The 208,323-nt window shown below is 44.3% G+C and overlaps 4 protein-coding genes and 1 long non-coding RNA gene across 20 annotated transcripts; 3 read left to right on the top strand and 2 right to left on the bottom strand.

The window, feature by feature from the left end:
* Window positions 1-9,017: 9,017 nt before the first annotated feature.
* On the bottom strand, window positions 9,018-34,308 carry CATIP (ciliogenesis associated TTC17 interacting protein). 13 transcript variants are annotated; one of them, XM_053269672.1, is made up of 11 exons: window positions 34,119-34,308; window positions 31,194-31,330; window positions 27,483-27,656; window positions 25,954-26,154; window positions 21,000-21,055; window positions 18,173-18,259; window positions 16,935-17,105; window positions 15,991-16,115; window positions 13,716-13,792; window positions 13,292-13,380; window positions 9,018-12,286 (listed from the first exon to the last, which is right to left on the bottom strand). In XM_053269672.1, the coding sequence occupies exons 3-11, from the start codon at window positions 27,601-27,603 to the stop codon at window positions 12,062-12,064; spliced, it is 1,152 nt and encodes a 383-aa protein (XP_053125647.1). In that variant the 5' UTR covers window positions 27,604-27,656; window positions 31,194-31,330; window positions 34,119-34,308; the 3' UTR covers window positions 9,018-12,061. The 13 variants fall into 13 exon arrangements, with proteins under 13 accessions (XP_053125647.1, XP_053125666.1, XP_053125685.1 ...); XM_053269691.1 differs by lacking the exon at window positions 34,119-34,308 and adding an exon at window positions 34,021-34,045; XM_053269710.1 differs by lacking the exon at window positions 31,194-31,330.
* Window positions 34,309-34,331: 23 nt separating this feature from the next.
* Window positions 34,332-88,097, top strand: LOC128333795 (probable hydrolase PNKD). Of its 2 annotated transcripts, none has more exons than XM_053269793.1 (9): window positions 34,332-34,492; window positions 66,797-66,912; window positions 69,261-69,373; window positions 80,156-80,214; window positions 80,559-80,651; window positions 81,023-81,186; window positions 82,457-82,543; window positions 83,563-83,678; window positions 85,180-88,097. In XM_053269793.1, exons 1-9 carry the CDS (start codon window positions 34,332-34,334, stop codon window positions 85,351-85,353), a joined length of 1,083 nt encoding a protein of 360 aa, XP_053125768.1. In that variant the 3' UTR covers window positions 85,354-88,097. The 2 variants fall into 2 exon arrangements, with proteins under 2 accessions (XP_053125768.1, XP_053125779.1); XM_053269804.1 differs by lacking the exon at window positions 85,180-88,097 and adding an exon at window positions 83,953-85,171.
* Window positions 88,098-88,615: 518 nt separating this feature from the next.
* LOC128333801 (uncharacterized) lies at window positions 88,616-96,100 on the bottom strand. Its single transcript, XR_008311078.1, has 2 exons — window positions 95,870-96,100; window positions 88,616-92,140 (listed from the first exon to the last, which is right to left on the bottom strand). It is a non-coding gene; the product is annotated as an uncharacterized LOC128333801 (long non-coding RNA).
* A 6,808-nt stretch (window positions 96,101-102,908) lies between these two features.
* On the top strand, window positions 102,909-153,884 carry LOC128340392 (protein lifeguard 3-like). 3 transcript variants are annotated; one of them, XM_053285409.1, is made up of 12 exons: window positions 102,909-103,157; window positions 132,859-133,078; window positions 136,018-136,112; window positions 138,723-138,787; window positions 140,317-140,370; window positions 141,794-141,844; window positions 142,470-142,509; window positions 145,099-145,136; window positions 146,907-146,994; window positions 149,881-149,976; window positions 150,893-150,946; window positions 153,299-153,884. In XM_053285409.1, exons 2-12 carry the CDS (start codon window positions 132,883-132,885, stop codon window positions 153,443-153,445), a joined length of 924 nt encoding a protein of 307 aa, XP_053141384.1. In that variant the 5' UTR covers window positions 102,909-103,157; window positions 132,859-132,882; the 3' UTR covers window positions 153,446-153,884. The 3 variants fall into 3 exon arrangements, with proteins under 3 accessions (XP_053141384.1, XP_053141386.1, XP_053141385.1); XM_053285411.1 differs by lacking the exon at window positions 102,909-103,157 and adding an exon at window positions 119,591-119,717; XM_053285410.1 differs by lacking the exon at window positions 102,909-103,157 and adding an exon at window positions 119,752-119,973.
* A 10,393-nt stretch (window positions 153,885-164,277) lies between these two features.
* On the top strand, window positions 164,278-198,280 carry LOC128330647 (protein lifeguard 3-like). Its single transcript, XM_053263813.1, has 12 exons — window positions 164,278-164,919; window positions 175,994-176,075; window positions 177,996-178,081; window positions 178,977-179,041; window positions 180,506-180,559; window positions 180,986-181,036; window positions 183,483-183,522; window positions 185,227-185,264; window positions 188,319-188,406; window positions 190,434-190,529; window positions 190,817-190,870; window positions 195,616-198,280. The coding sequence occupies exons 2-12, from the start codon at window positions 176,018-176,020 to the stop codon at window positions 195,757-195,759; spliced, it is 774 nt and encodes a 257-aa protein (XP_053119788.1). The 5' UTR covers window positions 164,278-164,919; window positions 175,994-176,017; the 3' UTR covers window positions 195,760-198,280.
* Window positions 198,281-208,323: the final 10,043 nt, after the last annotated feature.

Below are 208,323 nucleotides of genomic sequence, written 5' to 3' on the forward strand. Positions count from 1 at the left end.
AGCCCCCATGCCATTGGAAATTGGCTCACGCGCCCTGCCCACGCCCCCTTCATCAACATCAGGTGCAGGGTGTGTGGTCTGTATTGGGAACAGGGCCTCTTAGCTTCACTCTCAATTCTCCTCAGTCAGTGGTTTCAGCCTGTCTGGCAGCAACTTCCTCTGCCTCAGGAATGCTTGCCTAAGGTCACCTAGTGAGTTCATCACAGAGGTGAGATTTGGACCAAGGAGTCCCGATTCATAGCTCAGTCTCTGAGACACTAGCTCCCAATGCTCCAAGCACTGAATTGGTGTGCCTGGGGTCGGTTTCTAACAGCTGCAGAATTACAGGCCTTATACAACCAGAAGGGAGACATCTCATCTGTTGTCCTCTATTGCTCCCATATGACTGCAGTGTTGGTTTTAGTATGGCAGATTAGTATGGTTTTAGTGTATCACCTGACATTGACGCAGGGGACATGGTCACTGCCCGGGAGAGGGACTGCTTGACTCTTCTCCTGATGTTCTCCAGTCAAAGCTGACTGGCTGGGGCTTTCTTTCTCTCCCTCACTGGGAGTGAAGCAGGGAAAGAAGCCCCCACCAGTGAGCACCAGAATGAAGCACTAGCAGAGCAGGAAAGGGGCACACCTCACGCTCCCAGGATCAAGTGCTTTTTTTCACCAGGTGGGTGCAGGAGGGGGCAAGGGGGTGCTCTGGAGGAGGAGGAAGGGGTGGCCTGGCAGCCCGGAGATGCTTCCCCCCCCCACCGCTCCATTATCCCTATGCCCCTACTAACAATCAACTCTCATACTAAGGATTACTGCCCAACTCCCCGACCCACTATTACACATTGCTGAAGACTGGATTCCACGCCGTATATGTTACACACTGCATAGTACCTTATGGCTGTGCATACAGTTACATTCAGATATGTGTTGCATTCATTTGGAGATGTAATTTCTAGAGCCTGGAGAGGGAGCTGAATCCTGAAGAAAGACAACTCTAGCAACTCACATGAGGGTGGGGGGAGGGCATCCTCAAGAGGCAAAAATAAGGACAAAATTGGGACTGATTCCAGAAAATAGGGACAGCTGGAGCCTATGCAGTAACGCTCTTCGGATGACATAAACTTGTGCAGCGAACATCTGTAGATAGAAATGCAGGATCATGGTGGCAGCAGGCCCACAATTCCATTCCCTTTCCTATGCATCTTCCTTGTCCATGGTGACTGATTTCCTTTTTGCGACCTCATGACTTTATATTCCCTGTATTCCTGCAAGGATTTCCCAGCATGTTTCAGGTCTTGAGTGACTCCTGCAATATGTTGATGCTGCTGTTACTGACATCTGATGGTGGGATAGCCTCAGGCAGGGACAACAGAGGAAGGGTAGTAGTGACAGACTGCCCCCATATTTATCAGATTCACAGGCAATACAACATGTGACTCTTATAGGCCAAATATTCAAGGGAGTTTAGGGTGTCATTTGACATGGATTTCTGGGCAATCATAGAGTAGCCTGTCCCTGCAGCCTTTGAAGATTGTCCTTTTTTGTTTCTTTCCTGAAAGACTTCAGAATGAGGAGAGGAGAGCTGGTCTTGTGGTAGCAAGCATGACTTGTCCCCATAGCTAAGCAGGGTCTGCCCTGGTTGCATATGAATGGGAGACTTGAGGTGTGAGCACTGCAAGATATTCCCCTCAGGGGATGGAGCTACCGCTCTGGGAAGAGCAGAAGGTTCCAAGTTCCCTCCCTGGCTTCTCCAAGATAGAGCTGAGAGAGATTCCTGCCTGCTACCTTGGAGAAGCCGCTGCTAGTCTGTGAAGACAATATTGAGCTAGATAGACAAATGGTCTGACTCAGTATTTGGCAGCTTCCTATGTTCCTATGACAGCTGTGTGTAGAGCTAAGACACTGCAACCTTACAGGTAAGCTTGTATACAGTATGTTGGAAACAAATAAATGGGAGTGCTATTCTCCTTTCGAGAGTGCTATTCATTCTGAAACAAAATCTCATTCAGCTATTTCCCAACAATGCAATATATTAACTGAGGAAGTCCATATCTCAGAAACACTTGAGGAAGTATACAGTATATTTTGCATTTCTTTACCTGGGACATGAAGGAAACCACCCTCTGTTTTGTTCTACTTGTTTTCACTTTTCTCTGGACTGGGCTTGAATTGTGCTTTAATGCCTTACAGTTTCTTTCATTCTTTCCCATACTCAGTATTATTCCCCTCCACTTCCCCGCCCCGCCAATGTACTTAATGAAAGAACCTTCATTTTACAAACAAAAATTTAAAAAGCAAGAGCAATCAAAACTAACAATAATTAAGAATCTCTGCATCTTGACAGTGGTAACTGGTTGTCTATCTGAACAGAGCCTGCCACATTGCAGGTTTCGTAGTGAAGTGAAATAGATACTAGTCCATATCAAACAAATGTTATTGCCAGGTCATCACAAACGGGGTCAAACAGGAGTGTGCCAGTTAGCCATGCCCCTCATGCTGATGTCTTCTTTGGCCATGCCCCTCAGACATCCCAGATTCTGTGAATGTGGGAAGGATGCCTCCCCATGATTTAGCACACTGGCCCAGAAACAGGAACCCCCCTGCCGCCCCAAGTTCAGTGCTGCCCTTGGCAGACAAACACTGAATCTGGGAGGCAAGGATGTCCAGGGGGCGTGATCAGGAATCACATCACTACAGAGTGCAGGGCTGGATGTGCTCCTGCTTGCCTGCCTCACGCAATGCCTCTTCTCCCAACAACTCAGTCTGAAGAGGGCTGCTTTATGCATGAACATAGATTACTCCAGCATGTTCTAGAGAATGTATGCCCCAGAATTTGCACTATGTTTGGCAGATTCCATTGTCAGAGGGGCATTTCAAAAGTGACACTAAAAACTAGGGGTGTTAACAGATTAAAAGAAGGCACGGTTTATTTTAGCTGTCATGTGCTCCTCTTTTGTTTGCCGCTGTGGATGAGTGGGGCCTCTTGTGATGGGGCTCCCTCCTATGCTAAAGGGGGCCAAGTGTTGTGTGCCAAAGTCACTTCTGCACTCTGCGTATGCTGGTTCCAATCCATCCCTTAATTGCAGTAGGCTGGTCTTGGTGTTGAGCAAACTGCAAGTGCCTGTGGGGAGAAAGTAAAGGCAGGGCCAGAATCCAGGGGATTCTAAGGCAATGCTCTGTACTGGGCCCACCATACTGCCCTGGCCCCCCACCCTGTGTATCCTGCCCCCCAGTGGTGCCCAGCCACCAGGGGGAAAACCTTTTCAGTATGAAAGCAGTGCCACCACTGTGTCAGGAACTACCTGGTTGAAACTGAGAACCATGGGTTCCATAAACTGTTGCCCCCATGGCAGAGTGCAGAACTGCAACAGCTTTTGAGGAATAAAAGACTCAGGCTCGGGACTGGTTCTGCCCAGCCAGATTGGCAGGGGAGGCTCCCCCATGAGGCAAGGTGAGGCAATGTTCTCAGGCAGTAACTGCACCAAGGGGCAAAAAGCGAGGGCAACCTCACAAAGGTCACCCTACCTGCATACCACTGCTGCCATCCCAGCCTTCTGGCTGCTCCCACTGCCCTCCCTGTGCAGTTTCCCCCTTGTCTGCCGGCCCACTCCTGATGCCGATTCTGCCCCACCTCCCTCACCAGTGCCACCCCTCTTCCCCTTTGCTAGACTGGCCTCATCTTCCCGGTGCACCACAACTGCTGCTTGACGTAGGGTGGTGCAAAGACAGAACTTGAAAGCAGCAATTTTATAATAAAATTAACATTCTAGCCAAATAAGGTTTATTTTGACAAAAATGGAAACACAAATCAAAACCCAAAATATAGTGCCACTTGTGAAACTGGTCTCAGGAAGAAGGATCTCCTTCTTGGTTGGTGATTAAATTCTTGTTGCTTTGTTTGCAAAAGGGAGATTATTCTGTCTCCCAAGAATAAACAATGATGGGCCATATTAATCTGTACCAGATGCTTGTCCAGTTTTGTACTGGATCCTGCTTCTGTGTCTTAAGCAGGAGCTTGACCTGCAAATATTAGCAAGTGATAATGATTATCTCAGTGTCATCAAAAGCTTCACCTGCTGGTTTCTGCAGATCAAGCTGCTGTTGAAGGGAAGAGCTGATCAGGCCAGACCGTGGTCTTTCTCCGCTTCCCCTGCCGCACCACCACACCCCAGTCAGTTGACACTTCATCTCTTTCTCTAGAGAGAAAGAAACACTGTTTCTAGGAGGAAGTGCCGAGGAATTTTATTAGGCGAAAGTCTCCTGATTTCACCACACTTAAGAGATATGATCACTACATTACTCACTGCTGAACAAAGTCCTAGACCAGCAGAGTTACTGGCAATCATGTGTGCTTAATGGGAACTGTGACCTAGTACAACAAATGTTTGTATTTTTCCACAGGGCATTAAGCCAAATTAGAATAAACTGAACCTTAAATAATAACCTTAATAATATTTTTATTATGAATAATAAATAATAAATAATCAAATTAATCAAATAATTTTATTATTATTAGTTTAATATATGATTAATTAATCTTTATTTATATAAATTAATTAAATTGTTGGTTTAACAATCAGTTTTATTAATAATTAAATAATAAACAATAAAATAAAATTAAAATTATTAATTTAATAATTAAATAATAATCTTCAGTAATGTTATTTATGATAAATAAATAAAAGGCTTTTAATGAATTTTAATTGGTTTTATATCTTAATTGTTTTAATCATTTTATCCTGTTTTTTAGATTTGTTGTATTCTGACTTATGTACACTGCCTAGGAATGTACAAGTCAGGTGGTTTATGGATAGATACATAGATAGATAGATAGATAGATAGTTTCTGTCCCTTTGTCAACATGTGTACTTTCTTACACACATATCTTCATTCCTGTGTCTTTCATAGCTATGTGAGATACAGAAATTTTCCCTGTGCAGAGGTAAAAATCAGAGAGGCACCTGTTGAATTTCTACCTGGGCATTTAAGAACATAAGAACAGCCCTGCTGGATCAGGCACAAGGCCCATCTAGTCCAGCATCCTATTTCAAACAGTGGCCCACCAGATGCCTGTGCAGAGGTAAAAATCAGAGAGGCACCTGTTGAATTTCTACCTGGGCATTTAAGAACGTAAGAACAGCCCTGCTATTTCAAACAGTGGCCCACCAGATGCCTCTGGGGAGCCCACAGGCAAGAGGTATGTGCATGCCCCCTCTCCTGCTGTTGCTCCCCTGCAACTGGTACTGAGAGGCATCATGCCTCTGAGGCTGGAGATGGCCCACAGCCATCAGACTAGTAGCCATTGACAGACCTGCCCTCCATGAATCTGTCTAAGCCCATTTTAAAGCCATCCAAGCTGGTGGCCATCACCACATCCCATGGCAAAGAATTCCATAGATTAATAATGTGCTATATGAAAAAGTGCTTCTGCTTGTTGGTCCTAAATTCCCCAACCTTTAGTTTCATGGGGTGACCTCTGGTTCTAGTATTGTGAGAGAGGGAGAAAAATTTCTGTCTACCCTCTCCACTCCATGCATAATTTTATACACTTTGATCATTTCTCCCCTTAGTTGCCTCTTTTCCAAGGTAAAGAGCCCCAGATGCTGTAGCCTAGCTTCATAAGGAGGGTGCTCCAGACCCCTGATTTCCTACACAAGGTGGCATCTTGGAGAAACACTGTGCTGCTTAGAGAAACATCAGGCAGAAATTTATCAGGTATATCTCTAGCAACTGATTGGGGAAACTGCACCTGTTGGATTTCTGCCTCGACATATCCCTCCCAAACCCAAGATTGAGCTGAAAGACTAAGACAATATGTGGACACATGGAGCCTAATTTTAATAGTTGGTATAATATATGAGGCAGTACAAGGTTTTTATTGCTTACATAGTATGGAGGTTAAGGTAACTAACTTAATGTGCAGTTTCCACACACAAGTGAAAATAGCTAGCACCATAGCTCTCATCTTAATCCAAAGGCTACAAAACACACAAACACACGAAAACCACTCTATGTGAAAAGTATCTTTCCTTCAAGGTACCACAAGGGTCCAGTAACATTGGGGCAGCATGACCTGCTTGTCCAGGAAGATGCTTGCCTCATCTCTGGTTCTATCTATGGACTCAGGCTGACTAAAGGAGGCAGAATCAAGCAGGCATTGGGCTGGAAACTGAGAAAATGAAGAATGGTGAAGTCATGAGCTGAACAAAAGATGGGCCAAGGAAAAAGTGGGGCTGGGACAAAACCTTACACACATCTCTGTAAGCGGATGGGGGAGTGAACGGCTGGCTGTGTGCAAGCCTATGGGCAGGAAAGCAGTAGACAAGGAAGGGCTTGGAAGCCGTAGACATAGACAAGTTGGGGACTGTGTGCCCACAAAACCAAAAGAGGTTGCAGGAATAGGTCCTAAGAGGGGTCCTGGGCCTTTAGGAGCAGCATAGGAGAATTCAGCCAAGTGTGTCTTCTACCAGTTAACAAAGACATTCAGTGTAGCAATGAGGACCAAGAGGCAGAGGGTGGGGCTGAATTTCATGTTCCTTGGGGCAGGGATCTGTTTGTGTGCTTGTGTTCCTCCAAAAATTGCCATATACATTTTTGGTATTATGTAACATGAATAATGTTTTACTATTCCTTTTACAGAATCCAGTTAACCAGCCAGTTATTTGGGTTTAGGCAGTCTTCTAATTTTATTTCAGATACATTTGCATATACATAAACACAAAGGCCTACTTTTATAGTTTAATATTAAACTATAATTAATATTAAATTGAAAAGACATGTTAGCTACTGGCAGGCCTAGGAACTAATCTGCCCAGCTTACAAAAGTTCTTCACCACATTCTTCTTATTTGTGCAGAACTGATGTCATCTGATGCTGAACCATCATCTGGTTTTGCTGAATTGCCAACCAGGAAGTTGTTGAGGTCAAAGTCAAACAACACTCAAGCATGCACAAGGTTAAATATTTCTCTGACAAGCCCAAATGCTTGGTGGCGATCAATCCAAGTTGCATGCCTAATGAACTATATGTACAAAACAAGGTTAGAACAGGAGAAATCCCGATTCCCACATCACAAATCTTTATATGCCTTGAATATTTGTTTGTTTGATTTCTATACTGCCCTTCCAAAAATGGCTCAGGGAGGTAAACTGAGGACCCCAATAAAGGGCTAGTTCTATGCATTCTCAAACTTGGGTACAAAGATGTTACTGGACTACAACTCCCAACATCCTCATCCACAGAGGCTGGGAAAGAAGGGAGTTGAAGTCCAACAACATCTGGGATGCAAGTTTGAGAACCAATGGCTAGACTTTTGTAAGAAAAATATCCTGTTCATTACCCACCACTGGGCAAGTAGATTTGTCTAACCCTTTTCAAAGCCATATAAAGAAGTGGACATTACCACCTTCTGTGGCAGTGAATTCCTTATGTTCACTACATGCTGTGTGAAATAGTGCTTCCTCTTGTCTATTCAAAATCTCCTACTGATGAGTTTCATTGGGTAATTTCCATGTTCTAGAATTATAAGAGGAGAAAAAAATGAATTTTATATACTCTCTTCCCACAGTTATCTTTTTTCTAACCCCAACACCCAGACACCCAATGCCTTTCCTTCCCTTTGATTACTTTGGTCGCTCTTTTCTGTGCCTTTTCCAGTTCTGTGACTTTCTTTGAGAATCAGAATTTTTGTTCATTTGTTTTATGAGAATTATGTGTAGCCCAGCTTTTAACTCAACCAAGTTATAAGGTGGCTTCCAGAAATATAAAGAACAACAGTCAGACAATAAAAACACAGGATGCCAGAATAAAATAAAAAGCAGTAAAAGAACAAACCGTTTTAGTAGCTGCTGCTGGTTTTAATGTTCTTGGTAACTAAAAGCCTGGGTGAAAAATGTTGGGAATTCTCTCTGGTAAGAGATACCCTTCTATTACAGCAGAGTACACAGAGGCAAAACACAGCGGAGTCTGCCTAGGTATGCGTGTATGCTGAGAATAAAAGAAACTTTGAGCCAGTTCATACTTTCAAATCAATATAAGGAGTCTTTATTAGTGTACTCCATTCTAGATAGTAAAGTGGAGAGATAAGATCTCTAATCTAGCTAGCTAGCTGGATGCAGAGGGATGGTTTCTGCATCTCTGCACACATGGTGCAGGGAGAGGAGCGTGGATGCTGCAAGGGAGAAGGAAGGGAAAGAGAAGGAAGAGGAAGTGGCAGGAAGGAAGGAAGTCCCTGTAGCAGTCTACATATCAAAGGGATAGTGTCAGAGCAGTAGAGAAGGGATGACCAATGTCTTGACCCCTCTAGCCCTCTGACTCACTAGTCTGTCCCCCTCTGTCATTGAGACATGAAACAGCGCAGAGTCCTTCACTTCCAACAAAAAAACCTGCTTTAACCTGGTGCCTAAAACTCAACAGGATAGGCACCAGGCAAATCTCACTGGTAGGGAATTCCAGTGCCAAGTTGCCACCACAGAGAAGGTCCTGTTTCCTTATCTTCTAAAGTTAGGGGCACCTGGCAAAGGGCCTCAGTAATGGCCCCAAAGAGCAGGCAAGTTCCTAAGGAAGCAGGCATTCATTTAAAACTGTATTCCAAATGCAGCCACACCATAGATTTATATAAAGAATTATGATAAAGGCAATTGTATTTTAATCCCCCTTCTGAATCTAATTCTTCTAAATATTGAGTTTCCCCTTTTTGAAGTTAAGGCTGCATACTGAATGGATGTTTTCAGTGAGCTGTCTACCAGAGCCTGAAGATCTTTCCTGTGTAGTCATGGCCGGATGAGACCAGGCATGGGCCGTGAACACGCCTCCGGGTGGACGGTGGGCAGCTTCTTTAGGTGTAAACGGAGCCGGTGCTCCGTGCCACCCAGCAGCCCCTGTGGCGGGGAATCACCTCCACCACTCACCTGGCTCCCACTGAGGCGAGCCCCACCAGCGGCTAGGTTAGTGGCGGAGGCAGTTCCCCACTGTGGGGGCTGCTGAGCGGCACGGAGCACCGGCTCTGTTTACACTTAAAGAAGCCACCCGCTCCCCACCCACCCCTGGAGGCACGTTCATGGCCTGCGCCTGGTTCAGACCCAATCAGCACATTTATGGAGTTGGAGTTTGCGGGGCAGGCAGTATTAATCATATTTTACTTAATCAGAGATGCAAGTAGGTAATTTTGGAATCTGGACCTAAAGGCCTTTGGAGGCCCCCCTCTGCAAGTTAAGTTTCATTTTTTAACATGTAGGTTATTGAGAGCACAAACCACATCACCCAGGTGTGTAAAGATGATTTGGGGCCCCCCAGGGGGTATGGAGGCCCCAAAGGCCAGGGGTAAGCATGCCTCTGCTTAATCTTATTTTCCATTTTGTCACTCATTGGCCCAGAATGGAGAGATTATCTATTGCTCCATAGTCTGCTTTGGATTTCATCATCCTGTATAACGTGGCGTCATCATTCTTGCAGACTTGGGGAGATATGGGATGGGTGTTTATTGTGTGTGGATGTGTGTAGGTGTTATGGAGCTTTGTTTGTAAGTATGAGTGTTTGTAAATTGGATGTTTGTAACTTGGGGAGTGACCGTCTTGATATAATGTCATCAATGTACATGGTGCTTTAAGGTGTAATAACAGGAAAATGACAGGTCTCCACTTTATGGAGTTTTGCACAGAGTCTATACATGGTGAGAGCTAGATGCTTGTCAAATTTCAAAAAGATTGGCTAAGAGAGAGCTAGAACACAGAACCAAAAAGATTTTCATTTGTTCATTACCACATTGTGCACACTTATAACCTCCAGTTTTTCTGCTTGCTAATATAGTTTTTCTGCTTGCTAATTTTCTGCTAATTACAGGCAGGGATGTTGCCATTTCTGGTCTGATGAAAATCCTTTGCATTTTAATAAAATTATGAGGTGTTTAAGTCCCCACTCTTTAATAAATTATATATAATGTGTTATCATTGGCTGATGTCCTGCCTAAGCATGCACCTGTGTGCCAGGAAGAAGCATCTCCACTTAGGAGAGCTTGCTGAGCTCTGCAGAGGTGACTGCACAAGGGACGGTTTTTGCTGATCTCTTCTTCCCTCTGAAGTGCCTTGTACCACCCAAAAGAATATCCCTAGGGGCTGCACAACCCCCAAGGACATATTCTCAGGTGGAACTGGCAAAAATCACCCCTTGAGCAATCAGAGCTGCAGAGCTGAGGAAGCTCTCCGCAATGAGGGTGCTTCTTCCCAATGTGTGGGCATATGGTTAGGCAGGATGTTGGCCATTTTCAGAAAGTCCATTTTGCATCTAATTACATTCTTCAACTTTTTATATGTTATGAAATAACTTTTCTGAATAAAATGGTACCAGAATAATTGTTTACAATTTGTTCTGAGTCACTCTCTAAGGTTACCATTCTACTGAAAAGTATATGAAGTAACCCATTAAAAAGTTCCAAATGAGCAGTTTTGCAGGTTTAATTAATGTTTTACACTGACAAAAACCATTTCTGTGAACCCAAATGCTCCTGTTTAAATACAAGGAACACCTTCCTCAGATGAAAAAAAAAATTTTTTAATTACCTTTTGATGGTGGCCATCTTTTCATTTAGCTGCTTTTCCTCAAACATCTAGGAGGGTTGCCTGGACTCTTTTTTCTTCACCCTTCAAAAGAGCTGTCTGACATTTGCCCCAGACAATAGTAATGGAATCTTATTTTGCCTCCCCTATTGGGAGGCAAAACAAACAATAAGATGGGTTTCTACACATGTATCTGGGGAGGGAAGATGGTTCAACGTGTTTTTATGATCATGTGGCGCAAGCTTGACTGGTCCCTGCCTTTGTAATATTTTTGATAGCTGTACTATCAGCAATTCAAATGTTGATTGAGCCAACCTTATTGTACCTCCACTTCTGCTTCAGGTTTGTTGTCTGACTTAACTTTAAAAAAAGTAAGCGGCCACTTGCAAGTTTACCCTATTTAATGTTTGCTCATTACACTTTTTAAATGGAAAAGTACTCTGTTTTAAAGAGTTGAAAAAACGTGTTTGTAGAAGTAGGCTTGTGACATCACAGGCTCCCAGTCAGTCAGCACAGTGCGCAACCAGCTTCTGCCTCAAATGTGCAGAACTGTTTCCTCCCAAGCTCACTCCTGGGGAGGAGACTGTATGTATGAATAATATACCGTGGCTGACATCCAAACAAACAAAGCACTGGTGCTACAGGAGAAGCACTGGTCTAGCACCAGTGCTTCTGAGGATTTCCATATTAACACATAGTGCTTGCACAGGGGTGTGTGTGTGTGTGTGTGTGTGTGTGTGTGTGTGTGTGTGTGTGTGTGAGAGAGAGAGAGAGAGAGAGAGAGAGAGAGAGAGAGAAATTTCAGTGACCTTCTCTTTCTCCAGAAGCACTCTATCTCAACCAAAAATATGTGCCTGAGGGTTGCACAACCCTCAGGAACATATTTTTGAGTGGTCCAAAGTGCTTCTGGTGGAAGGGGAAGTTGTCAAAATTTACACACACACACACACACACACACACACACACACACACACCCTGCTTCATAAGTGGTAGAGCTGAGTTCAGCTCTTCAGAAGCACTCGTGCTTTGTTAGTCTGGATATCAGCTAGGAAGTGTTCTTCCACAACAGTTCCCACAATACTCATATTAAGAGGCACCTGTTAACCATTTTCAAAAGTTGAAAAAAGTTTGCATTTGGCTAATCTTTTGTTTTTTTAACTTTCCAGCAACCAATTCTCCTTTTTCTGACCTTTAATTGCTTAAAATCAAAATTAAAAATCAGAAATTAGAATTTTTACAACTTGATTTTTTTTTCTTAAGAAAATGACATTTTTATTTAAAATGTCACATTCCAGAGGGATTTCTACTGCTTCCTCACTTGCTATCTCCATGTTCAGCTATGTCCTGCATGGCAAATACTACCAGTTTCTGCTCACAACAACACTCCAAAGTTTCTGGAGGGACAGTAGGGCAAGAACTGAGCCTCTGCCATCCACAGTACAAGAGTAGTCATACACACTTTTTGACAAGGAGCCTCAAAGTAGCTTGTGGAAACAGTTCCCAGAGTCATTCCATGGCTTGTTGTTATTTCTGCTGGCTGCTTAGGCTGCGAAAGGGACTGGGCTTATCAGATGACTGAAAGGACCTGCATGGTGGGCGCTGGGCTGAAAAGGGGGCAAAGAACTCGGCAGCAAAGGTGACCACATCATCTGGCTTGCGAAGAAGTAACAGTTGTAGGAAGTCTGCCAGCAAGGCACTGAGCTCTGGATGGCGGCGCACATAGGTGGCATGGCTTGCTTGCAGCTCCTCCTAAGGAAGTAGGAAACCAATCCTGATTACAAAAAGTGGCCCCCAACTGGAGCAACATACTGGGGCAAAAATGATGTGATAGTCCAGGGGTTCTCAGCCTTGGGTCTCCAGATGTTGTTGGACTGCGACTCCTATCATCCTCAGCCCCAGTGGCCTAACCCATGTGATAGCCTACTCTCTTAGCATAAGCTCATCAAGCATTCTCCAAATACTTATGGCCCATGGCGATGCACAGCCTCACGGTTCCAATGTCCTAGGATGCCCAGCACATACAGAACATGGTACCAAACTCCTTGGTACCCCACCCCCTTTCCCCTATTGCATCTCATTGCCATTCTTGGCATAGCCATGCCCTGTGGTTATTACTATGCCTTCCCTCCAAATCCATAGTATGTGCCAAACTGCAGTCTCATGTAGTTCTCTCTGCAACACTAAAGTAGCAGTCTGAAACAAGCTTACTAGGGAGCAAATCCAAGAATACTTGGGCTTATTTCACAAATAAGATTTCCCAGTGATATCGATATTTATTCCATCGCAAGGAAAAGAGCAGCTTGGGGAGGAGTTAGCAGTCGTGGTTCAAGGCTCTGTGTGCCTGAGGCAGGGTGCCAAATGCCACTTCTCCCCCCACCCCGCCCCTTCTTTTTGCTTTCCTCTCTTTCTTTTCCTTCTCTCCCTAAAGCAAGGGGCAGGAGAGCATCTTGCTGCCTTACTAATCTGCTGCCAGAGGCAACCATTTCACCTTGCCTCATGGAAAGGCTGCCCCTGGGATTTGGATTCAGAAAACAGCAATGGCTGCAAACCTTTCCCCTCTTCCAGCACTGCTGTTCTGATTCAGTTTGGAGCCCTTTGTGACTGCTTTTCAGTAGAACTAAAAACACTGGGAGATTTGGCCTCAGATCTCCTGCATTTATTGTAGTTTGGCCTTTTGACATGCACAATCGTCTGCATACACAGGAGAAGGAATCTTCTAGTTGTCAGCTTGTCTGTAACCCTCACACAGCTCACCTTTCTGTCTAAGAACTGGGAATACAGCTCTGGGTCCTCTTCCCAGTCCAGGAGTATTTTGTCAAAGACTGGACGAGGATCTGGTTCATCTGGGAAAGGGTGAAAATTGAACAAGAGAGTTAGGAATATGGGATTTAGGGACAGAAGACGGCCTCTGTTAGAAAAATGTGTGTGTGTGTGTGTGTGTGTGTGTGTGTGTGTGTGTGTGTGTGTGTGACACAAACACCCACACCCCAAATGAAAGAGAAAAGTGTTTCTGCCATATTGCTTGATTCAGTCAATTTGCTCCCAGCTGCTGCCCAATGCCCAACAGAGATGGCCTCAGCCACCATCTCACTCCATACGGATGACAATTCCCAGCCATCTCAGGAGGGAAATGCAATGTGATGACATGAGTAAGGTAGCCCACAGACTCATCTTTTACCTGTGTCAATCAGAATGGGCATCTTCAGGATCACCATGATGGCTGGAGATCCAACCTGGACACGACGAGATAAATGCCTGGGTGTGGAAGAGACAATAAAGAGAACTAACAAGCTGGGCATCTGTTTGGAAAACCGTAAAAGTCAGACAGATCTGCAGCTGCAGGGGATTCTGGTTTCTCCAGGTGCTAATCATCCATCCACAGGACACCCTGGAGTCCAGGGTGTACCATAGATGGATTATTATGGTGCAAACTAGAGTATGACTGGCAACATCTTCTGCCATGACACTCCCTCTGCCATACAGTTTCTGTCAGTTACTCAGCTGAGAAACTGTTTTTATGGGTGTCAAAGATGCAATGTATCATTGTTTCCTCTCCTGCACCTTTAAAACCATACTAGCACTATGCTGAGAAGCACTAAGGTCATTCACATGAACGTTTGTCCTGGGGCCGGGAGGAAGGCAGATTATACCTACCTTCCCCCACATGACCACTGCTGTCTCCCTGCTTGCCACAGCACACTTGCACATGCTGTTGTGGTGAGCAGCAAGGCAAGCAAAAGGCTGGAGAAAAGTCACACTGCCTCCAGGAATTTTGCTTGTGTGGTGCACTGCAGAAATCCCTGCACACTTCCCCTGGCCTCTATGGATGAAATGGCTGCCAGCAGCCTGGGAAGAGCTGCCAGCAGCCCAGTCGTCCACATGATCGGTGAGTGGGATAGGAGGGCATGTATGGGGCCTCCTGCCTCACTTGTAACCCAGGTAGAAAACTTGGGCTACCCAGTCAAGGAGTGCCAGGATCGGGACCGATCTCAGCAGTTCTCATGATTGGCTCTACCCAGGATCAGGCAGCTCTACCTAGGTAGAGCTGGTCGTGATAATGACCTTATTGAATTGTCCATTGTGTTTTCCATTTTATTCTCTCTCACTTTCGGACAGGGTTGCCAACGCCTCACACACTGTCTATATCTTTAAATATCCTGAGGCACTGAAATAGGATGCATCGGATGTGCCTCTTGCCCCATCCCTCCAGCTGTATCTTCATCCTGTTGAAATTAGAGCCCTGTTTAGCACAGCAGCTGAAGTAGGATGGTGGGCAAAGGAGGAACAGAAGGAATCTACATACTTTCTCAGAGCCCAGGAACATTTAACTCTTCTGTGGCAACAGTCATGAAAAGAATTAACAGAGTCCGGCCATTCAGAAGATATATGCTGTCAGAAGTTAGGCTTGGAGTTGAAACACCAGAAACTATTCAAAGAGAAAGATTACCTGGGAGCATATAGACAACATAAGGGTCGTTCACACGACTCACAAGCGAGGGCTGGGGGAAAGGCAGGAGCCTGTCTGCCTTCCCCCACATGATCGGATCTGCTCCCGGGCTCTGAAGCGTTGTGTGTCCACACAAGCACTCTGTGAGCGCTCCAGGAGCAGTGAGCATGAGAGGGGAAGCAGGCTGGGTCTTCCTGCATCCCACAATGCACTGAATGAGGAGTGCAGTGCATTGGGGGATTTCCCCACTGCTGGGCGCTCCTTCCACCTGGCTCTATGGAAGCTTGGACTGCAGAGTTTTTAGTTCAGGTTTAAAACCCGAGCTACCTGGCTGAGGAACGGCAGGATCAGGACTAATCCCAGCGCTTCTCACGACCAGCTCTACCTGGGTAGGGCTGCACTAGCCTGGGCACAGCTGGTCATGAGAATGACTTCACTGAGTGTTGGACTGGGATGAGGGAGACTTGAGTTCAGCCATGAAACTCCGTGGGTGACTCTGGGCCAGTCATGTCTCTCTCAACCTAACCTACGTCACAGGGTTGTTGTGAGGATAAACATAACTATGTACACTGCTGGACTATCTGTCGAAGACTAGGATGAGAGATAGCTCTAAAGAACACTACATCTGCACTCCTTCCCCCTACCTCTCTGTCTCACACACACAGGTTTTTTTAATGGGTTTGAATATATGTGGATTTGAATATCTTAGGCTAGTATAGGAATATAAAGAGTGAGAATTCAAACATACAACCTGTGCAGAGTGGAAGCAGGAATAAATTAACAGGCTAACTCAGGATATAAACTCAAGATATTTTTCTAATCGACAATTTTTTTTAATGCTTTGATGTTCAAAGAAAACTAGGCTAGAGCACCAAGTGCCAAGAAATAGACTAGTAGAAAAGCTCTAGAATGGAGCATTAGTGGATATACTAGGGCAGAGGGCGTTAATCACATTGCACGCATGGAAAGGCTGGGTATAAGAGATTACCCAGGAGCTTGCTCTTACCCATCTGACAGGAAGTAGTACTGCCAGATCAGAGGGATGTCATCCACAGAGTGCACGGCTCTCTCGATCACAAACACATCCACCTCTTCTTTGCCCACCTGCTGCTTCTGGAAACCCAGGGCATTCTGGGAACAAAGTGAAGAAAGGGAATGGAAGTAAAATGTGATGCAGAAGCAGCAAGGGCCTGATTTCTACAGCAAGCACATTGTTAACGTAAATATAATTTAAGTTGCCTATTTCTGTTGAGTTTGGAAGAGAACATCCACCTTTGCTTGAATATTCTGTCCACTAAGTGCTAGGCCTACCTAAATGAATGAGCACCCTGGACAGGGTCTGCACTCCAGTTCTGCTGACACCTGGTCTTGCATCTCACTTCGCTGACCTACCCTGTAGCACAACACATCCTTTCTGTTCACTTAAATTTTTTACAGGTGGAATTAGCGTGCTGGCACAGCAAGGTAAGTGGTGCGTCAAGAGACAAACGCCCCTGCACATTCACATAGCCCAGAGGCCTGAAGTGTCCCACATGTCCCATGGTAATAGCTCTGTTCAGGCATTATGAAAGTGAGGACACTGTTACAACATCCCTGAGAGGACACCAGCAAGCCCCACTGCTGCTGTGACTTGCACTAAAACTCTGCCCTCCCTCTCCAAATTACAGCGTTTGTCTGAAAAGACAAGCTCTGTGCTCGTGGTGAGATGTGGCCCATGATATGGAATGCTGGGGTGCCCAGTATTCTAATGGTGGGAAGAATCTCTCCACAGGTACAGTGCTCGTCTCTTCAGACAAATGCTGTAATTTGGAGAATTGGGGAGGGTTTTTTGTTTTTTTTAAAGTCATGTCAGCATGGGGGTTGGGTTTACAGACATGCTGTTGAGGATGCTCACGTAGAGAATCCATAAACAGGGCATATGCGGTCCTTGCATCTACCAGCCACACTTACGTAGGTGGAGGTCCAGATGTGATGGTTATTGTCAAATGACAGAAAAATGGCATCCTGTGGTACAGTCTGCTTCCTGGCCATCATCCGCAGCAGCAAAAAGTTGGCACACTCTGAGACTAGACCGTGGAGGTTTGCACATTTATAAGAGAAGGTGTCGATGTGGATCTCCTCCTGCGAGACAGAAGAAGGGGAAAACAAACATGCTTTATCAAATCCCAGCCAATAACTGACTCCACGTTATGATGTCCCAGAGAAAAAACACTGGAGCTTGCAAAGGCACTCCGAGAGCTCCAGACAGATCTAGCTATTCCTTGACCACAGGACCAAGGGGAGGGGGAGGTCATGATCTTGATGCTCCCTGAGTGTTCTGAGTGCAGCAAAGTGGCTAAGAGGGTAAACTGAGAGGCCCTCAGGTCAAACCACATATCAGCCAAAAGCTCACCAGATGGTGTTATGTCAGCACAACTCCTTCAGCCTCAGCCCCTGCCCATCTCTGCAATATGGGGATAAAAATACTGACAACAGTCTTGTATGCTAGGATAGTAATACAGCTCTAATGTACAAGGCTGTTGTGAGGATTACTGAGAAGTGCTCTGAAATGTGCTATATAAATGCAAAGTCCCAGAGCATGGTCTGAAGGCGTATGATTTAGCAAGCTCATCAGGGGTGATTTGGACAGCGCCTGCATAGGAGACTGCCCGAGGATGCTATGTGTGAAGCTTTGAGCTCCATCATGGAGAAAAGGTAGAATATAAACATAAAAAATAGATACAATCAGTACTATTCAGTCTTGGGTAACTTCTTGTTTTTGGATTACAACTCCCATCATCGCTGGTCACAATAGCTGAAGTCCAAAAACAAGAAGTTACCCAACTTCTGGTTTGGGCAACTTGTTATTGTTATTTATTGGTATTGTTATTTATCATGTTAAAATCCTTTCCAGGGTCCAAGTGCTCTGTAATCTATAGCCCCACAACAACCCTGCGAGGTAGGTTTGTGGCTTGCCCCATTGACATTTCCTGTTCTGCCACCTTCAGCAGCCCTGATTACAACCAGTTGAGCAAATGATTGTAGATGCCCTTACCCTGCTTGTTAGGGGAGGCTAGCTCTTGAACCCAGTACAGTATGTTATATCAAGTTAAGCGCTGAGAATCATAAGTGGGATCCGACTCAACCTGAAGAGGGAGGGGATTGGGGCTGGCTTTTCAGGCGCTTTAGGAACAGCTCATTTTACTCACATTTCTTTCCACAATGGTTTTTCGCACAAAAAGCTGCCCTTGGCGTTTCACCACATGGGTCCTGGTTTCCACGGGATGCTCCCTAAACTGTAGAAAGCGTACCAGTAAGCACAGTGAGGTGAAACATCCATGTTACACTCGTGCCTGGGATAAGATTCTATGCAGGAATTCTGTCCCTCTGGAAAGAAAGATGCTTATGGAGAAAAAAAAGGCTTGAGAGAGACCATTTCTCCATCTTGAACCAGTTGTATTAGTGGTAGTAGTAGTCCTGTACCTTGAGATCCCTTGAAGCCCTGTTTATGTTCATTGTCTCAATCTTAAATAGATTTTACATGTGCCTCTTAGTGTGCCTTTGAGCTCAGCTCTTCTGCTGCTATTGTTTCCAAATGAAATACAAAGTGCTGGTTATTACCTATAAAGCCCTTAACAGCTTAGGTCCAGGGTCCTTAAGAGAGCGCCTTCTCTGTTGTGAACCCTGTCACCTATTAATATCATCTGGTGAAATCCGGTTACGGTTGCCGCCAACTCGTTTGGTGGCAACTCGGGACTGGGCCTTGTCTGTGGCTGCCCCAGGGCTTTGGAACTCACTCCCTGCTAAAATAAGAGCATCTCCTTCTCTGTTTGTTTTTAGGAGGACCCTGAAGACGTGCCTGTTTTCCCAGGCTTTTAACTGAAATCTAATTTTTAAATTTTAATGTGTTTTTATCTATTATGATTTTTATTTTTTAATGAATTTTAAATGTTTTATATTTTATATTATGTTTTAATTCTGTACACCGCCTAGAGATTTCGATGTTAGGTGGTATATAAATAAATAAATAAATAAATAAAGTGTATGTGAAAATGCTATTTTAAATATGTTTGCAGCAGATTTTAAAGCTAATTGATAGCCATACTGGAAGGTGGATTTACAATCACATTTCAACCCTCCTGTTTTTTTCTGTGACCAGAAGTAGTCTAATATGCTGTTCTAGTCCTCTACCCACTATTTTTTCTTATAGAATTGTACACATTTTAACTGCTCCTCCCTGTATGGAAGTGTGAAAGGGAAACCTTGTTAGTTTCACAAGTGCAGATATCCTTCACTGCCCGCCACCCAGCTGTTTGGTGAAACTGGCAATGCTTTTCCTCAGTTTTACTGGAAAGCATAGGGGGAGATGGTGAAGAAAGGATACCTGAGGAGATAGGAGACCTGAGAGATGGTATCTGAACCTAGTTGCAAGGCAAGGTGAGCCAACATCTAGGGTAGGGAGGTGGAGGAATGTCTTCTCAATATGGTGACAATCTAAATGGGAAAAGCATAACTTGTGAATGGTGGTAATATGTATTAATGATATTGGGAAGATTTCCAAACATAAGCACACATATGATTTTGTGACCCCCGGGCTTCAGGTTGCACCTTCTCATCTCATCTCATAGCTACTAGTGCATAGGTGACTGCCTTTTTGTTTGGTTTAAGCCTGTTGCTCCTATTTTCATCAATTGTCCCTGTCTTATGAGAGAAGCTAAAGTATCTCCAGATTTACACTCCTGATCAGTGAAACAATCCGAATGCCAGAACCTCCCACTTTGGACCATATGTCCCATTTTGCTCTCTCTCTTTCTTTTCCTGTCCTTGCCTTGTCCCCAACTTCTTACTCCCATGTGAATGATCTTGAGCTCCATTCACTTGCCCTCTCCACACAAATAGAAAACATGTAGAGGGAGAAGCAGACTGAACCTGGTGGTCCTGTTCCCAACATCTGCCAATTCAGTGGGAGATCTGGAAGGGAAGTCTGCAGGCATTCAATCCCACCAGTGTGGGAACCCTGTGTGGTCGGCTGTTCAAGCTGTATGTGGTTAGGCTCCCCTTTCATACATTCTACAGAACACATGGACACAGGGGCCAGCGGCATGGTCCCGCCTCCCCTCCACAAACTCACTATAGGTATGGAGGGGGAGCTGAACTGCCTTTACATCTCCATGTCATGATTCCAAATCAGTGAGAAAGCCAAAGCAGTCCTTATTCAGCAACAGCTGCAGATAGTCTACAGAACCATGAGTGAAATGGGAATGTCTTCCCCTTCCTCCCTGCCCCAATGTTTTGTGGCAGTGTTGCTTGAGAAAGGATGGGTTGGGTCTGCGGTCAGGGTGGCGGGCAGAGCTTTCATGCAGGGGCATACATACAGTATTAGAAATCAGGCTCTGCATGAGTGGGTACAAAACAGGAAAACAGGTCAGTATCATCTGGTAGAGGGGACATGCTTCAGGCTGAAAGGTTTACAAATGTCAGATGCACTGAGTCAGTATTCCCAGTACCTGCAATCTGGATGGGCAATATGCTGGTCCAGAATGGAAGTAGCAGTATGATCTAACAATGGTATTGCCAAACTTCTGTGCTGAACACTTTTTTTTTAAGGGCTTCTTGCTCTGCTTTGTATATTGGCACTAAAGTAAAGTGTGCTGTCAAGTCGATTTCGACTCCTAGTGCCCACAGGGCCCTGTGGTTGTCTTTGGTAGAATACAGGAGGGGTTTACCATTGCCTTCTCCAGTGCAGTATGATATGATGTCTTTCAGCATCTTCCTATATCCTTGCTTCCCGATATAGGTGTTTCCCATAGTCTGGGACACATATCAGCGGGAATTCGAACTGGCAACCTTCTGCTTGTTAGTCAAGCATTTCCCCGCTGTGCCACTTAAGGTGGATATATTGGCACTACCACTGGAAATACATTTATATGTGGCATTCTATTTCTTGGAGAACAGAAATCATGTCAGGATTGCAGATGTTCAGGTGCCATTTGGCTTCCTGCTGGCTAGAGGAAAGAGGGAACTCAAGATACCTACCCTCACACTTTCCTTGGTGTGCTGCTCCACAGTCTCCAGTGTCTTTGTTATACATCCTGACATAAAAAGGGGTAAAAGATTAAAATAAACAGTATTTTAAAGATTAAAATAAACAGTATTTAAAGATTAATTTTAAAGATTAAAATAAACAGTATAAAATAAAATTACACATTAAAGCTAATGTGTAAATTTACCAAGAAGGAAAACCTAAATTGCTTCTACTTTAGCCCTTTTATCTGGCAAAACTCACAGTTTTTACAGAGTATCAAGACAGTGACACTGCCAAACAGGTGCATTCCAGTATTTTCTATGTTCTCCTCTCAACTGTTTTTTCAGACTTGATTGCGGTGATTTTTTAAAAACTTAAATGCAATTCGGTGTGGATTGGCAACTGATGCATCTGGCAGGAAAAGGGGTCTGTTTTGTTGTTCTACTGTCAGTCAGAAAGGTAACAAGACTGAGCAAGGCATTTGGAGGGAAAGGCTCAAGGTGCCAGCCTTGCATCCTTATCAGAATACTAATGTAAGCCCAATGAGAGCTACAATAATGCACAGGCTAGTTAAATCAGGTCATTTCAATGGAATTTAAGTGTTTTCTCCAAGGGTGCTTCCAGAAGATGGTTTATTTCATCATGAACACTAATTGCTATGGGAGATTTTACAGGGTGTCCAGATGATGTTGTAAGCATCCTGTGTACAATTTTCACTACTCCTGTGAAACACCTGTTTCACCGCTCAGATATTCTTTTAATTGCTCAGATATTCTGACTTGAAAGCACAAGTGGAAGAACTTGTGCAATGAGCAAAGGTTTAGACTGACCACAGCATAATTCATCTTGGTCTGAGAAGTGGTTTTCTGCAACAGTAGGTGATACAGTATATCAGAAGGTTAGCTCCCAAGGACACCCCCCACTTCCATACCTGAACACATCGTTGCCACCAGTCATGGCCCTCTGCAGTTTCTTTGTTTTTTTACTGAGGCCAGTATTATTGCTATTATGACCTTCTGTTCCCCCCCTCTCTATTTTTTTTTTAAAGAAATACCTGCACACATTCAGGTTTAATCAGACATAAGCATCACTGCTGTTAATAGGACTTCAACTGAAGAAGGTGGGAGAGGGGCAGAGGAGACTGGCAATCCAGGTACTTTCCAGACTGTGGGAGGAAATGGTGTAAAATTCCACATCTTTTATTCTAATGTTTTGAAGCTGCCATCGGATTTAACACCACTTCCTTGGGCAGGGTGGTGGTGGTGACCAATGGCTTTCCCTGGCCTCCTTTCCTTCGGTGAATTTCTGCATGGCCAACTTTCTTGCCACTCTTCCCTTGACTAAGGGACTCTCTGTCCACCAGCCTCCCCAATGCATTTGGGCATGGGTGGGGAGGCATCCACTCAACTTGGCAGTTGCTTCCCGCAGCTGCATCGCTGGGTGGACCCCACCAAAACCTGCCCCCCATTTGTGCATGATGTAGCACTGCAATTTGAATAAGAGCACTGGGTTAGGTTAAAAAATTTTTTTGCGAAAAATTGTCTGTCTGTGCAAGCCACACTTCTACAGCTGCAATCCTATGTACTCTTACTTGGGAGGAAGCCCACTGAACTGAATAATTTGTTTCTGAGTAAATCCAGCAAGTCTACAAACTGTTCTCAAAACTAAGAAAATCAGCTACTTTTTTGTAACACACATAAACGCTTTAGACCTGAAATGTTAAGATAAGATCCCAAAACAGGTTGTGGCTGTGCGAACGGCACCTTGCTGTTCCCATATGCAAGATGGTGTCAAAACCCAGATCGTATGAACACACACCAAGCTGATACATTGCGAAGCAATTTTAAGACGCCATCTGGAAAGCACCCAGGTAGGGTTTTTTACACGATTTCTGCCCCAATTGCTCCAAATGCAGTGATTTAAATTGCAAAACACACAAAAATCAATACCTCAAAACATTAAAGTGTGCGTGCACAGAAACTCCTGCATCTATCTGCCTGAAATATGGCTGGTATCTATCATATTCGGCCAAGAAATGAAAAAGTGGGATGACTCCAAACTTTTAAAAGTTGTTGGTGTTCATGACTTCTCCATTGACAAGCAATGCAGCCTTCACTGTTTTTGACATTGTCAAAGTCAAGTCTCAAAAATTTAAAGTGTGCCTGTACAGAACTCACTGGAGCCATGGCTCTGAAATTTGGGAGGCAATAGCCTCAGAATGGTCTAACATGTATACAAATTTCATCCCATTCTGACAAGAAACCAAAACATTTAAAGCATTTTAGTGATTTCCATTATAGCTTATGGCTGAAACAAAAATATTAGTGATACAGGTCGAATATCCCTTATCTGGACACCCGAAATCCAGAATGCTCCGAAATCCAGACACCACACCGTAACCAAAAAAAACCCCAAATGCCTCAGCTCACTTAAAAAATGTAGTCAAGCTGCCTTCCCCAGGGCCAGGGCCGTCCTGCTGCCTCTCTCAGGGCCGGGCCGTCCCACTGCCCGCCCACCCACCACCACTGCTGCCAGCGCCTCCTGCCTCCTCCGCTTGCCTCTTCAGCCATCCACGTCCTTGCCACCGCCATTATTGCTTGCCGCTGGAACTTTCGCACACTCTGGCAAGAGTTCCGCCTGTACCCTGTACAGTACTGTAAATAGAAGACTCCAAAATCTGGAACACTGTTGGTCCCAAGCAGTCCGGATAAGGGGTACTCGACCTGTATCTACATTTTATTACTTATTCTACTGCACCCCCAATAATTGAAAGAGCACAAAAATGCCAGTTAAACATCAAATTTTTAAAAGGAAGAAATAGTCTCAACAGCACAACTGATGCATTTTTGCTTAGACACAAGTCCCACTATGTTCAATGGGGCTTATTCATAAGAAAGTGTGCACAGCATTACAGCTTAGTCATTAATGGGGAAGCTTCCGGCAGGAGGAAACTGTTACAGGAAGTGACAATGGTCAGGATCAGCAATAATGTCCAGAGAAGCATGAGACACTTAACAGTACATCAAACATTTTTTTTGTTAGTTTCTTTTTAAAAAAATGAAAGTATCTCTAATCAGCGAGTTCTCCTTAAACAATACCACTGCTCCAATCTAAAATCCATGAGAGACAGAGAAGACTGAGCAGAGTGATGAATGCTGTAAAAATTTGGTATACCAGATGTGCATGAACACAGAACTTTAAATTTTGTTTTAAAATCAGACTCAATGGGGAGGTGGGGATAATGGGAGGAGAAGGGACTGGACAAAGGCAGTTGCAAGCAATCAACTGGCAGCATTCTGTCCCCTTGTATGGACAGAAAATAGCAACAAGAGGGAAGGAAGGAAGGACAAAAAGCTTACAAGAAACTTGGGAGGAGAGCTGGTCTTGTGGAAGCAAGTGTGAATTGTCCCCTTTGCTAAGCAGGGTCCACTCTGGCTTGCATTTGAATGAGAGACTACATGTGAGCTCTGTAAAATACTCCCCTTAGGGGATGGGGCCGCTCTGGGAAGAACATCTGCATGCAGAAAGTTCCAAATTCCACTGGCATCTCCAGATAGGCCTGGGAGAGACTCCTACTTGCAATCGAGAAGCCGCTGCCAGTCTATGTAGACAGTACTGAGCTAGATGGACCAATAGTCTGACTTGGTATATGGCAGCTTCCTATGTTCTTAAGCCCTATGTCTTGACAGGTGCTTGAGACAAGGTGCTTAGGGGAACAGGTATAAGCATGATAAAAAACAAACAATTGTTTTCATCTTTTTAAAATGAGCTCCACTGTGGTAGTAAATTAAAAATAAAATTACAAGGTTAAAGGGTAAATTACAGTTAGGAGACAATGGAAAGGAAAGGTTGTGCCATTGATTCAGTGTCGACTCCTGGTGACCACAGAGCCATGTGGTTTTCTTGGTAGAATACAGGAGTGGTTTACCATTGCCTTCTTCTCTGCAGTATGAGATTATGCTAAAGTTGGTGATGAGGGAACAGGAAATGGCACATTAAATGGCTAGCAGCCAGGAGTAGCTTGCTTTAAACAACACCAAGTTGGGAGCCCTTTGCTGACTGAAGACTGCAATCCTCAAAACACTTTCTAAGTCCAGAATAAGTCCCAAAGAACCAAATGGGACTTACTTCTGAGTACACATATTTATTTCTTTAAGGAATGTTTATCTTACTCTTCAGGTAGAACATTCCAATTCTACAACAATTTAAAACATATCTTTAACATTTTACTATGATTTTGCCCATGGGAATAGACCGTGGGATTGTAATAGGGATATAGCACTATATTAAAGTGCCAAGTGAAACCATAGCTATAATTCCATTTCCAATAGATTATGGAAGAGCAAGATCTCAGCAGCACTGAAAGGCCCTAATGTGAAGGCAAACTTGCTCAAAATTTTCCTCACTTAGATGCAACACAGGGTACAAATAAGAATGAATGGCACCCGAAATAATAATTTTTGGAAGAAACAAATGTATTAGCTAGCTTCCTGTACCGTAAACATATCTTTAACATTTTACTATGATTTTGCCCATGGGAATAGACCGTGGGATTGTAATAGGGATATAGCACTATATTAAAGTGCCAAGTGAAACCATAGCTATAATTCCACTTCCAACAGATTATGGAAGAGCAAGATCTCAGCAGCACTGAAAGGCCCTAATGTGAAGGCAAACTTGCTCAAAATTTTCCTCACTTAGATGCAACACAGGGTACAAATAAGAAGGAATGGCACCTGAAATAATAATTTTTGGAAGAAACAAATGTATTAGCTAGCTTCCTGTACCGTTTCGGTCCTTGAATCTCATTTCTCAATACTACAGTTCCATCACTGTATCTGTAATTTCAAGTTCCCATGTCACGGCTTTTAAAATCTAAGGTCTGAAACATATATTTGGGCACATGGGTTTGTTCAGTCTTTCACTTCTCTCTACAATTTTGCAAAATTACCACCGCGAAGTTACCTGTAATGGACGTCGTGCAAGGAACACCATCAATGGTCCCCTTGCTTTTTGCACAGACTATGTAGCAATCTTCTTCCTCCCAGCCCTCTGGTGAATAGCTGGACATCTGCACTGAAATTGAGAATGTTCCTATGGTCTGTCCAGTCTCTGAGATGGCAACCAATGATTCTTCAAATACACAAGGTTTCAGCTCTTTGGCTTCTGAGATATGAAAGCACAAAACTTTGTCACTCAGGGTTCTACTTGCTCCCATGCAGAATGGAAAATTGTCCAGACTAGCGATATTTTGGTAGCTGGAGTAAATTTAACTCTAAAATTTATGAACAGAGGAACTGAGATTCACACCAGGATATATCTGGAGGTCTTGTTAAACCATCTATAATCCAATGGCAAAAAGAAGAAAGCTCTGAAATTTGGAGCCATCCAAGCTGCACTTACCATCAACACCCAACCAGATTCTCCTCAAGGCCTGCTAGATGAGAAGGCCTATATGTGCCTTGTGCTTGCCCAGGAATCTTTGAACACCCTTGGGAAGGGTGAGAGGACCTGCCCAGTTCCCTAGCTATGTTAATTTTCTGATACTGAGGAGAGGGGAGAATACCAGTTTGAAACTGTCTGGCAGCCTAAACCCCAAGTCTTTCTAGGAATCACTAACAAAGAGACTGTTCCCTATATCAGATAAATGGATGGACATGAATAAGCCTGCTCTGGAAAGACCTCCACACAGCCATTAGCAATAGCAATAGCAATAGCACTTACATTTATATACCGCTCTATAGCCGAAGCTCTCTAAGCAGTTTACAATGATTTAGCATATTGCCCCCAACATTCTGGGTACTCATTTTACCGACCTCGGAAGGATGGAAGGCTGAGTCAACCTTGAGCCCCTGGTCAGGATCGAACTTGTAACCTTCTGGTTACAGGGCTGCAGTTTTATCACTGCGCCACCAGGGGCTCTTAGAATCATTAGAATCAGCCGCTGTTTGTTTTTTATGATTTGTTTATTTAATTGGCATTTCTCCTGCTTTTAGGCCTGTACCAAACTCACAATGCGGCTCACAAAATAGCTGAAATTATCCCAATACAATACTTTTACAACCACGGCCTTTTCTTTCTAAAGCAGAGTGGGATTTAGGGGCTTATGGGGGAAATATGCCAAAATGCATATTGTCAAAATTCAACCATGAAAGATTAGGACTCAGGTTTAATTATAATCAGAAGGGGCAATTTTGGGATGGGGAAGGAGACTATGCACCAGTCTGGGTTCTGACTGGTTGCAATAAGGAGCTTGGTTTTGTTGTAGGATTGTGCAGGAAACCTGATGATTTTTCTCAAAGCGGATAGATTTCTGCCCATCCTGACCTACTCTGGAACTGAGAAAATGTTGAACAGGGGACTGCATATCCAAGACTCTGACATTTGCAAAATGCAGTACAAAAGTGCACCCAGCTGTCAACCATCCCACTTACATATGAGACAACTTTGAGATGAAGAGCAGACAAGCCCCCAAGAGCTAAAGGAGCACCCACCAATATGTGAGAGGAAGTCTACTGCCACTCTGTTGGCTGCTGGGATTTTCTGTATTGGGGCCTCTGGTGTCACCTCTGAGGTCTTTTTTTGCGTTATGGAGACATGCGAACTTAAAGCCATTGAACAAGTCTATGTGAAAGTGAATACTTTCCAAAGGTCTGCAGTGAAGAATTCTGAAAAGAGGATATGGATTATTCAAGCAAAATGGCAGACATAAGATACACTTAACTGCATATGCATGGATTTAACATGCAGCACCATTTAGTCAATCAGTTCACAAACCAATAAATACACACATACCCAAACACAGTTAACAATACCTAGGCTAGGACTTCTAAAAGTGAATTTTCAACTAGCTAAAATCTCCAAGATTTTTTTTTCGGGGGGGGGGGGCAGGGGGGAGCCATGACTGTTAAACTGATGTAACATTATGAGTTGGAGCAACCAGACTCCCTCTCCCAATGCGTGTCTCAAATGCTACCCACCCTAGTCATTTATACCCCACCCATGAGGATCCCCAATGAGGGCAAGAGCCGAAAAGACGAAAGAAAGAAAGCAACCCCCAACCCTACATTAGTCCCAAGGCCTGCTCTCTAGACTCACTGCGGTTTCCTTCCTTCCAGCGTGAGGCTGTAATGTATCCACCAGTTCCCATAGCAACAGCCTCATGCCCTGCTTCTTAAAGGGACAGACGTGTAGTAGAAATGAAAGAGAAGACTTAGGTGGGAAGAAGGCAAAAGGAGACTGCTGAGAATATGGGATAGAAATCTTGTCAGAATACTAAAGCTACACCTGTATATTTTAAAATCTTTCTGCACAACCAAACAAGACATGTCTCTCAGTGTAATCCTTTGTATGATATTCTCTCAAGTCCTGCTCTAGAGATTATACTAGGACAGCTAATGGGATGCCAAGAAGATGCATATAATAGATAGGAAGAAGCAATACCTTGGCAATAGATTATCTACCTAATCCATTAATTTTCTATTTCTAGAACTACCTACCTACTTAATTATCAATCTATCTATTTAAAATATTTCTACCCGCCCCGCCAGTACACTACTGCTCAGGGTGGCCCCCAACATTAATAAAATAGATACAATGTAAAATAAAAAATTAATAAAGTTAAACAAGCTAAAACACCAGGCTAAAACCACATTTAAAATTTTAATTTTAAAATTATTTTATTTATTTATTTATTTATTTAAAATATTTCTATACTTTTAGATTAAAAGTAAAACTTTTAAATTAAATGTTAATAAAAGACTAAAAACTGAGAACTATACAAACTAAACATTGTCTCATAAATTCCTGTCCATCCATCCATCCCAGTACCACCATCCCATGTACCTCCCCCCCGCCCAATAAATTTGTTATTTATGCTTTGTCCATCAACAGCTGGGGCTTTCACATTTAGGGGGAAAGTAACTAAGAGGAGACATTATAGATAGTGAATAGAAAGAAGTTTTAATTCCTCTCTCACAACACTAGAACCAGAGGTCATCCCATGAAATAGATTGCCAGGAAATTTAGGACTGACAAAAGGAAGTACTTTTTCACACAGCACATTCACATTCCATAAATAATCTATGGAATTCTCTGCCATGGGAAGTGGTGATGTCCACCAGCTCGGATGGCTTAAAGGGACTTAGACAAATTCATGAAGGTCTGTCAATGGATACTAGTCTTGATGGCTATCTTACTTCCAGGCTCAGAGGCAGGATGCCTCTTAATACTAGTTGCAGGGGAGCAACAGCAGGAGAGAGGGCATACCCTCAGCTCTTGCTTCATCTGGGTACTTTCCAGTCCAGATTAGACCCTGCCACGGGTCACGTCGTATCTCAGAAGTGTGCTTCCGCACTTCCTGCGTTGTGACACCACAGTCCCTCCGCAGACAGCAGGGTGCCGTTCACATTTCCAAAGCCTTGTTTTGAATTTAATTGCTGCAATATATAGCCAGGACGTTGTATATCCGGCCTAAAGAAGTTGCTGTTTTTTCAGGTTGTTCGTTTCTGCGAGACTGCTCCCCCTGGCGTTTATGTTTCGAATGAGATTTGCCTGAAAGGGAGCATTTTCCTGCTGTTAGGCAGCTAATCTGGAAAGCGGCCTGGTGGGACTCTGTGGGAAACAGGATGCTGGACTAGATAGGCCTTGGACCTGATCCAGCAGGACTTTTGTTATGTTCATCATGTCCCAAAACAAATGTCTAACTGCAACCATGTCTTCTTTACCCTTGCTGTGTCTACCCTCTGGCTAGACAGGATTACCAATACTGCAAGTGAAGCATACACTAGTAGGGAAACTTGGTTAAATTTTTAAAAGTCCTAAGGATTACCTACCACACCCCACAAAAGATGCACATTACAGCTATCCATACCAGGATTAAGGGGGAGATGAAGCAACGCTCACAAGAGAAGAGCTATTCAATCAATTCCTAAGAACAGAAAGATGAGAGAGCTTGAGGAAGTAACCAGAGAGGACAGGAACAAGAGAGGGCTCAGCTGCTATGGCAGAGTTCAGGGACCAGAGGCAAGGATGAATATGGATCACTGCAGGATAGAAGAATTGGTTTGGAATGCATGAGACTGAAAGATCATTACTGGTTGTCAAAAATCACTGTAATGTTGTAACATACTATAGCCAGCTTTAGGCTCAGAATATTAAGTGGCAATCCTCCCAGAAATCCATAACTGTCCTATGCCTTATGGATGCCATCTAAACTCTAAAACCATCTTTATGACATCAGAGTTGCCATAGTAACAGATGGGCTTCCCACAGGGGGAGAGTACAGAATAGATTATGACAAAAACAATTATTTTTAAAAAGAAAGAAAGAAAAATGGAACTAAAATGTGGGCTCTGAGCCAGGAATGAAGGTCATGCTGGGTAAGCATCTTCTGAAAAGAAGCATAAAATCTTACAAGTGTCCATCTATTTAATGATCACTTTAAAGGTTATTTTAAGTGGTTCTGATCCTGTGCTTTGAATGTTGGCTGCTGCTTTTACTATGTACATTGCCTTGGAATTATGTGAAAAGCAATTAATACATTCTAAAAATAAGTAAACAAAAAGATGCTTTCTAGGGAGTGGGGGGGGGATATTAATGGAGCCTACCCATTCTTATCAGTATGCCCGGTTTGTTTATGTTCTGTACTTCACTGCTGAGATATCAGTGAAAAGCAGGACAGGCAAACACCACCCTTGCAGGAAGCTCAGACCCAGTATCAGTATTTGGCTTCTAGGAAGCTACTCGGTTCCCAGAGTTTACTGAAAGCAAACCTGCTCACAGTTTGGTAGAAAAGAGCCTGCATTACAAAACCAACACACATATACAACAGTCTTAGTGGGAGTGTGTGTGTGTGTGTGTGTGCACGCGCACACACACACGCGCGCGCATGCATGCTTGCTTGCTTGCATGGTGCACTATCCTGGCTCATGGTTCAAAAGGAACTTTAATGGCATTGTCTTGCCACACCATCTGGTGGCCCTGGCTAGAACAACAATTAAGGAATACAGTACAGTCCCTGCAGTGAGAGGATTTCCCCCATTTGTCTAGAAGAAATTCTCTAATGATGTTTCTTTGGCTCTGACATTTTCTTCATCAAGTTGGCAAAAAGCAGGTAAATGCAATGAAATAAGTATTAAAACAAATGGGAGGAACAATGTTTCTACAGAGCATGAAACAAACGTATTTGCTCAAGACTGCCTTACCATGAAGCAGGTGAGACAGCTCCTTCTAGGTTTTAATTGCCCCCCATTTCATCCCACTCCACTTTTTAAGAATTTGAAAGAATCCACATTGCAAAATCATTGGTCTTCCAGCCTCATGTCTGGTTAGCCCACGAGCCCTGAGGAAACAGTGAAAAGCCAAGATGAGAGATTAGCAAGAGGAGAAGAAGACAGATCAGAAACAGAAAGAACAACTGTGTATAATTAACACAGATATGAGTATTACCAAAAAGATTGGGGGTAGGGGGGATCTAAAGGATAAGAAGCAGAGCAAAGGAACTAACCTTGGGGAACCCAGCCCATTCAGGAAAAGAAGAAAAAAGACCATTAACAGAAATATATGAGAAGCAGGGTTGTGAGGTCAGATGCATCTAAAAAACAGAGATTTCTGAATGGGGCCGGGAAGCTTTTCATATGGGACTTCTGAAGCCCTTTAACTCACATCTCCTCTGGAATGGAGATTTACCCCAAAGTCCCTGCGAGTTATCAGGGAGCAGTCCACACACAATTTGGGTTTTTCCACTGTGCATTAGGGTTTAACATGATTTATATCTGGGGTAAAAAAAAAATCCACTATTTGTGTCGGTTTCTTGGGACAACTTTGAGTTTGCAGAAAATCCTTCCTGTATACCCATGGTAAAACCTGCTGTGGGTAAAAGTCCTTGGTGATGTCATAAGACTGATAACCCTTGGAACAGGGTTGGGTAGAGGGAGAAGACTGGTGATGATGGGGTGGAGCTCAGCAGCAAAGGGGTGGAGAACAACAGTAGCCCCCAAATGGCCTGAGGTTAACTTTTGCTATTGTCTCCCTGAGGAAAAAAAGCCAAAAGTTGGGGAAACAGGGTAATTTTGGGCAACCCAGCAGCAACCCCAATGAGAAGTACTACTGGAAAGATTAAAAAACAAAAACAGAAGGGTTCCATGAAAACCAACAATGTATAAAGATCAAGATAGCACTCAAATGAAGAAGGAGGGGAATGTAGGAGCGCCCTTAATGAAATCTACGAGTCCTCCACCAAAACTCCCCCTGCTTTGTATTTTGGTCAGATCAGGTCCCTTCTGTAGCTCTCTAGAAAAAGTGCCAGCACAAAACTATTTCTACAGCTACTACTAGTACTATTTATATATGACTTTTCGGTGAAAATTCTCAAAGCAGTTTACACAAAACAGTAATAATAAGAGGGTTCCCTCCTTGTCCCAATTAGACTTAAAAACCAAAAATATATATAAAATAGACACCAGCAACAACCACTGGAGGGTTGTTGTGCTGGGGCTGGATAGGGCCAATGGCTCTCCCCATATAAGAGAATCACCACTTTGAAAGGTGCCTCTACCTAGTTACAGGGGTGTGTTTTCGCCCTTCTCCCCTTGGCATCTAGTAGGGAGGAAGATAATGAAGAAAAAAGGAAGAGTTGGAGCTGGGGGCCCCTCAGGAACTGAGGGGGTTGGGTTCTTTGAACCATCTGCTCAATTATAGCTACACCCCTGCCTAGTTAGCAGGTGAAGCTAAGCCCTCTGGCCTACTGTGATTTAAGCTCTGAATCAGGACCATTTGTAACAGGAAGCATAACTCACGTCCACCTACTCATGTCATTTTGTGAATCTTTAAGAAGAGTCTGAGTGTGCTGTGTGCAAGGGCATATCTAGGGTCAGGCAGGCAGGGCACGTGCCCTGGGAGCCTCTTGAAGGGGGGGGGGAGTCATTTTTTAAAATCATTTTTTTTAAAATGGCCACTGAAAACAAAATGGCGACCGTGCATGCTCAAATAACCTCTGTAAGGCCCTAGGCCATGCCAGGCTTTGCAGAGGCCATTTGAGCATGCGCTGTGGCCATTTTGTTTTCAGCGGCCATTTAAAAAACAGCAACAATTGTTTTTAAAAATGGCCAACGCACATGCTCAAATGGTCCTGTGAGGACCTAGAGGCCATCAGGGTGAAGGGGAATCTTTGCCAAAAAAAAAAACCCAATGGCCTTTAGGAAGCCCCCAAAGGGGCTAAAAAATAATATAATATAAGTCACTGTACAGATATTCAGTTTGGCACTATGTAGAGAATCGGGGCTTGTGAATACTGAGCTAAAGCTTATGAGCTAGGATTGTATTCATTTGCTCTTACTTTGCTTCTTGTGAGAAGTGAGTTAAATGTGATGTCTTAATAATATGGCTATTAATGGTGAGTTTGTCTTTGAATCAGTGTGAAATCCTTAGTATTAAGGCCACTGGGAGTTTCTTGCTCTCTTTCTCTCATTTTAACTGTCTTTCTGAAAGACTAGAACATATTCCAAGCAGTGACACAGTTTACTCTGCATATCCTTTCATTATTTTCGGAGTATCTGGGGAAAATCAAATTCTCCATGTATTTTTAAAACTTATGTAATAGTGATGCTACAATGCATAGTAGAGAATTAGACTGGCACTTCTGTTTAGGTTTCCAAGTACACCTCCACATAGTATTTGGGTTTTTCATGAGCCCCATCATACTGAAATTTGTAGTTTTCCAGCATTTTTTGGTCTGGCTATGTTCACTGCTAAATAGTTTTTGAAATATTAAAAGATTAACGAGCTTGACTTGTATTTTTCAGCAGATATTATGGTAATGTTATCTGAAAGATGGGTGTCAGCTGTTTGGACAGGGGGCGCAATTTCAGTGCTTGCCCTAGGCGCTATTTTTCCAAAATACGCCTCTGGCTGTGTGACCCCACCCCCCACCCCCCCGGTTATACCCTATGCAGGTATATTCAGGCAGCCATTAAAATTTTTTAAAATATGCATCGTGTGGGTTTCTTTTTAAATTAACACCTCATCTTTTACCATTTATGATACTGAAATATACCAGTTGTTTTCAAAATGGTGATAATGCAGCGAGCGAGCAATACGTTTGTTTTAGTAATGTCGTTCGTTGTGCATACCGACAGACTGCAGGCATTTACGGTGTCACCCCTAAGGGGGGCAGTGCGTCCCAAGTCACTTATATCGCGCCGTGTAGGGGAAGATCACAGCAAGGCTACAGAATAAAGCGCCTTTGTAGCAGGCGGGTTTAGGACCCGTCGTGCCGCAGGTGGGAGGAGTGTTTTCAAGCCAGGGGGCCGGGCTGGTTGTGTTCCGCGCTCCCTTTGCAGAGCATGGCTTGGCTGGGCTGGCTACTGCGGATCCGGGCAGCGGTTGCAGCTCTTGCCGGTTCGTGTGGCTGGGGCCTGGGCATCGTCTTTAACGGGTGCCGAGTTGGCCGCCGCTTTCATCAAATGCTCATGGCCTTGGCCGGCCCCCTACTGTTCCGCATCGGGTGAGTTGGGGGCGGGATGATGGCTCTTCCTCGCGGTGGATGCAAGAGAATATGAGGCTGCCGGATCGGGGGATGGACGATTAAGGATTGCTTTGATCTTGGAAAGTGGGGAACCCTCGTCGAGATCCAGTGTGCAAAAAAAGTCCGCGTTTTTTTAGGGGGCAAGGAAGTGATTCTTAGATCAAGCGACTGCACTGTCGTTTGCCGGAGAAGAAGATGTGTGGAGTAAAAGTTCACGGTGCTGGGTGTTTTGTGAGACGTGCATAGATCGGGCTGCTTAAATCTGGATTTTTTTTTTAAATTGGAAAGGGGGTCTAATTGTGGAGAAGGGGCGCCTCTGTGCGTGTACTGCAAAAGACAGACTTTGCAAGGGAGCTATGAATAGTGACTCGGTGGAAATCTGAATGTAAGGTGGGAATTCTCTGTAGATCTTGGATAAGGTTGCGCGTGCTTTGGTGCGAGGGGAAGCTGAGCTCCTCTGAGTCGAGTGCCTGTAGTCTTTGGGATTATGCGTTTTATAAGAGGGGAATCTGTGGGACCTGCATATATTGACAGATGATCATACACAAAGCTTTTGATCTCTTGCATTTTATTAATGTGAGCCTCTTTGGAGACTCCAGTTAAAAAGTGGGATACAAATATAACAAATAATATTGCATAATATAAAATCTTAACGCAGGTGGATATAGTTCACTGGAAGGCTGGTGGTGCTGGTGTGTGATTTTTAGGCACAGACGCGTCTGAAGTTATTTTTGTGTAAAGTAATCCCATTTGTGCATGTATGAACCCAAAAGAGAGCCCCTGTTCTGCAGTTGTGATCAGCTAGCTTTAGCTTCTTTGGTCACAGAGCTTATGGAACCAGTTCTTGAATTATAGGGGAAGAGATAGGAGGCTCTTAATGAAATCCACAAGTTCTATCCCCTGGCTTTCCAGTTTTAGCCTCTTGTAGCCTTAAACACAGTCGCATAGGGGGCTGTCACAAAAGGCAGCCCTCCTGTCATTGGGCATGGAGATCTTCTTACACTGTGGTGGATATATCAAGTGCATTTTTCCTGTCCTGCTGCCACAGTGGCATTTCATCTGCCTTTCCTTGAAATGGTCAGCTCCTGGCCACATACCGTATTATACATGCCCGCATGCCCTCTGGAAAGCTCCCTGTTATTCAGAGGAAGTGTGGGGAGGGGGAGAGGGAAATGGCTTTCTAGTCCTACACAAAGCTTGGCATACATGCATTTTCTCCTAGCTTCTGGGATTTCCATTCGGTGCTGGAATTACTCTGGCCTGAGCTCCCATGGCCCTGTTCATTCTGTGTGCTGTTAATAAAGCATCTTTTCATGCTCAGTTCAAGGCAGCATGGCATGTGGAATTGCAGAGGGGCAATGGGCCAGAATTGTAGCATGACAAAAGTACAATCCAGAAAGAATAAACAAGGGGCAGATACTGAAAAAGCAGCACTTTGGTCAAGGGCATGGGTCATGTAGGATGGGAAGGGGCAGAGGTAGAGGAGAAGGCTTGGGCAAGGAAGAGAAGTCTCTGTGCTGTGAGCAGCCACAAGAGGAAAAAGCTTTGGAAATGCACCATGTGGAAGGAGACTGTGATGTAGGGAAAAGAGAGGGATGCTTGAATAAGCCCCCCCATAATATGTCTTCACCCCCACCCCCATTTCCTTTTCTTTATGTACTGGGCTGTTGTTTTGAGAAGATAATGGCAAGTGGACAGCTGAGTATTAGAACCACATGCCTTCCTTTAAGAGATCTGACACATTTTTTTTAAAATGGATAAGCAAGCATGGACCACCTTGAAGAGGGGTGGCCCTTCTATGTGGCAGAGTGTGGCTGTTGCTTAAGGGTGAGTGCACATAGGGGCTCAGGGGGCAGAAATTGCTGGGCCCCTGCCACCATGAGTGCCACCCTGCTGTCCACTGCTGCCCCCCACTTTTGGAGGTACACTATTTATCTTCCCCCTATTCTTCTGGGGTCAGGGATCTACAAATTTAGGCTTAACTCACTAGCCAGCCACTATTTTTGGTTGCCACTAATCCCCTCTCTTCCCTCAGATCCTTTTCTGGCACACAGGCAGAGGGTTTAGGAGAGAAGCGAGTCTTCTGTCATTTGCACTGGGATATGGAGGTGGTAAACAGTGGAAGCCCTTGCCTACTGCTCAGAAAGGATTCCTGCCATTTCTTACCTTCCCAAAAATGGCAGTGGAAATGAGATCTCTGGGGAGGAGAAGATCTGTGAGGTGTGCTGGGTTTCTTCTCACCAGAGTGTGAGGGGCACTTGCCACTGGTGAACTGGCAGGTGGATTTGTAGATGCGTGACTGGGGTGCACCTTTTCTCCCCCCCCCCAGCAGCAACTTGAACTAGGAACGCCCTTGCCACCACTGCCTGATGTGGTGACACAGACGGAGTGTGTGTGTGTGTGTGTCACTGCCGCTGCCTTGACAGCGTGTCCTGAGAATGTTGAGCACCCACCCACAGGTGGAGGGAGACCTCATGTTGTCCTTTGCCTCAAACAGCAAAACATTTTGGACAGCCCTGACTTTCAGGCCCAAGTAGAGTCCTCATTCTTTGTGGGTCCCATAGCCAAATTAGGCACCGTTAGAAAGCAGTGCTTTTACTGAAGGAAGTGTAGGTGAGGGCGTGGAGGTGTGTGACCCAGTAATAACTGGGAGCAGAGCTCAGTGTTGGAACATGTAATAATGGTGCTATGAGCAGATTAAGAATGGTGGAGTTCTTGGTAAAACAGTTTAATCTCAAGTAAAACATGAATCTGCTCTCTGTTGCCAGCAAATTCTGTACATACTAGTCTCTCTATAACAGCTTTTGAGACTCAGAAAAGTGCAATAATTAAAGAGTGCCTTAATTGTGCTGCGGTACATGCGGACGTGGGGAGTTTTGCATCACAGCTGTTGCATAATAGCTCAGATTGGCTTGGAGGACATTTGTTTAGTGAAGGCTCTGGTGTAATCTTGGAGTTTATGGATAAAATCAAATCATGATTAGTCAGGCACTCTTTGGTCCCTATTTTAAACAATAAGCAGAAGCTGAAAAATCAGAGGTGCCTGGAAATTTTATTTCCAGGAATTGAGAGCCCAGGAATTGGACTGTCAGTTATAAAAATTAGTTTTGCTTTTCCTTTGTGCTCAGAGTGCCCCACAGTAGTTTAGTAATCTTTACAACAGTCCTGTAAAGTGGGAAATATTTTTATATTGCCAGTTGTAGGGTGGTGGCCCAAGGCTGAGAATGATTTGCCATAAGACCACTCAGAACATTCATTGTCTGAATTGAGATTTGAGAACATCACAACATGGAGTTGTTGCCCCTAATGTTTTGATACTGTGACCCCTTAAAATAATATATAAAGTTACATGACCTCTCCCCCATGATTAAAGCTCCTGATTTGGTTAGATAGAGATATATAAAGCACATTTACCTCTTCAGTTATAATGATTAACTTGCTTGCTCCTGCTTAGTTTTTCAAACCTGGACTTTATTTTTGAGACAGCCTATCAAGCTCTAAGTTTATTTTTTATTGGCATTTACTCTTTATAACAAAAATTTCTAGAAGCTCTGATTTATACTAGTCAGATGTTGCAAAGTGAATCAGTATTTTCATAGCTTTCTCATTTTGTACTCAGTTTGCACATAATCCAAAATTCAAGAAGAGACAATGTCCAGATGTCTCCAAGGCATGTGGAGGTGAACAGGGAGATAGGCGCCCATAACCACTCACCTCCTCTGCCGCTCTTTAGCAGCACTTATTTTGCCAAAGGGCCAGAAGAGAAGATGAGCTGTTCCCTCTCAGAAGATGAGCTCTTGTGAGTGTCTCTCAAGTGGGAATTCCTAGCCCATCAGCCAAAACAGGCACAGGCACACACATCCCTCACCAGTGTTCCCTGCTGGCTGCCATGCCCCCAGGACTCCGATGGCCTGGGGGTGGAGGCTGAGGCAGCTGGCAGGAAATGCCAGGGGGGGGGGGCCTGGGGTGAGGTGCATGCCTGAATGGGTAAGGGGCACGCATTGGAATGGAGTGGTGGGTGGGAGCGTTCCCTGCTGTCTGCCCCACCCCTCGGGCTCAGATGGTATCTGTGCATGTGCAGAATCCAAGGCCATCTGAGCCCTGAGGGCAAAGACCAGGGCAGCTACAGGGAACTCCAGGGTCAGGGGCCAGGGCCAGGTGCCCTTCTGAATGGGGTAGGGGTAGGGTTGCCATATTCTGGCTTTCCAAATCCAGGTGCCTAATTAGCATATTATGTAAATTTGCTTGAAAATAATTTTTAAGCAGAATACTGACTGCATATTTTGCACCATGACTCTGCTTCTACAAGGCCTAGAGCTTAGCTTTTTTTCCCCTTTTCATTTTTTAAAAATAAAAATAAAAGCTGGAATATGGGCGGGCTAAGCAATTTGGGTGAGATGCTTAAAATCCGGGTGAAACCCGGAATTTCAGGGGGCATGACAATTCTAGTGAAGGGTATGTGCCATAACAAGTGGCAGGCGGGAGCAAAGAGCAGGAGCGGCAGCAGGGTCAGCTGGAGGGGCAGACTGGTGAGCCATCATGTTTTTTGTGGGCAGCGCTTTTGGGCACTGTGACCTCAAACTTGTTACTGCACAGACACTCTTAGCACTAAAAATGCATGCTTATGCCTCTTAAAACCCAACTTTGAGGATCAATTGTAAAATAACAATAAATTGAGTCCCAGGAGGATAGACAAAAGGCACTTTTCTGGCATGCAGTCTACAGGCTGAAACTGTTCAAATAGACGACAGAATCATTTAAATAGCACTTCCTCAGTCTGAAAAAATATCGCCAACCCTTTAAACCCCAGCTCAAAAGATAGTGTTAAACTGCTTTAAGCCATTTTTCAAAGAATCATCACCAAATTTGCAGGGGAGGTGTCTCTTGTCACCTAGTGAGTGTGTGCTGAAGGCCAAGCAGATTGGACAAATGGCTTTGATTTTTTTTTTTTTTAAGCAATAGAATGTTCAGGGCTTATAATGGTGGAATGTTGAAAACACTCTCTAGCTTAACTGTACTGGCACTATTGTACCAGTAATATAAAAACCACCTGAAAGAAGCTGTTGCATTATGGCACGTGATCAGCTGTCCTGAGCAAAAGCTGCTTCCAGGTGACTAGGCAGGGAAACTCTTTAAAATCCCATCTGGTTGGGATTGCAGGACAGAAGAAAGGTTTAGCACCCTTTCTTGTCATTTCCCCCTTTGCATTCCCGTTATGCAGTATATGTTGGATTGGGAACCGGTGTCTGCTGATGTAATGCCCTTAGGCCAGGGCTGCTCAACCTCCTGCAGATGTTGGCCTACAACTCCCATAATCCCTGGCTATTGGCCACTGTGTCTGGGGATTATGGTAGTTAAAAAACAGCTGGGGGCCTAAGTTAAGCAGGCCTGCCTTAGACTTTGCATTTGCCCAGATCAGTCAGAACTTGGTAAATATTATCAGATTATTATTGTCTTCTGTGGGCTGGCTGGCTTGTTCTGCATGTCATCGGGGAGACTGAAACACACACAGGTAGGCTCACCAGTGATACCTTGCAAAAGGGTGCCAGCTACCACCATGGCCTTATTAAAGATATTTGGGGCAGGACAATGCATGCATTTGTATGATTTACAGCATGCATATTTTTTGTTTGTTTGTTTGTTTTACATTTATATCCCGCTCTTCCTCCAAGGAGCCCAGAGGGGGTGTACATGGCTTCGTTTATCCTCACAACAACCCTGTGAGGTAGGTTAGGCTGAGAGATACGTGACTGGCCCAGAGTCACCCAGTGAGTTTCATAGCTGAATGGGTCTCCCCAGTCCTAGTTCAGGTCTCCCCAGTCCTGGTTCAGCACTCTAACCACCACACCACACTGGCTCTCACATGACATTCACATGACATTCCAAATGCAGCCACCACCACCCTCCATGTTCGGTTTGGGGTATCTGGCAATCCTAGACCTGTACCACTGTGATGACTGCACATAGATATCTGTCCTGTTCAGACATGCCAACAATTAATTAAATGGGTAGCAGGAGATTAGGTTGTGTAGCTTAACTGAGGGTGGGAAGGGAGTGGAAGCTCTGTGGTAAGAGTTACAGAGCAGAGGTGCCCACTCCTAAATGAAGGGTGAGTGCCCTTTGATGCTGACGCCTGTAGGATTGGGAAGCAAGAGCTCCTGCTGTTGCTACCAGATGATCTCATGAACCACTAAAAAAAGGAACACAGCTAATTACACAAGAACCTTCTTGATTTTGTGCAGTCACGGTCACATAATAGGCAGTCAGTTGACTGCCAGCTTAGTCCTACGTAATTTAAATGTAAATACTGAGCCTCTTCTCACAGTCTGTGAGAAGGACCAGAGGGTGGTCTGTGGGGAAGGCGGGTTAAATTTACCTTCCCCGCAGATGAGCAGTTCTGCCTCCTTGGGCAGGCGGATCGCCCACCCAGACAAGCACCAGCCCCTGCCAGTAGCTGCGGGGGTCAGGGTGCCGGGACGTGCCGCCCTGTGTTGCCCCACTTCCTGGAGCTTCAGTAATACACCACGCAAGTGAGCCGTGCATGATTGGGATCTCCCCCACCCCACCCCACCCCGACCCCGTGCGCGGTGGACACACAATTGCCAAAACTGGGTTAGGAGAGTACTTGGTGGTGCCGCTGGGATCGGGCGTGATCCTGGCAGTTCACACCCATGTGCAAAACCAGGCTGGGCTTCCTTAGCCCATGTGAAGAGCCACACTGTATGCCAATTGATGTGAAAACATGGATGTAGCATAGGCACCTGCTGTTAGTTGAGCAGGCTCACGAAGAAGATGCTGTTATGTGCATCCCAGTTCCAAGTTTTGCACAGTGAGAAATCCCAGAGTAGTGCTGCTGCATTTTTTATTTATTTTTTGTCTATGGATAAGCACCAGCAGAGCAAAGTGTGGGCAAACAGGCAATGGGTCAGGAGACAGAAGATCTCAAGACAGCACTCTGTGTTCCTTTCTCCCCAAGGCCGAGTCCCCAGTTCTAATTCCAGCTAGAAATGTAAGCTCTGTGCCTCTGTCTGACTCTCCATTCAAAACTGTAGAGCCCTTGTAACATGCACACATCCCCTGTATAGCACTGGTCTGAGACTCCATGCCAAGATGGGAATTGCCCATTCAGAAAGCATCCACAGGCATTCAAGGAACCTTAACAAAATCCCTGACATCCATTAGGTGACAGTTTTCTACTTTGTCTACAGATGGACCCATTCATGCACTTTTCTACAGATGGACCCATTCACAGACAGACACATTCACAACATTTAGCAAAATACTAGAATTAGATGTGCAATGAAATTGGCTACTATACAGGACCTAAGGGGTATACTCATGAGTCAAATGGGCCGTAACCCAAAATTTGGCTTTAAAAAAGCCAAATCTGGCAACAGAGGTGTGTAGTAACGTGGATGAAAGGCTTTTTCTTCCATACAGTGCCCCCATTGAGGTCCTTGAAGACACAACCAAAATCTATTGTTATGATAAACTATAATTGGTTTCTTGGGAGGTAAAAATAGTAGTAGGTATTAACTAAGATTGGGGGTGTTACTTACTCCATACCAAAATGACAATATAGTCTTTTGGTGCAGACTTGAAAATATGGTCACCCATGGCCATATGCCATGGGTGTTCACATGGTCACCCATGGTAAGGAAATGCTGACTCTTGGCGACCAGACAAGGAAACACCATAAATAGTTTTTTTATTTTTTATTTATTTTTTCTAGTATGTGTGCATGGGTTGTCTGATCATTTTATGGATGTTTGCAAAGCTGTTCTGGTCTTGGTGTTATCTTTTTTTGGGGGGGGGGTAGCGGCTCAAGCCTTTTTTAGGAAGCAGCTGTGTAACTGTGTTTTAGAAAAACAACAACAAAAGAATGTTGTAGCACCTTAAAAACAAACAGATTTGTTGCAGCCGAGGCATTTTAGATCTAGAGTCCTTCAGATGTATGAAGTGTATCCCCAGCTGGAAAATATAATTGAATATAGAGGAGAGGGGGAAGATGAGCAGTGGGGACAAAAAGTTGTGAAATATAAGAGAATAGGTAGGGCAAACAGGTGAATTGTTTTTGTGGTCAAAAGTTTGATTTTAGTTGGCAGGGGGTATCTCACTGAGGCTCAAAACATACAAGACGTAGGAGATCCTTGATCAGATCTGATGTCTTAAATGTAACTTAAAAGCAGCCTCTTCTCCACCTCTGGAATTTGATCTGGGCCGTAGTACAGTGCCCCAGTATAGAGGTGGGGTTTCCCTGGTCTAAAGGGGGAGAGGTGTGTGGGATGTGTGTGTCAGGGATGAGAATTGAAATCAGGGGAACTGCACAAGGGGGAAAGGTTCCCCCTCACCTCTATTGCCCTGATACAGCTCCTGACCCTGTGACGGCTTTAAAGTTACAATTAAACAAAAAGTTATAACTAAAACAGTGGGACATCCAATCCTAAAACTCTCATGTTTAATCTGTTTGGCTCTGACTTGCCTGGGCAAGCTCCTGTAGTGAATAAGAGACTTGCTTTAGAAGTCTGTGTTTCAAAAATACATATGGTTCATAGCCCAAACTTTTAATGCTCTGGCTTGCAAAGATCTTGTGGTCTGCAGCTATTATAACGGTAAAGTTGTGCCGTCAAGTCTGTGTCGACTCCTGGTGACCACAGAGCCCTGTGGTTGTCTTTGGTAGGATACAGGAGGGGTTTACTCATCTCCCACACAGTATGAGATGATGCCTTTCAGCATCTTCCTGTATCGCTGCTGCCCAATATAAGTGTTTCCCATAGTCTGGGAAACATATCAGCGGGGATTTGAACCAGAAACCTCTTGCTTCCTAGGCAAGTTACTTCCCTGCTGTACCATTAGGTGGCTTGCAGCTAATATACTGAACTCCAAACTACATGTTGCAAATACTTTTAATGAAGTACTGATGCTGCATTAATGAAAAGCAACCTCAGGAGTTTGAAGTTTTGAGAAGAGGAGTGACAATGGAGATTCCTGTGTAGTTGGAAGAATTTGCCTTCCAAGTTGGTTGTCCTCCCCAGTAGGCTTCCAGATGTTTCTTTACAAGGCTTTATAATATGCCTGAGCTTCCACCAACAATAGAAGGACGTTGTTAAGTATTTTATATTTGTGCATCTCAGGATGTACAGCATTTACAGACTAATCCCGTATCTGTTTCCTAGCAAGCAAGTCCTATTGAGTTTTATGGGGCTTTCTTCTTGGTAAACTTTTAGGACTGTTAGCATTCCAGCTTTCTTTTCTTTTCTTTTTTTAAAGTAAACTTTTCACTCTCCACTTCTGATGGAAAATTTGAAAATATATTTATAGTGCTTATTAAAACCAAAAAGGGCCTGAAGCTGCTCCTCTAGCTTCAGAAGGTCAGTGTTTCTATGTCCTGCAGTGATGTCCTTGACTTTCTGTGGCTCTAAGTGCCAGTACTTATTCAAATATACAGTATTCAGATGTGCCCTGAATCCACATTTTGTTTTTCAAGTTTGTTCAACAACACTACTTGCAATTTAAGGTGCTATATTGCTTTTTAAAAATCAAAAATTAAAGGGGATTTGAGATATTAGAGATCCAGTAGAGAGCCAGCATGGTGTAGTGGCTGGAGTACTCGTCTAGGACTGGGGAGACCCGAGTTCAAATCCCCATTCAGCCATGATACTAGCTGGGTGACTCTGGGCCAGTCACTTCTCTCTCAGCCTAATCTACTTCACAGGGTTGTTGTGAGGAGAAACCTAAGTATGTAGTACACCGTTCTGGGCTCTTTGGAGGAAGAGTGGGATATAAAATGTAATAAATAATAGGGATGGGGTTGCAAACCCCTGAGAAAGCTATTTCCTCCTTCCTCAAGAGCTGGGAATCTGAACCTTGTGGCTTAGGAAGAAAGGGAGCTAGCAAAGATGCGAGTAAATAGTAGCACTCTAGTCCTTGCAGTTCTTCTCACTTTCCATTACATACACCTTGGGAAAAGCAGGAGGGAAAGGACTGAGCAGGGCTGAGTTTTCCTTCCACTCCGTGGAATGTATTATCTGCTCTAAGCTGCCATCCGTTGTAGGTAGCTGAAGTGTTTCATTTGTGGAAGTGTTTCTTTGGTCACATGCAGCTAGAAGTATTTCTTCTATTCATAGTACTGTCCTTTTATTGTACTGCAGGGTGTGTGGTACAGTAATGTGTGAAGTGCTATGAAAATGGGAAACAAGTAATAAAGCCACAATGGAAAGTACTGGACAGCTGAGGTAGGAAACTGCTACAGTGAGCAGATAAGCATGTTGTGTTTGAGGAATTCTGCTACTTCCGTAGCTGGAAACTTGGATTATCTGGACAAGCCTCGGTGTGCCTCTCTCACTTGCCTTCCTCATATCTCCCAGTTCAGCCCCTCTGCTGTCACCAGCACAGCATCCCTCCAGTGGATGTTGCTGGTGTCTATCTTAGGTTTCTTTTTTAGATTGTGAGCCCTTTGGGGACAGGGAGCCATATATATATATATATATATATATATATATATATATATATATATATATATCCCAAATATTCTTTACAGTGTTGAGCTGGTAGTGGATGAGTTAGGCTCAGTAAGTCAATGTAACTTAATGGATTAGTGGAAATTCTGTAACTCACTCTGAGCCAGTTCAGACAAGACCTTACTGGCCCATAGAACTCAAGAGGACATACCAAGACTGTGCCCAGCAAGACATCCTTTGCAGAGCAGATGTCCACTCTTGGCATGGTCCCCTTCCTGACCATGTGAGGAAGGCATGTATCTATGGAACTGGTCCTCTGAATCCTGGGTCTCTATTACATGTGATTCCTGGAGGGGTGTAAATGTGTGGCACAGGGCTTAGCCCTGGGGCACATGAAGTATGAACCTTCTGAACATGTGTGCAGTGCTTTCCCTTCACTGCCAAGTAACTGAAGCCAGTGTGGTATAGTAGCTTCTATACCATCTGTGCTATAGATGGAGCATGTTGGATTTGAAGCAGGAGAAACCTGGATTCCAATCTCTGCTCAGCCATGAAGCTCACTGGGTGACTTTTTGCTAGTCACTACTCCCTCTTAGCCTGTACCACTTCACAGAGTTATTGTGGAAATGGTGCAGGATGGGGGAGGCCATTTACAGTGACTATAACCACCGTCCTCTTGGAGGAAGGGCTGGGCAGGATAATATACAAAAAGTATAGCAATAAAAAGCAATAAGAAATAACCCTCACCTGAGCCTCAGCTCCCTTCACCATAGAAAGTATGAACTGGTGAGGCCTCAGGTCCAAGTTATCTGCATGGGTTTTGCTTTTTTTAAACCAGCAAACTCTTATTTCTGTGTGTCTCATCTTGTCTCCAAGGTACCCAACTCGTTTCCTGTGAGTTGCCTGCCAGACCATTGTGTGGATTCTTAAAGCTGTTTGGGATTTTTAGTGAGCTGACTGAGCACAGAGGAACTTTGTCCCTTCTGACTCATCTTGCTCTCAAGGCAATAAGAAGGGTCAGCTTTTGATCATAATCTAAGAGTTTTGAAGGTTTTGATCATAATCTAAGAATTTTGAAGGTGCAGTGCAAATAGTGAAGCCAGTGGAAGAAATACGCTGTAGAAAGACACAATTCCAGCCAATTGAGCCTTGTGTGTTTGACTCTGGGCTGCTTCAGCTCTGGACAGCTACAGGCCGGTTATCTCCTCTGCTCTTGAAGGCCTGCCTTGGAATGATAGTGAAGAATCCACAGCTGCAGTAAGGGGTCCAGTGGGGAAGTGGGGTCCCCCAATACTGCATCCTCCATGGTTGTGGCATCTTCAAGAATGGAGGCTTCAGACTGTCCCACATGGACAGTTGCATCCTCTTGGTCCCTGTCTGCCATGGCATGAACCACGACATTGTGCCCATCTTCTGATGAGAAGGTCTCTCTCTTTCAGCATCTGGGCACAGGTGAGTTTTGACAAAAATTCTGCAAAGTGCTTTGCTGTAGATTTTGCCTCGTCCACTTGTTTAACCTGCATGAGGGGCCTCCACACGGCACTCAGTACCATTAAACTTCACCACTTCTGTCACACTTGGACAGGCTTTTCTGAGAGAAAGCAGGCTCTTTCTCAGAAAACTAAACACTTTTTATTGAAATCCTATGCACTCTTACTTCTTGGGAGTAAGCCTTACTGAATTCAGTGAGATTTGTTTTTGAATAAATATGCATAGAATTGCACTAAGACTCAAAAAGATCAGTTCAGTTGTGAGTTCCTGTCTAATACCATCTACTATAGTGAATATCTAATTATTGCAGTATGAAGGTTGCTAACTCCATGGACTGGGTTGCCCAACAAGCTGTATGAGCACCAGCTGGCATAAATTCATCAGTCGAATGAGTTCTCTGGGAATTTTGTCATGGGCATTATAGCTACACCTTTCTACAGTAGGTAGGCAGGTCAGTAGGTTGGTTCATTTGCATTAGTCATTGGACCATAGCAAAACAATATAATACAATAAAATCTAGTAAGATCAAAACACACAAACATAACATACAGTTTTTTAACAGTATTACTTGATACTCTTTCATGGTGGGGTTAGAGTAAGATCAGGGCAGATGCCAATGGTCAACCTGGAATGGACTTCTGGGCCACAGATCAGTACATAGAGGAGCTGGGTGACGGTCTATTTGTTTTTCTCACCTACTCCATTCTGCTTTGGGCTCTAGTCTGTGCTCGTCTTTGATAGTTATCTGTTGGCAAATTTTGTTGATGTGTTCAGATCCAGTTTGGTGATAGAGCACTGTGTAATGCCATCATTACTTGTCTGGGCTGTCATGCGGGGGGATGGGAGATTCCTGGATGTAGTTTCTGTGTGGTTTTTGGCATCTTTGCCTTAGGGAAGGAAATGAAAGGAATTGAAAATGAAGGCTCATTTCTTGCCCAACAACTGGAATCTTACCAAGAAAAAGAAAACTTAAATGATGGATTTAAGTTTTAATTGTTTCAGAAGTTTATTTATTTATATTTATTTAATTAATTTATATACCACCCTTCATAAAAGGCTCAGGGTGGTTTACAATAATTATAACCATTATTGTTGTAACAGGGGAACTTTGTATCCCGTAACACCACCATGTTCTTATTATGGCACAATTTTGTCTCCCGCTCACATGTCCAAGCAGAAAACAGTGATCCTATTATTAAATGAACACCCCCCACCACCACCCCCCACACACTGTTGATTAAACATTAACATTTCAGGTTGAAAGAGTATGATTCATATTCATCCTTGAAACAGAAAAATCCCCAGAAGACTATTGCTGACATAAATTGCTAATCCAGAAAGGATTGTTTGCCATCTGTTAGTTTCTAAGTTCACCAGAAAAGGGGTAAATGAACTTTTCCTGAGGGAAGTGGTAAGGCAGGGGTGAAATGGCTTTACACTCTGCAACATTATCATTTTACAGAAATTTTATAAAAGCTGAATGTAGATGGCCAGTTTGTTTCCAAGCATACCAGAAATGATGTGAACAAACTTGGAATGCACTCTGACCCATAGACCATCTCAACAAAATAGGTCAAACATGACCAGGCAAAGCAAGTCCTATAAACAAAAATTGCATTGAATTTTAGAATTTTAATTGAGGGTTAAAATGAAGTTTCTTGCTCTTTAATCCATTTATTTCCTGAATAAGCATGCATATTAATTGGTTGCTTTGGCAATTAAAGCATACTGATTTGCAACTAACTAGAGCCTTTATGCTGTCCAGAAGTGTCATAGCTCCTACCAGAGCCAGATAGGGAGGGGGTGGGTGGGAATTCACTGGGGTGAATCCTTGACTGGAAGGGTTTCATAGTAGGCTGCCACCATCCACTTTATTTTAATGCAGGACAAACCACTCTCTCTCTCTAAGATTCCTGGGGGGTAAAGTGGCAAAAAGCTCATGAGAAGGGGCTGAGGCCTCCAGAGGCGTGTGACTAAGTCAGACCCATAATGAATTGCAGCACACTTCACCAAGAGGGGTTTATTACTAGATTAACAGAAAAACAAGACAATGCAATAAGAACAATTGTCTCTTCATAAAGCAGATTGTAAGAAAGAGAGGTTTTCATTAACCAGGCAACTCACAATAAAGGAAAATAACTTCACTCATGCATCTGACTGAACTGGTCCCTATCTTATTACTCTGGGGCAGGGGCCTTCCTGCTATCTCCAGCCTCCAGGTGGTGGCCTTCCCGTTTTCCCAGCAGCTTCTCAGCCAGCTGCTTCCTCAGGGCACTCTTGGGATAGAACAAGGCTTTCTCTTCTCCTGCTGGTGGCTGTGAGTGTAGTTCCCGCCCATTGATCCTTCTGATTTGATATTCCTGGGCTTTTCCCGTTATTAGGAAAGGCCCACCCTCCCAGCAGTTGCTCTAAGTGAGGCCTAGTCCTCCCTCAAGTCCTTTCCATCACTACAAGAAGCATGACCCAAATTCTGACATGCAGCCCACAGATGATTTGACAAATGTTTAGGGTCAAATTATGTGTTATGCTAGGAGATCCATCATTCATCTCCTGATGTTTCCAGATATAAATCCCATCCCTTTCTGCAATTTTCTCCAGGGAGGAAAAAGTACACTAAAATAGTGCCACTACCCCCCCCCCCAGTAGAGTAAACAGCAGTTTGGAAGGAAGGCATAATTTCGATCAGGAAAATGGGGTAGGGAAGGGTTCACCATCCTGATTTAACTTTCCCAATCAAATTATCAGGCTTAATTTAGTGGAGAAAAAAGAATACATTTGGAAGTCAGTCCTGGATTTTCTGGTGTAATATGTAGTTTGGTGATCTACATATACATAAAGCAGTTGTGAAATTAAGGTTTAATGTCTAGTTTTCTCCTCACACATACAAGAATACATAGGGATGCATTGTTCTCACTGGATCACCATGTCAGTGCTTTGTTTCATATCCTTGATGACAACCAGACGTGTGCACTTAAGCACTGCCTCCTAAACTCTGCCTGGTGGCGGCAATTAAGATTATGTACCCGGAATGCAGTCACTGAGTAACAAAAAACAGACCCCATGTATGCTGCAAATCAAGGGCAATTATAAGAGACAAATTCATCCTTGGGCCAAGCATGGCCAAATAGCTCAAATCCATGAAGCCTACCAGAACGGAAATCTGTTTTCACAAGAGAAAAGAGGAGGGCGTGATTGGAGAGCAGCCTTTACCAGGCTAGCAAGAGCCAGTATTTTAACAACTAGCTGGTCTCTGAGAGCCTGTGTCAGCTTCAGTGAAACTTCTGTGTAAGAATATAAGGACAGTCTTACTGAATCAGACCCAAAGCCCACCTAGTCCAACATTCTGTTTCCCACAGTGTCCTACCAGATGGGAAGCCCTCAGGTAAGAGGTGAAGGCAAGCCCTTTCCCCTGCTGTTGCTGCAATGCAGCTGGTATTTAGAGGCATCCTACCTTAGCCTGGAGGTAGCCTATAGTCATCAAGACTAGTAGCCATTGATAGACCTGTCCTCCATGAATTCGTCTAAGCCCCTTTTAAAGCCATCCAAGCTGGTGGGCATCATCACATCCTGTGCTTATCAATTTAATTATATGCTGTGTGAAAAAGTACTTCCTTTCATCAGTCCTTCTGATCCTGGTTCCATAGAATTATGCTTTTTCCAAATCTGGATCTATCTACTCTCTTCCATAAGTACGTAAGAAGAGTCCTGCCGAATCAGACCCATCTAGGGCTGGTTCTCATGATTAGATGTAAGGAGGAGGAGACTCCAGCCACGATTTGGGATCCATGCATGCTCCTGATGATTGAACATGTGGGTTTTGGTAATGGGCAGTGGACCAGGAAATGATAGCCTGCTGCAAGGAGCCCCAGTTGGGTGTTGCAGGCAGGCAGCAGACCTTCTTCACCCCACATCAAATCCCAGATCACTGATACCGGCTTCCCTACCAGGATTGCCTGTAGCAGACAGTCACTTCCCGGTACTCTGCTCAACATTATCCCCACCCACACAGTTATCAGGAACATGCACAGCTCCCAAATCTCAGCTGGAACTTCCTCCGCCTTAAATCTAATCATGGGAACTGGTCCCTAGTCTTGCATCCTGTTTCCCAGAACAAGAGGAAAGCCCACAAGTGATACATGAAGGCATACTTCTCTTCCACTGTTACTTCCCTGCAACTAGAATTCATACGACCTCTGCTTGGCAGTAGCACATAATGACTAGGAGCCATGTGAATTGTGCCACTCAAATGTGCTGCTATCTGAATGCATGTTTTTGAGACCTGTAAAATTATAAATTTGCCTTTGTTTTTAAAATGTCCATATAACTACGATGAATATTAATATACTACTTTTCAACAGATGTTCTCAAAGCAGTTTACATAGAAAGCATTTTTTAAAATAACCTGGATTAAAATATCTGAAAGACCAATCAACATGCAAAAGTCTAGGTATGAAAACTGAATCCTGCATCAAAACAAACTGCATTAAAGCCTCTTTTTATGAAAATAATCAGATCATGGAGGAAAGAATCTGACTCTTGTCAAGCATTATACATAAAATATAATGCATATATAGTTTTGATTATTGCAAACATTACAAATATTTAGACACTGTCAACCAAACTGCACCCATCTGATGGAAGAATATTCTTCTGCCTAATACTAGCGGCCCTTGCTTCTGTAACATTCTAAACACTTTGCCTTCAAGTGAGGGATCTTGCATGAATGTACTTGGTGTTTTCTTGCTGGCCTTTACACCAATCTGCCCTTAATTTCTACCATCTGCTCATGCCCTCAAGGGCCTTCATTGCAGAGAGTTCTCATTGTACAAATAAGCCTACGCTCTAATCTTGATGCTAAATCCAATTTGTCTAGTAAACCCTCTGCTTGAATTCTTGTCATTCCCAAGCCCCTCCCTCTCACTCCATTCTGCCTTCTCTCACTGTGTCCTATATAATGGAAAACGTCTAAGGCAACAATGTAAAGAAGGACCTTGCTGGATCAAGGGTCATAGGAACATAGGAAGTTGCCTTACACCAAGTCAAACAATTGGTCCATCTAGCTCAGTCTTGAGCTCTGCCTGTACACTGACTGGCAGCAGCTCTCCCAACCCTACATGGAGATGCCAGGAAGTGAACCTGGGACCCTCCATATGTAAGCATGCAGATGCTCTTCTGCTGAACCATGGCCTCATCCGCTCAAGAGAATAACTTCCAGCACTCACACATAGTCTCCCATACAAATGCAAACCAAGGCAGACCCTGCTTAGCAAAGGGGACAATCCATGCTTGCTACCACAAGACCAGTTGTTCTCCCAACTAGTTCAGTATCCTGTTTCCAAAGGTGGGGCAGCCAGATGCTTTTGGGAAGCTCACAAGCAGGGCATGAAGGCTATAGCCCTCCTCCATTGTTTGTACTCCACCACTGCTACTCAGAGGCATATAGTTATGGAGGAAGGTAACTCAGGGTAACCTGCAGATATACTGGTTTCACAAAAATCTGTGGGTGGGGGGGATCCCTGAGGGGGCCAAGCCCCAGTGTGACTCAGTGGAGCAGAATATTCACAGACATAGAGGGCACTTGGTGGACAACCAGGTGGGCATTGTTAATGGAACTCAGTGGTGAAGACAGGATGTAGGAAGGAGGGCTTGAACAAAGAGTGGGAAATTTCTTAACTTGAAGAATACTCCCTCAAGACAGTCACAACCCTTTCTGTTTCTGAGAAGAGAAAGGTTTCAGACTTTCACCATCTTCAGGCACAGGCTCATGGAACACAGATACACCAGGGACATAACATTTTGTTGCTTGTTTTTGTTGTTATTAAGTTTTATTGCACAGCATGTTGGCCAATAATTATATTATTATTGGCCAGCAAAATGCAGCATTGGTGTTTTCTACCCGCCAGGCCTTCTGTGCATGCGAAAGCCAGCCTTGGTGGTGTTGCGCAAGAATGCACCTGTGCAATTACTTAAAACAGCACACAAGCACTTGCATACTTCCACTGAGTTAGAAATCTCAATGTTGTGTTGTGCAGCATGATGGCCAATATTATTACTAATATACCACTTTTCAACAGAAATGTTATTGAAGCAGCTTAAAAATAAAAAAGAATAACAGGAAGAGAATGGTTCCCTGTCTCCAAAGGGCTCACAGTCTAAAAAGAAACACAAGGAAGATACCAACAACAGCCATTGGAGGAATGTTGTGCCGGAGCTGAATTGGGACAGTTGTTCTCGTCTCTTTCCCCTGCTAAATATACAAGAGCCACCACTTTAAAATCTGCCTTTTTGCCCAGTTCTCAGGGGTTGGCAGAGATGTTGGGCCAGTGGATGGAGTATCATCTGAACCTATGCTATGGCCATTGATAGGCCTGTTGTCTATGAACTCAGAGGAGAACATTCAGAACATGAGTTCACGGGTTATTGTTTCATGCTCTCTAGCAGTGTTCCCTCTAATCTTACATAAGAACAGCCCTGCTGGATCAGGCCCAGGGCCTATCTAGTACTGCATCCTGTTTCACACAGTGGCCCACCGGATGCTTCTGGGGAACCCACAGGCAAGAGGTGAGGGCATGCCCCGTTTCCTGCCTTTGCTCCCCTGCAACTGGTATTGAGAGGCATAGTGCCTCTGAGGCTGGAAGTGGCCCACAACCACCAGAGTAGTAGCCATTGACCTGTCCTCTATCAATTTGTCTAAGCTCCCTTTAAAGCCATCCAAGCTGCTGGTCATCACCACATTCCATGGCAAGGAATTTCGAAGATTAATTATGCGCTGTGTGAAAAAGTACTTCCTCTTGTCGACCTATATTTCTCAACCTTTAGTTTCATGGGGTGACCCCTGGTTCTAGTGTTGTGAGAGAGGGAGAAAATTTTTTCTCTGTCCACTCTCTCCACTCCATGCATAATTTTATACACCTTGATCATGTCTCCCCTTAGTCTCCTCTTTTCCAAAGTAAAGAGCTCAAGATGCTGTAGCCTAGCCTAATAAGGAAGGTGCTCCAGTCCCCTGATCATCTTGGTTGGCCTCTGCTGCACCTTTTCCAGTTCTACAATATCATTTTTTAATGCAATACTCCAGATGTGGCCACACCATAGATTTATATAGGGGCATTATAATATTAGCATTTTTATTTTCAATCCCCTTCCTAATGATCCCTAGCATGGAATTAGCCTTTTTCACAGCTGCCGCACACTGAATCAACATGTTCAACGAGCTATGCACCATGACCCCAAGATCTCTCTCATGGTCAGTCACCAACAGCTCAGATCCCATCAGCATATATGTGAAGCTGGGGTTTTTTTGCCCCAATATGCATCACTTTACACTTGCTTACATCGAACTTCATTTGTGATTTTGTCGTCCACTCCCCCAGTTTGGTGATATCTTTTTGGAGCTCCTTGCAATCTCTTGTAGATTTCACTACCCTAAATAGTTCAGTGTCATCTGTAAATTTGGCCACTTGGCTGCTTACCCCAACTTCTAGATCATTTATGAACAATTTAAATAGCATTGGTCCCAGTACCAATCTCGGGGGGCCCTACTTCCTTCTTCTCTCCATTGTGAAAACATTCTATTCCTACCCTCTGTTTCCTGTCCTTCAGCCAATTACCAATCCACACTTCTTGTCACTTTATCCTATAACTGCTAAGTTTACTCAAGAGCCTTTGGTGGGGAACTTTGTCAGGTGTTTTTTTTGGAAATCCAAGTACCTATGTCAACCAGATCACCTTTATCCACATGCCTGTTGACACTCTCAAAGAACCCCAGAAGGTTAGTGAGGCAAGACCTGCCCTTGCAGAAGCCATGCTGGTTCTCCTTCAGCAAGGCCTTTTCTTCCATATGTTTGACATTTTGTCCTTAAGTATGCTTTCCATCAATTTACCCAGCACCAAAGCTAAGCTGACCAGCCTGTAATTTTCCAGACCCCTCCTGGATCCCTTTTTGAAAATTGGTGTTACGTTGGCTACTTTCCAGTCTTCTGGTACACAGCCTGATTGTAGGGACAAGTTACATATTTTTGCTAGAAGATCGGCAATTTCCCATTTGAGTTCCTTCAGAACTCTTGGGTGGATGCCTTCTGGCACTGGACATTTGTTAACGTTTAGCTTTTCAAGACAGTTTAGAACATCTTCCCTTGTCCCCTCAAATTGGCCCAGTTCTTCAGCCTCCTAGCCTGGGATGCTCAATTCTGGAGAGGGTATATGGTCAGTATCCTCCGCCATGAAGACAGATGCAAAGAACTCATTCAGCTTCTCTGCAATCTCCTTATCCTCCTTAATAATCGCTTTCATACCCTCATCATCAAGGGCCCAACCACCTCCTTGGCGGGTTTTCTACTTCTGATATATTTAAAGAAGGTTTTATTATTCCTCTTGACACTTCTAGCTATATGCTCCTCAAACTCTCTTTTTGCATCCCTTATTGTCTCCTTGCATTTCTTTTGACAGAGTTTGTTCCTTCCTGTTCTCTTCATTTGGGCAGGACTTCCACTTTCTGAAGAAAGTCTTCTTCTCCTTTATAGCTTCCCTGATTCTACTTGTTAACCATGCTGGTGTCCTGAACTTGGTGGTACCTTTCCTCCTTCTTGGTATACATTCCAACTGAGCTTCTAGTATTGTGGTTTTAAATCAGTTCATGCTTTCTGGAGTGATTTTACCCTCCCAACTTCCCCTTTCAACTCCCTTCATACCAGTCCCTTCATTTTTGAGAAGTTTCCTCTTCTGAAGTCCAACGCATCTGTGCTGGATTTCCTTGACAATTCTTTACTTGCAGATATGCTAAATTGGATCATACTATGGTCACTGCTTCCCAATGGTTCTGCAGCTCTGACATCTCACAGCAGGTCCTGGGCACCACTCAGGTCTAAGTCCAAGGTCACCATCTCACCCAGTGTATGTGTGGGTAGTTGAAGTCACCCATTATTACTGTCCTGTCTCTCTTTGATGCCTCTCTTATTTGCTTCTCCAGGTCACTCTCAGCATTTTGTTCTGGAGGGCGTTAGCATGTCCTTAATAACACTTTTGGTCCTCATATTGTACCCATAATAATTCTGTCTCCCCCTCCCTGTCCCTTCTGTAGAGTTTATATCGAGGAATAACAGTGTCCTACTAGTTCTCACTGTTCCACCAGGTTTTTGTTACACCCACTATATCGATGTTTTCATTAGTAACCAAGCACTCCAGTTCACCCATCTTCACTTGGAGGCTTCTGGCATTGTTATATAGACACCTATATGCCAAGTCCCTCAACTAGTGTTGTCGTGTGCTGTCTCGTTTACCATCACTTGACCTTTTTGGCCAGCTGGCATGTGTTTCCTTCTGGTCAACTCCTGGATCTACTCTGCCCCCTTCTGGTTTATTCGAAACATGTGCACCCTTGCACCTTAGGGGATTTTGCTTGCCGAACCAAATACCACCCAGTTCCTGTTGGCAATTCCGCAGGCGTCATTTTAAAAGCTGCTCTGTGACCTTTTTTATTTTAAGTGCCAGCAGTCTGGTTTCATCTTGGTTCAAGTGGAGCACATCCCTTTTGTACAGGCTTCGCTTGCCCTAAAATGTATCCCAGTGCCTAACAAATCTAAACTACTCCTCCTGGCACCACCACCTCATCCACACATTTAGACCCCTCAGTTCCATGTGTCTCGCTGACCCTGCACATGGAACAGGTAGCACCTCAGAGAACACTGCCCTGGGGCCTAAATTTGGCTTCCAGCACCTCCTGACTGCATTTCCCAACATTGTTGGTGCCGATGTGCACCACGACAGGTGACATCTCCCCAGCTCTGCCTAATAGCCGAGCAGCGTGACGTCTGCAACCTTCACAGCAGGCAGGCAAGTCACCATGTGGTCTACACGCAGGCCCATTTCTCTATGCCCTAATGATCAAATCACCCACTACTTTGAGTCCCCCACCTTAGTTGGTTGCTAACACAGAAATAGATATAGTGGGCATAACAGAAACATGGTGGAACAGGGACACTGTTATCCCTGGGTATAAACTCTATAGAAAGGACAGGGAGGGGTGCCTTGGAGGAGGGGTAGCACTGTATGTTAGAAGGGATAGAATCTAACAAGCTAGAAAACCTAGGTGGACTGGAGTGCTCCACAGAAACCTTGTGGGTGACTATACAAGGCCGGAAAGGGAACATGCTACTGGGGACGTGCTATCGCCCTCCGGATCATAATGCTGACAGTGACTGGGAGTTGCAGGAGGAAATCGGGGAGGCGTCAAGGAGAGGCAGGGCTGTAATTATGGGTGACTTCAATTACCCACACATAGACTGGGTAAATTCACATTCAAGTCAGGACAAAGAGGTCACATTTCTAGATACACTAAATGACTGTGCCCTAGAACAGTTGGTCATGTTCTGGTCATGTACCCATGGCTAACGGGTACCGTCAAGGAAGCCATAAAAGGGAAGAAGACTTCATTCCGAAATTGGAAGGCCTGTTCAAACAAAGAGAACAGAAAGGAACACAAACTCTGGCAAAAGAAATGCAAGGTGACAATAAGGGAGGCAAAAAGAGAGTTTGAGGAACATTTAGCCAAAAGTATCAAGGGGAATAACAAAAACTACTTTAAGTACATCAGAAGCAGGAAACCTGCCAGGGAGACAATTGGACCATTAGACAATGAGGGAGTGAAAGGGATTATTAAGGAGGATATGGAGTGCAGAGAAGCTGAATGAGTTCTTTGCATCTTTCTTCACGGCAGAGGATACTGAGCATATACCTGTCCCTGAACCAGGCTTTTTAGGGATGGAGAGAGGATACTGAGCATATACCTGTCCCTGAACCAGGCTTTTTAGGGATGGAGGATAGAGAGCTGAGTCAGATAGAAGTGACAAGGGATGATGTTCTAAACTGTCTGGAAAAACTGAAAGCTAACAAATCACCAGGGCCGGATGGCATCCATCCAAGAGTCCTCAAAGAACTCAAATGTGAAATTGCCGACCTCCTTGCTAAAATATTTAACTTATCCCTGAAATCGGGCTCTGTACCAGAGGACTGGAGAGTAGCAAATGTAACACCGATTTTCAAAAAGGGATCCAGGGGCGATCCAGGAAATTACAGGCCAGTTAGCCTAACATCCGTTCCAGGCAAATTGATGGAAAGCATCCTCAAGGATAAAATTGTAAAGCACCTAGAAGAACAGGCCCTGCTGGGAGTGAGCCAGCACGGCTTCCGCAAAGGTAAATCTTGCCTCACCAACCTTTTGGAGTTTTTGAGAGTGTCAACAAGTGTGTGGATCAAGGTGATCCAGTTGACATAGTCTACCTGGACTTCCAAAAAGCTTTTGACAAAGTTCCTCATCAAAGACTCCTGAGGAAACTTAGCGGTCATGGGATAAGGGGACAAGTACATGTGTGGATTGCTAACTGGTTGAAAGACAGGAAACAGAGGGTAGGTATAAATGGAGTGTTTTCACAATGGAGGGAAGTAAGAAGTGGGGTTCCCCAGGGATCTGTACTGGGACCTGTGCTTTTTAATTTATTCATAAATGATCTAGAAGCAGGGGTAAGCAGCGATGAGGCCAAATTTGCAGATGATACCAAACTCTTCCGGGTAGTGAAATCCAAAACGGATTGTGAGCAGCTCCAAAGAGATCTCTCCAAACTGGGGGAGTGGGCAACAAAATGGCAAATGCGGTTCAATGTTAGCAAGTGTAAAGTGATGCACATTGGGACAAAAAACCCCAACTTCAAGTATATGCTGATGGGATCCGAGCTGTCGGTGATGGACCAGGAGAGGGATCTTGGGGTTGTGGTGGACAGCTCGTTGAAAGTGTCAACTCAATGTGCGGCAGATGTAAAAAAGGCCAATTCCATGCTAGGGATCATTAGGAAGGGGATTGAAAATAAAATGGCTAACATTATAATGCCCTTATACAAAACTATGGTGCGACCACACTTGGAGTACTGCATACAATTCTGGTCACGACATCTTAAAAAGGACATTGTTGAACTGGAGAAGGTACAGAAGAGGGCAACCAAGATGATCAGGGGCCTAGAGCACCATTCTTATGAGGCAAGACTACAACACCTGGGGCTTTTAGTTTAGAAAAAAGACGACTGTGGGGAGACATGATAGAGATCTATAAAATCATGCATGGTGTGGAGAAAGTGGAGAGAGAGAAATTATTTTCCCTCTCACACAACGCTAGAACCAGGGGTCACTCCATGAAATGGATTGCCAGGAGGTCTAGGACCAACAAACGGAAGTACTTTTTCTCACAAGGTGTGATCCACTTGTGGAACTCTCTGCCACAGGATGTGGTGACAGTCAACAACCTGGATGGCTTTAAGAGGGGTTTGGATAACTTCATGGAGGAGAAGTCTATCAATGGCTACCAGTTGGAGGGCTGTGGGTCACCTCCAGCCTCAAAGGCAGGATGCCTCGGAGTACCAGTTGCAGGGGAGTAATGGCAGGAGAGCGGGCACGCCCTCAACTCCTGTCTGTGGCTTCCAGCAGCATCTGGTGGGCCACTGTGCAAGACAGGATGCTGGACTAGATGAGCCTTGGGCCTGATCCAGCAGGGCTGTTCTTATGTTCTTCTTATGTTCACCCCCTTGGAAGAGTACCCTCTGTGCGGAAGGATATGGGCACACCATCCAAGGACGGGGACTGCTAAGGGAATGTTTCCCTCTTCCTCAGTCCGATGTTCTCCATCAAATAAATAAATAATAGAAATCGAATAAATAAATAAATAAAATAAATCCCTGACCTTCACCCTCCATGACAGCAGAAGCACTGTCATCCTGGGAGTGGGATGCCTCTATCACATCCCCGAGGATGTCATCCAAATACCTCTCTACCTCTCTGAGCTTCTCCAGTGCAGCCACCTTGGCTTCAAGGGAACAAACTTGTTCCCTGAGAGCCAGGAGCTCTTTGCACTGAGCACACACCAGGACTTCTGCCCCTCAGGCAGACAGTCATACATGTGACACTCTGTGCAATACACTGGGAAGCACCTCCTCCCCTGCTGGCATTCCACCTGCATAACTGGTTTGATTGACTATGGGCAAGAGCATCTGTGCCTCTAGTTCTCCCTCGTTCTCAGCCCTCCCCCCTCCTCTTCCCTCTTCCCCCCTCCAATGTTTTTTCTCTCTGGCTGACTGCCTGGCCAGCTGCTTTCTCCCCACCACCACTGATACTGCTTTCTCTTTCTCCCCCCCCCGACCACCGCCGCTGCTTTCTCTCCTCACCCACACACTGGCCTGTCCAGTGGCCTTATGTTCCCCACCACCATCCTTCTCCTCTGCACCTCCCCTAGCTCATGAACTCTTGCGAGAGCTGCCACACATGGGTATGTCTAAGATAATTCTATATAGAGGCGCCAGGGGTGGGGGGCTTGCTCACCTGAAGATATGTATTGGGTGCAGTTCTGAGCTAATTAAAAGGTTTTAACCTTAGTCCTTTGGGGAAATTATAAAAGTTGGGTAGTACTCATCTTATTCTCATACTGTGCGTCTCTTTTGTGCTGAAGACTCCCCACAGAGCTCCCCGCAAATCTCTTGCAAAATTCCTTCGACATGTGTTTTCAAACTCCAGTTAGCAAAGCTCCTGGGAACAAAACTCCTCTGTTCTGAGTCTTGTCCAAGATCTGCTGGCAAACTGAATTTCCTCAGAAATGTGGCCCCTCCCACAAACTTAGTCACTCACCTGGAATTTATCCCCCTGTCAGGCTAACTGCCCTTGATCTTTCAAAAAACACAAACGTCTAGGCAGCCAGAAATCAAGCCCTAGAAATTCCCCATCCCTAACAACTTAGCTTGTGCTTTCCCCTTTGTTTTCTTGTGGATTTGTTGGTTTGTTTATTTATTTCCTTGCTGTGTTTCCTTGCTTGATATCTTCTTTAGGAGAGAAATTTCAAACTTGCTGCCTCCTCTGTCTTCAGGATCAAGTCTTTTTTCATCTGTGTGTGCAGTGAGTTTTGTTTTGAGCGGAAGTATCAAGGCAGTGTGTTCACATGTGCATTCAGAATGGTGCCTTCCTGATTCAACCTGAGCGGGATCTACAATTAACTGAGTGGACATTAAAAAACCCGTGAGCGTGCACACATGTGCATGCCTTAGATCTGCTCTCCACTCCCCTGCTCTGCTTACGCCTTTGTAATACTTGTTTGGTTTTTTGGTTTGTTTTGCAGCTATACAAGCAGATCATGGGGCATTCCTACAAGGCAGCAGATCCAGTGTTTCAGTTCTGCACAAAAAATAAAAAGCCCCTGCTCTCCAGGATGCTTAAAGTTTGGCCAACTCACAACCCTTTCTCCATCTCTTTCATTCTGTCGCCAGATTCAAAATAACTGTTTCTTACTTTCAATCTTATGCTGGTCAAAGACCAAAGTAAAGACTTAGACTTAAGACTGCTTTCAATCTGCCCAGCACTCTTTTCAGGCTCCTCCTGGTTCAGGATAGTATCCACAAATTCCACATTCACTCAAAGAACCTTAACCTTGTCATGTCAAATCCCAAGCTCTAATCAGGAAATACTGTACTTTCAGGCAAAACTATAAAAGGGTGGCCAGTCCTCCAGGAATTTCAGACCACTGAGAACAGCCTTGGAGATTGTGATGGCTTTGTGGGGTTGGAATATCCAGGAATAGAAATATTCACCTTAGGAACATAGGAAATTGCCATATACTGAGTCAGACCATTGGTCTATCTAGCTCAGTATTGTCTTCACAGACTGGCAGCAGCTTCTCCAAGGTTGCAGGCAGGAATCTCTTGTGTGTAAATCTTTGTAGATATATCATGTACAAATAACCACTTTGTATATAATTGTGCTTTGGCAACGTACTGTATGCTTTTTTGGTAGTTTGTTGGTTCAATAAAAAAAAATCTTGTCCTATAAAAATAAATAAATCTTGTCCTATCTTGGAGAAGCCAGGGAGGGAACTTGAAACCTTCTGCTCTTCCCAGAGCGGCTTCATCCCCTGAGGGGAATATCTTGCTGTGCTCACACATCAAGTCTCCCATTCAGATGCAACCAGGGCAGACCCTGCTTAGCTATGGGGACAAGTCATGCTTGCTACCACAAGACCAGCTCTCCTCTCCTTAGAGAAGGCCAGAGTAATCAAGAAAGGTCTGGCAAATGCATAACAATGTCAATCTCTTATGGGGGGGGCGGGGAGAGACCCAAACTGGTTCTAAATGACCTATGGCACTGCCTGGAAAGACTAAGAAAGATTAAGAAAAAGGATCAGAACAATAGCTAGCTAGCATTGCACTGGTTTCCCTCATAACTGGCTAAGTCTCTTCCCTCCCTCCCCTCCAACTCCTAATCCTTCCTGTAAACCATCCACTGTTACCTTTAAACAGAAATGCCCTTAGGGGAGGAAACTCCCTAGAATGACAGGGCCTTCCGGAAAAAGAAACCATGTTGCAGCTGTTTTAACCCAGCCCCTGCTGTTCCCAGAGATGAAGAGTTTGTAGGTCACTTCATATCCATTTGATTGTCTGGAAGGTTGGTACTCACTCACAGAGCCTGTTTTCTCTGTAAAGGTTTTCTGCTGACCTGATTAAATATAAGCACAGCACAGCTACTTTGAATCCTGATGTGCTCATATTGCCTGTGCGTTTGCAATAGAAGGGTTCAGTAGAACAGTGACTAAGAGGCTGGCTTGTGGAAGCCCCTGATTCATATTGCTGTGCCACCACAACCTTACTAGGGTGACTTTAGCTATTAACTCTTGGCCTTAATCAGTCAGCCGCATTGCAGAGATGAATGTGCGGGTTTATTATTTATTTATATAAAATATTTGTATCCCACCTCTCCGGTCTAATCCTGGAGAGTTGGGATACAAATCTCACAAGCAAGCTCACAAGCAATAAAACTAATAAAACAATATAAAATTAATAAAATGCAGTTAAAAAACAAGACCCCGTTAAAAACATACTTACAAATAAAAAACTGATTAGAAACAGAAAAGGAAAGATTGTGCCGTCGAGTCAGTGTCAACTCCTGGCGACCACAGAGCCATGTAGTTTTTGTGGTAGAATTCAGGAGTGGTTTACCATGGCCATCTCCCACGCAGATGCCTTTCAGCACTTTCCTATATTGCTGCTGCCCGATATAGGTGTTTCCCATATTCCCACATTCCCATATTCTGGGAAACACACCAGCTGGGATTTGAACCAACAACCTCCTGCTCTCTAGGCGGGTTGCTTCCCTGCTGTGCCATTAGGTGGCTGATTAGAAACAGACCAATGATAAAAACTAAAATTCCTCTCTAAAAAGGTGGATCTTTAAATGTTTCTTAAAATCCCTGAGAGAGCCATGGTAAAATTCATTCAGGAGGGCATTCTAAAGCCGAGGGGCAACAACCGAAAAGGCCCTGTCTCTGGTCCCTGTCAACTGGATCTCAGTCAATGGCGGGGCCATGAGCAGGGCCTAAGATAAAGAACGGCATGTTCATATGAAGGAGGATGCAGTCCGAAAGATACCCCTGCTCTAAGCTGTGTAGGACTGTGTAGTCAAAACCAGCATTTTGAATTTAGCCCAGAAGCAACCTGGTGACCAGTGAAGGTGCTGTAGGATAGCTACAATAATTGTGAGATGATTAGCACCCATGAGCAACCTTGCAGCAGCATTCTGAACTAGCTGATCTACCGTACAGGATTGTTGTAAAGATTGCTTAGATCATATATGAAGTGCTTTGAACACTCAAAATGTTCATTATGGTTTATTATCATTATAATCATATTATTTATTTATCAATGCTTTTTAACAGAAAAGTTCTCAAAGTGGTTTCAAAGGTGATGATGGTTCCTTATCCCCAAAGGGTTCACATTTTAAAAAGAAACATAACATAGGCACCAGCAACAGCCACTGGAAAGATGCTGTACTGTGGCACAGTTGCTTTCCCCCTGCTAAATATAAGAACGTCACTACTTTAAAAGGTGTCTCTCTACCCAGTTAGATGGCTTTCAAAAAAAACTCATGGAATCTATGCATGGCCTGTTCATGGCCTTTAGCCAAGTATGCCCTCTATATATGGATGGCATATAACTCTGGCCGCTAGAGACTAGGGATGTGCATGAATTGTGATTCAAAGATCGATTCACAGCACATCCCCAGCACCTTTTAAAGGGAGGAGAGCAGGTCCATACCTGCTCCTCCGCCAATTGCCGCAGCTTCCTGTTTGGGCAGTGCGTCCCCCTGCTGCCATAGATTGGGAGAAGCCTGCTGGCTGCCATATAAACAAGCCAAGGTTTGAAAAACGGAAACATCCCATTATCAACCACAATATAAAGCAGCAAAGTGAATGGCCCAGATTTATCTCCTCCTAACTTAAGCCATTTCCTCCTGCAGTAAAGCTTGCAGTCTAGGAAAGCTCCAACGAATCTGCCTTCTGCTGCAGTGTCCCCACCATTTTATGTACTTTTTCTTTCTTTTTCTGAATTGATTTTATAAGACTGTACACTCCCTTCACCAGTGTCTCAGTGCATTTCTGCCCTTGCTGCAGAGTTTTGCTGAATACATTTGGTTATCAAAAGCAGGGAACTGAAATAGAGATAGCATGTTAATTTCACTCCCCTGCTTTTGATAGCAAACCAAATCGTAAAAACTCCGCATCAGTGCAGCATTCCCTTCCCATCCCCATATCTTCTTCTGTGATGACTAGATATGGTGCTGTGAAGGCTGGTGAGAGAACAAGACAAGTGTCAAACGCTTTTATGGTCTCCTTCTCTTTGCATAATGACTTTCCCCATCATAGGATAGTGGGAAGTCTCCTTGCGACCATATTAAAATGACTTTCAGACACCAGCTGTGTAATTTGTTTAGTTTGATGCTTCAAACAGCTGGAATCTGCCTTCTTTGAAGACTCTTGGCCTTCAGCTTGGCTGGAGCTGACCTGAAAAGCTGCTTATCTGGACTGCTATGGGTTCCTTCTTGCTGCAGCTGGATGCCGCATATACTTCTGCTTCCCCTTTGGGGGCCATTTTATGGCAAATGTAATTCCCACTGACTGCTTGCCCTTCCAAATCCTCGTTATGAGAGAGGCATGGAATCAGCATGGTAAGGGGTTAGTCCACAATTCCTCTTGGCCCAGGCTTGGCTTCTAATCAGAGGAGCTACAAAGCTTTATAGTACCCGTAGTTGCATCTGTGCCATGAAGTCTTTCTATTGTAGAATCTAAAGGATTCAGCAGAATGACTGAAGGGCATCTCCATCTCTGAAAATTCATAGTAAATACATGATTGGAAGCAGTAACTTAAACAAAGTTCCCAGGAGCATGGTTCTGTGTGCTTTCAAACATGGTGGCACCCCATTTGGGGAACTCGTCTTGTTTTATGAACAAGGTTCATAAATGGTTCATCCTGATGGTTACAGAGCAAAGCTTGAAAAAAATGTGTCTCGAAGGCTCAGAAATAAGTTCAGCCTGTGTGGGGATCAATTATATTAATTGGCATGAATGTTCTTGTGACACTTCCCTGGTTCAGGGAACAGGTAGAGTGCTGCTTGGCCCACCGGGCCCTCCAGGGCTATGAGGAGCACATGCGAGCTGCAGGAGTCGGCAGAGGAGCATGGTTGGCTGCCCAGCTGACACTCCTGAGAGGAAGAGCTGGAGAGGGCAGCAGGGGACGGGGGCTTCCTTTCTCACCAGGCTGATACATAGCCATAAGAGGGTGAGGGGGGAACCTCCAGCCTGAAGGATGAGAAGAAGGAAAAAGAAGGTTACTGCCAACTCCAAGGAGCCCTTAGCCAGAGTCTGAGGTCGACCTGGAGAACCAGCCCATGTGGGAGAGGAGCGGGATGATGTCCTGGTGAGAGGATCGTTCATGCGTGCAGGGGATAGACCATAGAGAGAAGGGTGAAGTACTGTAATCACTGCTCCATGCTACCCTGTGCCCCCATAGGAAGTTATACCCAAGACTGGAAGGACTGTGAGGAAACATTCCGTTATCCTGGAGAAGGGATCCCCCATATGAAGGAGGTGGACTTTCCGGTCAACAAAGACTTGGGAAGCAGTAGTGGGGACTGTCCAGTTGTTGGCATCTTATATTAAGGATCAATATACCATTCTGTTTGGAGCATCTATTTTATTTATTTATTTATTTAAATATATTTATTTATATTTATCATCTAGTATTGAGCTTATCTTCTATGCTGTACCATAATCTCTGCCAACGATCCCAATCCCTTTGACATGGAGTTGCCGCCCCCTTGGGGGCCTGATGTGGCAATTCCCTTTACAATAGCCTGTACCTCTTGATGGCCTTCCACTTTCTGCCTCTGGACCTTTCTTGAATTCTGTGTACCCATGCACATACACACACAACATACTACCTCTTTCTTTTTTAAACCAAATTAGAAATATGTCAGGAAAGGAAAATGTGCAGCCTGTAGCTTGGCTTAGTTTAATCTTTTGGCACCTTTCAGTGAACCTATTTATTCCTGTGTGTGATTAGATCATGGATAGGATTGGAGATGTGTGTGCATGGATTCTTCTGCTTTAAAACATGGGTTGAGATTAGATTCCTTTTGGCCTCTTTCAGTTCCATATAACTGCTTAATTTGTATTACTTATTCAGGCTGCCATACAGTGTAGTTCCTCAGAACTCTCTACTCCTTGATGGCCTCCCACCAGCCCTGTGAGAAGAGATGTGTTGAACTGTAACAGCCAAACAGAATCCTCAAAGACAGTGGTCCTTGGGAACCGCAGAGTTCCTGCCACCAAACCCCTTCAGTTCTTTAAAAAAAAGAAGTGTTGGGACTGGGGAGTCGAGGCTTTGCCAAAGCTATGCCCTCTGATGCTTACTTCTCTTAGATGTGTGGAGGCCAGGTTCCTCAATAGATAGGAAAGGGTTCTTTGCACATGCTCAGATGCACTCTTCCCTGGTACTCAACCTTCTGCAAAGCCAAGACTTGGCACTGAAAACATCTGACTGAAATTCCACTGGTAGCATCCAGGACTCACTGGCTGGTCAGGCAAACTTTTAAAAAAGCCTTTTGGGAAAAGCAATTATAGATTAACCACTTGATATTTGAAGGTTTGTTCAGCATGTGAAAACTGCCTAATAAAGCACAGGGGGTGGGAGGGCTAATCGTTTAATAGTAAGAACTATTAAACTGAAGCAACATTGCTGGTGTGACTGGATAGCTAAGGACTAGGTTTGTGCGAGTGCTATAGTGAATTCTCAGATTTTGTAGTTTTTGCTGCAGCCTTCTTTAAATGTATCTTAGCTTCTTGAATAACATTGGCAGCTGCAATTAATGTCTCTCTGCTTGGTTAGGTGTCATCTTGAAAGCAAAAGTGTAAACGATTGTTCACAAGTCTTTGTACATAAATGTGTTCTGACTCACCTCATGAGTCTCTCATGTCCCTCAGGTATAATCTCTATGCCCGAACCCGGCTGGGCTACCTGTTCTACAAGCGTCAGGTAAAGAAAGCACGGGAGCGTTATCCCCAGGGGCACTCCGTCCCCCAGCCTCTGGTGTTCAGTGGTAAGTGCCTGGTCTTTTCTCTGTCACAGATACTCCCAAACTTGGGCCTCCAGATGTTGTTGAACTACAATTCCCATCATCCCCAGTGGCTGGGGATGATGGGAGTTGTGCTCCAACAACATCCCAAAGTTGAGAGCCCCTACTCTATCACATCGCTGATAAACATACTCACTGCACTGTCTGGGGGTGAACTGTATGGACATTTCCTTTGTCTAAACTTCAAGGCAGTGAAAACCTGCTAGGTTGGTGACATACAAACTGCTTTCCAGAAATACTTGGAAAAAATCCAAATATTTGAGACTAAAATGAATTGCACACACCATCTGAAGCTAACAGAATTATACCTTTTCTGTTCTTTTTGAAACATGTACAGCTCTGTGTGGTTGAGTCTTTGCAAGGGGCATTAACAAGTTTCAGTCTTTACAAATTTGATCTTTGAGATCAGCTGAACTTGCAGCTATCAGCTGTATGTGTGAGTGGGTGGTTTTAGGTTTTTTAAGCTGTTTTTCTTTCTTTCTTTTTGAGAAGAAATGTCTTTAAATAAACTTGTTTATCAACCCCTATTCCAAAATATCAACAATGCTTGCTGTTTTGAATTTTATTATTGATTCAAATCAAGTCAATTCCTTTATTGACTTGACTTGACCATAGACTGGTCTGTGGCCAGTATTTTTTTCTTGATTCACTCACTGCCTTAACTTTTATTTTGTTTTTATAGCACTTATTTTGCATGGTAGTTTCTTCATAAAAGAAGAACCTCTTTTATTTGGCTCTCCCTTTGTTCTCTGCCTATTTTCTCTCCCACCCACTTGGTTTAAGACTTCTCTTCATTCTCTGCTTTGGACCCCTTTTTTTTTCTTTGCTTACTTTCCTCTCCTTCCCACCTGTTTTAAAATGAAACAGCCCTTCATAAGCCTCCCACACAGTGCAATCAGCATGTGGTTTAAGCGTAGATCTCCCTGAGGTGGTAAACCTCTTCTGGGCTGTACCATACAGACTCCAGGTGGGGGTTCACATAACTGAATACTCCTCCGAGAGTGGGTGGAATCTATGGTATCTCTCTTTCTGCTTAGAAAATGAGCACGTCAAAGAAAAGGTTAGGTCAGAATCCTTCTCTATGAGAGGCCAGTTTTCTGTTTGTTTTTGGTGGAGGGTTCATAGGAACCCTCTCCATCTCAGGCAGTTCAAAATAGTACAGCACAGACAGAGGTTTATCACCTTAGTCAGAACTTAGCAGCAGTAGGAGTTTCAAAGTAAAGCTATTGGGTTGCCTTCTCAGAATGCCAAGAAGAGTGATGTGTAATTTTTCAAAAGAGAGATGCCAGGGGGACTTAGACCTGTGTGGGATCCTGTTCTGGAAGGAAGCCCTGCTCCTTAATTCTAAATGTGTGGGGGAAAGCTGTAGTTTATCAGAGGTGAGGGACAAACACTCTGCACATGCTCAGGGTTATCTTTCTTATCCATTATTACTTCATGAACCAAGTCTCACGATCAGTGAGACCCGGTTCTTGAGAGTGCGCAGGGAGGGAGCCCTGGGCGGCTGGATTGGCCACTCACACGATTGTCGGCTCTGTGACCGAGCCGGCGGGGGCTGGGGAGCTCAGGGACCACGCGACCCCCGGAAGCTCCAGTATGCCCTGCGTGAGTGTGCAGGGCATACTGGGGAGACCCCCGGAGCTGGGGGGCAGCTTTACGCCTCCCCTCCAGGGGTCTACTTGTGAGTAGCCCGGGTTTGCGAAGCTCTCGCTCCGCAAACCTGGGCTTTGGGGAGGACTACAAAAGCGGGCTAGCCGCTTGTAAGCCACCGGGCTCACCTGCAAGCCCGGTGGTTTACATGATCAGCAAAAATCAGGCTAGGCTCTCCTAGCCCAATTTTTGCTGATCGTGAGAATAGCCCCCATGTCTTTTTCCATGAACAAAGGGCAGGGCTGCAGATGGGGAGGAAGTGGTGCTGAATTGGTGTAATGCTAGGAGAGGAGAGGCTACAAGGCCTGCCTGGACTTAGAAAAGACCTTTTTCTACTTATACTACTGTCCCCATACTCATGATAATTCCTGTCTTTCTAAAGCAGCTCTTGAAAAAGCCTGAGGCATTTATGGGCATTTGTGGGCATTTATGTCCTGCCTGTGCTGCAGGACTGAGATACGAATTTTGTCACTTGTAGCACTCAATAAGTTTAATTTAAAAATTGCTGCATGTCACCTTTCTGCTGTAGTTGGCATTCAAAGTGGTTGTACAAAATATCATAACAACATCAGTCTAGCCTCAATTTAAGTGCTGCAACTTCTGAGGGTATTTGTGTGTGTTGACTTTCCTGCTTGTTTCCTTCTTTGCTCGGTGTCTACTAGGAGTGAAGATTCTGCCTATTCCTGTCCTGTCCAATAACTATAGCTACCTTATTATTGACACTGGCTCAAACTGTGCTGCGGCTGTGGACCCTTCTGACCCTTTGGCTGTACAGGTGAGAGACAAACATGTGACATCCCCACCTACCAAGCAGATGGGGGCATCTTCCCTTCCCTAGCATTTCCTGTCTCACTGGATTCTCCAAATACGCCTGGAAATAAGAAACATCTGTTTGAAAAAAATGAAAAGGCAATTGCCTCTCCCACCCAGTTTTTCCGAGCCAGAGAAATAAAGATGCGGAGCAGTGGGGTCATCATCTGGTCCAGCCTCTTGCACAGAGGCAAGCATCCGAGCACCTTTATGAGACATGAGAGAAAAATAGATTATGCTTATGCAGACTTGCAGAGAAATGGTAGTATGGCATGAGCAGAGAGCAGGCATTACCAAGGTGCAAGAATGCCTCAGGTGAAGTGGATTGGGATGCACTAGAGGGCAAGAACTGGGGCAGAAAATCGTGCCTCATGATACAGGGAGGGACTAGTATTGCTTCAGACCTGGCCATTGGTCTGGGACATGGGTTCCCAACCTTGGGTGCCCAGATGTTTCCATTAACCCCTGCCACAATGAGGCCATTGTGGTGGCTGCTGATGGGAGTTGTAGTCCCAACAATATCTGGGTAGTGGCGCTCTTTGGACTGGTGAAAGTCCAGTCCCCTGCAGGTCTGGGGAGCCTTCAAATGCTGGACCGGCAGGGTGGGGAAGAGTTTCCAGCTTTCCATGAGTATGTTCTGGTGTAAAAAAGAGTGGAATGCCACTTATCTAGCAGTGGTGGCAGGAGCCCCCCCCCCCCAGGCTTTTAGGCCAGGCTCCAAAGTTACCTAAGTGCATCTCTGTATCTGGGGACCAAGGTTAGGGACCTCTGGTCTGGGGAGCAGGGAGGGAGGTTCCCCAGACCTTTGCCCCTGCATACAGCCAGCATTCAGAATGTGGCTGTGAAAGCTTATTCTGGAGAAAGATTTTGGTGGGCCAGCTATGCTCCCTGAACCTTACATGGCCTTTGCAGACTGTAGGAAGAGTCATTCTTGGATGACTCATCTCTGGGCATAGGGGCGGCTATACCATTAGCCAGAAGATACCATTGCATCACTAATTATTTAGTTCGTTGTTCTATTTTTTATTTTATTTATATATTTTACAATATTTGTATAGTGCTTATCAATCATGTTTCTCAAAGCAGTTCACAATAATAAAATCAGATTTATACATGGATAATAATTGCCCTTTTGGTATTTTTACTGCTATGAGAGGTGCTATTTGTTTTTTCTGGCACAGCCATCCAAACTTCTCCTTATCTACACAAAAGCACTGCAGGAGAACAGATTGCACAGTTCCCTTTATACATGTACATGGTTTGGTATGTGGAATACAATGTGCATTCATTTTGACCCGCCATCCCACCCAAGGAAATATTTGCTTGATTCCCCCCACCCCCACCCATTTAACTTCCTGATTAACTTGCAAGGCAATTTTCACGGTGTTGATTTACTGGTAGCCCTTATTCACGGGGTTTTGTTCCTGCCAATTAGCATGAATATGGGAGCTGCGAATAACGAAACCTGGATTGCGGTGTTAGGTTCTGGGGGGCGGGTGGAGCCTAAAAATGTCTTAAAAGTGGGAGAGGGGATAAATAAGAGTAGAACTGTACAGAACCTTGCTCTGCAGGGCTCCAGAAATGCTCCTGAAAACCCTCAAATCAGCTGGGTTTTCAGTGTGGGGTGTGGGGGAGAGTTTGCTTTTTCGAGGCACTTTTAAGAAAGAGCTGCAAAATGGCTCCAGTCTCTAAAATGGTGGCTGGAAGTGACACCGGCCGCTCCGCAACTGCTAATAGGCGAATTTTGTCTATTTTCACACTGTGGACAAAGAAACCGAGTCTCTAGGACCCGTCCGCGGATGCATGAAACTGCTGTTGTTGGAACCACGGGTGAGACGGCCATCTATACTGCTTCCCTCTCTGCCCCCACCCCCACCCCTCCCTGCACACTTTCCCTTCTACTCTCTTTCCCTTCCACTCTAAAAAAGTTTCTTTTTTAGGAAACTTCCTCCTCTCCAGCGTCTGTTCCTCATTGCCCCTTCTCCTGAGGCCTTAGGCTCTGTCTCCCTACAGATGGGTCAAGAAAACAATCAGCTAAGTAGAAGCTGTCCACAACCACAGCCAAGGCCATCCCAAGATTTGAGCAGTGTCATGTGAGGAGCACCATCTCTCCTGCTTAGGGTGTGTTTCTTTTTCCTCTTCAAAGGCTCCCGTCTGGCTGGCTTTTCCTGTTACACTCAAGGAGCAGCTGTGTGCTTTGTTCATCTGCAGCCAGCAGAGATTTGAGCATGGGGTGAACCGGATGAAGCAGCCAGACCAATGGCCTAAAGGGGAAAGGGCTGGGTATCCATAGACTCAGAAGGAAGGGCGATTCTTGTGCCCTCCTTGGTCCAGTAGCTTCCCGCCAGAAGCATTGTCTAGGCTAGGCACTCTTCAGATTCAGAGTGGTGGCCATGTGAATCCCAGTGAAATACTCGCTTTGTGCCATAGCAGAAGCTAAAATATGTCCGTATCTGCAAGACAATTGCCCTATTCAGACATCTGTGTTCAGATGTCTGTACATACTTGTTTTTGTGTGAATGACTGTTCCTAAGTTCATTTTAAAAGTTATTCTGGGTACAGGTCCCTCAAATGCGGGGTACAGATAGGAAGTGCAATGCTGTATCTGCTTTCATCATAATATGTGAATAACTGTACCTGCATACAGAGCTGTACTTGTGTACACTGTAGGAGTATTGAACATAACATATGAATAGGGCTGATGCCATAGAAGCAAAGCAGGGCTTAAGTGACACCCTTACCAAGTTGCAGGTTTTCCTTTTGTACTGTACTGTACTACTACTACTACTACTACTACTACTACTACTACTACTACTATTTATATACTGCTTCTCAACAAAAGTTTCCAAAGCGGTTTACATAGAAAAATAAATAAGATGGTTCCCTATCCCCAAAGGGCTCACAGTCTAAAAACGGTAAGAGTCAATCATAATGGACAAATGGGCTAGAGAGAGCTCCTTGTTCCATTTACAATTGCAGCTGCATTATAGATGTCCCAGTAATATGTAGTTTTGATGGGAAAGATGGCACTGCCTGGTAGCTGAGACCTTGGCATCCTCCTGGGCACTAAGCCTTGTGTCTGGAGGAGTGGCAAAGGGAACTGGAGCAGTCCAGAACAATGGCATGGTGGAAATGCACATACAGCTTAGAGACCATCATGCAGTTGATTATGCAGCTGGGTGGGCACAATAAAGCAATCCCTAGTTTAATTAAAGTATTGCCAGTACTACCAAACTCCCATCAATAAACTCTGCTCTGGCCTTCTATTTTGCCCCCCCCCCCTTCCCAGCTGCCTTATGTTCACATGCATGGCAAGAGGAGACCTGTGATCAATCTCCTGGAGCTTTCAAGACAGCAGACTTTACCATGGGTTTAGTAAGAGACTTTACTTGGAATTCAGAGTTGCCCAAAAAAACTGATGCAAAAAGTGGCTTTTTTTTTTACCCTGGATATAAATCAGGCTACACTCTAATGTGCAATTAAAAAACCTAACATGTGTGAAGTGCTCCTCGATAGCTCGCAGAAACTTTGGGGCAAATTTGGCCAATATGTGAACGCACCCCCTCCATTCCAGAGGAGATGCGAAATAAAAGTCGGTTGTGAAAAACTTCCTGGCATTTTTATTTCATTTTGGTTTAGGTACACCGAAACCCGTTCCACACAAATCCCTTCATTATTGAAGGGATTTGTGTGGAACGGGTTTCGGTGTTCAGATTTCTGGGAATGGAGTTGAGAGATAATCTGACATGGGGAGCAAACACCAAAGATCTGGTGAAGAGAGCACAGCAGAGACTATACTTCTTGAGAATTCTCAGGAGGAATACTCTTTCAAATAATCTACTGTTGATGTTCTACCGCTGTACCATAGAGAGTGTGTTAACCTATGGAATCTGTGTGTGGTTTGGGAGTTGCACAGTTAGGGAAAGGGCATTGCTGTCCAAGGTTGTTAAGACCGCGGAGAGAATAATTGGGTGTACTCTTCCCACTTTAGATCAAATTTATGCCACCAGGAGTTTTAACAAAGCACTAGAGATAGTGCAGGATCCCACGCACCCTGGAAATGATCTCTTTCAGCTTCTGCCTTCGAGAAGGAGGTATGGGGTCATAAAGGCCAGGACCAGCCGCTTGAGAAATAGCTTCTATCCAAAAGCGGTTTTAGCTTTGAATGCAGCAAAATACAGTTTCTGATGGGGTTTTTGTTTTTCAGTTCTTAGAGTTCTTTAGTGTTTCTTTTAGAGTTTTTAGAGTAATGGGTATATGGGGGGGGGGGGTTGGTAATATTGGGATATAGTCAGCTATTCTTTGTTAGGTCCTGTAGAGGTTGTTGTAGATTCTTTCAATCTCGTTGTTCTGTACAGGACAATGACAATAAAGATTTATCGTATTGTATCGTATTATCGTATTGTAAATGTGGGATTGGGGGCTGCAAATTTGATCACAACAGCAATGCTGGGGGAGGGGGTGCTTAATGCTTCTCTGTGGGCCAGTTTTGTAATCAAAACTATCATTCTCCAAGCTGAATTCCTTCCTGTGGGGGAGGTATCTGTGGTTCCTTTTTTTCACCCCTGCAGTGGGAAGCAGCTGGGGGAAGGGGAATTTTACTTGCATAATTGGCTCTCAGCGAAAAGGGCTGAGCACTCTCCCCTCCCATGATCAAATGCACAGCACCCTCCCCCCAAGCCTGCATTTACCTAATAAAACAAATTATGGGAGATCAGTCACAGATCTCTCGGTATCACAAGTATTTTGGCTCTGATGATGTTGTCTTGATTTCTGGGGTCAGGCTTACTGTTATCTTATCACATGAGTTTGCAGTGACATGTCATGTGTTGTCCCTCACAGTATGAAGGCACCTTCCTCATAGCTGAGATGCTGATATAGAAAGTAGGTTTGTTTCCCTCTGTCCTGGGTTTTCTCCTCTGTGCCTATGCGATGTTTCCCCCCACATCCCCCACTCCTGACCTCAATCCCTGCTCCCACCTCCAGTGGCGACTACTTCAATATGATAGGGATTCTCGGACTTTATCCTAAAGCCATGTCTGTATTCATGGATTTGTGCAGATCCACCAGCCTCTCTCTCCTCAAGCAGCATATATTATTATTATGATTATTATTTTACACAGTCAGACAGGTGTTATTGACTGGTTTGTTTTATCCAGACATCGAGTCCTTCCCAAGCCCCTGGGATGCCAGAATTTTATTGTCAATGTTGTTGCTGTTGTTATAAATATCGTCGCAGAATATAGGCTGTTCCCAGTAAAGCTGCTTTTTGTAATTGGCTGATGGTGATTTCTGTGGCCCCTATGGTGTTGAGGTGCTCTTCAAGGTCTTTTGGGACTGCACCCAGGGCGCCAATGACCACTGGGATTATTTTGGTCTTTTTCTGCCACAGCCTTTCCATTTCAGTTTGTAGATCTTTGTATTTGGTGATTTTTTCTATTTCTTTTGCTTCTATTCTGCTATCCCCTGGTATAGCTAAGTCGATTATTTTAACTTGTTTTTCTTTCTTCTCGACTACAGTTATATCTGGTGTATTGTGTGGCAGATGTTTGTCTGTTTGTAGTCGGAAGTCCCATAATATTTTTACATCATCATTTTCTTCAACTTTTTTCAATTTCATGGTCCCACCAATTTTTGGCTACAGGTAGCTTGTATTTTTTGCAGATGTTCCAGTGCATCATCCCTGCCTCCTTGTCATGCCTTTGTTTGTAGTCAGTTTGTGCGATCTTTTTACAACAGCTGATTAGGTGGTCCACTCTTTCATCTGCTTCCTTACAAAGGCGGCACTTGCTGTTTGTTGTTGACTTTTCTACTTTTGCTCTTATTGCATTTGTTCTTAGTGCCTGTTCTTGCGCAGCCAGTATTAAACCCTCTGTTTCTTTCTTCAAGTTGCCATTCCTAAGCCACTGCCAGGTCTTGGTGATGTCTGATTTTCCACTTATATTGTGCAAATATTGACCATGCAGTGGCTTATTTTTCCATTTTTCTGCTCAGTTCTTGACTTGTTCTTTCTTGTAGACCTGCTTTGTTTCATTGGTGTTGAATAGTTTCGCATTATTGACCATTTGAAGTGCATCTTCTTCACTGTCCTTGATATATTCTTCAAGGCCTCTTTTCTCCTCCTCTACTGTTTGATGGACTTGCAGCATTCCTCTTCCACCTGAGCAGCGAGGGAGGTATAGCCTATCTACATCACTGCGGGGGTGCAGAGCATGATTGATGGTCATGATTTTCCTGGTCTTACGATCTAGCGTCTCTAGCTCTGCCTGGGTCCAGTCTATTATTCCTGCAGTGTATCTGATAACAGGTATAGCCCAGGTGTTTATGGCTTGTATGGTGTTCCCGCCATTGAGTTTGGACTTGAGGATTTTTCTAACTCTCCTGATGTATTCACTTCCAATTTTTCTTTTAACTTCAGTGTGTGCGATGTTATCAGCCTGGAGAAAGCCCAGGTATTTGTAATGTTCTTTCTCTTCCAGGTTCTTGATATTGCTTCCATTGGGCAGTTCTATTCCTTCTGTTTTTCTTATTTTCCCTCTGTTCATTATTAATGCAGCACACTTGTCTAGTCCAAACTCCATTGCTATATCGCTACTGAATATACGGACAGTGTTTAGCAGTGATTCGATTTCTGACTGGGACTTTCCATACAACTTCAGATCGTCCATGTACAGCAGATGGTTGATTTTACTGGATGTTTTAGATGTTTGGTATCCGAGGCCTTTTTTGTTTAGTATTTGTGAAAGTGGGGTCACGGTGATTACAAACAACAGAGGGGATAGTGAGTCCCCTTGGAAAATGCCTCTTCTAATGCTAACCTGTCAAAGTGTCTTGCCATTGATTGTTAACTGTGTACTCCACATGCTCATTGCTTTTTAAATAAATATCTGAATGTTTTTGCTGACACCAGTTGTTTCTAAACATTTTAGTATCCATGTCTGAGGCAATGAATCGAAGGCTTTCTTGTAGTCAATCCATGCAACACTTAGATTGGTTTTTCTTCTCTTACAGTTTTCTAAAATCATTTTGTCAATCAGCAGCTGGTCTTTTGTGCCTCTGGTGGCACAATTTCCTTTCTGTTCAACTGGAAGCTGTTTGTTAGTTAATAAGTGTTGCATAACTTCATCTGCTATTATTCCAGTTAATAATTTGAACATGGTTGGCAGACAGGTTATCGGTCTATAATTACTTGGAACTGTACCTTTTGCTGGGTCTTTCATGATGAGATGAGTTTTCCCAGTTGTTAGCCATTGTTCAATATCACCTCCTTGCAAAATGTGATTGAACTGTTTTGATAGTTGTTTATGAAGGCTTGTTAGGTGCCAAAAGCCATGCAGTTCATCATTGCCTGGAGCAGTCAAATTTTTAATTTTCTTTGCTCTTTCACTTATTAATTCTGGTGTTATTATTAGATCTTGCATTTGTTGGTTACATTTTTTGACCTCTTTCACCCAGCCTGCTTTTTTATTATAATCTATTGGATTGTCCCATAATTTCCCCCAGAATTGCACTGTTTCTTCTTTATTTGGTGTTTCTAGGTTTCTTGCAGTTTCTCCTTCTATGCTTTGGTAGAAACGTCTCTGATTTGACTGGAATTGGAGATTCTGCCTGTGTTGTGTAGTTCTGGCTTCATACCTGCTAATCTTCTTTGACACTGCTGTTGTTTGCTGCTTTATTATTTCCAGGACTTCTCTAATTTTCCTTGAATCTAGGTGGTATTTTTGGATCAGATACTGTTTGGTGTTTTCATTCTTCAGCTTCTTGTCTTTCATATCTTTCAGTTTACTAGCATCTGATCTAAGCCTGGAGATTATATTTTCTAATCTAATCTTCCATTTAGGTGATGTACTACTTTCTTTTTTGACAGGTCCACTGATCTTATATCCGAGCTCTTGTGTTGTTATTGTTGCTGCACTGTACATTAGTTGGTTTGTTTCTTGCAAATTCTTGGTTGTTATTTCTGCAAGTGCAGCATTGACATCTTTTAATACCTGAGCAAGTTGTTTTTTGGCAACTGGAAGAGCTGGAAGTCGAACCCTGGTGGTTGTTTGGTTCATGTGCTCAGTTATTTTTTTGCTTTAGTTCTTGTTGCTTTTCTGTTAAACGGCATTCGGGTTTTTGAGGTGAAGGCAAAGGGGAGTAGAGATGTGCGAACCGGTTCGAATCTCAACTGGGGTGGTTCGGAGGTTCAGATTCGAACTGAACCAGCCATCAGGTTCGAGCTGCAGATTCGAATTCGAACCGAACCAGGGGGTGGTTTGGTTTGAACCTGTTCGGACACCCAAAAATTGGTACGATGGTAGCTGGCACCCAGGGGTACCTGTCACCCAAACCCCAAAGCAATCGGACACTCGTACGATTTTTTATGAATTTTTGAAAATTATTTTTATTTTTTTCTCATAGGATATAATGGGACTCGAACCAGGCCATTATACCTTATTGTGGAGCACCCATGGGTGCCAACAACCACCCAAACCCTGAAGCAATAGGACAGTCCTACGATTTTTAATGAATATTTCAAATATTTTTAATTATTTTTCTCATAGAGTATAATGGGACCCGAACCAGTACATATCCCCTATTGTGGAGCACCTAGGGGCACAAAAGTGGGGTGGGTGGTAGACAGACAGGGGTGCCTACCACCCAAAAAACCCCAAGGCAATTGGATACTCCTCTGATTATTGGTGAATTGTTAAAGTATTTTTGAATTCCTCATAGAGAATAATTAGGATTGCAGCAAATGTATAGCTTCACGTCGGGGGGAAAGGGGTGTCGTAGAGTGGAGTGTGGTGGGTGGTAGTTCCTAGGGTGGGCAAGGGAGCTATCAGAATTATTTGAAAGGAATTGGGCAAAGGGCTGATTTTTAAGTGATTTTTGAAGTTTACGTGTCTTTAAGGTTTTTCTCCATAAAGAAGCATGGAGGTGTCAGCAAATGTATAGCTTCATGTCAGGGGCAAAGGGGTGGCCTAGAGCAGTGTGGGGTTGGTGGTAGTGCCAGGTAGGGGCAAGGAAGCTACCTGAATTTTTTCAAAGGATTTGGGCAGAGGGCTGATTTTGGGTGAATTGTTGAAGTTTACGCGTCTTTAAGGTTTTTCCTCATAAGCTATAATGGAGCTTTCAGCAGCCCCATAAGTGCACTTGGGGGGTGCTGGGGTGGCCCAGAGCGAGTGGTGGTGTATGGCACATTGGGTGCCAACCACCCCCATGGGTTGCTAACCCATGGCGTACAGGGTTCTGTTGTTTCTGAGGTGTTCTGAGTGTGGATTCTATGATAGCAAATGAGAGTGAGTGGATTCATGGTGTCTCATTGAAAATCTCCCGGGCGATGACCAATCCAGTATAGATTTATTAAAGTTACGTCTCACCATATTGTTGATGGGAGAGGCACTCTTTGTCTGGCTCCTCTGGTGAGACCTGTCCAGTATGGTTGGACCTCTGGCATAGCTCTCATCTTCCTCAGAGCACGCAAGCCCCACAACCACGCCAAGGTAGTGCCTCACTGGGGGATTATTATTATTATTTCAATTTCTATACCGCCCTTCAAAAAATGGCTCAGGGCGATTTACACAGAGAAATAACAAATAAATAAGATGGCTCCCTGTCCCTAAAGGGCTCACATTCTAAAACGAAACATAAGATAGACACCAGCAACAGTCACTGGAAGTACTGTGCTGTAGGTGGATAGGGCCAGTTACTCTCCCCCTGCTAAATAAAGAGAATCACCACGGTAAAAGGTGCCTCTTTGCCCAGTTAGCAGGGGCAAATGTGGTGTGGGTTAGTTTGGTATTGACATTTTTCTAAAAGGTGCTCTTTCCTAGTTTGATACCACTCCTGGTCGGGAAAATTAGTGTGTACACAGAGCACTGAAAATCCTCTGGGTTTTGCACAAAATACACACATTGGAACTGGGGAAACCCTCAAGGATATGTGCAGCCTAGTTTAGGAAAAATATACTGAAACGGTCCTCAGTGTTTGCTTCAGAGTTTAGAGCAATCTATGCATGTTCAACAAGCAGGTTTCTGCCATTTCTTTCCCAGGAACAATGTTAGTTCTTTGGATAAGAAAGCATCATTCGCTCCTGGGGGTGGGATAGGCGAGCGATAGAAACCCTTCCTAGCTACCTGGCCACCACAGGTCAGAACTAGGGATGGTCAGTGACTACCTAGCAGGAATGCCACTTCCTTGGAGCAGCCCAGCCTGAATTGTAACCATCCCAGAATGATAAAGTCAGAGCTAGGCAGAAAAGGGCCTCTTTGGTCTGTTTTTTGCTCCAAAATTGGCTTCTTAGCCAGGCAGTTGGATATGTTGTTCCTTAACTTTGTGTGCAGCAGGGATAATAAAGTCCAGGCAGGGGAGACCCTTTGAGGTACACAAGCCTCTCTGCCTGTTAAGCCTGCTAGTGATGCCATCTGTGTTTGTCCCTCCCAAAGCCTGTCCCTCATGCTTCATTGCTTGGCATATCACATCTGAGTGACTTTTGGTGAGACTGGTTTTGCCCTGAAATAGGATAACTTGCCTTGTGCCTTTCTCAGTCGGGCTAGCTGCTCTGTTACCCAAGTTACACTGAACTACCTCTGAATCCCTCTGTTTTTACCATGAAGCACCTGTCCCTGCACTGCAGAAGAGAGGAACTGGAAGATGCTGGCCTGGGGTCTCTCATGTTTCTGGCCAGCCCTATTCACTGCTTTTATTGGGATGCAGGGCAGCGGCTGCTTCTACATAGGCATTTCTCTCTCTTGCTCCACAGTCAGTCATTGAGGAAGAGGGAGTGACGCTGGAGGCCATCCTGTGCACTCACAAACATTGGTAAGAGAGCCCCCTGCTTTGCTTTCCCTTAGTGAGCTGCAGACCAAGAGGTTTAAAAGGGTGCCAGAATATGGTTTGCTGAGCAACCCCTTTGCAGCCCTCTTATGTGCTCTCAATGCAACAGGAATTGGCAGAAGCTTGAGATTCTAAGCGTTGGGATCCTCTGATCTCCCATCTCCTGTGACCCAATATTGCAACTGGGTGGGAACGACCTAATCATGTCTTATGGGGGAATAAGCTTCTGGGTCTGGGCAATGAAATCAGAACAGCAAGACAAGGATGGGTGGGAAAGCTGACTGCTCCAGCTTTCTCTGACGCTGTCGTGAATGTGCCTCGCCCTGCAGGGATCACAGTGGGGGGAATGCAGCACTGCGGCGGCGGCATGGCTCCTGCAGGGTCTATGGCAGCAGCTCCGATGACATCCCTGAACTGACAGAGTGAGTGACCTTTGACTTCGCGCCCCACCCCCCACCCCGGGGGTGAGGAGTATGGATACAATGTTCCCCTTTTGAGTCCAGAATGGAAAGGCAAGAACCACCCCCACCCACCCCCAGCCTGTCTGGGGATTGTCACAATCACACCGCAATTCCCAGTCTCTGCTAAAAGGTGGAGGAGGAGGAGGAAGCACACAGCAGTTGCTACAGTTCCTGGCTTTCTGAGGCAAGCTGCTGTGTCACTTGACCACAGGAAGACTCACAGGGGAGACAATATCTTGAATGCTGCTCTGAGTCCCCACATGCTTCCCAGGCTGGCTGTATGCTGCTGCCCCTTTCCTCCTCGTGACCACAAACCCAATATTGTGTTCCAGCCCGCTCTCGGACAAGGAGACAATCATGGTAGGCCGCTTGAACTTCAAGGCCCTCTTCACTCCAGGACACACTGTGGGGCACATGGTCTACATGCTGGATGGGAAACCTTTTGAAGGGCCAGCCTCTCTCTTCTCGGGAGACCTCCTGTTTCTCTCCGGCTGTGGTAAGTCAGCAGCTGAGGGCAGGGCCGACCGTGAGGGGAGCCGGTACAAATTGGAAGGGGGCCTGGGGCCCGGCTACGTTGCACATGGTTTTGTCTTGCCTCCTGCTGCCACCCCAGCCCGCGCCTGCCCCACCGCTGCTGCGAGGCTGAACCGCTGATCTTTAAAATAAGACCAGCTCACCACTTCCACCCCAGCTGCGCACATGGCAGATAGAATTATTTTAAAGATTGGTGGTTCAGCCTTGTGGCAGCGGTGGGGTGGGGCACTTCCCCCCCCCCCACCAGGGCTCGAATCTGCTCTCAGTGGCCCTGATGGAGGGAAAACTGGAGAGAAAGGGAAAGCCCCTTCCACCACACTTTCCTTTTCCCCAAGAAAGTCCTGTTTTCCACCATCTTATATCGATTTATTTCTCCTAGCCGTACCTGTCGCTAATCCCATGCATGGCAGCTCTCGCAAAAGTTCGCGAGCAGCTGTCAATTAGTGACAGGCACAGGGAGAAAGTAGGGATGCCAGCCGGCAGCGGCTGGCTGGCGGGAGCAGGCAGTGGAGCAGCGGGCCAGCCCAGCCGGCAGGAGCAGCAGGTGGCGGCCTGGCCTGGCTGCCAAGAATTGGCGGGCAGGTGGGCAGAGGTGGCGGGCCAGCTTTCTGGCCGGAAACCGCAGGCGGTGTTAGGAGAAGCAAGCTGGGCGGGGGGGTGGGGCGGGAAGTGGGGCAGAGTGGGGAGAAGCGGGCCAGCGGAGGCGCAGATACTCTGTGCCCGGCCCAGCTACTTGGAAAATAAAATCTGAACTTGGCTCCTTTAGCTGGAGGTGGCAGCTATAGCTTAGGTCTTGCGCTTTCATGTTTAGCGAGTGTGGAAATGTCTGGAACAGCCTCCAAGATGGGTGGTGGGGAGAGGTATTTGACCCATCACTGAATATGATGGGAAATATACAGTGGCCATGTTTACAGATGAGGGAAAAACTTAAGGGGATGTTGGAGGAAGATAGTTATTTTTGCTCCAGACATTGCTAGTGGGAAAGAAATGGCAGACAGTTGCTGTTTCAATATGCACAGATTGCTCTATTTTTATTTAACATATTTTTTATTTAACATATTTTTATACCACCCAAAACTTAGGTCTCTGGGCGATTTACAAGAAGTTTTACAACGGTTTACAACTCTAAACTCAGCAAATACTGAGGAGTTCTTTTTTTACTGAGACAGGGGCAGCAGGTCTTCATTCACTTCTTCCTTGTTGAATTAACTTCCTGTTCTTTGTTTATGTAGGTCGGATATTTGAAGGGACGCCAGAAACAATGCTGGCATCACTCGACACAGCAGCTGACCTTGCTGAAGATACGCTGCTTTGGCCAGGTGGATACTGGAATAGCTCTTGTTGTTCTTCCTCTCTTTCTGTTCCACCCCACATGCCAGGAGTTAGAGTTGGTACATTTCTAGGGCTCCCAATGGAGTAGGGGAGGGTTGTTGTACGTGAAGCAGCCAGTGGAGAATGCAGTGGATTGGGGTGTGGGGTGGGAGCTCATGGATGACTGGTGGGACTGCCTATGTGACACATGTTCTCCTTCTTCGTTCATGCTAGAGCTCTATGATAGGGCATGCCAGTGTATGGTCAGGTGTGTGGCCTGGGTCCTGTTTGTTGCCTAGGCAACAATGTATAGGCAGCCTAGAATTCTCTGTGTAGGAGTTGAGGGAGGCTCCTGGGCATGTGAGCCTGGCTGAGATCCAGCAGGCATGGTTGCGTCGACAATGCTGCTGTGGCCCCAGTGGTGTTACTAGCCCTATCCAGACGTTATTAAAAAAAACAATACTGTACATGAATACAAGCATACGAAAGAGCTTCAGAAGTCCCACCCCGGTGCATCATTCCCCCCTCCCCATGTACTTTTCATGGTTACGGCGGCGTTCATCTGAAGCATAGTAACCATTATGGCATGCTGGGGCCCAGCCTGCTGATCACAGAAACGCCCGCCATCACAGTGTTGGCATTTGCTGCTTCAGACAAACACTGCTTTACCTGTGAGGACAACAGTTGATAGGTGTGGGGGTGAATGTTATGCCAGGGCAACTCCTTGGTACCCTTGTATTCGTGTGCAGCATCTTTTTAAAGTAACATTTGAATAGGGCTACTGTCCCCAGAAGTTATAGGAGAATATTTCTGGCCAGTGTTAGCATCCTTGAGATTGCACAGAGGAGCAGAGCATGTGTCGTGGTCTTCTTCACAGAATCCATAGTGGAACAATTGTTTGGGAATCTGAGGAGGTGCCGTTTAAAGTTCAAGGGCACTGATCAGTGGGGCTGAGTGAGAGGATCTGTAGGCACAAACCCCTCCCTCACTGCCCCTGTTGACCATCCATGTCCTTTTTCCCTCACAGGTCATGAGTATGCCTTGGAATGTCTAATGTTTGCTAGTCTTCTGCAGCAGGAAAACCCTTTCCTGGAGCAGAAATTACAGTGGGTGAATCAACAGCGGGTGGAAAAGAGAAGCACGGTGAGAAATGGGAGTTTGGAGTCTGTCTGTGTATATGTTTGGTGTTTCCTACAGACCAGAAACATCTGACCGTCCATCTGACAGTCAGAAGAGAACTGGAAGAGGATGGGGGAAGTTGATGTGGTTTAGACACTTCTTTTAATGAATGGAAGCTTCAGCTAACTGTGAATATGTTCATCTCCCCTACTCCGTCACTTGCTGTGCAGCATGCCTGTGTCCAGTTCTCTTTGCTCCTTAGAGATTCCCTTTGTCCATTTCCTTCCATCCGCTGCAGGTGCCATGGCATTCACCCAAGAGCAGCTTCCTGGCTCTTCCTCCCAACTGGAAACACCTGGCCAAGGAGTTTCCTGTCTGTGTCTTATTCCAGCTGTGAGGGTTTGATAGTTGCATGCCGTCCTTCTGGAAGCTGAAGGGCTATAAGGCACAGGGGATATTGGAACTGGTTCTTGGAGTGAGGGAAGTGTTGCAGTTAGTGCTTGATTAGCTGGAATCTGCTTGACTCTTGGATCTCCTTCATTAAAGCACATGCTGAGATGTCATGCCCTTGTCTCAGTTGATTGCTGTGCAGTTTCTCTTCCGTTCTCTGGCATTTTAATAGCTTGTGCTACAATTATTGCCTCCAGCATGTAGCATTATACCGGAAAGCCAATGCTAAGCTGATGCAAGAACTCCTACAAATGTGTGCAGAGAGATCCCCTCCACCTGCATGACTTTTGGACACCTCCCCCCACCTTTGTCACTTGTTCCCACTTTTGCTCTGGTTTCATTCCCTAGGTCCATAACGGTCTTCCTGTTCTTCTCTTTTCATCAGTTTGCTTCTTCCCTCCCCCTAAAAGTCCTTCCTTGACCCATTCCTGCCGCCCAGTTCCCCCAGCTAGTATAGCCCCCTGCAACTGTTTGAATCTCCCCTTCCACACAACTCACTGACAATTCCAGCCCTGTCTCTAACACCGTCACCACCCCTGACTTAAGCCACTAACACAGCCTGCAAGCTGCATTCATCTGTTCTCTGCAGGAAATGGTGATAGTCTTAACCTTAGCTTAGGTTAACAGTGGCTTGATTGGAATCTGTGCAGAATTTATAGCTCAGTTGCTTCCATGGTAGAGCTCAAGGTGGATGCATGGGGTTCTCAGGTGGTCAGCCATCCAAGCACTGAACAAACCCTGGCCCGCTTGGCTTCAGCAAGGTTGATGCATCATGTGCCCTCAGATAACATCCTGGGACAACAGAATAACAGCAGTATGATGCTCACATCCTGCAAGCAGTCTCCCAAGAACCAAGATCAAAAGCATTTCAAGTCAAATGCATGTAGGTCAAAGATGAGAAGGTGGAGGAGGCCTGTTTTGCTCCTTTGGCCAGCATCTTGGCTTTCTCGTCATTTCCCACCCTAGTGCAAAAGAAAACAACAAACCTGTTATGGTTATGAGAGTAATGACGGCTATTTTCCACCCATTGCCCACATTCATCATATGTCCCTGCCTTGTTTTCTCTCTCCCACAGTGTCCCTCCACTATTGGCGAGGAGAAACAGTATAATCCTTTCCTGCGGACTCACTGCCAGGAGGTACAAGAAGCTGTGGGTCTACAGCGCCAAGGGGATGAGGACTGGGACATCTTCAGGGCCCGGGTATTGAAGGAAGTGCGGAAGCGAAAGGATGTCTACAAAGCAAACTAGCAGTTGGGGTAGTACCAGGCTGGAGCAAGGTGTACCCACATGCAGGGGCTGAGCGTAGCCTCTGTGAGGAGCCCAGTCATGAAATGGGCTCTATCCTACTTACGAGAGATCTCCTTGGATGCTGCTCTCTCTCACAACATGAAGTAAAAGGCAACTTTGAGGTTGAAGCTCTTTTCCTGAGCTCCCCCAGAAGTTCTGGCTGCCAGTGCTGCTTACCCATCTCACATGAAGAATAGGGCCTGAGACCTTCAGTCGAAAAAGAGTGTCGTGGTGGAGTCTCATGGAGGATGGAATGGATTTTTGAGAGACACAGTATTATTTGGTGGCTTAGTGTCCCCTGTTTATGTACAACAACCCCCCCACACACACACACACACTGCTCTGAGAGAGCACAGGGCAAAGCTTGAAAGACATACCGAGCTCTGTGACTTCTTTTTCAAAATGTGTATGTTCGAGTATGTCTGCCTATTGTTATCTCGGGGATCTCCTGGGTCTTGCTATAAGCACAGTTCCAATGTTTCCCCCCACCCCTTTCATCTGGAGAGACAGGTGGACACACAAGGCCCTGTTTGGTTTTCCAATCCTGTCTCAGATTAGAAGGAACTTCCATCTGCCTTCTCCTAAGACTTGCTCTTGGGCAGCTCTTGTTCTTCATCTTCAGCTTGCTCTTCCTCTTTTGACTTGGATTTTTAAAAAATTATCTCTGCAGTCAAGCAGATCAGCATATTCCTAGCCACAAGTCTGAACATGGGTCACATACCTGAGCGAAGCTTGTGAAACATAGAGCACTCTTCCAACTGCCTCTCAAAGCACAAACTGTCCTAGGAGAATAATAAATTCAGAGCAGAAGAATAGAGCCAGGTAGATATTCCTCCTAGCAGACCCAATGCAGGCCCTTCAGTAAGGATATATGGCTTACTTCCACTTGGAAATGGTAGATGAACATTCACATTCTCTGAAACGTGATCTCAACAGTGTGGCCATGTGGATGCCATTGGTAGGTGTGTAAGTTTGGTTCGAGCTACTCTTCCTAGTGTATGAATAGCAGAACACAGGTTTGGTTTTGGTTTTTTAATCAAGGTGGTCTGAAAAAGTGTTAACTTTGTAGCCAACTTTGTAGTAAAGTAGTAAACAACACTATAAAGCTTTTTCTACATTTTTTGACATTTTAAATTTGTGTCCATCCTGGATGCTACAAATATTTGACTGTATTTTGGAAAGACTTAAAACACATTTTTGTTATTGTTTGTTCCTGTAACATTTTGATGAGCTGCTATTTTGATTTGCACCTTCAGTTCTACAGAGATACTTTGTGGTGTCAGAAAAACAAAAGTTTCAAGAATTAAGGGTTATAATGATGCATATTGTTGGTTTAACCTAAAATGCATTAATGCTTTAACCTCAAAAAGTTAATAACAACTTTAAAAGCAATCCTGTTTGTGCTGTGAAATGGGTACCTACACAGGCTTCACTCAGCAGGAAAGAGTATAAAGTGGAAAGAGCTGCATTAAGCCAACCCAAGAGCTTGATGCTGGTGGGAGAAAGCTCAAGCCACAGATCAAGCATGGCAATAGAAGGTGTGAAAGCATGGTGTCTCCAGTGTCTCATTTTGAATGAAAAAATGTATCAGATCTAGAGGCTCCAAGCAAGACCTGTCCAGTAGAACCCTAGAAGAATGCCCATCCAAGCAGAGGAACTGGAAAACAAATAAGCACAGATGACTCGGTCTGAATACAATTGAGGCTACTTTCTCTGGATTAGAGTACAGTCTGAGTGACATGGTCTGCAGTCAACACTTGTGTATGATACTCAGAAGTAAGCCCCACTGAGCCGAGAAACATATGCAACCTAAATTTTGTTCCTATAACTGACTTTTGAAGGAGAACATGCTGATGAGTAGCACAAGGCATTGGTGATGCCAGAATCATTTTTGCTAGAGAAGGGGAAACTGAATAATGTAGACCAGGTTTTTGTTTTTTCCTAAAGGTTTTTTTGCTGCTTTTACGAGCATGGTTTTATAAACCGGCTCTCTCTACCCCTTTGCATGAGGAGAGGTAGCATGAGAGTTTTGCTCTGTTAGTAGCTTTTCTGTTCTGTCAATGATGTTCATGACCAAGGTCACTCTTCTCAGGCCTTTGGATGCATGCATCCAAGGCCTCTGTTACCTTGCTTACAGCAGGGAAGCCTATTTGAGTGATGATTGTTTTCATGCTAAATTCGCTGAAGATTTACAGAGATTTGTAGCAGATGTGGAGCAGAGTCTGGCTTATAAGAAGGCAACAGGTGGCTGTCAATCTCCTAGGATTTAAAATTGCTCTTTTTCTGAGCCTCTCTGTTTAGGATCACAGTGTCTGGTGGACGGAGTTCAGCAGCTACACATAGGGAAAGCAAACACTCCTCACCCAGCCTTTTGTATACAACCTTGCACAAGTCTATAGGCTTTTCCATTCAAAATAGTGCCTGCTCCCTGAATTGTAGGTCTAGTGAGTCTTGGGCTAATACACTACCAGCAAGGCACTTCCACAGACTAGGACTGATGATTCCTTGTCTGTGTTCTCTTGTTTTTAGAATCAGTTTGTTGTGAACAAATTACATACTTGAGCCAGGTTGATGGGCGTGGTTAGTCATGGAGTATGACATTGTATCCTGATGTGATACAGTGTCTAGCTTATGGGTTAGGGCTCAATACTTTTGTAGAACATGCTGTGGATTTTAAACTCCCAATAAATTGATCTTGGACTTTTCTTGGGTTTTGAACAGACTGCTTTGTTTCTGGAAAGAAGTGTTTTAAAAACAGCTTTTAAAATGCTGCTATGGGATTAGTTTGATACCACCAAGCTTGTAGGGTTCCCTATCCACTTAACTGCCAATTCCCCTGCAGTCTCTTTGTTATCCAAGGGTTTATTTTTTAATATGTGTCAGCCTTCTTCCAAGGAGCTCAGGACCCTGTATCTGGTGTTGCCATACCCCTCTTTTTATCCTAATAACCCTGTGAAGTAGGTTAGGTTGACAGATAGTGACTGGCCCATATTTCCCCATCAAATGTTGTGGCTTAGGGACTTTAGCTTGAATCTCCCCAGTCTAAATCCAACACTGGAGCCAGCCATTCCTCTGTTCCGGGTCTCACCAATTCTTACTATCCTGAAAAATAACCTCCAGCCGCCTCTCCCCCCCCCTTTAAAATCTATCTATCTATCTATCATATGTATATACCAACTGATGTGTATCTCTAGGTGGTGTACACAATTTCAAACAAATATAAAACGGTAAAAAAACAATTTTACAGAATGAAAAAAGTTAACAATTTCATGGAATAAAAACAAACAATTTAAAATTAATTTCAGTTAAAAGCCTAGGAGAACAGGTATGTCTTGAAGGTCTTCCTAAAAGCAGAGATGGAGATGCCCTTATTTTGACAGGGAACATATTCCAAAGCCCCGGAGCAGCCACAGAGATGGCCCAGTCCTGAGTCGTCACCAAACGAGCTGCTGGCAACCATAAACAGACCTCTCCAGATGATCTCAACAAGTGACATGGTTCACGACAAAGAAGGTGCTCTTTTAAGTATCCTGGACCCAAGCCATTCAGGGCTTTATAGTAGGGGTTTTGCAAACAGGTTTGATGTCTAACTCAGACCAAACACCCCCGAATGTTCAGGGGGGTTGCGGACCATTTTAGTTTTTTAATAATAATTTTTTAATATAACCTTATTCCCACTCGGGAGTTCCTGGAGGTGGCGGGGGTGGGGGTACACATAGGTTCCTCCTCCTCCCACACCTTCCTCATGCCCCCCTCAGCCGGTTTGGCCAGTTTTCAGCCTTCACCCAGCGGCCTGGCGGCCATTATGGAGCCCGCACGCCTGCACACTTGGCCTCTGCCGGTGCCAAGTGACTGCCGGGCCACCGGGTAAGGCTGAACCAGCTGAGGGGGGCATGCGGAAGGCCTCCAGGAACTCCTCCAAGGGGGAATAAGGTAAAATAATCTAACTAAAATGGTCCGCGAACCCCCCACCCGTGGACCGAACAGAGTCTGGGGTGGTGGTGTTGAGGAGGTGCCAGACCAAACTGGCCCGGTCGGGTTTGAGTCCGGTCCGTACTCGAACTGAATCAAGCCAGCCAGTTCCATGTACATCCCTACTTTATAGGTAATTGCCAGCAATTTCTATTTCACTCGGAAATATATCAGCAGCTAATGCAGTTTTTTTCAGATGGGTATAGTGTGGTCTCTTCAAATTGTCCCAGAAACCAGTCTGGCTGCTGCATTCTGTACCAGTTATAGTTTCTGTACTACATACAAAGGCAGCCTCACTTAGAGTGCATTACAGTAGTCAAGCCTGGAGGTTGCCAGAATATGCACCACTGTTTTAAAGTCATTTACCTCTAGAAATGGGTGTAGCTGACATATTATTTATTTGTTTGATTTATCAAAATTTATTTAGCTGAAGCCGATAAAAAGTGCTCTAGGCTAGGGATGTTCAAACAGGTTCAATGGTTCGGGGTCAAACCGAACCACCCCCTGTTCAGTCTGACCCTGCACCGACACACACACCCCAGCCTGTTTGGGGATTTGCGAGGTTTTTGTTTGGGGGGAAAATTAAACTTACCCCCTCTGGGAGTGGTTCTCCAAGGCAGCGGGGTGTGTGTGTGTCTGTGGAGGTTCCCACTCCCACTGCCGGCCTCCCATCCATCCAAAACTGGCCCGGTTTTGGTGGCCATTTTGGAGGCCACCGTGCCTGCGCAATGGGCCTCTGCGTGGCCTGGCATAACATATGCATGACCTGGCATGAGATACAGAGTTTCCACCAAGTAGCCATGGACCAGGCTGTCAGACTGGAAAGATTTTTAAATGATCGCTAGATTCCTCTCTACATCACCATGATCGTTCACATACTCTACCCTGTTCAGCCAGTACTATATCAAGGGCCAGCCGGTTATCCAAAGCCATAGCCCCAATTTGCTCCACCTCCATCTGGAGGTCCTGCAGGGTGCTGGCTGCAGCTGGGAAGGCAGCTTGCAAACCTGCTGAAACATTCACCAGGTCGCACTCCAGCTCAGATCCTCCCAACCATGGAAAAATAGCCCTCACGGCTTAATGGAATTCCTTATGGCCAGAGGGGTACCTGCCCTCTTCTTGACTCAGGTGTTCAGTGCCTTCCAGAGAGGGATGCGCCATGACTGGGGGCACCCACACTCCAACCATGCAGGTTCCCTTGAAGTTTCCTGGCAAGGATTTCATGGCGACATCCCTGCAAATCCAATACCATCCCTTGAGGTCAGCCCTTGCCCAGTACCTCCCAGTAGGATCCTGCCCATCCTCACACTCCCTCTCCCATTCAGGAACATGCATAAGCAGTCGCCACTGTACCAAGGAAAGGGGAGATTCATTGACACTGATCTCCCCATTATCCAGTGCCCACACACAACCGGCAGTGGTGCCCACCTGCCAGGCTTCCATTCCCTAAACCCTAAACACCCAGAGATGAAAGTTTGGGCAGTATAGAAGCTTGATAGGTAAACAAACAAATAAATAATTGGTACAATAGGTAGTGTTGGTAACTTTAGCCCAGGCCTGCTCAACTTAGACCCCCCAGCTGTTTTTGGACTACAGCTCCCATAATCCCCAGCCACAGTGGCCAATAGTCAGGGATTATGGGAATTGTAGGCCAGCGTCTGCAGGAGGGCTGAAGTTGAGCAGGCCTGCTTTAGCCCCTTTCAGGGCAATATTCCCATTAGGCTGGAGGGTGGCCACATTCAGATACTGCCCCACCCCACTCTGTCATTTGTAATGCAAAAGAAGGGTCTGCCTTGCACCCTGACAGCTGTGGCTATCGGGTGGTAGTCTGGCAGTCAGTCTTGTTTTAGTTTGCAGTAGAGTACTAGAGTTTGCTTACAGCCATGGACTCTCTTGAGTAACCACCTCCAGGGGGATAGGCTTTTGTACCACATGTCCAGGGACATGACTGCAAACCCAGCAGTTGGCAAGGTTAGCGGAAACAGTGGTCACGTTCACAGCAGCTATCCACAGGTTGGTCTCCCATCCAGCAGATGAAGGCCTTACAAACCAAGCCAGGCCCACAAAACCAGCAATAACAACCCCAGGACCATGATAAGCCATTCTCCTCATGTTAGGCCGTCTTTTGGCTTAGACAGATTCATGGAGGACAAGTCTGTCAATGGCTACTAGTCTGGTGGTTGTGGGCCATCTCCAGCCTCTGAGGCAAGATGCCTCCAAATACCAGTTGGAGGGGAGCAACAGCAGGAGGGGGGCATGTCCTCATCTCTTGCATAAGGGCTCCCCAGAGGCATCTGGTGGGCCACTGTGTGAAATAGGATGCTGGGCTAGATCGGCCTTGTGCCTGATCCAGCAGGGCTGTTCTTATGTTATGTTCTCTTCCTCAGCCACCAGAAACATAAAGGACAGGGCAGCAGATAGATACTCCGTCACCATGTGGCTTGACCAGAAACTAAAATTGGGACCTTCCTTGGGTGGCTGCTGCTGATGGCGGTTAGCCCGGCCTGTCACATTGCTGGTCCTTCTTCTGGGTCTGGGTTGCTGTCCTCTGGAGGCTCCCTCGGGGCCACCTTCTAGCAATGGGATGCATGGATCCAGGTACTCCTTCCCTCACACTTGACTGCCGTTTGGGTCACCAGCCAAATCTGGAAAGGACAGGTCCTTTTCAGGGAAAGACAGTTCTTCCTCCAAAACTCTTTGATGAGGGCCCAGTCTCCGGGCTGGAGGGCGCTGACAGGCTCCAATCGCAGGTTCAGACCAGGCCTCCTTCACACACCTGTTAAGAGACTTAAACACATTAGTGGGGGGGTCACACAATATTGAGTTATGTCAGTGTCCAGTTGCACCCGACTTTCCCTGATAGGTTTGGTGGGAGGCTCCATTCCCACCCTCATAGGTCCCCGCCCCCCCCCCACTGGTTCATGAGAGGTAAGCCCATGTCTCTCCTCAGAGCCATCTCTGATAGACATCAGAGCACAGGGTAAGACATCTGTCCAGGGCAGATTAGAGTCTTGCGTCACTTTAGCCAGTGTAGTCTTTAAGTTCAGGTAACTGAGATAGTCAGAATCTTGGGATAAAATCAGTCAATAGTCACTTGTCATTCAATAGTCATCTGTCCATCCTGGAAAAATACAAACCCACCACCAGCAGGTGGCGGCAATGTCCATCTGGAGGGACTTGAAGGGTCTCTTTGTCTGGGGGCCTTGCAGATGGTCATGTCTTCGCTTCTGGTCCAACGTTGTGGGCCTGACAGGTGGAACATGAGTGGCAGAGCTGCTGGGCTTAAATGCTCGCAAAAGGAGACAACCAAAAAATTATACAAACCAAAAACTATACAAATTACTAAATTACTAACAACTACTAACAACTAACTATTCCCCTCTTTGTTCATGCACGAGCTTAATTTCATGAGTCCACGTAAACAAAATGCTTAACCAGTTCATCTGTAGCTCAGATGAAGCAGGTGGTGCTACATGCCTTGGACATTCTGGCTGTAGCCGACTCACAGGCAAAGATGCCATTCCCCCTCTGTGGTTGCCTGCTGAAGGTAGGGCACGTCCTCTTGAAGCAGGGGTGGTACCCTTGGGGTGTATGTGGTTTACATGGAGCAGCTAATCCAAGCCAGTAGCAGAAGTGTGAGTGCGGCAATGTACAATAGCCAGGGCTATCGATATAAGAATAGCCTGAAAGAGTTCAAAAATTAGATCAGCATGTGAGATTGGGGTCCCCGCCGAGGTGAGGAATCCCCTCCTCTCTAGAGGGCCCCAAAAGAATGTGTGACCCCAAAGACACAATGACCGTCAGTGTAGATAGTAGAGCGTTGGCCAACGGCAAGTGTGCAAGCACAGGTAAAAGCTATCAGCTCATCGAGTGGGGCGCTCCTATAAGTGGATAAAGAAAAACCTCAAGCACAGAGAAATCATCACAAACAGCATACCCAGTACACAGTGTTCATTGTTCATCACAGAGACAGGAACCATCAACACAGAAGATCAGATCAGCCTTCTGCTAAGGTGGAAATCAAGCAAGGCATTATTTAGAGATAAATAGTCATGAGGTAGTTCATACCAGGAAGCAGGGTTGAGGGGTTGGCAATGGATAATGGTAACATTTGCTGTAGCTAAAAGCTGAATTTAACACTTTTTCTGGTGGCCAGCTGACAGGTGCTGGGTCTTACCAACCATGAGAAGTGCCTGGACCATGTGGGGGACCGCCAAGGTCAAGGGGTGCCCCAGCACTTGATCCTGCATCTTCTCTAGCAGTGAGGCAGCTGCTGCCACAGCCCAGATGCATGGTGGGAACACCCTGGCAACTGCATCAGGTTATTGACAGCAGTACGTAACCAGGTGGTAGGCGGAGCCAAAAGGTTGGGTAAGGACTCCAGAAACGATCCCCTCCATTCCATGGCAATATACGGTGAAAGGTTCCTTGTAGATGGAAGACATCCTCCAGCTCAGGGGTCCACGGGATAGGGGCTGAAACAAACTCAGGAAGTACAACACAGCCATGTCTAGACAAAGACGTCCATTGTTACAACAATGGTCTATAACAAGTTAGGACTCTCAAAATTGCCTCAGCCCTCGTGGGCTTCAGGTGTCATTCCTCAGCAGAAATCACATGACCTACAAACACAATCTGTGGGAAACAAAAATGCAACTTTTCTCTAGTCTCCTTATGTCTCTTCTTAGCTAGGAACCCAAGTGGGTGGAGCGTATGTTGTTCACACTCTTCTCAGTCTCTGACTCTACCTGCAGGCCTTCTGGATGTAGTACCAAAACATAAATGCAATATCAGAAACATAAGTCAATACTGTAGTGGAAAATCATATTAGCAGTAGCAAAAACAGCTGCAAATGGGTGACAGAAACCACACAATAAATTTGATACCATGAGGAAAAAGAAGTAAAGCTTGCTCTTCTTACAGGTAATGTGTCTGATCCAGCCTCTTTCAGGAAGAGGCCCACAAAGAAGGAGGGCTGTCATTAAGTACCTCAGCTGGCCACCTGAGGCACTGTTGAAAAGCCCCTTCTGTTGCTAAAGCCATAATTAATTTAGCAGCCAAATCCTGTGGTTTATCCACATAACCCCCATCTCTGGGGTACGGTAAATAGTGGCATTTATGTTGAGGAGCAAGTCCTTTCCCAAAAGGTTGACAGAAATGGTGTCGGAGCACCAAAAACAGAATATTAACACACAACAAAAGCCCAACCTGCACAGAGGCAGGTTGTGAGGCTGGTAAGGCACTATGGCTCCTCCCCTTTCTCACAGCATTGTCAGTAACATTCAGTCAAACATACTGTACCAATATCTACTATAGGATCAACAGCATTTCCCTTTACAGAACAAAACAGACTGACAACAACACAACAGATAAAACAAAAGAAGAACCTGGTTCAAAAATGTTCAGTTGAATTACAGTGTTCAGGCCCTAGGGTTTTTCCTGGCTCCTGTGCAAAGACCCCATGTGGCTGATGGACATCATGGACGCTCCTTTTCCTTTTCCTCTTCTTTGTTTCCCCGATAAACTGGCTGGTTGCAATAGTAGTAATGATTTGAGCTAATGCCTGGTTAGCCTGGGGACAGAACTTTGCCTTAGCCTCCTCTCTCCGTTCTTGGCCTGCTTCTTTGTCTGACGGAATTGTCTGCCAACCTGCATTAATTTGCCCCCTGTTGTAAGTTGCGAACTGGTGCTCTCACCCTAACCCGGCTGCCTGCCAAGGAGGGTTAATAATGCTGGATGGAGTTTTTTTTCTTTTGCTCTAGGCTGGTGACCTGGCATCCAATTGTAAAGATAAGAATAGTGAATTGGCCATGCTCCCAGACCTTTCTGAAGGCAGGGGCAGGAGCTGTCTCTCACTGAAACAGCATGAGCAAAATATCTGAGAGACAGAGATTTTTCTTTGAGGATAAAGATGAGCTTGCGTACTTTTGCTTTGAATGGCTACCCTCTAGAATATTTCAAAGGTGCACAAGGACCTCCGTGCCGGAGCTCCCTTCCGGTTAGAAGGAGCTTTGGGTCTTGGCAGATGAGATCCACCCCCACCGTGGTACACACTGGGTTGCCTTCTCCCTCTAATTCTGATGCATAAACCCAGTAGGACTGTCAGTGGAGAGATATTTTGACTGGCCTGATCCCCCAATCCGTGACTCTAATGTCACCTCCTTCGGTTCCTACCAAAATCCCCACCCCTATAGGGTCCCTGCAACGGCTTTTCACAAGTTGCCCTGCCATCATCTATCTCCTGATGGCTCCCAGGTCAGTGGCTATTTCTGGTCCGACCCCCAATCGCTAGCACCTGCAATCTCCGACCAGGTGCTATGGACCACATGGTCCCTGCCTTTTCAGGCAAGAGCTCTTCAGATTACAGACACACAAGGTAGGTGGTCTTACACAGGGCATCCCCTGTTTCCATCCAACACAAGGGTAGGGAAGACTTCTTTGAGAACACAGCTGGCACCTATGCTCTCTGCCCCCGCTGGGTGTGTGCGTGCTCCTAGGTACTAACCTGATTCAGATGCTGGTCCTTTGATTCCTCCACGGGACGATTCTTGGTGCTTACTGCGGGCTGTTGGCTCAGCCCGAGTCCTGCCTATCCCTCCTTTCTGAAACCAAATTGTTGGAGAAATTCTCTTGTAATGCTAGGGTTCTTTATAGGCAGGGTCCATACCGTTCCATCAGATTCAAAGCTTTATTGATGATGGTACTGGGTTTCCATCAATCACCAGAGTGAGAGAAGAAGAACTCCGCAAAGTGGTGGTTACAGATTATCTACCAAAGCCTTATCAGTTATGCAAATACATTTGGTAAGAATTAGTATCTGTACATTGGACATCTTCAGACCAGCACTGACCAATCACAGTACACTAGGTTAGATACATTTCTATAGCTACTGTGCATGTCCAACCTTCAAGCCACAAAGAGGCTATTGTTTATTGTTTTGCACTCACAGCACCTTCCACAAATACCACAGACAGGGAGTAAAACTTTGGTTCACTTCTCCATCTTTGATTCCCCCCCCCAAACCTCATTGATTTCAATGGCACTTTCTCATGACTCCAGTGACAGTGTTTTCACACACACAGTATCCAGTAGATGCCTGTGCCACTTCCACATTGACAATGCACATGTAGCACTTTCATTTGCAGTGGAAGTGCCAGCCCTGCACAAAACAAAATACTGTGTGTGGCTTTTCTGAAAAACAACAGTGATAACTTTAAGAAGTACAACTGCACCTCCAATGACAACTCAACAACACCTACATTACTTTGAGGAAAGACATTTCGATCCTTTCCAACACAATTTCACACCAGCGGAAATATCAAGTGGCTCATTTCTTCCTGAACTCTGGAGAGGAGAGCTGGTCTTGTGGTAGCAAGCATGACTTGTCCCCTTAGCTAAGCAGGGCCCGCTCTGGTTGCATATGAATGGGAGACTAGAAGTGTGAGTGCTGTAAGATATTCCCCTTGGGGTGGAGCCGCTCTGGGAAGATCAGAAGGTTTCAAGGTCCCTCCCTGGCTTCTCCAAGATAGGGCTGAGAGAGATTCTTCCTGCCTGCAAGCTTGGAGAAGCTGCTGCCAGTCTGTGAAGACAATATTGAGTTAGATAGAACAATGATCTGACTCAGTATATATGGCAGCTTCCTATGTTCCTAACTGTATTATTCCACAGAGTAGGTGAGGGAAATCACATGGTGAATGTCCCTGAATGTAGGTAGTAGGCTAAAATCCTTCTCCATGACATGCTAGCTTTCCATGTGTAGATGTTTCCAACATGGTGAATCATGCAAAAGTGTGCTTTGTGCCCTCCTGCCACAGTCTGATGTGGCCCAGGCAAAGAAGAGTTGTACTATGTGTATGTTTGAATTGGTTCCAAGTAATGGCTGCAATATTTGCACTTTGAAAGTGAAAGCCTAGAAAGGACTTCCATGATGGCCTCTGTTTTCCAGTTCTGCAGAGGCCTCTCAGTTATTCCTTCTATGCCATCTTCAGCTACTGTCATGACCAGCAGCTCCTCATAGTCTTGCCTGACTTTTTCTTCTCTCCACTATGTTCCCTCCAACAATTGTTTAATTGTTGTTATAAAATGTTTTTAAATTGTTAATTGTTGTTATATTGTTTTTAATTTGTTTTAGCTCTTTATTGTTTTAGTGGTTTGTTTTAATTGTAAGCCACCCTGAGCCATTTTGGAAGGGCGGTATATAAATAAAATAAATAATAAATAAACATCCTTCTCCTGGTTAAGAAGGGACATAAAACCAATATATTCTCAGTACCAAATGTCACTTCCTGCTGGGACAAACCAATGATTCCTCTCTAGATGCAAGAAATCTCTCTTGAACATTTTCCTCACTTTCTCTCTTGGATGCTTTCTCCTCTCCTGCTGTGTCCTGGACTGCTGATTGATGCCAGAGTCCAGCTCTTTCCACAAGTTATGTTGAGGGCAAGTAGAGCAGTGTGCTTTCTATCTGAATCATGCATTTCAGGGGATCTGTACCCAACCCTGGTTCACCTTCAAAACCAACACAGGAACCCAGAGTCATTCACGCAGATATATGTACAGATATACACTGAGGCTATTCTCCCAATGGGGGAAAACCGAGCTAAGGGAGCCCAGCCCATGTGAGAACCATTGGGCTCAGGGGTGAGCCCACTGGTTCAATGGTGGCTAGCCCACCAAAGTAGCCCTCCCCTAAAATGAAGTTTGCGGAGCAAGCTTAGTGAATTCTGCTTCACAATGATCAGAAGAGCCGACATCAGGAGGCTCCCCAGAATGCCCCATGCACTTGCGCAGGGCATTCTGGGACTTCCGGGAGCCAGGAAGCCCCTGATCCCCACCAGCCCTACCAGCTCTGTGATGGAGCTGATAATCGTTTGGGCAGCCAATCTGGTCGCCCAGGGCTTGCCTCCCGATCATCTGCGGGGAGAGCGGGCTTGACCCGCTCTCCCCGCAGAACCCTATTAGGCTCGACACACAATCGGTGTGTAGAGCCTCACCATTTCTGGGCTAATGAGTCCTTTCTACGGAGCTTTCCCCAAAAGGTTAATTAATCGGAAGGTCACCATTAATCTTGGTGTGGACACTCCCCACACCTGCTTCCCCAGGAAGTCCTCTGTGCCACCCGAAAATATGTTCCTGTGGGCTACACAGTAAGAGATGAGGGAAGAGAAAGGTGGTTATCTTTCTCCCCCCGCCCCCAAATCTGCTGCTTGTAACAGTCTTTAAGATGGAACATATTTCCCTGAACAACATTAAAAGTAGATCATTGCATATTTATTTAGATGAGAGACTGAGTCTGACAGGGAATATTTGGCCAAGGCAATCTTCTGGAAATATCATTCACCTTGGGCAAATATTGGATTGTTCTCCATGAACACTCCCATTGCCCCCCTTAAAAACAACAACAGAGACATAAGGCCCCTGAGAAGACACCTATACCTTTTAACACCTGCATGGATGGATGTGAGAGTTCTATTAAGTGCAGCTTCTTCCACAAGTAATAGGTATGCTAGGGAATATTACCTCTAGAAATTCTAACTTCTAAACAACTCTTAGTCACAGCATTTGTTTTGCAGGCTGGTTGTAGCAGTTCTGGAGTTGAGGACCAAAATATGGAATCCTGCACTGGTCTTTGCAGTGAGTGCCTCTTTGCTACATTCTTACCTTTCACGATATCCCCCAAAGCAGCCGGTCTTCTTTTAGTAGCACATGAATGTCCTTTAGAGGCACTGAGCAGTTCAAATCGGACCAAGGCGCTTATATAAAATATGGATAGGGAGAGGTTGCCATCTTGTGGATGCTCTCTGTCTCTCCAGGCTTGGAAATGAGTCAGATGGAATGAGTCAGCACCACTTTGAGGAAATAAAGGTGGAACTGAGGTTGGTAAACCCTTTCCTGTTCAAGAGCTTGAAGCTCTGTTTTAAACTCTGAAAGGAGTCCCTTGGGTTGATCGTCTCCTCCCACCTCACCCAAGCATTTTTAAATCTCAATGGAAGTAGATTTAGAACATTTCTGTCTGGCATCCTTTTGGCTCTTGGCCCAAGTTGTCTTTGTCATCTCTCTCTCCCATTTATTTATTTATTTATTACATTTATATCCCGCTCTTCCTCCAAGGAGCCCAGAGCGGTGTACTACATACTTGAGTTTCTTCTGTCACAACAACCCTGTGAAGTAGGTTAGGCTGAGAGAGAAGTGACTGGCCCAGAGTCACCCAGCTAGTATCATGGCTGAATGGGGACTTGAACTTGGGTCTCCCTAGTCCTAGTCCAGCACTCTAAACACTACACCATGCTGGCATGGTGTATTAATACACCATAAATTAATTTTTATTAATTATTAATAATATTAATTATTTAATAATTAAGTCCATAAATTAAGTCAATAAAATTAGGCTGGATAACTAATATTTACATACATAGTGCATTTATATTTGCATGAATTCAGGTTGCATATATATTCATTTAGTTGACTTCTCATATTTCTCCAATTATCTGACTTACTCCTTGTCAAACACACACACCAGTGGCTTAGTCATTAACACTGGTGATTAATGAGTCACTAAATATTGATTCATGGGGAAACAAAGCCATTGAAGAATGCAGGCTATGCTGAGGCTAATGAAGGGGAGGATGTTTGCCAAGACAGGAAAAACATCAACTTTTTGGTTTGGCAAGTGGAGAGAAATGGAGACTGAGCCTTTGAAGCTGCCTGCAAGAAGCAACAAGGGTGTGCTGTTGCTTTGGGGGAATCAATGTTGTGATAAAAGTAGTAGTTGTCTTTTCCCTCCTTTGACATTTCAAACACACAATACTAGGGCTGCCAAATGGAAAAGAGAACAGGTCTCCTGTAGAGATGCAGAGAAGAGGGAATTTCAGCAGGTGCAGCTTGTCATGCAAGGGAAAGAAAAGCTGTCCTTTCCCCACTTGGCAGCCCTACACAATACATCTCCCGTATACTTTTTTCACAAGGAAACTGAACACATAAAACACTGCTTTGAAATGTCCTAGTGAGCATTGACATATTTGTCATTTATTTATTTAAAAAATGTATGCCCTGACCTTCAGAATAGCTATTCTCAGGGTGACTGACAAATCTTGGAAAACCAATGGGAAAACCCCACAACCAAGTATAAACAATAAGAATAGCAGAACCATAAAAGCATAAAATAATTGCAGCAGAATAAAACTAATTCAACTGCAATTTTAAAAGGCCTGGGAAAAATAAGAGGGTCTTTCCCAGTACTAAAAATACATCAGAGTAGATGGTAGGCAAGCCTCTCTGCAGAGAGAATCCCAGAGGTGAGGTGGCATAACTGAAAAGGTCTGTTCCGTGCTAGCCACTCACTTGGTTTCAGAAGTTGAGGATATCTGTTCCTCCAGTAGGTTTATGGGAGAGGAGGCGATCCTTCAGGTATGCGAGTCCCAAACTATGTAGAGCTTTGAAGGTAAGCACCAGCACTTTGAATTGTGCTCAGAAACATACTAGCTAGTGAAATCAGCTATTTCCCTTGACAGATGGACCATCTACCTACAGAATCTCTGCCTTATCTGGAATGAGCCATTGTCCAGTCCATAACTGATCTTAGGCAGCAATTCAATATTTATACTGTCACAGCTTCACCTTAATCTGATCAGAAGAAAAAGTAGAGCTGTCTGTCTGTCATCGACATACTGACGACTGCAGGTTCCAGCTCCTTGAATGGCTGTTCTGTATGATTCAGTGGTTTCATGTAGATGTGAAACAGCATGGGAGATAAGATGGAATCCTGCCAGATAATATACCATGTGTGGACTCCTCCCACAGTAGGGCAAGTCTTGGGCTTATGCTTCCACTCGCTGTGTACAGAATGTCCTCTTTGACTGCCTAAGAGGCATGTGTACCCTGACACACACACTGCAGCACAAAAGGGGTGGACAAATCACATCACATAGGTAAGGAGTGTGTGTGTGTGTGTGTGTGTGTGTGTGTGTGTGTGTGTATGTGTGTGTGAGAGAGAGAGAGAGAGAGAGAGAGAGAGAGAGAGAGCCCTTCCTATGTGATGAATCACATGTAGCATCTACAATCCAGCACACCATGTGAACTGCCCCAAAGTTATATATTCTTAGCTTAGTGATGAAGTGCAGGTGATAATTTCTGCCAAATTCTGCAGTGTTTCCCTCAGTTTTTGTTCCTGCCCTTGTTTACCACTTTGATGGCATATTTATTATTATTTATTTACTACATTTTTATACTGCCTTTCTGTCTTGACAAAGGTACCCAAAGTGGTTTACAATATTAAAAGAAGCAAATTACAGAATGTTAATAAAACATCTCAGGCTGTTGGTCTTTTCAGGAGCTGAGGACAAGAGCTCCCTGGCCTGGGTGCATCCTTTCTTGCCTTCCTCTATATTCATATTCATGCTGCTGCTGTTGGTACTCCAATGTGAATCGACATGAAGACAGATCTCTGTCCCAAGGAGCTTACATATAAAATTCAGCCCTAGGGAGACATCAGACTACAGAAGAAGAGAAAAGGAGATGGGGTAAACAGTGAAGAATATACATTTATTTCAGATACACACACTTAAGTTTAGTGGTATGGGAACTATTACTTATTGTTTGGAACTGTCATATTTCAAAAGGGTATGGTGGGGAACAAAGTTGTGGCAAAAGAGAGATTTTGTCATTATTTGAAACAGCACAAAGTTTGTAAAGGTGGAGAAAGAACAAGGGCTAAGCCTAAAAGGGTCTTTATTTATCCCAACAAGTTTTTTATGTATCTGCTGCTTAGTAGGATTTCTTTTATTTATTGACTCTTTATCATTTTATTTTAATCTGCTGTCTTTTGTGTATTGTTGGGTTGTTTAAAAAAAAACCACGTTCAAATGGTTTTTAGTTATGTAAGCCACCTTGTTTTCATTTTTGAAACTGGAAAATTGGGGTATAGATTTCCTAATAAATTAAAAAAAGTCAATAACTGTGTTGGTCTACAAAGGAAAAATTCAAAAACCACAGTCTGGTGATACCTTTTTATTAGGACCAATTGAAATAGTACAAAATCTTAAGCAAGCTTTTGTGCCCACCAAAACTGTTCATCAGCCTGATTGTTAAGAAAAGCAAAATGGTGTGTGTGTGTGTGTGTGTATTATGTTGGTCCTCATAAAAGTATTACCAGATTGTGACTTTTGAATAAAAAGAGCACAAAAGCTAGGGCCTTTGCATTCCTTGCACTGCCCCAGTTTCAATCAGTAATGTTATTGCCAATTGAGAAGCACAGCAAGCGCTCTCCATGACAGCCCCCATGGCTATGCCCACCCCTACAGCCAGAGAAGCTGAGATGTACAGGCGCTCCGTCCCTGGGCGTCCCGTCTCGCCTGGTTTCAATCCCTCTATCGTACACACAGCTGCCACTGGATAAATAAAGAATGTATGGAAGATACTTGCTGCAGGCTTTTATATCCTCGGATTGCATTTCCGGAGATAGGAATAGGAAAGCGTCTAGCGTCTTAGTCCACTCCACGTGACCAGACACGGGCAGGGTCAAGTTACGACAAGTCAACGACGCTTTCTGCCTGCTGTACCTGATCACGCCTCTTCGGGGCGCCCTCTGTGCATCGGAAGCACGAGCTCGTGTTCCTTGTGCTAGATGAGTTGCCCTCGTACTTCCCCCCCTCCTTTCTCGGTTTGCCCCGCCCGCCTTCTCGAAAGCTGGGATAGGAGGAGTGTCGTTAACTTTCCAGGAGCCGTGGCGAGTCGTAGCCAGAGAAACTTCTTGTTTGGGGGACTGCTCGCAAGCGGAGCCAAGTGCGGGCACCAAGGTAAGGCTTCTGTGGCTCGGCAGAGAGGGCTGCTTATTGAAGAGGTCCCTCCCCCAGGGTTTCTTCTTACCTCTCCTGAGAGTCTTTGTTCTCTCGGGGTGGTGGTGGGGTTTTTACTGGGCACAGGACTTCCCTGGCAGGGCATCGCCCGCTCTCGGGTGTTTTCACCTCCTGGGTCTTTACTCGGGCTTTAGTCCCCTTTTGTGGGCTGGTTCTGGACCCCTCGGTTTTGGTCTTAGAGTTTAGTCGAGCGATCCCCTGCTTATTTCGGAGATAAACCTGGTGCTTGTTTTGCTATACTGGACCCGCCCTAGCTCATACCCTTCATTGGGTATCGCTGCCCAGTGCTTAATTTGTAAGCGAGAACTTCTTGGAGCTCACACCTGCTTGCAAATCGTACCTGCTCTAAATCCAGAGTTTAGAAGAGCAGATTGTGGCGAACGTGTGGTGAAAAATGGGAGTCTTTGTCCAGGAGTAAACTTATTACAAAAGAGCCTGGGTCTGAGCCTTGGCACAAATTAAACCTTTTTGTTCCCCTGTTGTGTACCAGTTTATTTTTCATATGGTTTTTAATCCCTCTTCCTATCATCTTGGGTAAAATACTTGCAGGTGCAAAAGGAGCAGAGATGGGTGTAGCTTGTAGGGACACCCCACCCCCAGTTTTGGGCACAGGGAAATACATGCCTGCCAGCTAGCTACCCTGTTTACCCGAAGACCTACCCCGAAAGTAAGACCTAGCAGTAATTTCTGATGTACCGCTAATTGCCCTAGTGCATTTTTTGGGGCTAAAATTAATATAAGACACTGTCTTATTTTCGGGGAAACACGGTAGGACCTCCACACTGTCTGTTTTGGTTGCCTTGGCTTTGTTGATGAAGGGTGTGAACCATTATTAGAGTAGTGTGCAGCAGCAAGGAAATGTGGGACTGGAGTATCCGGCTTCTACAGCATGAGGCAGGGAACGAAGTATATTCCCTGGCTCTGGTGAAATGATGCCTATGTTCCTTTGGGACAATAGGTGGGAGTTTTGGCAGAAAGCGTGGCTAGCCCACAAGGGAGCACTGGAAGAAGTTGGCCAAGAAGCCATGCTGGTAAAAACAGTGATGTAATAGGTGGGGATGAGCCATGAGTGAATGCCTTGACTCACTCTGCTGATGCTGTCCAGTCTTTGACCTTTCAATGTGTTTGCTAAAGTGCCATTTATCCCCTGCCTTGCCTACTCAGGCTCTGTGACACTGGCTAATTCCTTTGCATCCCAGCCTCCTCTTGTGATCCTTGCCCTTGGTCTGTGGTTCCCTCAGATCTTGTCCCTAACCCCAACCTTGGATTTATTTATGTATCTTCTTATACCACCCCCTGTCCGAAGACCCCAGGGCGGTTAACAACAAGATAAAAACAGTAATAAAATAAAAACAACAAAACTCAGTAAAAACATGCTGCTAAAATAAAGCAAAAACACAGGTACATTAAAAAGAGAGTGGGAGGAGGGCATTCATTGGCCAAAAACCTCTTTAAAAGGGGCGGTCTTCGATTTCCACCAAAAGGCTGGGAGAGAGAGCGCAGTATGGATCTCAGCCATGAGCAAGTTCCACAGTCTGGGAGCTTTCACTGAGAAGGCCCTGTACTGGAACATGGAGCAGAGCCCTCCTACTAGCCAAGGTGGGCAGATTCAGCTGAGAGCAGGTGGTCTCTAAGATACTCATGGCCCAAGCCATTTAGGGCTTTAAAGGTAGTAACCTTCACTACCCCATCATGGCCTGGCTTGTGCAAACATGTGCTGCTTTGGGCTGAATCTCTTTTTGCTTTGACGTTTTACTGGAGTTTGCTACTACCTGTTTGAATGTCATCGTCTTTTGAGCTAACATGGCCACAACTGCTATTCATCTATTCTTTAAAGATGTATTGTCTATCTCTTGTAGGGCTGTCAACTCAAGCAGGAAAAAATCTGAGCCCTATTCACATTTTCAGCATTCATGCAATGAGTGTACAGTAGTGTTCCCTCTAAGGCATACATGCACACTCATGTGTTTTTTTATGTCCACTCAATTAATTTTAGATCAGGCTCAGGTTGAATCAGGAAGGCCCCAGTCTGAATGCATGTGTACACACTGTGCCTTGATACTGCCACCCAGAACAAAATTCATTCCGCAAACAGATGAAAAAAATTAGAGAGAACACTGATGTACAGTGTACAAGCACACCTACAGTTACTAAGTTACATTGAGCACAGGTACAGCACTACACTTCCTATCTATAATATAAGACTTATATAAGACCCCTTAAGACTTATCTGTTTGGCCTGGCCTTCCAGGGTTTTTAAACTGTTGTAGGGTGTTGTTTTTTTTAATGTACTGGGATTTTAAATTGTTTTTTAACTGGTTTTTTAATGGTATTTTTGTTTTTGTTGTTGACTGATTTTAACTGCTTTTGTTTTGTTTGTAAACCACCCCAGGCCAAATTGGGAGGGGTGGTATAAAAATTCAATCAATCAATCAAATATCATGCATTTGAGGGGTCTGTACCCAGGTTCACTGTTAACCTCAACACAGATAAGTTATTCACACAAACATATGTATGAGTGTACAGACATCTGTACAATGTAATAGCCCTATATTATGTTGTACAAGCATACAGGTTAGGGATGAGATTGGAACTGGGCAGGGGAGGCTCGAAGGTGGGTGGGTGGTGTTCTGCTTTAAAGGTGGGGGAGGGTGCACCCTCCCCCTGCTTTCCCCCCCACTGGCACTTCACCGGGGCGGCAGTGTGCCTCCCTGCTGCCTGATTGCCCCCTTTACCGGAAGTAGGCAGAAGTATCTGATGCACCTGTGTCATCACACACTAACATGTGAATCGTGTTAATGTCTGAATAGGACTTCTGGTGTTTAGTCAATTTATTAAACTCTCAACAACAATACCTTGAATTGGTTACCACTATGAATACTTATATACTTCTTTGCAACAAAAGTTCTCAAAGTGGTTACATGGGGGTGGGAATAAACAAAGTTGCTTCCCTGTCCACAAGGGGCTCACTGTCTTAACAACAAAAACTGGTTAAATAGGAATACATGCATAGATTTCCAATGCCTCTATTTAGGCTACTTCTTGAGTTGTCTTGAGTGCTGTCTCCACCAAGCAGGGAAAAGCACTGGCCAGAACTGCCCTTTCATCCATAACAGCAGCTTGCGCCCTGTGAATGGGGCTGGGCAGGTGGTACTTTTCATGTGGAAATGATAGCTGGCACCTGCTAATATCCACTGGCCAAGCGGCCCTTGAAAGCACAGGAGGCTTCTGTCTGACTAGCAGTAGCTCTCCAGGATTGCAGTGTAAACAGTCCTGTTGGCAGCATAATCTGGATAATGCAGTAACGGGGCGGGGCGGGGATATATGGAGTCTGGCTTCATCCTCTGCTCTTCCTTCCCCTCCCCCTGCTAACTAATTTTACAGTGAGCTTCAAAAGGAGTTGCGTGCTGAGAATCCACCCTTGGACTCGGAAATGATGGGCTATCTATATTAACACTGGAAGCTGCCTGCTACAGAGTTAGATCACTGATCCATCTAGCTCTGTATTGTCTACTCTGAAGAGTGGCTATGCCAGTCAGGTTTCAGACAGGGGTCTTTCCTCACCCAGCCTGGAACCTGTTTCATGCAAAGTAAATATTCTACCAGTGTTCCCTCTAAGGAGTTGTGTGTGTGTGCGCGCGTGTGTGCTCACATGTTTTTTTATGTCCGCTCAGTCAATTTTAGATCCCACTCAGATTGAATCAGGAAGGCCCCATTCTGAATGCACGTGCGCACACATTGCCTTGATACTGCCGCCCAGTACAAAACTCATTCTGCACACAGATGAAAAAAATTAGAGAGAACACAGTACTCTACCACTGAGCAAGAGTGCCTCTCCCAAAGGGTAAGAAAGTTACCCTTCTTAGATATTTATTTACTAAGTTGTAACTTCTCCTCCCACAGAATAGGGATCAAACAAGTTCATAAGGAAACTGGCATGTCCTGGCCTACTAGCCCAATATTCATTAGCTGCCCTGGGTAATTTTGCTTAATTTCTGCCTCCTCCAAGGAAACTTGTATTTAAATGAATGAGCCCTGACTGCAAAGATCCAATGAGCTAACTCAGGATTCCTCCTATTATTTAGCAATTGCATTAGCCAAAGGCCATAGCTGGTAGGGGAAACCAAAAATACTACTGGAATACTGAAATGAAAACCCAATCAAAATCTTACCAGTTTCCACAGTAGGTTTGAAGTAGGGTGGTGGGAAGGAGAAGAATTAAATGGCCCTACAGAGCAGCCCAGGCTGCTCAGGTAAGGATTAGGTAGATTTCTGTAGCAAAAAAGTTAACTTTGTGCATATATTCTTCCAAGTGCAGCCACTTGAGTTGCAGAAGGGAGTAGAGCAAGCTACCCAACATGACTCAACTTTTCCATTGTGATTTGTTTCAGCTTGGCTGTGTGTTGGGGATTCCTTTCCCTCAATTGACATCTTTGTTCTTGGAAGTCAGATAGATGTGTGGCTGGGGGTTGGGCTGGCATAATAAGTGTGTGCTGAGGGTAAACTCCTTCCTGGTCTCAGGAACTCCAAAATAGATCAGCAGAGAGAGTTCCTATCCAAATTTTTGAAGGAAAACAACATACTGCCACAGCTTCACCCCACGCTAAATGAAGGTTTTTTAAAGTATGTTTTGAAGGAAACTTATGTAAGCCAAAAGCTAATTATCTTCCTTCAAAGTGAAACCAGGCATCCTAGCCTGCTTCAAATTCAGTTTTATCCTTTAATTCTTTCTCCTAAATAGGGTCACTCTTAGGGCTGGGGAAGATAGCTGGGTTTTCTGTCTCTCTTTGCCTTGAAAGTGGGTGAGAATCGAAGCTGGAGCAAAGCATCTGTGATAGTGCACAAATTTCCTAATGCTCTCTGTCAGTGATGGCAGCAGGATATCCCTGCCTTTCCTTTTTTGTTTATAACTTTGGAAAAGTTTAGAATTAATTCAAGTATATGACTAAGGTGTTCCACGTACCTCCCCCTACAGTTTTCCCCCATGGCGCTATCCCACACAGACGTGAGATGCGTGTTGATATCAAGACCATACAAGTGGGGGGTGTTAATCCTGTCTTTTCTTTTTCACCTTATGATCAATCCTGGCATGGGATAATTAGGTGGGAAAGATGCACCCAGTTGCAGGTGTGCGGGGGGTGGGTGGGTGGTGGTCCTATAGGTCAGGCTTTCACTTACTGTGTAGTCCAGGTATTCCTTTGGATAGGAAGGAGTGAGTGGGAAGGAAATCAGTGAGGCGGTTCTCATGATCACCAGAAAGTGGGCTAAGAGAGCCTAGCCCGCTTTTTGGCGATTGTGTGCTGCAACGGGAGCCGCGTGGCTCCCGGCAGCAGACCTCCCAAAGTACCCCTCCCCTTACCCGAGGTTAATGGAGTGAGCACTCCGTTAACCTCGGCGTTTTGCTCATGTGTCGCTGTGACGCGCAGTGACACATGAGTAGACCCCGACCGGAAGGCTGCAAGCAGCCTCCAGGGCTCGGGGGTCTCTCCAGGATGCCCCTCGCACTCGCACGGGGCATCCTGGAACTTCCAGGGGCCGCATGATCCCCCCAGTCCCTGCCAGCTCCGTGATGGAGCTGGCAGTCGTGTGGGCGGCTGATCCGGCTGCCCAGGACTGCCTGGCGATCGTCTGCAGGTAGAGTGGGCTAAGCCCGCTCTCCCCGCTAACCCCCTTATGGCAAGTCTCACTGATCGTGAGACTCACCTCAGTATTGTGCCTGCTGGCTCCACCCCTAATCTCTGCATAATCCCATTTTGCAGAGCACTCAAAGGCTGAGCTATATTTTGGGTTAAACACATTGTTGGCTCTCATGCGCTTAGTTTTTCTTTGCTAAATAGCAGCTGCATGGGGGCGGGGTGGATTCTAGATCAGGATCCTGGCAGGTGCAAAGAACTAAAGCCCCCTTCTCTAGGTCATGGTCTCAATCTAGATTTTATCATCCTGCACAGATGCTATTTAGCACACAAAAAACCCCTAAACCCAAGCATGTCGGGGCTAATGACCTAAAGTAATGGAAGTTTGGCTCGAAGTGTGTGCACTTGATGTGTAGGTTCCTGTGCATGCAGTCCATACCCTCTACTTTTCAGGAACTGAATGTACAGGAACCTGCTTGTGTTCAGGTGCAGGCTAGGTGCAAGCTGGCAAGCCTGAACTCCCCCCGCCCCACCCTGCATTCTTTTTAATTTATATTTATATTTACTTCTGAATAGGCTTCTTCATATGTTATGCTAGATGGTGTGGGTGGGTGGGGGGAATGTGTCAGCTCGCCATGCCCTGTGCTTGCTGGCTGCAGCCTGAGCCCTGTGTCTTTGCAGAGGGCAGGGTCTTCCCCATGTTCAGTGCTGCCCCCTACAGGCAGACACTAAACACATGGAAGCCCAGAGGTATGGCCAGTGACTGTGACCCTGTTAGCCTCCCTCACACATGGCCTTCAATTGATGATTAACATATGAAGTGGGCAAGCAAAGCAGGGAAGGATTCAGCCTATGGGCAGTGAGCTGAAGTATGATAACGGGCCATTGCTCATTGGTCGAGCATGTGGCCCAATCCTTGGAATCCCCAGATAGGGCTGGGAAAGACCCCTGCCTGAAACACTGAAGTGCATGGAACTGGATGGACTGATGCTTTGACTCAGGTATGGTGGCTTCATACATTAACACCGATCAGCTTCATATGTGGAGACAAAGCCAAAGCAGTGAACCAATCCAGTTGAGATTCAGGAAGTAACTCTCTCTTGGGAATTGGTACTTCAGCTTCACAGAAGCCTTTAGCTACTTAATGGATGCATTTCTCATGGCACATGGTTTGGAACTGACTGTGCTAGAGGGTGAGGATTGACATCAGCACTGAGGAGGGTGGTGCACATTTTCCCTGCCTCTCAATTCTGACGTCCTAGCTCATGTTGACAGAATGCCATCTGTTTCTCCCACAGTGAGCTAGGCATTCTGATTGATTGCTGCGTCATCATGCATGGATGTCTGTCCACGTGCCCCATTGGGTGTAATGTTTATACAGTGAACTCTTTCTGAGGTGACTGCACACACATGCTCCTGTGAGCTCCAGTCACCACTGAATTAGCCCCAGCCCCAGCTTTGGCTGGCTTGGGGCGACTTGGAAGCTGATGAACGGGAAGCATTCATTGCAAGCCTGCATATGCAAACAAGTCATTATTTTTATATTTTGACAGGAACTCACTCCTGTTCTTGCAGACATGCATGTGGCATCAACTCTTTGCAGAAGTATTTAGTGATTCAAAGATTTCTGTATGTGCTGCAGAGCAAGATGTCAGCCCTGAGTTATGTAAAATGAAATGTGAGCTGTTTGTACAGTCAGTTGGATGAGTGACTTCATTGGTTCCAGGCCTGAGCGCACCTAATAAAAACAAAGAAATAGTCTGTGTCTTTTTCCCTTATTGCCAAGGAACTACCATCAGCCCCCACATCACAGTTCAGCAGGTTGGCTTCGAGACTGGGAAGTTTGGCATCCAAGCAGGTTTGGACCTCCACACTTTCTTTTTTTAGAAACTGAGCACAGCTAGTACTCGCCTCATTGCCCAGAAAACTTATTTTGCTTTCGGAATGATTCAGGTTCTATCTAGCACTGGAGCCACTCACTACAACAAAAGGGTGGAACTTGGAAACCTTTCCTGGTTTGTCCTTTAACATGAGATGTCTTGTATTCCCAGAAGTGGATGTAGTGTAACCAGGAAACCCTTTTTTAAGGTGAGCAAAAACCTTGCACCGGAACACCCAAGACTGAGATAAATGCACAGTTATCTGCACCATGAAAGGAAAGTGTATAAATGTAGGGAGGGGAGGCTTCTTTAGGGAATGGAGGATATTTTTTTTTTAATTAAAAGGTCAAACTGGGTTGATGGAACAATTACATTTTGACTTGAGGCCAACCTGTATCTGTTATGTGGGAGACCTGTGATTGGGTTCCCTGATGATGTTCCTTGAATGCCACTATGGGGGCTCCAAACCTAATACAGAGCAGTAGTGCTGGGGAAGGAAATGATAACCCTTCCCTCCATGTTTTGTTAATCTAAATCTCTCACCCCTGCAAGTTCCTAATAACCAGGGAAGGGAAAATATACCTGATCAGGAAAACAGCACAGAGAAAGGGTTAAAAACCTCTCCTCCAGGCCTACTGCTCACAGCAGATTTGGAGTGTCCCCTTCAGCTGCACTGAAGTAAATCTAAAAACATTGGGAGATTTAATGATAGCAGTGTTCCCTCTAAGGCATGCGCATTTGCGCGCAGTCACAAGTTTTTGGATGTCTGCTCAGTTAGTTTTAGGTCCCACTCAGGTTGAATCAGGAAAGCCCCATTCTGAATGCACATGTGCACACACTGCCTTGATACCGCCACCCAGAACAAAACTCATTCTGCACACAGATGAAAAAAATTAGAGAGGACACTGGTGTCAAGTAGGAAATAGGCACAGATAGTGAGTTAAGCAGATTTAGAACTACATGCTGTGAGTACTACTATGTCCATATGCAGCAAGCAAATAGAGCTATTAATTAATTAATAAATAAATAATTAATTAATTAATGCCCAAGATTGTATACTTCCACAAAACTTGTTCAAGGTGCCAGTGGTGTTTAGGTACTGATTTTTCTTCTTCTCTCTTTAGGTTATAAAGAAAAGTATTAAATAATAGTTTTAAAAAATCAGGGCAGCCAACAAAGGGATAAAGTTTGCTGAGGAAGTTGGTTAGAGGTTTTGCTTTACATACTTTTTATTGTGTACAGTAAAAATCCTAGAGAAACTACTGATGGTAGTAACAAGTGGAAACTAGTAAACTTCATGGGGGTGGTTGTTGTTATGATGCTAGATTTTGTTTAGTAAAATCTGCTTACAGCCAATGTTGGTCAGCAATAAGAGTCCCTAGGAGTAAAGGTATACACTAGCACTGAGAGGTGGATTGTATATGCTGAGCAGTGCTGTCTGATTTCTTGGAGTACCTGTGTTTTATTTGAAAGACAATAGGTGGGTAGTCAAAGAAGAGTTCCATTCCTAAATGCATGTGAATGCAAAATAGGTGGGTGAACGTGAATTCAGTGACTTTTATTTAATGCCTTTGTTCTTCCTGTGGAGAATGGCCTGTAACTATGCTAGACTGAAAACCACCAAATCAAAATGTCTGATGTTGGTATATAGGCAATAGCCAAGTAAAAATAAACATTTTTGCCAAGATTGCCTTCTGTTTGCTTCTGATCATTCTCCTCTTTGTGGGTTTTAGGATTCTTGCCTCCCCAGCTACTTTTGTCAAGGAAGAAATAGGGCCTTGCTCACTTCTAGTAATTTGGCAACTAGTCCCTTAAGCAGTGTTCTTCCTGGTTAGAGTTGCCATGCCCCCCTGAAATTCTGGGTTTTACCTGGATTTTAAGCATGTCACCCAGATTGTTTAGCCCACCCAGATTCACCCGGATTTCAGCTTTAATTTAAAAAATAAAAAGCTAAGCTCTAGCCCTTGCAGAAGCGGAGTTACGGAACAAAACATGCAGTCACTATTCTGCTCAAAAATTATTTCCAAGCCGATTTACATAATATGCAAATTAGGCACCCATATTTGGAGAGCCAGAATATGGCAGCCCATTTCCTGGTGAATACAGAGCTAATCTGACTATGTTTCAATTTTGCAGTAGCAAGTACCTAGGGAACCTGTGGTCCCTGTGTTCAGATGGTTTTGCTAAGTTTAGTTTGTGTGACAGAAAAAAAGGGAGGTTGTCCGCACTTTGCATGTTGCGTGGCTTGTACCGAGACTTCAGTCTCATTTTTCTGACAATGGGTTACATGTGCTAAAAGCACAATAGTTTCATTATCGGTTGATAGGTTAGTGACCTTTATGAGGTGCAATGCAACACTGGTGTTGCTGATCAGCTGGCGCTGCTGCGCATGTTGCAGGCAGCAGTGTTGAGCATGTTGTTGCCAGAACCTAAGGGGTATACTCGTGGGTCAAATGGGCCGTAACCTGAAATTTGGCTTAAAATAAGCCAAATCTGGCAACAGCACAGCATTTCCTATACTGGAAGCAATGGAAGTAGTGCCACACAACTGTGGGCAGGTCCAGATTATGACATGCTGAAGAAGCCCTAAACTATGTCAAGCTTAAAACACCACATAGCATTACAAAAATATTTATCATTCTAACAAAAAGGACAATGAAAATAGAAATAATAGTGCTTTAATTTTACTTGGCAAAGATGCAACGAAAAACAATACGCTAGCAGTTATCTGGCAATAAACCTATCTGCATTGGAAATACCTTTAAATGAACATACACTATGTAAGATTTTAAATTTGGTGGTGGTGGTGGTGGGGTATTCAGAGGCCCCTCCTAATGTGAGTCTCCAAGCTGTAGCTTGCTCAGCTTGTGTCTAAATCTGGTACTGACTGTGGGCACACGGTTTGGAATAGTGGTGCAACTGCCCTCTTGCGCAACACTGCCGGGGGCTGCTTGCAAGTGCACAGCAGCATCAGCTGGTCAGCAGCGCTGGCATAGAGTTGCTGCTGACGTATGGTGTGCCGCTGACTCCAATCATAGCATGTCACACTCTTGAGAGCAAAAATATGCTGGGCAGGGTGTATTTTGGAAAACCAATCAGGCAGGTCAAGCAAGCAAATTGTTGCTTATTGCAAGGGAAGGAGTATTGGGCCAAATGTGAGGGCCTGTCCGCTGTTCACAGTGCTGTAGGTAGGGATTACTCACTGGCCTGGTCTGAATGGAGGGAGGCCTTTGCCCCGCAAGCCCTGTTAACCTCAACAGCAGAGGTCAGTGTTTAGCATACTCTTCAAATGTCCCTATTTTTCTGCTTGCTGTCCCTGCTAAATTCTTATTTGGGGGATGCTTTTAAAACTGTTGTGTACTAGCACTGCTTTTATTGCATCCTAAAACTTTCTGTGCAGTAGTGATGAATGTGCTTGAGTTGCAGCTATTCTGAAATGAGTCCAGCTTGAGTAATCTTTCTAAATCTTGTTTTATAAACAAAGCGCCTCTCAAGGCCAAAATGTGGGATATAACCTTTAAAAGGACACTATTTTGGTTTTGCTTTACCGATATAATCTGCTTCGTAAATCCGTGCAGGACAGGCTGCTGCTTGGCAAATGTAACAACCCATAAAATGAACATCAGGGTTTTTGTTTTATGAGAGAGGCTCTTCTGTGTTGCTCCATCCAAGTAGTATGAGAAACTTCAAGTTACACGGAATAAGTCTGCAGTAGTATCCCCTCTGTTGTGGAACCACCAGCACCCCAGTTGGGGACTTCTTGGGTATGCCTTATGGTGTGCGAAGGAGCTGTGCACTGTAGCCCCTCTCGTTGCACTAAACTGAAACATTGGAAGGAGCCTCTGGAAGACAGACATACGGAGGCTATTCACACGCCTATGCAAGAGCAGGCGAAGGGAGCCCAGCCCGGTTTTGCATGTGCATGTGAACTGCTGGGATTGCGTCTGATCCCCGCGGCACCACGGTGGCAAACCCGCTTGTGAACAGGGCCGGATTAAGCTAGTGTGGGGCCTGTAGCATATGTTATGAAGGGGCCCCAAAATAAAAAAATGCACATAAATATTGAAACATAAATTATTTACTTGCATAGTAAAGTAATTCATTTTTTTCATTTGCCTAGTGTCCCCCCACCAACCACCCCATGTCTCCACTCAGCTGAGCCAGCCAGTCAACAAACTTTGCAAAACACCCCCCCCCACACACACACACACACTTTTGCGACTCCTGACCGTGGGTTCTCCTTTGGAGTTATTTTCACAAAGAGAAAGGGGGTGGGGAACAAAACTCTGAATGTTTAAATTAAAAGGTTCTCAGGAGTTCTGTACTTTGAGAAATCTGAACCTATTAGCAATTGTGGCACACAACAGTGGATGTTTGATTCCAATGTGTGCAGAACATATTGGATCCCAGCAGCCATCACATTAAAAGGGCCATTTGACAATATTAAGAATATATGTTTAACCTCTTGTGCAAGCCTGACAGGAAAGCAGATGTATATTTAAAATAGTTGATGCATTGCAAATGAATGTGATTGTGATGAGGTGCATTAGCAACTTCCATGAAAACAGAAGTATCCAAAAGACAATCTTTTGGCAGGAGGCACAGCCTCTTTCAATCTAAATTACACTAACATGCTTAATATTAAAAGGAGGAAATGCACAAATCATTCAGTGCAACCCTAAGCATGTTTACTCAGAAGTAAGTCCCACTGAACTCAATGAGCCTTACTCTCTAGTAAGTGTGTTTAGGTTTGCAGCCTCCGTTTATCTTTGTACAATTTCAATGGGCATCCCAATGTAAAGCTAATGAAGTTGGCAACGCAGCAGTAGTTATTTCAGTTCTAGAGGAGAGGAAAGGAGCTCACCTTAAATTTGGCAGTTCCTTGAAAAACAATGACCACAGATTCCCTCCCAACAGCACTAGATACTAAAGGAGGATATAAGTGACCTTACCCAACAAGACCATAATATAATCTCCCTCCAAGCTCCCCTCAATTGATCCGCTAAACTTTCAGACTCCTCTTGCCGTGCATCTGAGTTACTTCCGGCTTTCTTTTTCCTCTTAAAGGTACACATTCTCATTGTTTATCTTTACCCTCTCCCAGTCAGTCGGAAAACGCTGGCAACATTCAAATAGCATCTTCTTTAGCTTCCTTTCTTCCGCCCAGCATTAATAGTTAGTTGTTTTTTAATCTAAACTGCTTTTATTTCTTTTACTCTTTCTGTGTATGTTTTCCTGCCAGGAAGACCTTGCTTAAACGCCCTCTAGGGAGGCGAGAGAATGGGCAGCAGCAGGCAATGAGGAGAGTCAGCAGAGAGCACCAAATAGAGAGCAAAAGAAGGGGCAGGCGTTTAAGCCAGGCATGCGGGGCCCTAGAAAACGCGGGGCCCGTAGCAAATGCTACATTTGCTACTATGTTAATCCGACCCTGCTTGTGAATCCTCCCCTCAAAACAAACGAGTGCTTTCCTAACCCTATTTTTCCAGTCTTGTGTCAGCTGCAGCTGCTTGCAGGCTTGGGGGTGGGGGAGGGGGTGGGGAGATCCCAATATTTGAGCTCCAGGGGGCAGGGCAGCTTGTCCTGGAACCCCCTGCTCTCAGCGCTGTTGGCAGGATCCAGTGTTAATCTGGGCAGGTGATCCACCCTCGCAGTTAGGAAGAGCTGCTCATCTGCTGGGAAGGTACATCTAACCCACCTTCCCAGCAGCCTGCTCTGGAGCCCTTCTCACCGCTCATGAGAAGAGGCTCACTATGTTCAACAGCTCATTGTGTCTATTTCAACCCAGATCCGTTCATCATCTTGCAGAGGTGGTATGATGGGCTTTTCAGACCTTAGCTGGCTGGCCATAGAGTACGTTTTCTCCAGTAACAAGCTTATTCTGTATATTTAATTTTTCATGTTTCTCTTGACCAAAGTACACGTGGTGGACATAATGTTAGACCTGCTAGATCCAAAAGGTATAGATAAGATATGTGCATTCCTTTGGATACTGGTGGGAAATCATTCACAACAGGCTATCTATCTATCTATCTATCTATCTATCTATCTATCTATCTATCTATCTATCTATTTTCCAGTTCCGTGTTTCTTGGCAGATAAGACATTGTAGAACTTCAATTGGCCTGACCCACTTTCATTTTTTCTTATCCCCAACAGGGATCAAATCTACATGTTAAATACGAATATGACCAATATAGTTTTCAACAAAAAAGTTCCCAAAGTGGTTTACATAGATAAAAATAAAAGGGTTCACAATCTAAAAAAGAAACATAAGATATACATCAGCAACAATCATTGGAGGGATGGTGTGCTGGGGATGGATAGGGCCAGTTGCTCTCCCCCGCTAAATAAAGAGAATCACCACTTTTAAAAGGTGCCTCAAGTGGCACAGCGGGAAAATGTTTGACTAACAAGCAGAAGGTTGCTGGTTCGAATCCCCGCTGCTACTATATTGGGCAGCAGCAATATAGGAAGATGCTGAAAGGCATCATCTCATACTGCACGGGAGAAGGCAATGGTAAATCCCTCCTGTATTCTACCAAAGACAACCACAAGGCTCTGTGGGTGCCAGGAGTCGAAATCGACTTGATGGCACACTTTACACCTTTGCTCAGTTAGCAGGGGACATGAAGGTCTTTGTACAGTTTGTAATGTAACTGGCATACATGTGAGTGGCTAAACACCACCTGCCTCAGATCATTGGGTGTCCCTGGAAATAAGGGGCTTTAAAAAAATAGTTCTGCATTATGACAGTGCTGCACCGGAAAGCCCAGCTGTGATCTTAGTGTCATAGAGGCAAGGCTACCTGGGCCTTGGTGCTGGGCCCTGAGGGAGGGCAGTTGAGTAGGAGGGTCACCTGCTTGCTTTCCATGGAGCAACAACCAGGTCAGAGGCAACTGCTGTTGCCCTGCAAATTCCTGCTAGCATTCCACTGCCTGAAGTGAGATCATGCCCCAGAGTCTTTCACATTATCAAGTGAAGTAAGGCCATGACCCTATTTCCTTGGATGGTACATCAGTATGAAAGCTAATTGGCCTCCTCTTGCTTTTGTGAGCTAAGACACCAAAGGGCTGGGTCTGAATGTGACAGGTATATGTACATGCTTACAAGTGTATTTTTGACTGATTGTACGTGTGATCATTTAAAATGGGTACACAACAAGCCACCTAATGGCGCAGCTGGGAAGCAACTTGCCTAGGGAGCAAGAGGCTGTCAGTTCAAATTCCTGCTGGTATGTTTCCCAGACTATGGGAAACACCTATATCGGGCAGCAGCAATATAGGAAGGAGCTGAAAGGCATTATCTCATACTATGTGGGAGGAGTCACTGGTAAACCCCTCCTACCAAGAAAACCACATGGCTCTGTGGTCTCCAGGAGTCAACACTGACTTGACGGCAAAATCTTTACACAACTCAAATGCTGCAGTGGGCCAGAACCGACCATGACTTGGTATGTAGGGGTCAAGGTCCATTTTCAGCACAGCACATTAATTACTATATTAAAATTAATTATTCATCAAAGGAGTTGTTAGTTTGCAGCACCCCCACCCCCCATCAAGGGACCTACAATTTTTAACCAGGGTTATTGGCCAGAAAGTAGGCCCTGTCCTTATTCAATGGGGTACGTGGAGTACATGGCAGCCCCAAACAAATGCCAAGTCCTCTCCTCTTCTCCTCTCCCTAAATTGCTGTTGCTTTCAAGCTGCAATCCTAGGCATGCTTAATTGGGAGTAAGCCTCTCTGGGTACACTATGGGACATATTTCCAATTAAGTATGCATAGGATAGCACTGTAAGGCAGTTTCTAGCTGCTGTGTTGCTGCCGGATATTCCTACCGGGGGTGGGCAGAAAAAAAGTTCCTGTGGGCCACATCTGGCCCCTTTACCTTATGTTGTGCAGGCCTGATTTAAAAAGGGAACCAGGGTACAGGCCCCCTTAATAGTCAGAGCAGATTCCAAAGCCACAGGAAGAGTGGGGAGGCAGTACTGCCTTGATGTAGTTCTTAAGTTCATCTGCTTTTTTAATGTTGCAGCCAAAAAACACTCCCTGCCCTGCCTTGCCACCTCGTCCTGAGGAGATTTTTGCCATCCCATACCCACTGAAATAATGTGCTAATTATGTAATGGTTTGTCAGGCAAAGCTGATGCTTGGAAAACTATGCTGTATCAGGCAGAGTGCTGGACACACCCAGTAATCTGAAATGAACACAGGTATAATGGAGCTGTAGCCCTCAGTTGTGGAGTGAGCCTGGCTTGCTAATTTCACAGCTGAAATGATAGGCAGGTATATATATACCAGCAAACATGAATGCTGGCATTGTCTTCTTTCCCTCCCCCCACTCACTCCCATGCTTCAGATGAGCTGCCTTCTTTTTTCTTTTCTTTTCTCAAGGGACAGATGAATTTCAGGAGTTCATTTTTTGCTTTATATATTTTGGTAAGAAAACCTCTTTAAAGTGAAAAACCCTTAGCCACAGCACTACTCTGGGGTCTCTAACCTGTGCACATGCCCTCGTGTTGGATATACTGTATTCAAACATAGCCTAAACTTAGCCACAGACATAAGGTCCTGGACAATGAAGCGGCTTCCCAGGCATACCTTGAATTGCCCTCCAAGGTCTTAGCAGCTGCAAGATGTCAGTGTTGCATTCTGTGATCACCGAGAGCATTCGGCAGAATCGGCATGCTTCTGCCAAAAATAAACATTTATTTGTTTCTTACCAAAAGAAATATTTCCCCAACTGAGCCCTGAAATCGAGACTTTCAAGTCACTCTTTGGGTCACCTTTGGATCACCCTGTGACTTTTAATATCAGCCACAGGTGAGAAACTAGTTTCTCCCTTCATTAGATTTCCATAGTGAGACAACAATGGATGCAGACCAGATGCCAGCTGGTGATATTCTGCTGCTGATGTAATTGCTGTTTGGTCTGCAAGAAGGACGCACAGGAGGCTTTTCAAGCACAGAGCTTGCTGACGCTTGCTACAGGTCTCTGTTTCTCAGTTGCTGGCTCATGAGCATTTTCTTTGAGGATAACTTGTTGAGGGGAGGAGTTCTGGGCCGCTCCCTCTGCTTCAAGCAGCCAGATGCTTGAGGCCTGACTCAGAAGGGCGGGGAGCTGGTTTTGAAAGCCAAGAATAGACCAGGCTCTGCAGGAAAAGGGAACAGAATTGCATGTGGCACCAGTGCACGCAGCAGCTAGAAGTGCTTGGTAGTTACAGACAGTAAACATTTTCTACAATTGGTGAGCTAGTTGGGTTTTTTTGTACTTGGTTTGTGCTGAATTGTGGAATGTATCTTCCAAATGCACCTTTGCTTGAATATTGGATCTCTTGCTCTGCTTTCAGATTAAATCATTTTGCAAACATATACCCAAATCTGGAAAAATGATTATTTTTAGTACTCTTTTTCTTTTGCTGTGTAAACTGCCGTGATAACTTCTTTTTGTTGAAAGGTGTTTTATAAATGTTAGTAATTTTTGTGGTGGAGAAATATGGAAAGCTGTGTCCCCCTTCTGGAAGGGGGCTAGAAGAGATCTTCTCTTCAACATTTAATTTAATATAGGGATTATTAAGGAGGATATGGAGATTGCAGAGAAGCTAAGCAAATTATTTGCTTCTGAATTCATGGCAGAGAATGCTGAGCCTGAACTGAGCTTCCTGGGGACAGAGGCTAAAGAACTGAGTCAGAGGTGACGAAAAATGATCTTCTAAACTGTCTCAAAAAAAAGAAAACTAACAAATTGCCAGGGCCAGATGGCATCCACCTGAGAGTCTTTAAAGAAATCAAATTTGAAATTGCTGGCCTTCTCGCAAAAATATGTAAATTGTCCCTACAATCAGACTCCATATCAGAGGATTGGAAAGTAACCAGTGGAACACCAATTTCAAAAAGGGATCTGGGAGATTACAGGCTGGCTAGCTTAATGTATGTGCTGGGCAAAGTGATGGAATGTATTCTCAAGGATAAATTTGTTAAGCATATAGAAGAACAGGCCCTGCTGAAGAAGAACCAGCATGGCTTCTGCGAAGGTAAATCTAGCTTCACCAATCTTTTGGAGTTCTTTGAGTGTGTCAACCGGTGTATGGATAAAGGTGATCCAGTTGACACAGTATTCTTGGACTTTTGACATAGTTCCTCATCAAAGACTCTTGAGAAAACTTAACAGTCATGGGATAAGGGGACAGGTTCATGTGTGGATTGGTAACTGGCTGAAGGACAGGAAACTCAGGGTAGGTATAAATGGACAGAATGGAGGAAAGTAAGAAATGGGGCCAAACAATTTGCTCATTACTGACAAAAGGAAGTATAAGGATATGTGGTTTATATTCTCTTGCTTCTGTTGGAGGCTTTCCTAAGGTTCTAGTACTTGCAAGTTTCTTAGATGCTTGACCTGTTTATAAGGACATGCTATTTTTGCCCTAAACACTGGCCAGTGTATTATCAGCACCCACAGCTGACTGATGTGTCTTCCCTTACTGTATTCTCTGAAGTTTTATGACCCATATTTAGGATTGTTAGGTTGTTAGATGTCCTTTAGGCTCATGAGAGCCAGCGTGGTGTAGTGGCTAGAGTGCTGGACTAGGACTAGGGAGACCTGAGTTCAAATCCCCATTCAGCCATGATACTAGCTGGGTGACTCTGGGCCAGTCTCTCAGCCTGACCTACTTCACAGGGTTGTTGTGAGAAGAAACCTAAGTACGTAGTACACCACTCTGGGCTCCTTGGAGGAAGAGCGGGATATAAAATGTAAATAAATAAAATAATAAATTCCTGTGTTATCATGGCTCCATAAAGCATCACGTTTGCCTATATTTTCATCTTTCCATAAATCATGAATGCACTTTATTTTAGAGATTGTGGTTCCAAAATGCCTCATTAAAATTTTTTTGATGTGCCACCTCTATTGTAGCCCTGACCCGGCAACTTTTTTCCTAATGTGAACCATTTCATTGGCTGTTAGTACTGCTTGAGGAAGACTGATTCCGTTTACTTATACCTTTTATAGAGTTGAAGGTCTTGGCATTACACTTTACAATCGCTTTTGGCTTGTGACTCTTTATTATCCCTTCCTCTTTGTCCCTATTATGGTTTGATCAGACGAAATATTTTGAAACACTCCTAGTAGCCCTAAGATCTTTTGGTTCTAATTGAGGAGACTGTCATTCTAGCCAGCTAGCAAATGAATATGGGCTGGTTACATATTACATACACACAGGGATACCATGTGCCCTAAACACACACACACACACACACACACACACACACACCAAAAGTTAGCTGTGCAGCTGGAAAAGAGGAAAACAATTTTTGTGCAAGCTTCTAAGATCACCAGATTACTGTAACTTTCTTTTTTGTGATAACTGTATGAATCGTCATAGTACCTACAGAAAGAGTCCAATTTCCTTTGTCCATGAGGCAGTTTAACTAGTGAAACATAAACTAATATTTGACAGATAATTATGTGAAAGTTAGGGACCCTGCAACCTTGCTTTGGAAGAGCCCAATTCTTCTGACAGGTAGTACATTTTCCCTAATATTGCCTAAAAATCTCTCTTTCTTGACCGCATCCTCCTCACATGGCCACAGAAAACAAGGAAGAACTCTCCCTCTGCACCAGCCTTTCATTTATTATTAAGCTGTTAATCATGGCCTCTCCTCAATTGTTTCATCTCCAACTTACTAGAAAACAGTGTGACCTGCTTGATTTATTTCTTGCTAGTGGCAGATGCCTTCCTCTCTGTGCTCTCAGACTTTCCCTTGAACCAGTGCTGGATTAAAGGGGGAGCACTTGCCAGGCCCTCGATGATAAAGAGGACCCATTGGCTGCCTGAAATCCTCCTGAGCTTTTTGAGGCAGGGGTCAGGCACACCGTAAATGGCAGTCTGGCTGGCCATCAGGAGGCTCTTTCCTGGCTGGCAGGCCTGTGGGTGGGCGGGGCTTGCACAGAGGCCTCTCTTCCTGCCTGGCGGCCGCATGGGCAGAAGCTGAACTTAAAGAAGGGAGGCAGAGCTGCCTCAGGACTCAGTCTTGTTCAAGCCCTCCTCCTTGCCACCGCCTCCTTCTTGTTTCCTTTGCCTGGCTGCCTCTTCCTCCAACTCAGAGACATTAATCATCATCATGATCGTCATTTGTTAGCTGCCTCATAACAAATTGTTCTCTGGACAGCTCATAACACAGCATTAAAACATCCAGCAAAAACACACAACACAACACATTGGTGTGAACATGGTTTGTCCCTGGGTCCGCCTCTTAGTCAAACAGATTCATTGGGAATTATGTAGAGGCTTTATTGCTACTGCAGTTTAGCAATAGGTAGTCAATAGGCTTACGCTCTCAAACTGATTACCGTTTGGTTACAGGTGCATCTTACACTTATACAAACAATCTGAATGATGCTGACACCCTAGACATAGTATACGTGACAATAAAATGGTGGTCTAAGTGTCTAGTACACATGCGAATGATTCATTGTTCATCTGGTGATTACTCCTTATTTGGTTAAATCCTGTTTTCTTAACTGTCAGCGAAAAACAGTGAGAACCTTGTGAGAACCAAGTTTCATAGATACAATTTAGTGGAGAGAGATAATGACGTTGATCATGAGAGGCAGTGATGTCCCTGAGCTGGGCTGGGGTTACTTTAAGTTAGAATGAGGTATTCTGGGCAAACATGGAGTTTCCTTGGTTTTCTAAACACATCAACATGACATCACAACACCTCCCCCACCCCAATACAAAATACAATACAAAATTTAATTTTTGTCCGTTGTAAAAATCAACATTTAAAAGGCCGGAGTAATCTAATAATAAACTTTTAAATTTTTATTTAAATAATAGACATCCAGAAGGGAGAGAGAGGTGTGTGTGTGTGTGTGTCTGTGTCTGTGTATGTATATGAAAGAGAGAGACTACTGGGCTTGTGTATGGGTTACTACTACTACTTATATACCACTTTTCAACAAAAGTTTCCAAAGTGGTTTAGACAGAAAGATAAATAAGATGGTTCCCTGTACCCAAAGGGTTCATCCCTGCCCCCCAACACTTTGTATATTTCCAGGATGGCTTAGCCTAGAACTTTGATATCTGGCGTACATTTAAGGCCGGGTGGGAGGGCTCTGCATATTTAATTTGAAATGGATTGGTTAGTTAGTCGATTTTAAATATTTTTTTTAAAGTCTAAAAAGTCCTATAAGTGGCTTGTATCATGGAAGAAAATTGCAAAAACTTCTAGAATTGAAGCTCCCCACCCCCTTGGACCATGATTCTACCCCAGTGTGGCAGAATCTGCCCTTTGCCTTCAGAAAAAAGGTAAAGCACTTTTTGCCCCACCCCTTACATCTTCTGGAATACTACTACTTACTCTTGTACGATCATGTTGAGATGCTATGTGCACTGGGAATAAGGCAAGTATCATCGTGGCGTGATTGTGCAGGAGTATTTATTTATTTATTGTTAAATTTATACCCCGCCTTTCATTAAGAAAATCTCAAGGCGGCTCACAATAAAATTTAAAAACACGGTTATAAATATTGAGCTAAAAAGTATAAAAACAAATCTGATTAAAAATAATAATAATAAATTAAAAACACAAGGATAAAAACAGTACAAAATACAAGAAGCAGCAGTGGAGACAATAATATAAAAGCCTGGGTAAAACGCCATGATTTGACAAGTTTTCTAAAAACTGTGATGGAGACTGAGGAGCGGATACCCACTGGGAGAGCATTCCAGAGTCTGGGGGCAGCAACAGAGAAGGCTCTGTTCCGAGTGCACGACAACCTAGCCTCCCTCATTGTCGGCACCTGGAGCAGCGCCCCCTCAGATGACCTTGTCAAGCAGGCAGCAACCCTTGGGAGCAGGCGGTCCCTCAGATACCCCGGGCCCAAACCATTAAGGGCTTTAAAGGTCAAAACCACCACCTTGAATTGGACCCGGAAATGAACTGGCAGCCAGTGCGACTCTTTCAGAATGGGTGTGATGTGCTTCTACCGGGTAGCTCCAGATAAAACCCTAGCTGTTGCGTTTTGCACTCATTGCAGTTTCCAGACAGAAAGGGCTCTGTCCTCTCTCCTTACCCTCAAATCTACCTCTCCTAGTTTTTTTATTTGCTTTCATATCATGAAACATTTGTGCCATTTCTCTCTCCCAGGAAGAGAAATGTAAGGGAGGGTTTTGAAATGCAAGGGAGGGCAAGAAGGATAGTACATACTCTGGCAGGGCTTCCACTTTTAATTCTATCCCTCCTGGGGCTTTTGTAGGTAGGCCAACATTAGATCAACATTCATAGCTGATCAGCATCAATTAGACCACACAATAGGACTGTGAGGGCAAAGAAGTCTCTGACGAAACTTGCACCCTTTGCATAGATAATCCTGTTCATTTGCTTCAGTGTTATTTGATACAATGCTGTTTGTTATGCAACATTTTATTTTCAACTTTCCCCATCATGGGACTCAAGGTGGTGTACACATCAGGATTCCCAGACAGTAGCCCACCCAAGCACTGACCAGACGTCGATAATCTTGACTTCAGCATGGTGTCTCCATCATGTGACCTCAGACCATGCCATTACCAGTGGGTAACCGGTAAACCCTCCCTTACAGTCAATCTTTTTCTAATCAAACTAGACAGCCTCTGTGTCAGGGCTCTTTTTAATGTGCAGCTTGACACAAAACATAAAGCGTTTTTTTTAAAGCAGTTCTGAAAACATTTGGGCAGTTTAATAACTGATGCAGAAATTGTACTATTCTAGATGATGTGAAAAGTAACTGATACCAATAAGAAAAGTCAATGGTTCAGGTTCCTCTAGAACCTAGACCCTGATTCAGCATGCACATTTCTCCTCTTCTTGTCAAATATGCTTCCTGGAGATTCCACTGCTACTCCCCAAGGTCTTCTCACCAATGAATACTGCACTCTCCTGCAACAGTGCTGTTAAATTCCCAGTTCTGTGGATTTCCTCCCACTTGATTTAGGCTTCTCGTGTTTGACTTTAGGTAACAAAGTATGTGGCTTCTCGGATTTGACTTTAGGTAACAAAGTATGTGTACACAGGTGAGGAAAATGCACAGGTGTGCTGTTGTGACACGTGTTACACACTCAGTTAATGTTCATATACCATTAGGCAGTTCTGAGTTTTTTCTCTCTCTCTCTTTTGAAGCACCCTGCTATTTTTCATAGACTCTCCCATTTGAGGAACAGAAACATCAGATTTCCTAAAGCAGGGCCTCTGAAACTGGGGTGCCCAGATGTTGGGCTACAACTCCCATCACCCCCAGCTGGTGAGATGATGGGAGTTGTAATCCATCAACATCTGGTGACCCAAGTTTGAGAACCCCTGTCCTAAAGAGAATGAGGAGCAATGTTTGTGTACTTTCAAAGAGATGCAGAAGAGAACCCAGGGGTTTGGACCCCCATATATCCCAGTCTTAAGCCCTTTTTGTTTTCCAGTGTTTTATGAATGAGATGCCTTTCAAAAGGAACAATTTCCTGGCTGCAGTGCTCAATCCTTGCAAAGAAATTCACGGAAATTACTGACCCATGTAATCTTTTCGTTTTGTGCTTGTACACACCTATCTATATTTAGTCATGTGTAACTTCTCAGTGACCTGAAAAGGAGGAGAGGGAAACAATATTTTCTTCTGGTTTAGGAAAGCTCCCCACCCCTTGCTGCCTGAGCAAGTCTACCAGCTGAATGCCTATACAAATCTGGAATTGTCCCACCCAGGGGAAAACCAAGATCAAAGCACCTGCTCTTGGCACATGTAAAAGCATGACACATGCAGAACTAGGGCCAGAAAGTAGGCATGCATTTGATCTGAGCTCACCCTGAGGTGAAGTAATATTTGTGGTCAGATATTAGGAATCTCTCTGTTGTAATCAGCATGGTGCACAGTGAATTCTGGGTTTATCTGTGTGCGTTAAGTCAAGGAACCAGATGTCTGTCCACAGATATAGCTATCTCTGATGATCAGAGTCTCCAGAGTGTTCATAGTTATCGTTATTAGTACTTTTGTGCTAGTCTGCAGCCTGAAAGAGAAAAGCTGAGGTCTAAGGTGGAAGTTATTGCAAGAGGCTTCTTGAATGTCAAAAATACGTGTTGGCCTCAGACACAGAGAGACACAGGTGCGCTCTCTCACTCTTGCTCACTCATAACTGCCATATTTTAGCTTCTAACCCACATACTCACAATCATTTATTTGATAGGAGCCGTAATGCTACTGTATAACGAATCATCTTTAAGTCCAGAGTAGACTTCAAATTCTTTTTTGCTTTTCCACTGCACACATTCAAAAGGACCATCCTGGGAGATTATACATATGTGCAATAGGTTAAAAAATAATTCTGAAATAAAGTTCTTCCCAGACTGGTATCTTTGAGGAGCAGTTGGTAAAATCTGAGGCAAGAAGAAAGTGGTTATGTATCTTAAGGAGTTTGCTGCCACTTTAAGAAGCAAGTCCAAAAGTTCTGGATGAGAAGGCCATATGAATGAACTGGAGGACGTGCTTTTAGTTTTGTAAGTGAAGCTCCTGTGACTGGTTGCAACTGTATGATCTCCTGGGGGCAGTGGGGGGTGGCTGAACAGCCTTGGGCCTCGATCCACTAGAGATGGTCTGTAGGTGTTGGGCAACCCTGTAGGCTGTGGGGCAACCCTGACCTTCAATCTGCTGACTGACTCTCTTGTCAGGGAGCCCCTGGTGGCACAGTGGTAAAACTGCCGCCCTGTATCCAGAAGGTTACAAGTTCGATCCTGACCAGGGGCTCAAGGTTGACTCAGCCTTCCATCCTTCCGAGGTCGGTAAAATGAGTACCCAGAATGTTGGGGGCAATATGCTAAATCATTGTAAACCGCTTAGGCTATAGAGCGGTATATAAATGTAAGTGCTATTGTCAGTAGTTGCTGGCCAGAATTGCATCTCACTGGTGTTTGGTTCTCTCCTCTCCCACCAGCAGCTGAACATGTTTTGCTGTGTTAGGCTACAAGTCTGCAGCCAGTAATTTTTTATTTTTTACATTTTATATCCCGCTCTTCCTCCAAGGAGCCCAGAGCGGTATACTACATACTTAAGTTTCTCCTCACAACAACCCTGTGAAGTAGGTTAGGCTGAGAGAGAAGTGACTGGCCCAGAGTCACCAAGCTAGTATCATGGCTGAATGGGGATTTGAACTCGGGTCTCCCTGGTCCTAGTCCAGCATTCTAACCACTACACCACGTGTTCTTCTGCCTAGCCTGCTGCCTTCACTGGTCGCCCCCTGGAAACTGGTATGTCTTCATTTGCCACCTTAAAAGCAAGTTTAATACTGAAAAGAAAAGATTAAATAATGAAAAATATGTCCCCTCTGGGTTATTCTAAGCCCTTCTATATATTTTCATGTGTGTGTGTAACTATAGCCCTTTCATTTTATGGAGATACAGGAAAAACATGCTGGCACAGTACTCTATCCAATTGCTCTTGAAGACGTGAACTTATGCAGCAAACCACCACCCTGCCCTGGTGCCCCACTTCTTTCAGTGTCTTGGCCATCTGCCAACAGCACAGGGATGGGACCTGCATCCCACTCTCAAGGGCTTTCAAGGCAAATTGAATTAAGAACTACAAGCAAATAATGTTTCGATCTGTTATGGATATCAGAAGGGCCCTGCTGGATCAGACCAAAGGTCCATCTGTTCAAGCATTCTGTTTCCCATAGTGCTTAACCAGATGTGCTGCTAGATCAGAGCAGGGCCCAGCATCCATCCTGCTTCCTCCAATAGGAAGCCCACAAGCAGGGTTTAAGGCACCAGCCCCCTGCAACTGATATTCACTGGCATACTTCCTTGGAACTCCAGTACTTGAAACATGCATATAGTATTCTCTCTCATTTTTAGCCTACTTTCCAGTAGGCTTTTGAGATCACCAGGCATTTCGTGTGTCCATGTCCCCCCCGCCCCCATCAACTTGCAACACCTGGACCAGTATGAACCAAATTGTGTACAGTTGTAGGGACACATAGTGACACCTCAACGACATAGATTGTGATGATGGCATCCACCCAAATTCAAGATGGAAGATGCATAAACTTTTGAGGTGCAAGTGGGCTAACTTGTGAACTGCCTAACTGATTTGAACCAAATTTGCTAAAGCTATAGGGACACATAAGGATGCCACAATGGTGTAATTTGTGATGATGTCATCCACCCCAATCCAAGATGGCAGATGTGTGAACTATTTGGGCACAAGTGCACTAACTTGTGGGCTGTCTAACCAATTTGAATCAAATTTGGTACAGTTGTAGTGAGTGACACACAGCAACACCTCAGTGGTGAGGTTTGTAATGATGTCACCCACCCCAATCCAAGATGGTGGACATGGGAATATTTGAGGTGCAAGAGATCTAACTTGTGGATCTCAATTTGAACCAGATTTTGTCCAGTTGTAGGGATAGTGAAAGGAAAGTAGGCAGATTAGTTCTTACTAGAACAACGTTAAAAATGCTTTCAGGTGATAGAGGTGCCACTCATCTGTGTCAAATGCAACCACAGAAAACTAGCCTGAAATGCTTTTTAAGCTTTGCAAATAATTGTGGGAAGCATTACATTTAATCCATCATAAAGAATTATGTATATGTATAACTGAAAGAAAAAGAGAGAGAAAACGATTTTAAAAACCCCTTAAGCATTGACTTTAACATGCAATAAACATAATCTCACCCCCCCCCCGCAAAGCAGTACCTTCTAAGGTAGTGCTTTGGTAATTATATTTCTTCAAAACATGATAAATTCATCACAACCTTTAGTTGGAATAAAAATTCTCAAAAAATAATAATGGGGCTGGGGGAGGCTGTCTGCCCACCTCCTTGATCACCCCCCCCCCATATTCTACTGTTCTCTTCCCTCCCTGCACCTAGAATACAAGATGGGAGCTAGAATGTCTCCCTTCATCTTCTAGAACAGGAGTCCCCAGAGGTTGTTGACTACAAACCCATCATCTCCAGCCACAAAGGCTATTGTGGCTGGGAATGATGAGAGTTCAACAACATCTGGGGACCCAAAGTTTGGGGGCCTCTGTTCTGGAAGACCTAGTCAGGAGGAGGAGTGATGGCTACTCACTTTCTCCTTCCTAATAAATCTAAAGCCTTTAGGCTTGGTTTGAATATGCAGCAGAATGAAGAGGGAGAGTGAACTATCACACTTCCAAATGCAGGTGGTGCATGTCCTTTTAAAGATTGATTTATTTATTTTACAAAAACTCCCTGTGAGTTTAAAAAAACAAAGCAAAAATGAGGGCATTAGGGAAAGGTTTTAGTTCAGTTCACTCCTTAGAATGGAAACTAGCACATCAGAGGTAAAGTTTGTTTTCATAGAAGGGAAATATTGGGGAAATATTTGTCCCCTGCTTGTCATACAGTAAATTCTACCTCCCCTTTCTGCTGCAAGTGCAGGCTAGGACTGAAAAAGCAAAAACGGGACCCCTGGGCAGCTTTCATAGCATCTTTATGGAGACTGAGTGTGGCTTCCCTCTCTCACAGGGAGAAGAAGCAAGAGGAGCGCCTGCCCAGCTGAGCAAACAGTGGCAGAGCTTGCGGTTCTCTGGGCTGTGGTATAGGATTAAAAAAAAAAAAAAGCAAATGCAGCAGAGTTAAGGCCGTAATGGAGCTAGTATATATTTATTGACTACATCTAGATCCTGCCTTACCTCCAACAAGCTCAGAGTGATGTTCCTGGTCTCCCCATCTCATGGTCTCACCACCACACACTTTATCTGCTCAGCACCCTGTGTGGTAGAATAGACGGTGTGACTGGCCCAAGGTCACGCAGTGAGCACATGGCTGAGGGAAGCTGAACCCCGGTCTCCTCTTCAGTCAAACCATCTAACCACTACACCACACTGGCTAGTAGGACTTCTGCTTGGTTTTTCCTCCTGCCTGACCCCCAGCAAGCGGCGGGGGAGGAACAGGAAGAGAAGACAAATCCAGCCAGCTTAAATGCTGCATTTATAATGAGAACCTTGTTTATGATAAGAGTCTGGAGGCAGTATGTGGGACTCCCCACCTCAAGAGAAAGAATACCCAGCATGCAGCCTTCAAAACAAAGGAACTTGATTCAGGATGGGGGTATACCTGGCTGTTGCTCTCATACTTTTAGGGAGGGAGACGAAAACCCACACACGCCTTAGGCTGTCCTTCAGGGAAGGGCGCTTGTGACATAAATATTTGCACCTGGGCACTCTATTGGTTGCTTGGATGAAATTCCTACTCTCCCGAAGTGAATGCTTGTAGGTATCTCTGCTGTATTAATGTTTGTCAAGGCTCATACTTTCAATACTCTAGGAATTGTGTTGTGATGAAACTGGTAATTATGTGCCAATTGTCTGGAGAAAGGCCTAGGTCCCTTTCTCCAGAATTACCCTGTAACAAATATTGAGTTGCAAACATACGGATGTGCCTATAACAAAAGTAAGACTATATCCCAGGCCAAAGGTGTAGGGCTTTTAAATATCTTTGCCTTGTGTTTGCCATATTCAACACAGCATCCTTCTAAGAGGATCAATTGAGTTCCACATGTAAGATGTGAACCAAATTAGCAATTATTTCTCCTTATTATTATTTTTCTTCCATGACTGAGGCTGCAGTCCTGAACTCATTTACTAGGAAGTAAGACTCGTTAAACTCAATGAGACTTACTTCTGAGCAAGCATGCTTAGGATTATACTGTAAGCTACGGATGTGCACGAATCTATTTTTGTAATTCGATTCAAACTTGAATCTGATCAGATTCGAGTTGGATTAGACTAGATTCGGATTTGAATCAATTTTAAAAGTCTAGGGGGCACCAAAGTATGGTAGGTATACCACCTACCACCAAATTTGAAGGCAGTGGGGCAATCAATTGATTTTTAATGGATTTTTTAGATTTTAGTGATTTAATATATTTCTTCCATAGGTGGTAATGGAGATTTAAAGCAGCCCTAGCTATATCGTAAGCTTTCCTTTAAAAAAAGAAAGAAAGAAAGAAAGCAGAAACAAAAAAGCTAAGCTCTAGCACTTGTAGAAGTGGAGTTATGGAACAAAATGTGCAGCTACCATTTTTGAAGTGTTTAGACTCTTTGGTGTGTAATGACTTTTCCTCATAATGAATCCCTATTCATTCATTACACACCAAAGAATAAATTTCAAAAATTCTTTAAAAAATGAATTGAATACCTCACTGCCTTGTGGGTGGGGGAATTAGTGGCACCCCATGTGCCAACTACACCCCTCCCAACCCACAAGCCAGTGAGGCTACAGAGTTTATCCTAGCCAATCCAATCTTTATTACAGTCATTGACCAGAATGCAGAGTTTATATTTTGGGATTTTTCTGAGACTCTTTAATGTGTAATGAATCCTCATAGGGATTGATTATGAGGAAAAGTCATTACACACCAAAAAGTCTAAACACTTCAAAAATAGTGACAGCACATTTTGTTCCATTACTACTTCTACAGGGACTAGAGCTTAGATTTTTTTTTTTTAATGAAAGCTGGTCATTGGGGGAATGAATAAGGGAAACTTGGAACTCTAATCTTGAATTGATTTAACTTGAAACTGGGGAGATTTGATTTGAGCTTGAATTTGGCATGGGGTGACTGGGCAGATTTGTTTTTAGGTCAAATCACTCAACTCAACCAGATTTGCATTGAATCGATTTGACCTCAATAGGATTCGCACATCCTTACGGTGAACCTCTAACATCTCTGTGGGGGTGGGGGTGTAGGATGTGTTGCTTTCCCATGCTAGACTTGCTACAAGTCTGCACATGAGGTCTAAATGCTTCTTAGTCTTTGGACTAAGCTTTGAAGTCCTTCAGCTTTAGAAATTACTCGTGAGCTAAAGCTGAGGCTGCTCTGTTGGCAGCATTAATAAGAGAGTCCTTATCCTCTTCTTCGCTAATAAATGAGCCTGGGGAGCAAAATCGCCCATTCAGTCTGTCCTGTTTTCTTTATAGTTTTCCTTTGGCTCCCCCTGCTGTTTGGTTGTTTTGAAGAAGTGTTTCTGGTCTGATACCACAATGCCCTTGTGTCCTGTTTGTGTAAAAGGTGATGTGGTATCTTTTGGTTAAGAAATGGCCAGAGACAATAACTAGCTTTTACCTCTTTGTTGTTCCAGGTGCTGTGATCCTGCTGAGAGATCATGTCTCATCCCAGTGCTCCCCCAGGCTATGATGACCGGAATCCCCTCTATCCCCCACCATCTTCAGGCTATCCCGTGGGGTATCCTGGGGCCTATCCACAGCCTCCACCATATGGTGGTGGGTACCCACAGCCTGGAGGTTACCCACAACCAGGAGGGTATCCTCCTCCTATGCCTACTGTCCCAATGAACTTTGGTAAGCTGACTTGGTTTCTGGTTGTTGATGGGATACCTTCTGGAATTGGTGGTGGGTGGGAGGACCTAATTTGGTTTAAAACCAAATTAAGGAGCTAGAGAAACCAAACTGGAAAGTTAAGAGTAGGTAAACTTAAAGATTACTCTAAAGAAATGATTGGGGGGTGGGGGGAGCTGGGTAAGTGTGTGTGTGTGTAAATGTTTTCTAGGAGTGCCAAAATTCAGTTTCTGCTCTGCAGAATAGGTAGAGGAATGACTACATGGAGCATAATTTCTGTGATCTGTCTAGACTGTGGTTGGAGCAATGACTAAGCAGAAGATTGGCTGGAGAGTGAATGGGCCCAACAGTGGATCAGTCTCTGGTCCAGTTTAGATGCAGCAACAAACCATAGTTTGTTGAATCAAGATCACTAGAGACACACTATCTTAATGTGAGCGAGTTGACTCTTTACCCTTAAGGAAGATTAAGGAGTGTTGATTTCTTCTATTGTATTGATACATACTTAGGGACAAAGTGTGCATTCTGAACTGCATTGATGAATGTGAGTATGGAGCCATGGTATAGTAAGCAGTTGAATCTAGGTTAGATTAATGTGAAGTTAAAAGGTGTCATCTTGTGTAATGAGAAATTAGGATCAAGAACTGGTATTTATTTTATATCCCTTTAATTTATAAGAGTATACTCAAAGCAGCATGTACTTCAGTTATTTAAAAAAACCAATAATACAAACTCACTGTACAAAAAGCTATCAATAAAACAACCTGAAAACAATAATACGCAGCAACAGGTGAGAGCACAAGATCATGAGAAACAGGAGTAAAATCAAATACCAAATCCATGCCTTGAACACACACATTTTAACTGCTTATCTAAAAATGGAAAGAAAGGAAACATGTTGGATCTCAGTGCCACTACTGAGGGAGGTCCTGTTTCTGGCAGAGCCAGTCCTGAAAGGAGAGGACCTGAAGTGGTTGCCTTAAGTGACGGATTATTGGAGGAGGTGGCGATTGCCGCTGCCCTACCTGCCACCCCCACAGCTGCCTTATTGGCCAGCCTGGTTGTCTTTGCCTCTGCTGTCTGGCTCAACAGCAGCAACACATGCATTAAGCCACTTTATTGTCCTCCCATGCTCACATCATGTGGAGAAGAAGAGAGGGAAAAGGGATAACAGACAATTGGATACTTGGCAGAGCCCAGCATTCGATGGCCCAGAAAAAGTGTGTGCAGGGGGGAGAAAATGAGGATTTCCCCAATGGTAAAATTGTCATTTTTAGTAGGGAGCCATATCTACACAATCCCACTTTATATGCCATGTTTTTAAAAAGGCTTTAAGCTATGATGAGGAATTCTCCTGCCCTTTAATCTGCTGCTGCAACAGGAGTACTGCATGCTAAGAACTAGGGGGGGATGCTCCTCTGAATATTATTCCTCTGCCTCCTGAGACCAAGCTGCTTCTAACCACATAGAGTTGTCCTTGAATAGGTATTTAACACAACATGCTGCATGTGATCAGGAGAATTTCAGAGTTTCAGTGGCTGGCAGCTACTCAACAATACCATGTTGCTGAGCTTTAACTAATGTGAATGATTGGCACAGAGAGAGCATTAGAGATTGGCTTCAGTGAAGACAAGGGGCTGCTTTGGACAATGCTACTAGTGTAAACCAGAATTTGTAGCATGTGTAGAGAAGCAGTTCAGAGACACCCCCCACTCCCTATGATCACCCCCAGACACACACACACACACCCACTCGGAGAGGACTGCTGGTCTTGTGGTAGCAAGCATGACTTGTCCCCATAGCTAAGCAGGGTCTGCCCTGGTTGCATCTTAATGGGAGACTTGATGTGTGAGCACTGCAAGAGATTCCCCTCAGGGGATGGAGCCGCTCTGGGAAGAGCAGAAGGTATCAAGTTCCCTCCCTGGCTTCTCCAAGATAGGGCTGAGAGAGATTCCTGACTGCAACCTTGGAGGAGCCGCTGCCAGTCTGTGAAGACAATACTGAGCTAGATAGGCCAATGGTCTGACTCAGTTTATGGCAGTTTCCTATGTTCCTATGTGATCAGGGAAAAGCATGCTGGAGTGAGCAGGAAGGAAGTTCATGGTATGCACAAACTTTCTTGTGGAGTTGAACTAGTGGGCAAGGTATTGTCTGAACTGGCCCAAACAGTTGCTGGAATCAGTGTAAAGCCAAGTGCTGGTGGGAGACATTTTAGAAAGATGGCTTTATGGTTGTGTGTTCCTTCAACTTTATGTAGTCTGACAGGCTTTCAAGGCATTCTATTCACCCCAGGCCAGGGAGTCTCCTCTGGTTATTGTTCTCCTCATCTAGTGATGGCATAAACATAAAGGTAAAGTTGTGCTGTTGAGTCGGTGTTGATTCCTGGCGCCCAAAGAGCCCCGTGGTTGTCTTTGCTAGACTACAGGAGGAGTTTCCCATTGCCTCCTCCCGTGCAGTATGAGATGATGCCTTTCAGCACCTTCCTATATTGCTGCAGCCCAATATAGGTGTTTCCCATAGTCTGGGAAACATACCAGCGGAGATTCAAACCAGCAGCCTCTTGCTCCCTAAGCAAGTTACTTCCCCACTGTGCCATTAGGGGTTACCAAACCCCTGCTAACTTGTCCAAGAGGCACCTTTTAATGTGGTGATTCTCTTTACTTAGCAGGGGAGAGTAATTGGCCCTATCCACCTGCAGCACAGTACCTCCAGTGACTGTTGCTGGTGTCTGTCTGTCTTACATTTCTGTTTAGATTGTGAGCCCTTTGGGGACAGGGATCCATCTTATTTATTTATTATTTCTCTGTGTAAACTGCCCTGAGCCATTTTTGGAAGGGTGGTATAGAATAAATAATAATTACAATAATAATTAGGTGGCTTGGCATAAACATACTGTGGCATAAATACAATAGGAGCCACACCATCTTGTCTTCTCTTGACAGGAGACAGCTACATCAGTGATGGTACGGGAACCGATGGGAATTTCAATGAAGCAAGCTGGGATGATAAGAAAGTTCGACATGCTTTTATCCGCAAGGTAACTTTATAGGATGGACATCGCATAGTTCCCTTTGTGATCTGTGGATGATCTTCTTGGAGGAAACCAGACACATGAACACTTGGGTTAAAGGAAGAGAGTCTGCAGTGAGCAGTTGTTGGTACTCTGCAAGGGAGTTTCGGCTTGTACTTCTATAAGAGGAGTGCTATCCATGTTCTATGAAAAGAACTGGAACTGAACTTCAGTTACAGGGAGACATCTGGAACTGATGAGCCCAGGATTCTCATCGTGGAGAGAAAAATGGGGTAACAATATAGCTATTGGCCAGTGGCATAGCGACATTGGCAGTGGCCTGTGTCTAAATCTTTTCCTGTCAGCCTCAGCAGCCCCCACTGACTACCTTAGCAGCCCTCTCCACTGCTGCTGCTGGACTTAACTGGCTCCCACTCACCACCATGGCTGCCTTGCTTCCCTTTGCTGGCTGCGACTTTTTATTTTTATTTTATTTTTATTTTTTAATTTCCTGCCTGATTCCAAAGGCTCTAGCCAGTTTACAAAAATAAACACAATTAAAACTATTAAACAACAATTAAAATTTAAAATATTCAAAGATTACAGCAATTTAAAAAATTTAAACAGCAATTAAAAATGTAAAACATTTAGAGATCACTAAAACATTCAGAGATTACTAAAAGCCTGGCTTTAAAAAGTGTCTTCTAAGGTGTCTGTATAATGACATCTTAAGTGGTGCAGAGGGGAAATGCTTGACTAACAAGCAGGAGGTTGCCGGTTCAAATCCCCGCTGGTACTATATCAGGCAGCAGCGATATAGGAAGATGCTGAAAGGCATCATCTCATACTGCATGGGAGGAGGCAATGGTCAATCCCTCCTGTATTCTACAAAAGAACACCACAGGGCTCTGTGGGTGCCAGGAGTTGAAATCAACTTGACAGCACACTTTACCTTTACCTTTTATAATGACATCACTGCCCTGGCTTTAGGACAGTGACACATTATACCTCATCATGACCAGCAAAAGTAAGCAAGTTGGCCATGGTGGTGAACAGAGGCCAGCAGTGGGTGAGGAGGCTGCTAAGACCATCAGCAGGGGGTCTGCTGGCAGTGAGGGCATGTGTGGCGAGCCCCACCTCTCAGTGACCCATGTGCAGAGCGCACACTCGCTCAGTTGTAAATCCACCCTGTAATTATCATTTTGTAAAAGCACTTCACATGTATTATCTTTATATATTCTTTAATTAAAACAATCCTGTTAAGTCAGTGTTGTCCCCATATTGAACACTGGGAGAGCTGAGTCTGAGAGAGTAGCTTGCTTAAGACCACCTAGCAAGTTCATGGCAGAGGCAGAATTCCACTTTGGGCAGGGGCATAACTATAATGGGGCAAGGGGAGACAGTTGCTTGGGGGGGCCCCAGAAGCAAGGCACCTGTCCGGGCTTCCCTGGCCGTATTCATCCTCAGAAATTGATGTGAGTGTTAAGACCTGGAGCTACCAGAACAGCATGTCTTTCTCTAGTACCATTAAATGACTTGCATCGTCCACAATTTACAAAACCTTTAAAAAAATAATTTAGGTTAATGTTCTATTGTGGCACATAGGTGTTATATAAATGTTACTTCAGTGACTGGGGGGCCATTTTAAAATCTTGTCTCTGGGCTCACTCCAACCTTGCTACGCCCCTGACTTTGGGACTTCCCAACTGTAGCCACTATGCTATGCAGCCTATGGATAGGGAACATATTAAACTGCTTTCTACTATCTAGCTAACCATAGGCCATGCTTACTGGCAGCATCTCTTCAGAATTTGATAGGGTCTTTTCCAGCCCTAACTGAAGATGCTGGTGGTGGTGGTGATAATTATTACAAATATTTATGTACTGCTTTTCAGCAAAAATTCTCAAAGTGGTTTACATAGAAAAAGAAATGATTGTTCCCTGTCCCCAAAGTCTTACGACCTGCATGCAAAGCAGCTACCTTTTCCATTGAACAAATAATGCTATTTGTTCCTGTTTGTTTGAAGCTCCCCTTGTCTATGCCTTGGTGTCTTTCAGTTATACAGAACTGAAGGAAGGGCAATTAATTAAAGGAATTAATTAATTAAAGGAAGGGCAATTAAGCACCATAAATCGATTTCCAGATGCAAAGTGAAAAGCAGTTCTGTGGAAATGCATCCCTCACTCTCCCAAATGGATAGCTTGGGGTGCTCATTGCATCTCTTTGGGAGGAGAATTGGGAACAGACTCCTGTGTGCTGCTAAACAAGCTCTGGGCCTCAACAGAATAGGGGGCTTCTGCTGTGGTGGAATTCTGTCTGAATGTTTAAGAGTTGAACGTGCCTGTCCATTCTCCTCCTCTGTGACACCAGGGTCCTTTAAAAATGTCCTGGGTTTCAGAACACAGACTGCTTCCTCTTAGCAAGAAAGGGAAGTGTTGCCATGCTCAGTAGCTAGGGAATGTGCATGTGTGTGAGCAACTGTGCTCTAAATCTTGGCAGGGCCTTGATGGAACCCAAGGATATGGCTCAGAAGGATACAGCCCCCATGAGTTTGAATTCGGCTGTAATACATGGGTGAACATTTCTCGGTGTGCATTTGCATAAACTCACATATGCATAATTATCTTCATTTTCAGGTTTACAGTATTATCTCCTTGCAGCTGCTGGTGACTGTGGCCATCATTGCAGTCTTCACCTTTGTGTAAGTACTTCCCTTTGCGCTTGGAAACCGGTCTTGTTTTTCCTATAGAGATATGTCCATTAAATAATGATGTATTTCCCTTTATTCTTGGAGATGCTCAGAATAGTCATTTTGAGCTTTTGCTAGTGGCCATAACTATTCTGGAGGTAGTATGGCTATTACTGCTGTTGGAATATTATTAGTGGCCACTTAAGAGAGCTAAATGTTAATGCAGTCACTGGTGGTGAGGAAATGGAACTGAGAGTGTCTTTGATAAGCTCTCTTTGTTCTCCCCTCCAACAATGCTAGTGTTAATAAAAGCTATAGTTTTTCATCATGGAAATACTTTTAACTGGAATTGGTTTATCCAGGGAATAGAAATAAGGGTTCTACATGCAACCTTACAACTGTGTGCATTTGAAATTGGGATGTACAACTAAACTATGCACAGCAACTGAAACATGTCCTTCAATTGTACTTTAACTGACCATTGTCCATCTTCTGCTCTGGTTCTAATTCATTTTGATGGTACATGGTAAAAGTTAAGTTTTTTTGAAGTGAGGAAAGGATAAAATTTGAAGAAACCATGACTTAATCTGGCCTGCTCCATGGCAACACATTTCAGGCAAAGGGAATGCTTCTTTCTAATCCGTAGAAGATGAAACTTTGAAACTAATTGGCAACTGAATCGCTACAGGTGGTAGCTCTCAGCACTGATGTTTTGGTCAGGTCTATGCATTAGGCCTGTGCACAGTGGAAAATATCTGATATGATAAGAATCGGAATCAGATTCTGAAACCTTTGTAAATATAAGATATACGGTTATAGATTTCCAATCAGAAATCTGATTTAAAAAATGAAGAAGCAAAAATCCCCATAGAAATCTCTGAGAAAAGAGAGAGAGAAAATCAGAAATTGGGAATGTGTGGATGCTATGTGTGTGCTGGCGTTGCATGGAGCTTTGGGGGCCGAGCGCTGCCCCAGCAGGGAGCTGCATGGAATGGCGGAGAGCAGGTAAGAACCTGCTCTCCTCTTTCTTAAAGCTCCCAAACGACAATTCCAAACTGTGCTCGAACCATGCGTCAAACCTTTGTGCACATCCCTACTCCACAAACTGCTTCAGAGGGAGTATAGTGAGTATCTTTCCTGATTTCAAAAGTGGGTGAGATTTGGGAAGGTGAAGATTTCCACATTCATCTCTTTTCTGCAGTGGGCATTTCCCCTTGACCACTGGATTGCTTTAAATGGCGGTGAGAGTGGCGCACTTAAAGCCCTTCCCTCAGTGGTGGCTGTGGGAGAGGTAATGATTCTCTTGAATACCCTCTTTCTAGTGCAGCTGTGTCCATGAAGATGCACCAACAGTGCAGTATTTTGTACAGGGGGTGTTTCAGTGTTTGTAATAACTGCTCAGGGTTAAATAAAATGGGATTACAAGCCTGTAGTAGCTTCTGCTTACTAAATGAGATTGGAAAGTGGATCTGCATTGTTTCATGTTGGGTATTGTGCAGTAAGTATCTTGCATAACCTCTCTCTTTCCCCCTCCACCACAGTGTACCTGTGAGGAGCTTTGTACAGCGTAATGCTGGTGTGTACTATGCATCTTAGTAAGTATTGCCTTATCTTGTCTCTGTGCTTGCAGGACAACACTGTTAAATATGGATCTGGACTTGGTTCTGAGTTGATGATGTGACATGAAAACACTACCTCTAGATACCTGTTTGTGCTACAATTTGGGCTGCATGTGCATCCTTTGCTGCTGTAGGTGACTATGGATGTCTGATTAGCCCTAGCCCTATTAACACATTGGCCAACATCCTAATTTTGTTGCGCTTGTGCAGCAAAAATAGTTTCAAAAAATCATGGGGATGCTCAAAATTGTGTTGCTGCACAAAGATTCACTGCAGAACATATGAGGTGCATCACAAGTTGCACACCTTATGCTAGTGCTGCAACATTACTCTGAAATGCAGGCTCCAGATGTAGTACAACTAGGTAGTATAACAGCCTAATGCGACCACAATGTTTGCAGCTGTGTTCAATGCACATATAATCTATTTGCATTTACAGGTATTGACACATTATGTTCAACACACACACACACGCACGTACATTTCCTGTCTGTCCCTTGCATTTGAGGGGGCCTGTATTGGGTTTACTTTTAAAATGGTTATTACCTTTAAAGCCCTAAACAGAATGGGCCCCCAGTACCTTAGGGCCTGCCTGCTCCCAGATGAATCTGCTCACCTGACCAGATCAGCTGGGAGGGCTCTGCTTCCATCCTGACACCTGCTGAGGCTAGTTTGGCAAGCAGGTACGACAGGGCCTTCTCAGTGATTGCCCCCAGGCTGTGGAACATGCTCATGGTTGAGATCCACATGACTCCCTCTCTCCCAGCCTTCTGGAGGAAATTGAAGACTCACCTTCTTATAAAGGCTTTTGGACAATGAGTGGCCCTCGTCTTTCTCTTTAATGTAGCTGTGTTCTTGTCTTATTGGGTTTTTTTAAATTGAGAAATTTTTTTTTAACCTTAGTTGCCCTGGAATAATGGGATGAAGGGTGGCATTAAAATATTTTTAAAAATAAAATGAATGCACATATAGGCATTCACATGAAAATTTGTACATGTATACAGGTGTGTGTGTGTGTGTATTCACTCACTCAGTATCAAAGGAAGGTGACTTTCTTGTGATTTCCACTTGTAAGCACAGCAGAAGCTGGTCACCCTAGAGTAACAGTCCACTCCAGCTCCTGGCTAGTCCAGAGTAACAGAGGCTAAAGCTCTCCCTGTGGTGTAAGGAACAGTACTGGGGCCTGGTGTGTCAAGATGCCTTGAGGCTGGCTGAAAAGGGGCAAATGTCTCTGTATAAAGGCCCCACACTTCCATGACAGCCAATTTAGCCATTTTTCAGTTTGCCATATCCTAGCTCTTGTGCATTCTAGCTTTTGTCTTTGGGGCAGGGTGATAGGATCTCATACCCACCAAGAACTTACTACAATGTAAACATCTCACTCATTTCCTTCCTCCAGTGCTGTATTCCTGGTCACTTACCTGGTGCTGGTCTGTTGTGAGGGTCCACGGTGAGTATATCTTAGGTGAACTTCTGACCGTGGGAGTAATTGGTGGGTGAGTGGATTTGTTGGCTATGAGATGAGGACTTTGATAAAGTTGATGGTAGCCAGGCAATATGAAATACGGATTATTCCGTACAACAGTTCTCAGAATCTTTCATTTTCTGAAATTGGCTTGGAGCCAGGGGCATAATGTCAGTGGTCAAGATATTTGTTGCCTGGAACACTAGACTTTTTTTCTTGCTGTTTAAAAGGCAGTTGTAGAGCGAAAAAGATCCGAAACTGGACAGGTGCATGTGCCTGGAGGAAGTTTGTGATAACAAGCTCCCTCCCTTCATTTTTAGTCATAAAATTATTGTATGACTAAAATTGATGGCAAAAGGCTGAAACTATATGGGGGTGAAATGGAAGGCAATTGAGAAGGAGGCCTCTCAATTTTCCTGCCTCAAATCTCAACATTTGGCACTTGTAAAAAGCTCCATTCTGGGGTGGGGTTGAGGAGCATCTGACTTCTTGGTTCAGACTGAAAATGTCTAAGACTGGCACTAGGATGATTTGCTGTAACACTGGGTCAAAATGGCATCCCTTCTTGAAGTGACACTGCTTACCTGTATACTACCTTAATCTCTTCCAGGAGACGTTTTCCATGGAACATCATCCTTCTGTCTGTCTTCGTAAGTAAACACTTCATTATGGGGCTTGGGCTGAGAGTAAGGGAATTGCATGAATTCCTCAATAGTGAAAGAACAAATGATTGGGATTGACACTAGGCAGCATGGGGGCTGTGTCTTGAATGGGGGAAGGTCTTTAAAAAACCGAACCAAAATCTCACCACTCCAAAAAAACTGTGAAGTCATTTACTATATCTAGAATCTTGCAATTGCTCTTTCCACTGCTACCTGAAGTTATTTGTATGTCAAATCCTTCTGCTTAAATTGAATAAATAATCACTTACTTTTGATGTGTGTCCAGTCTAGATCTGGAAGTTATACGTGATTATGGAGAAACCAGCCTTTCCCAGTGATTAATGTCACACAAGCTTTCATTTTGGTGACTTTTTATCAGTGTGACCCAGCAACTCTGGGCAACTTAGTCAAACTTTATTGCTCCAAGTCTGGTTATTCTCAGATGGATGGTGTTGTCCATGGGAGCTTCCACGGGTTTGTGCAACTATCTGCACATAGAGTTATTGCTCGGCATTCACAGCTAGCAGTTCTTGAGCTAGCTCATCCCACTATTCTCTGTCTGCATCAATGGCAGAGTGTTTGGGAACATTATGAGTTTGAGTGTCTCTCCTCCCCTTCCCACAGAAATTTTATTGAATTGTGTTGTGCTGTTTCACATGTCTGGTTAGGGCATTTCTGGTTTACTGACTTTCTGCTGCATTTTGTACACACACACACACACACACACACACACACACACACACTTCTGCCAAGACTCACATGGAGCTTGAAATGGAACAAACATTCTTGGATATGGCTTTCAGTGTCTTATGGTTCTGCAGACATCTTTGCTGATCACTTAATAAATCACTTTCTGAATATCCCAAATTGCTTCCTAAATTCCTGCTGAATTTTTTCCCCACGTGCCTGATAATCCAAAATGGCCTGGCTGCAATCCTATGCACATGTTCCTGGGAGTAAGTCCCCAGAGAACTTAGTGGGACTTACTTCTAAATAAGCATGCATATATTGTGCTGTAAAACCACAATTTCCTCCTTTATATTTCTTAGTGTTAAATTGCTGCTCTTTCAATTACTGAGAAGAATAAGGAATATAGTGCAGATACTCTGTGTGTGTGTGTGTGTGTGTGTGTGTGTGTGTGTCCGTGTCCTGGGGGTGGGGGAGATGACAGTGGATCAATTAGGTGTTGCCGCCTGAGGAGGGGAGCACATTTAATGTGTTGAGGCTTGACTCCTTGTCATTAAGGTCCTGGTTTTGACCTTCAAAGCCTTGTGGGGTTTGGCACCTGTTTACCTACAGACCCGCCTCTCCCATCCAGTTACATCCCATCTGGTCAGATCTGCTCAGATGGCCCTTTTGTTGGTCCCCAATTTCCGAGAGGTTCGGGGTGCTAGGACCCGTGAAAGGGCCTTCTCGGTTGCCGCCCCACTTCTCTGGAATTCCCTTCCCCTGCAGATTCGTTTAGCTCCTTCCTTGTCAATTTTTAAATCTTTATTGAAGACTTTTCTTTTTCGCCAGGCTTTTACCCTGTAGTTTACCTATTTCCCCCCCTCTGTTAGTTACTTTAGTTTTATTTAGAATGTAATTTTAATGCTGTCTTGTTTTGCATGTTTTTGTACACAGCCCAGAGTCTTCGGAGTGGGGTATATCAAATGTTTCAAATAGATAAATAAATTTTTATCTCAGAGCAGTCAGACAAGAGCAATGTTTCTCATGCCACTTTGATATAGAGTTGTTTCTGTTCTGCAACATTGAATAAAGCGAACCAACAATCATTTGGGGAGAGTAGGGGAGGCTAAGCAGGGGGAGAAGGCTTATATCCCTAAAGGTTGCATAATAAGAGCAAAATTACAGAAACATTAAAAAGGAGACCTCCGTTTAAAAAAGATCTGCATGAGGCAAGAATAAGAACAAAAGTACACTTTGATCCAGAAGTGAGGCTGTATGTGTGGGGCGTAGCCTTGGGAGCCAACCCTCAGATGTGACCACCTACACAAGATAACCTCTGCACACTGTGCTGTAGTCTGTCTACATCTTTTCCTCCTCATGCAAGTTTTCCACCTACCATGATCAAGTTAGAATAAATGTAGTATGAAAAGATGCTGATGGCCCACAAATTGTCAATCAGTTTTTACAAGGAGATTATGCAATATGAAGCATATCATCTAAACTCCCCACAAAATCAATTGTAAGAATCTGTGTTCATCTTAGAACAAAGCACCATCTGGCAAATACCCCATGCTTTCTGGATTTAGAGAACTTCTCCCTTTGTACATTGTGTTGTTTGGGATTGGTAAAGTATATTGCTTATGAGAGTCCCACCTCCTCTTACCTTTGTTACATTAGTCCTTGGGGCTATACTTATTTTATAAGTGCAGCTGCAAGAAGGAGGCGTGAGAAACAAATTATTCACTAGGTTTGCTGATCTGATTAGTCTTAACTTGAAGGTAGTGTAGAGTTGAAGCTGCTTGGCTAAATGGACATATACAAGATATCAAAGACCATAGAAGGTTGATGGCTATGGGGCAGTGGGGGGCATGCTTTATTGGTAATTGTTCTTTTCAATTTTTCCTGTAGACATTGGCCATGGGATTCATGACTGGTGCCATTGCTAGGTAATATACAATAATACAATCTACCTATCTTCTATCTATATATTTAATTCTCTAAGGCATACCCATGGCTAATCCCGTGTGTGGCAGCTCTCGCGAGAGTTCATGAGCAAAAGCACCCAATTGGGCAGTGGGAATTCCATATGCAGATAGGGAGGAGGAGCCTGTGTGTGTGAGAGAGAAAAGGATAGTGTGCAGGGGTTTGCAAAGAGAGGGGTCGTGAGGGAGAAAAGAGCCCCTTCAGGAGAGGGAAGCTGCCGTTGTGTGAATTAGATGAGGGAACAAGATCTGTTAACTCAGGAGGGGGAGAGAGAGAGAGAAAAGAAGGGAGGGCAAGACAGACAGAGAGGAAGAGCAAGTGGAGGAGAGATAAAGGGAGAGGAAGGGAAGGGAATAGAGAAAGAAGGAAGGGCGAGGGATGGGCCCGAGCCTGTCAGGGGCCTAATGGGAATGAGTGGCCATGGTGGCAGTGAGGAAGGGCCCAGTCAACTGCTGCTGCTCCTGTCAGGAGGAGCAGGAGTTGGGCTCGGGTGAGAGTGGGGAGGTCTCTGGGGCTAGCAGGCTGCAGCTTGGCCAAGAAGTGTCAGCAACGCTGCAGCCGTGACCAAGAGGGGTGAGGGGGATGGAGTAAAAGGATGGAGGAGTGAACAAGAGGGGTGAGGGGGATGGAGTAAAGGGATGGAGGAGTGACCAAAAGGGGTGAGAGGGATGGAAGCAACCGGATGAAGGAGGAACAGGAGTGCGGCTCAGGTGAGGGTAGAGAGATCTCCGAAGTGAGGGGGCTGTGGCAGGGGGTGAGGGGAGCAATCAAGTACTAGTGCACACATGCCCTGCGTGGGTTAAGCTAGTAGTTATAATTATACAATAGTAACTCCCCCTTCCAAAAATTTGTTGCCTGCTAGCAATGAACCTTGAGCTTTTTTGTTAGAGGGGATATTCTGAATGTCTGCTCATTTTAAAGGCTTTGCTGGAGCTATATGGAGTATCTTTTTTAAAAGGGTAGAGACTCTTAATGTCCAACAATTACTGACTACTGCTGACCTGGAAAAAAATTAAAATATATAATTCTTGTTTGCCAAAACAATCCATTTTCATTCAGCATCCAACAAACCTCTTTAAACCATATTTCCTGAACACCTGCTACCAGTGTTCCCTCTAACAGAGGTTCCCATATGTTGTTGACTACAACTCCCATAATCTCCAGCCAAAGGCCATTGCAGCTGGGAATGCTCAGAGTTATAGTGAACAACATCTGGGAATCCCTGTTAGAGGGAACAGGCAGTTTAATATGTTGCTAAATACCTATTGGATAGCTAAGTGCTGCATAATCTTCTACAGCATTTTATATTTTATACAGCTGAAGACTCTCCCAGTAGGGCTACTGTGGCACATGTACTCAGCCACCATTCTTGGTGCTTCCACGAGTATCTATTTCAAAATCTTGGAGAAAACCCAATGACAAACTTCTGTTAAGTGTACAGCTAAGTCATAAAGTTGGGACAACTTAGGCTGCAATCATAAGCATGGGAAAATTTTCAGCTGAAATCAGTGGGACTTAAATTGAATGAAGGATTGAGGTATTAAATGGGGGAGGGAAGTTCCTTGTCTTAATGATTGCTGCTCTTCTTTTTTGTGACATTCTTGCGTTTGTATTTCCTTGCTATTTGGTGTATAATTTGTCTTAACTTTTGGCACATGACGGTCTTTTGTCACTGGGTCAATCATAATACTAAAGATTTGGATTACAATAAATGTTTGTTTGTTTGTTTGCAGCACATACAACACAAAGGCTGTTTTACTTGCCATGATAATCACAGCTATTGTGGCCATAATAGTCACCATCTTCTGCTTCCAGACAAAGGTGAAGTGTGCTCTGCCCTTAAGGCAGCATCATTGTTTCTCCTCTTTACAAGTTTCTAGCCTTTATGGCTGTGAAGACAACAAGCTTGCTGATTAAATTGTTTATAATTTACAATTTTAAACCTAAAAGGGGAGATGGGGGAGCAGCTGCTGGGGAAGGGCGGACATCTGTAAGCTGCCCTTAAGTGTATGGAATGGGAAGATCCTGGATGTGGTCAGTGTTCACATAAGCTGTCGAAATGTGGGTTTACAAAGAATGAGAAGACAGGTCCTTGCTCTGAGGTGCTTACAATCGGGTTATTGGCACAAGTGAGAGGAGCGGGAGAGAAATGAGGATGGAGTAAATGGGGCGGGGGGGGGGTCTGTGTGATTTTTTTTCAGTAGTTGGGGACTGTTGCTTTTGATGTGTATAAAATTCATACACTGAGCAAGAAGTTAGATCTTCTCTCCATTGAGGAACTGAACGTGGCTATGAAGATACGCTTTAAAATGTGTGGATTGTATCCGGCAAAATCTCAGAAGCCATGTATGTGCTGGAGAAATCAGTGGTTGAGGGGAGATCTGTCCTGCATGAATCGCTCTTTGCTTTTCCCCAGGATTGGTAAAACTAGACTGAATCTGCATAATGTACAGAAGTTGCAGAATCTGAGTACGGTATATACACAGGTCCGGCTCTCTGTTCCCAGCATCAAATTAAGGATTTCCACAAGCTCTCAAGGACCAATTCCTTGTTATAGTGGTGGGATTTACGTAAAGCAGATCTGTATTTTAAGGGGCTCTGTGCTCTCCAGTGCCTAGTGGAGGAGTGGCTTCAAGCAGTGGGGTCTCGCGTACCTGAGCAGTGGAGGCTTGGTGCTGCTGGGGAAAGAATGAATTTGCTTTTCAAACTACCAAGCAGATTGGCAGTGGGGCTCTTGCCTCTCCACAGTTCACATTAGTTGACAGTACAAAGTATAAAATTAGGAAGGATTTTAATTGCTTCTCCAGATAGTTGTTGGTTGGGGCATTGTGTATTGAGGGCAAAAAATGGCTTTTAATTAAGCTTTTAAAAAGGCTTTTAATTGGATTTATAGTTTTAAATTTTAATACTGGGCTTTAAATGTTTTTAATCTTTTAAATGATTTTAATTGTTAATTGATTTAATGTTTTAAATGATTGTAATTGTAAACCACCCAGAGACGCAAGTTTTGGGCAGTATAGAAATATTTTAAATAAAATAAATAAAAAGATGGGAAACGAAGGTGTGGGACTTTTTTCCTTTTTCTTTAACAAATTTTTGGTGGCCTCTCAGCTCCAGGCGGTCTTGGAGGAAACTGATTATCTGGACCCATTTCAAACTGGCTTTCAAGCAGGCCATGGGGTTGAGACAGCCTTGGTCGGCCTGATGGATGACCTTTACCAGGGAATCGACAGAGGGAGTGTGACTCTGTTGGTCCTTTTGGATCTCTCGGCGACTTTCGATACTATCAACCATAGTATCCTTCTGGAACGTCTGAGGGGGTTGGGGGTGGGAGGCACTGTTTTACAGTGGTTCCGCTCCTACCTCTCAGACAGATTCCAGATGGTGTCGATTGGAGATTGTTGCTCTTCAAAATCTGAGCTTAAGTATGGTGTCCCTCAAGGCTCCATACTTTTTCCAATGCTTTTTAACATCTACATGAAACCGCTGGGAGAGATCATCAGGGGATTTGGAGCTGGGTGTTACCAGTATGCTGATGACACCCAGATCTACTTCTCCATGTCAACTTCTTCAGGAGCTGACATATCCTCCCTAAATGCCTGCCTGGAAGCAGTAATGGGCTGGATGAGGGAGAATAAACTGAAGCTGAATCCAGATAAGGTGGAGGTACTTATTGTGCGTGGTCAGAACTCTAGAGATGATTTTGATCTGGCTGTTCTCGACGGGGTCGCACTTCCCCAAAAGAAACAGGTTCGCAGTCTGGGAGTACTTCTGGATCAACATCTCTCCTTGGTTTCTCAGGTTGAGGCGGTGGCCAGAGGTGCTTTTTATCAGCTCCGGCTGATACGCCAGCTGCACCCATTTCTCGAGATCAATGACTTCAAAACAGTGGTACATTTGTTGGTAACCTCCAGACTTGACTTCTGTAATGCGCTCTACGTGGGGCTTCCTTTGTACGTAGTCCGGAAACTTCAGTTGGTCCAGAATGCGGCAGCCAGGTTGGTCTCTGGGTCATCTCGGAGAGACCACATTACTCCTTGGTTGATGGCGTTACACTGGCTGCCAATAGTTTTCCGGGCAAAATACAAAGTGCTAGTTATAACTTATAAAGCCCTAAACGGCTTAGGCCCTGGGTATTTAAGAGAGCGTCTTCTCCGCTATGAGCCCCACCGCCCACTGAGGTCACTTGAGGAGGTCCGTCTCCAGTTGCTGCCAACTCGTTTGGTGGCTACACAGAGATGGGCCTTCTCGGCTGCTGCCCCGAGATTGTGGAATCCGCTCCCTGCTGAGATACGATCCTCCCCATCTCTGGCAATTTTAAAAAAAACACCTGAAAACACATCTCTTCAACCAGGCTTTCTCAGCTTTTTAAAACTTGTTTTTAAATTCTTCTGATTATTTAACTGTTGTTTTATGATGTTTTAAATTGTTAATTATTTTTTATGCTTTATAATTTTTGTTTTAATTATTAATATATTTTAATGGTGTTTTAATGTAAACCCCGCCCTGAGCCTTTTGGAAGGGCGGTATAAAAGTTTTTTTTTTAAACCCAACTTTTTTTTTTCCTTACAAGCAAAAGCGTGTTGCTCTCCATATCATGGAGTTCACGGGACCAAGAAGTTGCAAAGCAAGCTGAAGCATTATACTGAATGTGCAATGTGGTATTTGCATATTCTTATATAACTTATTTCTCTCTCTTGTGAGCAGGTGGATTTCACATCCTGTACTGGCTTGTTCTGTGTGTTGGGCATTGTTGTCATGGTGACCGGGATTATCACAGCCATTGTCTTGTCCTTCAAATATGTAAGCAGCCAAAAGTTAAAAATAATAATAAAAATTGGGCATGGGATCCGTGCTGGTCACAATTGTTTCTCCGGAACTGATACTTGAACCTTTCCTTATGGTTTCAAACTGTGTGTGGGGGTGGGGTGGTATCATTTAATTTGACTATTGCATATTTGTATGGGTCCCTCCATAGTATTGCTAAATCAGTGCCCTACCTACCACTGTATCAAAGTGTTTACCTTAATGGAAGTTCAGTTATTATTTGAAGGCTGTGGACTCTTTGGTCAACTTGAAACCGATATGTTTCTGGACAAAATACAAAGTGCTGGTTATTACCTTTGAAGCCCCGAATGGCTTAGGTCTGAGTTATCTTAGATAGTGCTGCCTTCTGCACGATCAGATAACGTTAAGGTTACCTGAGGTCAGTCTTCAGTTACCACTAGCACATCTGGTGGTGACTCAGAGGCAGGCCTTCTCTGTAGCTGCTCCTGGGCTGTGGAATGCACTCCCAGCAGAAATCCATAATCTGAGTTCATTATTGGCTTTCAGGAGAGCCCTTAAAACCTATCTGTTTGGCCTGGCCTTCCAGGGTTTTTAAATTGCAAAGGTTTGGCCTGGTTTTCCAGGGTTTAAAAAAATTGCTTTAATTGTTTTAATTATGTTGTTTTTACAGTTTTTGATTTTAACAGTTAATTGATTTTAGTTTTATTTTAACGTAAACTGCCCTGAGCCATTTTTTTGAAGGGTGGTGTAGAAATAAAATCAAATATATAACTTTTTATTCTGAAACATGAATACTTCATCCCCTTAAATGGGCCTGGAGGTTCACCTTTTAAATGTCCTCTTCTGCACCTGTTTGTGCCATGTGAAGAGGTCTAGAGAAACTCACATTCAACTTGCAAAGGTACAACTCGTCAATTCTTTCTTCTTGCAGGTTTACTGGCTTCACATGCTGTATGCAGCCCTTGGTGCAATTGCCTTCACCCTGGTTAGTAAAAGGTTATCTACTGTATGGTGGCTAAAAAGCCAATGAATGAATAAATAAGCAAGCAAGCAAGCCTACTCTTATACAGGTGAAACTCGGAAAATTAGAATATCGTGCAAAAGTCCATTAATTTCAGTAATGCAAATTAAAAGGTGAAACTGATATGAGACAGACGCATTACATGCAAAGCGAGATAAGTCAAGCCTTAATTTGTTATAATTGTGATGATCATGGCGTACAGCTCATGAAAACCCCAAATCCACAATCTCAGAAAATTAGAATATTACATGGAACCAAGAAGACAAGGATTGAAGAATAGAACAATATCAGACCTCTGAAAAGTATACAGTGTACTGTGCTTGATTGGCCAGCAAACTCGCCTGACCTGACCCCATAGAGAATCTATGGGGCATTGACAAGGATGAGAGACATGAGACCAAACAATGCAGAATTGCTGAAGGCCGCTAATGAAGCATCCTGGTCTTCCATAATACCTCATCAGTGCCGCAGGCTGATAGCATCCATGCCACGCCGCATTGAGGCAGTAATTGCTGCAAAAGGGGCCCAAACCAAGTACTGAATACATATGCATGCTTATACTTTTCAGAGGTCCGATATTGTTCTATTCTTCAATCCTTGTCTTCTTGGTTCCATGTAATAGTCTAATTTTCTGAGATTGTGGATTTGGGGTTTTCATGAGCTGTACGCCATGATCATCACAATTATAACAAATTAAGGCTTGACTTATCTCACTTTGCATGTAATGCGTCTGTCTCATATCAGTTTCACCTTTTAATTTGCATTACTGAAATTAATGGACTTTTGCACGATATTCTAATTTTCCGAGTTTCACCTGTACTTGTAAGTTAGTCTTGATTTTCCAATTCAAGTTCACTAGTCAGTTCACTAGTTCTGTTCACTAGCAAATTCAAAGGAGCTTGGTTAAAAACATCTAGGTACATGAGAATAATATTCACAGGCATTCTGCATGTTGACTAGAAGGTTCTGTCTCTTAAATTATTTTGAGCTAGTTAGTTTTTCAAGCTGATTATTTTGAAAGTGAGTCACACTTGCTGTATCTTTTTTTTTTAAATTGGAAATTTCAACATGGAATGTTTAACCTGCCTGGAAGGAAAGAGAAGTAGCTGGCAAGGGGTGTAGCATGGTTGGAGTGGGCCCTGGGACAAAAAGTGAAGCTGGGCCCCTGCCTCCACTTCTTCAGAGAGGTGTGAGAGGGAGAGCAAAGAGCTAACTGTCATGTTGCCAGCCTCTGCCAGGGGCCCAGGGAAAGACATTTGTCTAGGGATGTGCACAGAACCAGTCTGTGCACTCCCAGGAGGGTGGGGGAGGGGCCACTTTAAGGGACAAGGAAGGTGCTTCCGACCTGCCCATCCCTGCCCCACTGCTTTCCCCCCACCGGTGCTCTCCTAAACAGCATGGGTGTGGAGCTGCAGTGTTCCTACTTGCAGCCCGGTTCAGCGTCACCTTAAAATGACACACACACCCCTCTGAACTGGCTCAAATGCCAGACCTTTGAACCAGTTTGGAGCTCCTTTTTTCTAGTCCAGACAGGTTCCATGCACATCCCTATATTTGTCCCCTGCCCACTTGTTAAGTTGTAGCTATGATACTGGGAGCTTATGTCCCAAGAGGTGGAGGAAGAGAGCCAGGAGCATAAAGGGAAAGAAAAACATGTGGATTTAGGGAGGAAGTTTTCCTATCTTGCATAAAACATTTTGAATGGAAGCAAAAGTAGAGGGGAGACAAAATGGACTTTTGAAGCCATAAGAGAAATATCTTGGTTGGATATAGGGACTGACTTTCCAGCGCTGCACTTTTGCAACTAACGAAGTTGAGCTAGTGCAAGAAGATTGCATAGCAGCACTAAATCACTGGAATTTTCAGAACTGTGCTATTGTGCACAAGTTCCCTGCAAAACGTATAAGGGATGTCACAGATTGTGCACACTGTTGCACAAGTGCAAACGTGTTTGCCCTAGTGCAGTCCTAGTCTAGCAAGCTCCAGGCTTAATGCAGCTAGCTAGCAAACAGCCTTGCCCTAGTGCAGCGTGCTTGCACAAGTACAGTCTAAGACTGTCAGCCTCAGTTGCTTCTCATAAGTAAGCAGATACATTTGTTAATGCAATTGTATATGCTTCAGGGGAGCCAGGATTGGCCTGGCAATGGATATGCATTCAGGAATGATGTTCATTTTCTCTTGCATGTATTAATTTTTTGACACGTGAAGTAGCCTAAATATTTTGTACATCCACTAGAAGCAGGAAGAATGATTTCTTGTTGCATCATCTCTTGAAACATGCTGTTAACTACAGTACTTTCTTGTGTCTTTCTACAGTTTCTTGCATATGATACCCAGTTGGTGCTGGGCAACAGAAAACATACAATCAGCCCTGAGGAATATGTCTATGGAGCCCTCAAAATCTACACAGACATAGTCTACATCTTCACTTTCCTCTTGCAGATTGTGGGCAGCAGAGACTAGGAGGCTGAGGTCCAGCCTTTGTTCTGGGACTTAGTGCAACTTGCCTCAGAGGTCCAGGGGAATATGTCACTTTTTGAAATTAATGTTCTGCTGCTTTGCCCTCACCTGAACCAAATGTATAGAAGTTATCAGGTGATTCCCGTACTGGGGAGAGCTACAGCTATAAGTGGGAGGCCAGATGTTGTATACAATGCAGATATTGACTGAAATTTGTAAGATGCCCTTATCTCCATTTTTAATGGGAGAATTCCATGTTGTATCTAATGACCTGGATACGTGAATGTGATGTGTGTTACCAGCTTGGTGTTATATATCTTAGTCCTTTCAGCTTACTTTTGTCCGCATACCTATCCAAGATGTAGATGGCTCTAACAATTAGAAAAGCAAAGCTCCAAGGCTCCATCATATAATTGCAAATAAAAGTTATATTTTTGAATAAGACTGTCTCTAAGGCTTATGTGATGAGGATTACTCTGGGTTAAGAACATAAGAACAGCCCTGCTGGATCAGGCCCATCCAATTTCACACAGTGGCCCACCAGGTGCCTCTGGGAAGCCCTCAGGAATGAGATGAGGGCATGCCCCCTCTCTCCTGCTGTTTCTCCCCTGCAACTGGTATTGAGAGACAGTTGTGCACCTAGGTAATTTTGGAGCCTGGACCTAAAGGCCTCCAGAGCTGCCACCCCCCCGCCCCACACACACTGCAAGTTAAGCATCATTCCACACACCCCCACACACACTCTGATGCACATGGGTTCTTGAGGGCACAAACAGCAAATGGCCTCACAAGTATGTAATGATATAAAACAAATATTTTAATATGCAACTTCCTATAGGAAAGAGACAGTTTGCAAATTGCAATCCAAGCCTAATGCTTCTGTCTCCAAGCTCTCCACAATTTGCAAAAAACAAAACAATAAGTTTTATCGAGCAAGCGGGTGGGGCTGGGGTGTGTGGTTTTTTTTGGTCTTTCTTATGGTGTCACCCACCCCCTTCCACCACCTGGTGTGGCCTCGGATGATAGAAAGCAGATAGAAATGCCCCCTCCCCTAAGCTCAAGCAGGACAGAGCTCAGGTCAGCAGTGACCCAACAATCTCAGCTGCACTACCGGAAAGGATGAAACTTCCTTGGGGTATGGCATTGTAAACTTTTGCTTTGCTGCTGAGGGGAAGTTTGCTTCTCTCCCTCATTCCATCGCCTCGTAGCAGCCTCCGCATGGTCTCACAGGCATACTGCATGGGTGGGGAAGCAGGGAGCGATTCGGCAAGCCACCGCGGAGGCAGGCAAGAGGCCCACATTCGGCAGCCCATAATCAGCCACCGTGGCCCACACTCACTCTTTTCAGGTGCACTGCATTGATGGGGAAGCTGCAGCCTGCACTACTTCACACTCCCTCATGCACATGAGAGATTGGTCTGTTGATGGGCCTACCAGGCTGCTTAGGTTTCATGAGTCACGCACTTGACCGCTGGCAGTGGCACAAAACGAGCCAGTGCCAGCAGTGTGGCAGCCATCACCGAGGCACCCAGGGGACACTTTGGAGGCCACCCATGGCAGAGGACCAGACCTCTGCCCTTAAGTCCAGTCCAAAGAGCGCCAGTGTTGAGAGGCATCTTGCCTCTGAAGTTGGAGGTGGCCTGTAGCCACCAGACCAGTAGCCACTGAAAGACCTGTCTTCCATCTAGGTGCCTTTTTAAAGCCATCCAAGCTAGTGGTCATCGCCACATCCCATGGCAGAGAATTCCACAGATTAATTATGCACTGTGTGAAAAAGTACTTCCTTTTTGTTGGTCCTAAATTTCCCAGCCTTCAGTTTCAAGAGCTTTCTGGATGGAACACAAAAATCCTATGTATGTCTGAATGGAAGTAAGTCCCACTATGAGAACATAAAAAGAGCCCTTCTGGATCAGACCAAAGGCCTATCTAGTTCAGCGTTCTGTTTTCCACAGTGGCCAGTCAGATACCTCTGGATTTCAATAGGACTCACTTCTATTCCTACAGTTACCAATCCACAACTGAACCTGTCCCATTCAACCAAGATTGCAAAGTTTATTCAAGAGCCTTTCGTGGGCAACCTTTGGAAGTCAAAGTATACTGTGTCAGCCAGATCATCTTTATCCACTTGCCTGCTGACACTCAAAGATCTCCAAAAGGTTAGTAAGGCAAGACTTACCCTTGCAGAATCCATGCTTGTTCCTTTGTTCCTCAGACACATGGGTTGAATGTTCTTGGGAAGCCATCTGCTGCTGCCACCCCAAGAGCCATTTGGCCAAATACTTGCTATATATTTGCACAGTTCCTCCTCTAAGCTGGATCACTGGGCCCAGACTGTAATGCTGGATCACAGGGTCCAGAATTGCTGAACTGAAATCATTAGCTTGCGTGGTACTGCTGCAGGGAGACCTGCCCAGGACACTGTGTGTAGACTGTCTATCCCTGTGTCTGACTAGAGTTCTCCTAAACCCCAGAGCAGAACCTTAGAGAGACCTCATCATCCTCTATGCCAGGGTTTCTCAATGTGTGGGTCCCCAGATGTTATTGGACTTCAACTCCCATAATCCCCAGCCCCAGTGGTCTTTGGTTGGGAATTATGGGAGTTGAAGTCCAATTACATCTGGGGACCCACAGGTTGAGAAACCCTGCTCTGTGCAGACTTGCAATAGACTAACCACTGTGCCTGACTCCTGGGAACCCCAGAGCTCCCCTTTGCTAGTTGTAGGCATGTGTATTGTCACAGATCTCAGTGCCATGCTAGCACCTTGTGGTCTTCCTTTGCCCTCACTTTGACAGAACGTTTGCAACCTTGTCTCTCCAGCTGTTGCTGAACTACAACTCCCTACATTCCCAGCCACTGTTTGGAGAAACAAAGTTGCCTACCCCTGCACTATAGGCTATTAGAGCCTTCACTCCCTCACTTCTCCTTAACTAGTCGCTTTAGGGCTGCTCTCATTCCCTCTGCAACTATGGTCATATGAAGGTTATCAAATACCGTATTTGCATTGTGCCTCTGCTGTATCAACACACTTTATTTCTTGTTTTAACAGCCTTGTCTCTGTATCTGTTGTTCCTCTGGGGTGTACCCTATTATTGGCATTTGCCTGTGTTTAGACTGCGATCCATCTGCAATGCACACTTGCAAATTTGGTTTGAGCTAAATTTCCCCAAGTCAGTCAAGTTCGCTCTGCCACAGGATGTGGTGATGGCCACCAGCTTGGATGACTTTAAGGTGGGTTTGGACAAATTCATGGAGGACAGGTCCATTAGTGGTTACTAGTCTTGATGGCTATAGGCCACCTCCCAAGCTCAAAGGCAGGATGCCTCTGAATACCAATTCTAAAGGAGCAACAGTGGGAGAGGGCTTCCCAGAGACAGATGGTGCTCCATTTCCTGTTTGGGGCTTCCCATAGGCAGCTGGTGGGTCAGTGTGGGAAACAGAATTATGGGCCTTGGGTCTGATCTGGCCAGGCTGCTGTTGTGTTTTTACTTGATAAAGTGGGTACATTTGGCAGGTCTGATCTTCAAAACAGCGTCATGAAGATGCAGCATGGTGCACAATTTTTGTTTATCTTGTTCAAAAGTCCTACCATTCACTATCATGTCATCATGGTAGACCAGACTACATCCATAACTGAAAGGTATATGGAGAATTACAGAGCTCAAATGTCATAATGTTAAACTTGTACAAGCTTGTGAAGTGTAGAATGATCTTTTCTCTTTATTCTCTGCCTGCATTTTGACCTGCCAATGGCACTAGCCAAATCCAGAATAGAAAACCATTGAGCCTTGGCTAGTAAATCTAAACTAGCCTAAACTGTCATCTAGGAAGAGGGTATTCACCCTTCACCGTAATTAATTAAGACAGCAGTAGTCTATGAAGAAATGAGCACTACCCTCCTTCCTTATGAGGGCCATTGGTAGTGTACAAGGACTCTGAGTACTGCATAATGAAACTTATGAGGGCCATTGGTAGTGTACAAGGACTCTGAGTACTGCATAATGAAAGACCTCAAAACGGTGGTACATATGCTGGTAACCTCTAGGCTGGATTACTGCAATGCGTTCTATGTGGGGCTGCCTTTGTACGTAGTCTGGAAACTGCAGTTGGTACAGAATGCAGCAGCCAGGTTGGTCTCTGGGCTAGGAGAGATCATATTACTCCTATGTTGAAAGAACTACACTGGCTGCTGATACATTTCCAGGCAAAATTCAAGGTGCTGGTTATTACCTATAAAGCCCTAAACAACTTAGGCCCTGGGTATTTAAGAGAACGTCTTCTTCGCCATGAGCCCCACCGCCTGTTAAGACCTGGAGAGGTTTGTCTGCGGTTGCTGCCAACTCATCCAGCGGGCAACAGCTACTCCGGAACGGGCCTTTTCCGTTGCTGCCCCTGGACTTTGGAAGACACTCCCTGTTGAAATAAGAGCCTCCCCATCTCTGGCAACTTTTTAAAAGGCACTGAAGACACATTTATTCACCCAGACTTTTAATTAGATTTACAGTTTAAATTTTTTTTAATACTGGGTTTTAAATTATTTTAATTGTTAATTGATTCGATATTTTAAATGATTTTGATTGTAAACTGCCCAGAGGCACAGGTTTTTGGCGGTATAGAAATATTTTAAATAGAAATCGATAGATAATGCTCCTTTCCGGCATTTCCTGCAGTAGTTTAAACTCCTGTGGGATATGTAGCAGAACCTGTCTAGGACATTGTTTAATAGGCTGGCATGTTTGGGTATTGATGTTTTACACAGTTTGTACAACACAAATAATGATTCCCCTCAGTTAAACACATCAGAGTATCGTGACAGGGCTTGCTGCACTTCTATTAACTGTTCTAGTTCTAATTGTCATTGCCCTGACTTTAACTCTTAATCTGACCACTTCATCCTAATTCTGCAGCCTCATTATTTCCTAAAAGCATTTTAATTTGGGAGTCAGCTGATATTTCCTCTGAGCCCACTTAGCTATAGTGTCAAGCACAGCAATGACTGTGACTTGATGGAAAGTTTGTAGTTTGGGAGTTATATTAGCTATCTAAATAGCTAATTTATTAGCCTACTTTCCTTAAGGAAAGGAAGCTTATGAGATCACCTGGCATTCTGTGTGTGTCTGTCTGTCTGTCTGTCTGTCCATCCATCCTCCTATCAACTTCACAATGCCTGGACCAATATGAACCAAATTGGGTACAGTTGTCATGACATGTAGGGACAACAGCATAGTCTGTGATATCACCCACCCCGATTCAAGATGGCAGACATATAAACATTTGAGGCTCAAGTTGGCTAACTAGTGAACTGCCTAGCCGATCTGGACCAAATTTAGTCCAGTTGTAAAGCTAGTGAAAGGAAAGTAGGCAGATTAGTTCTTACCAGAACTTCTTGGATATTTAAGGCCTTGCTAAGTGGCACAGTGGGGAAATGTTTGACTAACAAGCAGAAGGTTGCCGATTCAAATCCCCGCTGGTACTATATCTGGCAGCAGCGATCTAGGAAGATGCTGAAAGGCATCATCTCATAGTGTGTGGAAGGAGGCAATGGTAAACCCTCCTGTATTTTACCAAAGAAAACCACAGTGCTCTGTGGTCGCCAGGAGTCGAAATCGACTTGACAGCATACTTTACCTCTAATGACCTCCCCATCAAGACTTCAGCCTGACTCTCTCTCCAGCAGCCTGCTGCTCTCTCCCTGTAGCCTTTCCCACATGGTTTCTGTTGTTGTTCCTCCAGGAGGAACATAATCATTCTGATGCACTGTGACTTCTATCACTGTCTGTCTTGGTGATGAGCCTGGCCCTTTAGTAAAACCATAGATTCCCTAAACTGCATGACAAAGCTTACTTCCACCCGATACTTTTGCAAAAAATCAAGCACAATAAGGCAGCTTGAAAAAATGCAGGGTTAACCACAAAGACATGGCTGACAAAACTCTGAACCATCTGAGTAATTTCCTCAATAGGCAAAGTTTTTTCATTTGCTGCTTTGATTATACAGCATGGGTTTGTAATTGTAACACACTGTTACTACGTTTTGCCATCTCCTATCAGATTCACCAGTGAAGGACAGGTATTTCCATCCCTGTATCCACTAAGAACTGATATGATATTGTTATGAGTGAGGTGTGTACCCCTCTTTCGGGACCCAAGGTGTTATAAAACAAGCAGTCCTCCCATAAGAATTGACACCCACAACTTAGGAACTGAATAGCATCATATGGACTGAATACAGAATGAGGCTTTAATGACAACATGTAGGGAATTCCCACATGACATTTTGAACACATAAGATGTAACACGTATCAATGTGCTATTGCTTTGCCTTCATGTTGGGTTATCTGGTTACCTAAAAGATATGTTGAATATATATGTGTGTGTGTGTATGCTATGTGTAATCTATAAAGGAGGGGGGAGAGGGTGATGAAGGAAAAGTAAGGGGAAGATACGACCAACACTGCCTGACAGACATTGGGCACAGAGAAAGAGAGGGGTCGATACACAACCAGAAGGGGAGCAGAGGGTACAAGGATGTGGGCCTAAACCAATTTGAGGTCCCAAAGTAGACTGCAGTTGGCCCACAGCCACAGATCAGTGAGAGAAGTGAGATGCATGTGGGAGCAACATCGAGTAAGTGAAATCCCTTCAGGGTTTATCTTTTTACTCTGGGGAGGCATTGGCTACCCTCTCCACAGGGATTATGGACCAACCCCAATACCACTAATCTGGTGAAAAATAGAACTCTGAAACCTCGTATTCTAGCTAAGTGGATTTCTTCCCACCTCTTTCACACACGCAGGATAGAGAGCAGGTTTTGGGAAGGAGAGGCATATTTACCTGCCCCAGGTGGAGTTTATGTCTGAGGCTTTCTCAACTTTTAGATACAGTTAAGAATACTTATAGGATACAAAACTAGGTTGTCTTAATGCATGCTTAAATGTTTACAGAGGCTTTTGCAACACTCTAGGTGTATTGAGTGTAGGCTAGTGTTTCTTATTTCAATTAACTTGCAGGTAAACTATAATAGAACAGTATCCAGAATATGCAAAGCACACACACATACAGAAATATAAGTTTCTAACACAAAGTCTGACTAAACAAACATTCCCCAAAATCAATCATTCTGAAGCCAAAGCTCAGGTTTCCTTTCCTTGAACTCACCAAACTCCAGTTGAGAATCAAGTCCTTGCAGTTCTACCTTCCAAGAGCTGCAGTCATTCTGTTTCAGTAATCTCCATTGGCACATGTCCCCATGCTCCTCCAGCACAGAACTTCCTTTCTTGTTCCCAGAATTCTCAGCAACAGCTCTCTAGGTCCCACCCACCTGGTGTACTGATTGGCTCCCCATTCACCAGCTTGTCAGTCGAGGGTTCACTCCCTGTTAACTCTTTAGAGGGAGGGAAGGCTGATCACTACAGACATTACAGATAGTGTGAAAGGGATTATTAAAGAGAATAAGGAAACTGCAGAGAGGCTGAATGATGTATGGATCGGTAACTGGTTGAAGGGCAGGAAACAGAGGGTGCAAATAAATGGACAGTTTTCACAATGGAGGGAAGTAAGAAATGGGGTCCCACAAAGATCTGTACTGGGACCAAAGCTCTTTAACATGTACATAAATGATCTAAAAGTTGGGGTAAATAGCAAGGTGCACAAATTTGCAGATGATACCAAACTCTTTTGGGTAGTAAAAACCACAATGTATTGTGAGGAGCTCCAAAAGTATATCTCCAAATTGGGGGAGTGGGCAACAAAATGGCAAATGCAGTACAATGTTAGAACGTATAGAATGATGCATATTGGGGGTGGGGTCTGAGATGTCAGTGACTGACCAGGAGAGGGATCTTGGGGTTGTGGTGGACAGCTCATAAGAACATAAGAACAGCCCTGCTGGATCAGGCCCAAGGCCCATCTAGTCCAGCATTCTGTTTCACACAGTGGCCCACCAGATGCTGCTGGAAGCCACAAGCAGGAGTTGAGGGCACGCCCTCTCTCCTGCTGTTACTCTCCTGCTACTGGTACTCCGAGGCATCCTGCCTTGGAGGCTGGAGGTGGCCTATATAGCCCTCTGACTAGTAGCCGATGATAGACCTCGCCTCCATGAAGTTATCCAAACCTTTCTTAAAGCCATCCAGGTTGTTGGCTGTCACCACATCTTGTGGCAGAGAATTCCACAAGTGGATTATGTGTTGTATGGAAAAGTACTTCCATTTGTTGGTCCTAAATTTCATGGCAATCAATTTCATGGGATGACCCCTGGTTCTAGTGTTATGTGAGAGGGAGGAGAATTTCTCTCTATTCACTTTCTACACTCTGTGCATGATTTTATAGACCTCTATTATGTCTCCCTGTAGTTGTCTTTTTTCTAATCTAAATCGCCCCAGGTGTTGTAGCCTTGCCTCATAAGGAAGGTGCTCTAGGCCCCTGATCATCTTGGTTGTCCTCTTCTGCACCTTCTCCAGTTGTACAATGCCCTTTTTAAGATATGGTGACCAGAATTGTATGCAGTACTCCAGGTGTGGCTCCACCATAGTTTTGTATAAGGGCATTATAATATTAGCAGTTTTATTTTCAATCCCCTTCCTATTGATCTCTAGTGAAACCCCTAATCTTTTCAGCGCCTGTCACCCTACCCCACCCAGCGTACGTCTTCCCATGCCTCAGAGAAGTTGGAGCAGCTCTTTGCTTTACATTCTCAACAGTGTCTCTTCCTGAATCTTGAATTAGTGTGAACTGAGTACCAATAATTAAGTGAGGACCAACTGAGTCCAATAATTAAGTGAGGAAGCCATGAGAATACTAGATGTGTGAAGAAGTAGTTCCTTTTGTCGGTTCTAAATTTCCTGACCTTTGGTTTCATGGAATGACCCCTGATTCTAGTGTTGTGAGAGAGGGAGAAAATTTTCTCTTTGTTCACTCTACTCCATGCATAATTTTATACAGATTGAGTATCCTTTATCTGAACTGCTTGGGACCAGAAGTGTTACAGATTTTGGACTTGTACACCTCTATATCTCCCCTTAGTTGCCTCTTTTCCAAAGTAAAGAGCCCCAGATGCTGTAGTCTTGCCTCATAAGGAAACTGCTCCAGGCCCCTGATAATATTGGTTGCCTCCTGATGCATCTTTTCCAGTTCTACAATGATCTTCTTAGGATATGGTGACCATAACTGTACGCAGTACTCTAAATGTGGCTGCACCATAGATTTGTATAACGGCATTATAATATTAGCGTTTTTATTTTTATTATTCCAAGCATGGAATTGACTTTTCTCACGGCTGCCACGTACTGAGTCTATACTTTCAACGAGCATTCGATAAAGTTCCTCATCAAAGACACTTGAGAAAACTTAGCAGTCATGGGATAAGGGGACAAGTACATGTGTGGATTAGTAACTGGTTGAAGGACAGGAAACAGAGGGTAGGGATAAATGGAGAGTTTTCACAATGGAGGGGAAGTAAGAAGTGGGGTCCCCCAGGGATCTGTACTGGGACCAGTGCTTTTTAATTTATTCATAAATGATCTAGATATAATTTGGGGTAAGTTAGGTGGCCAAATTTGCAGATGACTCACTAGGTGAGTGGGCGACAAAATGGCAAATGTGGTTCACTGTTGGCAAGTGTAGGATAATGCACATTGGAACGAAAAACCCCAACTTCAAGTATACGCTGGTGGGATCTGAGCTGTTGGTGACTGACCAGGAGAGGCATCTTGGGGTTGTGGTGGACAGCTCATTAAAAGTGTCGACTCAATGTGTGCCAGCTGTGAAAAAGGCCAATTCCATGCTAGGGATCACTAGGAAGGGGATTGAAAATAAAACTGCTAATATTATAATGCCCTTATACAAAACTATGGTGCAGCCACACTTGGAGTACCGCAAACAATTCTGGTCACCACATCTAAAAAAAAGGGCATTGGAGAAGGTTGTACAATGGTTGTACCTTCCTTTTTGTCCATTTAGGAGAGGAGAGCTGGTCTTGTGGTAGCAAGCATGACTTGTCCCCATAGCTAAGCAGGGTCCACCCTGGTTGCATTTGAATGGGAGACTAGAAGTGTGAGCACTGTAAGATATTCCCCTCAGGGGATGGAGCTGCTCTGGGAAGAGCAGAAGGTTTCAAGTTCCCTCCCTGGTTTCTCCAAGATAGGGCTGAGAGAGACTCCTGCCTGCAACCTTGGAGAAGCCGGTGCTAGTCTGTGAAGACAGTACTGAGCTAGATAGACCAATGGTCTGACTCAGTATATGGCAGTTTCCTATGTTCCTAAGGTGCAGAAGAGGGCAACCAAGATGATCAGAGGCCTAGAGTACCTTTCTTATAAGGCAAGGCTACAACACCTGGGGCTTTTTAGTTTAGAAAAAAAGATGACTGTGGGGAGACATGATAGAAGTCTATAAAATCATGCATGGTGTGGGGAAAGTGGATGGAGAGAAATTCTTCTCCCTCTCACATAACACTAGAACCAGGGGTCATCCCATGAAATTGATTGCCATGAAATTTAGGACTAGCAAACGGAAGTACTTTTTCACACAACACATAACTCACTTGTGGAATTCTCTGCCACAAGATGTGTCAGCCAACAACCTGGATGGCTTTAAGAAAGGTTTGGATAACTTCATGGAAGAGAGGTCTATCATCGGCTACTAGTCGGAGGGCTATATAGGCCACCTCTAGGGCCACTGCGCGAACTGAGAAACAGGATGCTGGACTAGATGGGCCTTGGGCCTGATCCAGCAGGGCTGTTCTTATGTTCTTAACTGGGGGCAGGTGGGAGGGGCAAACTCCTTGTCTGGGCTGCGCTCCCCCGCCTCCACTCTTGGCGCGCGCACACACACCGCCCCGCCAAATAGCCTTTTTGGATAGATTGCCAATAATCCACATGCTGGTCTCCATGACGAACTATGTCCTTGAGACACCCAATTCCGGGCCTTCACAGGCAGTGCTCTAGGCTAGGGAAAGCCTTTGTTAAATCTCTCAAAAATCGTGCGAGTTGAATACGCGCTAGAAAGAGAGAACGTGAACGCAGAGAAATATTGGCGGCTCATACAATTGTTGCGGCGTGGTCAAACGCCTGGAATGCTGGGTCTTTTCGGCGGCCCCTCTAGTCGTAAAAACAGCGTCTGGCTGGCGTTGCTACCTTGAAGCCTCAAACAGATGCTGCGTCCGTACTGTTCTTAGGTCTGAAGCCGACTTTCGCTTGTGGTGAAAGGGGAAGTTGCTACTGTTTTGGCTCACCTCTTGCGCCCCCCCCCCCCGCTCCACCCCGGTCCCTGCGCTCGCTCGTTCGGGGATGGAAAGGAAACCATCGCTGCTGCTCCAGTCCGCCCACACACACAACACACACTTCCCTCCCCCTCGGCTGTTCTGGAAGGGCTGGCCGGCCGGCCTTTCTCGGGGTTTGGGTCGCAAAGTAGTTGCTGATTTCAAACGAAAGACAAACTTTGTCAACGGGAGGAAAGAAGGCCCCGTCTCGAGCCACAGCAGCCAGGTAAGGATGCCGAGGACCGAGGCCAGAAACTGCACATGCCGCCTGTCCCCCGAGGTCACAGGAACAACCGCCGGGGTGGGTATCTGGCTAGGATAAGTCTCCAAAGTTCAGGTCTGGATCTTTAACCCGGACTTGATTATCCTGCTAGGATTCCGGGGCTGGGGATTACACAGTTTCGATTCGAGGGCAGTAACTTTCGGAGCGCTTCTCTGGGGAAAGGAAGGGCCATTATTGCCATGTGCTCGCGGTGATTCCTCCAGTCAGATTTGTGCAGCCAAGCGAGTGCTGATGTTCCTTTAAAACCTTGCAAGTTAGCTGTGCTGCTAAGTTCCCGCCAGATCCCATTCCTTCCTCCTAATGATATAGCCCCGAGATGACGCGGCCTCCTTTGTGGATGGCATCTTGGACTGAAGTTCCTGCGCGCTCAGCTAGCTGTGGTGAAGCTTTCTGCGCAAATCACTAGATTTCTCCCCATCTACATAGCAAACTTGTAGGGAGGCTAAAAAAAACACCCCTCGGTTCTGACTAGTGTGTTCCCTAATCCCACCCCCCCATCTGTGTGCAGAATGAATTTTGTTTAGTATCTATCAAGACAGTATGTGTGTACATGTATTCAGAATGGGGCCTTCCTGATTCAACCTGAGTGGGATCTAAAATTAACTGAGCAGACATCAAAAACTGTGGGAGTGCAGGCAGGATTAAAATGTAGTGAAGAAGTGACTATTAAATGTTTAGACTTGAATTGACTTATACCTTGATCTATGGATTTGTTTCATCTTGCTGGCCACTGGGTTTTTGAAATAGTTTATGCACTGATTTCAAGAAGCAGCACCCACAGGAGACTTTCCAAACTACCCGCTTTAGTTCAGGAGGAAGTGGTCTAACATCAGATAACTTAGGAGTAGTCAAAGTGGTAATAATAATAATAACCACAAACAACTTTGTTAGCTGCCCATAACAAATTGTTCTCTGGGCGGCTTACAACACAACATTAAAACATGAGATAAAAACACACATTAAATCATAACAGACCAAAAAGAAAAGGGTGTGTTTGTGTGTGTGGGAGAAAATACAAAATACAACGCAAAAACAATTTTAAAAAACATTTCAAAAAATCCAATTACAATCAAATCACAGTTTTTTAAAATTTAAATGCAAAAGGCCTGAGTGAACAAAAAGGTCTTTACCTGGCATCTAAAAGAACAAAGTGATGAAGCCAGGCAAACCTCACTGGGAAGGCTATTCTATAAATGGGGGTGCAACCACTGAAAAGACCCCCAAAATAAATAGAAACAAACATTTTCAGACATAATTCAGAGCACAAGGATCTTGGCCATGTCTGGTGGCTCCCCACCCTCTAGGCTTTACAATTATGCCTACACCCCAACTGATGACCCCTAGTCTGATGTCAGGCACACAGGGGCGGGAACAGTGCTGAGGTGGGGTCCTAGCAGAGCTTCCTTTCCCCAGCTAGCAACTAGGAGAAAATTTCCTTGCCTATCCTAGGAGGGTTTGTTACAAAAATCACTGTCAGATGCTCTTTAAAACAAAACAAGAAAAATATTTACTTAAAGATGTTATCTGAGGTTTGTTTGTTTCACTACTGATTAGTAGGGCTGAAATTTTGCTTGGTTACAAAGCTGATGATTTGAATTTCTCACAGCATTTAGTTATTTTACACACAAACAATATATTGTGTGTAAATGTAGACCCAATTTAGGTGGGCTATGGGGTGGAAGCTGCCTTGGTCTGCCTGATGGATAATCTCCAATTAGGTATTAACAGAGAGTGTGCTGATTCTTTTGGGTCTCTTGGTGGCTTTCGATACCATCAACCATGATATCCTTCTGGGTCACTTGAGGGAGGTCGGATTAGGTGACACTGTTCTACAATGGTTCCGTTCCTAACTCTCAGGTAGATTTCAGATGGTGTCACTTGGAGACTGTTGCTCTGCAAAGTGAGAGTTACTGTATGGAGTTCCACAAGGCTCCATACTTTCTAAAATGCTCTTTAATATCTACATGAAACCGATGGGAGGGATCATCGGGAGATTTGGCGCAGGGTGTTATCATTATGCTGATGACACCCAAATCTATTTCTCCCTATCACCTTCATCAGGAAATGGCATAACTTCCCTAAATTCCTGCCTGGAGGCGGTAGTTGCTGGTGTCTATCTTATGTTTCTTTTTAGACTGTGAGCCCTTTGGGGACAGGGATCCATCTTGTTTATTATTTCTCTGTGTAAACCACCCTGAGCCATTTTTGGAAGGGCGGTATAGACATTGAATTAATAATAATAATAATAATAATAATAATAAAAAATAATCTATATATTTAATTCACCTGGGTGCGCCTTGGAATGTGCGTCCTAGCGCCCAGTTGATTGGGTGGGTGGCAGAGGCGCCTGATTGGCTGAGGCGCACCCAGGAGGATTGGTCTCCGTAGCAGCGGCAGGCCCGGCCGTGGAGGCCAGAGGCGGTGGCGGGCCCGGCCGCGGAGGCAAGGCCCAGGAGGGGGGAAGAAGGCGGGCAGAAGTGGCGGTGGGGAGGAGAGGTGGCTGGGCCTGGCTCAGGCTGTCCGTAGTCAGGAAGCGGAGACTGGGGCAGAAGCAGGGGGGAGAGGTAACCATCGGTCCCAAAGAGCACACAGATGCTCTGTGCGGGGTCGGCTAGTAATAATAATTACCTATAAAGCCCTGAATGGCTTAGGTCCAGGGTCTTTTTTTTTTTGTCATGAACCTTGTCGCCTATTAAGATCATCTCGGGAGGTCCGGTTTCTCAGGCTTTTAATTAAAATTGATTTGGAGCTGTTCATTTTTATCCTGTGAAATTATTTTAATCATTTCGCTCTGTGATTGTTTTTGATTGTTTTTATTCTGTGAAATAAAAGTATTTTAATTGTTTTTTATATTTATATTGTCATTTGGATTGTGTACACCGCCTAGAGAAGTATATATCAGGTAGTATATAAATATGATAGATAGATAGATAGATAGATAGATAGATAGATAGATAGATAGAGCTTTTCACCTTTGAACCCAGTTCCTTCCCTGAACTGTACTTCACAACCCAGTCTTTATTACAGTCTGTCCTAATAACCCAGTCTTTTGTTTTTAGACTGTCTTATCCTTTGAGTCTCAGAACAACTCCTCTTTAAGACTTTTCCTACCCAGACCACAATCCCCATTCTAACTGAACTTCACTTCCAGCTTCTGTCACTCTCTGCCTCTTATGATCGACAGCTCCAAAGAGTTCTAAGCCAGTTTGCATAAACGTAGTCCTGCACCATTTCATCACACATCCTCCCTGTCTAAAAAATGTATTTAAAATCAAACAGTTGTCCCATCGGCTTCAAATTTAATACACAGAGTCCCACTATCCTGTACTACAACTGTGCCTGGATTCAGAGCTGCATGGCCAGCCCTTCCTGACATAAATTTAATTTTTTTCTCCATTGACCTCAATGTAAAAAAAACCCTTGTAGCTGACTATAGAGACATGAGGCCTTGCACAAGACCCATGGCAAAGTAATTTGTTTAAAAAACGAGTCAGGCTGTTCAGGAAAGAAGTACTTTAAAAATTAAGGAAATGAAGGAGTGAATGAATGGAAGTTGACTCCAGGGCACAGGGAACAAGTCTGCCCAGCGTACTATCATGTCAGCAGACACTTGGCAAAGCCACAGCTCCATCTCATTTTGATCCGCTTTATCCATGGGGTCTCTCCAGACATCAGAATCCTACTCCCAGAATGACGGAGTATCCCAGGAAAACGTTTTAGAAAGTGCAATTATTTTTAGATGCCAGTACTCTAGAGTCAAGCTCCATTCATAAAGATAAAACCCGAATAATTCCAGTTTTTAAAATTTATTTTTTATTTATTGTTAAATTTATACCCTGCCTTTCATTAAGAAAATCCCAAGGCGGCACACAATAAAATTTAAAAACATATTAAAAAATTGAGCTAAAAATATAAAAACAAATCTGATTTTTTTAAAAAATTAAATTAAAACACAAGCATAAAAACAGTACAAAATACAAGAAGCAGCAGTGGAGAAAATCATATAAAAGCCTGGATAAAAAGCCACGATTTGACATGCTTTCTAAAAACTGTGATGGAGACTGAGGAGCGGATACCCACCGAGAGAGCATTCCAGAGTCTGGGGGCAGCAACAGAGAAGGCCGTGTCCCGAGTGCACGACAACCTAGCCCTCCCTCATTGTCAGCACCCGGAGCAGAGCCCCATCAGATGACCTCGTCAAGCGGGCAGCAACCCTTGGGAGCAGGCGGTCCCTCAGATATCCCGGACCCAAACCAGTTGCTATATGGACAGTACCTTGCTGTCTCAGTACTGAATTTGGGCTAAATCCTGCTTTCATATGAACACACTCTAGGTCTTAGTGTGCAAAAGTGCTGTAGAAGCCCCATGCAGAAAAGCTCCAGGAAACTCAGAATACTGCCATACTGGTTGGGCTTGGTACTTTGCCTTGATACCAGATTTTCCTTTTGTAGCTAGCATTATGGACTCAGGCTTTAGATCAGGCATCCATACATTCTAAACTGGAGAGTTTTCTGAGGCACAAACGTGTCCATGACTTGAGATTTCCCAGTTTTGGTGCTGTATTTTTCCTTTCCAGAGGAAAGCAGATACAATTGGGAGGAGGAGAGGATGATTTGCTTTCACTTTTCCGTGGAATAGACTATAATGCTTTCCATGGAGCAAAGTAACTACTACCCATGGATGAATAGTGGTCAAGACAACATTGCTAGACATTTCCATGCATGCATTCATGTTTCCCAAGGGAAACATGAATGAAGGTATATAAAAAAGTGGGAAGAAAAGATGAGAGCAAAATGCTAGCTACTCAATCTACAAGATTGAGCTATCCATCGTTTTTAGACTTGATTACTCAGAGAATGATCCTGGAATCAGGACTTGCTGAGTAGGATGCATTGTGGACCACTAGTTTTAAATCTGCAATCCCATAGTGGCGTGCCTTTCAAGGAACCCCTCCCTGTATTCTGTCACAGAACCCCACCCCTTGCAGAGGATTCTGGGGCACACAGATAGTTCATGTGGAGCACACTGCGCCAGCTTGTTGAGCCTCACCATCTGTGTGAACTGAGAGTGTGGCATACCCAGCACTCAGTTTCTTTCCCCAAGGTGTGCCTGATGTTATGGACGTTCTTATTAAGGAAGCCCACAGTTCCCTGAAACACAGTTTGAAAACTACTGGGGTAGACCAAAACCCTAGACAAGCATGGAGGGTATAAACTATGTTGGTTGGGCACACCCCTCGTTGCTGACAGGCTTGCTGGCCATGCTGTTCAACCTCCACACATTGTGTCCTTGCCTGTAGAGGCAGCACAGAGTCCTGGAAGGCTTCCTTTATGCAGTCTAGAACCATAGGGGGTTCGAGGGTTCTACACGGAGAGGAGGACCCCTCCTTACCTTCTCCTTTGCAGGCCAGCCCTGAATGCACAAAGGCCTGGGAGGTGTGGGCAGTAGGAATGTTGGCAGAGGGGGCATGACTAGCAGGTGCCCACTACATGTTTACTGTCATAGGAACATAGGAAACTGCCATCTACTGAGTCAGACCATTGGTCTATCTAGCTCAGTATTGTCTTCACAGACTGGCAGCGGCTTCTCCAAGGCTGCAGGCAGGAATCTCTCTCAGCCCTATCTTGGAGAAGCCAGGGAGGGAACCTGAAACCTTCTGCTCTTCCCAGAGCAGCTCCATCCCCTGAGGGGAATATCTTGCAGTGCTCACACATCAAGTCTCCCATTCAGATGTAACCAGGGCAGACCCTGCTTATCTATGGGGACAAGTCATGCTCGCTACCACAAGACCAGCTCTCCTCTCCTGTCCTTAATACCTGAACAGAGCTCAGAATATGTGACAATCACACACTCTGTTTTTAACTGTGCATGCACACACTGGGAAGCCTGCTTAGCGACAGCAAAACAAACAAACAAAAAACGGTATCTGTGACCTCTATGTGTGCTAGCCAACCTACACATAGGCTGGCTAGCACACATCTGATACATGAAAATGTCTTCTGGCAGGATTATTATTTTTAAATACTGTGGCCCAGCTGCTTATGGGCAGCAGAAAATATGATCATGTTTCACTTTTGTTGAGGTTGCTGCATTGGCTGCCAGTTCGCTTCAAGGTGCTGGTTATCACCTATAAAACCCTTCAGGGTTTGGTGCCTGTGTACTTTCAGGACCGCCTCTCCTGTCCAAGTTCGACCCGCCCTGTGATGTCATCCCAGGAGGGCCTTCTCAGAGTTCCGGGCCCAGGGGAAGTACGTGGGGTCTGGGCTCGTGGGAAGGCCTTCTCTGTTGCAGCTCCCTCCTTATGGAACACGCTGCCTCCTGAGATTCGTAGTGCTCCCTCCCTTCTGTCCTTTGAGAAGCTTCTGAACATTTATCTGTTTTGCCAGGCTTTTGTTAGTTTTTAGTGTGTGTGTGTGTGTGTGTGTGTGTGTGTGTGTGTGTGTGTGTGTCAGTGGTGGGGTGGATTTGCCTTCGCTGCTTCTGTTTTAATTTATGTGAACTGCCTTGAGTCTAAGTAAGCCAGGCGGTCAATAAATTTGCTAAATAAATACATAAATAAATGTGAAAAGCAGCCGTTATCCCTTAAGTAAATCTTAAGAACTCTTGCCTCGACAAGTGAACCAAGGAGATGGGCTAGTTTGGATGATACATCCAAGGTGGCCTGCCTGCTGTGCAATTTGGGACATACAGAAACATGTTCCACCCCCGCCCCATTGTGTGTTCTCCTCTTCTCATTGCATGGTGGGGTGGGAAAGATTGTCTGAATTGCCACTCCACCCTTAATCTAAACACTGCATTAAAACGGTGTCTGGATCACATGTGACCAGGCGGTTCAGACACAGCACAACTCCTGCCCACAGCAATTAGAAGGGGGCTAGAACATGTCCTAGACATGTGCAAGGAGAAGGAACAGGATGTGCCCATGCACACTCCAGAGTGCATGCTAGGCTGGCTGGCTCAAATGCATTGTCCAAGCTGGCCTTTAGAGTGGTAAGCTGGATCATCTTTGACGTTCAAATCAAAGTTGCAGATTGTTATTTAACTGGAGTTTGTGTCACAGATAAAGCTCTGGGATAATGGGGAGCAGTTCATTGGGTCATGAGAATGAGTCATTTAGGATTGTTATATATTTTCTGTCAGGGCTCCTGCACCATTAACAGCTGTGTGGTGTGCTGAAATCCAACCATTGAATTATTTCCCAGCCTGAAGAAGCAGTGGTGGTCATGGGTGGGAGTGGGAGAAAGCTTCACCCGTTGAATACTTATCTTTTTCCCCATATGTTAAAGCCACTAGACATAAAAAGGTGGTAAGCTGCTTCATCCTGTTTTAGGATAAGTTCCTTGCTTTAGTCTTCCTTTTGTTAGATCCTTGGAAAGATGTAAATGTTAGAAGTATCTGGATATTAATAAGGGGCATGAAGATGAAGGATTCATGCTTGACCATGCTTTAAGGAGGCACAGTACGCAAGTGAACTCGCAGTGTGCAAGTAACCCAACAGAAGGCCGGAGTTCAGTACAAGGTTTGAGCAGGCAGATGGGATATGCTCCTTGAATTGACTCATGTGTTCCTTTTCATTTCTGGCTGAATATTAACAGAGTTGCTTCCTGTGCTTTCTTTTCTTTGTCTGTTTTGCATGTGGCTATTTTTAAGACTGCCACTGATGTGTGCAGTTGTTGACCATCATGTGTGTCCCAAAGAACAGTTCCTCTGTCTCTCAGTCATGTACACATGTGCTAGGTGAGCTGTGAGCAAGCTCGTGGACTGCATCATACTGTACTACTGTGTTCTAGTGACTTTGAAACATAAAAATTGTAGTGCCAGCTTCAAGCAGGCATGTTGTTTAGAGAAATCTGTGCCCCATCTCTGCAGGTGCAGCTCCCTCATGAGACCAGGTGAGGCAATAGCCTCAGGCAATGAGAGCACCATGGAGCATCACCCCACCTGCCTGTTGCCGCCACCTCCCTTCTTCTCTGCTGCCATCATCTCATGTCTTGGCTTCTCCACCACCAACACAAAACCCCCTCGTTGCCCCTGTCCTGCCTCCTTTACCAGACCTGCCCCATGCCTCATTGGCCCTGAAGTTACCCTTCTTTCCCCCTCGCTGGCTTGAACTTCCTTCCTTCCTCTGCTGCTTGGCTGGTGACTCTGTGTGGCAGCATGGATGGAGCTAACTTGTATGCAGTGGTGGCAGCTTCTTTCTCTCCATTAGTGCGCTGTCTCTCTCTCTCTGGCTTTCACTTCCTTTCCTGTTTCTAGCAACAAATTTGTCTGCTTTGTTCCTGCAAGAGAGTAGACAAAGCAGGCAAGTTTGTTGCTGGAGGGAGCGGGGTGAGAGAGGGAGCACTCAAGCTGCTAGTGCTGGCTCAGCAGCAGTAGTGATGAGGTGGGTGATGCTGCAGAGACTGGCGGGTGAAGCTACCACTGCTGGAGGCAAGTTCCATCCCTGCTGCCTCGCCAGCCAAGCGGTGACATGCTCAGGAAGGAGGTTCAGGCCAGTGAGGAGGAAGAGGGGTGGCATGGGGCCAGTGGTGGGGCTTGGGGCCTGCAAGGGAGGTGGAGTGGAGTTAGAACCGGTTCTGGCCCAAGGTGGGCAAGGCTGGTGAGGTTAGAATTAAGATAAGGTTAAGCAAGCAGCTTGTTGCTCTTCGCCTCATATGGTGAAAGGCAATGAGCCGGCACTACTGCTATGACATGTTTTTTGAAAGATTAAATTAATTCGATTATAAAAGCAGCTTACATCTCTTACAGCTTACAGAAACAAACATTTTCTCTGAATGTTTTTAAGAAGGACCTAAAAACATACTGTTTAGTCAGGCTTTCAGTGTATAGTTTTAAAGCTTTGGTTTTTGAGTTTTTATTGTATTTTAAATTGTTTTAATTATGTTAATGTTTTAATTGGTTTTATATTGTGAACCGCCCGGGGACTTTTTTGTATGGGGCGGTATATAAAGAAAGTAAGTAAATAAGTAAGTAAATAAATAAATGGAAAGGGTTAATCACTTCCTTTTGGTAGTGCTTCTGCAATTAGCCTTCTGTTCCTTCACACCACAGCTAGTCACTAACAGTTAGTGGATGGTTCAGATTTCTAGGAATAATGCCCCCTTGAAAGTACACCGCAGGTTACAGCAAATTGCTACTTAAATTGCTTGGATCCTCTTCCAGACCACTTCAGTGCTCAGTTGCACACTACAGTCTTACAGTCCACAGACAGACGCATTGCACCTCACTGTGTTTTTGAGGACTAACCATTCAGTTTTTAAAATGGCTCGCAGGTATCACTGGCAAACAGCTTCACCTGTTGTGAACTGAAAAAGGGAAGCAGGTGGCAATGTGAAACATTGCTGTGAACATTCAGAGAAGCGGGTAGAATGACAGGGCAAAGCCTGGGGTTGCTATTCCTCCGTTGAGAACAATGTGGTTTATTTTAAGCTAATTAAAGCAAATGGAATGTATGAGGTGCTCATTTTGTGTACAGGGATGGAGTGGACACCAGTTCTGAATTTTATAAACCCTACAGTGATAGGTGGGGAAAATAGGGTTTTGGAGCATAAATGACCAAGCCCTCCCCAACCCACACACACACTTGGAAATTACAGCATAAATATAGGATTAGGCATTCAGTTAACCATTTGGCTGAAGGAGAAAGAGACAGATAGTGGGAAGGAGGAATGGTCACTTTTTCCCAGGATACTGAAGCTGTTTCTCTGACTTGGGCCATTTCAGACATCACACAGAATCTAGTTAAATCTTGGTTCCATGTGACATTTCCATGCCTCAGCATACGCTTCCCAGTACCATTGCCAGCATGCAAGTCAGAAGAATTCCACTTCTTGCTATTGAACAAAACAAGTTTGGTCATGACATCTGCACTGCTGATCTTGGTTTATTCAAATTGCTTGGAAAAACCCAAGATATGGACCCAAGATTTGAAGTCGGCATCAGAATATCTGTTTATTTCAAGCAATTTGGCTAGAATAAACCATTATCATTCAGTTTGGATGCTGAGATTGTTTTTAACAATTGGAAGCAGAATTTTTCCAACTTGTACACAGACAGTAATGGTCAGGGGAGTGTGTACTTCTGAGTCTAGGAGATGTGCAGAACCAAGATTCAGCCATGGATCCACATGGTTTCTGAACTGGCTCTCTGTCTGAAAATAGATGATACAGGCTGCATTCGTGTATAACACAAAACTGGATTTTAAGGGGCCAGAGGTTCCCAGACCTGTATATCCAAATGCAGGAAACTCCACTTCCACGAGGAGAACAACCTGAGGTTTCCTTTTTAAAACTCCAGTTTGTACCTTTGGGTTGTAGTGAGTTTCACCACCCCAACCCGAGGTTGAACACAGTGTGCGTTACGTCTGAATGCAGAATTGCAGGCTGCATTTCCTGTAACTGGAGTTGAGGGAGGAAGTGCATCCCCGTCTATGGCCATGATTGGCTGTGCGAGCTGTCCTTCATGCAAGAAGGAAGCCCACACAGTCAGTTTTCCCTTCTCTGGGAAGACGCTGTGCTAGCAAAACCAGAGGACTAAGCTTTTTTGAGTAATAGCTCTTTCTGCCCCAGTTCCTTATGATGTGCTACAGGCACTATATTAGAAGTTTCCTTTTTGTTGTTGTTGCAGGCACAGCCTTTGAGTGAAAGGAAAGATCCCTTCCCTGCTAACAGTTGTAGAGCCATGGCCACCACTAGTGGAGTCAGGCACTCGCCATGGCATAGGCCAGGTTGAGGGGCCCAGAGCCTCCATCCTCTCCTGGGGGTCAGCTTTCCCTGAGATAAGCAAACACTTTGAATTCTATCCCACTTGCTGTGTAGTTTCTGGTCTAGCACATCCTGCTAGTCTTTGAACAAACAATTTGGCCTGTTATATTCCAGACAAATGGCACATGGAGAATGTATGTTGCTTCAGGACTGAACACGTCTTCCCTATCCTGCCTGTTTTGTTAATCATCCAAGGCTCTTCTAACATGAGGCAGGGACTATAATAAGTTTTTACTTCTTGTTGTTTTTCCAAGTATTGTAAGCCTTATTGAGACATCATGCCAGAAATGAGTCCTCCGCCCTATGATTTCAAGGAAGCTGAAGCTGGAGCTGAAGGTGAGAAAGCATTTTCAAGCATATCCAGCTAAACAGATTCTGTGAGGGAAGTGAATGGTCATTTTGGCTGAGGAAAGCCTTGCATGGGGTTGAGGGACAGAAGAAGCTGCATCATCTAGCAGGAACACTGGAGATCTGACGTGCTAGAACACAAGAGATGGGAAATTTAAGGGAGGGGTCAGGATGTATTTAGGAAGGTGGGTGGAGAAATGTTGAAAAGAAGAGCAGAACACACAGGAATTTGAGAAATGAGGCCCAGTTAGAAAGTGGAGTGGACGGGGAAAACCCTTGCCCAAAGCTGCAGGATGAGAAAGTCTTTATGGCAGTAATCGTCACTATTTTTCTAGGAGGGGCCACTTTGGCAAAAAGTGTTCCAAGTAAGAGCCATTTCCCACTGTGCTGACCTCTGCACACTGCTGCACTTTTCTCAGTACCAGGAGGACCTTTTAAGGGAGACTTTGCTCTCTCTTGAGAGCACTTCCCAGCACTGCATGCACACCTTCCCAAATGGTGCAGGGGACCCAGTTTCAAGAGCGCCAAGTTTCCCTTCAAGGAGCTCCTTGGTACTGTTCAAAGTGCTCAAGTTCGAAGTTGGAACTTGGGTCAAAGTGCAGCACTGCATAGTGAGAATGGTCATCTCCACATGGTGCCAGGGGAACTGTGCAGAGTACTCAGCTTTGGCTGAAGCCTCACACAGGCCCAAGAAACATGTAGGGAGCCCCCGGGCTTTACAATAAAGAACACTGCTTTATGGGATTAGAAGGAAGGAGGGAAAGGTGGGTAATAGGCCTGTGCAGTTTGATAGTTCTGACAGGTGTGTCAGACCCCATAGTCCGCATGTTGGGACTATCAGAATTAATTCCGCAAATGATAGGAGGAAGCCACGACAGTTGGAACTCCAACTAAATTCCTTCCCATTGGCACAATATTATTCCTGGTTCCAACATGTTTGTCGGAACCACCCTCTTCTGCCCTTCTGCCTCCCCACAACCTCAGCCTCCCCTCCCCCATCCTTAACTATACAGTCGGCATCACTGCCACTGCAGTTCACCGCCACTGGCTCTCCATCATCGTGGCCACCATTGCTGGGTTGCTATGCTGCCGCCAGGCTTCCATCGGCAGGTCTCTGGTGTTGGTGCTGCTGCTGTGGCAGCTGCAATCTTCACTGTGTGTGAAGGGGGTGGGGGGAAAGGGCCTTTTAAAAAGGCAAACCCCATATGCAGTGTTTGCCCTTTTAGGAATGCCCCAAAGGTCCCTAAGGCATGGTGCATTGTGGGAAGTGTAGTTCCTTTAAGGATTCAGTGCTGCAGTGGCCCAGCACTGGTGGCAATGATGATAAAGACCTGGCAGTAGTGACCCAGAGCAATGGCTCTTTCAGCTGTAAAGGCAAGGGTGGGGAGGAGGTAAGAGGGCAGTAGGGGTGGGGGTGGTTACAGCATAATGTCGGTAAAATGTTGGATCAGTACCAATCCAACAGTGTTGGAGGGGCCATGTTGGCTTCCATGGCATTTGGGGGGGGTTTGAGTTGGATCGAGTTGGAATTGATCCAACGTTTTTGCTGGTTGGCCTAGTTGGTAAGGCAGAGAAACTGAGTAGCAAAAGGGCTGAAAGTCACCATAGCTAATGAAAGCAGGATAAATAGGCTGAAGATCAACAGTCTAAGGGAATGATGATTGACGGAGACAGGGAACGAAAAGAGGTCCCAAATAAAAAGAGGTGCTGGAAAAACCCCTCATAGGATTCTAGGAATGAAAGTGGATGTTTGCTGTGGCAGGAAGGACAGGTGAGGGAGCTCTGGAAACTAGAGGCTATGGATCAGGGGGAGAAATAATGATACTGGGTTCCACATATTTTTGACTGCAGGTTTATCTTAGTGTATAAATGAAACAGGTATTGCCCTTTTTCGTCTTCTTTTGACAGGTTACAGCAATGATATAGAGGAAGGTGGGGATTTCCGCATTGCTTACTGGGTTGAAAAGAATGTCCGGCAAGCTTTCATTCGCAAGGTAACTAATGAAAATACTGCAGGACCTCGTTTAAACAGGGATGCTGACGACGTGGAATTATCCAGGTGCTTAAAGATATGAAGTATTTGCCTTTTCTTAAAATTCCCTGCACATTTTGACATTTTTATCATGAAATCAAAGGAAAGGGGAGCCCATTGGGAGCCCAAAGAAAAACCCCAAAACAAAAAAACCCTCAGAAGAAGTATAAAATGCTGTGCTTTAATCAGCTATTAATCTCTCAAGATAACTGCATCTGACTTAATCCGGTGTCGATCCTACTTAGAATGTTATTAGCATCTCTTATTTCTGTAAGCGTGTTTGAGTCTTTTTCTTTTCTGTTTTTATTTTTGTATCATTGAATGTAATCTCATATTCATTTTCTATAACGACAAAAGGGAAAATAATGAAAATATGCAGTGTGTGTGTATATTTTCATAATGATCACCTTACTGAGCAGGGAAGTGGACTAGAAGACTTGCAAGATCCCTTCCAAACTTCTGTGGTTCTATTCCTGTTTGGGAGCACCTTCTCCCACCTCCCAGCATTCTTCCGTCATAGTACAGGAGCCAAGACCATGTTTTGTTTTGTTTTTGCCTGAGAGAAATTTCGTACTGGTAGTCGAGACCTTGTGAGGTAATACTGCTGAAGATTTCCGTTTAGGTCAGGCTTTGGCGAATGGGAAGGAGCATGTTTGTGTACGTGAACACCTGTGAATGTGAGTGCTGTCTAGAGAGTGCGATGGGATGAGGTGCTCCAGTATATGGTTCAGCAAAGAGCCCCTGTCCTTTGTGTGACCTCACTGCCTGGATCTCTGGGCATCTGTAAGTGGAAGTATGCTAGTGTGCATTTATGCATGTAGATACCTAATCTCATTTGTTTTTGTCTCCACCTCCAGGTCTACAGCATCATCACTCTCCAGCTACTGGTGACTGTGGGCATCGTTTCAGTCTTCACCTTTGTGTAAGTCTTCCTGTGGATCTTTGGATCACCACTGAATCTTTCAAGGGCTGGGACAGCAACCTGGGATTATGCTACAATGTCAGGAGGATTGGGAGAGTAGTGAAGATGGATAAGAGGCTGGGCAGGAGGAGGAGGAGGAGGAGGAGGAGGGACACTTGTGGGATTGACTGGAGCAAGGTGTGTGTGTGTAGGCAAATGCCCCTGCTTAACCATTTACAAGGATGGGGTAGCTCATCTACATCAGTGGTTAGGGGAACATTCTGATGGTGGTTATTGCTCTTGACACAACTACTACAGCAATAGTGGTGGGATGATAAGAGTTAAGCACACCAACAATGTGCTTGTCTGTATTACCACAGATTCTCACTGTTACAGATCAGAGGGGAGAGGGAGGAGGACATCTCTTCTAAGTACACCTTGCATCTGCAGGCAGTGTGCCCCCCACCCCTCGGTGGGGAAGACTGAAAAGCACGTGTTTTCCCCACTGGAAAGCTGTGCCGATGTGTGACTGAAGCGCACAGAGATGATGTTCCCTCACCCCATTTTTTGCTTGACATGTTGAAAACGATGGTGAGTCTAGCACAGCTGTAGAATGGTGGGCCTCATTGCAGACCGGAGAAATAAGATTCTCTGGGAAACCCTCTCTCTGCACTGTGTGCAAATGTTTCAGTAACAGTGTACTAAAAACGCACAGTTATAAGCACAGCTCAAACCTGAGCTGGATATGAGCCCTGAGCAGTGGTCATGCTGTTCAGAACCAAGCCAAAGGTATAAATGTGTGAGGTGTCAAAGGAAGGGTGGTCTCAAACCAATGCCCCTAGCAGTCAGGATATTCTGTGCTGGGCTGGGCTGTGGTCCCAGATCCAGGGTCATGACACAGAAGCAGGCACCCTACTCCCTGCACTGTCAGGACAGACAGACTATTGCCTTATCTTTGCTGTGCTGCAGCACCACCCCGATGATGGACAGATAAGATACTGCTGCTGGCTAGACAAACCATCTAAGGAGTCAATAGGGGCCTTTCTGTCCCTATATAACTGTTGCTCACCCTCAGCCTTAGTTCCTCAGCCTAAAGCATTTGTCATCATGAGTAGCGACGCCAGCTGTCCCACCCTTCCCCACCTCCTTTCCCCCTGAGCTGTTTTCTCTGGAAACCCAGCTATTGACCTGACCCTGCCTCTCTCATCTGCCTCCAGCCCCTCAGATATGTGCCCACATGCTCCAGAACCTTATTATTCATCTTTGAACCCAGCTGAGGCCTGACAGAACAAACATTCATGTCCATGAATTCCAGTGGGGAAATGGAGCAAAGTCTATTCTTTCCACTACGATAGTGATGATTTATATAGCATCATTTGTGTACATGGATACTTTCAAGGTTTGCTTTCAAGTCAAAAATAGGTGGGTATTCTGATAATATTTGATGACAAGTATCCTATCTCACACTGTCTTCCTTCTCCACAGAACACCTGTGAAGTTATTTGTGCAAAGGAATATCGCGTTGTACTTTGCATCTTAGTGAGTATCACTGTTTATACAAATGCAGGACTGAATGCTGAGATGGCTCTAGTCTACTGGGTGCCTAAATGGTGTCATGTAAGGCTCTCTGTCTAGTCTCTACCGTAACTTCCCTCATTACCATTCCATTACAGTTGTGTGGTGCCAGGCCTCTTTAGAAGGGAGCACATGGTACCTTCCCAAGAGGAAATGCCCTGCCTTCTTAATCTATAATCTGCTAATTCTGATGAAACTTTTGTATGAATGATTTGATTGATGACTGTTGTCTGCCTTTGAAAAAGAACATCAGTCTGCCTTCATGGTACAAGGAGGCTGTGAGGGACCATTATTATGAGGGATCTCCAAAATGTAGAAAGCAGTTTATCATTTAGAGTTGCTAACTGGCCAGTTTTAAATAGGCAATATCTGTCTTGTTTGCCTCTCCAGTGTTGTATTCTTGATCATTTACTTTATACTGGTCTTCTGGAAGAGCATCCAGTGAGTATCTGTTAACTTCATTTGTGATTTCATAAAGCATGGGATCTACTCATTTCAGCCCCTCAGTTTATCAATGGATAGAAGACCTCTCTAATCTGGCAGCTTTTGAACTGACAAAGAGGACTCCCATACCAGGATTTGGAAGGACTATTTAGAGTTATTTGCATAATTCCCTCTGTTTATTCCAGATCAATAACTGTGTTAACCCTTTCATCCTCCTCTGCCCTCCCCCCTTTTCTGTTTGTTTCTGGGTTCCCCCCCCTCAATACCACCGCCTTTTTTGTTGTAATTACTTTGTTATAGCATGGGGGGGAAAGAATACAACTGTTAATTGGAGGTGGGGGGAGCATGGGATCCAAAATTTGCTTGGAATCTAGGGAGGGAGGGAAGGTGGGATTCTGTCATGGCTGGGATATGATCTTGGAAGACAACTTCCAGCAATGACCTTGGTCATTGGATATTTTATTTTATTTTATTTCATTTATTGTTAAATTTATATACCGCCTTTCATTAGAACAATCCCAAGGCGGTTTACAGCAGAATTTAAAAACAAGATTATAAAAATAACACAATTAAAATATTAAGCTAAAAATATAAAACAAATCTGATTAAAAACATTAAAAAACAAGCATAAAAACAATTAAAAATACAGTACAAAGAGCAGCAACGGAGACAATCATATAAAAGCCTGGGTAAAAAGCCAAGATTTAACATGCTTTCTAAAAGCTGTGATGGAGACTGAGGAGCGAATAACCACCGGGAGAGCATTCCAGAGTCTGGGGGCAGCAACATAGAAGGCCCTTTTCCCGTGGGCATGACAACTGAGCCTCCCTCATTGTCGGCACCCGGAGCAGAGCCCCCTCAGATGACCTCATCAAGTGGGCAGCATCCCTTGGGAGCAGGCGGTCCCTCAGATATCCCGGGCCCACACCGTTAAGGGCTTTAAAGGTCAAAACCAGCACCTTGAATTGGACCCGGAAACAAACTGGTAGCCAGTGCAGCTCTTTCAAAATGGGTGTGATATCCTCCCATCGGGCAGCTCCGGATAAAACCCTAGCTGCCGCATATTGCGCTAGCTGCAGTTTCCGGATATTCTTCAAGGGCAGCCTCACGTAGAGCGCGTTACAGCAATTCAGCCGTGACTGAACTAAGGCATGGGTAACCATGGCCAGATCTGCCTTCTCGAGAAAGGGACGCAGCTGGCTCACTAGCTGAAGGGACCCCTGGCCACCGCCTCCACCTGAGCTTCCAAAAGCAGAGCCAGGTCCAGTAATACCACCAAGCAAGTTTTTATGGATGTAAAAGGGCAAAAACATTTTTAAATTAGTCCCCTTCCCAAATTTCCCCTTCCCATCCTTTCTACAGATGGTTTGGAGCAAGGCACATACTGGCTGACATCCAGAGTTATGCTGACATCCAGACTGTTGCACTTCTTCAAGGATGTTGTTCTAGCGAATTCTGCTAAGTTGTGAGCTTGCATTCTGGACTAGTGTTGTACTGGTCCAACAGGGTGTGCTTGTTCAACCTGTGGTGTGTCTCCTGCTGAGAAAGCTCTTCCTCAGTCCATATATGTTGCAGGGGATTATGCAAAGCTATCACCTATCCTTGTTGTGCAAGTGCAATCAATGTGTGCATAAGCAGACCAAGAGTGCAAGAGATTGTGCAATGTTGAGCATCCGCTCAGTTATGAGACTTCCTCATGGGGGTGCATCTTTGTTTGTTGCACTAGTGCAGCATTAGTCTGGATGTCAACCAATGACGGAATAGAAAGAGACTCATTGAAAAGCTGCCTGCCTCTAGCAATAGGCCTTCCTCTTTGTTCAAAATGATGGTTGTGGAAATGAGTCAGGGAAGTCAAAATTGTGTTCACTTAGGTTGAAGGGGAAGATTAGATTTTGCTCCAAGGTGGAATTAGATAAAGGAATATGAGGGGGGTTACAGCTGGCAAACTATCTGTCTATCTATCTATCTATCTATCTATCTATCTATCTATCTATCTATCTATCTATCATATTTTTATACCACCTGATATGTACAACTCTAGGTGGTGTACAAAATTTAAAATATTTAAAAGTCAAAACAAATTAAAATACATGACTCAATAAAAACAGCATGAAACAGTTATTAAAACAAATTGTTAAAATTATTAAAAATTAATTCTAATTAAAAGCCTGTGGAAACAGGAGAGTCTTGAAGGTTTTCCTGGAAACAAAGAGAGAAGGAGATGCTCTTATTTCAGCAGGGAGCATATTCCAAAGCCCTGGGAAGGAATCCAAAACCATATTCCAAAACCATGGGAAGGAATCAGGGTATGATATGTTAGGTGGATATATTATGGTGGTCGGGGGACACTAGAAGATCCTCTGTACATGTGCCAAAATGGGTCTCTTTCTGGAAGTGAGACCACTTGAGTGTCTTCTAACTCTGTCTTACGAATCGCTTTCAGGAGACGCTTTCCATGGAACATTATCCTTATGACTATCTTTGTAAGTAGAGCTTTTGTTGTAGGCTTGAGCTGAATACATTGGAAGGATGTGATGTCCCCAGTAGTGGGAAATGGATGCTGGTGGAAGAAGGGTCTGGGGCGAAGACTAAAGATAGAGACTGTATTTGGCAGCCCACAAATCTTCAGAAAAAAGGCATAGTCCACATTAGTTTACTTTGTAAATAAAATACGTGTGGGGAAATGATCATATCAAGAAGTCTAAAAGCCTCATTATGTTCAAGTAATTTGCCTAGAATATTGTATTCTTTTTTCCCTTCTTTTCACTTGGCTGTCAGACAAATACTGTTTACCTTTCTTTCCTTTTTCCTCTTCTTCTAACAAAAAAAGCAATGCAGTTGAAATGTGGACAGTAGGCTTTGTCTTTAATTTTCATTAGCAAGACACAATAGCTTTCTGCACTTCTCTTTACAGAAAAAATGTATAAGGTGTATGTGTGCAGGGAGTTTTTCTAATAACAAAGTCGATTTTCGTTACATTGCTTTATAATGGAATAAATTTGTAAACTTAGAACTAAAAGTGAATCCTACAGTTCATATTTTATTCATTTAATTATGCCCTACACTTACTAAATCAGTTCCAGCAATGCTTAATTGTACATAGTTTCTTAGTTATTGATATAGGAGGATCTCTAACAGTTCAATATGTTCTGGTTGTTAGAGAATTTTTATAACTTCAGTGCCCAGTGGAAGCATGATTTTCTGTGTACACTTAAAAAAACATACGATTCTGGCTGACGTGATGCATACTCTAACAGAGTCGGAATACTCTGTGGGGTCTGCAGGAGAGTTGGAAGGCAGCCTTGATGCTGGAGAGCAGGCACACAATCAGCAGTATTGCTTTTTCTCCCATTCACTACAATGGGAGAAATAGGAGTGATATTGACTGAGTGACTGCTGGTTCTCTCCAGTGTCTGGGTTACCTTCTGACTCTGCCCTAGCCCCAGCCCCAGCATGGAGTGTTCTGGCTCCATTAGAGTGCACGTCATGTCAGCTACTATTTGTATCTGCTTTCATATTACCTACTTCATCTCAAACACAATGTTTCCAGTAGAAGTAGATCATATGTTCAGTGAGTTTTCAAGTGATGACATAACACTTGAAGTACATGCATGGGTGAATCAGCCCTCATTTATTAATTATAACCTGGTGCTAGACATACTTGACAACTCTGCCAGTGTGGCATTTTATTGCATTCAGTAACGTAATTTGTGAGGATAACCCAACCACTCCTGCCTGCCATGTATCATGTAATGGCAATGGAATGGTGAAGAGCTTCTGCTTGCTGGATTTTTTTTCCCCTGTGCCATCCTTATTCCTGCATTGATTTCATACTTGTATTGACAAAAGGAGAATAACTGAAATTGAATAACAGATTAGGTACCATACTCAGTCAACTATCAGATGGAGAAGCTGAAGAACTGCAACTATTTGACAGTAGGGTGTAGGCAGAGGGAATGCTTGAAGAGCAACTCTTCACAAATTTCTGTGGGGGGCGGGGAGAAAAGCTGTTTTTTTGTGGACAGAAAAATAAGTTTTGGGGAAGATATGGGTTATTAGATTTGGCAGGGGGGGATTCAGTAAAATGAGGGGGAACTCCTCAGATGCTCTTTGGTGGGGTGGGTGCATTTAGGATAAAATAAGTCCCAGAAATTGTTTCATTTTCTGTTTTCCCTTTCCCCCTCTAGACTTTGGCCATGGGAGCTATGGCAGGCATCATTGCTAGGTACAGTACAGAAATAATTGGAAGTGGTGTTTTGGATGTTTGTACAGTGCAAAGCTCTTTGAGATCTGTATTAAAAAGTTTCTAATGTGAAAAACAATTGTACCCAAATATTGAATATCAGTTGTTTGACAGTGATTAATTGGCACAAACTTGGATAATCTGGTGGTAATTTTTGTTAGGAGAACAAAGCCCTCTCTTTTCAAGAATCTTTGAACAAGTATCCTTTAGCTTTTGTTCATCTATGCTCTGTTGTTAGTGGTTGAGCATCTACTACAAACCACCTTTTTCACAGGCCTTTTTTACCAGCCTGGAATTGGTAAATTCCAACCTTGTAAAATTTGTAATTCACCAGGTCCCCTTCCCCATTTTTTAAAGCTGAAATCCCATTGTGTTGGGATGGATCCAAAAGTTCTTTTCTCTGGAGGAAGAAGCCCTTTCTATAGAATGCGTCTCATCAGAGGAATGAAGAAAACTTGAATGCAACCGATCACAGTTATGTATTTATTTGAAGCCCATACTGCTAATCCCTGGTAACTAAGCCAAGAGGTGGGTTGTAAAGTCATGGCTTTCTTATATTTATAAGAGGGAGAGCAACTATTCATTCCTTGATAGCATCCCTCCATTGTCTGTTGTTGGTGCCTCCCTTGTGTTTCCTTTTTAGACTGGAAGCCCCTTTAGGACAAAGAACCATCTTCACATTCCTTTTCTGACCCCCCCCCCCATTCTTTCTGCTGTGTAAACAGCCTTGTGAACCTTTTGTTGAAAAGCAGGATATAAATACTTTTTAACAATAATAAAACTGGGTTCCTAGGCTCAGGGGTGCTCCAGGAAAAATCTGCCCAAGTGCCCTCCTGGCCCCAGTGAGCAGGAGTGTGGGCGGGCGACAGGGAATGCACATCTCACCTCCTCACCACAGCCTCTAGCTGCCACTTTGCAGACAAGCGGGTGCTTCTTCACCCACCCTCCTCACTGCCACTTCCACCACCGCCTCCACTCACCATGAAAGTGTGGTGGGTGGTGGTGAAGAGGGTGTGCAAGCGGGTGGTTATTTCCCATCACCCATCCGTCCGCCAGCAGCCATATGGGGTGGGTGTCGAGAGCAGAAGGTGACGACCCTGGGTCTCATGTGACCCAGGCTGTAGCTGCCCCTACTGACTTTGCACCCTAAGTGGGCACGTAACTAGCTTTAATAAATCTATGGAGTTCTTTGCCATGGGATGTCATGATGGCCACCACCTTGGATGACTATGAAAGGGGCTTAGACAAATTCATGGTGGACAGGTCTATCAGTGGCTGTTAGTGTGGTGGCTGTGGGCCATCTCCAGCCTCAGAGGCATGATGCCTCTCTGTGGCCGCCCCTCTTCTTTGAAACACCTTTCCCCCCCAGATTCATTCAGCCCCCTCCTTAGTGGCTTTTAAGGCCCTTCTTAAGACCTACCTTTTTCACCAGGCTTTTGCCCTTTAATTTTTTTAAAAAATATTGCTATTATTGTTCAGCACCTAGGGGAGCAAGAGCAGGAGAGAGGGCATGCCCTCACCTCTTGCCTTTGGGCTCCCCAGAGGCAACTGGTGGACCACTGTGTGAAACAGGATGCTGGACTAGATAGGCTTTGAGCCTGATCCAGCAAGGCTGTTCTTAATGGGTGGACCAGCCCTGATCTGAAGGCACACAATACAGCCACCTTGCTATGAGCTTACTCTTGTGTAACATTTAGCTATTTGGCATGAAGGAGGAGAGCTGCTCTTGTGGTAGCAAGCATGAATTGTCCCCTTTGCTAAGCAGAGTCTGCCCTGGTTTGCTCTTGAATGGGAGACGATATGTGAGCACTATAATATATTCCCTTTAGGAGATGAGGCTGCTCTGTGGGGAGCAACTGCATGCTTGCAGCAGAAAGTTCCAAGTTCCTTCCCTGGCATCTCCAAGGTAGGGCTGAGAGATACTCCTGCCTGCAACCTTGGAGAAGCCGCTGCAAGTCTGTGTAGACAACTGTAAGCTAGATGTACCAATGCTCTGACTTGGTAGAAGGCAGCTTCCTATGTTCCTAGTTCCATAACTTGCACAACTTCTGTGTACACAATGTTACTGGGCTGATCAATCCTTGCCTTGTGTGTCAGCCCATATCTTGGACCTTATATTGGTCCATTGCAAATATACATGACATCAAATCCCTCTCCAATGCTAACAAGAGATAGAACAGCCTCTGTTTTATTCCTCCTTTGATGTTTTTGACAGACACTGAATAACTCTTGAAGAAATCTCTTGTTGTTCCTGGAATAACATTCCAGTCTCTTGTCTTCTATTGGCTCCATTATCCAAGTGATGCTTGGCATATAATTTTGTTTTAAACATGAAGCAAATGTCACAATTGACAATCTTGGCTGTACAGGGTTGGGTGGGATACTTAAAAGGAAACAAATAAATACATATGAAGACATTTTAGATGTCTTTACACAGATGCTAGCCAGTTGGTGTCTGCAAAACACCATTGCGTTGGTGTCACACAGTGAAGTTCCACACAGCATATTGCAGCTAATTACTAACTGGGAGAAGCAGAGGGTTCTCCCCCACCCATCCATTTTACAAGCAATACATTTTCAACATGAACTCTGTTAACTTAAATAGATCTTACTTCTAGATACCAGGACACATCTCTAGCCATTTCACTCACTGTATTATAATCATCCCTATAATTGTGGCTGCCAAACATTGCATTAAAAATGTTGGTGGTTGGGGGACTGGATATACTGAAGATAGAAGAATTGTCTGCTTAAAACACGGGAGGTGGCAGTAATGGGGGGAGGGGATGAAAATGTATACAAAATCAAGAGATGCAAACATTCAAATGAATGTTTTGCAAAACAAATAACATTCACATGAGGATTTTTGAGAAAAATATGATTTTGGCAATGTAGCACTGAAGCTGAAAAAATATTATTTGCTATAATTATGTCTGAAAAGTATTTTTTTCCTATTGATCTTTTGTAACAGGAAAATTGTTGACATTAAAAAGATTAGTAATCCTAAACAAACAAAAATGTCACTCTTGTTTGCAGCATGCACGAAACCAAGGCAGTAATTCTTGCCATGATCATCACAGCTGCAGTATCCATAACAGTCACTATCTTCTCTTTCCAGACAAAGGTAAGGTGCCCCAGTGTGGAGTGAGGGAATGCACAACCTAGAACTAAAAGGTTAAAACAGGGAAAGTCATAAAATGGCTGGGAAATTCTGTGATGGGCTGGGTAGCTTAGCTGGTGTTCACCAGAAGCTCTCTCTCTTTTAAAACAGGGATTCTCAGCCTTGGGTCCCCAGATGTTACTGGACTTCATCTCTCATAATCCCCAGCTCCAATGGCCTTTGGTTGGGGATTATGGGAGTTAAAGTCCAACAACATCTGGGGACCCAAGGTTGAGAACCCATGTTTTAAAACACATAGCATAGCAATCAGCAATATTGATTGTGTGGGGAGAGCACTGATCTTAAAAGGAAACAAAGAAAAATGTTTACAAACATTTTGAAAGTTTTCAAAATGGCGCAAGTTTGGGTTGAAAGAGAAGTGTGTTCTGATCACCAGTGATGACAAGGTTGCTAGCTAGTAGGTGCCTGTAACACTCCTATACTGCAACTAATGTGCTAATTGTGAGACACAGAGCATTTTTTGTGCCACCAGAAATAGTAGCTGGATGGTTGCCCTATAGGGAATATGCCAGCTTAGCTATTTGATTGCACTCTGACAATATGAGCACTGCTTTTCAGAACATAATCTGGATCCCCTACAACTACTGCATAAGCATTGCCCATCCTTAAGGCAAAAAGAACCATGTGCAGGAAAGGCCGTCAGTTGAAGCCAGTAGCAGAGGATGCTGCCTGCGGCGCATGTGCAACCCGCTGGTGGCAGCCCCATTTGTGTTTATATGGGGCACGCATGCCCTAACCACCCCCTGAATCTGACATCATACACAGGAGCATAGCCAGATATGGAAACAGAGCCATGCAGCCCCATTTGCAAGGCGCTTCAGTCAGCGCTGGTTTCCAGCCTGGCTGGGAGCACCTCCCTCTGCCTTCAACTTTGGAGAAGCCACTGCTAGTCTCTGTAGACAATACTGAGCTAGATGGACCAAGGGTCTGACTCAGTATCAGGCAGCTTCCTGTGTTCCTACTTTATTTGTATCTGGCCTGAATGGTGGGCAATCCCCATATTACAACTCTAGTTGAATGGACAGGTCTTCTGAGTTAAAGTGTACATTCAGGGGAAAACACATGAGCTCCTGGGACTTCAGAATGCAGGCTGTGGCTTGCAGGTTGAGTGTTTCTCCATGTAAAAATGGTCCTTGCATTAGACAACTGGCACACGAGGAGAATGCTAAACTAGAGCCTTTCTCCCTACATCCTAGCTTTCCACGGACAAGAGCACAGAACTCAAACATGTAATTTATTATTATTATTATTATTATTATTATTATTATTATTAATTTATTTATTTACACAGTCAGACAGGTGTTATTGACTGGTTTGTTTTATCCAGACATCGAGTCCATTAATAATAATAATAATAATAATAATAATAATAATAATAATAATAATAATTCGATTTCTATACCACCCTTCCAAAAATGGCTCAGGGCGATTTACACAGAGAAATAATAAATAAATAAGATGGATCCCTGTCCCCAAAGGGCCCACAATCTAAAAAGCAACGTCAGATAAACACCAGCAGCAGTCACTGAAGGTACTGTGCTGGAGGTGGATAAGGCCATTTACTCTCCCCTGCTAAATAAACAGAATCACCACGTTAAAAGGTGCCTCTTTGCCACGTTAGCAATTCCTACCTAAGAGCATCTCCATCTGTGATTGCTTTTTAAAAGACCCTCAAACCACACCTGTTTTCTCAGGCTTTTAACTGAAATTAATTTTAAACTGTTGAATTGTTTTTATCCTGCGAAATTGTTTTAATTCAGTTTTATATTTGTGTTTTAAATTGTGTACACCAGCTAGAGATACACATATCAGACGGTATATAAATATGATAGATAAATAATAAATATAAGAATGCTGATGAAAAATGTATACCGCCTAGAGATGTCTGTATCAGGCGGTATAGAAATATGATAAATAAAGAAAATAAATGATTGAACAATAAGATGATATCACCTCATTCTCATTGGCAGGTGGATTTCACAACCTGGACTGGTTTTTTTGCTGTCTTGGCCACTGTCGTCATAATGACAAGTTGCATGTCTGCTGTTGTCCTTACCTATAAATATGTAAGTGATTAGCGAGAGATTGGTTGATGTATGAGGTCATCACTGGACATAGTTTCCTATGGCAAGGGCATATGAGCATCCATGGCTTCCATTTAACCACAGAGTTGGGAGGGGGAGTGTATGTGAAAGGAAGGGAGATTGAATCCGATTGCTGCACATCTATGTGGTAATTCTTTTCTGTTCAGCTGCACAGCCTGCTTTCTGTATGATGATATCAAAAGGGCTCTCATCCTAGGTGACCACTTAACCTTTCTCTTGCATTAGTTTTTGCTTTTCTCTCTTTGCAGGTTCCCTGGCTCGATATGCTTTTTGCAGCCATTGGTGCAATTGTGTTCACCCTGGTTAGTAAAAACTCCTTATTGCATTAATTGAGATAGCATGTCATTGATTTCTGGCATGCTGTTGTCAGGAATACTACATACTGTTTTCCTACTCCTTATTGCATTAATTGAATCAGCATGTCATTGAATATGTGTGGTATTTTGAACAGTTTATATAAAGCTAAGTAAATACTATATAAATACCTAGTATTATTATAATTATATAAGGCAACCATTTTTCATCATTGGACCACTGCCTATTTTTTACCATACAGTCTATTGGCATCCCCAGTTCCATTCCAACTACTGAATGGAATATATTGGAGCCCAATAAAGTTAAAGTGGCACTAAGGCAATGAAAATTCTAGAGAGTGGATTTTGTCCAACTAGGCTTGGATAAGAGTAAAGGTAAAAGTAAAGTGTGCCGTCAAGTCAATTGCAACTCCTAGCGCCCACAGAGCCCTGTGGTTTTCTTTGGTAGAATACAGGAGGAGTTTACCATTGCCTCCTCCCATGCAGTATGAGATTATGCCTTTCAACATCTTCCTATATTGCTGCTGCCTGATATAGTACCTGAGGGGATTCAAACTGGCAACCTTCTGCTTGTTAGTCAAGTATTTCCCCGCTGCGCCAATTAAGGTGACTTTGGATAAGAGTACTGTACACTTTATCTTCATAGCAAATTGGTTTGTGCTCTAAATTCATGGGGCAACTTTAAAAGGTGATTATGATTGTGAACAGGAACTGGTACGGAAATGCCAGGACTTGGAGAGCTTTGGCTTTGGACTTAACAATATGTCCAGCCATACAAAACCAGAATGTCTGCCTGCAGCTACAAATTATTTCAAACTGGTTTTGACAAACTAAATAACAAATCATACTGGAATGAGGTTGGAAATCAGTGGGGGAACTCCAGGGTAACTTGCTCAATAAGATGCCTGATTGAATAAGATCATTCACTTATAGGCATCATACATGTTATAATGACTTTTGTTGATGTTATGGAGCTGTGTGTAATGTTTTTATAATGCAATGTAAGGATGCGTAGAAGGTAAAAGGTTACAACTGTTAGGGATGTGCATGAACCAGTTTGGCAGACCATTCCCATACGGTTGAACAAATTCGAAAGACTGGCGTTTGATCCGGTTCGAAAGTTGGAAAGGGATAGCTTTAAAGATCGGGGAGGGTGCTCTCCCCCCCCATTTCCCCCACCTTTAAAAGCGCTGCCGCGGGGTGGCTGTGTACAGCCCTGTTCAGCATAATACCAGAAGTGCCCAGTGCACATGTGCACACCATGTACGTGCATGTCGCGCACCTGCCACTTGCGGTATTATGCTGAACGGGACGGCAAGGAGGTACACAGCCGCCCCGCGACAGCGCTTTTAAAGACAGTGCTGGCGGGGGAAACACAGGGTGTTGTATTTAAGAGCACCCTTCCCGATCCTTAAAGCAAACACCCCCACCCACCCCAGCTCCCGGGAGTGCATGGAACCGGTTCTGTGCATATCCCTAACAACCGTTACAGGAATGTTTATCTGATAGAGAGAAGCTGCAGTAGTGGGACCCCTGCAGGTAGCTGTGGGAAATCCTGTTTGGAATGTAAGAAGGTAAAATAGGCAGAGGAAAGGAGTTTGTTAGTAGGGTTTTGAGAGGGTGAGTCTTTGGGAAGTCTTTAACTGGAAGGAAGGTCTGAAACAAAACAAAGTAACCAGGCAAGTCACCCTAATCTTATAAAAGGAAAGTCACAGAGAGATATTTTTACCAGTAAAACATCACAAAACACCAACACTGTAACAAGTCATAAATATGTTTTGATATCTGATTCACTGGGGGCATCATTAGGGGGTGGCCCATGGAGCAGGGGCTCCCAATGAATTCCTTAGAGCCCCAAATCTCATCAGCCCAGGGCTGGTGCAGCAAGACTTTTCCTTATCCTGTCACATTTTCTTACCTAGTAATGTTTTCTCATGGACAAGAATGTAAGTTTTCATTATCCTCTCAGATTTCAGTACCAAGGCAAACTTTTCTGATATTATTATCTTGTTTACACAGTCAGACAGGTGTTATTGACTGGTTTGTTTTATCCAGACATCGAGTCCTTCCCAAGGACCTAGGATGGCTGAATTTTATTGTCAATTGTTATAGATATCGTCGCAGAATATAGGCTGTTCCCAGTAAAGCTGCTTTTTGTAATTGGCTGATGGTGATTTCTGTGGCCCCTATGGTGTTGAGGTGCTCTTCAAGGTCTTTTGGAACTGCACCCAGGGCGCCAATCACCACTGGGATTATTTGGGTCTTTTTCTGCCACAGCCTTTCCATTTCAATTTGTAGATCTTTGTGATTTTTTCTATTTCTTTTTCTTCTATTCTGCTATCCCCTGGTATTGCTATGTCAATTATTTTGACTTGTTTTTCTTTCTTCTCGACTACAGTGATATCTGGTGTATTGTGTGGCAGATGTTTGTCTGTTTGTAGTCGGAAGTCCCATAATATTTTTACATCTTCATTTTCTTCAACTTTTTCAGTTTTATGGTCCCACCAATTTTTGGCTACAGGTAGCTTGTATTTTTTGCAGGTGTTCCAAGTGTATCATCCCTGCTACCTTGTCATGCCTTTGTTTGTAGTCAGTCTGTACAATCTTTTTACAACAGCTGATCAGGTGGTCCACGGTTTCATCTGCTTCTTTACAAAGGCGGCACTTGCTGTTTGTGGTTGATTTTTCGTCTTTTGCTCTTATTGCATTTGTTCTTAGTGCCTGTTCTTGTGCAGCCAGTATTAAACCCTCTGTTTCTTTCTTCAAGTTGCCATTCTTAAGCCATTGCCAAGTCTTGGTGATGTCTGATTTTCCACTTATATTGTGCAAATATTGACCATGCAGTGGCTTATTTTTCCATTTTTCTGCTCGGTTCTTGACTTGTTCTTTCTTGTAGGCCTGCTTTCTTTCATTGGTGTTGAATAGTTTCGCGTTCTTGACCATTTGAAGTGCATCTTCTTCACTGTCCTTGATATATTCTTCAAGGCCTCTTTTCTCCTCCTCTACTGTTTGATGGACTTGCAGCATTCCTCTTCCACCTGAGCTGCGAGGGAGGTATAGCCTAACGACATCACTGCGGGGTTGTTATTATTTATTTATTTATTTATTTATTTATTTATTTATTTATTTTCACAGTCAGACAGGTGTTATTGACTGGTTTGTTTTATCCAGACATCGAGTCCTTCCCAAGGACCTAGGATGGCTGAATTTTATTGTCAATGTTGTTGCTGTTGTTATAGATATCGTCGCAGAATATAGGCTGTTCCCAGTAAAGCTGCTTTTTGTAATTGGCTGATGGCGATTTCTGTGGCCCCTATGGTGTTGAGGTGCTCTTCAAGGTCTTTTGGAACTGCACCCAGGGTGCCTGTTGTTGTTGTTGTTGTTATTTTACATTTATATCCCGCTTTTCCTCCAAGGAGCCCAGAGCGGTGTACTACATACTTGAGTTTCTCTTTCACAACAACCCTGTGAAGTAGGTTAGGCTGAGAGAGAAGTGACTGGCCCAGAGTCACCCAGCTAGTTTCAGGGCTGAATGTGGATTTGAACTCGGGTCTCCCCGGTCCTTGTCCAGCACTATACCACGCTGGCTCTCTGATAGGCAATGTTTTCTGATGGACTGGACCATAATTTTTCATTGCTCTGTCAGGTTAAAGGCACTGGCTACAAATGGAGAGATAGAGCATACTCTTTTTTTGCCAGAAAAAAGCCCCCTTTAATCATACTGAGCATGCTCCACTGCATTTGAGCATGCTCTGTTGCATAGGATAAGAAAATCTATCAGGCTAAGAAAAAGTTCGCTATACCAGCCTTGCATCAGCCATGACCTCTTCCAGAAAGGAAGTGCAGCAGTCCAGGCACTCGCATAGAACCTGAGAGAGAGCACCTAGCCTCACTTGCTTCCACTTTCTTAGGTGCTGTATGATAATATTGAAGACTTGGAAGAGCATATGGAATTATTTGGCAGTGGGGATATGCTTGAGTTTAATTATCAAAAAGGGAGGCTGAGGGCCTAGGCTCCAAATCTTTCAAGTACCTAGCAACACCCCTGTATCTGAAACCATTACCCTTATAAGAACTTGTTCAATATCACCTGAGTAAGCCTAAGTTAAAAAGAAACCCAAAAAACTTGTTACTTCAATGCTACCAAGGTGCTAGAACATTCTCTTTCCTCTCCCACATTCACCAGAAGTGTTTCACCAAACTAAAAGATAACATCATATTGGAAAAATAAGCTCTGTCACACATTTTCCATAAGACCATGATATTTGTCTAGATGTGTCAAAGATCCTGAATGGTGGCAGCAGGGTTACCTAGAAGACAGACAACTATCACATACCCTTTATTCTGAGAAGAAATTTTGGCTTGGATTTCAGACTGATAACAGATTTCCATTTGCAGCTTCTGTGGTCATTAGGTTAATTTAATTACAAGTTTAAAGTCAAAATATTCCTTAAAGCTAGTAAGTGAAAACAAGGAGATTGTATTCTGAAATGAAGGCTGGGGAAGCCTGTAGGATGCAGCAAGAATATGGATAGGGCCATGAGAAAGCTGTCTTAGCAGGCACATTTTGGGTGGATGCAAAGCACTTGGGAGATTAGGGAGGACTTGGTGAAGTTATTAAAGAAATACCTTGACTGACATGAGAGCCCCAGGAATAATATTTGTACACTGAAGACAAGCTTTGATACTTTCTTGAACCATGTGACTAATTACTTTTTTGGAATTTCTTTCAGTTCCTTGCTTATGATACTCAGTTGCTACTGGGACACAAGACAATTACAATCAGTCCTGAGGATTACGTGTTTGCAGCCATCCTGATCTATATAGATGTGATCTACATCTTCTTCTATATATTACGGATTGTTGGCAGGCGTTAGAGATTGGGACCCTGTACCTTGGCCAGTTTTTCCCCCCCTTAACAGCTTTATAGAACATATTATTTTCTGAATGTAAGATTTGTCCACTTTATTTTCTTACTCAGCACATGGCACTTCAAGGAGCCTATCATAAAATATTGAGAACTCCTGTTTTAGAGTCTTCAAAACCAAATAGAAACTCTTCCATTACTTTCCAAATAAATAGCCATTTAGAAATATAAACAATCTCTTTATTTAAAGAGGCAAATATTTTCTTATTTCTTTAAGTTGTCTGAAATATGTGAGCCTCCTAATGAAGCATTTTAAAACTCATTTTATAAAAATGAATTTGTAGGGCAATGATTGGTGCCAAGGTGTTATGAGAAAGCTCATGGGCAGGAGGTTGAGAAAGCGGGCGGGTGGAGATGAGCAAAGATGTCAAGCAAGTGGGTATGTGGATTCACACACATTTGTCCTACTTGCCCATTTTCTTTTATTGATTACAAATAGAACATATGTTTGTCTCATATACCGCATGGTTAATTTCATTCTCTTGAAGCACCAGATGGGAGTACATGTTTTTTTACTATAAGCTGTTTGCGAATCCTCACATACTTCTTGATTATGTGATATAAAGTAAACAGCCTTGGTATGTCTGACTTCCAGTGACTTCTAAACATACAAGCCAGCAGTGCATGCACGCAAAGATCAAGCATTTTAAAAACAAACAAAAAAGCATACCTATATCATGCAAACATGTGCATGATGTTCATTATGCTCAGCAATATTAAAAAGCTCAATAAAGGAAGATATGAGCTTTAAAGAAAGGATTTCCAAACCAGAGTCCTACAAACAAGGCTGGCTAGCTTTGTGGGGGGCTCTCACGTATATGGTAGAAAATCCCCCAAAATTCCTCTTGAGCCTCATGTACTTATCGACTGTGAGAAGATAACTGGGTAGATTAGAATATAACCAATGTGTACCAATCACCTCTGAGTAGCCACTGTAGGGCCCAGATGTCCCAGGTGCCTCCTCTGACTTTTCTTTCTCCCAGGCCAATAAGAATAGGACAGTTTGTAGGGATCTTTCATGGCTATATCAGGACCAGGACCTCCAGCCCTGTGCAGTTTCAACTGCAAGCAATCAAACAGTTGGGGCTGGGTGACCTGCTGGTTGTGGGCATACAAAAGAGATTCCCATTGCAATATCATATCCTGGAACATAGGAAACTGCCATATACCGAGCCAGACCATTAGTCTATCTAGCTCAGTATTGTCTTCACAGACTGGCAGAGGCTTCTCCAAGGTTGCAGGCAGGAATCTCTCTCAGCCCAATCTTGCAGAAGCCAGGGAGGGAACTTGGAACGTTCTGCTCTTCCCAGAGCGGCTTCATCCCCTGAGGGGAATATCTTACAGTGCTCACATGTGGTCTCCCATTCAACCAGGGTGGACCCTGCTTAGCTAAGGGAACAAGTCATGTTTGCTACCACAAGACCAGCTCTCCTCTCCCTGGTGTGCAGTGGTGCATTTTCTGTGCACACAGGCCCTATGCACTAAATCAGGCCTGCACAACACAAGGCCCTGGGCCAGATTTGGCCCGTAGGGACTTTTTTGCTGGCTCCCAAGTAGGAATATCCTGCTGCAACAGCAGGAGCCATTAACAGCTCTTGGCCTTTCTTGCTGATGAACAGCAGTTAGCGGCTTGAGACCAGATGTCTTTCCCCCAGACTCCCACACTCAGCCCCTACACTTTTATTAATATTTTAATGTAATGATGTGTTGAAAATTGACCTCAGCCCCACACAGCAAGTCATGGTCAGTTTCAGCCCACCGGGGCATTTGAGTTATGCACTGCTACACTGGATACCGATTTCTATATCTAGTTGCCTTTTTATGAGTATGGAAGTCTAAGCCTTGCTTTCCATATGTGAAAATGAGAGGAAAGGCACACTAGATCATGCCCACAAACTATGCCCAGAAACAAACCACACAGTCTTTTCCTAATAAAACACACTGCAGAGACCAACAACTAACGTTAGCTCCAAATTTGCTAGTACCCCACCTTGCTAATTCTCATCATAAAACTGACATAGTGAAAAGTATCAAAGCCTCTTGAAAATGCAGGGCACCCAACTAATAATTACAAGAATAAAATGCACTTAAATAAAATCTATGCAATTAAGATTTTGTTGGGCAAAAGTTGAAAAGGAGTCACATAAAACTGTCTGCTTAATAATTTGTGAACCCTAAATGTGGTATCTGCTTAATAAATGGTCTCCATCACTGGCTATGAAGTCCTGTTCCTTTTACTACAGTTTGTTGTTGTGGCTATATTTATTATACAAGCAATTAACAATGTTTTTGGAAGCTGGAGTTTATGCCAAATGTTACATGCTTCGTGGTTTAAACACTTAGTTTTAAAAAAATTAAACTGTTTTAATGTTTTAACTTTGTTTTTAATGGTTTTAATTGTTTTATGTAAACCACTTGGAGATGTTTTATATCAGGCAGTTTATAAATAAAGTACTATATCGTTACAGTGATATAGTAGCATACAACTTTTATGGACAAGGAGAGTCCAAGGCATCCTGTGTAGAAAGCACTTTAAAGAGAGATTGTAAAAATGACTTACATTCCTATCATTCCCAATAGGAGTAAGTCACAACAGCATTTGATGCAGCACTTAGGATGCACAGAGTTTCCCCTGCTGATGATATGAGCATCCACATGTTGGTGAGTGCCACAGAGCCAGCAAATCCACATCCCTCTTGAGAGGCTGGCTGGCTACACAGAATGTAAGCCAATACCTTTATCAGTTGGATACAAACAGCACTGCACAAAATCTATGATGTTATATACTATTTGAAGCTTTAGAAAGACCCCCTAATAATTTCACAATCAGTTTTCAGGAAATATAACACTCAATGTCCAGTGAAGTCAATGGATTTAGCAAACATTTGTTGGATTGCTAAATGAGTGTGCCAGTTTGGCACACACTCATTACAACTGTGCAGGAAAATAATCCTGATTGGATTCCTACCCCAACCGCCTGCAATTACTTAGCCTTCGCTCTTTCATTTTTAGCCTACTTTTCAATAGGCTTATGAGATCACCCGGCATTCTGTGTGTGTGTCTGTGTGTCCCCACCCCCAACTTTGCAACACCTGGACCAATATGAACCACATTTGGTACAGCTGTTGATACACATAGGGGCATCTCAGTGACATAGTTTGTGATGATGTCATCCACCCTGATCCAAGATGGCAGACACAAACTTTTGAGGTACAAGTGGGCTAACTTGTGAACCGCTTAACCAATGTGAACCAAATTTACTACAGCTGTAGGGACACATAGGGATGCCCAAATGCCATGGTGTGTGATGATGTCATCCATTCCAATTCAAGATGGCGGCCACATGAACATCCGAGGCACAAGTGGGCTAATTTGTGGACTGTCACATCGATTTAAACCAAAGTGCATACAGTTGCAGTGAGTGACACACAGGGACACCTCAACAGCATAGTTTGATGATGCCATCCACCCCAATCCAAGATGGCAGATGCATACACTTTGGAGGTGCAAGTGGGCTAACTTGTGAACTGCTTAAATGATTTGAGTAAAATTTGCTACAGCTGTAGGGACACATAGGGACACCTCAACAGCGTAGATTGTGACAACATCATCCAATCCAATTCAAGATGGCACACACAAACTTTTGAGGCACAAGTGCAATAACTTGTAGACAGTCTTAACTGATTTGAACCAAATTTGCTACAGCTGTATGGACACAGAGATGTCTCAATGGTGCAGTTTGTGACATTATCATCCACCTTGATCCAAGATGGTGGATGTGTGAACTTTTGAGGCACAAGTGCACTAATCTGAGGACTGTCTAACCCATTTGAACCAAGTTTTATACAGTTGTAGTGAGTGACACACAGGGACACCTCAATGGTATAGTTTGTAATGATGTCATCCACCCTGATCCAAGATGATGGATACATAAACATTTGAGGTGCAAGAGATCAAACTTGTGAACCTTGATTTGAACCAAGTTTAGTCCAGTTGTAGAGACAGTGAAAAGAAAGTAGGCTGATTAGTTCTTACTAGAACAACTTGTTCAAATATTTAATGGTTCATTATTATGCCAATTTAGCAAGGTAGGAACAATGATGCCTGGGCCTTTCTCAGGGGAAAGTCTCACTGGACACAGTGGACGGAAAAGTGATACCAAAGTTCTTCCTAAAGCATCCTGACCACAATCTTCTACACCACCTCCAGGAGAGATATAAGAACATGGGCTCCTTTAGGCCCTCACAATTAAAAAAAAAAAGCTCTCCTCCACTTATAATCACACTCCTAATTATTAATAATTAGTCAGTGGAAGTACTGTATTACAAATATTACCCAGCAAAACATTACCCTTCTAGCCCAGGACCCCACCAACATCCTATCAGTCAGATTGTTGTGCCTCATGTAATGCAGCAGATTATTGGTTGCAGAGGAATTTAACCTAGCTTCACACAAGGCAACATGAGAAACCAGCTGGCTGTCTTCTGTATAGAATTACACTGTGTCTCAGGCAGATGCTGAAAATTTGTCAGGACATTTGCTAATGGCTGAAGTCAGTAACTACATGGTGAGAATACAAAGAGAAACAACAGTTCCTTAATGGCAAATGCAGCCATGTTGCAATTGTGCGGCTTAGGTCTTTGTTTCAACCAGTCCCTCAGTTCCCAGTGATGCTGTTCTGTATCTTTTCCTATCATGCTCTCCCTCATTGTAAGCCGCCATCTTCTGGTGGATTTTCAGCTTCTTCAGCCGGTTCTTGTCCACTTGTCGCTTAGTGAGGAGGAAAAGAATGATGCCAGAAGGGAAGCCAATAGCCCTGAAGGAGATGAAAATAGCATGCCAGTTAAAAAGCATATAGAATTCAGTAGTAGAAGCTTCAGGGCTGTAAGCAAGCAACGCCATGCTCCCAGCCAAATTCTGCAAATGGCACTCCATGCAGAGTGTTGCCGAATAGCCTCCTCTCCATTTGGAATTTAGCTTCCAGACTGAGCAAGTTTGGTGCACAGACCAAAACACAGAAAGGTCAGCTTCCAGAAAGGGCAAGAAAAGCAGGTCATATAATCAGAGACTTTTGCAGAGAATCTTGGAAGAGTGGAGACCTCACCCAGCACTCCTGCACAAAGAACGTGGCTAGGTCTCCATCTGGAATAAACAGGGCTCTGCGACAAAGCAACATTCTGGTTAATTAGCCAATCACACCTTAATGCAACCAGAGCAATTCCTAGCCTCTTAATTAAATCTGTTATGCTGTTTCATATGATTTGAAGCTTTAGACAGACCCTTTAATAATTTCACATACAGTTTTCAGGAAATATAATACTCAGTGTTCAATGAAATCAATGGATTTAGCAAACGTGTTGGATTATGGACAGTTTGGCACACACTCATTACAACTGTGCAGGAAAATAACCCTGCAATAATAGAGGCCTGTTGTCTTGGTACCTCCAGCTGAATGGTGCTAACTCCCCATCATAATCTTTTATTTTTCAAAGGTCCTGGTTTCTGACTCTGCTTTCTCCTCTGGTGTACTCCAAGATGGCACTTAACCTGATCCAAAATCATTCACACAGGCAGGTTTGGTGCTCACAATTCTGGGATTGCTCTACTAGGTGGATAGCAGTCTGCTTCCCTGACTAGTAGACAGTGCTCCCTCTAAGGCATGCACATGTGCATGCACTCACACATTTTTTTATGTCCACTCAGTTAATTTTAGATCCCGCTCAGGTTGAATCAGGAAGGCCCCACCCTGAATGCATGTGCACACACACTGCCTTGATACTGCCGCCCAGAACAAAATTCATTCTGCACACAGATGAAAAAAATAAGAACACACTACAAGCAGAGTCAGCTGTGGTACAGAAAAGGGTTTCCCCTAGAAACTGCAATTCCCCAGATTCAAAGCACAGGCTTCCTCAGCAAGTTGCTGTCCTGAGCCACAGACATGCAACTAAAAGGGCACATGTGTATAGGACACAGATCGAATCAAGTGTGGTAACAATGGGCCTTTTAGTCTCAAACCACAGCCTTCTGTTGCTGTCCCTACCTAGGATTCTGCTACCTGTCTTCCAGCTTGGCCCAAATATCAAAGAGTTCTTACTTTTTATCAGATTAGTCCTCCTTTCACATCCCCCCCTCCCCATGTTCCATCAAGATTTGGAAGGGAGCAGAATCACACTGACTGGCTTCCTAAATGAAGTGTAGCTGCTAGCAAATCCTGAAGATGAGGTGACAATTTCACCGAGGTGTGCCTGGAAAGAAGACTTTACCTGGAAGGATCTATCTTAGATAGCCTAAGATGGATGACCCCTGGGGGATTGCCAAAAGGAACTGGGTGTTATCTGGTTTGGCAAGCAAAATCCCCTCAGGTGTGAGGGTGCAAACGTTTCAGATCAACCAGAAGGGGACAGAGTAGAGCCATGAGTAGAGCAGATGGAAACACATGACAATTGGACAAAAAGGTCAAATGATGGTAAGGGAGGTAGCACACGCCAACACCAGGTAAGAGACTCAGCATACAGGTGTCTATATACCAATGCCAGAATCATCCAAGCAAAGATGGGTGAGCTGGAATGCTTGGTTACTAATGAAAACATAGATATCGTGGGCACAACGGAAACCTGGTGGAATGGTGATAACCAGTGGGACAGGGTTATTCCTCGATACATACGCTACAGAAGGGACAGGGAGGGGAGGATTGGGGGTGGAGTAGCACTGTACATTAAAGAAGGGATAGATTCCAACAAGCTAGAAAACCTAGGTGGACTGGGAACCTCCACAGAATTATGGGTGACAATATGAGGACTGAAAAGAAATGTGTTACTAGGGACGTGCTATCGCCCTCCGGATCAAAACACTGAGAGTGACATGCAGTTGGAGAAGCAAATCAGAGAGGCATCAAAGAGAGACAGAGCAGTAATAATGGGTGACTTCAACTACCCACATATAGACTGGGTAAATTCACATTCAGGTAATGAAAGAGAGGCCAAATTTCTAGACCTATTAAATGACTGTGCCTGAGAACAGTTAGTTGTGGAACCAACCACCAGAGAAGGCAACCTTGGACTTAATCCTAAATGGTGCCCAGGACCTGGTGTGAGATGTCAGAGTTGCAGAGCCACTGGGGAACAGTGACCATAGTGTGATCCAATTAAGCTTATATGTGAATGGAGAATTGTCAAGGAAGTCCAACACAGGTGCATTGGACTTCAGAATAGGAAACTTCTCAAAAATGAGGGGGGACTGGTTAAAAGGAAGCTGAAAGGGAAAGTCAGGAGGATCAAATCACTCCAGAAAGCATGAGACTTATTTGAAACTGCAATACTAGAAGCTCAGCTGGAATGTATACAAAGAATGAGGAAAGGTACCACCAAGTTCAGGACGACGCCAGCATGGCTACAAGTAGAGTCAGGGGATCTGTAAAAGAGAAGACGACTTCCTTCAGAAAATGGAAGTCCTGCCCAAATGAAGAGAACAGGAAGGAACATAAACTCTGGCAAAAGAAATGAGAGGATAAAATAAATGCAAGGATAAAATACAAGAATAAACTCTGGCAAAAGAAATGCAAATAAGGAATGCAAAAAGAGAGTTTGAGGAGCATATAGCTAGAAGTGTCAAGGGAATAACAAAAACTTCTTTAAATATATCAGAAGTAGAAAATCTGCCAGGGAGATCATGAGGGTGTGATGAAACAATGAAAACCTGCCTTAGATGATGAGGGCATGAAAGGGATTATCAAGGAGGATAAAGAGATTGCAAAGAAGCTGAATGAGTTCTTTGCAGGTGTCTTAAAGGCGGAGGATACCAACCATATACCCTCTTTGGAACTGAGCTGCTCAGGTTTCAAGGCTGAAGAACTGGGCCAATTTGAAGTGACAAGGGAAGATGTTCTATACTGTCTTGAAAAACTAAAAATTAACAAATCGGCAGGGCCAGATGGCATACACCCAAGAGTTCTGAAGGAATTCAAATATGAAATTGCTGATCTCCTAGCAAAAATATGTAACTTGTCCCTACAATCAGGCTCTGTACCAGAGGACTGGGCCACCTAATGGCACAGTGGGGAAGTAACTTGCTTAGGGAGCAAGAGGTTGCTGGTTCAAATCCTCGCTGGTATGTTTCCCAGACTATGCTGCTCTATCGGGCAGCAGTGATATAGGAAGATGCTGAAAGACATCATCTCATAAGTTGGGGAAAGCAGTGAAGTGGCCAATTTTGCAGATGACACTGAACTATTTAGGGTAGGGAAAACCACAACATATTGTGAGGAGCTCCAAAAATCTCTCCAAACTGGGGGAGTGGGCAATAAAATGGCAAATGTGGTTCAGTGTAAGCAAGTATAATGTGATGCCTATTGGGGCAAAAAACACCAACTTCACATATATGCTGATGGGATCTGCTGTCAGTGTCTGAGATCTTGGGGTCATGGTGGACAGCTCATTGAAAGTGTCAACTCAGTGCATGGCTGCTGTGAAAAAGGCTAATTCCATGCTAGGAATCATTAGGAAGGGGACTGAAAACAAAAATGCTAATATTATAATATCCTTATATAAATCTATAGTGTGGCCACATCTGAAGTACTGTGTACAATTTTGGTCACCATATCTTAAGGAGGATATTGTAGAACTGGAAAAGATGCAGAAGAGGGCAATCCAGATTATCAGAGGCCTGGAGCAACTTCCTTATGATGCAAAACTACAACACCTGGGGCTCTTTAGTATGGAAAAGAGGCGACTATGGGGAAATATGATCCAAGTGTATAAAAATATAAAAGGATAGTTAGGACTGACAAAGGAAGTACTTTTTCACACAGCACATGATTAGTCTATGGAATTCTTTTGCAATGGGATGTGGTGATGGCCTCTAGCTTGGGTGGTTTTAAAAGGGGCTTGGAGGTCTATCAGTGTCTACTAGTCTAGTGGCTATGGGCCACCTCCAGCCTCAGAGGCACGATGTCTCTCAATACCGGTTGCAGGGGAGCAACAGCAAGAGAGAGGACATACCTCTTGCCTGTGTGCAACTGTGTGAAACAGGATGCTGGACTAGATAGGCCTTGGGCCTGATCCAGCAGGGTTCTTCTTATGTAACCTGTAAAGACTAACAATTCTGAGCCATTATTTGCTTTTAAGCCAAGTCAGCAGTTTTATGGAGTGAGAACAATGCTGCTTTTTGGATGTGTTAACACTGCTGCTTATATATCGTTTTCAAACAAAGTTTCCAAAGTGGTTTACACAGAAAAATAAAGAGGTCATTCACACAAGCAAAAACTGTGTGCTACCGAGGTTTGGGAGCTGTGTGTACTCCCAGTTTTTGGTTGTGTGGGTGCAAACAACCAGGTAGGTGGAGGGAAAAGCAATTGTGTGGAAGCAAGGTAGGAGGGAAACCTGGGTAGCTTTTCCTCCTACCTTGCTTCCACACAACTCCTCCTACAGAGTTCTTTGCACCCACACAACTGAAAATTGGGAGCACACATAGCTCCCAAACCTGGGTAGAACACAGTTTTAGCTTGTGTGAATGATCTCAAAGAATAAATAAATCTGAAAAAGAAATATAAAGTAAACACCAACAATAGCCACTGGAGGGATGCTGTGCTAGAGGTTGGATAGGGTCAACACTGTGTATGGACATTTCAGTGGAAGCCAGTGGAAAGACTTTGCCTATCTTGTTGCTGCCTGAACATAAGCTACCATGAGAGGATCACAGGTTCCAGATAACCAACCTTCTTGATACATTGCTTGTATCAATCTTGCTTGTGCACCCAAAATGGAAAATTTTGAGAACAAAAAAGGATGGTATCTGAATATACCCTGAGTTGTCATTACTTAATACAGAACTTATTAATTAATATGAAAATTACTGGGTTGCCAAGCAAGTGCAACCAATAGAAGGTCTGAAAAGTTGGAGTAATTGGGCTGAAGTATAAAGGCTGGAGGCTTGGTATGTTGATGGGATCCTTTTTAGGTCTTTGGGGCCTTTTGCCTTTTGTTTGTTTTTTTCTTTTAAATAGTTTTTCAGGATGAAGGGAAGCTTCTTTGAGAGGCCTTCGCTCCACCTTTCCTTGCTATTCCCATTTTAACCAAACTTATTTTTGCTGTAATATATTTGTAATATTAATAGAGTGCCTTTAACTTCTGAAGAGTCTCTAGAAGTCTCAGCTTGAAGATTGGTAGATATCAAATGTTATTTCTTTGTATTTGGACTGTGGTGTTGTTGTTGTTTTAATACTATCTGTTCCTGGGAACAAATTCAGCTCCAAAGTAATCTAGCAGCAGAATGGAAGGAGTTTGATTTAGCTACATATTTGTATTAAGCTTATCAGCTGCATATTTGTATCAAGCTTATCATGTAGTATTGAAAATGTTTCTTTCTATGTTTCTCTTCTGTGCATGCATCTAAGTTCCTTTGTTTAATTTTTCCTTAATTTCTCTGCAAAACACTTAATGTCTGAATTAAATGCTTTAATTCGTTTAAGTAAAACCAGTGAGTCAGTATCCTGTGCGTTAAGAGTATGTTCTTCTCACACGTTCTCCCATTGGTTAGCCTACTGGGGCAAATTTCACAACTTGCCTCCACTTATTGGGCTATGTAAGAACGAGCCTTATGCCTATTCAACTATATGTATGTATGGTCTCTATTCCTACTCACTTCCACAAACTGAATGGACACATGGCCGGGGGTGCAGCAGGTGGGTTGAGGAAAGAGCTAGGGCATACTAGAGTGGGAAGATAAAACAAGCTAACAATGAAGTGCTCACCAGGCAATGGCAACTGGCTTCATGGGGTTCTTGGCCTTCTTCTGAGGAATATATTCCACACCTTCATAGACCCGTTCATGAGGCTGTGGCTTTGTCTGCAGTTCTCTCAAAGCCCAGCGGCTACTACGGAAGGGTCTTGTGGAGGTCTTTAAAGGTGCAATTAAACCTGCAGCTCGTCCTAGAGTGGCAAAAAAGCCTGTAAAGAAGACACACCACATACATGAAATTACACTTTTATAACCATTTCAGTGAGAATATTTATCTAAGAATTTCTATCCAGCTTTTTGGCCCCAGAAAGGGCCTTAAAGCAGCTTACAGATAGAGGAATCAAACAAACAACATCAAACACAAAAACAATCAACTCAAACTACTATAAAGTGGGCCACAATCGCACAGCCACTAAGGCAGATTAAATTGCTCACCAAGTCAATCTACATAAAGAAAATGGGAATGTTCACTCTTTCTGAGCTTACGTAAACAAAACAGGTGGACCATACACATGTGTGCTCATAGATGGGCCTCACAGAATTCTGTGGGGCTTCCTTATCTTTTTAATTTTTTAATTGCTGCTTAAATTTTTTAATTGCTGTAATCTTTGAATGTTTTAAGTTTTAAAGTTGTTGTTTAATAGTTGGTCTTTATTCTGTTTCTATTGTTTATTTTTGTGAACTGCCTAGAGCCTTTGGAGTCAGGTAGTATATAAATTAAATAAAATCAAGCAAGCAAGCAGCCCAAGAGGTAAACAATATTGTAATTGTTAGCAGACTGCAAAATCTTCTAACATGCCCGAATAACCAAACCCTGCATGAAAAACCCAAAACACATCTTCTAACATGCGGAATAACCAAACCCAGCATGAAAGTAAAAGTCATGGGCCACCAGGCAGAATGACAAGATGAAAAGAAAAACAGGTCTTCTGTATACTTAATGAGATAAAGAGGGAGTTTTAGCAGCTGCAGTCTTCCTCAACCCTGAAGGACTATGGCTATGCTAAACTGCACTTCAAGACAAGAATCCTGTCCTCCTGCACATCTAAGCGGAGTTCATACGGAATGCAAAACCGGAGTTAAACGTGGAGGAAGTTGGAACCTCCTCCACGTGAAACTGCAGTTCCCCGGCAAAAGCAGCCTCCAGTTTGCCAAGGCAAACTCTCATTTGAACCTTCGGTATGCACAAAGGTTTGCCACTGAGACCTGAGGTTTGGCCGCCAAGGGCTTGCCTCTGACTCCAGACCTAGTCACCTTGTCCAGTGGAGAGGAGCAACCCACAGGGCAGAGCCGCTCACCACAGTCTCGACAAGGGCTCTCCACCTCGGTGCTTAAGACTTCCAGCCATGTATTGTCCACAGTGCAGGTGGGGCGGCAGGAAAAAAGTACCAGAGAGGGTGTGCATAAAGCAGGGAGCTAGTGTGGGACAGTGGGGAGAAGAGGGATGGGTTTTGACTGGGTTTTAATACGTGCTCAGCCATGAAGCTTGCTAGGTAACCCTGGGCCATTCACTCTCTCTGTCTAATCTTTCTCACAGAGGCTGTTGCAATGGCAGGGGTGGGAGGGAAAGAACACAAATATGCAGCCCCGAGCTCCTTAGAGGAAGGGCGGGAGTTAAAAATATAAACAGTACATAAATGGTTGCATGGATGAACAAGTGGATGGATGCGTGCAGCATGCATACAGGAGTTGCTCTGGACTGCAGTCCCCGAAGGCCCTCTACTGCAGCTTTGCTCTCCCCTCCCTTCCTCGACTCAGCCTCGGCTGTTGTCCCTTC

Source organism: Hemicordylus capensis, chromosome 1, assembly GCF_027244095.1.
Source record: "Hemicordylus capensis ecotype Gifberg chromosome 1, rHemCap1.1.pri, whole genome shotgun sequence".
NCBI lineage: Eukaryota > Metazoa > Chordata > Lepidosauria > Squamata > Cordylidae > Hemicordylus > Hemicordylus capensis.

Excerpts from the sequence above, each read along its gene's own strand:
- CATIP (XM_053269710.1), bottom strand. The coding sequence starts at position 27,603 with ATGGCTTTAAGTTCGCATGTCTCCATAACGCAAAAAAAGACCTCAGAG. Across the intron at positions 21,056-25,953 it reads TTGCACGACGTCCATTACAG|GATGTATAACAAAGACACTG; the intron begins GTAACTTCGCGG and ends TTTTTATGTCAG. Across the intron at positions 13,793-15,990 it reads TACTACTTCCTGTCAGATGG|GCATTTATCTCGTCGTGTCC; the intron begins GTAAGAGCAAGC and ends TTCCACACCCAG.
- LOC128333795 (XM_053269793.1), top strand. The coding sequence starts at position 34,332 with ATGGCTTGGCTGGGCTGGCTACTGCGGATCCGGGCAGCGGTTGCAGCT. Across the intron at positions 69,374-80,155 it reads CTGACCCTTTGGCTGTACAG|TCAGTCATTGAGGAAGAGGG; the intron begins GTGAGAGACAAA and ends CTTGCTCCACAG. Across the intron at positions 82,544-83,562 it reads AGATACGCTGCTTTGGCCAG|GTCATGAGTATGCCTTGGAA; the intron begins GTGGATACTGGA and ends TTTCCCTCACAG.
- LOC128340392 (XM_053285409.1), top strand. The coding sequence starts at position 132,883 with ATGTCTCATCCCAGTGCTCCCCCAGGCTATGATGACCGGAATCCCCTC. Across the intron at positions 140,371-141,793 it reads GGTGTGTACTATGCATCTTA|TGCTGTATTCCTGGTCACTT; the intron begins GTAAGTATTGCC and ends TCCTTCCTCCAG. Across the intron at positions 141,845-142,469 it reads GTCTGTTGTGAGGGTCCACG|GAGACGTTTTCCATGGAACA; the intron begins GTGAGTATATCT and ends AATCTCTTCCAG.
- LOC128330647 (XM_053263813.1), top strand. The coding sequence starts at position 176,018 with ATGCCAGAAATGAGTCCTCCGCCCTATGATTTCAAGGAAGCTGAAGCT. Across the intron at positions 179,042-180,505 it reads GTTTCAGTCTTCACCTTTGT|AACACCTGTGAAGTTATTTG; the intron begins GTAAGTCTTCCT and ends CCTTCTCCACAG. Across the intron at positions 188,407-190,433 it reads TCTTCTCTTTCCAGACAAAG|GTGGATTTCACAACCTGGAC; the intron begins GTAAGGTGCCCC and ends TCTCATTGGCAG.